The sequence below is a fragment of the Equus asinus genome, chromosome 20, assembly GCF_041296235.1.
Source record: "Equus asinus isolate D_3611 breed Donkey chromosome 20, EquAss-T2T_v2, whole genome shotgun sequence".
Classification (NCBI taxonomy): Eukaryota; Metazoa; Chordata; class Mammalia; order Perissodactyla; family Equidae; genus Equus; species Equus asinus.
The window spans coordinates 60,055,067-60,343,424 of record NC_091809.1 but is presented as its reverse complement, the minus strand read 5'-3'; the positions used below and the strand labels follow the sequence as shown (position 1 = coordinate 60,343,424).

The following is a 288,358-nucleotide window of genomic DNA, read 5'->3' as shown; positions in this document are numbered from 1 at the left end:
TTGGACCCTTTTGTGGGTGGCAGAGCTTCTAATAACTCGTGAGAGAAATTTAGACAGATTTATCTTTTTTGTGTGTATGAGGAAGATTGGCCCTGAGCTAACTTCTGTTACCAACCTTCCACTTTTTGCTTGAGGAAGATTGCCACTGAGCTAACATCCGTGCCAACGTTCCTCTATTTTAAGTGAGACGCTGCCAGAGCCTGTCTTGACGACTTGTGCTACCTCTGCGTCTGGGATCCGAACCTGCGAACCCTGAGCCACCAAAGCGTAGCACACAAGCTTAACCACGCCACTGGGCCCGCCCCCTAGACAGGTTTATCTTTAAAATTGGCATCATGGAGGATTACTTGCTTACCAGAAGAGAGCATGGAAACATTTGGATGTTTGAGCTATCTAAGGATATGTCCAGGAAATTTTTTAAGTAACTGTTTTAATTAAAATATAGCACATATATGAAAGGTGAACAAATCAGATGTATATATAGCTTGATCAAAATTTTATGAAGTGACCACCAGCCAGATTAAGATAGGGAACATTACTGGTACTCCGGAAGTATCAAACACTACTCCCCAAGATGACTGCTACTCTGACTTCTGTCACCAGAGATTTGATTGTTCGTTTTGGGCCTTTATATAAATGAAATCATACTGGGGAAAAAATATATAATAACAAAATAAAATTGGCATGGGGAGGATTACTGTGACCTCATTTTAAATCCCTGTTGGCCATCAAATGCACCAATACCACTCAATAAAAGAAACTTAGAGACAACCTTTTAATTGTTTCTGAGAAGAAAAAGACCTCATTAGTTTTACTCAGAACGGTAATGTCTGTGTTCCTGTGAATGTTGACACTTTTAGAGAAAACTACGTTGTATACATATACATAAATAAACATACACACACTTGTAAATATTTTGGTTATTACGTGCACTAGATTTTCTCAATTTTGTCTACTTTTACCCTTTTCAGATACAAAAAATTCAAACAATGCTTATTTCTTCTTTCTTTGACTTTGGGAAACCTGGCTTTTAATATCCACAATACATGCACTAATTTGTTTAACCCTAGTATACAATGAAATACATTTATTTCATCCATTTATATGCAAAACAAATTTACCGACTAAATCACAGTGTTTATACCATTCTTTTTGTCTTGAGCCTTAGTGATTCACTCAACATACTGTTTTAATATACTCAATATACTTAGGTCAGTTCCTTTCTTCCCGACTCCCTTTCAGTGTGTTCTGTTATTAATTTTAATATAGTTAGATTTATTTGTTACAAGCCACATTCCATGTTGAGTTCTTCCAAAATCTTGGCGGATGTTTTCTTAAATTTGCATACAGTAAAATTCTCTTCTTGTGGTGTACAATTCTATGGGTATCGACAAATGTGTAGACTGTGTTTCAACCACCACCGTGCCGTGAGGAATGGTTCCATCAAGCCAAAACTTCTCTTGTGTAGCCCTGAGCAACCACTGATCTGTTTGTTTTGTTTTGTTTTGTTTTTGTGGTTTGATGTTTTTATTGAGTTCATAATAGTTTACATCATTGTGAAATTTCAGTTGTACATTATTTCTTGTCTGTCACCACATAAGTGCTCCTCTACACCCACTGTGCCCAACCTCCAGCCCCTTCCCGTAGTAACCACTGGACTGTTTTCCTTGTCCATGTGTTTGTTTATATTCCACGTATGAGTGGAATCATATGGTGTTTGCCTTTCTCAGCCTGGTTTATTTCACTTAGCATAATGCCCTCCAGGTCCATCCAAGCTGTTCCAAATGGGATGATTTTGTCTTTTTTTATGGCTCAGTAGTATTCCATTGTATATATATACAACACATCTTCTTTAGCCAATCATCAGTCAATGGGCACTTGTATTGTTTCCGTGTCTTGGCTATTATGAATAGTGCGGCAATGAACAAGGGGTACATTTGTTACTCTAGATTGTTGATTTCAAGTTGTTTGGGTAGATAACCAGTAGTGGGATAGCTGGGTCATATGGTAGTTCTATTTTTAGTTTTTTGAGAAATCTCCATACTGTTTTCCATAGTGGCTGCACCAGTTTGCATTCCCACCAGCAGTATATGAGGGTTCCCTTTTCTCCATACCCTCTCCAACATTTGTTATTTTTAGTCTTAGTGATCATAGCCATTTTAACAGGTGTAAGATGGTATCTTAGTGTAGTTTTCATTTGTGTTTCCCTGATGATTAGTGATGTTGAACATCTTTTCATGTGTTTATTGGCTATCTGTATATCTTCTTTGGAAAAATGTCTGTTCAGATCCTCTGCCCGTTTTTTGATTGGCTTGTTTTTTTGTTGTTCAGTGGTATGAGTTCTTATATACTATGGCGATTAACCCCTTGTCAGATATATGATTTGCAAATATTTTCTCGCAGTTGGTGGGTTGTCTTTTTGTTTTGATCCTAGTTTCTTTTGCCTTGCAGAAGCTCTTTAGTCTGATGAACTCCCACTTGTTTATTTTCTCTTTTATTTCCTCTGTCTGAGAAGACATGGTATTCGAAAAGATCCTTTTCAAGTTCCATGTCAAAGAGTGTACTACCTATATTATCTTCCAGGAGTTTTATGGTTTCAGGACTTATCTTCAAGTCTTTGATCCATTTTGAGTTTATTTTTGGGTATGCTCTGAGATAATGGTCTACTTTCATTCTTTGGCATGTAGCTGTCCAGTTTTCCCAACATCATTTATTGAAGAGACTATCTTTTCTCCATTGCATGTTCTTGGCATGTTTGTTGAAGATTAGCTGTCCATAGATGTGCAGTTTTATTTTCTGTTCCATTGATCTGTGTGTCTGTTTTTGTACCAGTACCATGCTGTTTTGATCACTACAGCTTTGTAGTACACTTTGAAGTCAGGGATTGTGATGCCTCCAGCTTTGTCCTTTTTTCTCAGGATTGCTTTGCCAATTCGAGGTCTTTGGTTGACGCATATGAATTTTAGGATTCTTTGCTCTACTTCCGTGAAGAATGTCATTGGGATTCTGATTGGGAGTGCATTGAATCTGAGTGAATTGAGATTGTTTTGGGTAGTATGGACATTTTAACTATGTTTATTCTTCCAATCTATGTGCATGGAATCTCTTTCCATCTCTTTATGTCGTCATCTATTTCTTTCAATAATGTCCTGTAGTTTTCGTTGTATAAGTTCTGCACCTCTTTGGTTAAATTTATCCCTAGATACCTTATTCTTTTTGTTGTGACTGTAAATGGGATTGTATTCTTGAGTTCTCTCTATAAGTTCATTATTAGAGTATAGAAATGCAACTGATTTTTGTAAGTTAACTTTGTACCCTGCAACTTTAATGTAGTTGTTAATTATTTCTAATAGTTTTTCAATGGATTCTTTAGGGTTTCTATATATAAGATGATGTCATCTGCAAACAGCGAGAGTTTCACTTCTTCACTCCCTGTTTTGATTCTTTTTATTCCTTGGTCTTGCCTAATTGTTGTGGCCAAAACCTCCAGTACTGTGTTGAATAAGAGTGGTGATAGTGAGCATCTTTGTCTTGTTCTTGTTCTCAGAGGGATGGCTTTCAGTTTTTCACCATTGGGTATGATGTTGGCTGTGGGTTTGTCATATATGGCCTTTATTATGTTGAGGTAATTTCCTTCTATCCCCATTTTGTTAAGAGTTTTTATCATAAAAGGCTGTTGGATCTTGTCAAATGCTTTCTCTGCATCTGTTGAGATGATCATGTGGTTTTTATTCCTCATTTTGTTAATGTGGTGTATCACCTTGATTGACTTGCAGATGTTGAACCATCCCTGTGTCCCTGGTATAAATCCTACTTGATCATGATGTATGATCTTTTTGATATATTGTTGTGTTTGGGTTGCCAATATTTTGCTGAGGATTTTTGCATCTCTGTTCATCAGCAATATTGGCCTGTAGTTTTCCTTTTTTGTGTTGTCCTTGTCAGGCTTTGAGGTCAGAGTGATATTGGCCTCATAGAATGTGTTAGGAAGTGTTCCATCTTCCCTAATTTTTTGGAATAGCTTGAGAAGGATAGGTATTAAATCCACTTTGAAAGTTTGGTAGAATTCTCCAGGGAAACTGTCTGGTCCTGGGATTTTATTTTAGGGGATGCTTTTGATTACTGTTTCAGTCTCTTTCCTTGTGATTGGTCTATTCAGATTATCTATTTCTTCTTGATCCAGCTTTGGGAGGTTGTACGAGTCGAAGAATTTATCCATTTCCTCTAAATTGTCCATTTTGTTGGCATATAGCTTTTTGTAGTATTCTCTTTTAATCTGTTGTGTTTCTGTGGTATCCATTGTTACTTCTCCCCTTCATTTCTAATTTTATTTATCTGAACTTTCTCTGTTTTTTTCTTTATAAGTCTGGCTAGGGGTTTGTCGATTTTACTTATCTTCTCAAAGAACCAGCTCTTTGTTTCATTGATCCTTTCTACTGCCTTTTTTGTTTCAATAGTGTTTATTTCTGCTCTGATTTTTACTACTTCTCTCCTTCTGCTGACTTTGGGCTTTGTTTGTTCTTCTTTTTCTAATTCAGTTAGGTGTAGTTTGAGATTGTTTATTTGGGATTTTTCTTGTTTGTTAAGATGAATCTGTATTGCCATGAATTACCCTCTTAATATGGCTTTTGCTGCAACCCCTATGAGTTGGTATAGTATGTTTTCATTTTCATTTGTCCCCAGATATTTTTTTTAAATATTGGCACCTGAACTAACAACTGTTGCCAATCTTCTTTATTTCTGCTTTTTCTCCCCAAATCCCTCCAGTACATAGTTGTATACTTTAGTTGTGGGTCTTTGTAGTTGTGGCATGTGGGATGCCACCTCAGCATGGCCTAATGAGTGGTGCCATGTCTGCACCTGGGATCCAAACCGGCGAACCCTGGGCTGGGGAAGTGGAATATGCACAATTAACTGCTGCACCACCAGGCCAGCCCTCGAGATGATTTTTATTTCTCCTTGGTGGAGTGTCCCTTTAATCATTATATACTGCCCTTCTTTATCTCTCTTCACCTGTCTTATCTTGAAGTCTACTTTGTCTCATATAAGTATTGTGACACCTGCTTTCTTTTGTTTGCCATTAGCTTGGAGTATCATCTTCCGTCCCTTCACTCTGAGCCTCTGTTTGTCATTGGAGCTGAGATATGTTTCCTGCAGGCAGCATATTGTTGGTTAACAATTAACAAGATGTTGTTAATCCATCTTGCCACTCTGTGTCTTTTTATTGGAGAATTCAATCCATTTACGTTTAGGGTGATTATTTTTTCTTTCTGCTTTGTCTCCCCAAATCCCCACAGTATATAGTTGTATATTTTAGTTGTGGGTCCTTCTAGTTGTAGTACATAGGATGCCGCCTCAACGTGGCCTGATGAGCGGTGCCATGTCTGTGCCCAGGATCCGAACCAGAGAAACCCTGGGCCACCGTTGCGAAGCTCGCAAACTTAACCACTTGGCCACAGGGTCGGCCCCTAGGGTGATTATTGATATATGAGGGCTTAATGCTGCCATTTTATCACTCATTTTCTGGTTCTCCCGAATTTCCTTTGTTTCATGTCCTGTGTATTTTGGTCTGCCAATGGAGTTGTGCAGTTTTTTATGCTGTGCTTCTTTGTTTTCTCCTTATTTATTATTTATGTCTCTGTTCTGCTTTTTTGTTTAGTGATTACCATGAGTTTTGTATTGAAAATCTCATAGATAAGACAGTCCATTTTCTGATGGCCTCTTATTTCCGTAGACTAAACCAATTCAGTCCCTTTCCTCTTTCCCTCCTAAGTTGATTTTCCTCACATCTTATTCCATTTTGTGTTGTGAGTTTGTGATCAAAATGACAAGATTATCTTTGTTTTTGGTGTTCTCCTTCCCTTTATCTTTAATGCTATTCTTAAGTATTTGTTAATCTGTTCTGATGTATAGTTACAATTTTCTGATTTTGTCTACTTATTTACCTCCTTACTCTGTGTTTTGTAGCCCCTTCCTCCCTTTTTTTTTTTTCAGGTATGAGGGCCTTCTTGAGGATTTATTTTAGGGAGGAGTCTCGTGGCTATGAACTTCCTCAGCTTTTGTTTATTTGGGAAAGTTTTTATTTCTCCATCATATCTGAAGGATATTTTCACTGGATAGAGTACTCTTGGTGGAAAGTTTTTGTCCTTCAAAGATTTAAATATGTCATTCCAGTCTCTCCTAGCCTGTAAGGTTTTCTGTAGAGAAATCCACTGAAAGCCTGATAGGGGTTCCTTCATAGGTTATTTTCTTCTGCCTTGCTGCCCTGAGTATTTTTTCTTTGTCATTCACTTTTGACAGTTTCACTACTACATGCCTTGCAGTAGGTCTTTTTACAGTGACATATTTAGGAGCTCTGATAGCCTCTTCCACATGGATTTTCATCTCCTTACCTAAACTTGGGAAGTTCTCTGCTATTATTTCTTTGAACAAGCTTTCTGCTCCATTCTCTTTTTCTTCTCCCTCTTGAATACCTATAATTCTTATGTTGTATTTCCTAATTGAGTCAGATATTTCTCAGAGAGTTTCTTCATTTCTTTTTAGTCTTAGTTCTCTCTCCTCCTCTAGCTGGAGTATTTCAATGTGTCTATCCTCGATTATGCTGATTCACCCCTCTATAATGTCCGCTAAAGCATTCAGGGCATTCATATTTTATTTCATCTCTTCCATTGTGTCTTTCATCTCCAATATTTCTGATTGATTCTTCTTCATAGTTTCGATCTCTTTTGTGAAGTAGCTTCCGAACTCTTGAATTGTTAAATTATTTCTCTACATTCTCTTTTAACCTGAGTTTTTTGATGATAGCTATTTTGAATTCTCTGCCATTTAGATTACATATTTCTGTGTCCTCAGGACTGATTTCTGGGTGCTTGTGATTTTCTCTCTCGTCTGGAGGTTTAATATAATTTTTTATGGTCTACTAGAGGGCGTGGCTCTGTTTTCATGCATCATGGTATTATTTGGTCACAGTTATGCCTATTGCCACTGGGTGGGGGTCAAGAGCTGTGTATTCTGAGCCCTCTGTGTTCCACCGAGACCCCAAGCAACAGACAGATGAGGAGGAGGGGCACTTTCTTCTGCGTGCTCTCAGGCTTTTCTCTCTCTGCCCTTGATATCTGCTCTCCTAGGGGGTTGGCTTGATGAGGTCACACCATAGTTTGTTTTCATCTGGGTAGGGGCTTTCCTCTAGGCTGCGATGGCCCTTGGGGAATCTTTGATGTTCTCACCAACGAATATCCCCTCCCCCATTCCTTCCCTCTTGGAGCTGCCTGCAGTCCCAGATCCCAGTCTTTTGGGAAGGGAGCAAAGTTTTCTCTTACCCCATTCCACCTCCTCCAAGGGGGGCTCCAGCTTCTCAACCCTCTGTTGTATAGCTGCATTGGTCTCTTAGACATCTTTGTGTTGTGTTTGGACGTCCTCTGTTGGAGTATGAATGTCTTTTTCACTGATGGTGAAGGGAAGAGATTACCGGAAAAGCTCACTCCACCATGATGCTGACATCACTGTCCACTGATCTGTTTTTTGATCTTGTGGTCACAAGCCCTCATTTACTTATGGCATATGTCTTATCAAAATGACAAAAATAACCCCTCTTACTGTCATAGTGGGGAAAAAGAATCCACCAACTCCTGGTTATTTGAAAGAAAAAGAAAAAGCTACGTGCCAAGAAAAAAATAATTTTATTTTGCAATAAAGACCTGTATATTGTAATAATAGCTAACATTTATTGAATGCTTACAATATGCCAAATCTTTTACAAAACTCTTTATATGAAAGATCTCACCTAATCCTCCCAAAAACCTAGTGAGGTAAGTATTACTGTTGTGTCCATATTTCAAATGAGATAACTGACGTGTAGTGAGGTTGAGTAATGTGCCCAAGGTCACAAAGCTAAGAAAAGATATAAGGAGTCAAAACAAAGTCTATTTGCCTTCAGAACTCACTTAACCTTCATAATGTACAACCAGGTCTCTTTACAGAACAGAATATTCTAAATCATTATGAGTATGGCTATATCTGCAAGACTTAAAACAAGCTAAAATTATCTTTTAAATCTTTTTGCAAGCACATCTAAAGTGAACATATAGTAAAAACTTTGATAAACAAATACATATACCACTTAGATGGAGAATTGTTTAGTTTGCCGCTTGAATACTTGGGGCATGTTGAAACTTCACTCTAATTCCTTGAGCTTGTGTAGACCAGAAGTGGAATGTACTAGGCACCCTGTCTTCTTAATGCTGAAAGTGTCAGGGTTGTTGCCTGCTGGCCAAATGGCAAACAAAACCACCTTACCTACTTGGCTAGTGTAAGAAAGGGATGGAAGAACAAGGATGATTTAGCCTCAGCTGTGTATTTCTGAAGTGACTATCATCCCCCAAGGTGTCATGAGGGAAATATTAGGGAAACCTAAATTATCTTCCAAAATTCCCTTTCCCTTTCTTGTCTGGCTGAGCCTGACTCTCTCTCACCATCAGCACAAAAAACAGTCCATCTTCGGTTTGCTTCGGAGGTTGGATAGCTGCTTTTTAGTGGCATGTACAGAAGGAAGGATAGAAGTATCATTGGAAAGATTATATAGGAAATGATCTCATTACAACATCTGTTCATTGTACTTTTATTTGCTCATTTATTAAATATGCATTTTAAGCACTGTCTATGTGACAGGCACTACCACAGTTAGAGAAACAAAAATGAATAACACATCCCCTGCCTTCCAGCAGTTCAGTTTCCTGGGGAAAAGATACAAAATAATCAACTGTAATAAGGCTAAATTTGGCCCCAAGTGAGGGGAGTGGAGAAAACACATACTTGGACTTAACTCTGCCTGGGACAGTCAGGATATTGGGGCTTGTGGTGTATGTTGAGATTCACCAGGCAGAGAGAAGCATGAACAATATTCTAGGAAGAGAGGACAGCATGTGCAAGGCAACTACAAGTAGCTCAGCATGACTGCAGCTCAGGTTGCAAGCTGAGGAGGGGCAGGATCTGGGGCTGGAAAGGCAGACATAAACCAAACAACATGGGTAACTGCATTATATTATCACAGTTGTCTTCTTACAAAATCATACTGCATATCATTCATTAATATATCCCTAACTCAATGTATATACCACATAGTAGGTCCTCAAATAACTTTAAATTAACAATCCAACAATGTTTTTAAGTGTAATTTTATGTCTTTCATAATCAATTGTAAAACTAGGTCAATTTATAGTAAACTATTTTGTCTGAGATTTCTTAAAAACCTAATGTAATATACTGCCCTCTAGTGGTTATAAGACAACAAGCTTTTCTATCACTGTCAATGCCGGTAGCTTTCACACATTTTAAAAACAATGCTGGACAGGGCAGGACTGTGTTGACAGTGTGTGTAGACCTTTGAGCCATGGGGATTGTCAGCTGCAGAAGACTTGTCCTTCTCAAACAGCCACAGAAGAGATTGGCCCCACCTTGCGTGCTCCCATGCCTAGGGCCAGCACCACTCATCTGCAATCCCGAGAGAGCTGACAACACCCTTGCAGGCTAGAGGTCTACAGCAATTGCAAGCCCCTGAGCCTAGCAACCAGCTACAATGGGGACCTAGTCACTTAACATAAAAACTGTAACAGGAATGTGCTATTAGACCTTGCAGCCAACTATGCTGGGGCTCCTCACCCCCAATAAAGTGACTGAAGGATCTGTAGCAGCCACACACAGTTAAGCATTACGACCAGCAGGCCAGTGGGACAGCCCAGCTTCCCTGGGCACCTGCAGCTAGAGCAACCCTGCCACAATAGAAGGACACACATAGCCCACACAGGGGACACCCTTGGAACATTTAGAACTGGTGACAAGAGGGAAGCACACTGCTGGCCCTCATAAGGCACCTCTTATATAAGGCCACCTCCCCAAGATCAGGACACATAGCTGACCCATGTAATGCATAGATATAAGCATAGAGAAAGAGGAAAAATGAGGAAAAAGAATACATTCCAAGTAAGGGAACAGGACAAAATCCCAAAAAAGAACTAAATGAAACAGATATAAACACTCTACCTGACAAAGAGTTCAAACAAAATGTCATAAGGATGCTCACTGATCATGGGAGAACAATGGATGAACTCAGTGAAAACATCAACAAAGAACTGGAAAATATAAAAAAGAACTGCTCAGAAATGAAGAATATAATACTGGAAATGAAAAATTCAATAGAAGGACTCAATAGCAGAGTAGATGATACAGAAGAACAGATCAGCAAGCTGGATGAAAGACTAGAGGAAATCACCCAAGCTGAACAGATAAAAGAAAAAAAGAATTAAAAAGAATGAGAATAGTCTAAGTGACCTCTGGGACAACATCAAGCACACTAACATTCGTATTATAGGTGTCCCAGAAGGAGAAGAGAGAGACAAAGGGGCAGAGAACATATTTGAGGAAATAATAGCTGAAAACTTTCCTAACCTAAGGAAGGAAATAGACATCCAGATACAGGAAGCACAGAGAGGACTAAACAAGATGAACCCAAAGAGGTCCACATCAAGATTCATTATAATGAAAATATCAAGAATTAAAGATAAAGAGAGAATCCTAAAAGCCACAAGAAAAGGCAACAAGTTACATACAAAGGAAACCCCAGAAGGCCATCAGCTGACTCATAAGCAGAAAACTTACAGGCTAGAAGGGAGTGGCACGATATATTTAAAGTGCTGAGAGGAAAAAGCCTACAGCCAAGAATATTCTACCCAGCAAGGTTATCATTCAGAATAAAGGAATGATACAGAGTTTCGCAGAGAAGCAAAAATTAAAGGAGTTTATCCCCAAGAAACCAGTTTTACAAAAAATGCTAAAGGGACTTATTTAAGTGGGAAACAGAAGATCACAAATAAGACTAAGAAAATTATCAAAAAAACAAAGGCAATAAAATCACTGTTAAAGGCAAAAATACAGTAAAGGTAGCAGATCAACCACTTATGAAGATAAGCTGAAGGTCAAAAGACAAAAGTACTAAAATTACCTATTTCCATGATAAGAGGGTAACAGACACACACACAGAGAAAAAAAGAGGTTAGATATGATATCAAAAACATAAAATATGGGAGGAAGGAAGTAAGAGAATAGAGCTTTTAGAAAGAGGTCAAACTAAAGAGACCATCAACTTAATATAGATTGCTATATACGTAAGTTATTATATATGATCCTCATGGTAATCACAAACCAGAAATCTATAAAAATTACCCAAAAAATTAAGAGAAAAGAATCCAAACAATACTAAAGAAAGCCATCAAACCACAAGGGAAGAGAGCAAGAGAAAAAGAAAGGAACAGAGAAGAACTACTAAAATGCCCAGAAAAAAAGTAACAACATGGCAATAAGTACATACTTATCAATAGCTACTTTGAATGTTAGTGGACTAAATGCTCCAACCAAAAGGCATAGGGTGGCCAAATAGATTAAAAAACAAGACCCATATATATGCTGCATATGAGAGACACACTTCAGACCTAAAGACACCCACAAACTGAAAGTGAAGGGATGGAAAAAGATACTCCATGCAAACAGCAATGAAAAGAAAGCTGGGGTAGCAATACTTCTATCAGACAAAATAGACTTTAAAGCAAAAACTGTAATGAGAGACAAAGAAGGGCACTACATAATGATAAAGGGAACAATCCAACAAGAGGACATAACACTGTAAATATCTAAGAAGTCAACATAGGAGCACCTAAAAATATAAAGCAATTATTAACAGATATAAAAGGAGAAATAGACAGTAACACAATAATAGTAGGGGACTTTAACACTCCTCTTACACCAGTGGCTAGATCATCCAAACAGAATAGCAATAAGGAAAGATTGGCCTTAAACAACACATTAGACCAGAGGGACTTAGTATAGATATTTACTGCCAAGAATACACATTCTTTTCAAATGCACATGGAACATTCTCCAGGATTGATCACATCTTAGGCCATAAAATAAGTCTCAATAAATTTAAGAAGACTGAGATAACACCAAGAATTTTTTCTGACCACAAAGTTATGAAATAAAAAATCAACTACAGGAAGAAAATCAGAAAAGTTACAAATATTTGGAGATTAAACAAAATGCTACTGAACAACGATTGGCTCAATGAAGAAATCAAAGGAGAAATAAAAAAATACCTATAGTCAAATGAAAATGAAAATACAACATGCCACAATTTATGGGATACAGCAAAAGCGGTTCAAAGAGGGAAGTTTATAGCACGAAAGGTCTACTTCAACAAACAAGAAAAATCCCAAATAATCTAACAGTTTGTTATATTGTTAATGATAATCTAACACATAAAGGGACAGGAAAAAGAAGAACAAACAAGGCCCAAAATCTGTAGAAGGAAGGAAATAATAAAAATCAGAGTAGAAATAAATGAAATAGGGACTAAAAAACAATTTTTAAAAAATCGATGAAACCAAGAGCTGGTTCTTTGAAAATACAACCAAAACTGATAAACCTTTAGTAGACTCACCAAGAAAAAAAGAGAGAAATCTCAAACAAATAAAATCAGAAATGAAAGAGAAGAAATTACAACAGACACCTCAGAAATACGAAAGATTATGAGAGAGTACTACGAAAAGCTATCCACCAAAAAAATGGGATAATCTAGAAGAAATGGATAAATTCTTAGAATCATACAACCTTCCAAAAGTGAATCAGGAAGAAATAGAGAATCTGAGTAGACCAATCAGTAAGGAGATCAAAACAGTAATTAAAAACCTCCCAAAAAATGAAAGTCCAGGACCAGACAGCTTCCCTGGGGAATTCTACCAAACATTTAAGGAAGACTTAAAACCTATCCTTCTCAAACTCTTCAAAAAAACTGAAGAGAAGGGGAAGCTTCCTAACTCACTCTATGAAGGCAACATCACTCTGATACAAAAACCAGACAAGGACAAAACAAAAAAAGAAAATTACAGGCCAATATCACTGATGAACATTGATGCAAAACTCCTCAACAAAATAATGGAAAATTGAATACAACAATACATTAAGAATTCGTACACCATGATCAAGTGAGATTTATTCCAGGGATGCAGGGATTGTTCAACATCCACAAATCAATCAACATGATACACCACATTAACAAAATGAGAAATAAAAATCACGTGATCATCTCAATAAATGCAGATAAAGCATTTGCAAAGATCCAACAGCCATTTATGATTAAAAAAAAAAAACCTCAACAAAATGAATATGAAAGGAAAGTACCTAACATAATAAAGGCCAGAGATGACTAACTGACAGCCAATATCATACTTAATAGAGAAAAACTGAAAGCTGACCCTCTAAAAACAGGAACAAGACACGGGTGACCACTCTCACCATTCCTATTCAACATAGTACTGGAGGTTCTGGTCAGAGCAATTAAGCAAGAAAAGAAATAAAAGGTATCCAAATTGGAAAGGAAGAAGTAAAACTCTCACTGTTTGCAAAAGACGTGATTCCATAAATAGAAAGCCCTAAAGAATCCACAGAAAACTACTAGAAATAATCAACAACTACAGCAAAGTTGCAGGGTACAAAATCAACTTACAAAAAGTCAGTTACATTTGTACACTCTAATAACAAACTTACAGAAAGAGAACTCAAGAACAAAATCCCGTTTACAATCACAACAAAAAGAATAAAATATCTAGGAATAATTTTAACCAAGGAGGTGAAAGACCTAGACACTGAAAACTATAAGACATTATTGAGAGAAATTGAAGAAGACATAAAGAAATGGAAAGATATTCCATGGTCATGGATTGGAAGAATAAACATAGATAACATGTCCATATTACCTAAAGCAATTTATAGATTCAATGCAATCTCAGAGAGAATCCCAATGACATTCTTCATGGAAATAAAACAAAAAATCCTAAAATTTATATGGAACAACAAAAGACCCTGAATAGCAAAAGCAATCTTGAGAAAAAAGAACAAAGCTGGGCTATAACCACCAGACAAAAAATAACAAATGTTGGAGAGGTTGTGGAGAAAAAGGAACCCTCATGCACTGCTAGTAGGAATGCAAACTGGTTCAGCCACTTTGGAAAACAGTATGGAGATTTCTTAAAAAATTAAAAATAGAAATACCATATGACCCAGCCATCCCACTACTGGATATCTATCCAGAGAATTTAAATCAGCAATTCAAAGAGACTTACACACATTGTTCATTGCAGCATTATTCACAATAGCCAAGACATGGAAGCAACATAAGTGCCCATCAACTGATGATTGGATAAAGAAGAAATGGTGTATATATATACAATGGAAGCCTACTCAGCCATAAAAACTGACAAAATCTTCCCATTCACAACAACATGGATGGACCTTGAGGGTATTATGTTAAGTGAAACAGGCCAGATAGAGAAAGACGAACACTGTATGATTTCACCCATATGTGGAAGATAAACAAACACATGGACAGAGAGAACTATTTAATGGTTACCAGGGGGAAGTGGGATAGGGGAGTGGGCACAAATGGTGAAGGGGCAAATCTATAAGATGACTGACAAATAATAATGTACAACTGAAATTTCACAACGTTATAGACTATCACAACCTCAACAAAAAAAGAATAAAGCTGGAGGCATCAGAATCCCTGACTTCAAAATATACTGCAAAGCTATAGTAATCAAAACAGCATGGTACTGGCATAAAAACAGACACACAGTCAATGGAACAGAATTGAAAGCCCAGAAATAAAACCACACATCTATGGACAGCTAATCTTCGACAAAGGACATAAGAACATAGAATGGAGAAAGGAAAGTCCCTTCAATAAATGGTGTTGGGAAAACTGGACAGCCACATGCAAAAGAATGAAAGTAGACCTTTATCTTATACCACACACAAAAATTAACTCAAAGTGGATTAAAGACTTGAATGTAAGACCTGAAACCATAAAACTCCTAGAAGAAAACATAGGCAATACACTCTTTGACATCAGTCTTAGCAGAATCTTTTCAAATAGGATGTCTACTCAGGCAAGGGAAACAAAAAAAAAAATAAACAAATGGGGTTACATCAGACTAAAAAGCTTCTGCAAGGCAAAGGAAACCATGAACAAAAATGAAAAGACAACTCACCAACTGGGAGAAAATATTTGCAAATCATATATCTGACAATGGATTAATTTCCAAGATACATAAAGAATTCATACAACTCAACAACAACAAAAAATCCTATTAAAAAATGAGCAGAGGATATGAACAGACATTTATCCAAATTCCAAATTCTTTTTATATACAGATAGCCAAGAGGCACATGAAAAGATGTTCAATATCACTAATCAACAGGGAAATGCAAATCTAAACCACACTGAAGTGTCACCTTACACCTGTTAGAATGGCTGTAATCACCAAGACAAAAAATAACAAATATTGGAGAGGATGTGGAGAAAAGGGAACCCTCATACACTGCTGGTGGGAATTTAAACCACTGCAGCCACTATGGGAAATAGTATGGAGATTTATCAAGAAATTTAAAATTGAAATACCATACAACCCAGCTATTCCACTACTGGGTATTTATCCAAAGAACTTGAAGTCAAAAATTCAAAGAGACTTATGCACCCCTGTGTTCATTGCAGCACTATTCACAATAGCAAAGATGTAGAAGTAACTCAAGTGCCCATCAACTGATGAATAGGTAAAGAAGATGTAGTATATATACATATATACAACGGAATGCTACTCAGCCGTAAAAAAGACAAAATCGTCCCATTTGCAACAACATGGATGGAACTTGAGGGTATTACGTTAAGCAAGGTAAACCAGACAGAGAAAGACAAACACCACATGATTTCACTCATATGTGAAAGATAAACAAACACATGGACAAAGAAAACAGATTAGTGGTTACCAAAGGGGAAGGGGGGAAGACGGAGGGCAAAATGGGTAAAGGGGTACATATGTATGGTGAACAGGTAAATTGGGGGTGACCAAGACACAGTCTATATAGAAACTGATATACAATAATGTACACCTGAAATTACACAATGTTATAAACCAATATGACCTCAATAAATTTTTTTTTTAAATGCTGGTTGTTTCCATATCTTGGCTGTTGTAAATAACGCTGCAATGAACACGGGGGTGCAGATGTCTTTTCGAGATGGTGATTTCATTTCCTTCAGATAAATAGCCAGAAGTAGAATCGCTGGATCATATGGTAGCTCTATTTTTAATTTTTTGAGGAATTTGAAAGTTGCTTGGCTGTTAACTAAACTTAGTATGGGAATCATTTCACAATATATACATATATCAAATCATTATGTTGTATACCTAAAACTAATATAATGTTACATGTCAATAAAAAAATGCTGGTTACAATCAATAAAATACTTTCACTCACTAATAGCTTGCCACCCAGTTTGAAAACCAGTAGTCTCTGACAACACTTGTTTCATTTATATTTATACATACATATATATATTTGCACCACATAGACTATGGTTCATGATATAATTCATTCTGATTTTAGATATGATCTAACTTTTTCTCAAATAGAAAGTTGGTTAGGTTTAATTATACAAACAAAATTCCCCGGACACTAATATTAATAAATAAATTCAGGGCCAGCCCCAGTGGCCTAGTCGTTAAGTTCAGCATGCTCCACTTCAGTGGCCTGGTTTCAGCTCTGGGCGCAGACCTATACCACTCACCTGTCAGTGGCCATGCTGCGGTGGCAGCTCACATATAAAAAGAGGAAGATTGGCAGTGGATGTTAGCTTGGGGTGACTCTTTCTCAGCAAAAAATAAAAATGAAAGTAAATAAATGCAGTAAATATATTCCATTTACTAATTTATCTACAGTTCACACGTATTATCTCAAACAAAATCTCTACTTACAAACCTCTTTACTTTTATTCTTCAGAGTTGAAGACTGAATTCCCTCAAGGATAAAAAAGACAAATGTATGTAATAAAGTTTAATGTTATAACAGGAAAACTTAATAAAACACTCTAACTGACAATAGGAAAAATGTTAAATTATGTACATTCATATGATGACCATTACACAACTATTAAAATCATATTTTTAAAGAATACTTAATGAAATAGAGAAATAGCAATGATTCATTGTTAAGTGGAAAAAGAGGGCTACAGAGCTACACTTCTAGTCTCTTGACTAGAGGGAGGAAACAAACAAACATGGAGAAAGAAAAGCCAGGAAATTAACACAACAGAGTATTCACAGTGGTGGTTTCTCAGTAGTCGGATTTCAGGAGATTTTAACTTTTTCTCAATAAATTTTTCTATATTTTCACACTACCTACTTTGTGCATTTATTACTTTTTCATTGGATAAATCCAAAAAATTAAGAGCATATGAGATTGTCTCCTTTGATAAAAGCGTACACATGAGGGGACAAAGAATGCCCCTCAGAGTCTGCCTTTCCAGATTTCCTGTGAAGCTGGACTGTGGACTATAGAACAGATTTTCCATAATGGAGGCTGAGTTTGGTTGTCACAATAGCATCTTCCAGGGCGTTCTTTAAACAAATATTCCTAAAAGGGGTTCCTGTAACTTCAGAATCAGAAGATGAGCAACTAAAAAGAAATTTGCTTTAATTCCTCCTAAATATGAACATCAGTGAAAATAAACTCTCTGAGAACTTCCCTTGGAAAGGTTACGAAAGTCTGACTCTTGTTCCAGTGGTTGGCACTTCTGGAAACAGAGTACAGTAAAGCTACAGAATGGTAAACTAGTGAAGCAAAAATACAATGTTAAAGGGTTGCCTTAAGGATTTTTATTGCTTATATTTTCTAAAATTTGGATTATGACCAAAAAATATTTATGAAACACCTAAAATGTTTTTGTAAATCTTTTCTCCATTTTTAATATTTTATCCTCGTATTTTTGCTTATGTAGTAGTTGTCATAATGACTTTCTCCTAGAGATGTTTATAATTCCTAGATATTTAAAAAAGGAAAAAAACGTAGCAAGATTTCAAAGAATTTTAAAGAAAGAACTTTAGACATCATGTATTCCAAACTCCTCCTATCAGTGATGAAATCCAACTTGTAAATGATGTTGGTTAAAGCTTCAAAATCTATGATTCTAATATCCATGAAAATAAAACTAGTATTTTGCCTTTTTTGCTTTGTACAGTCCAACAAAGAAAGAAAATTTAAAAATCTTTACAGACAAGTGAGAGCTTTGTAAGTTACTGCATTTATGGAAAATCAATTCAAAGTTATGTGATTTATCTCCATATTCAGTCAATACAACTCTATTGAGTACCTCTTAAATCATCTCTGTGCTCGAAACGTTGGACTTCAGTAGAGATCAAACACAGTCCCACTGTCAATAAATGCATAGCCTATGAGTTCTTAAAGGCTGGTAGACAAGCAATTACAGCAAAGTGTGATAAATATTACGATAGCAGTAACAAAGATTATAATGTAATCACAAAGAAGGAGTAAGTAAGCCAGACTGGGGCTGTGAAGGCAGGCTTCCTGGAGACTGTGACTGCTCCACTGAGACCTGAAGGATGGATTAGACAAGCAAAGATGAAGAAGGAAGACGTGTAACTTCAGACATCAGAAACAGCACATGTCATACTCTGCTTTACCTTTGTTTCAGAAGTCTCTGAATCAGAATACTAAGCTTCCAGGCAAGAAGAGCAATTGAACACATACTTTTACCTCTGCTCCTTCCTAAACCGAACTTAAATGACAATTAAGGGGTAAAGAAGGAATACAAGGACAAAGAGATCAGGAAAGAAAACAGCACAAAACCTTTGAAGCTTAGAAAGCAGGTGGTCAAGGGGTAACTGACTTAGGTGACCCAAGAAAGCTGACACCTATGCTGGCCCCGGGGGAAGCCTGAAAGCCAGCTGGTCTGTCCTGCAGAACCACAGAAAAGCTCGGGTTTGAACAACAGGGAGTTCTGAAAACTGGGGCAAAGGTGAAATTGAAACAGGATTAGTTAAAAGTCTGTTTAAGAAGCAATTAGACCCCAGATCCAATTCCCCACAGCGCAGAGCTGGGCAACTCCCCTTATTTTAGCAAAGCAGGAACATGTAACAAACTAAGAATAAAAGAAAGCTTCGTCAACCTGTTCAAGGGCATTTAGCGCTTGCTGTGATACTCTGCCGAGATTCCCCCTTCAGGACAGAGGAGTCTTCGCCCAGCTGGTGGGAATGTTGGCAGCTGACAGCTCTCAGCTGAGTCACACTGCAGGCGTTGTCCTCAGGCCAAGAGACTTCTCACAAGGGCCATATCCAGTCCCTGAGGGCAGTCCTTACCCAATGCCTGGTTGATGAGGGGTATAAGGGCCAGGCTCCTTTGCCTCAAGGTGAGATAATTCTGAAAGGCATGACTGCCCACCAGCAAGAAGCAGAAAACGTAACTTTTTAAAAGAAAAGATACCATTTACATCAGTGACAAAAATTTAAAATATCAATGATGAATCTTTAAAAAGATATGCAAACCTTTTCTGGAAAAAATATAAAATATTGAAAGACACTTAAAAAGACAGATAAATGGAAGGATGTACCACGTCATTGGATTTGAAGACTCAGTATCATAAAGATGTCGGTTCTTCCCATTGATCTTAAATATTCAATGCAATTCCAGTCAAAACACTAAAAGGCTGTTTATGGAACTTGATAAGCTGATCTGAAAATTTATATGAAAGAGGAAAGGAACAAGAACAGCCCAGATAAACCTGGATAAGAAGAACAACGTGGAGGTGCTTGCTTTCAGCAAATAACAAGACTTAAAAGAAAGCTCTTCTAATTAAGATAAGGTGGTACTGGCACAGAGATACATATGAAAATCACTGAAACAGGACAGAGAACTCAAAAATAAACCCACGGAAACAAAGAAACCTGATTTATGACAAAGCAGGCGTTACAGGTCAGTGGGGAAAGGATAGAAGTGGCAGCCATGGGTGTGCATGGCTCACATTTCCTTTCAAGAGATAACTTGTACCAACGAGGATCTTGGCTGACAGCCTCTACCTGCGGTGCCTTCAGCATCCACCACAGTGTTCACACCAATGCCACCCTCCTCCCAGGCTGTTCCGTGTGACTGAATATAGTGAGTCTACTAGAAGCAGACTATTACTGCCCAATGGGGGACTCCTCTAGTGAGCAGTCTTTATCACAGGTGCCTCACAGGCCTGGGAAAGACTTTCTCAGAGCTGCTCCCTTCCTTCCCTCTCTCCTTTCTCAGGTGTCAGACCCACATCATAATCTCAAGTCTTTCCTAGCTAATCCCTGCTCCTGCTCCACTTTATCCTTCACAGGTGTTTCCTCCCAATAAATCTCCTACTCCTCTAATTCCATCATGGTACCTGTTCTGCATATACACTGAACTGAATAGCTGGTGCTGGGAATGGTCCAAGGAGGCAGCCTATAGGGTAGAGACCAGCTCACTCACTGGCTGGCAAGGAGAATCCCAACCTCAGTGGAATACTGGCCACAGATTTGTCTCTGGCACAGGGTGGTTGTTCAACCTCTGAATACTTCACAGATAATCACCTGGGGAAACATCCAGTGGAGAAGAAGAGGCTAACCAATGCAATAATTCAGGCCTTTAAAAGACACAGAAGGGAAAATGCCTGCAAGGACAGAGGCTGTTATTACTAAGTGAATTGAAGCCCTTCAGAGGGATAATGAGAAACTGAAGGCAGTTAACAAACAGTTAAAGGCTAAGTGTGAGAGCCAACTTATCTTGTGGCTGTATTGCTTCCAAGACATCCTTATCTGCATGCGGTGGAAGAGAGAACACAGCTAAGGAGCAATCACAGGACTTCATAGTTAGAGTGGGGACCTGCAGAGACAATTAAACACTCTGTTACACTAAAGTCAGAGCCCTGGAACACAGGATGGGGACGTCTGGGTGGATGTCCCCAAGAATGGGGGCTAACAGACTCCCAGTAATATGCCCACTTTCTTACCATCAGCCCCAGACCACAAAGAAGAGCCGCTACTGAAGTTCTTAGTGATGCTGGTGCCTCTCTCACCATCCAGTTCCTTCTTGCAGTTCCTTCAGGCCCAGAACTTCCCTAGCTGTATTGCACTGGGATTTAGCAATAGTTATCTGCCCGTCAGTCAGGACAGGAAGTGGGGGCAACTCTGAGGGCTACCAATTGCCTAGTGGTGGAGAGGCCTCAGCAGAGTCTTCTCACAGGGGGGAAGTGCTAGCTCTTAAAAAAGACGAGTGGTATCACTAAGAACTTCAGTGTTGGTTCTCTGTAGACCAAGCCTGAAGGTTTGAGAGGTCACAGAGCCATCATTAAGAGTGATGGACATGATGAGCCCTGAAAGAGAGAGAGACCAGGTAGCAGGACTTAACTGCCAGAAGCCAGGGGGCCACAGTCACCATAACAACCGACAAGAATAAAGAGGCAGCCAAGAGAACTTGACTGGCAGGGAGATGATTAATAGAATTTGGGGCCCCTAGGGACAAAATAGCCAGGCACCCTTCAAGGGTATTACTTAACACCTACAATCAGAAGGTAAGAATGGAGGAGCAGGAGGCTAAGGACAGAGGTCCCAATAAAAAGGCATAATGGGGCCAGCCCCAGTGCCCGAGTGGTTAGTTCGCCATGCTCTGCTTCAGTGGCCTGGGGTTTGTTCCCAAGAGCGGACCTACACTGCACTCTTAGTGCCCATGCTGTGCTGGCAGCCCACATACTAAAAAATAGAGGAAGACTGGCACAGATATTAGCTCAGGGTGAATCTTCCTCAGCAAACAAAAAAAGTCGCAATGCCTTGCTCAATTTCCAGACCTGAGACCTAGGTTCCATTTCTAGATTGAACCCATTGAATGAAGAGATGGCCAGGTCCCCAGGAAGAAGGACCTGCAACACACCCAACAAATATATACTGTAAAGATTTCCTCCGTCCTTGCCTAAAGGGACCTATGGCCATTTCAGTGAATACACATTGAGAAAAGGGGAATAACCAAATATTTAAGGAATATTGGACGCAGGATCTTAGTGCACAGTGATCTTAAAGTACTAGAGGATCTGACCCACAAATACACGGGAGTAAACTGAGGAAACAAAGATACAAAATCTAAGAAATAAGGCGGATATGGTGCCCATGAGAATGCACCTTGCAGCCCTCCAGCTATAGGAGCATAATTGACTAAGGGCCCTGGCTGCTGTGCTCTGAAATCCAGCCCAGCCCACACATCCCACTCATTGGTCCCAGCAAATGAATGAACCTGTCACTAAGGCATCCTTTTTTCTAGGAGACTTAGAACTCTTCCGATGGACCACTTGAAGTCTTGTCTAAGTTTCCATACACCACGCGGGGGCCTAAGACCCTTCCATCCAATCACCTCCCCTCAGGGTCAGGCTTGCCTCGTGGTCTGATGGATCCCTCAGCCTCTCCCAGCTCCATCTCCATTTTTGCTCACAGGCATTTCTCTAATAAAATCTTTGCTCATTTAATCACATCTTGGCATCTGGTTTTTGGAAAAACCAGTGTCAACACAGGAAAAGCTTAAAAAAGAAATTCCCAGGATGGTGGTAAAGGAAGATTCCAGCTGTGCGCCAAGCCTAGAAAGTAACCAGTCAAGATAAACACAGAATGGATGGCTACAGAAGATAAAAATGAGAGAAAGCTTACCGTGTTTGAATGGTATTTCTTACTTTGCACTCCAACAGAGTAAGAATTAGCAATAAATTACGTAAAAAACTAAACAGAGAATCATAATTTTAAAAAATAACCAAAAAAAAGTTGAACAAGAAAGAAAATATATCCATAGTATACTAGACGACAACAGCAAAAAATTATATTTACATCATAATAATGCAGTTATTAAATATTAATATAACAAAAATTGTATATTGGTATGTATGTTAGTAGGCTGAGAGGAAGGGAAGTATAGGGAGAAGTGTAGAGAATGGTATAAGAAATATTATGCAGTAAGAAGAAAATATATCACTTATGAATCTGAAATATCAAGAATGATAGTACAAGCATGTTATTTAGACATACGGAGGTAAATACTAAAAGAAAAAGCTAAAAGAATTAAATGTAATTATCTCTGAGGAGAAGCAATGGAGATGGATCCTGCCCCAGGTTTCACAATAACATGTAGATTTTTAAGCTATGTGTAATTTTGGTAAAGTTTAAATTAAAAATAATTATTAAAATTAAATTATATAAAATAAATTAAATATAATATAAATAAAATATATTTTCAAAAATATAAAATAAAATTAAAATCAATGAGATTGCAACAATTTGACAATCATATATGGAATATATAAAGAGTTCTTAGAAATCAGTAAAGGGAAAACACTATAATGTAAATACAGATGATTCATAAAAGAACTAAAAGTGTGAATAAAAATGTAAAAATATTTCATTTCAGAATTAATTAAATGAAAGTTAGAAAAGAGCAATGAGACTACAGTCACACGTGGCTTAATGACAGGGTACCTTCTGCGAAATGCATCATTAGGCGATTTTATCATTGTGCAAACATAGTAGAGCATACTTACACAAGCCTAGATGGTATAGCCTACTATACACTTAGGCTATATTGTACTAATCTTACGGGATCACCATTGTATATATGGTCCATTGTTGATCAAAATGTCTTTATGTGGCACATGACTATACTTCTAGATATATACCTGAAAGAATTGAAAACATATGTCCATAGAAAAACTTATACACAGCTGTTCATTTCAGCATAATTCATAATAGCTGACAAAAGTTGATGGACCCAAATGTCCATCAACTGATGAATGGATGTGGTAAACCACATAATGCAATATTATTTGGCAATAAAAAAGAATGAAGTTCTGATACAGGCTACCACATGGATGAATCTTGAAAACATTATGCTATGTGAAACAAGCCAGTCACAAGAGGCCGTATAGTGTATGATTCCATTTATATGAAATGTCCAAAATAGTCAAATCCATAGAAGCAGAAAATGGCTTAGTGGTTGCAGAGACTGATGGAGGAGGAAACAGGGAGTGACTGCTAATGGACATGGAGTTCCTTTATGGGATTATGAAAATATTCTAAAATTAGATAGTGGTGATGATTGCATGACTCTATGAGTGTATTAAAAACCAATGAATTGTATATTTTATAAGAGTAAATGCTATGGTATGTGAATTATATCTCAGTAAAGCTGTTGGAAAAATAAAAACACAGAGAACATTAAAAATACCAAAAAAAAAAAAAAAAGCAATGAGAAGTGTAGAGCAGAGGAAAATAGTAAGATTAAAAGAGGAAGAAACAGAAGAAAAGCAAAAAAGAAAAACACAGTTCAAGCAAATATTTAAATAAATGAGAGATAAATTACAATCCTTATTCACGGGGTCACGCATTGAAGATTATGTCTCAAATTTGAACACAATAAGTACAAGGATCATATTACTTTTAATGTGTCATTTCTGTATACAAAATATTTTATTGTACATACCAATTACCACAAAAAAATGTTCAAATAGCTCAAGATATGTTTTTTAAAAACATTTTTAAGGATTAGGGACTAGAATAAAATCCTATCACAGAAACTATTTCATCAACAAAGAGAAATAGGACTGTTTTCTTCTTGGCTTGAGAAAAAAAACAAAGAATAAATGGGACAAAAAAAAAAACTATTAAAGCCACAGGCTTAGCAAGCAGACACCACATTTCTAGCAGAATCCAGCTGATCTACCCCAAAATATTCCATTGTATTTATTTAGAGTTGCTTTCCAAATGTGTGTTCCACCTGAAGTGAGCGAGGTTTTCAAATGGCTTTTTGCCAAATGGATTGGGAAGGCAAAAATATCATCAAAGACCCAGAGATGCTATCAAAGCATTACGAGAAAAGACTTGGAAGGTGTGCATGGCTAAGAAGCCAAGAGAATCTTTAATCCAGATGAATCATGAGTCAAAAGCATTATTTTAAACAGGAGAGAATGAAATCAGCCTCTTCCATAAAACCACGTCCTCACTTTCCAGTTTATTTCTGTGACAAACAAGCTAGAGATTACACGGGATTTAATTGACAAGGTTAGTTTTTTAATCATTTGAGTCATATTTATAACTCAGATATAAATGCAAGGCAATCTCCTCCCAGAAGCATCTGCTGTGGTATTTCTCCTCTATGGAGCTTTCATTGACACATACTCTCTCTCAGTCAAATTAGTCTTTAAATAGTTCATGTAACTTCGTCTTTCAGCATGGGTACCTAAATAAACATCAAGTAAACACAAACACTTTTAAAAAAATTTTAAGAAAACAAAAAAAAAAAAAGAATCCTTTTAAGGAATAGGGTGTTCAAGTGCTGCATTTCAGGTATCCAGAAGGCAGGAGTCTGTGAAAACCTTCCACGCCCAGCTAATATATCTGCCTCCTGAGTCTATTTTTTATTGTTATGAATTGGAAATGCTATAGCAGTATTAAAATCTATATATATTTGTCCACATTCTTGTTAAAATAATCTTAAAATAATTTCAAGTAATTCAATTTCTATTCCCACTTCCAAAAAGAATGATCATTTTTATGTCCCACCATTTCCAGAACACATTTCATTTTAAGGTAAAATTCAAACTTCCTATTAACAAAGTATTTTGATATACCTCTTTTTAAGATTAAAGCAATCAATAAAAAATAATTTAAGTGACAGTTGATTAAGCATATATGACCTGACAATAGATTCCAGTAACCCATAAACAGAAAGGCAAGAAAGCTCCAACAAAATCTTTAGTCACCTTTTACTTAGGACCCACTTCATGTCAAGCCGTCATAAATTAAGGCACTCTAGATGCTTTTGCAGAAGTAAACCATGGTATGCAGGCATGAGCAGCTTTTGAACAGGTTACAGTAATGATAATTTATTGACATTTATAATGGATGTTAATTGATATTGACCATAGTAATTTAATGACAATTTATTGAGCACTTACAATGCGCCTGCCATTCTGCTAGGCACAGTACATGATAATCTCATTTAATGCTCTCAAAACCTTATAACGTAGGTGGGACAGTCCTACCCCTCTTAAAAGACAGGAACAGTGAAGAATAGAGAAGTTAAGAAACTTGCCCAAAGCCACACAGAAAATATACAAGCTGGAATTCTAAACCAGGCTATCCGACCCCAGAACCTACACTCTTAACTACTACACCACCTCTTGAAACTAAGAATGAATTTTCCTTTGGAACATAATATTGTAACTGTAATTAGTTTCACATGCTAGCCCATGAAAGCCTCAAAACATGTCTAGACAACAGACTGCACGCACATAGTTGTACTTAAATGAGTGATAAGCCAATTCAGACACAGAAGGAATTGGTAGCAAAAGGGATGTTTATCTCTATTTTTAGCAATGGTCACTACCTTGAAAAAGGATTTCAAACATTTTAAAGCCAAAGAATTCTCTTCTCAAGTGAAATCTTACCCAGCTCTTCTATTTGTAAAACGGAGACGAGTAGGGCTGCTCTAACTGAAGTGTGAAAGGAAAAGCCATACTCTCCTTCCTCTGTTCCCCAAAATAGATCCGAGACACTTCCCAAAACATTCAGTGTTCCAAGGAAGACAGCTTGAAACCCACTGAAGTAGAGAGAGAGAATGCTGTGGACTCAGTGGATCTTATTTTCAGGAAATCATTGGACAAAGTATCTTATGATGTACTCATAGATGAAATAGATAAATATGTTTTGTAAGCTAGTATAGTTTTGTGTCACAATAGATCTGTCCATCTAATGGTCTTTAGTGTCACACCAGAGGACTTTGTATCTGGTCCCATCCCATTCAACATTTTTCATCAATATGTTGGATGAAGTCATAGAAGGTATGCCTATGAAACAAAACAGAAAACAGTTGTAAATTATAAAACCAAACATAATCAAAGAAAGTGTGAGCTGCAACCAGTTCAGGAATACAAATTTTAAAATGCTGAATATTTTCCAAAGAAGTCTTTTTTGGTGAGGCATAGTATGCAGGAGCAGACCCTTGAAGGAGTCAAAACATTCAAGACTTCATCTTAAACTTAATAAACCCAAAAGTTAAATCACCTCTTTCCTTGCACAGAGTTAACTTTCCAGTTGTATGAATTCCTACCCTCCTCTCAAGGCTGCGGGAGCAGATTGCTCACAAGACCACAGGGAGTGCCAAAATCAAAAGAACAGAAAAACTAAACTCCAAGAGGCCAGAATGAACTACAAATTAAATGGTCTAGGAACAGATACTAAAACCACCGTAAGGAGCCAAGAAGAATACAAAAACCAGGGAGACAGGCGATAACTGATCCATGGATCACAAGGAGAGGTCTGGGCTGACTGTTGTTCTTTTGTTTTGCTTATATAAATTGGCCACGTGTGGAGTATGGGCTGCCAGCCAAGTTTAAAGATCCAGAGTCGAAATAGACACAGTCCTCTCCAAGGTAGGTTGGAATCAGTATTTTCCTGGTTAATCTAATGGGAAGTTGTAATGATTTCCAGGCTTTTCTTGAGGTGAGTGCATATTCACATGACCTCTTTCAACCCCCAAGCACTCTTCAAAATACACTAAGTACTTGAACTGATTTGGTGTCAAAAGCATTCTACTTCTTTTCCACTCTGTATCCAGTTGTCCATCTCAGATTAACAGAGTGTGGGGTGGAGGGCAGGGCTTCAGCTTGCCAGGTGAACCAAGGAAGTGCTGGAAGATGGGGCAAGGAAGAGAGTAATGAAAGCGGGAATATCGTAGTGTTAGTGAATTCCACAAAGATGAAAGACCCAATCTCCAGTTGTTGTTGTCTTTGTTGTTGTTTTTATGGGAAGGCAATGCATATATGTTGGAAGGAAAGATGAACAGTGTCTCCCTCATTGCCCCGTAACAATAGGTCTATGCCTTGTTCTATTAGTAATAACCACGTAACAGTGTCTTTGAGAGAGTTAAGTGATAATCCATGGAAAATGTTTAGAAAAATGTCTGGTAAAAGAGTACATGCTCAAAAATATCAGCTAAAAACATAGTGAAAAAAATTTTCAGCTATTATTTTGTTACTTATACTATCATTGCTATGATCATCATCCTAGCATTTTCATCCTGGCACCCATTAATCCTCTTCAGCAGCCTGTAAATCCTCCAGGTACTGGCCAGCTACTGGGGTGGTGATATAGAGTAGATATAGATTCATGGCACTAGGAAATAAGAATGTTTCAGCTCAGATCTGGGATAAGGGCAAAGTCTGGAAAGTCTATGAATGCCATCTTAAAAAATTGATGTCACCTGCCTAAGGTGTGTCTTCTGTTAACTGGCCTCTCCGGGGCAAATGAGTGGTGATGCTTCCTGTAGGTCTGGGCTCTGGGGAGTGTGTCTAGTCTCCTACATGAGTATGGGGAAACTTTGCTTTGGACTTGGCTAGGGAGTATACAACACAGACCCTGGACACCCGCTCTGTTTTGAAATGACTCCAATTTAGGGGAGCTCTTTTACTCTCAGGCAGAGTCTGGAAATATCCTCTAGCAAATACCTTTGTTCAGGATTCAAGGCCCATGTGGGATGGGAAGCTGGGGTGGAGGCAGAGGCTCTATGGTAGTTTATTGGAGTCGTAGATAATGCTATTGGCAGAATTCAGAGGTAGAGGAAGTGTAGAATGTGGATTTCCAAGCAGGAGAGACTGAGAACTAGAGAGAAACACATGCAACAGATGAAGAAAACTAGGAGTCCTCAGAGTCCAATCCCATATGTAGCTCTTGGGGACAGTTTTACGGATCACCATGGCCCTTAGCAGCAAGTATCCATCAGCAAAGGCTACCTCTTCCAGAGCAGATTTGGGTCTAATGAGCAGCTGGACCAGGACTTGCAGTATATTCTAGTTTTTTTCCTTATGTATGATATATATTCATACATGTTTTACAAATAACGGAATAATTATTACATAGCTTTTCTTAGCTGCTCTTTTTTGCCTAACAATATATGAAGAAGCTCTTTCCATATCATTAAATAGTGTTTTACCAGATGTTTTATTCACTTATCAAAGATTTACGGAGTACATGCTAGTTTTCAGGTGCTGTCCTAGACACTAAGGATATGGTGGTGAATACGACAGATGAGGTTCCCAGTCTCAAGGAGATTCCAGTCTGGTGGGGGAAAAAATAAATAAATAACAAACAGAGAATGAAAATGCCATGGCTGGATAGGTGCCAAGCAAAGAATTACAGTAGGATGATGTAATTGAGTGCCTAAGACTACTTCCAATTGGATGCTCAGAGAAGGCCTCACTGAAGAGGTCTTAAGTTGAGATCAAATGACTAGAGCCAGCTATGTAAAGATTAGGCTAAGAGTAGTTCAGACAAATAGAAAGCTAGTGCAAAGGCCTAAGGCTGAAACAAGCTCAACCTATGTCAGAAAAGTGAGAAGGCTGGGATAACTGGGTATAGCAGGGAAGGGAGATGAGGTCACCGAGATTAGAAAGGCCTGGATCCCCCAACAGAGGAGAGAAGACTGTGGAGTTCTATTCCAAATGTTAAGGGAATCCCTTGCAGGCTATTTTATATAAAATTGTGTGTGTGTGTGTGTTTGTGTCTATTAGCTTTATCGAGGTATAATTTATCTACAATAAAATTTTCCCACTTTTAAGTCTAAATGTATATAGTTGTGTAACCAACACTATGAGCTAGAACATAAAACATTTGCATTGCTTCAGAAAGTTTCTTCTTGCCTCTTTGCAGTCAATCCCCTTTCTCCTAACAAACACTAATCTGCTGTCACCAGAATTTTAACTTCCCTAGAATGTCATATCAATGGAATCACATGGTCAAGACAACCACATAATTTCCAGGGCCCAGAGCAAAGTAAAAACATGGGGTCCCTTGTTGAAAGATTATTAAGTACTTTAGGGCAGTGATGACAGAGCATTGTACCAAGCATGGGGCCCTTCTGAGCATGGGGCCCCGTGTGACTACACCAGTTGCAGGCCCATGAAGTCAGCCCCATCTTCATTATGTAGTTTTTTGTGTGTCTCGCTTCTTTTACTTAGCATGGAGATTCATTTATGTGGTTGCTTGGATCTGTAGTTTGTCCTTTTTTATTACTGAGTAGTATTCCATTGTAAGAACATGCCACGAGTTATTTGTCCACCAATGGATGGACATTTGTGTTGTTTCCAGTTTGGAGCTGTCATGAGTAAAACTGCTATGAACATTCAAATACAAGTCTTTGTATGATGCCTTTTGAAGCGAAGAAATTTTTTATTTTGATGAGGTCCAACTTGTCAACTTTTTTCTTTTATGGTTCTACGCTTTTTGTGTCCTAGCTAAGAAATCTTTACCTAACCCAAGGTAACAAAGATTTTCTCTCATGTTTTCTTTCAGAAGTTTCATCATTTTCGGTTTTACATTGAGGTCTATGCTCCATTTTGAGTTAGTTTTCCATATGATGCAAAGCATGATTCAAAGCTCTTTTTTTTTTCTGTATGGATATTCAATTGTTCCAGTTCCATTTGTTGAAAAGCCCATCCTTTCTCCATCGGATTGCTTATGCACCTACATATAGGTCTATGATCCATTAAAGGGCTTTAAGCAGAGGAACGACAAGACCTTTTAACAAGATCATGCAACTGCCGTGACGAGATTAGATTATAATGAAGCAAGAGTAGAAGCAGAGAGATCAGTTAGAAGACTTTCTAGTAAGGTGAGAAATGATGGAAGCTTGGACTGGTTTTGAGCAGAGGAATGATCAGATCTCATTGTGGTTTTAATTGGCATTTTCCTAATGACCAATGATGCTAAAGATTTCCAGTGCTCTTATTTGCCACCTGTTTATCATCTTTGGTGAAGTGTCTATTCAAATCATTTGTCTGTTTGTTCCTACATGTATTTCTATGATCTATCGGAGGGTTTTAGGCCGAGGAGCTTGATGTTTTAACAAGATCATGCAGCTGCTATGACAATGGATTATAATGAAGCAAAAATAGAATCAGAAAGATCAATTAGGAGATTATTTATAGTCCAAGTAAGAAATAATGGAGGCTTATACTGGAGTCGGAATGGGAGAGAGGAAGAGAAATGGACAGGCTTGGAATATGTTTTAGAAGTAGAGTTGATAGAAGCTGCTGGTAGATTAGCTGTGGAAGATAAGGGAAAGTCAAGAACCTAGGGTAATTCTTATATTTGGGGCTTAAACTACAAAAAAGATGGACTGTTGACCAGAATGGAAAAGACTAGAAAGTAGTGGATAAAGCAGGAATGGGAGGTGGCCTGTTTTGGCCATGTTAGATGCGAGGGCTTGTTAGACATGAGTGCTTGTTAGACATCCACACAAGATATTAAAGAGGCATTTGGAGATACAAGTCTGGAATTTCAGAGAGAGGTGAGAGACAGGAATTTTTAAAAATTGACATGCAGATGGTATTTAAAACTAAGATAATTATTATGTATGAAATTGTGTGTCCTCCTCCAAAATTCATAGGTTGAAGCCCTAACCCTCACTGTGATTGTATTTGGAGATAGAGCCTGTAAGGAAATAATTAAGGTAAAATGAGGTCACAATCGTGGGGCTCTAATCCAATAGGACTGGAGTCCTTATAAGGAGAGGAAGAGATAGCAGCACAACTGCTAACAGGTCAAGTAAGAGGAGAATGAAGAACAGTAAGATTTACAAACATTGGAGGCCACGAAGGCCCTTTACAAGAGCAGTTTCAGTGGATGGGGCAGACAAAAGTTTGACTGGAGCAGATGGAGGAGAAAATGTGAAGTCAGACAGCAACTACAGACAAGTCTTCAAAACGTTTCACTGTGAAGGGGTGCTAAGAAATGGGGTGGTAGCCAAAAGAGGATATGGAGTCCAAAGGAGATTTTATGGATGTGTTTTTGTTTGTTTTGTTTTTAGGATGGGAGATCATAGTGTATGTTTGTGGGAATGATCAAATAGAGAAGATCAAGTAGAGAGAAAGAGCTAGTGTAGGACAGAGGGAAATAAATGCAGAAGGTAAGTCCTTGAGGAAGTAGAGGGGATGGAATCCAAGTGAAGGGTTTGATGTTTGATGGGGGATGGGACAATGATGTTTCATGTAGGTTGACATAGTTGATGGTGTGAAAATAAGGGAATTCTCTCTGATTGCTTCTATTTTTCTCATTTAAATATGAGGCAAGGTCACCAGCTAGGGTGAGAATGGGAATGTAGAATTTAGAGGCTATAGGAGAAAATTTGGTATAGCTCTTTTGGAAAGTGAGAAAGTGAACATACCAGAGAAATTTCATAGGATTACCCAGAAAGTCCAGGGAGGAGAGTCTTCCCTAGAAGGTTTCCAGATGCCTTAGCCTTCTATTGCAACAGCCTAAGTGGACCTCTGACTTACCCCTCAACTAGGGACTGAAGCGGCCTTCACTTAGAACTACTGGACCTCTACCCAATCCAAAAACATGACTCTGATTCTGTTAGCAAGGAAGACGGTTGGGAACTGGCTTTGGGATAGGCAACCACCAGTGTGTGGCATACTTTGCCACATTGATAAGTGAAGAAAAAAGACATCATTGGTTTAATTTATACTTATTTCTTTGATTATTAGAAATGTCGAGGTTTTATTTTTTTCATTTTGGTTGGTTATTTAATATTTTTTCTTTTGTGAATTGGTTGTTCACATACTTTGACCAATTTTCCATTTTTAAATTGACGTTTATGAGCCTTTTATATATTCAGGATAGAAGTCCTTAATCCATTTTATTTATTTCAAAATATATTTTCCAATTATCATTTGGCTTTCTGTTTTGGTTATGGCATTTTACAGGTATAGATGTTTCTAGTTTTTCATCTGCATCTGTCAGTCTTTTCCTTTCTTTCTTGAGTATAATGCTTAAGGTAAGTTCTGTGGTATCATGCTTTTACGGAAAAACCCAAGCTTTTACAAATATTTGCATATTTTTACAGTAATTTTATAGTTTCATCACATGTAGATCTTTAATCCACCTGGAAATTGTTATATAGGGTGAGGTAGAGTTTTGTGGCTTTTTTTTTTTTTTTTTTTTGCCATATAGTTGCCTCAATGCAGTTCTGATCATGTTAGTCCCTTAATTAAATACTGTCAGTACTCTCCCCACCCTCTGACCCTCACCTCCAGAACAATGTCCAGATTTCCTGTCCTGGCATTCAAAGCACTCAAGGACCAGGCCCTATTTTCTTTCCTGCTCTATTTCATGGACTCTGTGGTCTTCCTACTGGTTTTTAAACTGTGCTCAAATGGGACCTTACGAAGTGTGTAAAGCCCTCTGAGAACCACGTTGGCATAGAATAAGGGAAGCGAACAGGAGAGGACCCTAGCACTCACTCCGGATTCAAGCACAGAAACTCCCCTTTCACCTAATTTACCTCACCTGATTTATGGGTTGGTGCTTCCAGACAAGAATTTCATTGAAGTAATTCATTGGCTTTAAAAGAAGAAAAAATCCCACTTCTCTAGACCAATTGACCCTCCTAGGCAGGTCTCACAATGTCTGCTTATCGTAGATGGAGTTCCACAGGAAACAGACTTTGAGGCAGAGATCTGTGCACAAGAGGTCTTTTGAGGCATGCTCTCCTATAAAGGAGTAAAGGAAGTAGAACTAAACAGAGCTAGATGTTGGCACTATGAAATAGTTACAACAAAGAGTCTAGTCAATCCTAGATGGAGCTCTGAGGCTCAGATGAGATGTCCCAAATTGAGGTATGGGGGCAATGTTGTCCAATCGTTGGACTGTGGCTGCCTGGAGGAAGTAGTGTAAATTTGGTAATGAGACTCTGTTTTGTTGTGGGCTGTTCCTGGAGAGAGTCTCAGCTGTAAGCCATCCACAGACCACAATTCCATCAGTTGGGGGAATGAGTGCCTCAGTTCTGCAAGTGGTTCTGGGAGGCACACAGCATGTACACTACCTCTATGCACTGGCACAGGCTATTTTTATCAAGGATGACATTTCTCGCCACCTCCAAATCCTACCTACCCATTAAGCCTAGCTCAAATGCTATATCCTCCATTAAATGTTTGTTGATTCTTGTCACTGTAAATAATATTCTTCTCCTCTAAATCTCAAGGACTTTATCTGTATTCCTCTTATGGCATTATGGCATTTATCTTGTTCTACCTTCCATTAGGGCTATTTTTCACTTCAATAAATTGAGAACTTTCAATAACACAGGCAATAAACTAGGACCTACGATGTAGACTGGACAAAACAGATATGATCCTCTCCACACTTATTTAAACAAATAACTGAAAGTTAGAGAGTTCACAGCAGTAAAAGAGCATGTTGAGCAGAATTCAATTCAAACAAAGGTGTCAGAGAATGACTCTTTAAAGAAATGACATTAAACGCAGACCAGGAGGATAAATAGAGACCAGCTCAGTGAAAAGAGGTGGTGAGGATAAGGAGTAGATGGTATTCCAATGAGAGAGCAGCAGATGCTACCATTGGCATTTATTCAACAACTTTATATATTGATCTCTACCTGTGCGGCCGACATCACTTTAAGCGCTGGAGTTGCTTCACTAAACAAAAGAGAAGAAAACTCCTTCCCCCCAAGGAGTTTACCTTCTATGAAATGAAAGAACCCAAGATAGCTGGAGTTTAGAGAACAAAGGAGAAAGTGGTATAAGAGGGACCATAGGGGTAAGTAAGGTAGATGACTAGTGGCCTTGTAAGAATTTGAAGATTTTAATACCACGGGACATGATCAGATTGGTTTTTAAACAATCACTCTGGCCGTAGTGTACATATCTTGCCTCCCTCACTGTACTGCAAGCTCTTAGAAGACTGCCCTCTAACTCATAAGCACGTAAAGCCCCTTTGTGAATAACAGACACCAAACAAATTATAACAATGGGGAATACTTGAATGTTTTCTATGTACAGGAGACTGATCTAAGCACATTCCGTATATGGAATCATTAATCCTCACAACCCATCATCCCAGTTAAGTGGCTGAATGAGAGGAGGTATGCTTAATCATTTGGAGCATTGGAACCTGGACATGCTTGAAAATCTATAGATATTACTTCACGTGTACAGTGGGAGGAGAGAGAGGGAGCAGAGAAAAAAATCAAAATGCCACATGCACAGCTCCATATGCCTTTGCATCTTATTCAAATCAAAGCATTTAAAAATAGTCACAGTGAACTATAAAGATAAGAAATATATGGACATGAAAACAGTGTGATCCTATGACCAAGAAAGACTGGTGTACACACTTGCACATCTCTAGGACCTTAATCACATCGTCTGTATTAATAACTATTCAAGTGTATGACTACGGAACATGATGAGTTGACTTAACACAGTTAATATAGAGGATCTTTGACCAGATTTCCATTTGAATACAAAACAAGTGTGAAATGTCCCAGTGGTTCCTTCCTTCAAGCAGTCCCAGTCAGTTCTTGGATTAAATATAGTTTTACCCATAAAGAAAAACATATAAATAATAATCAAGAGCCACACTCTCCCCCATTCGAGCTTTATTTCTGTGCAAGAATTTCCCTAGGACTGACCCTTGCTTTGTCTCTTTAGTGTTTTCCCCCATCACAGGCAGTGGTTATAGTCCCTCTCTGGGCCTCATACACCCCCCAAAACACATACTGCCCCGTCCCCCCAGTGCTGGAGGCGTGACAGACTGATTTGAGTAGGAAATTGGGGTACCTCACTTTATAACATTTCACAAACTTTGTTTAAACAAGTGTAAACCAAAACCAGGATTCTGCAATAAAAGTATTTTTATAGAATCAAACAAGACTAACATGAGTTGTACCCAGCCATTAGGAAGGCAAAGGAACTGCCTTTCTTGACAGCCCTAAAAAGCTTTAAATTAATGTCAAAGACAGGAGTCCTGTCACAAAACAGACAGGTTCCAGCCCCTGCTTGTTTATATCTTCCAGCAGCTATAACTCCACCCCATCCCATCCCCCTTCCACCCCACCCCTATGGTAGATGTCTTCCAGAAACAGAAGGCAGTCAGGTTTAACTCTTTCCTTTACCACAGGACGTTTTAACTGCCAGCAGATATATGACAAGATGAACTAGAGGGTGCTGCTGTGCTAAACATAGTCAAAATTAATAAGCAAGTAACAATAATGTTCATTTAGTCAGTACATACCAGGCACTGTAAAAAGCACACATATGCGCTTCCTCAATAAATTCTTGCAACAACCCAGAGGACAAAATTGAGAATTAGAGAAGGTAACTTGCCAAGTTACCTTCCTTCATACAATTCATAAGTGGCAGAGTGAAGAACAGATCAGCTTGACCCTAAAATCTATGGTTTAACCACAGTACTACACTATCTACAAATTAAATTTATAAAATGTTATCTTTAAATAGGTTTCATAATCCTTAAGAGCTCAAATTGTTTTAAATTAAATATATCCCAGCAGCAAGTGTGTCTGTGACTAAACTCAATGCTACACAAAAACCTAATTTGTCAACTTAGTCAAATTATTTGTCTTTTTCACACATAATATATAATATACTGTAGCTCAATAAAATCAGAATCATTGATTCATTTACTCAATAAATTTCTTGAAATTCCCTCCTGTGTGCCAGTCACCAAGAACACAACGTTGAACAGAATTCTCAGTCTCTGACCTCTTGAATTTTACTGGCGAGTGTGGGAGACAAATATTAACTATAGAAGCACACAAATATTTAAATGACTGCACATTCTTATAAGCACTGTGAGAGACAAGTATGTGTTACGAGAGAATAACCAAGAAACCCAGTATTGATTGGATGGTCAGGAAGTCCCTCTAGTGAAGGGATTTCTAATCTGAAACCTGAAGGATGCACAGGAAGTACATAAACGACAAGTAAACAGGAGGAAGGTGTTCCAGGCAGAGGACATACTTTTTTTACCAAGGCCTTGAGCAAGAAAAGAGCTTGGCTCTTTCCAGATCAGTGATCCCTGAGCTGGGAGCCTGGGAAGGAGATCTGAACTGAGGCTGGAAAGGAAGAATACGAACCATCAGGAGTTTGGATTTTACCTAAGTGCAATGGAAACCCATTAAAGGATTCTCAATAGTGTAGTTTTAGAGTCTGATTTGTCATTTTAAAAAAGCTCAATCTGGCTGCTGTGTACAGAAAGGATGTCAGGAGGGCAAGAGTGGAAGACACCCATTAGGAAGTTCTACTTACAGTCATCCAAGCAAAAAGATGGTGGTGTCTCGGACTAAAGTGGCAACGGTAGAACCTGGAGAGGAGTGGACAGATTGTATATACATTTAGATAAGATTAAGGGACGTATTTGATATGGGAGAGGGTGGGGGAGGGGTGGGACAAGCTGGGATCAAAGATAAGTCCCAGGATTCTGATTTGAGCAACTGGGTAGATGGAGGGGTAAATAGCTTGAAAGTAAGAGTATAAGTGGATGAGGCCGGTGAGTACAGTGAATGGATATTGTCTAAACCAGCGCTTCTTATTTAATGTGCAAGTGGATCACCTAAAGAATCTTGTTAAAGGCAGATTCTGATTCACTAGGTCTAGGGTGGGGCCAGAGATACTGCATTTCTACAAGCTCCCCAATGATGTCAGTGCTGTTGGTCCATTGACCACATTTTGAGTAGCAAGGTTCTACTCTAGCAACACCAGGCACACGGGGTTGTAAACTTTTTGCCAAACAAAAATAATTTTTTGATTGAATTATCATGATTTCCTAAAGAAAGGATATTTTAATTATCAAAAAAAGAGAGCATAATTTAAACATAAAGAAGGTTCTTTAATAGGAAGAGATTTAATTTTATGAAAAAGTACATCACCCTTAGTTTGTTCATTTAGCCACAGAGGAAGTGACATTTTTATCACAAACTGACTTTGAAGAGCCAGTGATCTAAACAAAACAGCTTATCAATGAACAACGTTTTTCAAGTCACACTCACTATTTCATTCTTCTATAAATAGTAATCATAGTCACTATTTCATTCTTCTATGAAAGATGAAAATCTGTCAGTATTTATCAGGAACACACAACCAGTAAAATAAGCCTAATATTATTCTTGGCTTCTAAGTGTGTTCAGTAAATCTTTTGAGATCATTAGAGTCATAGAAAATTTACACCGAGTAGAACCACAGAAAGAAAATAAGTGCTGTTTTGGGACATAGATATAAGTTGATCTTAGAATTAGCTCCCTCTTCACTTTATTGAATGTTTTTGGTCAGACTTACTTTAGGTCAAATATATGTGTATTCTAAATTCTCAGATAAAAGCTAGTAGCTTGGCAACTTTAGACACGACTAAAGGGCAAGTAAATAGTAAGAAGAGTAGTACTGAATTTTAGAAAGATGAAAGGAAACAAGTTGAGTTTAAATACATAAAACAGGAAGGTGAAAAGAATTGTTCAATAATTCCAACTAATTTGTAAGGGCTTTGCAGGCAGGATTAATATTTTATGCATTTTGGAATTCCCATAGTGCCTAGCAACATGCAGGGTGTGTGCTTATTGGCCAGATGAAAGGAATGTAAAACTCGAAAGAATAATGACAGCTAATGACAAAATATTAGAACAAGCATAATGTTTCACTTGGTAAAATTTTACAATTAAATGAAGTAAATGGGAGCCAGCACTAATAACTAACACATTTATCTTGTAGTGACATTTACAATCCAATGAGGCAGTCAGTATTAGTGTCTGTTTTAAGGATGCAAAACTGAGGTTAATAGAAATTAAGTGATGAAAAACTAGAAACAGCTAATGGAGATAAAACAATCATTTCTAATCCAATTAGTCCCTAGATGATAGCCATAAGTTGAGATACGTCAAGTCAAACTTTATTTCCTACACATACAAACTATATATTGAGATTCTGTTCTTAGAAGCCCATATGAAAATAGCCACTAATATTAATGACTACCATACACTGGAATTTTAAGTGTCAGTCATTGTGATAAGCACTTTATACAAAATAACTAATTTGATCCTCATGATAATCCCTTGAGGTAAAAAAAATATTATCTTCAATTTACAGATGAGAAAACCTAGACACTAGAGCTGGAATTGGATTTCTGATCTGACTTCATTGTCCACTCTATTAAACATAGCTATACTGTGAAAATACCAAAAGTGGTCATAAAAATCAAGATAAAATAAACCACAAACATATATAAAACCAAACACAATATGAGAACTGCTTTGTAAACATGAAAGGTTTTTTCCCCCACATATACTTGTCTGGCCAAGGCTTCTTAAAGTGTGAGTCAATGAAATTTAGACTAAAAGCATCTTTTTCTGGTGAATTTCCCTATGGAAAATATTCTTCTTTGCTCTAAGAATTTGAAAAATTATATCCCTAGATTATGGATATTTTTATTCTTTTTGCTTATTTGGGTTTTTTTTTTCCTGTATTAAACATGTGTGACTTATGTGATTTCTTTTAAAAGTTTAAAGATAATTGGGAGATACTAAAAAAAAACACCGTCAAGAATGAATTAGTAAAGGTTGTATAGAACATATATCAATCATGCATATTTAAGTGACAACCAACAATTAGAAAACTATCCATTTCCAAGTAAACATTAAACTTAAGACTATATACTCAAAGTATATCATTGATTATATGGTTGAAAAAAAGATGAATTTCATCAACAATATAATAAAATGATTTACTTTTGAGTATTGCAAAAAATAAGCAGAGAAGTTCCTAAACTTAAATTTGCATCTTAAACCCAAAATAAAGATAATTATACCTATATTTTTATTTGGGGATTTTTTAAAAAAACAAAGATCACACATATCAAACCTCATCATATCGTACACTTTAAATATGAGCAGTTTATTGGATGTCAGCTATACCTCAATAAAGCTGGAATAACTTTTTAAAAAATTAACTAAACAAATACTATGTGCTTAGGTCCTGTGGAAAGTGTTTTTATAAAGTTTTTCTCATTGAACAGTCTAGAAAACCTGCCTCAAATTCATCCAAAGGCCATATTAAAAATATAAGTTCCTAGGTGCCACCCAAGACCTTTGGAATCTCAGTCTCAGATGGTGGAATCAATGAATCTACATTTTAATAGCTCCCCCAGGAAATCCTTCCAAGATGAGCTGATGTTTACAAGACCTTTCCTTCAATAGTCTCATTTACTGACATATGCAAAGTGAAGATTGAAGACTTTTGGTGGTCATGCAAGAAAATTTGAGGAGCCCCAAACATGGCCATGTTTCCAAAGAAAATGTGCTGAGTTTGGGGGTTATGTGTAGGATGCCAAGTTGCTCAGCTAAAGCCTTCTAAAGCACAAAGTAAAATCCTCCATAATTTCAGGGTGCTAGAAAACAAAGTCCTATTAGAAGGATAGGGCCATCCTCAAACACACATTCAGTCTCCCCCTCAAGACATTTCCTAGATTTCAACACTGAAGAGTGTGGGAAGCTAAAAAGCAAGCTCAACACCTCTAAAAAGCAGAACTGAATCATCTCGTCTTCAGGTGATCGGAAGATAGAAGTCTGCTAGATTTTCAGTCAAAAGCCTGGGAGGGCCATGCCCAAGGTACAGGAACAAAGAAGATAGACTGTATTCAGTCCTACTGAAGTTACAGCTCGGCCTTGACCCATTGAATCCCTGGTTAGATCCAAGTTACCGGCTATTCACCTTATCTACTTAACAAAGCAAATATTGAACACTTTCTGGTGGAAGACAGTATCTTCTGAATCCCTTACACTTTTAAATGCACAGTGATGTACCTAAAGCAAAAAGTTGTTAAACACGTGAGAAGGCAGAGAAGCATGATTTATAGTCTAGAGATAAAAGAGGCAAAAGAAGTAGACCCAAAAATAATCCTGCTGTTGAAGCTGTCAAAGATTTAAAAATAACTCTGATTAATCTGTTAAATAAAGAAAAAGGAGTACTATATGAATGAAAAAATGGAGAATTTGAATAGGATAGAAGTTATTAAACAAGATTAAGACAGACATTTGAGAACTAAAAAATAAAATATCCGAAATTGAGAATTAAGCAGAAAAGATTAGCGCATTCAAAGTCAAGTCAATAGAGAATGGAAAAGCTGAAGCACAAGAAGAAACAAAGGCTTGAAAAAGACAACAGAGAAACATAAGACATAGTCAAAAGTTCTAATACACATGTAGTTGGAGTCCAAGGAAAAGAGAAGAGTAAGAACAAGGTAAAAGAAATATTTGAAGAGATAATGGCTAGGAGTTTTCAAAAAATGATTAAAAAAAATCACCTAAAGTATTCAAGAAGCTCAGCAAATCCCAAAGAGGATGAATACACATGACACACAACACACACACACACCTGACACATAACAACACACATACACAAGACACAGAGAGAGAGAGACAGAGACAGAGAGGATAGCCAAACTGTTGGAAACAAAGACAAAGAAAAAAATTTTTAAGCAGAGAGAGAAAAAAAGACACATTACTTTGAAAGGAGCAACACTAAAACTAATGTTTGACTTTTCAACAAAATTTGGAATCAAGAAGACAAAGGAATACATTTTTACAGTGCTGAAAGAAAAAATAATTGCCAACTTAAAATTCTGTACATTCTAAGATATCATTCAAAAATGAAGATGAAGCCTTAGGACATTTTCAGACCACAAACTCTGAGAGACTTAATCATCAAAAAACCTGAATTACAAGAAATACTAAAGGAAGATGTTCAAGCTAAGTGAAAATATTCCCATATGTAAATTCAAAACTCCTGGGAAGGAATCAGAAAAATGTAAACGGTAAATATACTGGTAAATATTAAATAATATTGACTGTTATAATAACAACAAAATAATGTATTTTGGACATAGATAGAAATAAAATATTGACCAAAAAGAAGTGAGAGGTAAGTAGATTTTACATGTTATAAGGTTCTTGTGGGTTTGAAACACAGTAAAAGTGATCATTTAAGGAGGAATGTAATAAATCAAGGAGGCATATTGTATCTCTAGAGTAACTATAAAAAATTATACCAAGGGGGCCAGCCCGGTGGCTCAGTGGTTAAGTTCACACGTTCCACTTCTCAGTGGCCCGGGGTTCGCCAGTTTGGATCCTGGGTGCGGACATGGCACTGCTTGCCACATCATGCCGTGGTAGGCGTCCCACATATAAAGTAGAGGACGATGGGCATGGATGTTAGCTCAGGGCCAGTCTTCCTCAGCAAAAAGAGGAGGATTGGCAGAGTTAGCTCAGGGTTAATCTTCCTCAAAAAAAAATAAATAAAAAGATAAAAAAATTATACTAAAATTTATAACTAAAAAGCTAAAAGGGAGAAAAACAGAATAATAAAAATACTTTATTGTTCTTTCTTTCTTGCCTATTTTTGCATTAAAGAAAAAAAAGAATAGAATTGGAAAACAACAAGCAAGATGGTAAGTTTAAACCTAACCTGTCAATAATGTAAAAGGACCAATCTACTTAAAAGACAAAGGCTTAATGAAAAATAAAATCCAAATGCATGCTTTTTATAAGAAATTCTGATTAGGGGCCAGTCCTGTGGCATAGTGGGTTAAGTTCAGCATTCTCTGTTTCAGGGGCCCAGGTTTATGGGTTTGGATTCTGGGCATGGACCTACAACACTCATCAGCCATGTTGTGGCAGTGACCCACATATAAAGTGGAGGAAGATTGGCACAGACGTTAGTTCAGGGCTAACTTCCCTCAAGTGAAAAAAGAGGACTGGGGCCAGCACTGTGGCTGAGTGGTTAAGTTCTCACGCTCCACTTCAGTGGCCCAGGTTTTCACCAGTTTGGATCCTGGGTACAGACATGGCACCGCTCATCAGGCCATGCTGAGGCAGCATCCCACATGCCACAACTAGAAGCACTCACAACTAGAATATACAACTATGTACTGGGGGGCTTTGGGAAGGGAAAAAAAAAGGATTGGCAACAGTTGTTAGCTCAGCTGCCAATCTTTAAAAAAAAAAAAGAGGATTGGCAACAGATGTTAGTTCAGGGCTAATCTCCCTCAGGAAAAAAAAAAGAAAGAAAGAAATACTCATTAAATACAAAGAGAAAGACTGAAAGCTAAAGATGGAAAAAACGTATCATGCAAATACTAACCAAAACAGGCTGGGGTAGCTACATTAATAAAAGATAAAGTAGATTTTCAGGCTCAAACATTACAACAAAGAAGGACATTTTATATTGATAAAAGGGTCAATGCAACAGAAAGAAATGACAATCCTAAATTTGTATAAATAAAAAGGTGAAATAAATTCACAATCATCACTAGAGAGTTTAACCTTCCATTCTCAGCAACTGTTAGGAAAAACAGACTCAGTATCTGTGAAGATATAAAAGATTTGAACAGAACAACTAGCCTTCTTAACTTACATATACAGACATGCATCACTTAATGACAAGGATAGGTTCTGAGAAGTGTGTTGTTAGGCAATTTCATCACTGTGGGAACATCATAGAGTGTTCTTACACAAACCTAGATGGTATAGCCTACTACACACTTAGGCTATATGGTACTAACCTTATGGGACCACTGAGGATAGGCAGTCAGTCATTGACATGTAGCACATGACTGTACAGAACCCCAAACCCACAACTATAGGATACATAGTCTTTTCAAGTGTACCTAGACTGACCATCAAAATAGAGCATAGGCCAGATCAGACTTTGTTGTGAGGGACAGTCCTGTGCATTGTAGGATATTTGGCAAGATCCCTGGTCTCTACCCAATAGATGCCAATACCACCCCCACCCCACTACTGTTTAGTTTAGGACAACTAAAATAGCTCCAGACATTGGCAAATGTCCCCTGGGGAAGCAAAATTACCTCTGGCTGAGAACCACTAATCTAACGAAAGACAGCAAGACTCTTCCACTGAAGACTATAAAAGCATTGCCAAGAGAAATTAAAGATCTAACTATATGCGGAGAGATGTGCTTCTTCTATCTTGGAAGACTCGACATTGTTACAGTGTTAGTTCTCCCTAAATTCATCTACATAGTCAATGAAATCTGAATCAAAATTCCATCAGGTTTCTTTGATGGAAAATGACAAATCCAATTGAAAATCTATATGGAATATTTATAAAATCCATTAGGAGATATGACAGATGCAGCTATGGGAAGCAGAGATGTTTATTGTCATGGTCATATTGTGAGATTGGGGTCTTCATCAACAGATGCCCTGAAAGGTCAGAGGGACCTGAAAATTATTCATGTAGGTCAAAGTGATCAGTAAAAGTGAGGAGAGTTGGGGCTGATTTGGGGAAGTTGGGTCAGTGCCCTGGAGGACCCTCTGCGGCAGGAGAACCTGGGCATGGGAATCATCGAGTGAACAGGCTGGATGGGGGAACGGGGGAGGGTTGTGGTAAGGGGCATGTGGCTGGGGGTCAAGGGGTGCCTCTCATCACTGATCTGAGAGGTGACATATATCCAGGTAAAACCTGGGTTTGGGACCCACCCTTTCAGGAATTTGAGTGCAGAGGCAGACAGAGCTAAGTTTAAGCTTTAGCTCTGCCATTTTCTAGCCATGCGATTCTGTCATTTTAATACAGCTTTCTGAACCTAAAAACAAAATAAAATAAAATCTATATGGAAATACAAAGGCAATAGCCTAGGCAATCTTGAAGAAAATTAGAAATAACAAAGCTGGATGCCAAAGCCATTGGGTATTAAATCCTTTTATAAAGCTACAGTAACTAAGACAATGTGGTATTGGTACAAAGACATGCCAATTCCCAAGCAGAACGGAATAGTGGGCCTAGATTTCTTTTCTTTTGCAGTTCAGTGGGTTAGAAATGGACTTAATATATAGAGCTAGGTTGACTGGAAAACCATATGGAAAAAATGAAATAAGCTTTAAAAAAATTATTTTGACATGGATCATGGACATAAACGTGAGAATGTCTCCATGACTCTGTAGGCAAAAACCAAACATGGCATATAAAAAAATTAATAGGACTTCATTACTATTAAGAACTTCTATAAGCAAGCTATAAACAAAAACGGAAAACATTTGTAATACAATATATCTGGCAGTGGACTCATATCCAGACTATATAAAAACTTCCTAAAAATAAGAAAAAGACTGACAACCCTCTATGCACAAAACATTTGAATAGGCACTTCACTAAAGAAGATATCCCTACGGCCAATATGCATACAAAAAGTTGCTCAACAACATTAGCTATCAAGGAAATGCAAATTAAAAATCACAATGAGAAATTAATACAACCTCACCAGAATGGGTAAAATTTTAAAAGATTGATGACACTATGTGTTGGCAAGAATGTAGAACGACTGGAAACCTCATGCGTTGCTGGTTGGGGTGTAAATTGATCGACTTTAGAAAACTTTTTGGTAGTATCTACTAGAACGAGACCTACTTATATCCTATGACTGAGCAATTCTAGTCCAAGATATATTTCCAACGGGAAAGAGTGTGTAAGTCCATCAAAAGACTTGCACAGGAACGTTCACAGCTGCTTTCAGAATAGACTCAAACTGTAAACAACCCAACTGCAAACCGTGGTATAGTAATGCAATGAAATACTAATCAACAATGAAAACGAATATCCTATGTGTGCGTATGTGGGTGGGTGTGGGTTTCTCTCTCTCTGTCTCCTGCTGCTGCTAAGCAATAGTCAAGATAGTTCTTGAGGACTAGGTTAGTAAGGAAGCGGAAAAGAACTCTCCCCCCATTCTGAAGCCCAGATCCTCTGCTATTAGACAAAACAACGACAAATACTATAGATACAAAAGATAATTTTCAATAGGAAATAGATCTGTTTCTATTGAACAGTATGTTGTACTGTAGTATGCGGAAAAATTTTTTCAGCCTTCAGATGTAACTTTTAAAGAAAAAAACCAAGAGAGCTAGATGGTAAAAAGAGAATAGTTTCCCCAGTAGTCACACAGACATTTGGTTTCCAAAACAGATAAACCTAATTAACTCAGAACAATTTCTTCTTCAGAAATGTTTGAGTCATCAAATTTAGATAATCTATAAATCTAAGATTACAGCGTTTAAGGCTAGGAAATTAACTCATGCCGTGTATTATTAAGAGTTACTTTTAGCAAGGATGGATGAGCCATTTTCCTCCGTCCCTGCCCGCTGGTCTCCTAACCGCCAGGCCGGGTGGAGGGGCGGGAGCGCTGGGGCGCGGGGAGGAGCGGAGGCTCAAGCTCCCTGCGCGGCCGCGGCTGCTTTCCCCCGCGGGCAGCCCCCTCCCCGCCGCCAGGCTGGACTCCTAGGTCCGGGTTGCACGTGGCCCCGCCCCGCCGCGTGGGGCCGCCTCGACGGCTGCCGCGTCTCCATGGAAACCGCCTCCACTTCAGCGCAGCCGGGAGCACGATGGCGGCCGGGGAGCCAGGGGCTTTGGGCGGCTACTACTTCAGGTTTCTGCCTCAGAGACCCTTCCAGTCTCTGAGCAGCCAGGAGAGCACCAGCCGGCTCCGCCAGTGGTGAGGGCCCGAGGGGCCGGGAAGAAGGGCCCCTGGGCCTTCGCGGCTGTGGGGGCGGCCCGGGCAGGCCCCGTCCGGACTGAAGCCCCCCGACCCCAGGCCCCAGTCCCGCGGGCGGGTCCCGTCGAGTGTGCGCTCTCCGAGGGGGCCGGCCCCAAGTTGACTTTGTTTCCCTTCTGTGCCGCAGGTCCATGCTGGGCAGAATCAAGGCGCAGGCGTTCGGGTTTGACCAGACGTTTCAGGCCTATCGGAAGGATGACTTCGTTATGGTTGGTATGCGGGTCGCAGAGTTCTTTGGGTCTCCGCTGATTTTACGTTTTTCCCCACTTCGGCATCGATTCTTGTGAACACGTCCTTCCTTAGTGACGTTATTTTCTTGGAGTTTGAAAATAATAAAAGGTGCAAATGATAAAGTTTAAGAGGAACTTTTACATTTCCAATCACCAGCAATTAGCTCATCGTCAGTATCTTGCCTTAGATGACTTTTCAATTTTGGAAAGTCCGTCTCTCTAGAAGATTTGTCTCTCTTTTTCAATAGGCACGCCTCATTTTTGAATTTCATTACCCAGCTTTGTCACCGGCTTTATGTACTAGGCTTCGCTTAAAATTACTTTTGGTGGTTTCTCAAAATCAAATCTACCCTGTAAGAACAGGCTCTAACAGCATTTCCCAATGAGGAATTCCAACGAAAGTTTTAAGCAATGGCGGAGTTATTTGGAATAAGTCTTTAGCTGCTAGAGGTGACTAATTTGAAAAGGGAAAAACTTACTTGAAAGTACAAGTTCTGGTGTGTTAGTTAAAATTCTGTCATGTTAGTGTTTTAAATCCTGGTTTTTTCCTCAGTCAAATGGAAAATACCGTGATGGTCTTTGCCATCCATGTCTTTCGGGCACTGACTTTAGTGTATAGTTGGCATAGTTTATTTACTCGTTCACTACCACTTCCTCAGGGCCAGCCATGTGCTAAGAATTCTGCCAAGTGCTGGAGATACAAAAAGCAGCAAGACAGACAGGAGTCTGGCTTTCAAGGATCTTACGGGCCCAGTGGCAAGACTGCCAATAAACGAAAAAACCAGATCATCTCATATAGAGTGATAAATGCAGTGAAGAAAATTATAACCTAATTAATAAACCAGAATATTTACTGTGAGCTTGTGTTAGTTTCCCAGAGCTTCTGTAGCAAAGTACCGCAAACTACATGGCTTAAAACAACCAAAATGCATTGTCTTACAGTTTTGGAGGCTAGAAGTCCAAAGGTAAGATGTCCGCAGGGTTATACTCCCTATGACATCTGTGGGGAAGGATCCTGCCTTACCTCTTCCTAGCTCCTAGTGGTTGCCAGCAATCCTTGGTGCTCTTTGTCTTGCAGCAGGAGGTCAAAGTCACTTAGCCCTCTTGTGTGCCCATATCAGTGTGTCTTGTCTTTTTATAAGAACACCAGTCACACTGAATTAAGGGCCCACCCTACTCCAGTATAACCTCATCTTAACTAATTACATCTGCACGGACCCTGTTTCCAACTAAGGTTACTCTCTGAGGTTCCAGGAAGGACATGAATTTTGGGGAGGATACTTTTCAACCCTTAACAGAGGGTAAATTGATTAAATGTCTATTCCCTTTCCCTAAGATAGTGTTAGAATGTTAATATAATAAAATGCCATTTGAGTGCTACTGATGATGAGATTTCTCAAATATTCAAGGTTACATTTTTATAGTTTTTTAATATTTTTCATTTATACCAGTACTGGCTCTCAAATTAATAGTAATTAAAAAAAAAAAGAGCCAGCCCTGTTGGCCTAGTGGTTAACATTCTGCGCACTCTGGTTTTGCAGCCCAGGTTTGGTTCCTGGATGTGGAGCCACACCACCCATATGACAGTAGTCATGCTGTGCCAGCAGACCTCATAGAAGCACCAGAAAAACTTACAACTATGTCCTGGGGCTTTGGGGAGGAGGGTCGGGGAGGAAGAAAGAAAAAAAGGAGGAAGATTGGCAACAGATGTTAACTTATGGCCAATCTTCCCTTGTGAAAACAAACTTTAAAAAAAATAAGAAGAGGATTTTAATCTACTAAATTTTAGAGTGCTGTAAATTTTTTTTAATATAAGTCATTTATTCAATAAATATTTGTTGAATACTTAACTGTGTCCCTCTGGGGGCTAAAAAGATGGAGAGACCTGATCCCAGCTTGGAAGGGATATACAGTTTTGGAAGCAAGAAATGGAAAAAATTCTCTACAATGCAATAAAATAATTGCTATAATGGAGGATATATAAGGGGCCCTAGGCACAGGGAAAAAGATCACCCAGTGGAGGGGCATTGGTGTTGGGAAAAATTTCATGGAGGGGGGTGTAGAATTAATTCAGGGTGTTCAATAGACATAGAGTTCTTCAACAGATTCAATATTCTTCCAAAAGCACAACACATTTCCATAATACCAGGCAATTTTTTTCTGACTAATCTTTGTGTTTATTTATCGTCATTTTTTTCCTGTGGTAGACAGTAGTATTCCCATATTTCATTTTAAAGAAATGTCCTCACGCAGTCATTATTTTTACTCATGTAAGTCATTTGGAGGAAATAAAGCATTGCGGCTAAGAGCATGGCCCAGAGCGAGTTTATTTTGAAGCTGATGAGCTCCTCGAGCTCCTCACTTCCTGAAGCCCCTTCCAGGGAACGCTGAGAGACTCCAGCAGTATGTTCACATGGTCATATGTTTTTGAAATTTTTAAAAAATAGATATTTTTATATTCTTAGAGCCCCTAAAATTGTATAAACTTAAGGCCCTGCAAAACCTAGATCTTCCCTTGATTTGGCCTCTAGTAGCTGTCTGTGTTCAAATTCCAACTCTCCCGCTTACAAGCTATATGACATTAGGCAGGTTACTTAACCTTCTTCAGCCTCCATTTACTTTTCTGCAAAATGATCACAGTGCTTGACATAACTATTTCTGAATATGAAAATAATGCTGAATATCTGATGGATTGTTACACAGATTAAGTGAAATAATGTGTATAAAATATTTAGCAAAATGCCAGGCTCATAATAAGTGCTATTATTGGGACATTTGTATACTACTTTTACAAAGTGTTTTTCCATAGCAGTAGTGACTCCTGTGTGCCAGATTTAGATTTCAGCACTTTTTATACGTTTATCACTATTCTTTACAACAATCTGGTAAGTTTGGTGTTTTGACCCCCATGTTACAGCCAAGGAAACCGAAGCTCAGAATGGTTAAATAATTCTTGCAAGAACCCCCAGCAAATGTTGAACCCAAACCTTTTGGCTCAAACTTCTGTGTCATTTCTACTACAAAAACTTATAACTGAACGAAGGGTATTGCTTAAACTAGAATTCCAGATTTTGAATTTTCCCTTTTAATTTAAAAACAGATTATGTTCCAAAAATTCATTTGTGAGGTAGTAAATGGATGGAAGGAAACATTCATCCAGCAAACATTTCTTTAGTTCCTAGGGCTGTACAGTTGAACAAGACACAGTTACAGAGGGAAACACACCAAAAACTGCATTGCAGAGTGAGAAGGAATATAAAACACCACATGCACGACGTACTCTGGTGGCACAAAAGAGAAAGTGATTGTATTTGACTGAGGTGGTCAGAGAAGGGTTTACAAAAGACAAGCCACTTGAGCTAGGGCCTGAAAGAAGAGAAGGCATCTGTCAAGTAGACAGAGTAGGGGGATCATGTTAGATGGGTAGCACAATATTTTAGAAGACCTTTTGTTCCATGCAAAGAAGCTTGGGCTTTATCTAGCTAAGGAGTCACTGAAAGGTTTTCAGCAAGACAGTAAAATTTAAAGTACTGAGATCACTTTGGCAGAAGTGTGGAGGGTGAATTGTTAGGACTCAGTCTGGAAGCAGTGCGACCAAGTTGGAAACCGTTGTCCTCCAGGCAGTATATGGCGATGTCCTGAATTAAGACAGCAGCACTGGCTGGCCTGGAGAGATGGGATGAGAAAGGCAGTACTCAAGGGCTGAAAGGCTGTTGAGAGGGAGATGTGTAAGATGACCAAATTTCTGATTTGGTTGACTAAAGTGGCAGTTGATGCCATTAAATACATAGAATGCAAAAGAATAAACAAGGAATGAGTTCAGTTTTAGGTATACTAAATTTGAGGTGTATCCAAACAGCAATATTCTAGATAGTTGAATAGAAGATCTCACTTTGAGTCTCAAGAGAGAGTTCTGGGCTCAGTATATGGTGTTGGGATCCTCACCATGGGACTAGTGTATAATTGGAATCTCAATAACATAACCATTGTATTGCTGTGTTTGAGGGACCTCTATGAAGACTAATTTCCATGGGCTCCAGGTCAATTCACTGCAGGTCACTTAGCCAACTTCCATTTATAATGACATCTAAATTATAATTACTAATTCTGAATTAAATTTCCCCGTTCACTGTTTCAGAAGACTTCTAAAAAGCATTCAACGGGCCGCCCCGGTGGTGCAATGGTTAAGTTCGCATGTTCCACTTCAGTGGCCCAGGGTTCACTGGTTCGGATCACGGGTGCGGACGTGGTACCGCTTGGCATGCCATGCTGTGGTAGGCGTCCCACATAGAAAGTAGAGGAAGATGGGCACAGATGTAAGTCAAGGCTGGTCTTCCTCAGCAAAAAGAGGAGGATTGGCAGCAGTTAGCTCAGGGCTAATCTTCCTCAAAAAAAAAAAATTCAAAACTAGTGTTCATTGAGGTTAATTCCAGCTTATGTCTTTTCAAAATGCACGCTACGTAAATTAACATAGTTGCCTGAATACTCTTTAGTTTGAAAGACTTTGTAAAGTTATAAGGCAATTTCCTTTTTCTCAGAGGAATAATTTTGGGGAAAACTTGTTTTTTTGTAATTGGGCGTATATGATACCTGTAAAGTGTTTACCTTTATCCTCCACCACTAGAATGTAAACCCCATGGGAACAGGGAGTTTGTCTTGCCAGACGTAATGTAGACATTCACAAATACTTGTTGAACGTATTAATCTTCACCCCGCACACCTGGTCTTCTTCACTGTTCCTTTTCTCATTAAATGCCATTCATACTGCCTGGTTTTTCATGCAGAAATTTCAGGAGTCCTCTTTGATTCCTCCTTCTCCCTTTGTTCCTTCCTCCTAAATATTCATTCACTGCATCCACTTCTCTGCCTCCCCACTAGCTATCATCGTGACTGATGTGAACATCAGGTCTTGGATTACAGCAGTACCCTGCCTTCTCACCGGTCTCCTTACACCCCTTCAATTCATTCTCTACACTGCAGCCAGAATGAACTTTAGAAGATATCACTCTCCCATCTCTCCCCTACTTAAATTCATTCAGTGTCTTCCTGCTACCCTTAGATCAAAACACTGGTCAATCTAAATCAATCTTAGATCAAAATCACAATTTTTGACTCGACCTACAATGTCCAGTTTAACCCCCCAGCATCATCTGACCATTGCCCCTTCAACTCTGGTCACACTGAATCTCATTACTTTCCTTCAATAGGATACCTTTCTCTCCTTGCAACTTTAAACTTGCCATTTTTCTCCACCTTAATAAATAGTCTTGGGGCCAGCCCCATGGCCTAGTGGTTAAGTTCACTGTGCTCCGCTTGGGTGGCCTGGGTTTGGGTCCCGGTGCAGACCTACACCACTCAGTGGCTGTGTTGTGGCAGCGACCCACATACAAAATAGAAGAAGATTGGCACAAGTGTTAGCTCAGGGTGAATCTTCCTCAGCAAAAACAGAAAGTCTTTCTGGCATCATTCTGGAACCAGCTCAAGACAGGCTGAGTGCTAAATTTTCAGAATCTGTGCTGGTTGTTAAACTACTGGCATCTTGAAATCTGCTGTCAAAACTGGCAAATGCTACAAATTAGGGCTTTTTGGGGAGGGAGGAGTATCAGTTGTTAAGCATTGTCAGTATACCCCTTTGCCCAACTGACTCCTACTTAACTTTCAAATCTAAACCTAAACGTTCTTTCTGCATTAGCTTTTCTTCCCGACACCATTAGATTAGGTCTGCCTATCGTGTACTTCAGTAGCATCCTGCACTTCTTCACATGCTCATGGCATAGTACTTAGTATCTCCTCTTTTAGTCTGAACTCCATAAGGGCAGGGACTGTGTCCATCTGATTTTGGAATTAGGAAGTCAAGTGTACTTTTGGCTGAGTGATGGGAGTAGGAGCCAGATACAGAAGAATAACTGGTAGGTAGAGGAGTGAAACAGGTAGGTTCCTCTTTCAAGAAGCTTTTTAGGAAAAGAGTGATAGTGTGAAAGGAATGTTGAAGTAAGAGAAATATTTATTGCAACAATCTAAACAATAGAGAATAATTCATAGAGTCAGCAATCTTTATTCCAAACTATCCTACTTCCTACCCTCTCAGCCCACCTCTTCCCACAAGCCTACAACCACCACTTCTGAGGTAAGTATTGTTAATGGTTTGGTATATATTCCATACTTTTGTTTATGTTCATATAAATAGATAGAAGTTTTATTTTGTTTTATCATACACATTACTCTTAAACTACTCTCTTTCTACTCAGAATATTTATAGTTTTTCTTTAAAGTCAATACAGTAGATGTTTATTGAATAACTGCTATACGCCAAGCCCTGTTCTAGACCCTGGGGATATAGAAATGAATAAGAAAAACAAGACCCCTACTCTTATGGAGCTTACATTTGATTCTGATACTTTTTTTTTTATTGATGTCATAATAGTTTATAACACTGTGAAATTTCAGTTGTACATTATTATTTGTCAGTCACCGTATATATGTACGCCTTTACCCCTTATGCCCACTGCCCAACCCCCTTCCCCTCTGGTAACCACTAATCTGTTCTCTTTGTCTATGTGCTTGTTTATCTTCCACATGAGTAAAATCATGCAGTATTTGTCTTTCTCTGTCTGGCTTATTTCACTTAACATAATACTCTAAAGGTCCAGCCATGTTGGTGCAAATGAGATGATGTCTTTTTTTATGGCTAAGTAGAATTCCATTGTAATATTTTCTTTTTAATAACTGCATACTGTGTAGTGTAGATGTACTGTATTTTACTCAACTGTTCTTCTCTTGATGGATGTTGAAGTTGTTTCCAGGTTTTGACACTACAAAGAATACTATTAAAAAATTCCTTATACATAAAACTTATCTACTTGGTGGTTCCATTTCTGTAGGACATATACCCAAAAGTGGAATTTGTTTGATCATAAGACATGCATGTTTTTAATGTATAAGATAATATCCAATTACTTCCCCGAAATGTTGTAGAAACTCACTCTTTGACCAGCAGTGTGTGAGAGTGCCTATTTTCTGGTACTCTCACCAGAAGTTACCAGTCGTTTTAAATCTTGCCAGTGTAATGGGTAAAAGTGATATCTTCTGGGTTTTATTTTCATTTCTCTCACTGCTCTTGAAGTTGAGCATATTATCATAAGTTTATTGGCTATTTGTATTTTTTACATGACTTTTTGTATCTTTTGGCCATGGTTAATGTCTGTTTTTTTAATCATAAATATTGGGCTTTTTCTTTAACCATTGGGGATGTCAAAACCTCCCCCTCCTCATTTTTTAAATCATATTCATTGCAAATATTTCCTCCCAATCTATGGTTTTTCTTTTCTTTTATTGCTCATCATAGACATCATTATGTTTTTGACTGCCCAGCACCTTTTGAACATACATGTAATTTGGGGGTAATTTCCACCCTTCATTTTTAGGAAGTCCAAAGATGAATCCAAAACACTTGCCTCTCTTGCACTCAGAGCACAAACCTGGGATCCAGGTTTACCGATTGGACTTATCAGTGCAGGACTGGGATTTCAAAGTGAGCAACTTAAGCAAAGAGATGCTCACAGAATCCATTTCACTGGCAAAGGTGGTGGCTGAGGCTTCCAGCTTTCAGGCAGAGCAGTCCTGGCATAGCAGTGGCCTTGATGGGGAAGGCATGGGGGTAGCTTCCTTTGGTGCTTGATGGGGCTGCAGCAAGAAGAATTGTTTCTTTATCAGGGCAGCTCAGGTTGTTCCCAGGGCCCAGCCTTTAGCCTGATTTCTCTCCACCTCCTGAAACTTGTGTAGACTGCCTGAGATACTTTTAATAAGTTTCTCCTCTGATCTTTTCAGCCAGAGTCAGCTGCTGGTGCTTAGAACTAAAACTCTGACTACTTTCTTTTCTTTTTTTTTTTTTCTCTCCAAAGTCCCAGTACGTAGTTGTATATCCTAGTTGTAGGTCATTCTAGTTCTTCTTTGTGGGACGCCGCCACAGCATGGCTTGATGAGTGGCATGTAGATCCGCGCCCAGGATCCAAACCAGCGAACCCCAGGCCTCTGAAGCACAGTGTGCAGACAATCACTCGGCCACAGGGCCAGCCCCTATTTTCTTTTGCCATACAGAAAGTTTTCATTTTTAGGAAGTCAAATCTGTCACTCTTCTATATACCCCTTGGGTAGAATTAAATTGTTGATTACTTTTAGATTTAGATCTAGTTATGGGGTGTGGGAGTGATGATTACTAAGACAGTTAATTGGGAAAGCAAGATTAAAGGAAAACAAAATTTTCAAACATTATATAACCTACTTTTCACTGTAAATCATTATTTTCTATTTATTAAATTCTCAAAGATATCTATACTTAAACAGCATTGTTTGTACTGTTCCAACTTAAGGTAACAAAACTTCATTTCTTTATAAAACATTTATTACTTAGACATTTTACAATCTAAAATTTTTCTTCCCCAATTTGAGTTAAATGAGATTTTGCTGCAGTTATTTTACAGTTAATTCTTGTTATTGCTTATAATAAAGTCTCTAATTTGTTCCTCTCCAATTTGTATTTTAGGCTTTTTTCAAAGACCCAAATGTCATTCCCAATTTGAAGTTACTTTCAGATTCTTCTGGACAGTGGATTACATTAGGTAAGTAAAATTTCTTTTCATCTTATCAGGTGATTGTTTTACTATTATAACAAAATTCTGCCTCAGGAATTTTCATTATTAAAATACGAATTGTAAATAATGACTCATTTGTTTGATAACATCAAAGTCAATTATGATCAGCTGTGCCAGGCCTGCCCTGTGTCTTTCTCCTGGGAGTCCACTGCTGCTGTCTTGGCTTAGCATGCAAGAGCAATTTTTCTCTTTTCATTCATTTGTTAAGTACTTATTGTACATCTTCCATGGACTCTGCCACATGCAGGGAACATTAATAAGTGAAAACCTGTACTCAAGGAACTCATTGATATGTAAAAAAAAAAAAAAAAGATCAATAATGTTTCACAGGTACTACCATAGCAGTGGGAGCAAAAGGAGTGGAGTGGTCACTTCTACCCAGGGGGACAGGGTCAGGTGAGAGTCCGCTGATGTGATGATGCTTGGGCGAAATCTCAGCTGGGGCAGGGGAATGGATTTCTGTCAGAGGAAGCAGCCACCATGGAACTTTCTTTAAAAATAATAACATGTTAAACTGTGGAGGAAAGAGTCTGAAATTCTTAAAAGGAGAACTTTATGTATATAGTATTTTCATAGTTCATTGAAACACAGCTAGAAACCTTTAAAGAAAATTATGTGAACTCTTAAACACTTAACACTCAAATCTCTTAAATAACTCTCTGGTCAAGGAATAAATTACTTAATAGAAGACTATATTGAAAACAAAAACGTGAGCACTGTATTTTAAATTTTAGGTGGAGGCTTCTTAACAATAGAACAAATCATCCTTCTAGAAGGAGAATCTGCTTGGTAATGTGGGTTTGTGCTCTAGAAAATGCAAGTTGATTTTAAATTAGATGGGATTGTTTTGTTAAATTCTTACACTGGATTTTCATGGAGTTCTAGTAGCCTTACACAAAAATATCTTAAAGTATTAGTCAAGAACAAGATTACAAATAGTTCATGATGTTAGACTTAGGAGGTCAGATTTTACTGCTTTTGGCTAAAGATTACTGCAAAATTTATAGCAAAAAGCTGGTACAGCGTGATCTTTAGACTACCTACCAAGTTAAACTGAGTATCCGCGCAAATATATTTACCAGTTCAAAATCTTCAAAAGGAAATAATCAGAGCCATATATCACAGTGTTTATAAAACATGTTTACAGTAACTTCAGTAACTTCATTTACAAAAAAATAAGGTTCTTTGAAATAAGTGTTCAACCTTCCCCCATATTGGTAGATACTTCACAAAACAGCACTGACTTCTTTTATAATTTTTGAAAAAGGCATTGCAAAGAGAGGTTCTAAAATTCCATGTGTATCTGACAGAATCATTTAGAAGTTCTCTGAAAAACAGCAAAAGAGGTAAGTAGCACCCATTTCAGAAGTGGAAGTTTCTAGTGGATTGCTAGTACTCTTCCATTAGCTTGTTTTTATCCCTTTCTACTTGCTTTTCTTCTTTTTCTTAATATATCAGACATCGTATCTCTAGTTTACCTCTGGGGGCCTTATAAGCAAAGGAAACAGCTTTCAAAAATGAGAGAAAAGACATTCTTGTAATAAGGGAACCAGTTTTAAAGAGAGTGATAATGGAAGCTCCTTCATTACTGGCTCTACTGCCTAGATTGCCAGTTCTTGGTGCTGCTTCATCCTCTCAGCCAGCTGCCGTAGCCACCTTTGTTTAGACACACTTTGCCCTTTCTTGGCTGACATGTGGATGCCTCCTATGTGCTCAGCTAAGGGCATTATTTACATTACCTCCTTTAATTCTCGAAACAACTCTGGAGAAGCATTATTATATATCCCTATTTCACAAATGAGAAGTCAGAGGCATGAGCTAAGTAATTTGTGCAGTTTTACACAGTTGGGCTGGTGGAATTGAGATTCAAATCCAGGCTCCAGAATTCAAGACCTTGACCTGTACACCATTCTGACTCTGCCGCTTCTACATTAACAAGGTTGCCAGAAAAGCACCAATCTGAACACCAAATAAAAAGGAGGCACTCAGTGTATTATAATGCTAGTATCAAGGGGAAAAAAAGACATTCTTAACCTTCTGTGTGATCATAGTGATGCATTATATATCTTATAAATAGTGGAGATATAATTAAACCAAATTCCTACATAACAGATAGCATGTGCTATGGACTGACTTGTGCCCCCCCCCCCCCCCAGATTCTTCTGTTGAAGTCTCACCCTTCAATGTGATAGTATTTGTAGATGAGATCTTTGGGAGATAATTAGGTTTAGATAAGGTCCTGAGGGGCCCTCATGATGGGATTACTGCCTTTATAAGAGGAGGAGATACCAGAGCTCTCCGCCATGTGCAGACACAGCTAGAAGGCAGCTATCTGCAAGCCAGGAAGAGTCCTCACCAGGAATCAAAGCAGCCAGCACCTTGATCTTGGACTTCTCAACCTCCAGAACTGTGAGAAATGTGTGTTGTTTAAACCACCCAGCCTGTGGTATTTTGCAATAGCAGCTAGAGCAGACTAATACTGATTTTGGTACCAAGAAGGGGAGTGCTCCTGTAACAAATACCTAAAAATGTGGAAGTGGCTCTGAAACTGCTTAATGGGTATAGGTTGGAAGAGTTTTGAAGTGCATGCTAGAAATATAGATGTTAAGGTTGATTCTGTTAAGGTCTCAGATGGAAATGAGGAACATGTCACTGGACACGAGGAAAGCCAGTCCTTGTTATCAAATGGCAGAGAACTTGGCTGAACTGTGTTCTAATGTTTTGTGGAAGGTGGAACTTGCAAGTGATAAAATTGAATATGTAGGTGAGGAAATTTCTAAACAAAATGATGAAGGAGAGGGTTGGCTCCTCTTGAATACTTCTAATAAAATATGAAAGGAGAGACATGAATTTTGAAGAAGGAATTGTTAGGCAAAAAGAAACCAGAATTTGAAGATTGGAAAATTCTCAGCCTATCCATGTTGCAAAAAATAAGAAAGCTTGTTCTGAAGAAAACACTAAGAGTGTGGCTGAGCAACCATTTGGTAAAGAGCTCACAGGTGCAACTTATGGACTTTATCAGCCATTTCAGCAGAAGCCAGGAATAGAGATGGGATTGTACCAGGAAAGACACTGCCAGTTTGAACTAAAGGGGACGGAAAAATATGAGACGAAATAAAGGCTGTCAGACTTCTTAGATCCTACAGGACCAGACCATAGAGCATTTAGCTGCAAACATATTCTATTCTTCAAGAAAAGAGAAGAACTGAGAAGGCAGTTCAGAGATTATCAGGGCCACCCCCTCAGTTTCAATACCACACTGCCCCTTTCAGGGAGAACCACGGAGGTGGGGCCGCCACCCCGGTGGGTCTGGAAGGCAGAGCATTGAACCAAAGAGGATTATTTTTGAGGTTTAAAATCTAATGGAATTTGCGTTGCTAGATTTTAGGTTTGCTTGGGACCATCACCCCCTCTTTCCTACTTCTCCTTTTTGGAATGGAAATATCTATCCTTTGCCCATCTCACGGGTGTATTTTGGAAGCACATGAATTGTCTGGTTTCACAGGTTCACAGCTGGAGAGGGATTTTTGCCTCAGGATGAATTGTACCTCAAGTCTCACCCATATCTGATTTAGATGATATTTAGGTGAGACTTTGGACCCTAGACTTTAGAGTTGATGCTGGAATGGGTTAAGACTTGAGACTGTTGGGATAGAATAAATGTATTTTGCATGTGAGAAGGACATGAATTTTGGGGGATCAGGGGCAAAATATTGTGGACTGAATTACGTCCCTTCACAGTTCATATGTTGAAGTCCTAACCCCACCAGTGATCTCATCTAACCCTAATTACTTCCCAAAGACCCCCCCCTCCAGATACCATCACATTTGGGGGTTTATGGCTTCAGCATGTGAATTTTGGAGGGACACAATTCAGTCCATAGCAAATGCTATTTCTCTGTCTCAGATTAAGTGGTTTGAATTTAATTATCTTCTCTCACCATCCAAACCCTCCTGCCACTTCCCAAATCAGAGCTAGGGTAGATTTATTAAAATGGCATTTTGCCGTATGTCAATCCCTCATCCTGTGGCCACCAATCTATCTTCAAAGATCATCTGGCTCTATGCTGTGCTTGTTCTTTGGTCTTTCAATATTGCTCAGACCTACTCTATCATTTTCTGTGGTATTCTTTTCACTTTAATCCCCCAGAGGATTTTTGCCTCTGAAACAAAAGGAGCTTTTCTTAGCAGCATAGCTTTGAAATTACTGAGGCATATGCAGTTCCTGGCTCCCAGGCATCCTTCTTGCCTCCACACTAGCCCAGCTCAGGATCAGAACAAGAGCAACAGGTCCTAGCAGGACTCTGCGTGGACAGCCAGAGGGAAGAAGTGCAAATAATTGCTAGTATTACTCTTCTCAAGCTCAGGCTACTTCTCAGGTCAAAAATCCTGCAAATATATTGGGGAGAGGACACACTAAGGCCACCATACCTAGGTCTGCAATCTCCCTAAGCCTTTGAAAACAGAACAACACTACTCCTTTATATTTGAATGAGTCTGTGTGTATATGTGGGTGCATAAAAGCAAGAGAAATTAACTGACTCATTGAGGCAATAATAAAAATATTCACTTTAATTTTTATGTCTTTCTGTAATTTAATAGAACCTCTAGTAACAGAAAATCCATTCCTGAAAGGCACATTCAGGAAATAAGTGTGGGGTGGGAGAAGGGGTAGAAGGGGGAAGAACTGGAGCTACAAGAGAAAAATAGACAAGACACCATGATTTCAAATTTCTCTAATTCCAAACTTGTGATAATTTGATTAGGGCCTGACTTGGAAAACCATTTTTTATAATGAACACTGTAAATGAGATCACAACAGATAAATTTCTAAATGGAGAGAAACATTTTCAAGATACCTTCAAGGACTTTAGAAACACTGATTACTTACATTAATTAAACTTTGAAATATGAAGTATAAAGCATTAAGCATAATACAAATCCAAAAATGTATAAAGCAGTTCCTATACTTTTATAGGCAATTCTGATTTGTGCATTAAAACTGATTAAGAACTTCCTACTACACAAAAAAACATAGTTTTCATTTTCAAGTGTTTTCTAATTTATATATCCTTTATCTAGGCCTGAAATGGGGAAATTTTGTTGTAAACTTTTAATAATTAATAAAATGAACAAGCTGTAAAATAAGAATTTGATAAAATCCTAAACTAATTTGCCTTTTAAGTATATCAAAACGTAAGTCATATTTGGTTACTTCTTAGAATCTCTGCATAGTGACATTTGCTTTGGAAATAATTTGTTTTGGAAATAATATAAATTAATTTTTATAACTCTATAAAATGTCTTTTTTCAGGAACTGAAGTGAAAAAAATTGAAGCTATAAATGTACCTTGTACACTGCTTTCAATGTCATTTTTTAATCGGTTATACGATGAAGATATTGTACGAGACAATGGACATATTGTTAAATGTCTAGATTCTTTTTGTGATCCCTTTCTTATTTCTGATGAGTTACGAAAAGTAAGTACAGAAGTTTAAAATTTCAGAATAGAATTTTGTTTCAGGAAATGCTTAATGTCAAAAACTTTTGTCTGCCTAAAACCCATAAAATACCTCTTATCAATGACTAATGATCAGTAATAATCATTACAATGGTACATTTCTTCCTGGATGGGACTTTTAGAGTCAGCTTAATTATTTGTGTATTTCAGTAGTTCTCAACTGGGTGCTATTGACATCTAACAGGTAGAGGCCAGGGGTGCCGCTAAACTTCATACAATGCACAGTACAGCCCCTTACAACAAAGTTATCTGGCCCAAAATGTCAATAGTGCTTAGGTAGAGAAACCCCAGCCAATTTAATTGATGGCTGTTTTTCTTCAATATGGGGCTTTTAACATATCAAATGAATACTTAAAAACATCCCTGAGTACAAGAATCTTTTAATCTCATCACTGAGACCAAAAAACCCATTTGATTAAGTTAATTTTTGTTTTAGTGAGTGGTATACTGAACTTGGAATCAGAAGACATGGATTATTTACCTAATTCCTGATTTTTTATCAGGAATTGCCTACGGATAATAATAATGTTAGGCAAATAATTCAGTCTCTTGAGCCTCAAGATCTTATCTGTACAGCATGGAAATTAAAATGCCCATTCTGCTTTCTTCCTGAAATCGTTGAAAAAATGAGTTGAGAAAGCATTTAAATGCACTTTTTAAAAGTATGAAATGCTTTAAAATAAGATATATTATTATTTTAATTACTGAGAAAGACTGTGTACAAAGTGGTTAAAAATTAGGGCTTTGGTATCAAATAGACATTGGTTCAAATCCAGGCTCTGCCACTTAATAACTGTGACACTTGACCTCTCTACACCTCAATTTCTTCATCTATAAAAAAGGAATAATTTAAGAATTATGTGAGTGAATGCCTTTAAAGTGCTTAGCACAGTGCCTGGCGCTTAGTAAGCTTTCAATAACATTAATGACTACTACTAATTACTATTATTATTCTGCATTGAGAGAGAAGTCTAATGTATTGCAAATCCAGATAGGACTGAACTAGGGAAGTTACTGATGCACAGTATTCTAGACATGAGAATCTTGTTTGGAGGAGACCAGGAGACATCCAGCCAGTCAATACACTGCTCTACACTAGGACAATACCTGAAAGAACTGTTCGTTTAAGCAAAACAGAAAATTAGCTAATTGAGAGTACTCGAACTCACACAATTGAATGAGACTATGTACAGTTTTCTCTTTAGTTAAGTGAAGTATTTTTATGTGTAACCCAAGAAAATATAAATACTGTACAATGGGGATCTGATATTAATTTCTACTCCTCCTCACTGAGGATTGGAAGTTAACATTCAGAAAGTGTCTGGTCTAGTCTGGTTTTCTCCCCTTTGGGGTACTACTAAGCTCTCAGCTCTTCTCTCTGTCGCTGATCAGTGGTGGCATACTTACCTCTTTGTCTCAAGGCCCTTGTTGCTAATTTCAGAGAGTTCACCATCACTTCTCCAGAGAGACCCTCAGTAATGGACTTTTTTAAAGGAGGATTTGCTTTCCAACAGAATACCCTGCAAAACTGCCTGCTGCTGCCTGTCTTATTTATTACCATGAATAGATCTCTATTCAGGAAGTGTTGGGACTCAGCGTTTTCCTGCTAGTTGCCTATATGCTTTGCTCTTGTGTTCTTTGCCACTCTGTGGCGACAGGGAGGGTTTTAATTTGGTTGCTTTCTGGCTGAAAAAAAAAAATAAATAACTTCCAGCTTTAGCCTGAACTAAAAAGGGCTCCCCATTGTGCAGCAACACAGATTCTATTGGCATACTGTGTAATGTAAGTACTGATAATAACCTCCTTCCTGACTGTGGCTCAGAAGTTTGACTGATTAACCATTGCGTACCTACTCTCTGAGGGCTACACAACTAAACAGAGCTGTATGTGAATGAAGAGGGAGATCAGACACAGAATGTTATTGTTTTGACATTCATTCTGAAATTTTTTTAATTATTGTAATTTTTAAATTCACAGCCTAATCAATTCCATATATGAGTGCTCATGTAAGCCATGTGTTAACTATCCATTCCTAAGGGCTTTAGTCATCCTTGTATTAAGCCAGATCTTTAGGTAGCTGCAAACTTGGGCTTCAGTATCATTTCATTTCCTGGGGCCGGGGTCGGGGGTTGGGGTGGGTGGGGAGAGATGTACAAGTGTTACAAGTGGCACACCCAGAGCAATAAACTATGGACCACTTCCCCTTTCCTATCTTTTACTGTATATAACTGGCTTTCAGCAAATCATTTTAAGTAAACTGTGTATAGACCACATCATAGAGTTTATTATTTTTTTAAATGCCTTTTCTATAATGGCCTTGTGATGAATTTTCATTTGTGATTGGGGTAAATAAAATGTTAAGCTTAATAATTTTCCTAATTAAGTGTACTTTCTTGCTATTAGACAATGATTGTTGTATAACTCATATTTCCCTCCTTTACCTGTATGGTAGTGTTAAGTGTTATGCACAATTTTTATGGCTTTTCTCCATCTATGTGTATTTATTTTCTCTTCGCACTTTATTTCTTTGTTACAGTTTTTTATCTTTTGTTATTTTTGTCTTACTATATCCATATTTTATTGTTCGCTATTTCACTTTCTTTTTTTGTGTGTGAAGAAGATTGGCCCTGAGCTAACTTCTGTTGCCAATCTTCCTCTTTTTGCTTGAGGAGGATTGTTGCTGAGCTAACATCTCTGCCAATTTTCTTTCCTCTGTTTTATCTGGGATGCCGCCACAGTGTGGCTTGTTGAGCCGTGCTGGGTCTGTGCCAGGGGTGCTAACCTACAAACCCCAGGCCGCCAAAGTGGAGCACCGAAGTTAACCACTATGCTGCTGTGCCAGCCCCTCACATTCTTTTTTAAAGTAGGTGGGATGTAAACTATTCAATAAAAGAAATATGTGTTGGAGGCTGGCCCAGTGGCATAGTGGTTAAGTTTGTGCTCTCTGCTGTGGCGGCCCAGGGTTCACCAGTTCAGATCCTGGGTGCAGACCTGTGCACCACTCATCAAGCCATACTGTGGCAGTATCCCACATACAAAATAGAGGAAGGTTGGCACAGACGTTAGCTCAGGGTCAGTCTTCCTCAAACAAAAAGAGGAAGATTGGCAACAGATGTTAGCTCAGGGCCAATCTTCCTTACCAAAAAAAAAAAGAAAGAAAGAAATACAACATACATTCATCACCTTGTTCATGTTTACAGCAGTCAACAAATTAATCAATTGTCTGTTATGCCCAATGATATAAGAAAATCCCACACATCAGACCTAGTCAATCTGTTTTCTGAGAGAGGTAGCAAGGTCTCAAGAGAGCAAGAGTCAATGTAGTTTGGTGATGTGTAAGGTGATATTGAAGGAAAGCAGGAAAAGGAGAGGTGGTTATGAGGCTCCAATTACCTGAAGAGTTCAAAATGAAGTAATTGTTGGGGTAAGGAAAGTAGTGATCCAACCATATAAGGTGAGAAAGCTTAGAAAATGACCATTTGTTTTCAGCCTCTGGATAGAAGCAAAGACCAGAGACCTTATGCAATGGAGAAATTTCTCTATTTATTTATGCTTCCTTTGTTTCCAAATAAGATTTAGTGCTAAAATTGCAGTAGCACTGAAGCGGTTACTAAAGATGCAAACTAGAACAAAGAAAGGAAGCAGCAGAAGACAAGACTTCGATTTAGATTTATTCCTTCCATTGAATGTCACTACCTACTGATAAAAGGGAGGGAAAATAAGTGCAGGTCTCACAGGTCAGTCTCTCCAGTTGCCTCACGATCAGTTCTTTAAATAGGTCTAAGACTGTTTTTAAATATATAAATTGAAACTCTTGAAAACATAAAAATTAGGCCCTCGAATTATGTTACATTAAGATTAATTTTATCATCTTACTCAGGTTTTGCTAGTGGAAGACTCAGAAAAATATGAAGTATTCAGCCAATCTGATAGAGATGAGTTCCTGTTTTGTCTTTTCAAACATCTTTGTCTTGGTGGAGCCCTTTGTCAATATGAAGATGTGCTTAGTCCGTACCTGGAAACAACAAAGCTTATCTATAAGGATCTAGTGAGGTAAAGTTGCTAGATTACAATATGTAAATCTCTGGTTAGTATAGTGTAAATATTTTGTTTAACTATGGTGGGATTACCCAGCAGCTGTTTGTGGTCATGTTAACAACCAAAGTGTCTACAAATAGCACCATGCAGACGCCCCTCTCATAGTCTCCTCCTCCTCCAGGCTAGGAGATTTCTGGGTTTCCCTGACCCTCTTTTAGTCCTCAGTCTCCTCATTCTTCATCTGTCTCTTTTCCTTGTTTCTTCACTCAGTCCTGTCACCCACTCTATCCTGTGTTAGCAACTGCCGTCTTCCAGGTCTCCTTTTTTTCCCTAGGCCCTCCTTTTAAATCTCTAAGGAACATGAGATCCCTCAGAATGTTTGAATTTGTTTGACTAATAGTAATAAATAATAGTAAAATAATTTACTACCTTTATTCTAAAGAGGTGGAAGAATTTTCATCTAGGTGTAATCTTTACCTTTTCAAATTAATCCCAAAGCTGTATAGTTTGTTTTAGGTATTCCACTAGCTTTTTTTTTTTTTCTTCTTGAAGATCAAATGAGAAAATCTTTATAAAGCTCTTATTTATACTTTTATTTTAACTGAAGTGAAGATTCTTTGGTTAGGTTTTTAAATAATGATGATATTGGATCATCTTTGTAGGCAAAGGGGATAGGAACAAGTGAAAGCAAAGGGTCCCCGAGTTTAGTTATAAAATTTTACTTTAATGGGAAAACAACAGAATTAGCTCTCATCGGGCTCTTGATTGTTATGTTATTTATATTAAACGCCTCAATTGTCAGATTCATGCCATGTGTGATTGCAGCTATACAACAAGTGGCATGATTTAGTTATTTTATTCAGTTAGTTTATTTCTGATATGGTTTTAAAAACAGGAAAATATTTCTGTAATCTGTCTCTGATTTTAATGAAAATGTCATTGTGTCAATACATAAAGACTGTTGGAAGAGTGATGTTAGAAACAGAATTTCAGAAAAAGCATGCATGTGCCTTCATCAAACATATTCTGTTCTTATCATTTGCAGCTCATGAAAACTTACCGGACTGCGTTTGGTCCTCCCTCTAGATACTCCTTGGCATACTGTAGACACACACACACACACACACACACACACAGACAGCCCCCCCCCCCCCCACTGCCACCAGTGTGGCATGTGAACCTGTGAAATTCCTCACTACTGTGTGCTGTGGAGGAGGAGATTCTGTTGGAGATACTGAAATAGAAGAAACTTTAGAACTTAAACACTGAAGAAACTGCTGTTTTTCCCAACGTTCCCTTCCCTGGATTCTCACCTGTGATTCTCTTCTGCACTTTTTGGGTGCTAAGAAAAAGTATGACTTAAAGAGTAGTGGCCACTCGTAAAAAGAATAGCCAAAATTCATAACATTTTGCAGAAAGAATAGGAATTGTGTCCAGGGAATCACCACTTAATCAGGCAACCAGCAAATGTTAATGTTGTCCACAGAACTCTGCGAGCATGAGACAGCCCTTGACCTTAACGGAACTATAGCAAACTAACATGTTAAATAACAGCAAAGTAATTGTTTGAAATCTTTTGTGAGTAAAATTTTTATACTGCAATAAATACCCCAGAAGTTCAAAAGAGGAAATTGTCAGTGTGAGTGTGAGCAGTCAGGGAAGCCTTGATGGAATGGAGTCTACGAGGACCAGTAAAGAGAAGGGCAGTCTGTTCCCCCATTCAGGGGAGATTCATCACAAGTCTGTCATCCTAGGGGAGGCTGGAAGGAGACCAACCCAATTACAGTATAACTTTTCTTTAAGAACCACCAAATATTTCTTTCAATGATCCAAGTTTAAGCATGCTTATAAATTTCTTGGCTGAATGAGAGGGGATATGAACTTGTCTTCCCAAAACAACTTCAGTAGAAAATTATAATTAGAATAAATATTTGCCTAAGATGGCTTAGGTGCCAGCATAAAGCAATTGAATGGATTAAATGATCTCAGAATCCCTTAAGAGCTGTGTTGGTTGGCTCATCACATGTACTGTGTGTAGCTTTTCTAGTACTAATCATGCAGATTTAGGTCAGATGCTGTGTCATTTGGTTAAGGTAAAGATAAGGTGGATCAACAGAGCAATTATCAAGGAAAGGGTAAGTAGAGGAAGCATAGGTGGAACTTAAAGCATCATCAATTTCTCAGAATTCTGAGACACGTATCCAATCATTTCATTTGTACAAGCCAACTTAAGAAGGATATTTTTTCCTGTTCCTTTACTTGAATTTTGGGTGTTTTTGCATGCTATAGACAAACATCTGCTATCTTTCTCATTATACATGCAGTAGCTGCTTTACAGTATCTCACCTGCTGTTGTGATACACATGATCACTAATCCATTCTAGCAAAGACATCCATCCCTTAGGTTTGTGGATGTTAGGATGCACATTACAGAGGCTGATTTTAGGAGTCTCTGCCTGAAACAAAAGGCTAAAAACATTCTTAAGATATTTTCTCCCTCATCCATTATTACAAATCCTATAATATACACCTTTTAAATATTTTGGGAAAGGCCTTCTTTTCAAGGATTATGGTTCCTTTAAATCACGTAGGCAACACTTTAGAACTATTTTCTTAGAGAGTAAATGATCAGTTATTTCATTACATTTCAAAAATGTCTATGCAGAAATAATTCTATAGTTACTAATGGTACCTGTGTCTTTTCTACTTTAGACATTAAACACATGCTCTTGTCAAAGTTTTTGGAAAGGTTCCCCAAGCTACATATCTGCCACAGATGTGGAATTTTATGATTTGAACTGAAAGGCTTAGATTATGGCCTTCAGATGCTAATTAAGTAGTGAGGTCCTTTCTTCTTAAAATGAGCAGTTACCTGGAATGGTCTGTATACCATGATGTTTAGAGTCATATGGGACTGATCCTCAAAAATTGGCATAAATGATATTGATAAGAAACCATTCATTATTTTATTTCTAAACCATTGATATAATCACACTTTTAAAAAGAACTATAGGGTAATTATGTTCCAGCATCCTTAAAAACCATGGTTACCTGGAGAGCGAGTTAGTGACTGCCAAAAATCTGATACAATGCAATTATTAGTAGGACACCTAGGGCATTAATGAATATCACTTTACATTTCCTTTTTTTTCTTAAGAGATATAGTACAGGTGATACTGCACTTGATCTATAAAAAATTATACAAATTATTTTATAGATATTTTAAAGTAACAGTAATACAGGATCAGAGATAATAAAATGGAATAATGTGATTTATTTCTGTTAGGAACTAACTTCTAATAATGTACAAATGGTAGTTTCTTTTTTAAATAAAACACTTATGGTACATGTTAATATGTGTTAAGTGATTGTTAAAGGAAGCATCAAATACTAAATTTTTCTCTAAGTTTATTTGATAAGCATAAACTTTTACAGGTTTTTTTTTACATTTTTTTAATTGAAGGGTAATTTACATACAGTAAACAAATCATAGTGTACATACAGCTCGGTGAATTTTTATGTATGTTTACACCCATATAACCACCTCCAGATCAAGATTTAAAGTTAGATATCACCATAATATGTTCTGTATTTTGGTCTGGGTGGTTATATAGGTGTATACAAATGTTTTATATGTAGTGGTTATACTCATCCTTTGGAAAAGCACAGAATTTTAAATGTAGTCTTCAACTTTTAAGCAGTACCTCTTGGGTATTAAAGAAATAAAAGAAAATGACCTCAAGCTGTGTCATGGAAATATATGGAAATCAATTTAATTGCATGAGTCCTAGGTTTAAATCTGAATGAAATGTTTTAGAGATGAAAACTGCCTAAGAATCGTGAACCCTGAAATGGCTTAGGTCTGGCCATCTCCAATAGGTGCACAAGCTCAAACACACTCGCACACAAACACACACACCCCTCCCTCCCACAGAGTCCCCCTTCTTCTTGCTCCTCCTTCTGTCTCTCCCCATTACTTTACACACACACACACGCACATAAACATACACACGTGTACACACACCCTTCCACAAAGTCCACTTTCTTCTTTCTCCTCCTCTCCCTCTCTCCATTACTTACACATATCTAGTGAAGGAGAAGCAATACTTTCATCTGATAAAGGGAAGAAGAAGGATATCTTCCTTTAAATTTAACCTGCACATGTCACACATGAGTAATACCTTTGATGCGTACGTATTTATAGAGTGTAAGTATAGGATAAACAGGTGAGGTGTAGGAAAAGAGAACTGGACTCTGTGTCACCTAGATTCTATTCCCAGAAATACCGCTTTTAGTTGGAATGTCTTAAATATATCATTTAACTCCTCTAGTTATCTTGTCTATAAAATTGGCAGAATAATTCCTGTCGCCCTGAGTTACATGATCTTTATATAAGGGAAAGTGTATAACGGTATTTTGCAGATTGTAAAGCATTATAAATATGTGTGTATATTTATATATAGGTTAATATATAAATATATGTCTCTAGCTTATTTCCTCAATCCTCAGTTTGCTTCCTCATCGTTATATATTGCCATAGGTCATCTTTTGTGGGGTGAGTACGTGAAAGAGAACTAGTGAGAGAAAATGATTTTAATATGATATAACTTAGCAATACATAAGTTAACAAATGGTTTTCATATACGTTATCACACTTAATTCTTATATAATCCTAAAAGGAACCATATTATGCCCAGTTTATATATGAGAAAACTGAGGTTCAGAAAGGTTAACCTTGCCCAAAGTAAAATAACAGATCAGTGGCAGAACTGGCATTTATGTTTAGGTTGTTTAATTCTTTAGTATGCTTTTATCTGCCCCTTGCAGCTGTCTACACTTCAATCTGACTTATGGCAATTCTTGTTTTTCCGATAATTGTCTCTGGCCTGCGAGTCATTTCATCACCGGAGTCTCAAACTGACCTCAAACCTTCTAACTGTAAAATTCAATTTTCTGCAATTTCAGTGCAGTTGACCTTGCCCCATCTTTGGATGAAACCACAGATGCCGTTCTTTTCAACCACTTTAGGTGGATATTATATATTTCCATGTTATATATGAATAAGAACACCTGAATACTAAAAGGAATCAGTATTTTAAATGTATTATGCCAATGCTTGTTATATTTAAAATGTACCCTTTTCCTCCCCTATTTTAGTGTTCGAAAGCATCCTCAAACCAAGAAAATACAAATTACCTCTTCTGTCTTTAAAGTTACAGCATATGTAAGTGTTATGGGGAAATTTGCAATCAATCAATTTAATTACTTGTTATTGATAGGGTTGTTAAAACTGGAGTTAGCAACTAGGATGATATTATGCCTAGGAGGAAAGATGATGATCTTTAGGTTTTTTGTTAAAATTGAAAGTCGATAAGGTATGCTTTTATTTTGAGGACAGTATGAACTTTTTTCCCCTGGCTTCCTTTCTGTCGTCCATGTCTAATAATAGTCCTTACTCATTTTAGAGCTAAAACTGTGACTCTGATGGAGTAGAACACAGTTCTCTAGTCTGTCAAACCGTAATTTATAGGGCAAATAAGTAAGAATGCCATAAATGTCTTTATATCACAGAAAATCTGATACTTGAATTTTAGTATCATACAAAAGATTATTAATATGAAGCAGTTTTTAAGTATCTTCATTTAATCAGTTAAATATTTATTGATTATCTCTGTGTATCAGCTACTGTGCTGGGCTAGGGCACAGTGATAAACAAAAGAAACATAGTCCCTGCCCTCATTGTATAGATGGACCATGTTCTAAAAGAAAGCAAAGATAGAAGAAAATTGCAAAACAGAAATTTTGCAATATTAGCACTTTTTTAAAAGATAGGATTTCCTTTTGGACTATAAATTCCTTAAGGTCAAGAATTATGCATGTTTGGGGCTGGCCCCGTGGCCAAGTGGTTAAGTTCGCGCGCTCCGCTGCAGGCGGCCCAGTGTTTCATCAGTTCGAATCCTGGGCGCGGACATGGCACTGCTCATCAAGCCACGCTGAGGCAGCGTCCCACATGCCACAACTGGAAGGACCCACAACTAAGAATATGCAACTATGTACCTGGGGGCTTTGGGGAGAAAAAGTAAAAAAATAAAATCTTTAAAAAAAAAAAAAAAGAATTATGCATGTTTGTATAGTACGAATGTATTGTTAGCATAATAGACTGTACTGTCAATAAATATTTAAAAATATTAGTTAACTGCCAATTTATTGTCAAAGATTTGATGTATGTTTAATAACATTTTAACAGAAAATGTATAATATTTAAATATGTTGCTTATTATTTAAATGCTGTTGTCTCCTAAATAATTCAGCTTTATCTTTTTCAGGATTCTGTTGGTATGTGCTACCCTTCAAGAAAGAGTCATGAGCAGACGTTTTCTTACTTTATTGTGGATCCTATCAAGCGTCACGTTCATGTTTTATACCACTGTTATGGTGTGGGGGAAATGTCTTAATAATGTTCTTTCAGATTGTCTATATTTATTATTTCCTTATTTACCAATTTTTAATTTTAATACTGATTTATAGGTTAACATTTACTTTGTAAGTTAATTCACATAAAATGCAAAGAACCAGCTTAGAGCAGAAGAAAACAAATACTAAGATGCTTTTCATTAAATTTGTCTGGAATAGTAGCTGAGGAAGCAGATTCCATCCCTAACATAATCTATACCAATACAGGTGTAAAATTTTTACAGAAGGTTGCAAAGAACTAAAAATATAGTTTATATTTGTTGCACTAAGATTCAGGTGAGTCCTCAATTTCCCAGGTGTGTGATTTTAGAAGCTAATTAATTCTGGATTAACATTGTGGCAGAAAATTAAACATCTGATCATTAATTAAACTGATTAATTAAACATGATCATTAATATGAACTGTTAGCTTTTAAAGTTTGAGTTTCATTTAACTACGTTTCTTCATTGCATAAAGATTTACATCTCTGGGGCTATAAAAAGCATAACAGTTCGTTTGCTTCCTTTGTCCCACTAAAATCCTCAGTAAAAACATAATCTTCTGAAAATAACTGTAAACTCTTTTATCACATAATAAATGAAAACTGCAGCTGCCCCTTAGCTAATACCAGCACTATATGTAAACAGAGGAAGTTGCCCTGATGGTATTATTAGGTTGGCAAAAGGGTACAGAGCAGGGTCTCTTAGTACTGTCCCCTTATTACATTCACAGAATGAATATATAACTTAGTCTTTTTTAATGGAAAAAGTGATTGACATGTACCCCAAAGGTGATGGAGAGCCTGCACAAGGTGTTGAGACTGAGGCCGGGCGAGTTTGGAATATATATTTCTGTGTTGTAGGGATAAGGTTGCTAATCTTGGATTTGAACCTATGGTTATATCTGGAGGGCAGCTGGCAATTTGGGTATAGAGTTCAGGGGAGAGTTTGTTTTACTTCTAATACCTAGCACAATGCCTTTGCATGTTAAATGTTTATTGAATGAATATTTTCTAGATATGTTCATAGTATCTATAGATTTTTTTTAATCCTATTAAAAAAAACATAAAATCAAGAACAAAAATGTCCAGTCTTGCTACCAGTCTTGGTGGCTACACACAGACCCCTGCAACTTGAGGACCCTCTTTTAATCAATCAGTTGGTCAATCGACAGTTCTTTTTGAGTAACAATTCTGTGCAAGGCACTGTGCTGTTTACTTTAGGGAAATATACACTCCCTATAAACCTAGTAGAGAAGGTAATCTGTAAGATTGTGTCAATAGACAGTGATTGTTACATGAATTCAGAGAAGAGATTGTTATGAACTAGGCCTAGGAAGGGCTTGGTCTGGCTTCTATAGAAGAACTGGTAGGATTTCAACAACTGAAAGGAGAGCGGTCCAACGGAGTGAAGAAGCATGATGTGGCCGGGTGCTCTAAGCCTGACCCTGGGATGAAAGTTCAGAGGCAAAATATACGGAACTGATACTGTGGAGTTGCCAGTGTTTTTTCTCTGCTTTAAAGGTGGAGGTAGAATACACCTTTGAGGAAAGATTGCACCATTGTTTTGGGAAAATCATTTTAGTGACCCGTCTGTGATTATGCAAATTCTCTGAATTGAGAGGTATAATAGCATGGTAATAAAGAATTTGTCTAGGCCATAAGATTGCCTGGATTCTTAATTCTGCCATTGCTTGCTGTGTGACTTTGAGCTAGTTATAACTTTCTTGTGCCTTAGTTGCCTCATCTATAAAATGGGGGAATAATAGGACTCGTTCATAGATTATTGTGAAAATTACATAAATTAATGTATATATTGGGCTTAGAATGGTGCCAAGCATAGTTCAAATGTTCATGAATTTTGCCTCTTTTCATTCTCTATTGAGGAAATATGAAAAAATCAGGAGCTAAACTGTCTGCATAATAATGTTAAACGCTGTCTTCCTTAAGATCAGAATTGCCTTTCTACAGATTTTATCATTATTAATTTGACTAGATGGAATGTAAAAGGTGGGAACACTGGTTTTTTACCCTCTCTCTAGACCCCAGAAAATGTAGAGGATGTAAGCTTGGACTCCAGGTATTTCTTTGGCAGCATTTTGTACACTTAGAATTATTTGCTCAACTATTTGTAATAATTTATTTAATGTCTGTCATGAAAATAGGAACTGTGTCTATTTGGTTCATCGGCAATACCTAGTACAGTGCCTGGCACTTAATTGACACTCAGTATCTGTTCTCTGATGACTGAGTCCACTCGATGGAGAAAAGCTGGCCCTTGAAGTGTGGCCGCAGGGATGGAGAGTGAGGGAGTGGGGAAGAGTGGGCAGCGAAGGTTAGAGAGCATCGTTAGTGCAGTAGTTCCTCTAGTTATCCCTAAGCCTTTTGTAAAATGTTGCCCACTATTATAATCTGGATTTAGCTGTACTGCGTGGGATTAGACATGCAGCCTGGGAGGATGCCTGGGATGAAATTGTCCCTGGAGAACAGCAGCAGCCTGTAGAAGCCAGCTTTGAAAGAGCAAGCTGCGATAAACTGAGAGTGGAGGATTTTTCTGGAGTGAGAAACTGATCCCGGTGACAAGTGACAACAGATTGGTTTTCTGGGACTTGAGAACGTTCTTCAGAAACTCTGAAAGTTACTTAAAGAGAGAATGCTCACAGAATTGTAATCTGGACATTTAAAAAGGGACTTAGACTGAAGATTGGAGAACTTGGGACGTTTAAGACCCATGAGCAAAAAAATAAATACAGAGGCATAGAAACACAGGTGGTTTGAGGGGACATGAGTACACCTGACTAGTTGGAACTGAAGAATCCTCTCCAAGAGTTCTGGGTAATAACACAGGGAAGACAGATTAATGGGGACCTGGTCACTGAGGGCTGTGGGTACAAAGCTAAGAAATTTAAATCTTTTAAGTAGGTGATGTATAGCAGTCATTAAAGACTTTTGAGCAGGGTAGTAGCGTCGTGAAAGTGATGTTCTGGAACGATTAGTCTGGCAGTGATAAATTGGGGTGAACAAAGTCCAAAGAACTAATAGAAGATTATAGTAGTTATGAAAGCACAGAGTTGACTTATCTCAGTTAATAGCAATGGAAATCTTTCTGGGCATCATGAAGTATGTGACAATAGAATGCTCATTAGGAAAAAATCAAATATGGCCCCCCAAAACGGTTAGCTACTGGGTGAATTATGAAGTGTTGGGTATGTGAGACACTCAGGACTGGGAAGTGGGAACTTGGTAGGCAGTTGTGGGCAGAAAGGGGAAATCCCTCTTCCTCACTGTCATTCCTGCCCTAAACCCATCCTCATCCAGCTTTAGTCCTTACAACTTTGAAAAACCTATGTCTGGAGGTTCTAAAAACTGACTGGAGTCTTCTTATGAAAACTGTCTATCCTGAAGGCTCCTAAGTCATCCAGCTAATCAGCCTGTATTTGTTAAGAACTAATATCATTCATTCTTCCACAAATATTTATTGATTACCTACTATGTGCTGGGCACTTTCTAGGTACTGCAGATACAGCAATGAGCAAATCAAACAAAAACGTCTGTGTTTGGGGGTTTACATTCTAGTGCCCGTAACAGTATTATGATAGAAATACCCAATTATTCTCAAGAAATTTGAAGTTTTGTTGATGACGTGACACACTCACAATTTTTAATTTTTTTCAATCTGATGGGTGTGAAATTGTATTTATTATTCTGATTGCTCCGACTCTTTTATGAGGTCAAGCATGATTTTATGTATTTCCTCCAACATGTATATTGATTCTGATGGGCAGCTCCAGGGTTGGGAACCACTGCTCTACTCTCTACTTCTTCTCTAGCTTGAAAAAAAAAAGAGAGAGAAAGAATAGATGAAAACAAAAGAACAGAGGAAAGAATAAAAGGGAAGTATGCTGTCTCTTACAGTACAAGCTGCATTAATTAGCACTAAAAGCTGCTTTTAGCTCTCCATTTAGCAGTGTCCAACTGACAGACACTAGCAGCTGGTGTACCTGATATCCTCTAGTGTAAGTCTTCAGTCTCTTGACCTGGCACGCATGTTAAAGTTCATTGGGATAGGCAGGCTAAACTGGGTAAATAAGGTTGAAACTTACCCTTCCTGTTTATCTTTTTTTTTTTTTTGTAAAGAGAAAAAAGTCACTGGGCTTTAACAAACACTAAGAATCTGTAATTATTTTTATCTTTCTCAATACTAGAAAGGTGTGTGAGAGAAATAGTAAAATGGAAACCACCTATGACAATATAAATTAACTTTTTTTAATAAGTTAGCTCTTATTCAACCAAATTTTTGATCAACTGGTCACTCTTTCCTCCCTTATATTGTAGAATTAAACACTTATTCTGCTTAAAAGTACTTACTTCATACATATAAAATAAGGTTAAACATACCACTGAAGTCCTAAGGGAACCTAAAGAGGTCAGAGTCAAGGATGGTCCATAATGAAAGGCCTCTTTGAGAAGGGAATTGAGGTAAATTTTAAAAGAAATGATAGTCATGGATTGGCTCAGGGGAGGAAAGATTTCTAGGCAGAGAGAATGTTCCGTGCTATGATGTAGAGGTAGAAAATGTGGCATTACAAATTTCCTTGGATAGAGCAGCAGATATGCTTAGAAAAGTAGATTATTCAATAACCACTCTGTGCCAGGCAGAGTAAACCTGGCGGCACAGTGGTGAACGAAACACAAAATCACTGCTCCCAAAAACATACAATCTATAACAGAAAAATATAGTAAAATGCGTAAGGTAATTATAAATTACAGTTTTTCTAGGAAATAATAGTAGTCTGAGAAAATTCCTCTGTGGAGCTTATATTTGAATTGAGACTTCAGCATATTTAGTTTGCAGAAAAAACATAGCATATGTGAAGGCCCTGAGATGAGAATGAGTTTAGTGTGTTCTAGAAACTGACAGAAGTCATTGTGAATGGAGCATAGCAAGCAAGAAAGAGTGGCATATAGGGGCCATCCTGGTGGCATGGTGGTTAAGTTCGCACATTCCACTTTTCGGCAGCCCGGGGTTTGTCGGTTCAGATCCCAGGTGTGGACATGGCACTGCTTGGCAAAAGCCATTCTGTGGTAGGCATCCCACATATAAAGCAGAGGAAGATGGGCACGGATGTTAGCTCAGAGCCAGTCTTCCTCAGCAAAAAGAGGAGGATTGGCAGTAGTTAGCTCAGGGCTAATCTTTCCCAAAAAAGAAAAAAAGAGAAAAAATAGCATGAGTTGAAATTGGGAAAGCAGAAAGATCATGCACATTTTATAAGCCAATGAAATGAGTTTGGAATTTAATGGTAGTGCGATAAGAAACCACTATAACATTTTAAGCAAGGGAGTGATATACATTTCCAAAAGAGCAAAAGATCACTATGGCTATTGTATGGTAAATGGATTTGAGAAGACGTGGGGAAACTATTACGATGGTCTAGTGAGAAATGAAGGCAGTTTGGGCAAGGATGGTTCCAGTGAAGATGGAGTGTTAAGGGCTGAATTGTGTCCTCCCCAAAACTCATATGTCTAAGTCCTAATCCTCAGTACCTCAGAATGTGACTTTCTTTGGAGATAAGACCTTTAAAGAGGTAGTTAAGGTAAAATGAGGTCAAATTTGTGGGCCCTATTCTAATATGACTGATATCCTTATAAGAAGAGGAGGTTAAGACACAGATAGGCACTGAGGGAAGACTGTGTGAAGACACCAGAAGAAGATAGCCATCTACAAGCCAAGGAGAGAAACCTCAGAAGATACGAACCCTGTTAACACCTTGATGTTGGACTTCTAGCCTCCAGGACTATGGGAAACTGAGTTTCTGCTGTTTACCACACAGTCTGTGACAGTTCCTTATGGCAATCCTAGCAAACTAGTATGTGGAGGGAAGTGTATATATTCCAGTATTTTTGGTCCCAGAACCACTGTTATTTGCTGATGGATTGAATGAGGGGGTGGGGAATGGGCATTGGAGAAGTCAAGGATGACCCTCAGGTTCCTGGTTTAGAAAACTCTACCTAAAATATTTAACAAGGAACAACTGTATAAAATAAAAGGGCAAGAGTTGATTGAAGGCCTTGAAATCTGGAAAGATGGGAATTAAATAAAACGGGATAATGTACGTGGAAGTAAAAGTGTCATGCAAATGTAAGTCGTTGTTGACTTTATCATAGTTGTTGTTAGTGTGTGATACACAATAGGAATCTACTACAGTTTTGAGTAGGAAAGCAAGAGGGAAAATGGCGCTGAAGGGAGATGGGTTTAGAATCATAGAAGATTGATGGGAGCAGGAAAGGCCGGATGGAGTCTGGGAGACCAGCCAGGAATTGGCTTCAGAAATTGAGGTGTGAGCTGAGGAGTGTCTGATGTCTCTGGGAAGGTCAAAGGGACTGGAGACATTTCAGTAAACGGACACACATACATGCACATGCACATTTACGTACATATGTACATTAAATAGCTGAGGCCAGAAGCGAAATGTAACAGCCACCTGTCATTTTCTGTGTAGGTAGCAATCCTACCTAAAGTAATTTTCTTAAAACCTTCTTGGGGTCAGGATCCATGCCTAGCACAATGCTTTGTACAAAAACTTAGTCAATGTTGTAGATAGGGTAAGTAATCCATTATTTTGCCTTTTTCAAAAGGTCATAGTATGGTGGGATATCTCTGGAGCAGGAACTGGACCTTCTGGCTGTGTCACTGAAGAGCTGTATGGCTTTGGGCAGGTTATTTAACCTTGTGCCACCACCGAACAGAACTTTGTGTGATGAGGGGAAGTTCTCTATCTGTGTTGTCTGATACTGGAGCTACTAGCCACGTGTGTAGCTATTGAACACGTGAAACGTGGCTAGTGTGACTAAGGAATTGAATTTTCTATTTAATATGTGGCTAGTGGCTACCACACTGGACAGTGCAGGTTAACCTCTCAAGATCTTAAGTTCTTCTTGTGTAAAAGGAGGGAGTTGCGCTAAGTGATCTCCTTTACCTTTAGTTCTAGAATGCTGTTATTCTAATTCATCACAACGAATCACTGCACCTTATGAGTTCAAATTTTGAATTCCTAAAACAAAATATATTTCTAAAGAATGTTAATTATATACTTTTACAAGTAGACAACATGTAAATAATGATCTTCACAAATTTTAATTGTTTATAAATGATGTTTTGGACAGCATATAGCATATTTTGTGACATTAACAACTGGAGAAGAACACGGGGTACTTGGAGAGGATTCAGAGGACTGCAAGAAGATGATTAAAGAGTTGAGAAATAAGACATTGAGTAAAGGTTAAGAAACTGGGATTGTTTAGAAAAAAAGACTGAAGGAAAACAATTATTATATTCAAGTATATGAAGGGCTGTTAGACAGAGATGGTATCCAGATGTTCTCCATTTAGTAGACAGAACACTGGAAACTTAGGTTAAAGAGGAAATAAGTTAAATATTAAGAGGCACTTTCAGAGAGTTTGGTGTATTAAATTCTCAAAAGAAATTTAAATTTTAATTTAATGGTTTTTAAAACATTTTTTGTGCCACATGGCATACTGAAGATATGCATATGTCAAAACAATAGTCACAGAATGTTAAATAAAACTAAAAACAAATTGGAATCACTGCTTAATAGATCTTTTGAAATAGGATTAATTGTCAGCTCTCAGGAAGATTCAAGACATCACTTTTTGAGATCCTTTACAACTTGAATATGTTACCAAATAAATAGATTTTTTCAATTATCAAATACTATATACTAGATATAGATATTTCTAGAATAAACGATGAGATTAAAGGGATACTTATCCATAAAATAGTGAAGGTATTACCTTGGTGAGTAATATTTACAAAGCATGATATTTAATATTTATAGAATAAAAACAACGTGGGATACAATATAGAGTAGTGGTTCTCAAATGTTAACATGTGACAGACTCTGCTGGAGGGGCTTGTTAAAACCCAGATTGCTCTGTCTACCTCCACAGTTCCTGATTCAGTAGGTCTGGGTCATGGCCTGAGAATTTATATTTCTAACAAGTTTTCAGTGATGCTGATGCTAATGCTGTTGGTTTGGGGACCACACCATGAGAACCATTGATAGAGACTATAATATATTTTGTATTTCTAGAGGACACCTTTTCGTTTTTAGTATAATTTAGTAGAGTATAGAAAATGATGAGATCTAGTAGCCTTTCATGCCTGGGTGTGGAAAGCACAAGCTCAAATTTGACTACTGTATTATATACAGTTCTTTGGGAGCTTCCATTACATGCCCCACTCAGATCTGTCCTAAGCCTGAAGGGCTTCATACTCCAAAATTCTTCACATCCAGCTCTCAGAGAAAACTTTAATTTCTCCCATATGGATAATTTTAGCTAGATTTTAGAAGAAAAATCTGATTTAAAATGATTTCTTTTTACTGCAGTGTATATGACTTTACATTTAAAAAAAGAAGCCTATTAACCAAAATGCATCTTTAGTGGTATAATATGAAAAATATATATATTTGAAAAGAGTGGGTCTTTCTGTAATAGGCCTGACATGTCCTCCAACATACCAAAAGAACAGGGTTGAGCAATTTACCCATGCCCCCAATCCTTTCTGGAAGGTTGTCATACTTTTGTATATTGTTTATTAATTTAGGCAACTAGCTCACCCAGATAGTAACCTGAGTAGAGTTGCTCATAAATATTTTTTCTGCTCTCAGGGAAAAGTGTCCACTATACAACCAATTATCAGAGAAGGCCATTTAAATAAGTGAAAAGTTGACATTACAAATTTTTTACAAAGAAGTATTGTCACATACTGTGGCTTATCTCTTTTCCTACAGCAGCTCTCCACCCCAACTGATACTGTGTAACTGAACAGGGGTGAATGTGATTTTGTTTTTTTAAAATAATTATTTGCGTATACTGTAGATATCCATTTCTAAAGTGCTTTGAAATTACCTGTCCTCTAAAGTTGGTAAACATGACACTTTGAGACCTTGTTTGTCTTTCTTATTTGCTTTGGCTTATCATGGCTAAACCTAGGGAAAAATGCCAGTCTAATACCACTTACTGTCACATACGTCAAAGCAATGGATTCCGAGTTAAGGAAGTTCCCCGGGAGCTGCAGCACATCCGCTTTAGCTGCATAGATAGCTTTGCAGTGACCCTGTCTTCGAGCATCTATCTGTGTGCTAAATCCCTTTTCCAATTCTGCTAATATCTGCTAAATAAGATCAGTAATTGTACTAGTTTTGAAATTTTTTTTAAAGAAATGGGTAGCTTACAGCTATAATTAGAGGTAGGGCTATGAGATATGAGATTCCCTTCTATCCAGAACTAGACTGAAAAACTGTTCGACAAGGCTCCTGGTCATTATCATATCCATTTATTGTTCACAGTTGTTTCTAACTATTGCAGCGAGTACTCCTTCAAGCCAGAGACTATCTCATAATTATTGATTAGCATCTAATGTGGAACACGCATAACAATCGACACAGGCTGTAGTAATAAACATTTTACATTTGAGAATTCAGAACATGAATTAGAATGATAGAATAAATAATTTCAGGACTATGTTAATTCACAAATACACACAAAATATCTTCTAAATATTAAAGTGGAGAACTCTGAGATAATGTCTCTGGGTTGAATAATGAACTCATATCAGGTCAAGCAGAACTTTCTTCAAGCTGTTCCTTAAATTCTCTTCATGCAGTTACACCAGGTCAACTAAATCTTGGGCCTTCTTAAACTGCATGATGCAATAATGAAAAGTCGTTCACACTTCTTATTTTATTTAATCTTCCTTATTATCCTGTGAAATAGGCAGTATAGTATCAATTACTACCCATGCCTGGCACATAATCAGCACTCTACAAGTACTTAAACAAACGTTTCATCTTAATTTCATCTACTCAGTGCCAGACATATAGTTAGTAGACAGTAGGAAGACCCAAAAACAGAAGGGAATAATTAGAAGCTTTGAGGTGATGAAGCCATGAGTGAACAGAAATCACGAGGAAGAGAGGAAAGGAGTCCTCAAGTTTTAGCAGAAAGGGAAGCCAAGTCCCAGTCGTGGATGACTGTGATAGGGGGACTTAGAAAAAGAGCGTGATTGATTCTGGGCATTAGGAGATCCTGCCAGTGCAGGTAAAGCTACAGTGAATCCTGAGCAAGACATAGAGCTACGTGAAGCCCAGCTCCAGGTGTTAGACTGCTTCTTTCTCTCTTTCTCCTTGTGAATTCTCGTTAGACCCTCATTAACTGAGGTAACCCGTATCCCTTGCAGTATGAAAAACCATAAAAAGTATATTGTCCAGTAAATTTTTTCTAAACAACTTCTTTTTTGGCGTAAAAGGTTCTGCCTCTTCACACTTTCAATCTGACTTCCCGGAACTGAACCAAGCTTTGTCCTTAACGTTTAATATTAAGACTACATAACCTTGGGGCCAGCCCATAGCCAAGTGGCTAAATTTGCACGCTCTGCTTCTGCGGCCCAGGGTTTCGCTGGTTCGGATCCTGGGCGCGGACATGGCACTGCTCATCAGGCCATGCTGAGGCGGCGTCCCACATGCCACAACTAGAAGGACCCACAACTAAAATATACCACTATGTGCTTGGGGGATTTGGGGAGAAAAAGCAGAAAAAAAAAAAAAGATTGGCAACAGTTGTTAGCTCAGGTGCCAATCTTTAAAAAAAAGGCTACATGACCTTAAACCAGCACTTATTAGTCAACAGAAATAAATAAAACATTCCTTAAATGACAGAGTTGCTCTACTTCCTTATGATGCATAAATTCGTCAATAACTCTTTTGAACTGTCTGCAGTTAAACATAATATTCCTGATGCAGAGTTTGAGTTCTGGAATCAGAACTGTAGATTCAAATTCAGCTCCACCACTTACCAGCAGTACAACTTTGGGTAAGTTATTCAACTTCTCTGTGCCTCAGCTTCCTCATCTATAAGAGGTTGTTTTTAATTTTAATTTTTAATTTTAAAGGGTTGTTATAAGGATTAAATGAGATACTCCATTTAAGGAACTTAGCACAGCGTCTGGCATAATGTTAACTGTTACTTTTATTCCATCAAGAACATTTGAAAATTCAGGCAAATTCACTAGCATTTACCAAATGTTGTAAGTCTTGGAGGTATATGATATAGAAACTTCTGTCTGGTTGTGGAGACTGAATTTTCAAAACTAGAATCATGGCAGCAAGTTAGTTATTTGAGATCCAAACCCGTACCTTTACTTTTGGGCTCTGGGATCCCTCCTTACCTCTTTCCCCTCCTCCTTTTCTGTATTTATTGAGCACCTACTATTAAGCACTGCTGGTATGGGAATAAAGAGATGGCAGGCACTGTTGCAGAAGTACCAAGAGTCGTGCTGGGGACACAGACACATGGAAAAAAATTACAACAAACCATGGTACATGTCATGCTGGAGGTGGTGAGCAGTTTCTGTGAGATCCCAGAGAAAAAGCCACTCACCTACCGTGGGGTGGAGACCAGTGAGAAGGGGAGAGCCAAGGAGGGCTTCCTGTTAGGGGTAGACACATGGATTAAGTCTTGAAGGTTGAGTACCAAGGGAAACCACGGGAAAAGAGGAGTAGGAGAGTTCCAAAAGGCAAGAATAACATCTGCAGAGGCCAAAGGGTAAGAGGGAAAATGGCTTATTCAAGGAACCACAAGTGATGCAGTATGCATGGAAAACAGAACATATATAGGTGACTTGCAAGAGATTGGTTTAGGAGAGAAGCAAGGACCAGAATGGTGAAGGGCCTTATCTACCATCCTAAGAGGTTGGATTTGTCCTGAATTATATCACAATATGATCAGACTTTTATGCTGAAAAGATCACTGACATCAGAATAGAAGTCTAATGGAGCCACATAAAACTAGAAGCAGGGACATGATTTTGGAAGCTCTGCGAAAAATGATGGGAAGTGAGGTAGAAGTGGAAATGGACATGGAGTTGGGCAGCAGACTGTAAGACCTGAAAGAAAACATGCATTATGAACAGGTTGGATGTAAGTGATGAGAGGGAGGCAATTAAGAGGACACTCAGTTTTCTGGCTTCAACAACTGGGTGGCCCATCATGCCATTAACTGAGATGGTGAATCAGAAGTAGGATGTGGTTTTGGAGGGTGTGTCTGTGGTAGGAGGTGCAGAAGATTAGGGGTAGAGTTCGTTTTTAGGTGTGTTGAGTCAAAGGGTAAATGAACAAAAGGTGAGGAAGTGAAAATCAGTCTTGTGGACTGCTCTTTCAAAAAATGTACCTGTGGAGGGTAGGCCTTGTGAGGTTGTATATTCATTTCTCTAGGTTCAGAGGAAGACTTAGGGTTTGTGTGCATGATGCCCTCCATTTCTCTCAGCAATTGGTGGTGATACAGTTTTCTGAAGGGTAGGAAGATGATGAATAAACATGGTGAGGAGAGTGGTAAAATTTAGAATAGCTATCATATGAATGAGAAGCTGATTGCGGACACAAGGAAACATGGTTAAAGACTATAAATATGGAGAGCACCAATCCACTAGCCTCTGAGATTCTCTCCAGTTGTCCCCAGGAAGCTGGGTGTCAGCTAGGCTTTCCAGAGGCTGGGATACTTCCTCTTTTCAAGTCGCCAGGATATTCAAGCATAATGGAATGCCAAGAGAGGGTTATAAAACTAGAGTATATTTCAAATGCTTACACTTAGCAAATTAAAACTTTTAACACACAATGGTTACAATGCGATATAATTGTGCTATTCACCAGATAATGACAGAATTTACTTAAAATATTAATTCATAATGCATTACAGATAGTGTGATTTGGTAATAGGACAAAGTTTAAAGTTCTACAATGAATGCCTTCTTGTAATCATGTCAGTATATCTCTGGGATGATAGTATAACCTCACTTGGACAAAATGTCAAAAGCTTTAATTGAAGCTTTTAACAAATGTGGGGCCCAGGCTCCCATAAGCCTTAGGTGTTGGAGTGGAAAAGACCGATGACTAGATTAATCCAGTTTAATAGACTCAGTTCACTGAAATACATGGGGCAATGGAATTGAGGGCATAGATGATTGAGAGGTTGAAATAATGAGTTATGATTTATAAACTGAATTGAGAAAGAAGTAAAAACAGGAGGGAGTGATAAGTTGGTAGAAAAGAGGCATGAGTAACAAAACCAGAGAACCGGCTATTAAGAAACTAGTATAACACTGTTTGATTTCACAACTGGAGTATTTCTGGATGACAGCGAGTGGACACAGGAGCAGGTGGCTAATGTGGAGTGACATGAGGGTCCGCTGTAGTTGGGAGGGCAAGTCATTGTAAGACTAGTGTTTTGAGATAGTTATCTACATGAACTCTGAAAATGATCCAGGGGAATGGTGGGTCTTTGTATGAAGAAGGTGACTCCCTAGCTCAAGGTGCCTTAAACTGATAATTGCTCTAAAAGTGGGGCTGGACAGGAAGAGAGGGGAAGGATTGCATACATGTTATCTTTATCCCATACTAACCTGTGACTGAAATTTTATAATGAGGCATAGTAAATTACAAAATCTTGGTTGATGCTACAGAGGTGCTTACAGAACATAAAATAACTCCAAACAGCCTTTCAATCCACTTATCAAAGTAATTTTGTTCTCAATTTAATGGCAGGTGAAACAATATTGAACAAAGCAACCTCTGCTGTACCCTAAGCCTTTTAATTAGTGTTCATAGTAGTAAATGCTCTAAAGTGACAGCTTCCATTACAATCCTAGGTGTTCAATCACTTTGGTTTTTGGTTTTTTTCAGTTGAAATTTTTAATGCATAGTTTCTGCCCAAAGGCTTTGTTTGTGTGGATTTATTATTGGATGTGACAGGAAGGGACTGCCAACAGGGTCCCCGAGGGGGTCTGCTGCAAAGCAGAGGTCACGTCACTACATGGGAAGTAATCTGTGAATGATAGCTGACATTTATGCAGAACTCACTACATGCCAAAAACTGGGCTAAATACTTTATGTGCATTGACTCATTTAATGCCTCAACCTATGAAGTAGGTATTATTACCCCTGACCCCAATATTAAAGAAATTAAAAAACAGGAAAGAAGCAACTTGTCCAATGTGTCACAACCTGTAAATGGTGGAATTGAGATCTGAACTCAAATTTCTATAACTCCAGAACCTACAAGTTTGTGGTTAAATGCACTTGACATTTGGGGATGTGGGTGGGGATAAATCCAAGCCGCTGTCATGGGAGTCATTGATTGGGATTCCTTTTTTTTCAGAGGAAATTGGGGTCCAAAGAAGTTGATTAGAGTCTTGCCTTAAAATCTTGAGGGTCTGAAGCCTCTTCTTCTGACCCCACCCTACTTCACCAACGGATGTAGATTCCTCCTCAGAATTCTCTTGGGCAAGTCCTGGCTGGAGGAAGAGATTATCTTTTTGCTCGGGGGATCTTTTCTTGCTTAATCCTATTTATACATCTATTTCACTAGCATTGCAGACAAAATCATTAAAACAAGAACCTAGATTTGCTTAGAACCGGCTAACGGATTTAAAATCAGAGTGACATACAACTCTGTGAATATACTAAAAACACTGAATTGCTTAAATGGACAAATTGTGTGGTATGTGAATTCTCTCTATAAAGCTTTTTTTTCTTTAAAAAAAATCTTAGAATGTATTAATTAAAAAACAAATTTTCATTGCTCTTGAGTGATTTCAAATGGACTCCTTGCATGTAAGACACTGCCACATACAGAACTAGGTGAGCTCCTCATCCATCCATTTCTTATTCAGTCAACATTCACGGAGTCCACCCTTGTGCCAGGCACAGGGCTAACAAAGAGGGCAGGCTCCCATCCCCTCGATGATGAAAGGCAGGTACACAGAGGAATGCTTGTAACCAAAGCGAAGCAGTGATTTTTTGCATTGAGGTTTTCACGACCATCTTGCAAACTGGAGCGCTAAAAAGTTTTCACTTTTAAAAAAGGCATTTTTTTGGGTAAATTACATTGTCACACATTTAGTCTCGAAGCTTCAAATTACAGTAATCGTTGATCCCTTCCAAGCAGGTTTTTGCATATTAAGAAGTGGAAAAAAAAATCAAGTTAATGTTAAAAAGTGGACCCTTATTAAAATCTGTGCTGGTTATGGGTATCTACTGTAACTTCAACCTATCCTTAGGCTTTAAGCCCGCACTGGCACTCCGGTTGGTCAAATCGAGCTAACGCGAGGGCGGTTGAAGTGGATTTACACGTCCCCTCCCGACTCCCTTCGGCCTCAACTGCTTCGCGTCTCAGAACGAGCTGGGATCCTGTCCGCCTTTCCCGCGGACCGGCGGGAGGCCTTCCTGCGGCCGCGTTCTCCGCAGAGACCGGGGTTCCGACCCAGACTGGACTCGACGTGGGTCGTCGGGCCGGCCGCCCCGCCGGCACGCTCCGGGCCCCGCTGGCGCAGGCCGGGACGGAGGGCGAGCGGGTCACGTGCGGCCGGGAGGGGCGGCGGAGGCCCGGAGTCCGCAGGAATGTAGGAACTTGCAGGGGAAAGTTTCCCTCGGCGGCCGGCCGCCGATCCGGTGCGGGCGGGCGCGCAGAGGAAGGAAGAGCCGCGAGGAGGCGGAGCCGGCGAGCGGCTCGGGCGGGCGTTTCTCTCAACTTTAGTTTGGGCGTCTGAAGCGAGTTTCTGTCGCAGTCGGGCGCAGCCGCCGCCGGGGAAAAGAAAGGGAGGAAGGAAGGAACAAGAAAAGGAAATAAAAGAGAAAGGGGGAGGGGAGAGGCAACGCGCTGTGCGGCAGCCGTCAAGGGACTGAAGGCAAAAAAGTTCTCCGGCGCCGCGGCTCCGGGTCTCTCGCAGCCCCTCCCGAGGCGCAGCCGCCAGACCAGCGGAGCCGGGGCGCGGGCGCGGGCGGGGGCGGAGGCGCCGGGCGGGGGATGCGGGGCCGCGGCGCAGCCCCCCGGCCCTGAGAGCGAGGAGAGCGCCGCTCCCGCCGCCTCGCCGCCCTCGCCGCTTCTCCCGTCTCGGCCCGACGAGCCGGGGCGCCCGGGCGGAGCCCTCAGCCCGCCTGGTCGGGGTGCGCGTCGGGGGAGGCAGGAGCCATGGATCCCGGGCAGCAGCCGCCGCCTCAGCCGGCCCCCCAGGGCCAAGGGCAGCCGCCCGCGCAGGCCCCCCAGGGGCAGGGCCCGCCGTCCGGTCCCGGGCAGCCGGCCCCCCCGGGGTCCCAGGCGGCGTCGCAGGCCCCCCCCGCCGGGCACCAGATCGTGCACGTCCGGGGGGACTCGGAGACCGACCTGGAGGCGCTTTTCAACGCCGTCATGAACCCCAAGACAGCCAACGTGCCCCAGACCTTGCCCATGAGGCTCCGGAAGCTGCCGGACTCCTTCTTCAAGCCGCCCGAGCCCAAATCCCACTCCCGACAGGTAACCTCGCCGCCCCCGGCCCCCTTCCCCGTCGGGCGGGCCCCAGGCCCGGGGCGCTAGGGAGCGGCGGCTGCAGCCTGGGCCGGGGTGGGGGGCTCCGCGAGCCCGAGCCAGGTGGGGGCGGGGGCCCGCGCGGAGCCGTGGAGGGGCCGGAGGCGCCCGCTCGGCCGCGGGGCCCGCCTCCCCGCTCCTCCCGGAGTCCGGGGCCGAGATTTGTTTTTCCCCTCGGAGTTTCTCTCTGCGGTTGCAGCCCCGGGGGGTGTGCTTTTCCCCTTCTTCCTTTCTTTCTTTCTTCCTGGGGTTCCCGGGAGGTTGGCGGGAGTGGCGGGGGAGGTGGGGAGGAAGGAAGGGGGTGGGGAGAGCGGGCCCCGGCCGCGGTGGGCTTGCACAATGCGCGCGCCGCCGCGCTCCGCACCTTCGCTCCCGCCGCCGCCGGCCGGGGCAGGGGGAGGGGGAGGGGGAGGAAGGCCTCTGGCATTTGTGTGGGTGCGTTGCCAGCGGCGGCCGAGTTTGTGAAGTTGAGCCCTGGGCCCCTTTCCTTCGGGGGCTCTCGGTCCACTTCAGTCTCCTGGGGAGTCCAATAATTGTTCTCTTGTTTTGCAGTGTTGATTGGGGGTGGGGGTTGAACCAGTCCATTCCGTTTCTTGCTCCTTCTCCCCCTCCCCCTCCCGAAAGCATTTATTTTCCTCGCGGCCCCGGCGCTTTCTGAATACAGGATCCAGACTTTCCTGGAAGTTGTTTATGGAGTTAGCGCTTTCACCCCCGCGCTTCCCTTGTGCCTTGCAACTCGGGCAGGCTAGCTCTTATCAAACTTTCACGTGTTGGTTTCCCAATTGTAGACTATTATTTACAGTCTGCTGAAATGCCTTTAAATTAGCCACATCTGCACGTTGTGCAGGACCTGAGTCGCGCTTTACAATGCCTTGGTTTTAACACAAGCCTTTGATAATACAGTGCAGGTTGACTCATAGGCCGAGTCCTCCCTAGTTCAACTGTGATTAAAAGTTAATGTTTGGGAAGCGATGACTAATTCGAGGCTCGCCATTGCTTTTAATTCTTACTGAGGATACGAACATGGCTGTTCCACATACACTACGTTCGATTATTTTGTCAACTTGATCCAACATTGAAGTGAAACTATTATGAAAGTGTTAACATTCCCACAGTAGATTTGTTTAGTGTAGGTTTTTCTTTCTTTCCTTTTTTTTTTTTTTAAAGAACTTGCTTCAGGCGAAACTTCAGCTTAGGAGCTTTGTCCAAAAGTTAATTGGTTTTCCAAATACTACAATGTAGTTAGTCCACTCGGGCTGTAAGTTGAGTGGAAAGCAGAGTTAGCACCCCCACTGCTATTCCCACTCCCCCTCCTGTTTGCAGGCCTGCTGTATGTTCTCCTGCCGCAGACTAAGGGGGTTTTGGAACTCAAGAAAACTCACTTAACCTGCTGACAAAAACCTGGGTTAAGGAGGAGAAAGGAAAAACAATTTAGCTGCTTGCCTAAACAGTTCAATTTGTAAGAAGTAGACTTAGGTATGCTTTTTTCTCTTCCCCCTGGAAGTGGGTTTCTGGATTCATTATGGGTAAATGTGTGTTGGCATTGCACCCTGCAGACTGCAAGCTATGCTGCTAGTTACTTAATATGTTTTGAAAGTATAATACACATAGGAGATTGAATTCCCCATTTTGTGGCATCTATAAGCCAAAAGGAATTGCAACTGAAAAGTGTCCTGACTCTTCTAGTAAATAATTGCACAAGAATTTATATCCAGCAGTTTATGCATTTATACTATTAATAATTTATAGTTTGTTTTTAATAAGTTTCTTAACTAAATGTTGTGTGTGTGTAAGTTTGATTTTTATTTCTCCTAATGATTTCCTCATTCAAATCTACTGTGAGGTACACGACTTGACTTTAAGGCAGATGCGCCCCTGCGCATTGCTTCCAGTCTCCCTTCCTTGCCTATGTGAATCTAGGAAATTCTAACTTTTTGACAATCCTAATTCTAATCAAGGAATTTAAATAACTATACTAGATTATGAATGTGGGTTGTAAATACTATTGTCCACAAACTAATGGATATTTTCATTCATATATATGTGTATTTTCCATTTTTCTGTCATGAAAACTGTTTTACAAATGAGAAAACTGAGGCTCTCAGAGATTAAGGTTTTTGTTCAGTGTCACGCTAACCAGCTTGGACTAGAACCCAGATCTTGAGGGTCGGGAGTGCAGAATTTTTTCTGCTGTTACACAGTTGTAAATACGTAAGTGTGTAACTTCTTAAGTTATAATTGAGCTGTTGCTATCTTTATCATCTAGACACAAATATATGGTTGGGTTTTCATTTCATTCATTAGTTGGCTTTTAAGAACATTTGGATGGTTCTAAATCTTTTGCATTCATTAAAAGTTGTATAACTTGTGGTGATTGCTTTATTAATGGCATTTGTCCATAGTGAGGAGAAATGACAATTGTCATGTGTTTAAGGCGTGGTAGGAAAAAACATTACTCAAAACCTAGCTAAGAAAAAGAAAGCATAGTTGTTATATTTCTTAGGTTTTGTTTATACCTGGAACATTTTAGAACTTGGAAAAGCACCCATACCACCTTTTAGAAATTAGGTTTTAAAGTTCATCATTTATTATTTTAGGGATGTTTCATTCTTTCTGTACTGTTTGCCTCTACAATATGTAGAAGGCATGTCTAATGTGTAGTAGGTAGGAATTCACTTAGATGGACTGCTTATCAGTAAAATGACAAGTGTTTGTAAACGTACATATTAAAATTACATCAACCATTTAAAAGTATCCATCTGCAAACCTGTATTCCTCTGTGTCAAATATTAAATGTTGAAATTTGCCTTTGGTACTTAGATATTTGATTGCAATGAAATTCTATCTAGGAAATTTAAAGGGACTCACTTTAAAGACAGTTTTTAAGAAATGTTCATTTTACTATTCCTAATAGGCCAGTACTGATGCAGGCACTGCAGGAGCCCTGACTCCACAGCATGTTCGGGCTCATTCCTCTCCAGCTTCCCTGCAGCTGGGAGCCGTATCGCCTGGGACATTGACTCCCACTGGAGTAGTCTCTGGCCCAGCAGCTACACCCGCTGCTCAACACCTTCGACAGTCTTCTTTTGAGATACCAGATGACGTACCTCTGCCAGCAGGCTGGGAGATGGCGAAGACATCTTCTGGTCAGAGATACTTTTTAAAGTAAGTGAAAATAATGGTGGGAGATAGTTTTCTAGGAAAAACATATTTTGGAAAACACAGTAAAGTGGTGTCAATATAAAATGTCATTTTTATATTCTACTTAATGTATTTTTTATTTATATTTTTATATTTAATGTTTATGTCAAGCTCTGGTATAGCTTCAATTTTTTTTTTTTCCAGTTTGGTATGACCTAAATACCTTCTTTAGCTTGGGTAATATTTTGAAAGATTGATTCTTAACCTTTTCTTTTGTGGCAATTTGCATATTCTCATACTCTCTTTTGAGTTTGTGCCAAACCTTTTAATTAGCTTAGCTCAAAACTGAAAGAATACCATGAAAAATTTCAAATCGTGAGAATTATAAGGTTGGCATAGTCCTATTAAATATGTATGGCGCTTCTTATATTCTTTTAAATAAGTATTTTATTGGTAAAACTACAAAATAAGTAGGACTTCTTTGGGAGTCTAATTTTACAATATTTCAGGTTGTGAAATGACAAACCCTTTAGCTGCAGTTTGATGTGACTTATCAGTTTTTTCCCCAAAATGTGAAGAGAAATATGAATTTTCGGTTTTGATATACAGTTGCTCAGTGGCACACTTCTTCCAGACTAGCAGGTCTTCAGAACAGAATCCCTCTTTGGGAAAACAAAAACAAGGGCATTGGGCTGTTTATTTTTATCAGCCTTTTTGTCTTTAACAAAATAGCAAATTTTCATTAAAGATGAAAATAGAATTTTTATCCCCCCTCACTGTGGAATTATAGATGAGACCTTAATATTTGTATCGGGCTTTTTGGATTAAGTGTATACAAAATGTTTTCTGAAAGTAATTGTTACAGACTGAAGTTGATATTTTTAAAGAGTTGCTTACTTAGTACTGTTTAATCAGGTTGAGATGATAAAGTGAAAAATGGTCGAAGTTTTGATTGAGATCTGTCTTGACAATCTACTAAGGCAAATGTAACATTTATTTATTAGATCAGATAACACAATTAATGATACTGTTGTGTGAGTCTCAATAAATGTCTCAGAGTGGGTTGTTACTTTGTAATGTAAGGTACAGTTTTGTGACAGGCTTATTTAGGAGAAGGGCAGAGGAAAAAATTTTGATCTTGAAAAGCTTCTGCAGTTTTTTGGCCCCTTTCCTGCAACTTTTTTCTTCTTTTTTTAATTTGTTTTCTGGTGTCCTGGTATCCATTTCAAAGGGTCAGGTTTCAACCAGAACAATAAAGTGCCTGAGACTGGAAAGTACACACAAGTCTGGCAAACTCATCTGCATGAGCAAGATCATTTGTTCTCAAGCAGACATCCAAAGTAAATGATTGAAAGAGCTGCTAGCTGTGAGGGATGTCTTGAAGGGAAAAGGAGTGGAAACAAACCAGGTTGTTAGGAGGAAAAAGAAAGGCTTTACTCTTTTGAACCTCTCCCTGCTGGGTCACATGCTGACCTGGGGAGATTTTTAAACAACTTAATAGCCTGCTTGCCTCCTTTCTTTGGTTCATGCCGAAGCTAAAAGTTTAAGGTTAAATAGCAACATTTATGCTCTTAGTTTTTTGTATCTGTAATAATTGCTTATAGGTAGACATTTGCCTACATTTTCATTATTTTGAATGATCTTTTTGTTTTGAGATGAAATAAATATTCTATAATTTATTTTTGAAAGTTCCAATGGTTCCTCTGAGAAGAAGCGTTTCCGTTAAATATATTGATAAAGATGAATTAGTGAAGGGCATACACACACACACACACACACACACACACACACACACACACACACACACCCCCCAAACACCCCAATTGAGTCAGCCTGCTGAAGGGCATACACACACACACACACACACACACACACACACACACCCCCCAAACACCCCAATTGAGTCAGCCTGTAGGGAAGGTAAACCAGGCCAAAATGATATGAAAAGTATGCCATAGGAGTAATGGTTGCAGGAGTGGAGAGAAGCTTACCTGGAAAAGAAGAAACTGGGAAAGAAGAGAGATAAACATGATTGTTCTTCAAGATTTCTGAGGGACTCTCATGTGGAAGTAAAATTAGGCTTGTTCTATGATAAGAAACATGAGGATTTTTGACTCGGTATAATTTTCTCATATCAAACCTTTCAGAAATAGAATGGTTTTCCCTGAGAGATGAACTTCGGTCAGTAAAAGCAGGCAAAATCATGCATTAGTTGGTACCTGTCAGGAATAATTGTAGAGAGGGCCCCTAGGCATTGGATATGGAAGGTGGGTACTGTGGGCTAATAAAATTTCATTTTTTTCTAAAGAGTTTCTGTTTTATGAACAATATGCCATTTGAAGAAAAGTTAGAAAAGATTAGTTCACGTCTTTTTAGCTACTTCCACAATGTTATGGGCTGTATGAGTTGTCGTAACTTATTTTTGTGTATTGCACTGGTAAATGAGATTAATTTCTGTCCTTACTGAGTCAAAGATGATAAATGAAGCTTTTGGAGCCAACTTGGTATTGTCCAAGTTCATTTTTATCCTAGTTTTGATGTTTTAAAAAAGTCAGGCTCTCTTTACAACCAATGCTTAATGCATTTTCATCTTATGTCTAAAGAAGATACGTGTTGCCAGCTAGATGTAGAATGAAGATTTAAGCTATGTAGTTTCATACTTTATACTCATTTCAACAGTGAAACATTATATCTCACTATACATCTTCTTAAATGCTTGTTGGAACAAATTTTTAAGTTACAAACTATATAATTTATTGAGATTTATACTTGGCATGAAGAAATCTGACCATAAATGGTCCAGACATGCAAGGTGATGTAATTTGATTGAAAACTTAGAAATGTTGACTTTGGAAACAACTAATTGTTGCCTTGTGACATATGAATAATTTTTCACGTCAGTTTTTCCGTCTTCTCCTTTCAAGGCAGCATAATTACTGAAAGATTGTAGGCAGGTGATCATTGGTATTTTCAAAGCCCTCCCTCCCTGGGTTAGTAAGATGTTCTGGAGAAGACTTGTACCTTATGAAAGTATAGTACTAGCTACATTTATCAACGACACGTATTCAAGCTCTTTATGATTGTGAAGTGTGTAAAAAAAGTTTAGTCTGTATATTACATATTCTACTGAATTTACTGTTTAAAACTAATTTCTGCAACATTGTATATTGAGCTTTTATTTAAAAAGAATCCGTTCTTTTTATTACTCTGAGAATTATTGCCTTCTTCAGCTGTCTTATAGTTTTCCTACAGGAAATAGTTCTTCAAGTAGTTGGTCAACAACTTCCTATTTCTTTATAAGCTGCTGAATAACTTCCTGAATTAGTATTCTATAATGTCTCTGGTTGCAATAATATCTCTGGTTACAAGGAGTGTTTTTACTTCTCAGATTTATTTCATTGAATCTGATACGTTGTAACTGTTACCATGTACAAAGAACTTCTTGTATATTACTATACCATATAGGACCTTACAATTTGATTTAAGAAATCTGAGGCAATAATTTTTAAAAGTTTGTAGATTTGCATTGTTTTAATAGTGTTCTTCTAATTTTTAAAAGGTCATTTTGTTTCATTTCTGTTATCATTTTCTGAATAACTGGCCACAGTCTTTTTAGTCCTTGAAGTTTCAAGGTTTCTTGTGGCTGTGATTTGATTAAAAATTATACTTATTGAGCATCTTGATCTGTAGTTTAAAAAGGTATGTTTTCAGAGATTTTCAACATAGCACAGCCTATGATTTAGCCAATATGCCAACGTTAAACGCAGTTGCCTTGCAGATGTTATTGGTTGCTATAAGTGGTTTGATTCTTTTTTTTGCTACATGTTAGTTCAGAAATGAATGCTCCACTGCCCTAATTAAAGCTACCTCAGAAGTGTATCAATTAAAGGAGATGAATTAAACCATTTCTTCTTATAATTTCATCTACACTTCTCCCAAACACTTGCCCAGTAGAAGACCATACACACATGCAAATGTATATTGTTACCAAAATGAAGATTAGATGTTTTAAAAGGAAACAGTTTTATAAAGAGTAAGGCTATTGTGTTTTTTGGTTTCTTGCTATATCAAGTGTAACCAAAATGATTTCCCTTTAAAAAAGAAAAGCTTGTAATATTGCCATTAAATGTTGATTAAGGTGCAAACCAAAAAAGTTCAAATTGCAGTCACAAAGTATTTCCCTGTCTGAGGAGAGGCCTGGTCTCTGCCCATTTGTCTTGCTGTTGAGGAAGGGTGGAGAGAGAAGATGAAAGTATCCCCCCAGCTCTCAGAAAAAACGCTTGCTTCTGCTCAGTGGGTGGGCATCCCGGGGAAGAATGGCCCGCAGTGCCGCAGTGATTTCAGCAGAAAAACTCTGGGGAACTGTTGAATGCAGTGGCAGAAGAAAAACAGTTGGAAGATAGTGGATGTGACAGATTAAACAGAACATAGAGATTAATTTATTTCCTGGGGAAAAAAATGAGTATTTTTAGTGTGAACTACGAAAGATATTTAGTTAACAAACAATGTTTAAATGCAGCAGACTCGGTTGGTTGCAACATGGTAGGCTAATTTTCTTTAAAAAATAACACTCAAAAAATATTCCTCCCCGAAAGACTCATGTTAACTATTAAGAAAAAAGCCTAGGTGATATTTGAATAGTTGAAACTTTAAAAAAAGTGTTTCTGAAACCCTGGGATCAGTCCTCATTAGTAATGTACAGAAATATGTGTTACTTTATAGTTAGAAAAATAATGTAAATTAGCATCCTAACTAACACTAGCATGTAACACTAGCATGACTCTGAATTGCTGTTTACCTTAAGGCTTTTGAAGAGAGGTGAACTCTAAACCTTTTAGTTGTGAAAATGTATAGTGAAGTTGAGGTTTAGAGCAAATCAAAGTGAAGTCGTTTTAAAAAGCAGTTGTTAAGATTTAGGATTATTCAAGCTTAATTTGCTACCTTTAGTTATAGCATAATTTAGCCATTAATTATGGCTTGAAAGTTTAATAATAGTTGAGTAGCATTGCATAAAAGAGAGGTCTTAAAGAGCTGTATGGTTCCATAACTATGGTTACTAAGTGATGCAGTTCTTAAAAAAAGGCTTCTGATTCTAGGATTAATCACAACTTCAAACCATGAAAGAGACATTGCTGTTTTTATGAAGAAGAATTGCTTCATGGTTCTGGTTGCTCAAGTACGGTAGCACCAAGTTTCCTGGGAGCAAGTACTGCCGCCCTGGAAGCACTTCTATTTGCGGAGGGCTTGACCCCTTCTAAAACCAAACAAAGAAGTTTGGTATAAATCACAACGGTCCTTTTATCCTTCCTTTTAATATTTTAGACAAGAAAAAGTGGTCAGTAATTTAACCCTTTTTGGCTCCTAGCGTGAGAAGAATCGTAATCTTTAACACATCAGTTGGTCTTGTTTCTCTGAATAGTGTTGCAGATTAGCAAAATAATCCGAATAGGAACATCTTTTAAAGTACTACTGTTTTCTTGCACCACATATTTTCAGTGCTTTATTTGTGGTTAGTGCTATAACTTATCTTCACTTTAGTGCGCTTCCTTATCTCTTCACAGGATAGTGTTAGTCACTAAACTTATCAAATTCTTCGGCTGGGTCCTGATTTGGGGGTACTGAATGGTACATTTCGTTAAAAGCTCCTTTCTTCCTCTTGCAAATACTTCACCTAAAGTAAGGAGGTTTTCTGTTTGTTTTTAAAGTAAGATCCTTATGTGACCAATAGGTATGTTTAAAGAGATGTGCTTTTTGATACATGCATGAAAACTTAACTATAGACTATTTGATTTGGGGTTTAGAGTAAAGATGGCTTTATTCAGAGTGCTACTATGTGCTTTCACGAAATTGAATGTGGACTAGAAAGCTGTTTGAAATTGAACTTCTCTCATACCCTGAAGTGACTATAATATGGAGCAGGCTTTGGGCAAGGAATTAAACCCTACCACCTAGGAGGTTGGGGGTCAGATAAGGATTTTTTTTCCTGTACAAGTATGAATGTGGAGTTCTTTTGTTAATATTTGTAAGATTGTCCTCCCTCCCTCATATTCCTCCCACATGTATCTGATTTCATGGATTTTTAATAAGGTGTTTGTTTTTTATTGTACAAGTGACACATGTTCATTAGAGAGAATTGAAAAATTCAGAAAAGGAGAAAGGGGAAGAAGCACCTAAATTCTGCCAAGGAGATGGGTTTAAAGATACTTGTTTTCATTGCCTCATAAAGAAACATTTTGAAATTTAATTTTTAGGTGGGTAACATATACATAGATTTAGAAAATTCCTTAGTACTAGAAGGTTTTAAAGAAAAAGAACAGCTCTGACCTTTTAAAAAAATCTCTTGCTTGCATTCTCCCGACACAAACATTCAGCTCCCTTGAGATTTCCTACCCCCCCATACCTTTAAAATTTTCATATTTATAAAATATGCTGCACTGCTATTTCTTAATTTTTCTGCACCCTCTGCCTCTTCCTTTCCTTAATCCTCCCAGTATACTTACTATAATTTTTTTTAAGTATTTTTACATTGTTATGACTCTTTAGAGTTTGCCTGCAGCTGAGCTGTACAATGTAATGTGATTTCCTGAACAACTTTGATATTTTCTTGGAATTGTTAGTTGTCTTTTTTTTTGTTGTTTTCCTTTGTATTTTTTTTGCTTTTTTGCCCCCCCCCCCCCCCCCCCCCCCCCCCCCCCGGAAACGTTCCTGAGTCCTTTGTCTTCCTACTCTGGGCTAGACTGGTTGCTCTCAACTTGCTTCAGAGTTTTCCTACTGGCACTTCCCTTCTCTCTCGTCCTGGCAAGTCCCTGCATCCCTCTTCTTGGTTGGATACCCTATTTACTGTTTTTCTCTTTCTTGATTTGCTAACCCTTAGTGTTGGCTCATTCCTCAAGAATTTGCTGAGAAAAAAGGGTGCATGGTAGGTAACTACGTTGAGATCTTTTATGTCTAAAAGTATCTTTATCTGTTGACTTTTGGTGGGCAATTTGGTTGTAGAATTCAAGGTTAAGTTATTTTTCCTTCGAGTTTTGAAGGTAATGCTCCATTTTATTCTAGCTTTCAGTTTTCTTATTGAGTAGTTAAACCCAATTTGCTTCTCTCAGGGATTTTAGTATTTTTTTCATTATCTTTAGGGGAGGCCTTAAATTTCATGATGTACTTTGGTATGCACCCTTTTTTAATTCATTGTAAACATTGCACGGTTTGGAAACTCAGTCTTCAGTGTGAATGGTGCCCCTTAAAGGTTTGTAGTGCAGTTGCCCTGTCTTCGGTCCTGGGAAAGATTTCTTTTAGTAATTCCTGCATAATTTCTTCCAGTCTGTTTTATCTATTCTCCTTTTTTGGAATTCTGGCTAGTCAGAATAACTCTCTAATTTTCTTATTCCTGTCCTCCCTCATTTTCCTTCACATAGCCTTTTGTTATGCTTTCTGGGAGATTCCTTCAACTTTAGCTTTTAATTTTTCAGTTGAATTTTTTTTTTCAAAAAGCTATTTATCATTCTTAATTTCCAAGGACTCTTTTCTGAGCTCATTGTTTCTTTGTTATTTTTAATAACATGCTGTTCTTATTTCATGGATGTAATAGTAGAATCTCTCTATGAGGATATTATAGTGGGTGTTTCTTTTTAAATTTTCTTCTGCTTTCAGTGTCTTAGTGGACCTCACTGGAGAGTGATTTAACAGGGATCACCCAGGCCCTGATGTTCTGGGGTGTCCTCTGTGTCAGTATCTTGGTTAGGTTCTCTTGTAGGGGCCAGTTTCTCCAGATAAAAATCTGCCAGTCCTCTCTCTAGAGAGCATTGATGGTGATGAGTGTTAAGACTGACTACCAGTGTTTTTAGGGTTGAACAGGGGTGGGGCTTCGTCCCTGTTCTTGGCTATGCCAGGTATCTGAATCCAGAGCCTGTGGCTCCATTTCTCTGGAACATAAATTTCTCATCTCCTGCTTGGGCCAGGGAGGCGGGTGTGCAATAGGTTTTTGAAAAGTTGTGTGTAGGCTGAATTTTTGTGAATCCAATTTGTAACTATTAGGTTGACTAAATAAAGTTGCTAATTTTTTAAGCCCAAAACAATGAATGTTGACAGTTTCATATGATTTGACGTAAATATCACGGAATCACTTTTTAATGAATATTTAAGTAGTGCTTTTACCAGGCAAATGATTAATTCCATTACATTTGTCCCCTTTAGTGTTGGTGTTGCTAGTTTTCAACTTCATGTGTTAGATTTTCTTAAAGGGGGAACTTTTTACTTTGACGTCAAGGTGGTTGGCGTTGGGCAGTGTATGAGTTTTGTTCAGAGGGTTTGGATTCTGAAATAGTGTGAAGGGGCAGAGAGATTGAAAACTTAACTCCTATTCTTATATGTAATAGTGGAGATATTCCTATCTATTTGTATGTCATTTTCAAGTTCTTTGTCTAGTATACACAGCTTTAAAAAGTAGGGCTTTACTGTAAAGCAGCCTTGTGAAATTGGCCTGTGGCTGTCTTCCTTCGTTCCTTCCTTTCGCCTAGTTTTCATCAATACAGATGGTAGTAGGATAAAGAAAATATTTATGCATGTCTAAATTGATTAAATAATTATTGGTGTGCTTATGTAGGTTAACCTCCAGAAATATGTAACTTGGTTTTTTCTTAATTTAGGGTGTTGCTTTCCCTGGCAAGTCCTCTTTGAATAGATACAGCTCAGAAAAGTGGCTGTGTCAGTCTTCAATAGGCCATTGTAGATGTCATAGAATAATAATAATATAGAGAGAGTGTTTTTTACCTATAGACTAACCTTGGAGATTTTTAAGTAGTTAGAATTTCCTGAAAGCTTGGTTTAGGTTAAAATAGATTCATCCATAGGTGATCACTGAGATGTATTAGAACGCTTTGTTGTTGTTCTCATGTCGAATTTCTCCAGATCCACTTTTTCAGCAATCTCTGCCTTGATTAGGTAAAAAGCATTTACCTATGGAAATCTTTTGTGGAAAAAGAGGAAGCACAATTTTTGAAAACCACATAAAATGTTAAGTGACCAATGCAAAACCAGACCAGAGCACTCTAGCCATCAGAGAAGAGTGTTAAATGATACCAGAAAAGTGGATACTTCTGGATTGTAAAAGGTATTAAAATGTTGAATGGTGTGAAGGAATGGAACAGAATTAATACATCTTAGTTAAATATGTAGAGTAAGGAAATGTGTTAAAATAAACAAGTGCCTAAGGTTAAAAATGAGCCCAATAAATGGAGACTTTGGAGACCCTTCCTGGAACTAATTCTTGCCAGTGATAGAGTTGCAGTTAAAATTCACCAAGCTCTCCTGGATAACTTTTTCTTTAAGATAAAAAAAAAAAACCTCTAGGGGAGAGTTGGCCAAAATGCAGATGTTTCTGTTTTTCTTCTACACATGTTCAGACTGATATAGGTTATGTTTCTGAAGTCGTGTAGTTTGGCTAGGGTCCAGGTGATGTAATAGGATCGCTTTTAACCCCTCCCAGCTGGAGGGTGTGCAGACTTTCCTGTTAGAACTGGTACAAATCTCTTCTTATGGATGACAAAATAATCACTGTTTCTAGACAATGATATATAAAATTAATATCATCCTCCTCTGTATTTGAAGACAAAGCATGCCTTTTGTGTACCTGTTTATTCTTCAGTTTTCAGGTAGTGCCCATCACATTGTAGATAAGAATTTACCTAGCTTCTCTGTCAGTGGCCTGACTACCTCTACTCCCTTAAACACGGGGTGATTTTTCTCAAAAAAGACCCATTTGGTTCTGGGTGATGTGTTTTGGGTCACTTGTGTTGATGTGGTTATAGTTTTTTTCTCCCTGCCATTCTTATTTCCTTTGAATTCACTATATATGTGCTTAGTGGTCTCTTGATTTCATAAAACCACCTACCTAGTGGTTTTATGTAGCAGGCATTGTTTTAAGGGCTCCCTGGGTTTCATTCTGTGGAATTGGGGCAAAATTAATATGTCAGTCTTCATGGACTGCATATGTCTCAAGACTCCATTCATTGCAAGTCATCTTGTTTGCCTTTTCATTGCTAACTGTCTCTCACTTGAACCTGTTGAGGCTAACTAATTATAAGCTCAATAAAGATAGATCTTGCCCTCTTTGTTTAGCATCATGTATGTAGCTCTTGGTGTATTTATTGGCAGATGACATCCTTTAGACTGCTCATTTATTTCAGTCTTTTGGTTGATAGAAACCCTGATTAATGCCTGTAGTCCCTTTATAATAATTATTGTGTGTGACTCCATGCTAAAAAGATGCTGGAGTATTCACTTTGTGTATTCTAAAGTTAATTTTAGAAGTTTGAGATTATTCTTAAGCTCAAATAACTAGAACTATTTAAATAGATACTGCTTCTTTTCTGCATATAAATGAATAATCTAAATCTACTTCAGGGCATTACAGGTTTGTTCCATGCACAGGAAGTATTTGATTGCTGTAGACTTAAATGAATAAGAAATAAAATTCTGCTGTTGTAAAAGTGATATCAGTGAACTGCTAGTGATAGCTGAACTACTATGGGAGTTCAGGGAAGAAGTAATGAGGTGGTGGCAGTGGGGCAGTGAAGAGACAGTACTCAAGTTATGCTTACGATATTAGCATTTTCAACTCAATGAATGTGGAAGTAGAGGAGGTAAGGAGTCAAAGACTGAGCTGCAAAAAGGTTTTCTAATAACAGCCAAATGGCTTGCCCTTCCCACCTTGACTGGCATTTCCATGTTAAGACACTCCTCCCTTCATGAGGTTAAATCTGCACTCTGACTTTGAGATTTTTTCTTTTTAAGGAAGATTAGCCCTGAGCTAACATCTGCTGCCAATCCTCCTCTTTTTGCTGAGGAAGACTGGCCCTGAGCTAACATCCGTGCCCATCTTCCTCTAGTTTATATGTGGGATGCCTGCCACAGCGTGGCTTGCCAAGCGGTACCATGTCCGCACCCGGGATCTGAACCGGCGAACCCTGGGCCGACAAAGTGGAATGTGCAAACTTAACCACTGCGCCACCGAGCCAGCCCCACTTTGGGCATTTTTTAAAAACAGTTCTATCAAAATACTTGAAAAACCCTTAAATGACTTGGTTTTATTAACTGCTTAAAAAAAATGTTCTAAAAGTAAAGACCATCCATTACAGGTACGTTGTCAAATACAGTTGTATCCTGTATGCATTTTAAAAGTTTATTTTGATGTTACAGCCTAGTTAAGATTTTTTTTTTTTGCTACTTTTTGATGCTATTATTTGCTACAAAATGCTAGTTGAAAGGAATTGTTTTCATTTTTCTGGTACTGTTTAAATTTAGCTTAATGTGCATTTTTTTTTACCAAGTAAACTTTATTAGAATTAGGCAAATTGAATATCAGTCCTTTTCATACATTATTTCCGTTTTAGATATTGAAATTGCACAAATCGAATAGTAAAATATGGTGTAAAAAGTTACAATATTTTACTTTTAAAGTTGCATAGGAAAGCTGCTGATGACAAATATTTTCTTTCAGAGATTTAAAGGATTTTTTAAGTTAAGCTTTAGAATTTGTTTTAGACAAGCAGAATCAGATGATTTCGTCCATTTTACATTACCAAAACCAAATAAATATTTGAGTGCTTGTTTATTAATTGACTTTAGTACAATAAATTTTAAGACAAATCTAATATTCAGCCTGTTACCGTTACAAGTTACTGTGGAAACTAAATTTTTTCTTTTAAAATCTCTAGGGTTTTAAATTTATGGATAAAACTTGTGGAACACAGGGCAGTCAGAATTCTTTACTCTAAACTCAAAGTTTGATGTGGTTGTGGAAGGAAGTTAGGAGTTTCAGGAATGCTAGTAATTAAGAAATAAATATAGTCAACTGCAACATATTAGGCTGTTAAGATGTCAGCTCTGTTTTATAGTAAGCCACATGGAGGTCATTTACTGTTACTGATTGTCTTAATAAGCTGGGCTGCCATAACAAAAAACCATAGACTGGGTGGCTTAAACAACCACCCAGTATTTCTCACAGTTGTGGAGGCTGCTAAGTCCAAGATCAAGGTGCCAGCAAGCTAGGTTTCATTCTGAGGCTTGTTCTCTTGATTTGTAGGCGGCTACCATCTTACCGTGTGCTCACATGACCTCTTGTGTGAGCACACAGGTTTCCTTACATGGTGGGAGCCTTCTAAGAGGATGCAGGCAGAAGCTGCAAAGTCTCGTAAGGCTGTTACATAATGTCACTTCTACTACATTCTGTTGATCCAAGCATGTGACAAGATCAGCCCAGATTCAAGGGCTTGGAAAGTAGACTGTCTCTTGATGGGAGGAACTGCAAAATATTGTGGCCCTGTTTTTCAGTAGACCACACTTGGATTGGAAATCTTTTAAAATAATGTTCAAGACAGATGAATTATCATCTGGGGCCTAGAAAACTCAGGGTAGAACATAATGTCACTGGAAAAGTTTATACTGTTAAGAAGTAAAATCTCATTTTTTGGTGAATCATATAAATAAATGTTGGTAGGCGTTTCCTCTTGAGATGCCATCAAATCAGTCAAGTTATTTTATTTATTTTATTTTATTTTTTTGCTGAGGAAGGTTGGCCCTGAGCTAATATCTGTTGCCAGTCTTCCTTTATTTTGTATGTGGGTTGCCGCCACAGCATGGCCACCAGTGAGTGGTTCAGGTCCACGCCCGGGAACCGATCCCTGGCTGCCAAAGCAAAGCATGCTGAAGTTAACCACTAGGCCACGGGGCCAGCCCAAGCCAAGTTATTTTTAAACCATTCAGTAGGTCATTCAGAATGTGGGCCTTTTGGTTACAATTCAAAATTTATGTTCAAGACCATGAATTCTAACTGACAGCTAATTGTAATTATCCTCAAAACTTGACTCTGGTATTTTACCAAAAAACTGTCTATTTTAAGTTATTTATCTTTAGATTAATTTAGGTATGAACTCAGATCGAAAACTGTAGCAGAAGTGAAACCTGGATTTCCTGGTGCCTACTTGTTGTAATTTGATTTATTTACATTGCTGCTTTTTTCCTTACCTGAATTCAGTTACGTTGATAAAAATCTTCATTGTTATTCCTAATAGGTCTGACTTTATTAATTGGCTATTCATTGAATTTTTGTTAATTTACACACTAGTAAGTTATCTGAATTATCAAGTTATGCGTGTGTGTGTGTAAATATACATACCTATAAGTAAGTGACGCAGGCGGCAGGTAATCACAGTGACTTTAGAACATTTATATTTATGTTGTTCCTGCTTCCCAAAGTGTTTTCTGTGACCACACTGCGCATATCTAGGTTTCCAGGTTGCTTATGAATGAACAAACACTCAAGGAGCACAGCTTCACTGAGAGTTAATGAAGACATTCTCAAACATTTAATTTCAAAAGTAAGAATACATCTTTTTTTCTGAAGGCGTATAAAAACAACAGTTCTTTTCCTCTCCATGAAATTGAGTGATTATAAAAACTGATTTAATCCACTGTAACTTTTGTTACCTAAAAGTTGAATTTAAGCAGTGAATCAGATTTCAGCACTGTGATTCATACTCCCAAAATGAGTAATGTGGTTAATAGGGTAACCCTAGTTGTTCTCTTGACCTTTTTTTTAAAAAAAAGGTCCATGGTGACTCCTCCATTTTTGGTAGTGGAGTTGTATTGAGTCTATGAAGAGGCTTTACAAGAAAAAAGAGCAGCTATTTATGGCGCATTTCCTCAGGCCTGCAATTTGAAGCCATTACAGCAAAGTTGCTGAGCAAGTCAGTGATTACACGCCAGCAGTCACTGAGGCCCCCACCCTGCAGCCTGTGTGGAGTAAGAGTTCAGGACTACTGCTGTGCAAAGTTTGCCCTCTTCAATTTTTGTCAGTTGCTTACTTTTTAAAGAGCAGGAGGGTTTCAAGTATTCTAAACCCACTTTCTTAACAGATTATTAAGCAGTTACAGGATATAAACTAGTTTTTGAGTTTTCAGGAAATAGTTCAGCATCCAAGAATGTAATGATTCCTCCATCCCCCACTTCTTTTTAGTTAATTAAAATCAGGTCATCTTATCAAATGCACAACTTATCTAGCAGTTTTGCTTAAGCTCACAGAAACAGATGTTGAGAGTTGTTTATCAAAGGAATTCCAGCTTAATGTACGCATCTTTTAGACCTAGACTCTATGTTTGAGAGGAGTTTGATTTTTGGATTTTAACTTTAGGGAACTTTGTTGTCTATATGAAAACATCATTTCTCTGTAGAGTTTGGTTTTTTTTTTAATAGTGTAGAAAATAAAATCTCATTTATGTTTTTTGTCATCAGGATGAAATTGAGTTATCTGAATGTGGTTGGAAATTATATTTGGTTAGATAACGCTGCATGATGAACTGAAAACCAGGGCACTCCTGTCTGCTCAGGAAAGTTAGTAGCAGTTTTATCTTAAACAGGACACTTCTAATCTGTGAATTTCACAACCTTTTCACACTTTGGTGTCAAACTTTTATAACTTAGTAGCTTTTCTGTATTATAGTCTTATATCTTAAAAAATTTAGGCATTGTTCCACAATGTCTCCATCCTATAAAAAAAAATCTATATTTTCCCATTGTTCTGAATTCAATTTCAGGAAAATTTTAAATGGGAAAAATGGTTTTTAGGAATATCTATAATTTTAATCTCAAGAAAGCATCAATTGGTAAAATCAGGAATTGTGTTACAAGAATAGAAATCAGCTTTTAATTCAAATTCTTTGAAAGTGTTGACATTTGTAGCTATAATAATCTAGGATATTTGAAATGGTTTTCTAGTCATGGATGTTATATATATAAGAGATAAGTATTTCCTAATTTACTATGTCTCCATAACTCTCCCCTCCTCTGGACACCTACCCCCCAGAACAACCTATGATAGACAACAACTTAGACTAAAAGGAAAACGAGAACAGTATCATTATAGGATGTTCCCCAAATTACTAGGCCTTTTAAAAATGGCACCCTAATCCCTGAATAATCTTCTTGAGTTTCACAGTTAGATTGAGTGAAATATTGAGTTTCTTCACCGTGGCAGTTATAATTGAGAAAAATTTTCTAGTTCAGTGACCTAAGTTGAGATTTAGGACATTTCTAAATTTAGCTTAAATGGTAGGTTTTGGGAACTGCTTTTTGGATTCCCTCATGCCCCCTCCCCTTCCAGGAGCTATTTAAATAAAATACATATTCCTTCAAGATTCAGTTCAGATGTTAATTCCCCTAGAGCGTCTTCCTAGATTTTTCATAGCCCCACATCAGCCTTAGAGTCTAATAACCTCCCATGAACCTCACTGCATTGAGAATACGTTTTCACTTACAGACCTGTTGATATTGTATTCCCTACACCTCCCATAGTGCCAGCACATATTAACTGCTCACGAAAAAATGTTGAGAATGTGCTTTTAAATGTTGTTCCTAGTCATTTCAGAAGCATCGAGTTACTTTCATATGTTTTAGTGCCTTCAGAAAGCTTCAGCACTCTGTTCAGAGCTGCGGAACATAAGGCTTGAGAACTGCGTGGTCCCCATGTCCTCAGTTAGGAGGCAAGGTCTATGAAACCGTTAGGAATAGCATGAGAAAATACCCAGCTGGCTGCTAAATATGTAGTAAGGCCTAAACAGTCTATGTGAGTAACCCAGCAAAAGAGGAGATTGCTGTGTTGGAGTTGTTGGAGAAGGTTTGTGGAGGAGTTCAGTCTTTGGTTGTATTTGAAGGATTGACAGGATTAGATGGAATAGGCGTTTTTGCTGTACTGAGTACTGAATCCTTTTGTTGACTTTGCTTTATTTGTGAGTGGTTTTGTAACTTGACAATATGTGATTTTAGTAAAATCCTACATCTGGTAAAAAAAATTTTCCCTCTTATTGAATTTCAGCTGCCTGATTGCTTTTCTCCCCACTGGATATTGCAAGGCCTGTTCAGTTCAACATTATGTCTCAAGCACTTAGCATAGTGTCCGTCATATAATAAATGTTTAATGTAGCCAGCTGGCTGATTTACTTACTTAATTCTAGGAGCCCTGGTTTCCTCATCTGTAAAAATTAGTGGATTGGAGAATATGATTTCTAAGAACTTTTCTAGCTCTAAAATGCTGTGAAAATCATTGAGAAGATTCATGTGAATTCCCAGGTCTATATATTAATATCAAATTAAGTAGTATCTGACATAATGTTGTATTTACAGTGCTTTCCATTTAGCATAAAGTATACTAAATGTAATATATAAGTACTACCATTAAGCAAAAAACAATTAGTAATGTGGGCAAAAGGAGAGAGATTTTTAGAGGAGGGATTTTTCTTACTTTGACTTAACTGTGGAGGAAAATGAAGAGTAAATCTCTAACTGTGACATTTAAGTATAAATTAAGATGGGATTAATATTTAGGGTTGAAGAAGTTAGAAGAGAGAGAACTGACCTTTCTGGATAAACAATCAGTGATTTGTTTTGGGGTGTAGTTCTGGTAAGAATACAAACTGATTTTAAGAAATATGATTCTGTTTGAGAAAATACTAACATATCACTAATTATTATCTATTGAACTGTAAAAAGATATCAGAAAAAAAATTGGAGATTTAAACTTCTAGCTGCCTCTCATTTGTGTCTTCTCTTTTAGCACAACAAACTGAGGGAGAGTCACCATCCCCGAGAGCCAAAAAAGGGATTTTTATGGCCTTCTGAGAAAAGAGCTGTTCATTGTTGTCAGAACCACAGCAGTCCCAGACACTTTCCATATTTTTCAGAATCTGTTCTTTACAGTCAGTTTTAATTTTGGACTGTTTTGATTGTTGAATACAACTTAGAATTTTTTTTAACCCGTTGTGGGCAATAATGCAAATTCTTGATGATTGTTTAGTTGCTTTACTCATGCAAGTGTGTAGAAGAATTTTAATATTCTCTGAGTAGGGTAGTGATTTATATTTAGATTAAATTAAAGAAAAACGTTTAAAGAATTTCCTTTTGACTGTGTAAAATTTGTTTTATGTCCTCCATTTGATAACACTGCTTTAGAGTAACCATGTTTTGAATACTTGCTATATGAATACTTACCATGCCTTATCTCATTTAATCCTCTCCATAGTCTTGTAGATGTAGGCGTTACCTGTTTTATAGATTGGGTGTCTGCCTTGAAGAGTGAAATAACTTGCACACAGATTCACCCATCCAGGCCTGTGTTATTCCATAGCACGAGCTATTAGATCCATGGCTGTCTCTTTATGATCATAAAGTTTTTTTGTTTATGTCCTACAACACGTTTTTTTTGTAGACTGAGTTAAATCTGTACTATATTTTCCGTAGAGTCTCATTCAATTTTGCATACTTGTTTGGTGATTAATAAACTCTTTTTGAATTAAACTAGTATGCTTTAATTTCTTTACCATGTTCCTTAAAAGAAATGACACCAGGAAGGATGACCTACTTATTCAAAAACTTCCTGAGTGATTCTTTTTTTTAAAAAAAAGTTTTTATTTTTCCTTTTTCTCCTCAAAGCCCCCTGGTACATAGTTGTATACTTTTAGTTGTGGGTCATTCTAGTTGTGGCATGTGTGATGCTGCCTCAGCATGGCTTGATGAGCAGTGCCACGTCCGCGCCCAGGATCTGAACCGGTGAAACCCTGGGCTGCCGAAGCGGCGTGCGCGAACTCAACCACTCGGCCAGCCCTGCTTCCTGAGTGATTCTGATCTATGCATCCATTTATCAAATAGTTGTTCATGAATTGAAAAGACTTTTCAGATTCAACGTATACTTATTGTATACTCTTTCATATCATTAAACACATAAATCCAGCTGTGAAGTGGGTGGATCCTCATTTTACAGGTGTGGAAGTTTTTTAGCCACCACTTCCTTGAACCCTTCCCCAGACCCCCAACTGCTGCTTATTTAAATTCGATTTATTATATATATTTCTGACAACGTATGTGAGAGTACTACATAAACTGTAGAGAACCATATAAATATTGTCCTTTATTACCTGGCTTTGTTTATTCCTAAGAGCAGGTCACATGGTGTATGCACTAAGGGAGAAGAGCTTGCAAAGACATCTTGCTTTGTCTGAAAACCAGTGTTTGGGTTGAACAGATTACATGTTAGTACTTATATGTTGGATTAGAATTTGATAAGGATTTCATTTAGGCTCATGTTGTTCTGCTTTTCACAGTAGCAAATTCAAACTGATGCTCGTTTATTATAACTTCCTTAATGGAACTGTTGTAGTTGGAATTTCCCATTTCTGGGAATGTTAAGCAATAGGAATGATTTCTTTCATAGTACTTGATTAAGATAAAGTGGGATTCATCATAAAGATGTGTAAGGAAGGTTAAACAAATGTGCAGCCTAGCAGGTGTGTGGTAGAGGGCATTCCAGCATTGGCAGTCCAGTGTGAGAAGAGACAGGATGACCTCCTGGGTGCCTTCTGGCTCCAGACCTGTGATCAAGAGTTCATAACGAAAGCTGTTTGAACACTGAAAATAGTGATACCAGACAAGCCTATTTAAAATGAAAACTGAAAATTCATGACATTATAAAAGATTATTTGTACCCACACGCATAATTTTTTCCCAACCATGTGCAAAATTGTTGAAATTAGTTTTTATCATGATCTTAGGGCTGAATTATTTCCATGTGAGTAAAATATTTAATTGCATAATTTTAAGTAGGAAAAAATAGTTTTATTTAAGGAAATTTACCTTATGACATTTTATGACCTCTGGATATTCTTTAAATTAACACACCTGTTGTATAAATTTTAAATGTGCCTTATTGATTTTACTAGGATGCCTATTTTTAAATTACAGAATCAGCTTCTGCTTTCAGGAATTCAGCCTAGTGTTTCAAATAAGAGCTCATGTATTGCAACATTATTTATCTATTTTTGTAAAGGGCTGTTAATCACTTGGTGCCACCCTGTCTGAGTTCTGTGCTTGTGGATTGTCTACATGAAATCACTTGATATGGCGTCCCGTTTCTGCAAAAACTTTTCCTATATTTTTAGCCCACCACCCTAGTATAAAGCTAAATTATTGAATAGAAATATTTAGAGACCCAAAAGTTTCCTTTTAATAAAATCTTTATTGCAGATGTTGCCCTCCTCTTTTTGGAATAGAGCAGTGTTTAAAAGCAAATGTCAATGCAGTTATGAAATGTAATTCATTTATCCTACCTTTGGCCAAAACACACACTCACTCTCTTTCTCTCTCTCTGCTATTTCTAAGCATCCAAGTCTTTTGTTTAAAAGGAGGGTTGGTATGTCCAATTTATTTCCATATTTCTAGATTTGAAGTTTTACTGGAATTCTTGGTTTTTGATGGGACTATCATTTATTGCCTCTTGAATTATTCTGCAGGAGTGTTAGGAAGGCTTGTAAACTGGAGTTCTTACGTGAAATGTGAGACTATGACTTCTTGATCCAGAGGCGAGGAGTGTTGCCAACTGAACCAAACCCTGCTGTTTCCTAAGAATAGAAGTACTCTGCTTAATGCTTGGAGATCAGCTCAGTGCTTATGGTGTTCTCCAGTAATTGGTTAGAATCCCAGAGATACGCATGTTGGTTTTGTGTCTTTTGAGTGGACAAGCAGGTATTTCTTTGTAGGGAGAAAGAGAGGCAAAATCTGAATAATTCTGGGGGGCTGGCCCCGTGGCTGAGTGGTTAAGTTCGCGCGCTCCGCTGCAGGCGGCCCAGTGTTTCGTTGGTTCGAATCCTGGGCGCGGACATGGCACTGCTCGTCAAACCACGCTGGGGCAGCGTCCCACATGCCACAACTAGAAGGACCCACAACGACGAATATACAACTATGTACCAGGGGGCTTTGGGGAGAAAAAGGAAAAAAATAAAATCTTTAAAAAAAAAAAAAAATCTGAATAATTCTTCAAAGAGTTTGGGAGAGGACTTCTAGTGTACCAGAAATACCACTGATACCTAAAACCTGCCTCTGCCCTCACCCCACAGAAGTTGTCTTCAAATGGGGAAAGAGGTTTCTGTTTTTATATTAACTATAACCAACTTGAAAAGAAACATGTAATAAATGTAGCATCTAAATCTTTCATCCTTGGGAACGTACGCTCTAGAAACCATACATTTTGAACTGAAAAAAATTGAGGGTAAAGAAAGATTATTAGGAAGCATGAAGAAATAGGTTCATCTGTGAGGCATGAAATATCTGTAAAATGTTGACCATATTTTTCAACCTATTAGTTTGAACTGTTCAAAATCAAAACACAACAACCTCACAGTTCTTCTTTTGATGCACAGCGTTAATAATACTTTATAAATTCAGGATTCTTGTTCTCAGATCCAAGGTGTCTTATGTGTATTTCTACTTTTCCTACTCCTTTTGCTTTGTTCATCATGTTCTCTCTTTTTTTTTTCCTTTGGTGAGAAAGGTTGGCCCTGAGCTAACATCTGTTGCCAATTTTCCTCTCTTTTTATTTTTTTTCTCCCCAAAGCCCCAGTACATAGTTGTATATCCCAGTTGTAAGTCCTTCTAGTTCTTCTATGTGGCAAGCTGCCACAACGTGGCTTGATGAGTGATGCATAGGTCCACGCCCGGGATCCAAACTGGCAAAACCCCAGGATGCTGAAGCAGAACATGTGAACTTAACCACTCAGCCACAGGGCTGGCCCCCAATCTTAGTCTATTTTGTATGTGGGACGCTGCCACAGCATGGCTTGATGAGCGGTGTGTAGGTTAGAACCCGCGAACTCTGGGCCACCAAACTGGAAGGCACAAGCTTTGTTGCTATGCCACTGGCTGGTTCTTTATGCTTTTCAAAATGGCTGGTGTTTTGATGCCTGGATGTTCTGGAATCTTTCAGGACAAAAGTGGTTGCAAAGCTATGGTCCACCAGAGAGAGAGAGAGAAGAGAAGCCCTCTTACCTGATCTAGGTAGTTAAGGTAGGTCACTTAATCAAAATTCAGTTAGGTTAAGTTAGGTGAGCCAATTCTGTCAAGGATTTAGTTTAGTTAGTTAAATTAGTTGTCATATCAAGTGAGAAATTGTACCTCACTGTTTTAATTTTCATATTTTTATTGAAACTTGAACATTAAAACTTTTCAATTAAAAACAAATTAGTTGTCACATATAAGTAATGTACAAGTCAGTGGAATCACTAGCCTAGAGATTAAGGTCCATAACTTGGCCCCAAGCCAAGTCTCATCTCTGTCTACCACCTCTTCTTCTCCCCCTGCCCTCCATACACCATCAGTTGCACTGCAGAGACTGTGCATGTTCATGCAGTTGCAACTTTGCCTGTTCTTACTATTTGGGTTACTTACCTGAGAAAGTCTCCCCAATCTCTCCTCATTTTTATTTTATCATTTAAGGTTCAGCTGTAGCTCAGATGTGGCCACAAATTTTTCTGCAGCTTGTACTGACGATATTTGAACCTCCTCATCTCAACTTCACTCATTTTTATTCTTGTAGCATTTCTTTGATTCTAATATGTATATTTTTCACATTTTATCTTCTGAAATTAGGGTACTTCTTACAATTGATAGGATCTTAGATCTGATTAAATAAGGTACCTCTGTTCTGGTACATATTAACAAAGATTTGAAGTTCTGTGGTTTTGCCCCTTTTGGAACTTGCACTCTACTTTAGGGTCTTATCTGTAATTCCTCTTCCAGCACAATACCTGATGTTTATGATCAAATGTTGTTGAATAAAACTGAAATACAGGCATACCTCAGAGATATTGTGGGTTTGGTTTCAGACCGCTGCAATAAAGTGAATATCACAATAAAGCAAGTCACAAAATTTTTGGTTTCCCATTGCATATAAAAGTTATGTTTACACTATACTGTAATCTACTAAGTGTGCAATAGCATTATGTCTAAATAGACATTGTACATACATTAAAAATATTTTATTGCTAAAAAATGCTAACTATTGTCTGAGCCCTCAGTGAGTCATAATCTTTTTGCTGGTGGAGGGTGTTGCCTCGGTGTTGATGACTACTGACTGATCGGGGTAGTGTTTGCTAAAAGTTGGGGTGGCTGTGGCAATTTCTTAAAATAAAACAATAGTGAAGTTTGCCTCATCAGTTGGCTCTTCCTTTCACAAATGATTTCTCTGTAGCAGGCAATGCTGTTTGATAGCATTTTACCCACAGTAGAACTTCTTTCAAAATTGCAGTCAGTCCTCTCAAACCCTGCCACTGCTTTCTCAGCTAAGTTTATGTGATATTCTGACTCCTTTGTTGTCATTTCAACAGTGTTCACAGCATCTTCACCAGGAGTAGATTCCATCTCAAGAAACCACTTTCTTTGCTCATCCGTAAGAAGTAACACCTCATCCGTTGAAGTTTTATCATGAAATTGCAGCAATTCAGTCACATCTTCAGGTTCCACTTCTAGTTCTCTTGCCATTTCCACATCTGCAATTACTTCCTCCACTGAAGTCTTAAATCCCTCAAAGTCATCCATGAGGATTCAAATCAACAACTTCTAAACTCCTATTAATATTGATATTTTGACCTCTTTCCATGAGTCACAAATATTCTCAGTGGCATCTAGAATGGTGAATCCTTTCCAGAATGTTTTCAGTTTACTTTGCCCAGATCCATCAGAGCAATCACTGTATGGCAGCTATAGCCTTACAAAATATTTACTTTCTTAAATAATAAAACTGGAAAGTCAAAATTACTCCTTGATTCATAGGTTGCAGAATAGAATGGATGTTATGTTAGCAAGCGTGAGAACATCATTCATCTTGTTGTACATCTCAATCAGAGCTCTTGGGTGACTAGGCGCATTGTCAGTGATCAGTAATATTTTGAAAGGGATCTTTTTTGTGAGCAGTAGGTCTCAATAGTGGGCTTAAAATATTCAGTAAACAATGTTGTAGACAGATGTGCTGTCATCCAGGCTTTGTTGTTCCGTATAGCGCACAGGCAGAGTAGATTTAGCATAATTTTTAAGGGCCCTAGGATTTTCAGAATGGTAAATGAGCATCGGCTTCAACTAAGTCATCAGCTAGGGGTCGGCCCCGTGGCCAAGTGGTTATGTTCCTGCCTCCGCTTCGGCGGCCCAGGGTTTCGCCGGTTCGGATCCTGGGTGTGGACACGGCACCGCTCATTAGGCCATGTAGAGGTGGCATCCCACGTACCACAACTAGAAGGACCCACAACTAAAATATACAACTATGTTCTGGGGGGATTTGGGGAGAAAAATTAAACAAAAAGAAAAGTCATCAGCTACAATAGCCCGTAACAAGAGAGTCAGCCTGTCCTTTGAAGCTTTGAAGTCAGTCATTCTCTCTAGCTATGAAAATCCTAGATGGCATCTTTTTCCAATATAAGACTTTTTGTCTGTTCTGGAATCTGGTGTTTATTGTAGCCATCTTCATTCATTGTCTTAATTAGATCCTCTGGAGAACTTGCTGCAGCTTTTACATCAGCACTTGCTGCTTCACCTTGCACTTTTATGTTATGGAGACGGCTTCTTTCCTTAGACCTATCAACCAACCTCTGCCAGCTTCATACTTTTGTTCTGCAGCTCCCTCACCTCTAAGCCTTCAGAGAATTGAAGAGAGTTAGGGCCTTGCTGTGGATTAGACATTGGCTTAAGGGAATGTTGTGGCTGGTTTGATCATCTATCCAGACCACTAAAACTTTCTCCATGTCAGCAGTAAGGCTCACTTTTCTATCATTTTTGTGTTCACTGGAGTAGCACTTTTAATTTCCTTCAAGAACTTTTCCTTTGCATTCACACTTGGCTGACTGGCGCAAGAGGGTTAGCTTTTAGTCTGTCTAGGCTTTTGACACGCCTTCCTCGCTAAGCTTAATCATTTCTAGCTTTTGATTTAAAGTGAGAGACATGTGACTCTTCTTTCACTTGAACACTTAGAGGCCATTGTAGGGTTATTAATAGGCCTAGTTTAAATATTGTTGTGTCTCAGGGAATAGGGAGGCCTGAGGATAGGGGGAGAGGGGACAGGCTGGTTGGTGGAGCAGTCAGAACACAAGGACATTTATTAAGTTTGCCATCTTATATGGGCGCAGTTCATGGTGCCCCAAAACAGTTAGAATAGTAACATCAAAGTTCAGTGATCACAGATCACCATAACAAATATGATAATGTAAAAGTTTTAAATATTGCAAGAATTAGTAAAATGCAGCACGGATGTAAAGTGAGCAAACGCTGTTGGGAATGTGATACAGAGTTGCCACAAACCTTCAATTTGTTAAAAAAAAAAAAAAAGTGCAGTATCTGTGAAGTACAACAAAGTGAAGCACAATAAAATGAGGTATGCCTGTACTTCATTTGGCTTTTACTATAGTCAGGTAAATTTCAAGGGTATGATGCAAAAATATATCAACAATAACAATAATAGCATTAGTTGAGTATTTATTACGTGCCGGGCACTGGTTTAAGTCCTTTGTGTGGAGTAACTCAGTGAATCCTCACAACTCTGTTATTCCCATTTTGTTGATGACAAAACTAAGGCACGGTTAAACCAAGATCATATAACTGATTGGTGGCACAGCCAGGATTCCAGCTCTGTCAATCTGACTCCAGAGTCCATATTTTTTACCTCTATTCTATACTAAAATATAATTGAATCTTTATTTAGCCAGGCACTATGTTATGTGTTTTAGCTGCATTGCTTACATAATTCTTATCACAGCCCCATGAAGATTTATAACGTAATGGAATAGGACACTCTCACTAGTCGTCCCTAGATGTAAATTCTAGTCCCTATTCTGACACTATAAAGAGATAAACAACGTAATTTCCTGCCCTTAAGGAGTGTACATGCTAGAGTATGAGGGTTAATAAAATGATCTTTCTAGGTCTTCTCCACCTTTTGAAGTTATTAAACTCAGTCTCTGAAATTCAGACACTAAAGGAAATGAACTAACATTGAGCACCTTCTACGCTTAATGAAGGTGGGCGTCATCCCTATTTACAAATGAGGAATCTAAGATTCAAAGAAATTAAATAACTTTACCAAATGCTTGAACTAGTAGCACAGGCAGAATTCAATTTCAGCATTGGATCTCTGCCTCTGACAATGACTTCTAAACGGGCAGGTTCTCTGTTGGAGTTATTTTCAATTTTTTTGGAAGTCCTTTTTTCGCACCATCCTTTTATTCCACCAAAGAATTGCCTTAAAACTCATTCAATAAAACTTTCATAACCGTATGTTTAATATTAAGTCACATAGCTTCTCTGCCAGCCATACCATGGGCTTTTAAAAAATTGGTATATTAGAAAAATTAGGAGCCAGCCCAGTGGTGGAGCAGTTAAGTGCGCATGTTCCACTTCGGCGGCCCGGGGTTCGCCGGTTCGGATCCCGGGTGCGGACATGGCACCGCTTGGCACACCATGCTGTGGTAGGCGTCCCAGATATAAAGTAGAGGAAGATGGGAATGGATGTTCGCTCAGGGCCAGTCTTCCTCAGAAAAAAGAGGATTGGCAGCAGTTAGCTCAGGGCTGATCTTCCTCGGGAAAAAAAAATTAGAATGATAGTCATGAAAAAGGAGAAATAAAATGTTTACTATTTAGGTTTTAGAGATTGAGTATATTGTGGAATTTTGGTAAAATAAAGCTTTGAAAAAGTCTTTAAAAAGCTTTAAAAGCATCCTTGTGAATTTTCCAAGTCTGTACTAACTTTATCCTTGATTATTTAGAATAATTAATAGATAATATAGTCTGTATTGGAAATAAGAGTTTTCAATGTTTTTAGTCCTTTTTAAACTGTAGCCCATTTCATAACATACGAAAATAATAGAACCTGCTTAAACTTGGGAAACTTCGGTGTTTCTTAGTTGTCTTGTAAGAGATTTGTAGCTTTGATCTCTGAACTGCACGTAAATATCTAACTTGTCTGTAAATACCTGGTTTCAGGGCTTTCTGAGAGCCTAAGAAGACTATTGGTATGAAAGCTGAAATAAATTTATGCTTTTTACAGCCTGTGTTTCTGCAAAAGGAGAGTAGGTTCAGATTCAATGTACCTGTCTGAAAAGTCTTGTGTAATAGATAAGAACTTCAAAAAAAAAGACCTATATGGTTTAGCAGTGGTTCATTCAGTTCAGTAAACCCTGTCTGCTCACTGTGTGTCACACACTGATAGTTTCTGAATGGCATTATTGTGCCAGGTTTAAGGATCTTTTAAGAGTTAATGATACCTACTCAGTGTTGGTGTCAATTTTGGGGTAGCTTATACAGCACTAGAATCATTATAGAGTATTTATTTGATATGCCTTTTTATTTTATTTATTTATTTTTAAAAATGTTATTTTTTCTTTCCCTCCCCAAAGCCACCCGGTACATAGTTGTGTATTTTTAGTTGTGGATCCTTCTAGTTGTGGCATGTAGGATGCCACCTCAGCATGGCTTGATGAGCAGTGCCATGTCTGTGCCCAGGATTTGAACTGGTGAAACCCTGGGCCGCCAAAGCGGAGTACGTGAATTTAACCACTCAGCCACCAGCTGACCCCTGATATGCCTTTTTAAATACTATGTTACTGTTCTCTGGATAGCACACCAATGTCTGAAATGTCTTTATTCATCTTACACCAGTTCCTAATCATTATATCAATTCATTTTTAAAAACAAACATAAATTATGTTTTTTATTACACAAATAATGGAAGTTTAATGTAGAGGAAGATATAGAAAGGCGAAAAACAGAAATTACCCATGATCCTGCTAGTCATTGATAACATTTTGCCTATATATTTTCAGATGATTTGCACTATAGTTTTTGGATATTGCCAAACAGCTCTCTAGTAAAGTTATAACTGTTTGTCTTCCTGCTAGCAGCATAAGATAGAGCCTGTTGTGACATTTTTATTGCTTTCGGTGGTATTCTGGTATATTGTCTTTTACCTCTTCATGTGTTGCTATGTAGTTTTTATTTAATACATTTTGAAGTGTGAGTTCCTTTAGATTATTAAAGTGACCACTCTGGGCAAAACACCCATCATGCTGGAGGATATGGAGGAAATCTTGAAATTGTTCCTGTAAAGCAACGAATTAAAGGAATATTAATCCTATACAACTTGAACACATTCAGATAGCATGATCACCAGCCAATAAAGTCAGTCTACAACTTCCTGAACGAGCTGTTTTGGAGTCAGAATTTGAAGGGGCCATAGGATAAGAGAAAGAAGAACCGTGGTTTGTATAGGGAGGTGGAATAAGATGAGCATGACCCGTCTGCTGGATAAGAAATCGACAGCATATCTACAGGAGAGAAAAGAAGCTGGTGAGATACGGGGGGTCAAATTGAGTGTTAAGCCAGGGGACAAATGAAAGTGGAAGCCAGATTTATTATTGGAAAGAGAGGTGAGAGACCAGATACAGGTTGTGTTTAAGGGAACCTGGCCTAGCGGCTTGTGTGGAAATTGGCCTGTGAGGCAGGGAGTTAAGTCTTTTAAGATGGAATTGAAATGATTGGCGAAACTTACTACTGTCAAGTATAGGAAGTAAAAAAATAAAGGGCGTGTAAATGATGTAATATTGCTTTTGTGATTGTGGAAAAGTGGGAAGAATTTGTTTGGGGAAGTTCAAATTATTTATTTTGTTTGAAGTTATGTAAAATATTAAATTTATTTCTCTCCTACCCTTGTTGTGTTGAGACTTGGGACTCTGGTTGACGACTGGATCTCCCTTTCAGTACCCCACATCACCCTGCGTGATGACTTTGCCCATGTGCTCAGGAGCATTCATTGACTGATTGCATAAATGAAAGAATATATATTACTGTGGGATATTTCAATACCAAGATGGTCCTGTGGAGGGACATGAGGCTGTCATTACATACACCTTCCCGAGGCTAAATAAATAGGAAAAGCTGTTAGAAATGAAGTGAGAATATAGCCATGGGACCAGCTGATCAGTGCCAGAGAAACTCGACTCTCTATGGTGCTTAGACAGACCAGCAGAGAACATACACTCGTTTTCTTTACATTCCAATTTTTTAACTCCTTTACTGTTAAGAAAGAGATTGCAAGCAGTGTGCTCACTTTTTTCCATAGAAATTAGGAGTGTCGTTTTAGTGTCCTTAGTCTTTAGTCTGTCGAACAAGAAGTCTTGAATGTTTTGATCTTTGGCGAGCTGAAGTGTTTTGGGAACTTTTAAAATGATAACTTAGTGCTCAATTATCTTGCATTGCAAATTGTTGAGATATAAAATCTAATGACGAGGAGCTGTAGTTATCAAGTTAGGCCTGAGTTAAGTAATGTATTTGGTTATTTAATAGCTTCATCCAACCCTCTTTCACCCTTTAGATGACATCCTCAAGAGAGTAGAGATTCTATCTTGTATTATGTATTTTGTACTTCCTATGATATCTGTAGAATTGTGCTTGGCCTACAGTACTTAAAAAATAACATGTATACTGGCCTGATGCATGCTTTAATTCTTAAACTATTTTTATTTCTTAAGGTTAAGAATGTTAACTTTTAAAAGATGAAAAATTCTTAGACGGGAATCTTTTTTTCTTTTTGGTCTACATTTCCTTGTGAAAATACATATAGCCAAGTAGTATTTCTTTTATGTAGTTGTAATCATAGTGTGCAATTTTGTTTTCTTTACCTTGATGAAATTATCAAACATTTTTCAATCTACATAGAGTCTTTATGTTTGCCACTTTTAATGGCTTAGGATTCCATTTAGATGTTTACTTAATTTTGATGATTGTCTGGGAGTGTCATAGAACAATGTACCCAGTCTTTCACCCTGCACAGCTTAATATTCTGCTTTGACTTGTGCCTAAATCCACTTTTTCAGAGTCAATTAAAATTATGTTTCTTGAGGATATGAAATGAGCCTGAAATCTCTACCTAAAGGGAGTATATATCTCATTGTTGATTGCCCATAAGGCCAGTCTGTCTGCCTTTCTAGTTTTGTGGCTAGAGCTTATTATTTATAGCTTTGCTTCAGTTCATCAAGAATTTCTGCTGCCTTGCTTGCTTGCCATACTTGTTTATAGCTTCCAAAGCCTAGATCTGCCCGTTGTGTCAAGTGGATTTGTGAAGTCAACCAAGACTGCAAGAAGAGCTTGATTTTCTTTGAATTTTTCCCTGAAGTGAACCTGCAAAGAAGTTCACTGAACTTCCTTTAAGTTCAAGCTGGTTGCAATTCTTGGAAAACAGGATTGAAAATGTGGTTCAATGATACATTTAGGAGCATTCTCACCAGGTCTTAGGCTGTGAAGGAAAAAGAAACATTAAATAGTCTGCATGATTAATTTCTTTACCTTTAAAAAAATTTTTTTTAAATTGTGATACATATACATACATACATACCATAAAATTTACCAATTTAACTATGTTTAAGTGTACAGTTTGGTGGCATTAGGTAATTCACAGTGTTAGGCAACCATCACCAGTATCCATTTCCAGAATTTGTTCATCATTCCCAACAGAAACTCTGTACCTATTATATTAAGCAGTAACTCTTCATTCTCCCCTTTTTCCCAGCCCCTGGGGGAAACCTTTATTCTACTTTCTCTGTGAGTTTTCCTATTCTAGGTACTTCATATAAATAGAGTAATACAATATTTGTCCTTTTGTTTATCAGACTTTCATTCCTGTATGGCTGAGTAATATTCCGTTGTATGTGTATATGATATTTTGTTTATCTGTGTATGTGTTATGGACACTTGGGGTTGTTTCCACCTTTTGGCTCTTGTGAATAATGCTGCTATGAACCTTGGTATACACGTATCTGAGTTCCTGCTTTCACTTCTTTTGGGCATATATCTAGAAGTGGAATTGCTGGATCATATGGTAATTTTGTTTAATTTTTTGAGGAACTGCCAAATGCTTCCGTAGGGGCTGCACCATTTTACATTCACGTCAGTAATCCGCAAGGGTTCCTAATTGCTCTACATCCCCACCAACGCTTGTTTTCTGTTTTTTTGATAGTAGACATCATAATGGGTGTGAGATGATATTTCATTGTGGTTTTGATTTGTATTTCCCTGATAGCTTGTGATGTTGAACATCTTCTCATGTGATTATTGACCGTTTGTATATCTTCTTTGGAGAAATATCTATTCAAGTTCTTTCTTACCTTTTTTTTTTTTTTTTTTCTTTAAAGATTTTATTTTTTTCCTTTTTCTCCCCAAAGCCCCCCGGTACATAGTTGTGTATTCTTCGTTGTGGGTTCTTCTAGTTGTGGCGTGTGGGACGCTGCCTCAGCGTGGTCTGATGAGCAGTGCCATGTCCGCGCCCAGGATTCGAACTAACGAAACACTGGGCCGCCTGCAGCGGAGCGCGCGAACTTAACCACTCGGCCACGGGGCCAGCCCCTCAAGTTCTTTCTTACCTTTTTAATTAAAGATAATAATCAGGGGGCCAGCCCAGTGGTGCAGCAGTTAAGTGCACACGTTCTGCTTTGGTGGCCCAGGGTTTGCCAGTTCGGATCCTGGGTGCGGACGTGGCACCACGTGGCAAGCCATGCTGTGGTAGGCGTCCCACATATAAAGTAGAGGGAGATGGGCATGGATGTAAGTCAAGGCTGGTCTTCCTCAGCAAAAGGAGGAGGATTGGCAGATGTTAGCTCAGGGCTAATCTTTCCTCAGGAAAAAAAAAGATAATAATCATAGTGAAAATTTTGAACCCTTATTTTTTTCTGTGTGATAGGTGAGGAGTTTAGAGCCTATAAAAATTCTTCAGGAAGTACTCTCATGTCTTAAACATCAGAATGGGCATGTTGTTGGATACTAGCAGCACTTTTCTGTGCTTTGTATTAGGATAGGCTAGGTTACACTGGGCAACAAATGATCCAGAAATCTCAGTGGTTCAACAGTTTGTTTCTCATTCACAAAATATTTTTTGTGGTTTGATGGTTTTCCAGGGTACTCCCTTCTTAGTGGTGATTCAGGCATTCCAGATATATCTCTCTTGTGATTGCCATTTTGACATGTTGACTTCATTGTCATCACACAAAGGGAAGAGAAACATGGAAAATTCACACCTATTCTATGCTTTGGCCTGAAAATGAAACATAGAACTTCTCATAGCCCATTGACAGGAACGAGTCACTGGATCCCTCCTCACTATAAGGGAGAGAGGAAGTGTAGGGGAGCATTTGGGGATTTTTTTTGGTGATCAGTAAATGTTTCTGCCACATGGAGATAATAGGGACTTTAAAGTTGGAATCAAAGTTGTAGCATTTAATTCTTAATAAGTAAAAATTAAGAGCATTAGTGTTTTCTAATACTTTCTCCTGCAGTAGTGGAAATTGAACCATATATGTTCTTATTTATAGAGGCTCCGTATATACTTTTTAGAAGCATGTAGCCAGCCCTGTCCTGGCGATTCATGTATTCCTAGATCTATTCTTGTTTTTTTTAATTCTTCCATTTTATTATTTATATATATGTATTCATTAGCCTAGTATTTGTTAAGTGATAACATTTTAGTAAAACATGTTAGTTAAACAATTAAGAAAGATAGCTTAGTTGAAACATTATTGAAATTTAGGGACTCTTAGAAGCTAGAGGTACAAAGATGAACAGAACATGATCTTTATTCTTAAGACTAAAGCTGTACTTCTCAACCAGAGTTGTCTTTGTCCTCTCTCTCCCTGGGGGCATTTGGTAATGTCTGGAGACATGTTTGATTGCTGGAATCATGTTAGATCTTTTTCAGTCAGAAGGAGTTTCATTGAAATCTACCTCGGCTCTTTTATTTAAGTGGACAGAAACCAGCCACACCTCTGATTTAGCTCATGTTTCCCTCTTCTTGTGGAATGCTTTTCCAGCCTCTTCAACTAGCTAGTTGTATAGATTCTCAGGTCAGACGTTATCTCCTCTTTGTGTCCTCTGTATCCCTAGATTGGACCAAGAAGCTTTCCATGAACACTATGAGCCTCCCGGTCTATCATTTTTTATTAAAATTTTATCTTTGTGGATCTTCCCCACTAGAAGGAAACTTCTCCAGGTCAGGGAGTATGTCTTAGTCATCTTGATGTCAGTGGTGTTTGGCTTAGTAGACATTTAGTAAGTGTTTTAAATGAACTTAGCTCAGATAATGTTATTTGGCTTGAATTTAGTTTTTTTGGTGGTATGGGAGAGTTGGGGTTGTGGAGAGAAAAGTTGATTGGCAGGAGACTTGAATGCTAATTCTGTCTCTATCACTCACTGTGTCATGATCTCAGACTGGCAATTGAGTGACCATAGTGAGTCTAAATTCTGTCATCTACATAGTGAAGGAGGATTGGACTTATAAGATCAAGAATAGCACTCAACCTATAAGCAATATGTCACAACCCACTTAACTGGAGACCAGACAACCTTATTGAACACAGCTATGTCCAAGAGTAACCAGAAGAGGCCTTAGTGTAACTTCCAGATACTCACCCCATAAGTTAAGTCAGGGGATTAGAAACAGTAGTTAATAGTAAATAAATACCAAACACTGAGAGTCCAAATGAGGTGGTCCCTTCACTTACCTGTGAAGGAATGTTTAGGGTACACTTTATTCTTTATTGATGACCTGGATAAGTCAAGTATTACCATATTCAATCCGGTTCACATACTGTCTTCAGTAAAAACCTGCAAGATGCTGATGAAATGGCTTTGTGAGTTGTTTTTCAGTGTCTGAGTCATTGGCATCAAAGCAGTTGTAGATGCTGCTTCTACCAGTGTGACCTTGATGTTAGCAGTTGTTGGACAGGTAGGCAGTGCCCATGCATCTTTGACTCTGGCCCCCCCAGACCAAGCTCCTTGATTTAAGAGATTAGTCTGGATGTTGCCCAAGGAAGCCATGTTAGTCTGTGAGTGAGAAAATCTGTCTTATAGTCCCATTGCAAGAACTTAGTTAACCTCTGTCCATTCCCACTTATAAAATGAAACGATTGGTCAGATGGTCTACAAGTTTTCTTCTGGTTCTAACATTGTACTATTCTATGTAAATTTGACCTTTGATTTCAGTGATTCTTTTATTTGTATTGACTTAATCACCAATTAATGATTCAAAAGATTCAGGTTATGCTTGGAACATAACTGAATGAATATAATTTAGGGTCTGCTTCAATTAGTAGAAGTGAGTTGTGCTGTATTTGGATAATTAAAGGGAAACTTGAATAGCCTATCTTGGAATATATAAAGCATATTCCAGGTTTTTTTCTCCCAGTCAGTAACTTAAGTTTGTTATTCTGTGCCTTGACATAGTGCACGAGAAAGCAAAGTAAACATTTTGCTCCTAAGCAAGTAATTAGGAACATTTTGTTTATAATCTAATTGGTGAGATGAACCATACCAAACAATCATCCTGTAGTAGATGTAGAATCCCTCGAAACTGTGAAACATTTCTATTTATCTTTTGTTTTCCCTACACCTGGTACTATGGTTAGTGTTAGGAAATTGAATGTTTAAATGATTGGGTGATAAGTAACACATTATAACTACTGTAACAGTTTTGGAAAAGAAAAGATCATTAAGGGCTGAAGTAATTAAGAGGTTTTATGAGACAAATCAGACCTAAACAGGTTATTGAAAGAACTAAACGATTTGGGACTCTCCCTACCCCTAGTTTTATTGAGGTGTAATTGACATACAGCACTGTATAAGTTTAAGATGTACAGCATAATGATTTGACTTAAATATGTTGTGAAATGATTACCATAATAAGTTTAGTTAACATCCGTCATCTTATATAGATACAAAATAGAAGAAAAAAAATTTTTTTCCTTGTGATGAGAACTCTAGGATTTACTCTCTTAACTTTCATATGAGTCATAGAGCAGTGTTAACCATAGTTATCATGTTGTACATTATATCCCTAGTACTTTTTAATCTTATAACTGGAAGTTTGTACCCTTTGACCACCTTCACCAATTCCTCTTCTCCCACCCCTGCCTCTGGTAACCACAAATCTGATCTCTTTTTCTATGAGTGTATATGTGTTTTTCTTTTTTTCAGTGTTTCACCTATAAGGGAGATAAAGATGATACAGTGTTTGTCTTTCCCTTTCTGACTAATTCTGCTTAGCACTATGCTCCTACGGTCCATCCATGTTGTCGCAGATGGCAGAATTTCCTTGTTCTTTTATGGCTGAATAATATTCCATTGTATATATACACCACAATTTCTTTATCCATTCATCCATCAGCAGACACTTAGGTTGTTTTCATGTCTTGTCTATTGTAAATAATGCTGCTGTGAACATGAGGGTGCATATATCTTTTTGAATTAGTGTTTTCATTTTCTTTGTATAAATACTCAAGTGGAATTGCTGGGTCATATGGTAGTTCTGTTTTTAATTTTTTGAGGAACCTCCATACTGGTTTCCAAAATGGCTGTACCAATTTACAATCTCACCAACAGTGCACAAGGGTTCCCTTTTCTCCATATCCTTGCCAACACTTGTTATGTTTTGTCTTTTTCATGGTAGCCATTCTGATAGGTGGGAGGCGATATCTCATTGTGGTTTGATTTGCATTTCCCTAGTGATTAGTGCTGCTGAGCATCTTTTCATGTACCTGTTAGCCATTTGTGTGTCTTCTTTGGACAAATGTCTATTCAGGTTCTTTGTGTCCATTTTTACATTGGGTTATTTGATTTTTTTGCTTTTGAGTTGTATGAGTTGCCTGTATATTTTGGATACTAACTGCTTGTCAGATAAATGCTTTGCAAATATTTTTTCCCCATTCTGTAGGTTTTTTCATTTTGTTGCTTGTTTGTTTTGCTGTGCAGATTTTGGTTCTTTTATGCTGCCTAATGTTGATAGTTTCTCAAGGCTTTTACATGGTTTTGGAGGTTACTTGAACTAGCAGGCTGGTTTTTGTTTTTGTTTTTTATAAATTTTTATTATTTTTTCAAATCCTCCTTTCTCACCTTCCCCAATCACAGAAGCCACCATATGTTGCTTATTTGGACATTTTTGATTATAGAAGAAAAAGTCAGTTTTACCTTTTGTTTCCCATTTTCCTAATCTATAACATGAGTATGTTGGATTAAGTAATTCTGAGATCTTGAGGGGCTCTTCTCACAAATATTGGGTCTTTTACCTGATGCCTCTTGGCTGATCACATAAAAACTCTCTTGATACAAGTGTGTTTCCACTTTAATTTATGCATCTGAAATGATTCACGTGATAGAATCAGAGTTTGGCTTTATACTAGTAAAACTAACTCTCAGACCCTTAGATTTATTGCTTGCCTTAATATTTGTTATGGTGGTATAGTACTTTTTTTCCCATAATGCCTCATACTCTCATGGAGCCTCATAAATCTACAAGATCCCATGAATGTCCTTTTCTGTTCTTTAAAACATTTATGAAAGTATATTATGTGTGGAGAATCCTGAGCCTTAATGAGCTTTTAGTCTAGCAGGGGTTGAAGGACATATGCATAATGCTCTGATCAGTATAGAGGTAACTGTAAAGAAATATCCATGAAAACAAAAGGGGACACTTAGATCTGTTAGGAGCTGAGTGGAGGTGTGGAGAGCTCGGAAGCCTTCCTAGGAGCTGACATTTGAGCTGGCCTCAAAGGCTTTTGACAGGAGAGGAGTTGAGGAGGAAGAGGAATTGAAGGCTTGAGATACTACGTGAGCCAAAGGCGTGGAGACGTGAAACAGTGATCAATGACTGATGTTTTCCTTCAGGTGTAAAGTGTTTTTCATATTTTGAGAACTTTAGAATCTTCCTTTCCATTTGTGATTTTAATTATATCTCCACTTGGACTTCATCTTTATAGACAGAGGCATTCCAATTAGGCCCAGTCTGTTCCATCCCTTAAGCTATTTTAATAGTTTGTCTTTGTCCAGCAGCTCCATTATGTCAGTCTTGAGCAATAATGACAAAAACTTTCCACAATTTCACAGATACAAGTGATTCATAATAGGCAGACGTTATTGCCCACTCTACCACTCAGGGGCTGCTGCTTCTCACCAGAGTTGTGGACAAAACATTTTATGAAAACTCTTGTGGAGAGGGCTTTTTTGTTTTGTTTTTTAAAATACAAAGAAATAATCTGTATGATTCAGATATTTGAACAGTTTTTCACTTGAAAATCTAGTCCAGTATCAGTATAGTGTATTCTGATACTATTTTAAAGAATCAGTTATTTTCTATATGTACATTATATGTGAATTAGAAGTTTAACAAAATGAGTTCCATAGATAACCAAATTAAGTTCCTGCTTTTAGGAACCTTTTTCAGTTATTAATCATTTTAGTTACTGAAAGAGAATTTTAAAGAGAATTTCAGTGAAACTCTCAACTAGTAGACAGCCTCTTCCTTAAGTTTTTAGAAGCCTAGAGCTTGGATTTGTTCTCAGTAACCTGGTTGAAGTTTGGTATCTTAATTAGAGAGTAGAGGAATGCTCTGTTCATACGTAAGAGCTCTTTAAAAACCCTAGTAACTAGAAACCTGTGAAACTACTACTTAGACAATGTCTCCTGTAAAATTGAGGATCCAAACTACTAGGATAGTTCTCAGATTGAGGCAGTCCCTAAGTGATCATGTTACTTAGCGTTTACAGGGTAACCTTTTTGTTAATTTACTTTTAATGACCATGACTGTGACTATTTGTAACACTTTCTACCGATATCCATAAAAATCCCCCTCAAAAAGGTGTTAATATATTTCTTGGTATAATTGAATTTCATAGTCACTTAACTTGAAAGGTTCAAAGAAGAAAACTGTATTTTCACTGACAGGATCACATTTCAATTGCCACTTACAAAAAGCAAGTTGAATTCTAGTTTTCAGCCTGAATAAATGTTCTGGTTCTGGTGAACTGGGGAATTTACAAAGTGATTCTCCTCCTCTTTTTAGTGAAGATACTAAGCCCAGAGGAGACATAAGGGAGACATTTAATCTGTATTTGTAATTTAGTGTTAATAGACTACTGAGTGTTTTATGTAAGCCAGCCCTACCCTAATAAGGTAAACCTGGTTTGGATGAGTGTCCAGCATTCATTTTCTTAAAAATAATTAGCATGTCATGACCATAGAAGGAGAACTTGATGGAAGAAAGGTGTGATTATTTGGCCGTGAATGAAAGAATCCTACTTCCCCTTTGCCGAATTTAAAAAACACAGGCCTGGCAAACTACCTTGTTAGCATCTGTAGTAGTCCTACATGTAAAATGTATTCATTTATTATTAATTAATACCAATAGCCCTAATTTAGCTAAGTGGTTCTGTCAGTCCATTCAAGATAATTTTTCCAAGTGTTTCCACCAGGTACTCATTTATTTACTTTGAGAATAATTATATGGATAAAATTCTTGGTTTTAGTACGGTAGTTATTCCAAAAGTGAAGTATTGGTTCTTATTTAATGGAGGCCTATCATATATCACAGCTCTTGAAGCTGAGGTCCAGAAAAGTCGAATGACTTGACTGAGATCTAGTACCTTAAGTTTCAAGTTAAGTAAACTTTCCACCAATGTCCTGCTCTCTCCTGATTATGGAACCCCTGAAGGCATTACTAAAATTTCAGAGTTACATCCCCTAAACTGATATCTAACTATTAAGTAATAAATAAATAAATAAATAAAATAGGTTTTATGTGATATTTAATGAAATGTGATTAAGACTGTAAGATGCTGTTTTTACTATTTGTATAGAAACCATCTCTCATTATTTGACATGCATTATATCTATTCATCCTGAAAATGTGGTATAGAATATGTAAAAGTTAACTCTTTTAGATGCTAGAGACTCTCTTCAAGTTATTGTAGTAATTTCAATATGAATCTTTTTAGATGATTGAAGACAATCTATAGTGTTATCAACCTGTTGTTTAAAGCAAGTGGCAGTTAAAGAGAAAACATATAAGATTCTTTAAGTATTTGTATTATTTTTATCAAAATGGCAGGGGTTGGGGGGGTGCCAGCAGTTTATGTTAAAAGTTCCATCCATGTTTTGTTTTGGTAGGGCCATTTGCCTACTTTGCATAGGAGTATTTATTATGCATTTTCTTGACTGCCTTCTGGTGATTCACCATTTGGGAAAGCTTTCACAGACTGCTAGACTTTGTCCTGCGTTAATATCTTGAGTGGCTGAAGCCCTGTTGTGTTAACAGTTGAAAACTTCAATGTGGCAATAAATATGCAATGAATATGGTTCCAGGTTTGTAACTAAATGTGATTTCCTCACAGACTCATGAGCCAACACACTGAACAGATCCTTATTTGGAAGCCACTGGTGTCTGATGGGAGACAGAAAGCTGAGTATAGCTTTGTTTGACTGCCTAAACCTGTCTCCCTTCTTGGTCCTTGGGTTGAGGGCCTTAGGCCTAAGTGTTGTCATGGCAAATAAGGTCAGAGTTGGTACTCAACACATTTGCTTCCTTATGTTCACAGGTTATAAAGTGAAAGAATAATACTGCCAAGGTCTTTAACATGTATAAGAAAGTTCACTTATTTTTGACTTCTGATATGTAGTAGTTTTATTTAAAACAGTATTTGCTCAGGAATATTAATGTAAGCAAAACAGTGGATTATGAGAAAACCATCAACCATCTTTTGAAGAGATTGGATTCCTTATCTGGCTTCTGGGTAAATAACTGTCTTATTAATTGTGTGTAAGAATCTCAAAGTATGAACGAATATGTAAAATTGCCAGATCAATTAGTCTCCAATCTTATTGTGGTTAAAAATACTGAGGAGCTAATAGGTCTTCCAGGTAATTCTGATGCAAATGATTTAAAGACCACATTTTGAATAATATTTACAAGTTGTCTGTGTCTTAACATTTCTCAGAGGGGCTTTTGGCCATAGTTGTGCTGCTGCTTTTTTCTTTCTTTTTTTGAAGGTGACTCTTAGGAAGAGAGCTAGATAGACCTTATAATTGAGAGTCAAGAGACTTGAATTCTAGTTTTTGTTCTATTAATACAACTATGAGTCTCTTTTCATACTGTGATGACGTCTGTCATCTTCTATATGATGAAATAAAGACAAATCCCCTTTTTTTTGTTTTTTAATCTTTTGGAGAAAATGTTCTCAGCTGTTATGGCATTGTAAAAAGAATGTCACTGAACGTAACTACGTGTAGAAGCCATCTTGGATCAAGACTGAGAGAACTGTGTGTGTGTTTCAGGAAGCCTCCATGAGCTTATTCTCACAACTACTCCCTCCTCACCCCTTCCTTAGGGAATAACCATTTCCAAAAGGAGGTGTATATAAGCATATCAGTCTTATATGGCAATGTGGTTAAGTTTGGTCTAAATTGATTTCATACGTGAACAAATGTTAATTTTATTCAGCCTAAGGCTATAGGATTAGATTACAGTGTGGCGTACAGTTTGTAACGTAGACTATAATCAGTTGTCACATTTGCTTTTATGTGTTTTTGCCCACACTTTTTCATAATTTTAACCCATTTTTAATAGTGATAGCCCAATTATTTAAATTTCAATTTAAGATTTTGATTTCCGGTAATATAAAAATTATCATAGAGGCAAAGTATGTAAGTCTTCTCATCCTTATCCAGAACTTATAGTATGTGCATATCTCGGAACTTTTGAGGGTTCTAAAAATGTTCCATGGTAGACATACACAAATATAAAAAGCATATGGTTGTGGTTTAGGAACTGTAGCTCATAGAAGGATTAGACTGAACAATGTATCATTGTTCCTAGAGTCAATTAAGCGTGTAGGTTTAGCTGGCTTGGGAACAGCCTCTAGCATGTGACTCTATAAATAACACTTGCACAACAAACACAGCTTGATAAGTGAGCAATAAATCTGGGCTGACTGCCCACTCTTCTAAATTTTAGAACCAGTCCTGCCATCATAGTATTTTGAGGGCCTGACAGCAGTAACAGAAGTTTTAAAATTAAAACATTTTTCATATCTATTTTGTATTATTCGTGGTTTTCCAGTTTTAATCTTATTTTTGTTGTTTCCTAAAAGTTAACTTTTCTTAATAAAAAGAATCCTTTAGTTCGGTCACTTGGCTTCTCATTAGATACTTAGGTTTTGTGGTCTTAATATACTTAACTAAAAATTTTCTCACTTTCTTAGGAATGGTGGTGATTTGGTTGCCCAGATGTCTCTAGTATAAAAGCAGCGCACACTTCTATCATTTCATCTTTGTTCACCTTTATTGGGAAAAATTAGGAGTTTCTAACAGTTCCCATAATATAGTTGAATTACAAGCCCAGGCAGCAAAGATGAGTTCACAAGGATGCATTTTATCAAAGGGACGAGGCAGGTCACTCTTAACCCCCCCCAAAAAATAATTTATTTTTTTTTTTGTTTTCCTCTATTACAACACAATGAAGAAGGTCTGAAAGGTGTGGTAGGAGATTAAACACTTGTCATATGTATTTTTATAAAGTTTCTGTTCATGTAGTTTGTAGATTGTGTTGTTGAATTCTTACAACTAATTTGTGCCATCTGACATCACAGAATCTTGGCAGAGTTTGGAAAGAATCAGTTTGTTAGGTAGCTGTGTGCAGGTACAAACAACTTAAGACTACACTGCTGGGGTTTTGTGAAAAGTAGTTTTTATGGTTTAGAAGAAAAATATTTTCAAAAGTGGATTATGAAAAGAGGATAAACTATACTTACGGTATGGTTAGGCTTAAGTTTATAACAGCTTCATTTGACTATGCTGGTTCTAGATTTTAACCTAGATTGCAGCATTTCACAAATTGACAGGGCGTTTGAGAGGACACTTAACTCCTTGTTACCCACCCCCTCACCCCCTACCAAAACCAGGGTCTATTAAACCATCTTTGTGTTCTCACAGTTCTCTATGTATAACTACATTGTTAACACTTAACACCTCACCTCATGTTGAAGTACGTATTGATGTATATTTCTCACTACTCCACAAGTCTTGGGGGCAGGATTTTGTCTTTATTCTCAAAATTTAGCTAATTTACTCATTATTCACGAGTGCCACGCCCTACATGTCGTTTGATCCCATTTAGGATTTAGGTCACAGTAATGCTTGGTGGTTAAAAAATAACCCAATAGAATAAGCTTTCCATTCATCAAATGGTTATTGAGCACTTGCAAAGCACTGTGTTCATGTACGAAATATAGAAGGGCAGATAGGGTGAGATTGTTTACCCTTCAGAAATTCATGATCTGATGGGAAAGACATTAGACTTGTGCTCTAAAAGTGCTCTCTATTTGTAGTTTATGGTCTCTTAATGCAGTGGTTCTTAATCCTGTCAGTCCCAGCAGCTCCTTTTAGTAAGAAGTATTTTGGAAAGTGTTCTTCATCCTAAAGTTAAATTCATGTGTAATATAACTTTAATTACATACATAAATTTTAAGAAATCAAAATTATATCATAATCATATAATATGGAGGAGAAATAAAGTAATTTATGATAAATAATACATATATTAATATATAAATGCTTCGGCATGACTATATTAGAAGCTATAATAAAGTGCCTGCAAGTATACGTAGAATCACCATGATTATGACTGTTTTGAATAAAGACAGTCAATATTTTTCTATCACTGTAAAACCCATTTCCCATTATGTTGCTCAGTGTCCCTTAAATAAAGGTTATGGATTCAGTATTTGGTAATAAAACATACAACCAAGAATTTGAAGAGCATCAAAATTTGTTGGACTGGGCTTTGGCTGGTACATAAGAAATGTTGCTTTTTCTTTGCCTTGGTTTAGATTGACAGAGTTGACCATCTTACGGCTTAAGTAAAAAAAAAATTCTACGAAGAGATTTCAACAATGAATATTTTGAGACATTTTGTTACATGAATGAGATTATTCTTTTTTTTCCAATTATTTTGCTACTCTTGCCTAGGAGTCAGTATGTCTACACTTGCATGGTGCCTTTTCTAGTTCATTACAATTCCATGCAACTTGAACTAATGGTCCAGAAGCATTTTTACCATTTGTTTCCTATCCTGAAACCTGTAGTGTCTGCCTACTGCATCTCTTCGTCACCAACCAGGTGAAAAGCAAATTATGTTTCAAAGCTCTTAAAGCCCTGGATCTGTCATCCTCACTTAACTGAACTCTTATCTCATTTTTAACTGTTTTCTTGACTTGGCCTGTACACTGAAGTTTTTATCATTTTAAATATTGGACTAGCACAGGAATGAAGTTAGGAAAAATATTTGAGGGGCTTTTGTGTACCAAGAGCCACAGTACTAGTTGCTTTTATATATATTACTGAATTTAATTCTTGCAGCCCTGGTAAGTAAGTAAGTAAATTAGTCCCATTTTACTGAAGATGAAACAGGTTGATAAAATGACCTGCCTGTACAACCCAGATTATCATTGGCAGAGCTTGGATTTGAATCCATGTCTGCCTTACTTTTCTTATTTTTCCACAGAGGAGGCTTCTAAAAGGAGGGATATGAGTCTTGAAAAGATTAGGTTAGAAATTAGGTGTTTTGTGGGCCAGTTGGGGAAAAGATTACCTGAGGAAGAGCAGTAGTCTCAAGAAATGGTAGCAGATGTTTCAAAGGAATCCGAGATTCATATTAAGCTTGTATAGCTGTTGATTATATAGTGTCGATAACACTTGATTTGCATAAAGGATTTCTTTTTTTTTTAAATAACATACATTGTCTAAGCCATCTTGCTGTGATCCACTTCCAAAATGGGTTCACTACTCATCTTAAAACACATTTGTTTATATGCCATTGTAACGATATATGTGGAAGTAAACAGTAGGGAGAGTTACTTTTGGTAGATTCTGAGAGATGATTTGACAGAAGTCTTTAGCTGACACTTTTTTAGGAGATTAGACGCTACAATATAGCAAGAAGACAATGCCTGGAGAGGAAAGCAACTTGCAGGTTATTGTATCTGTATTTTAATTTATACCAGTGCCAGAAATCTTTTCTCTAAAGTAAGAAACAAAGTTCGAAGAACAAAAGCCAGCATAACTTTTTGGAGCTGCGAACCATCAATTTAAGGAATAGAAATAGTAAGCACCCCCGTAACCAATTTATCTCTTTACCAGTGCCATCAATTAATCAATTATTAACATTCTCTAATGATTGTGCATTTTCTATAATAAAGATAGCTTTCTGTTCTGGTGGCAGAACTCATTTGCTAGGCATAAATTAGTCTTAATAGTTGACAAATTGAAAAGGAAAGCATTTTAAAGATTTTATTTTTTTCCTTTTTCTCCCAAAGTCCCCCAGTACATAGTTGTATATTCTTCATTGCGGGTCCTTCTAGTTGTGGCATGTGGGACGCTGCCTCAGCGTGGTTTGATGAGCGATGCTATGTCTGCGCCCGGGATTCGAACCAACGAAACACTGGGCGGCCTGCAGCGGAGGGCACGAACTTAACCACTCGGCCATGGGGCCAGCCCCTCTGATTCTCTTTTTAAATTACATTCCCTGAAAAAAATCTATTCTGCTAGAGTGGCACATTATCATTTTAGAAAATCCTTTTCTCCTTAGAGACCAGTAAGATGGAGTGAAAAGAGCACTGAGCTAGAAGCAAAAAGACGTTTTAATCCTGGCTGTGCTGCTTACCAGCAGTGTGACTGAAAGCCAGTTACTCAATTTTCCTGAGTTTCTGTGTCCTTATTTGTTAAGGAAGGACTTTTCTGAGAAGTGAATGAAAACTAATACGATAGGTTTCCAGTCTTAGGTAGAGAAGTCTTGCCTGTGCCCAATCTCTACTTCTCACCATCTCAACACCAAATTCTCTAGTCTCCTTTCATTCTCTGCTGTCATTGACTGTTGGGGAGAGCCACATCATCCTGAGAGCAGGTAATAGAAGTTGGTGACTTTCTCCTGTACAGTAAATGTCAGAGTTTCAATGAGGAGGCAGCGCATGTATCTGATATGCAGGAAAGTGTCTATAGGATGTTTCTTGGACCTTCAGAATTCACATGGAGGGCTTTTTCTTTTTTTCCCCAGTGTCCAAGATTGATCCAAGGGATCTGTAAGAAGATATGCTTATCTATCATTGGTTCCATCTAAAATCCCTGGGAACTTCTCTCAACTACCATATTCTCTTTGTATTTGAGTGGGAGAGATGTGAAGGATGTGATCCTGGGTCTACTGGGTGTTGTTGCAGAGGAGATTTCTGTCTCCTTGTATTTAATTATTGTAAAGGTTAGAGGAGGGAGGTGGTGATGTAGAGATTAGTCTCAAGAAATCTAAACAACACCTGAAATGCCCTCACAACATAAGAGGAAGTCTGATATAGTAGAAAGAGTGCAGATTTTGCATCAATTAGTTCTGAGTTGAAATCCCAGCTCTGCTACATACTGGTCAGCTATCCTTGGACATACCACTTAATCCAAATAAGTTGTAGGTCTTTTTTTTTAAAGTGATTATTTTTTTCAACCTTTGTGTGAAACTCACCAAACTATGGCACATTGTCATCGTCTCTGTTGAACTCTGGTCCTGGAGAGATGAGATCTCTGGGTCTCCTCATGGTAGCTTCAGGCAGCATTTTGTGTTCTTATGGTTTCCCCAGCAATTTGAAGATGTGACAATAGTGTAATTCTTTATAAGGTCAGCCCAGATTTGAGTTTCATGAGATTTACACCTCACAAGAGAATATATAGCTCTTTATATATTTCTAAATATCATAGTTTAAATTAACTTGTGAGATTATACAAAAAGTCAGTTTTCTAATGGTTCACTTCAGGATTTCTGCCCCTTTTTTGGGTTCTGTATACATCTTCTTAAGTCATCCAGTATGTAAGACCAAATTCTACAGTGTAAAAGAGACAAAAGCCAACAGGAGAGGTGGCTCTGTTTACACAGGAGAGACTGCTGCTGGATGTGGACTTTGGTCAGAGTACAACTGCTTGTGTTTTATTGGTGTAAATTGACAAATTCATTGTTTCCCAGCTGTAGAGTGAGATCATAGGGTTTATCTTGGTCATAAATTCAATCTCCTTTTCTTTTCCAAAATAACAGCAAAGAATACTTTATTTACATATTTTGAAGGGGCTGTAGAATTTCACACTTCTTATTTTCCTGTAGTAAGTTCAGCTGCTAGGCTATCGTAAGGAACAAGAGAAACTAAATCTTTAATTATTTTCTATGTTATGTATAACCACTCATTTTTAACTCTGAAAATACTGTTTTATGAGTTGTCCTTAATTTTATCTTCTTGATTGTCATGTTTTGATTCTGTTACTTATAATTTGACATTTTTTAAAATCATTGTAGTTTGAGTAGTAAAATTCTTTTCAGCCTTTTTTCAGATTAGCATTTATGTGAATCCTTAATCACTTACATTCTTAAATAATGCACATTGCTTTAATCATTCAATTCAGCACATATTTATTGAGCCCTGCTATGTACCAGGCACTCTCCCAGGTGTACCTCCTTCAAGAAGCTTATATTCTAGTGGTAATAAAGATTGTGTAATATTTTGTCTTATTGAGTCTGCAATACCCATGCCTTTTTATTCTCCTTTCTCTTGGTATTTATGCAGTATTTTTATTATTCAATACGTATTACCAAGAATTGACATTTTTGAGTATTGTACTTTTCATATGTATGTCTAGCACAGAAATTGTTTTCAGAATTCCTGGGTGCCAGATGCAGTCCTGCGTGTACTGGATGTGTGACCTTGTGCAAGTCTCTCGGTTTTCTATTTGCATAGTGTGGCTACCAATAATGCCAGCCTCATTAATCGTCTGAATCTTATATCTCTTGATAAGAGGGTAGAAACCATCACACCAGAACTTACTCAACTTTCACCAGCCAGTGAAATAATTTGCTTCTGCCCCATCCTTTCTTTCTTACCTCCTGTTATAGTGGAAGCAGTGTCTAGGTTCTGTTCCTTCCCACCCTCTGATGGATGACTGTTAACTCTTCAATTATCCCTTGGCACATCTTCAGCTACTCTGATCTATTCCCATTTAAACACTTGTGTCTCTTCCTCTTAAACAAAAATTCATCTCATGTCCATCCAGTTGCATTTTTGCTTTCCCCTCTACACAACTAAATTTGTCTACTTCTTACCTCCTATTTGCCCTCGTATTTACCCTCCTGTATACCCATCTCATGCCGCTGAAGCTGCTCTTGCCAATGTCATTAATAATCTCCTCCTTGCTAATTCTAGTGGATCTATAATCCCTACTTGTAATTTCATTTTTGTAAAAGGTGGATGTTGATAAAATCAGTAAAGCTATGAGGACTTTGGGAGAAAGTTTGATGTTCTTAGGGCAAAAAAGAAAAAAGCTTTCTTTCATTAATTCATTGACAAATATTTATCAAGCACTCTTCTAATCATTGAAGATAGGGTAGTTAATAAAATGGGTAAATGTCCCTGTTTCCCTGGAGCTTATGTTAGTTGGAGGAAACAGGCAAACAAAATAAGTAAAATATATGCCAGATAATGATAAAGAATTAGGAAGAAAAAATAAAGCAAAGAAAAGGGAGTGCCAGTTTAGATGGAGTAGATTTTAGATGGCATGGCCAGGGAAGGCCTCATTAAGAATATGACATTAGAGCAAAGACCAGAAGAAGGCAAGGGAAGGTACCATGCAGATATCTGGGGGAAGAGTGACCCTGGCAAACTATTTTATTTAGTCTCAGCAAAAATGCTTCCTCTTGGTATGAAATGTTTTTAAAAAGATTCTTGTTCTTATGATAAAAAGGAAGTCTGGATATTTTGGGGTGTAGTGTTGCAAATTGACTTATTATAAAGATAAAACTATTTTTCATGATTTAATGTTACAGAATAAGTGAAGACAAATTCTAAAGATAATTTTATTTCACATTTCCTTGACGTCTAAATGGTTGCATACTTTTATACTTGGACAATTTAAATAATGGCATCTTTTATTCCTTAAAGTAGATCTTTTGTAAGTAATTGGAATAATAGCTGAGCTAACGTGGTTTAGATCCCTATAGAGCTGTACTAACTTACTGAGGTTCAGCAGCTTTTTCAGGAGGAGAAAAGAAATTTTAGCATTTGTACACTTAAGTAACATTTCAGCAAAGTAAAATTATACGTTCTCTGCATTATATTCAAAACCCTAATTTATTTAAAGGAGAAGGAAGCCTTAAGAACAGGTTTATGACTTGGCTCCAATATTTGGGAAGATTCATATGGTTGTTATGTTTAGTCGTCAGAATGGGGTCTTCCTAAACCCTTGGGTAAAGCCACATCTAGTTATAAATGAATCAGTATGGTTTATATAATCAGTTAGTTTTCGGAGAAACCCAACTGTTAGATATGTAGAAAACCTTCAGCAGTCAGAATCCTGAACTTGTTTACAGTATAGCTCGCTCCTCTTTGCACCTCACAGATGCTGGGGGTTTTCAGAAGTACCGGAGACAAGGAGTAGGCGGTGGCACACACTTTCATTGAAATTTAAGAGCTAGTAATAATGAGTCCACTGGCCATTTCCTTTCCTGGCTTCTTAACATTATAACAGAAAGTGAGCGACATTTCCCTAAATTTTGGTTGTCTTGTAGATTTTAAGATTCTTTCCTTGAGTATGATTGTATTAATTACCATATGTGTATTACTTGATATCTGTAAGCATGAGAAGCACTGTATATCTGGAGAACATTTGATTGTTTAATTTGTTCAGTGGCTCATACGGAGGATTGAAAAGGAATAAGCTCTTACTGGGCTTGATAAGGACTTGATTTTGGAATGAGGTGCTTACATAGCAAGACTTGGACAAGGTTTTACCTGTATTGTCTAGACCTGAGCAAATGCTAGTGCTGCTGCTAAAAAAGTATATAGGACTGGTAAGTGAACATTTGAGAAATTATATAGTCCACTAAATAAATAAATATTTTCTCTTAACGTTTATAGTTGGTCTGTAACAGGCTTAAATTGACAGGTACTATTGTCAATCCTAAGTATACAAATCTTCCACATTCTTACCTCCCTCTTTTCATCCCATTTCTGCTTGCCTAGGAGCTAAAAGTATTCTTCTTCCATCTCTAGTAGATAATATTAAAGGTCCTCTCTAGCCAAGGTCTATGATCCTTTTTTACTGTGTTATTGATAAGATAACATTATTGATGAGATAGCATTCTCGTCCCATTTCAGGAAAGTTAATGACAGGGTGTCATTTCCCTACCGGTTCCATGGGTATTTATCATGGGATGATTCAAAAAGAGAGAACTCAGATTTGAAATTTAAACAGCCATACCAAAAATGATTTGAGGGATTTCTTTTTTAAAATTACCCTTATTTCTGGCTGCCCCCCCCCAATTTAAAAAATAATATGAATTCATGACTGTTTAGTAATAGGAAAACCTGCGAAAGCAGAGTTCTGTAATTTTGCCATCTAGAAATAAACAGTGAAAACATTTGATATCTATCCTTCCCATATGTTTTCAGTACACACACATAAATATTTAAACAATTAGCTTCCTATTGTACATGCTGTTTTACAACCTACTTTAAAAAGCTGTATTATAAATATTTTCCATGTTATTAAGTATTCTTTTAAAATATTTTCCATAGCTGCATTTTAGTCCATCATGTTACAGCATTTAACCAATTCTAGTCATTAGATGTTAGCTGGCTTTCAAATTTTTGTTTTTATAAATTATATTGAAGAGAATTTTATGCATAAGTCTTTGACTACTTCTCTGGTTATTTCTTCAGGATAATTTTTTAGGTAGTTTCATGTGTATAATATTTTTAGCTTCGGTTTCACTGAAACAATTAAACTTTGCTGGAAGAAGAAAACTTACATTTGTTGAATGCTCATATACCAGATACTATGCTAGATGCCTTATAGTTTTATATATCATAGAATCTAGTTGTTTTCATTTCCAGTTTCTCAAGTGAAGAAATCTATATGCATACATATAAGATATTTTGCAGTAAGTTAACAGTATGTAGAAAATGTTTAAATGTTTTGTTTAGCAAATAACAAAGGTCTTTGACAGAGGAAACAATGAAAACTTACAGAGGAAGTTTTTAATTCTGTTTTGGCTTTGGAGTATATATTAAAATATGACTTTTTCGTCTTTTTGTGTTTTACAACTAAAGAGTTTTAGGCCTAAAAATTATGTGTTAATTGGCGTTCTTAGCTCTAGGAGAAAAAAAGTGGGTGATTCCCTTGCAGATTTGGGGTTTTAGTCCTATAACTACTGTTTTAGAAGATTAGTTTGTAAATCACATTTTATTGTTAAATTAGAAGCAGATAATAGTTGTCTACTAGATGAAGATGGTTTCCCTTCACTTAAAATTCCAGGCCTAGCTTTTTCGAATCTTGCACGCATAAGATCTAAGAGGTAAAAGTTGAGTGATACAAGGATGAAAAAGGTTTCAGAGGAAGGGTGGGAGCCGTGAGATAACATGACTGTGCTTTTACAGAGCTAGTTTAGAACCCTTGCCTATTAGCCCTTCTATCTACTCTGTTTTGATAAATGGGATTTTTGTTTTTAGGACCTAGTATTTGTTATCTAATGCAGTGGTTTGTTTCGTCTCAGTCACATCGATCAGACAACAACATGGCAGGACCCCAGGAAGGCCATGCTCTCCCAGATGAACGTTACGGCCCCCACCAGTCCACCAGTGCAGCAGAATATGATGAACTCAGCCTCAGGTGAGTGAGACACTGTAATTAGAGCACACCAAGTAATGCTTATGCATTGGTAAAACTTTCTGTGGAAAATCGTAATTCTTCTTTTAAGGAAACTGGAGCATGGGTGATGGTTATTTCCTATCCAGTTTCATATGGGAGACTTACTTTATTTCAAAGTAACATGCTATACCAAAGCCTTATTTAGTCATTAATAGATCAAGGGGCTGGTATCTGAAAGCCAACAGTTGTTAGAGTTTTGGTTCTGAAGTGAGTATCTCAAATTCCTAGTTTGTTTAGTTTTGACATGCTAGGGTTTTATTCTATGTTTTCTTGTGTCTGAGATCTTAGAGTTGAAGTTTCTCTCTTCCTTTTGTGGTTTGGATAGGAAGCCAAGCTGTGGCATTCTTAACCTACCTTTTAAAGTAGGTGTTCGTTCTACCATCAGAAAGACTGGAAGGTAGCAACTGATAAATCCCGAAGCATCTTTCTTAGGTCTAGTATGTGTTATTGAACAAATTTCCACCTTTTTCACAGAAGATAAACCTGAATATAAATCTTTTTTCTGCCTCGTATTTGGCAATTTACTTAAATCTACTGTTTTCTCTCATCTACGTCATGGGGAGTAACAGTGCCCCTTACTATACAGAGGAAGATGTTAAAGGAAATAATATAATATCTTTAAAGCTTTTATTATAGTTCTAGTACAGAGTAGGTAACAAGTAAAGGTTTAGTTCCTTCTTACCTAGTCTTTTAGATGCTGTCTGGCTTCTTTCTTCTGTGTTATATAGGCCCAAGGACATAGCTACCTCAGTATACATCTTTGCATATAAGGAAAAGATGCCCTTTCCTTTGGTAAGATGCATCCTCATGCCTGGCATCAGGGATTGGAGCATTTGGGCTGGATTTCTTTTTGTCTTTTTGTGAGGAAGATTGGCCCTAAGCTAACATCTGTTGCTAATCTTCCTCCTTTTGCTTGGAAGATTGTCCCTGAGCTAACATCCGTGCCAGTCTTCCTCTACTTTATGTTTGGGATGCCACCACAGCATGGCTTGTTGAGCGGTTTGTAGGTCTGTGCCCAATCTGAACCAACAAACCCTGGGCCACCACTGAAGCGGGGCGTGCAACCTTAACCACTGCACCACCAGGCTGACCCACCCCCCCCCACCCCCGGCTGGATTTCTAACCACACCCCTGCCTCCCACACTTTACCTCCTTTGCTGAGTACCCTGGTTCAGGGTTCAGATGGCAACAACAGTAATTGGCAGGCCTAGTGGTGTTGATGGCTGTCTCTTTCATAGCCCATCCATCTTCCCTATCCAAGAAACTGTCCAATAGTGGTAGCTGCACCATAGATTTTCTTAAACAGCAGCCTTTGGAAGGGACTAGTGGAGGTGGAGAGGGTGGTACAGTCAGTTGACAAAAGGATCCTTGACTAGGAGAACTCACAGAATTTGAAATGTTTTTCTGCCCCTAAAGATGATGCCAATGTGTTGGAATGTTTCTGCTGTTCCCTAACTCTCTGCTCTTGCCTATGAGTACTTGAATGCTAAAGAGTTAAGAGCTGTACAAAAATCAAGGCAAGATTTGTGACTGAGCTTTTCTTGTCATAAACTTTCTTTATATAAACTGTTGAAGAAAGATTAATTCCCTAAGTCTTCTATTTTAGCTTATTTTAATATGAATACATTTACTTATTTTCAGAATCTATGTTTAATTTGTGACATTTAATTTAAATTTAAAAAATTTTTAAGTCAAAAAAGTATGCAAGTATCTATTGACTAGTATTTTTATTTGGCAACTATTTTTCTTTTTTAATTATCAAATTTCCAAATAAAAGTTGTGAAAGCTGCCTTGTATTTATGGTCCAAAGAAGATGATTCACATTATTCATTTTGTCATGCTCTATCTAAAACTATTACTTAGGAAATAAGTAACAAAACTCATTAATTTAAATCTATTTTGGAAGATTAAGCATTTAGCATCTAACAAGATTGATTTTGATTCTTTTAGAATATTGGTTTTTTTCTGTTAAATTTTCTGATGGTAATGGTCTAAGGAAATGGGGAGAATTTATTTTTCAATTTATATTTAAAATCAAAAGTATGTATCAAATTGTTTTTAGTGGGTTTTAGGATATTTGTGTATATGTTAGTTCAGGTAGGCATTTTGTTTGTAAAATATGAAATGTGTTTATATATATTGCATATAAATTAGTGGGCATGCTACTTACAGCTGTATTTAGTAGAGAGGTGACTTGGCAGGAACAGTTTGAGTAGAGTGGCAAGAAGTGCTGCTGTAGTGAGTGGGGTGGGGGGGAAGGGAGTGTGTGAAGAAAGACTTGGAGATAGTTGGAGGGAGAACCTGAAATGGGAAAAGCCATCCCCAGAGAGACTTGAGCAGGTTTAAATAGTAGTAGAAGGTATTCAATAATTATAAGAAACCCGATTTATATGCCAACCATTCTGCTCAGGTCATTCTGTACTATCTGAATTAATTCTCTTAAGTGCCGTTTAAGTTAGGTACTGTTATTAGTCTCACTTCACATATGAGAAAACTTGAGTCCCTTTCCCCAAATTACACAGCTTTTAAGTGATAGAAGCCAGGATTCAGACTTTGGTAATGTGAACCAGGGTTAAGATAAGTGACAGAGTAAAGCCTCAGAGAAAGCAGAGGGGATAGGGCACACTAATGCATTGGAGGCACTATTTAAAATACCTCAAAGAAGAGAGAATATTTAAAGAGGACACTAGAGGTCTTTGTCTTTTAAACAAAAAACAAAAACTGACCCTAAAAAGGAAAAAGAGTCACCTAAAGTTTCAAAATGAGAGATAAGGTATTAAATTTAAGTATATAGGAAAGTTCTCAGAATGGGACAAATTTAAGACTGGATTATTCTCAATTTGGTCACGAATACAAATGGAGGCTTAACTGTCAAATCAGGTATTGAGGCTGTTGATAACATCTGTATAGTACCTGCCTTTTTTTTTTTCCCTGAGGAAGATTCAGCGTGAGCTAACATCCATGCCAGTCTTCCTTTATTTTTTAGTATGTGGGCCGCCAGCACAGCCTGGCTGCTAACAGAGTGGTGTAGGTCCACACGTGGGAACTGAACCCAGGTCACCAAAGTGGAGTGCACTGAACTTAACCACTAGGCCACCAGGGCTGGCCCAGTACATACCTCTTTTTACTCTGAATTACGTGCATTTGATTTTTGTCTTTCGTTTCTTCCAGTTCAGTGGACATTTAAGAATAAAGGACTTCTACATGGTTTTGGAATGCTTTGGAATGTCATGGGATCTGTAATCGTTTCTTTTTTTTTATTGAATTCATATTAGTTTACAACATTGTGAGATTTCAGTTGTACATTATTACTTGTCTGTCACCATCTAAGTATTCCTCTCTGCCCCCGCCCAGCCCCCTTCCCCTGGTAACCACTGAACTGTTCTCTTTGATGGGACCTGTGATCTTGATATACCTCATGTTCATGTAAAATTACAGCCATAATGTCATGTTAATTGCATTTCAACCTAGAGACTTCTTTTTCTCCATCTGGAAAGCACCCATGGTGCTTGGTGGGTGTGCATTCTCTAGTGCCGTACTTTCTCACATAGCTTTAAGAGAAAATGATCTCTCTCTCAGTCCTAGGTTTCTCCTCGAGAAGAACAGCAAAAGTGATGCTTGTGTGTGCTTGGAAAATAATCTTTTAAAGAGTTTTTAGAGCCTGGAGACAATGAGGAAAGAGAATTGTGAGGGTTATTAAGTAAGTTTCGAGGGCATTTACTGTAACAAAACAGCAAGTGATTTCCAGTTAAGCCCGGTATCTACGGACAGTTTTCGCCCTGAAGGGAAGGCCTTCTCAAACTGCTAATCTGAAGCCTTCAGATAAAAGAGAAAGCTACACCACTCTTTTGGAGCACTTTATTAGGTTAATCAAGCTAAATGCAACTTGATTTACTTTTTTATCATTAATTATTTTACAAAGAACTTTCTGGTTTTGCTCTTTTTTAAAAAGAATTCTCCTCATTCAAATATTTGAGTCTAGCTTTGTGTTCTGCACTGATTATTTCTAATCAGACCACTTCCCTTAAAAACTTTCATTTTCTCTAGACTCTCCAGACCTGTTTTCTGTATAATTTTTCGTGGTTGGCTGGACTGAATGATCTTTTAAGGTTCTCTCTAATTCTAAGATTTTATGAAATCCTATTTCTTTCATTCAGTCTAATTCAGTTAAGCAAAAATGGTCAGTTTACTTTTGTTTTTGCAAGTCTTTTTTCAAATTATGAGGTTGAAATGATGAATTTCATTGCTAGACTGGAGAGCTGTGGTTTGTAATTAGCCAGATTTCTAAATATATGTAATTGAGAATTGCTTAAAGGTGCACCTGGAAAGGGTTCTAGAGGCAAAACTTACTAAATCCTATGAAGAAGATTAATTCGTATTCTTTAACTCACCATTTAATTGGCAAATAAATGACGATGGACTTCATGAAAGGAATTTGAAAGGTGACGAAAAGAAAATGAAAAAATAAAAGGAAATTTGAATAATTCAGTAAGATAATGGTTCTATTTTACTTTACATTAAAAGATAGAATATATACATATATAAAATTATATATAAACCCTATTAAATTACTTGATTGCCCTTTAGAAGTTATATTAAGTGTATTATGCTTGTAGCACATTAATAGCCTTTTGATGCATGCTTGGTATCTGTATAAAATACTTCTATATACTAAGAGTCAGGTAAACATTAGTGATTTTTGTGTTAGACGCTAGAAATAAAGACTTAGGGAGAGAAAAGTCATACTACTTCTTTAACCAGCTCTCTTGATATGAAGATACTAAATTTTTTAGTAGTAGTTTGTTAACAGTGGCCCACAAAATTGCTGAATCTTAAAGCAAAGTCAAGCAAAATAAAGTCAAGAAAGTATACTCTGATGATCCAGAAGTAACTTTACATTGAAGGACTGGTAACTATTTAAGACCATTAAAAATCATAAGCCTTGATTTAAATCAAGCAAAATCAATTAATGCAATTATCTGCTTTTTAAAAAATGTACCTTTGATAACAATCCAAAGTCAAATGTCTTATTACAGGTACATTTTAAAGAATTCGTTATTTTTACATTTTATAGTAGGAAATTTATTTGACTAATGCCTAAATCTACCAATGCAGCACTTTCAGATTTCCCTATTATGAAAACCTGCATGAAATTCCTAGGAAATACCTCAAGATGGGTGGAGAAAATGCCCCTCTATCATGAAAGATGATGCATATTAGAGGAATGTGCTAAACCCCTTCACTGGGGAAAATGTTCGGAAGCAAAGTGAGTAAGTAGTACAGAGCTGCCTTAGTCTCTCTGCTTTGTGTCATCTCTGTCAGAGCACAAAAGAACAAATGGGAAAGAGAGATTGTTACCAAGAAAAATGGCGGGTATAGAATAGATGTGAAATGTAAAAATGGCAGGAAAAAGGTAGATAAAAGCTTTTTAACTTTAAAAAGCACAGAAAAGGTAAGGATGTGTGAGAAGTTGCAAAGCTGACAACAGGTTTTAGGAGTTGATAATTCCTACTTCATGTGTTGTAATTCGCAAACTTTGAAGTTCTACTTTTCACCTTTGGAGTGAATTGAGAGCGAATTCGGAATAGGGGTCAAGATGAAGGGCTCTTGGAGACAGGTGGACGTGGGTTTGAGTCCCAGCTCTGTCACTTACTGCCTGTGAGATCTTGGACAAGTCACTGTATCTACCTGTGCCTCAGTTCCTTCACCTGGAAAATGGGGATGACAATTAGTATAGTAACACTAAACTTACAGGCTATTGTAAAGATTAGACGACACAATCTATATAATGTGATTGGTACAGTTAGAAATTATAAACAATATACAGAACTCTTGGTATAATGTATTGCATGTATAGTGGATAAATAAATGTGATCTGATATTTTACAATTTATTCAGTTTATATTAAATGATAGCCACTGCTGCTCATTTAAAATAATTTAAAAAATCTATTACTGCACTGTCTTTGGAGCTATGTTTATCTCTACACTCTTTTTATCATCAGATGTGGGTTGTGTGTTATCTTCTGGCTTTCAGATTCACATAGATTCTCTATTTGGTATAGATGGTAGAGTCTTAAATATAATTATGGTTTTCTTCTTTTACATCAGTCAAAATTTTTCTCATTCTTCTGAAAGTTCTTGATTACTGTAAGTTGGAAATTGTCAATCTGAAGTCATAATATATGGAACAAGACTATACCAAAGTATATCAAACAGGAATAAAACTGTAACAAAGCCCAAAGTAGGCAGTGAATGAAGTAAAAGACAGAGACAGTATGTTTTATTAATTACTCTCAAGCTCCTATCTCAAATATCTTTTTTAAAACCAAAATTGCTGCTTTCTTTTTTCTCATCTGGAAATTTAGATGAATTAGAAAAGATGGCCACAAGACAAGGGAAAATAGTAAAAAGCAAAAACATAATAATCCAGAATCAATATAACTAATCCTTAAGAAACTTGGTTTGTTTTATATAGTTTGTGTCTTGATTTATTTGATGATTAAGCTCCTGAAAAATGGTTAGTAATATGGAAACAAGAACCATTTTTCTTGTTTAAAAATATGGACCAGTCCATTTCATTTTAATAAAAGTTGCGAATAAACAATGTATAGGGAATATGAAGATAAAAATACGTGTGAAATAGAAAAAAATAATTCAGTGAGAAGGTCCAGTCAAGTTGCAGATGACATTAGCTTGCAATTATCGTATCTTCTACAGTATAGAAGTTCTTCTGTAGTCTTTGTTAAAGCCACTGATGCCCTACACATGGCACTTTTTAATCTTGATGGCTTGACTTTGTTCCTTAAAGAAGCATGCCACTTGTCTTGGGGCAGCTGATGGCCTCTGTTTTACTCTTATGGTGACAGCCTGTTTCTCCCTCTCCACTGGAGATCGCTGTTGATGTTAACTGATTCCAGTCATGATTTTTAACTTAAAAAATATTTTCTAAATAATATTAAAGCTCGAAATACCCCCGTAAGACAGCAACATTTGGCAAATGAAACAATAGATGTTGGCTGATAAAGTCTCATTCTTTATGCTTAGTCTACCCTGCTGGGCTTCTAAAATAAGCTCCCAGGGCAAGAACCCCTCACCCCCCAAATATATCAGCAAAACTTTAAACTCAGTTATTCTGGAATTGAGGCATGTGTTTATATATTACTTGATGTATTGGCGTGTACAATCTATAACATCTTTAAAGTATTCATTTCTTCATTCCTTTATTGAAGAAACCCAAATTAATCATGTTGAAAGGTGGATATGTAGAGTTAGTAGGTTTTTCAGTAGCTTCAGATCAATATTTTTTAAAAGATTATTTCACTTTGAGAATCATGATATCCAAAATAACTATCTAAATCTCAAATGTGTTAGGGAGTACTGTGTTCATATATTTAATTATATGCTTGATTATTTCAGATAAGGTAGTTCCTCCCTGTCGTCTTTGCTTTATATTAGAGATTATCTTCTAAAGCAAGGAGAGCGAGAGAGAAGCTCAGGATTGTGGAGTTCCTTTGACCTGATCTTAGAGCACAAATAACAAATATTTTAAAAAATCTATTAGAAGAAGTCTGTTGAAGTAATCATTTGGGAAAGTAAAGTTCATTTAAATTCTGAAAGTTACTAAGATTTTAGTGTAAATACTGAACCTAATGAAGAAAAAAAGGATATAAGCTGTTTCTCTTACTTTAACCAATAGACTAACTTAGAAGGATAAGAGGAAAAGAATTTTGAGATACGTTATATTTTAGATTTTAGATACTTCATTGCCCCCGGCTCTCTTATAAAAATGAGTTATTAGATAGTGGCCCTTAAAGTAGAAATATCCATGTTCAACTTTTCTTCAGTGATTATTTGTAGAATTTTAGAAACTTTACTCAGCTTTGGAGTAGAGAAGATGAGAAAGAGATTAAATTATTTACATTTGAGAACCAAATAAATGCCTGTTTTATTTCTTCTCTTGATAAGTGTTGGAATATTATTTTCGTCTTTCCCACTGATTTCTAAATCCTTCTGGTTACTCTGTAGCTACAATAATTTTATGACTCATAAGAGGAATATTTGTGTGAAAGATTAAGATGCTAATTCTTTTAAAATGGTATCCATAGATTACCATATATAGGCAGCATCAGTGAAATGAAAAAAATCCTGCAACAATAGACAGTTTTCCAGAATAATATTTTCTTTTGATGTCAATAAGATAAGGAGGTGGTAAGCATGCTTTAGGTTGAAATTGTAACAAAATCTCATTTCTTTATTTGAGCATTCTGAAGTCTGAATGAACTTACAGAAAGCTATCTTTTATAAATTTACTTACTAAAACTCTACACTATTAAGTTCAAATCTAAAAGACCTAAGTTGCACTGAAGAAAGTCTGAAGAGTTGCATATTAGAAAGTTTTCTGAGCAAATCATGAGAATATAGACTATAAACAAATATATAATGTGTCAGATAGTTTAAGATGGAAAGAGAAAAATAAACCAGTTAAGGGGCAGAGGATGACTGAGTGGGGATAGAGGGAGATGATGTTTTAGATAGCTTCTCCAGTGCAGGCTTCTGTAATTGATGTCTTTTGAGCAGAGATATAAATGAACTGAGAGCCATGCAGATATGTGGGAGAAAGGGGAAGAATGTTTGGTGCATAACATAATAGCCACTTCAGAGGTGCTGAGGCATGTTTGGGGAATAGCAGGGAGGCCATTGCAACTAGGAAGAGTCAGTGAAAGGTAGCCTGGAAGCCATATTATATAGGGCCTTGTAGATTTTGAACAGAGGAGTGATATGATCTGAATAAGTTTTGTAAAAGTAGGGAGTTGAGTGAGGGGACAGTTGTAATAATTGAGGGGCAAGGATGGACCAGGGTGATAGAAGTGGAAGCGGTGAGAAGTGGGTGGATTCAGGATCTGAATTTTAGTAGATAAGTGGGAGTTAAGTTTGCTGAAGAAAAGAGAAGGTAAAGGTAGCAGTATGAGAGAGATTACTGAGGCCTGAACCCCCCAACACCATGTAACTAATGGTGGATGGTGGAGAGATGAGACTGAAGACATCCTCAGAATGCCTTTATGTGATCAACTAAGAAGTTTGAGGTTTATCCTGAAAAATTTGGGATACCATTAAAAATATGACTCTTCTCTATGATCCTTCTCCTATAGATGGAAAACCTGTGGGTTTCCTTTTTTTTATTATCTGGTCATTTCATCCTTAAGACCCAGGTTTATTTTCTCATAAATCTGCCTCTTTGTATTATACATGAATTTTAGTAAGTTATATATATTATTGGAACAAATGGCAGAACTATTCCAGGAAAGAGAAGGGAACTGACTTTTTTTTAAGATACCTGTTATAAGCCCTGCTCTATGTCAACACTCTTCCCTTTTTACTCCTTTCAACAATTAATTGAGAAGAGTGTTTAGCTCCATTTTCTGGATAAGGAAGGTTAGCATCAAGCAGGTAAGGAATTTACCCAGAGTTAGAATAAGCTAATAAATATTAGATCCAAGATTTGAACCCAGGTCTGTCTGAATCTAAACCTTTTACAGTTTTCTCTAAACTATGCTGTCTTTCTAGAGTTTAATATAAAGCTAAAATCATATTTAATTTCATTTATAATGCATCAAAGTTGATTTTTTTCCCCCTAAACCAAGTAACCCAGTGAATGGTACTTTTGCTATGTTGGTAACGTTTGAGTTAATGATAGGTAGTTCTATAAAAGAGTTTTTAATAAAACAAGTTTGACTTGTTAGTTTTCTGTATTCTAGATCAGTGGTTCTCCATTTGTGAGGTATGGAGGAATTGCCTGGGATTTGTTAAAATGCAGATTCTGATTCAGTAAGTCTGGAGTGGGACCTGAGGTTCTGCATCTCTAACAAGTTTCCAGGTAGTGTTGATACTGCTGGTTCATGGACTACACAGATAGAAGACTCTAGAATAGTAAACTTAACCATAGAAATATTATTAAAGGTCTACTTTGTTATTCCTATTTTTATATTCTTATTTTCGGTTGGAATTATACCTTTACTAAGTACCTAATCCCTGTTAATGAATCCGTCATTTCATAAGAGATCTTATATGGAAATCGTGCAAAATGTTATCAACTTTTTTTATTGATTTTTTTGTTTTATTTATTTAATTTTATTTTCAATTTTATTTTTTTTAATTGCAGTAACATTGGGTTACAACATTATATAGCTTTTGGATGTACATCATAATATATTCAGAATTCTGTGTAGATTATATCATGTTCACCACCCAAAAACTAATTATAGTCCACCACCTCACATGTGAGCCTAATCACCCCTTTTGCCTTCCCTCCCCTTCCCCCATGGTAACTACCAGTCTATTCTCCCTTGCTATGTGCTTGTTTATCGTTGTTTTTATCTTCTACTTATGAGTGAGATCATACAGTATTTGACTTTCTCCCTCTGACTTATTTCACTCAGCATAATACTCTCAAGGTCCATCCATGTTGTGACAAATGGCCGGATTTCAGCATTTCTTATGGCTAAATAGTATTCCATTGTGTATAAATACCACATCTTCTTTATCCATTCATCCTTTGATGGGCACCTAGGTTGCTTCCAAGTCTTGGCTATTGTGTATAATGCTGCCGTGAACATAGGGGTGCAAGTGTCTTTATGCCTTTGCGTTTTCAAGTTCTTTGGATAAATACCCAGCAGTGGGATAGCTGGATCATATGGTAGATCTATTCTTAATTTTCTGAGGATACTTCATACTGCTTTCCATAGTGGCTGCACCAGTTTGCACTCCCACCAGCAGTGTACAGGGGTTCCCATCTCTCCACATCCTCTCCAACATTTGTTGTTTCCTGTCTTGTTAATTATAGCCATTCTGACCGGAGTAAGGTGATACCTCGTTGTAGTTTTGATTTGCATTTCCCTGATAGCTAATGATGTTGAGCATCTTTTCATATGCCTGTCGGCCAGCCATATATCTTCTTTGGAGAAATCTCTGTTCAGATCTTTTGCCCATTTTGTAATTGGATTGTTGGGTTTTTTGTTGTTGAGATGTATGAGTTCTTTGTATAATTTGGATATTAACCTCTTATCTGATATGTGGTTTGCCAATGTCTTCTCCCAGTTGTTAGGTTGTCTTTTCATTTGGTTGATGGTTTCCTTTGCTGTGCAGAAGCTTTTTACTTTGATGTAGTCCTGTTTGTTCATTTTTTCTTTTGTTTCCCTTGCCCAGTCAGACATGGGACTTGAAAATATGCTGCTAAGACCAATGTCAAAGAGCATACTGCCTATGTTTTCATGTAGAAGTTTCATGGTTTCGGGTCTTACATGCAAGTCTTTAATCCATTTTGAGTTGATTTTTGTGCATGGTGTAAGGGAATGGTCTACTTTCATTCTTTTGCATGTGGCTGTCCAGTTTTCCCAACACCATTTATTGAAGAGACTCTCCTTTCTCCATCGTATGCTCTTGGCTCCCGTGTCGAATATTAGCTGTCCATAAACATGTGGGTTTACTTCTCAGCTCTCAATTTTGTTCCATTGATCTGTGTATCTGTTTTTGTGCCAGTACCATGCTGTTTTTGCGACTATGGCTTTGTAGTATATTTTGAAATCAGGGAGTGTGATACCTCCAGCTTGGTTCTTTTTTCTAAGGAATATTTTGGCTATTCGGGGTCTTTTGTTGTTCCATATAAATTTTAGGATTCTTTGTTCTATTTCTGTGAAAACTGTTGGAACTTTGATAGGGATTGCGTTGAATCTATAGATTGCTTTAGGAAGTATGGACATTTTAACGATGTTAATTCTTCCAATCCAAGAGCACAAAATATCTTTCCATTTCGTTGTATCTTCTTCGATTTCTTTCAACAATGTTTTATAGTTTTCCATGTACAGATATTTCACCTCTTTGGTTAAGGTTATTCCTAGGTATTTTATTCTTTTTGTTGCAGTTGTAAGTGGGATTGTATTCTTAACTTCTCTTTCTGCGACTTTGTTGTTAGTGTATAGATATGCAGCTGGTTTTTGTACAGTGATTTTGTATCCTGCGACTTGACTGTATTCTTTTATTGTTTCTAAAAGTTTTTTAGTGGATTCTTTAGGGTTTTCTAGCTATAAAATCATGTTGTCTGCAAAGAGTGACAGTTTCTCTTCTTCTTTTCCAATGTGGATCCCTTTTATTTCTTTTTCTTGCCTGATTGCTCTGGCTAGGACTTCCAATACTATGTTAAATAAGAGTGGTGACAGTGGGCATCCTTGTCTGGTTCCTGTTCTTAAAGGGATTGCTTTCAGTTTTTCTCCATTGAGAATAATATTTGCTGTGGGTTTGTCATATGGCCTTTATTATATTGAGGTATTTTCCTTCTATACCCATTTTATTTAGAGTTTTTATCATAAATGGATACTGTATCTTGTCAAATACTTTTCTTTCTCTGCATCTGTTGAGATGATCGTGTGATTTTTATTCTTCATTTTGTTAATGTGGTGTATCACACTCATGGATTTGCAGATGTTGAACCATCCCTGCATCCCTGGAATGAAACCCACTGTGTTATCAACTTTTAAAAAGCCTATGACTTATAAAATCACAGACCAAGGATCTGAGAGATTGACTTGACCAAGATCAATCACTCATTCTTTCTACACTAAGTTCTTAATCACTTTAGCTCAACAAACTTTGGTTGTGTTTGGTGGCAGTGCTAAGCTTTGGGGATACAAAAACAAAAAGATCAAGACGTTACTTCAGGCTCATTAGAGCCTGATGGGCAGAGAGAGGACTGTAGGCAGATGGTTAGCATACAGTGAGGCATCTGCTATAAAGGGAGCACGAGCACAGTGGTTGGGGGCACTGTATGCTAGTGAGTAGAATGCAGGTAAGGAACAGTGCCAGGATTCCAACGTAGCCTTCAGATGTGTGGGCCAGAGTTTCATCTTAATCTGCTACACTGTCCATTGTGATTTACAGGGATTTGGGCTCATCCACCTGTTCTGTTGATTTAGCAGAAGAATTTTCTAGCTACCCATTAAGACGAAGGAGAACACTGAATTCGAAGGGAAAAAAAGAAATGGAGTCACCACCACTCTTGTATTTGTTTACCTGAAGCAAATGTTCATCTGTTTATAATCTGTTTAGTTTCCGGCTTCTAGGCCTGTACACAAAAAGATCTAGCCTGAGCTCATGACTTTCACCCTGAGAATAAAACTGTTACTATGGAAACTAGAAATCATATTTCTTTTACCAAAACTTGATTTTATAAACTGATTTTTCTTCAATAAATGCATTTATACGCACTTGCTCCATGTTTGACTTACTGATTAAAGCCACAAAAAAAGTTAGTGACAATAATATTTCTTGTTTATTGTACATGACAACCTTTTCCATTTGTCTACCTAAAAATTTTAGTAATTTGGGCAGAACTTTATTAGGGATTGTTTAGTGCTTACAAGATGGAGCATATGAATTTTAGATGTTTGTGTTTATGGAAGAGTCCTTTGGAAACAAAACTGCAGAAGAGTCAGGGGTGAATATATTTTAGTTCCAGTATATTTTGAAAACCACAAGTCTGCACAAGTCAGCAGATCACAGTATCACAAACTAACCTGGTGATACTTTCTAATAAATGTTGCCATTTTTGTCCTGAGCAACCTTGCAAAATTCAGTATTCCCACTCATTTCAAAAAAAAAAAAGTGAGAGCTCTTTTTCTCTATTCTAGGGCAGAATGATAAATTCTTCCCACACTACTACCTGGCCTATAGTTAAACTCAGTGTAAAAGAGCAAATACAAGATAATCTGCAGTAAGCATCCAAGGAATCAAAATAAGTGCAATTTCAATTCATAGGTGGGGAAGAGTCTTAATGGGGTAGAATTGAGAAAATCCTGACAAAGGTATAGCATGAGAATAAAATAGAATTTCAGTGGAGGCTAGGAGGAGTCAGGCTGGTTGGTGGGTGCATTGGGGATGTGGTGAAGGTGAAAAGTGCATGACGCTGCTAAGTACTGGAAAGACAGGAGTAGACATGTAGGCTGGGAGGACTAACATTGAATGGATTACTAATGTGATGGGATCATCTTACCAAAGAGAAAGCACCTGATGCAATACAAGAGGAAACTGTGTAGGCAAAGCCCTCTTGAGGAAATGGCATTCACATTGGGGAGGGATAAGTAGGAGTAAGCTGAGTGAGGAGGGTGAGGAGGAGGAGTTCTGCGGGGAGGTCCTGGGGAGAGGAGAGGAGAAGGTTGAAGGATTGAAAGAAGACTAAGGGAGGAGGGGTGTGAATGATATTGGTGGACGCTTTCAGGACCTATGCAGTGCTATGTCATGCCTGACTATAAAGGGCCTTGAATAGCTCAATACAGATTCGAAAATCTCTCCTGTGGTCTTTAGAGAGCCTGAATCAGAGAGCTACTTCCTCAGAGGAGGGTGAGGCAAGATGATCTTGTGGTACGTGTAATGTTTAATGTAGCAGTTGATTAAGTCCATTTAGAGGCTACTGCTAAACTTAATCATGGAAATATGAAAGTCTACATTAAAGTTTTATTTGAGGAACAGATGCAATTGTTATTTTAAAGTAAAATCCACTCAAAATATGGGGACGTATTTTGTGAAGTGTCAGTGTCCAGTTGGTTGGAGAAGAAGTACTAGTTTTGAACCTGTGAGAAGCAGTAAAGATGTGAGAGTCATATACTGACATGACTGGAGCTATGGGGGTTCATGAAAGTTATAGGGGAACAAAAATTTTTTTAAAAATGCTACTTTTGCTTAATGTTTGTCATACTTGCAGTGTAGTACTTAAGAGCATGAATTCTGGGGAGCTAGAACTATCTGGGTTTGAATCCCAGCTCTGCCACTTACTACCCTCGGCTAAGTGATCTTGGACAACTTTTCTGTGCGTTAGTTTCCTCATGTATAAAGGGATAATAATAGTACTTATGCCATGGGGTTGTTAAATGAGTTAATATTTGCTTGCAAAGAACTTAAAACAGTGCCTTGCATATAGTCAGAACAGTTTGTGATTCATCAGAAATACAAGAGACCAAAATTTCAAAACTGAAATTGGTCAGAATTAGATTCCTTTAAAAGATCATTGCATCTATTTTCCAGCTGCTACTCTTATGTTCTAAGGAAACTTCTTCTTGGTAGTCCTGTACTTTGAACCACCCATGAGGGTGTGTTTAGTAAACTTTCAGTGTCCTGAGTGACTTCTTTTTCCTGAATTGTGGGGCAGGTGAGAGGGAGAGCTCGGTCATCTAACTTGTGGCATAATCAAGACTTTCTTGTTTGATTAGACCTTGCAGGTAGTTTGTTAGTCATTACTAATGAAGAGGGTCTTTAGGCAAGAGCAGGAAGTTGGTGTTGAGTCACTTTCGGTATTATGACATGGAGTATTTTGTTTTTAAAACATTGCAGGAAGTTAGTATTTGCTGTAGTAGATAAGATATCATTCAACCAGTAGGAGTAAATCCTACATAAAAATTTATTTTCCCCAAGGGTAAGTAATTCTGACTTATGAATTACTTCAATTATAACTTACCATTCTCTCTTATCTTAATTTATTTTCTCACCCTCTTTACATCTCATTAAAACGCTAACCTCTTTTTCTCTACCTTCTTGATGCAGGGCCTATTTTTTATCTTTTTTTCTTTCCCAAAAGACTTTGGTACACTGGTCAGACATGATAGCCCAGCCTTGAAAAGCTCCCACATCTTTCTCATGTCTAAGGGCCTACCTTTATTGTATGTAAATGTGACTTGGATGAAAATGCTTATTGCTGGCTCCGACTTGTTTAGATGTTGTCTATGGGTTTGGAGAAATTGGTATTACCCTTTAGCATTGGTAATCCCCTTTAGGATTACCCATTCAACCCTTTACTGTTTGAAATGAAAGGTTTTCTCATTGAGCCTTGATCATAAAAACAAAGTGAACCACTGTACCTCATTCCTTGCTTATTGTGTCCCCTCCATCCTGGCCTCCTCACTTTTCCCCTGACCGGAATGCCCATGCCCCAGATCATCACGTGCTTGAACTTGCATTGTATTAGAGTCTCAGCTTTAAGGTCACTTCTTCACTGTGGCCCTTCTTGGTCCACATTTCTAAAAGACTATGTCCAATTTTTTTTGCATTTACGCTGCTTTATTATTTGTTTCACTGCATTTATCATTAGCCAACATTGTACTGTACATATCTGTCTTCATGGTTTGAATATAAGTTCTGTGAAACAGGGACTGTTTTGCTTATTGCTGTATCTCCAGGGCCTAGACGAGTGCCTGGATATAGCAGGAACTCAATAAATACTTACTTAATAAAAGATTTTGCTACATCCTTGTGCCTTCAGTTTAAGTGGTGTCAAATAGTGGAGAAATTGAACTTACATGGAAAGAGTAAAACAATATTTTGTTTCACGAGCATAAATAAAAGATTTTGATTCACTTTCATGTGATTTAATTTCAACCATGTTTATTCCTCCCCTTTCTGAGTAGTAGGCATGCTACTAGATGATAAATAGAAAAATGCCTAGTGTACAATCTTTTGTTCAGGTATTTCACAGTCTAGCCTGGAAGAAAACACACATAACCAAATAATCCAGTATGATAAGTGCTATGGCACATGTATGAAAAAAAAATATTTTTCCAGCACACAGAAAAACTCTTCATTTGAATTGAGAAAGTGAAGAGTTTTCAACTACAAATGGTTCAAAGCTAAGTTACTAGTAATAATTCAGTGGGTCACATCAGTTCATCTTGTCTTCAAAGTGCTACTTGTCATTTCCATCTGGTCCTTAGAGGACAAGAAATGAATTTTGGGCTACTTCTCCAAAATAGTTGCTTGGGCCATTCAAGGTTTTTAAAAAAGGAAAAGCATCACCCTTCTTATGACTTCTTTGTCCTGATAAATGTGAGCCATGTGCCTCATCTTCCTATGGCAGATGTGGCTGTGTGCTGTTCTCAGACATGTAGTGCTTGATAGTTTGGTCTCTGAACTGCCCATCATGCCTGATAATGAATAATTATAGTTGTATATAAGTTAAGTATACTCAAAAAGCAGTTCTATACCAGCTAAAGAATTCTCAGTTGTTATTTTTAGGTTAGTGGTTCTCCAAGTGTGCTCCCTATACCAACAGTATCAGCATCACGCCAACCCCTAACCTACTGAGTCAGAAAATCTGGAGGGGTGTGTTTTAACAAGCCCTCCAGGTGATTCTGATACATACTAAAGTTTGAGAGCCACTGTTTTAGATCATCTTATGTAAATAAAATGTTGCTACTTACATTCGCTTCGTTTTATATACTCTGTATTGGAGAAGCTGTAGTATTTATGACACTCTAAAATCAGAATATAAATTTAATTCAAGGCATTCTAAATTTATTTTGATCTGTCCCTCCCTCTTGTAAATTTAGTTTTGTGGGATGCCCAGATTTCCCCTTGAATTTACTGACCGTACTCCATTCTAACTCTAGTCCAAACAGATGCTTCAATTAAACTTGCAGTAGCCTGTGCAACTTGATAATCTAGAAAATATATCACTCTTGCTTTCTCTCCTTTTCATGATTATTCAACAGTTAGCTTAGTGTAACATGATTACTTAGAATCCTGCATTAAGTATAAGTCACTCGACTTCTTCTAAGGACCATTTAACTAAAAATTCTTTTTTTGTATGAATAAAGCCCAGATCTGTATTGTTTTATTTAATTCACATTTAAGGTTGAAGATTTGGTTCTTTCCAGTTTTATTTTTCTACTAATAAGGATTTGATTGTCGTGCAAAGGTAATCTTTCCTCGTCTACTCCTTTGTCTTTGCTTTCTTTTTATGTAAAGAAAACATCCTATTTTGGACCATCTTTTTCCACATAACATTATATTTTTACCCAGAGTGTTAAATGAAAGACATATATGAATATATAGAGTGTTCTTTTCTCCTCTTCTTCTCTGTTTAGTATTATATTCTTGTAGGAATTTGAATGCTTATAAGATTAATTGTATAGTAATTGTTCTATATCATATGGACATTATTTAATTCTTAGAAATATAGTGAGAAAATAGGCAGCAATCACTACCCTGTTTATTTGTACTGGGCTTGTCTCTCCTTTATATCATGTCTAAAATTAGCGCATGTAGAGTTTTGTTTTTAGTGGTTTGTTACATAAGAACAGTTTTGGTGAAAAGTTTCTTGAATTTAATTTTTGAAGTCTGCTGTTTTTTAGTGAAATACTAAATAGTTAATGATTCATATATGATAAATACTTGATAAATATATGATTTATATATAATAAATATGTAATGATTTAAACTTGTATATAGAGGGATAAAGTCACTGTGTTCCACCTATATGGTAGCACATAGAGCCACCGTTTAGATTTTAATGTGAGAGTGTCATCATTGTGAGATGGTAGTAATGGAGCTGGTAGTGGTAGAGGGACTGCTGCCATTGCTGCCCCCGAGGGTTGTGCATTGCACTATTATTTATAACAGCAAAAAGATTTAGAAACAACTCTGATATCCAACACTGGAAAAAAAGGATCAGTGAATTCTAATATAGCCATACAGTGAGATCTATGAAGCCATTAAAAAGAATGGGAGAGACCTATGTGTTGTGTCAAGAAAAGATACCCATAATATATTAAGGGAATAAAGCAAGTATGGTAGATGTAGAGCATGACATCAGTGGGTCTGCATGTATTATGGATTGTGCACACAAAAGAAATCTAGAACATATCACAAAACTGAAGTAATTCACTTTTTCCCCGGGGGGGGGGGGTAGGTTACAAGAAAGTTTGGCTTTTTCCATTATGCGTTTCTGCAATTTTTAACATTTTAAAAAATTTTTATACAAACTGTAAAAGTGAATATGTTTCTGAACAAAAAGTTTGAGTAAAAGGAACTGGGTTACCAACATGTCATTCATATGTTCTGTTTATAAACATATTAATTGAAAATAATATGTACTACATGATTTTAAGCTCATTTATAGAAAGTTCAGAATATTAAGAGGCAGGACATTCATTCATTCTTCCGTGTAATATTATTACTCAGATACTAGCCTACGAAATAAAAGATGAGTGACCTAGTCATTGCCAGGAGGACAGACATGTAAACAAATAATTACAGCTCTGTCTGTTAAATATTAGTACAGAGTAGAAGAAACTAATAATTTTGTGTAGGGTAATCAAGGAAGACTGAATTGAAGAGGTGAAATTTGAGCTTTCTCAGAATAAAGAGTTTATAAGGGGTGGGGCAGAAGGATGTCTGTGATAACGGGAATAGCACATACAAGGAGATGACATGTTTTGTGAAAAGCGGGGGGGCGGGGGTTGGGTATGTGAAGAAGACTTATTAAGAAATAAGTCCAGCTGGCATTTTCCTTTTGATAGTAGAGAGCAAGGGAAATTTTTTAAAGGCAGTGAGTGCCATATAAAAGTTTATTAGGTAGTATTTTAAGAAGAAAACCCTGATGGCTGTTTGATAAAAGATACTGGAATCAGGAGAGGAGATGAGAAGTCAGACACCAAGGAAGGAATTTCTATAGTGGTCAAGAAAAAGAGCTGGTAGCTACTGATGACTGAGTTCTTAGAGATGGAATGGAACAGACCAATCAGAGAGAACGTTAAGTGGAATCTACAGGACAGAGTGAGTGGAGCAGATAGGGAATGTTGGTTTGTATCCAAGATACATACGTCTCTTTGTTCTAACTCAGACAGCTAAGGTGGAGAGCAATACTGTTTAAAAAAAAAGAAAAAGTAGAGAATTGATGTATTCAAGCAGGTTTGGAGGCTATAATGAGGTCTGGGTTGTTGAGTTGAGGCTCCCAAAGGCATCCAGTGACTGCTGTTGACTTGTTCATCATCATGATATCTTAGGAACTTAGGATTTTAGTTAACTTGTTTTTCAAAAGCATTTTACAATTGAGCCATCTTTGCAATTAAAGGTAGTAACAGACCATTAGTATTCAGTTTTGCAGGTTTGCTTATCTTCCTGGTAGGGAAATAGAGCCCAAAGTGATAGTGAAAGCTAATGAGAAAAGTGGTTTGATTTATGTGTGTTAAACAAGTTTGCTTCCCATTCACCTTTTACTGAACATGGGATCCTTACAGCAAATGCCAACTCTGGACATGGTTAGCATTGTGTACAGAACTCCACATCTGGAACTGGAGGAGGATCTTCCCCCTGTGGCCTCTCTAGGAGCACAGAACACTTTAGTTTCAGATGTCTACATTTCCTAACAGGATTTTACCCCCATTAAAGCAGAGCTTTGACAGTTGCCTTAGTAGCAAATTGGTCGGTTCCCTATAAAAATGAAACTGGCCTAGAATTAGGACTTTGGGTCCCTTGGGCCTGTGTGAGTGCTCTGTATAATCAGTTACTCATTCGGCATCACTCAAGGCTGGCATAGACTGCCAATATAGAAAGAAGGAACTTATTCCGTTTTTGCACAGGAAGCATACTCAGTTTCTGGTCTTTGATGTGAGAGATGAATATAAAAAAGTGTAGTTAGGAGGAATAATGGCTCAGGAATTAGGCTGCCTGGTTTGACTATCATCCCTGACACTAACTAGCTTTTGATGTTGTACCAGACTGAACCACTCTGTGCCTCAATTTCCTCATTAGAATGGAGATAGTTGAGTGATGTAGTGGTTAAGTTTGTGCACTCCACTTCAGCAAGGAAGTTCGTGGGTTTGGTTCCCAGGCACAGACCTACACACCACTCATCAAGCCATGCTGTGGCAGCAACCCACATACAAAATAGAGGAAGATTGACATGAATGTTAGTTAGCTCAGGGACAATCTTGCTCAAGCAAAAAGAGGAAAATTGGCACAGATGTTAGCTCAGGACCAATATTCCTCACAAAAAAGAAAAAAAAAAAACAGAGATGGTACTGCTCGTGTGATTGGTTGTAAGGATTAAGTGAGTTAAAGTGCATAATATACTTACAACAGTGACTGGCACATAGCACTCAATTCATATTGGTCCACAGATGGAAAAATTGTAAGCATTTACTCAGACTCTATTTCTAATTTACACTTGCCTCTCCTGACTCCGGTGGGGATGGGAAGGAGAAGAGGGGTGGAGGAGATGAGGAGGAAATATGCTTGAATTTAGTAATTTATTCTGGGTCTCTCTTTTCTTTGCTATTACATCCCTAAAGCAATTATCTAGCTTCCCTGCCCTCATAAAGATAGAATAATCTTCTTAGACTTCTATATTCTTTAGTCCTATCTTCCGGATGTTGTTTCATCACTCTGTAGCTTTGAAATTGTCTCTTTTTGCTTTCCAACAGTTTTAGCGCTGACCCTGCCCCCTTTAAGCCTCTGACAAACTTAAACTTCCAGCTGCAACCCCCACCTCCTAGCAACTTCTGGGCTGCTTAAAAATAAACTTTTTCTGGATTATAGTTTTCTTGGTGTGAGCCAGTCACATAAATAATGGAAACAAATGGAGCTTGGCAGGCTTAGCTAAAGTGTGCTTTATATTAAACAGAATGTTTATGATACTTTGGATGTTCTGAAATCACTTGCGTATTCCTTGTTAAAGAACCTTGGAGACCCCTAGGAAGGTACTGTCACAAAACTGGCTGGATTGGGAGGTAGTCTCTGAGCTGTAGCACTTCATGTCTTGTAATAAGAGTAGTAATAATTATTTGGGTCATGACTTCCAAAAGGATTTTTTGAAAATCTGACTTTTTTTTTTTTCCATCTGTGTCTTTAGGGATGTTGATTTTATTATTTGGTAGTTTCTTTTTAGTGGAGAAGAATCAGGTACATAGGCTTACCTTTCTTCTCTGAAATGATGCTTACTTCTGTTTTAATGAATTGTTTTATGTCAAGATGTGTTTTCTTTTTAAATTAGCACCCCTCACACTTTTTTTTAGGCGCACCAAATAAAAACCAACCGTGATTTTTTTTCTGTATTTATAGGTCCTCTTCCTGATGGATGGGAACAAGCCATGACTCAGGATGGAGAAATATACTATATAAACCATAAGAACAAGACCACCTCTTGGCTAGACCCAAGGCTTGACCCTCGTTTTGGTAAAGGTTCATCTCAAAACCTTCTTAGAGATTTTTGATTACTATTTTTTGTATATGAATTTGGGAAGGTACTTTAAATAAAATTGCATTGCTTTATAGTATTAAAAAATGACTGCCCACCCAACTTTTCCAGTACTGTTTTTATACGTTTCACTTTAAACTTGAGAAATTCAAGTCCAAATCAGCTTTTTAACTTGGACTTCTTGGGATGGGGTTAGGGGAATGTTGTGGCTGACTGGCCAGAATCACATTTCCTTTCACATTTCTGGGAGACACAGTGATCTTGTTTAAAATGATCTTTCTAGCTGCAATAATAATCAGGTTGTCATGCTGCATCTAAAACCCAGGTTACCAGCCTTTGCCAGTGACCCAATGTCTGCTTATGCTTAACTTCAGAGAGCAATGAGTACCATCCTGTGCCTGGGTGTTGTAGTGTTTTCTGTCCTCAGTAGGGGGGAAAAACCCTGTCATCCTAGAGATAGACCAGTGAAAGCATTTTTTCCCTTTTTTTCTAGCTTTTTTTTTTTTTTCTTTAAAGTAACGGTCCTGTTCTTTGTTTTTCATTTAGGAAAAAAAAGCACAAAGCCATATTTCCTCCAAGTCACGTGACTAAATCACCATTTGCACAAAGGAATATTCCCCTCTCAAATGTGCACATTTTGATGTTAGTGTACAAGCTCTTTAATGCCTTTTTATCCATATTTTTTCACTGTTTTCAGTTTCTTCCGTTGGGTTTCTGAGATATTTTTCCAAAGCCATGGAAAAATGAATCTAAAAAGGAGCAGATCATTGTGGTTTTAAAGCTTTCGTCTTGGACTGGATGCAGCTAAATGAAACAATGTGCAGATCACTGAGTAGGTCAGACTGAGGGGACGCGGAACCTTTGAAGCTTTACAGGGGTTGACCTAACAACAACTGTGGGGCCCTTACGGGAAAGAGGAATTAACTCTGTGAATGCCATCAAAACACAAATGCCGGGGAAAAAAGAAAAAGAAAAACTATACCCAGAGCTGGTTGGGTAAAATAACTTCCCTGTCAGGAACATTATGAACAGTTCTCCTGTATCTTTATCTATACCTTTAAAAAGTCCCAACGTTCGGGTTTGTCCTAAACTGACTAATTGGTCAGCTTTATGGACTGGTGGAACCCCCATTCAAGTAAAGTCAAAGGTGGGATCAGGGCAGAGACTCATTTTGACAAATATCCGGTTTGGCTTAAATGCTAGCCTTTTGAGCTTCAAGACCTATTTGGGTGTTAAAAAAGTAATGTGGCATGTTAATAATTTGCAACTTCAGATTCTATTTAATACTTGAATAAGCCCTTGTGGTTGAAATAGGAAACCAAGTAAGGTAGAGAATTTAATAAATGTTGCCATTTGTGTGGACTGGAGTGATAACAACCATGTTTCCTTAAATCATCTTTAATGAAATGAATTTAGCTTGTCCTCGTTTTCAAAAGTTTTTAAAAATGGTACTGTGGTTTTTCGCACCAACATAAGGTTATAAAAGATGATGATTAACTCCTAACTAATGCAGAAATCAGAAAGGGAAACAAAGCTCTTTTTAAAAAAAATTTTTTTTTTTTTTTTTTCAGTTAAGACAGTGAAATAAAACAACTTGGGTGTGAGCTTAACTAGATTCATTAATTACACACACAGCTTGGTCTTTTGTTTTAAATTGAAGAAAGTACTAAAAAACATTCTTCTTTCCTACCTCCAACACATATGTACACGCAAGCATACAATTAGATATGCCAAAAAAAGTTTCATGAAATTCTCTTATTGCCTTTAGTTTCCCCTTTTTGGGCCCACTGTGTATGTGTATTCCAGACAGGCTTGACAACATGCCAGAGCTTTTTATTTTGTGGCCCGACTTTTAATCTGTTCCAGACCTTTTCAGTCAGAGAGCTCAAGTGTAACTGAAGGGGGGCAGGAAAGAAAAAAAACGTGTGGGTTTCTCTGATCTAGAGTGACAGCAAATAGAGACAAGCTGTTAGCTGCTGAATTTGAAGGAGTTTTCCTTGAAATCTGAAGTTCTGTAGGGGATTGTGTTTTATCTCTGCCAAAAAAATATAAACTATCCCCTTTCTGACTCTTTGAGCCACACAAACACAAGTGGTACGTTATTGCTTTCGTGGTTGCTTTCCTGTATTCCCCAAATCTGTGTTAAAGTATATACCAATTAGCTTAAGTCAAGTTGACCTGTGTGTTTTGATATTTTAGAATGGAAGATAACGCCTCTGAATGAGCTTAACTCACTTCCTTCAGACACCAGCCTCTCTTATGTTTCAATTCTTTATCAGATACTTTAGATGAATTATATTTACAATAATTTATCAGTCCTTCACATCCCACATGAAATTAATAAATTATCCATATAACTTCAGGAAATTAAATAGTAATTTGTTGTGGGTTGGTTCTTTTTTATCTGACTTTTCTTATTCTTTAACATTTAAAAACTAGGTATATTTGACATTTATAGTTTTTTAGAAAATTTATTATTAATTTGTAACAATTCATGAAGTGACATCCAGTGGCAATAAGGACTCACTGATAATTATTGGCTTTGAAAAAAGGAGGGCTTTTGTTTGTTTTTAAGGAATCATGTTAGGAATGTTTTTACCCTGTATTAAAATTGATGCTTGAGTATTACGCAGGCCATTAAATTATTTCATATAAACACTCTTTTTTCCTAGAGATTTTATACTTGTAAACATGCAGAGTCTCAAGTTTAAAACATTTTCTTGTACATTGTAGAATTATTGTTTTATGTAATATAGTCATATGAACATTTTCCAGTAAAATCTCTAATGAAAACACACAAAAATTATAATTTTTGTACTTCATAATGAAACATCTACTCCAAAGCACTAATAGTCAATGAATTGGTCATTTATGTAATGTTATTTTCCCTATTATTTATATAAAAGGACATTAAATAGTGTTAGCAATCTGTGTTTCTGAAATAAGTGCTGATGGCACTGCTGGGATAAAAACATACTTAGTGCAAATAAAATATTGGAACCAGAGATTTGGGCTAACATATGTATCTTGAGTCTTAAAGGAAGTAATGAACAATCTAGTGTGGCAAAAACAGAATATCCTTTAATTCCTAACAACAGTTCTGTGCGTAGAAATCCTGTCCATGGAAATGTCAAAGGTAATTAAAACCCAGATGTTGATTTTGATTCTGTTTCAAAATTTCCCAAAACTTGCTATACGCTCTGTGTGTGGTATAATTTCCTAAAATAATAAAAAGAATAAGTAAAATATATATAATTTATTAAGTCCCAAAGCCAAAAGTTCTTCAGCACTTCTTTCTTATCGAAGTTGAATGTTTTATATCAATAGAGATCAACTAAAAATTTTAACTGTTTCAGACATTCATTAACTTTTTCCCTTTAAGATCAAATATTTCTAATAGCTCTTAGATGAAAATGCACGTAATGACCAACTAAATACCTAAGTCTGGTCTATTAGAGATGGGGAAAAAAACACTAAAAGCTGTGGAAACTAAACCTGTAACTCCATTAATGGAGTCTTGTGTAGATAGAATGTCAGCATCTAATCATTTGAATTTTACTGAAGCAAATCTCTTAATAATCCATGCATTAAAAACAAGAGTTGTTTTGTTTTTCTTTCTCTCTTTTAACTCTTTCCTGGTGATACTAAATTGTCAGTATTTGGTTGTGGACTATTATTGACTACTTAGGATAGGGAGGAAAAGATGTTTCCGTGTGTTTCAGGTTACAGGAGCTGTTGCTAACTAAAAATTTTTAACGGATAAACCTTAGAAAATTTGACCCTGAAAAGGAATTTATAATTCTTCTAATTGACATTCCTCAAAAGGGGAGAGTATATGTTCTGGGCACTGCAGGACGTAAAACATCCCTGGATCTTGCCCACTAAGTGCCATAGTGACACCCAGTCATTGTGACTCCCCAAACCACCAACCTGTATTAAAAAATAAAAAAACACTGGGCGAGGTAGGGAATATTGCCCCAAATCTGAACTTCTCTGAAATCTAGGGAAATTGTGACCTAGCTAAGGTTATAAAGTTGAGTGACAGAACTAGAATCTGAACTTGATCTTTGACACCTAGAATTCTGAAGAAATTTAGATTACATGCGGTTAATCTTTCAGAAACACCTAATTCACCAACACTAATACATGGAAATTTCAGAGGGAAGACGACAGTGGTAAATGCATCTACTTATATGCTGATATTGTGACTCATCTTGAGGAAATTACCCAAGGTAATGAGTTTCCAGTTACAGAAGAGAATTATAAGATCTCTGATTGGAGCAGACTGTGAAACCATCTGGATGAATTATCATCCCTCTCCTCTGTTATATTCTTAAAAGATTGTCTTCTAACCTCAGCTTTGACCTTTCTCTTGACTGGGAGCTGACCACATTACAAGGCAGTCCATTCTATTTAAGGAAAGTTCTAATGACCAGAAAGTATGTGTTCCTTTATTACCCAGAAATACACTTCCCTTCAAATTTGTGAATACACTTCTAATCCCAGAAGTGTTCTCTTCTGTGGTTTCTCCAGTTTTTTCATGTGGTAAGAGTTCTGGATTCTTTACCAGTTCACTCCTCTTCTCTGGATGCTTTTTGTTTTACTAGTGCCTCTTTGCATGTGATGGTCAATACAATGTTTTATGTGTACATTATCCAGTGCAAAAAAATAGTTATGGCATCGCTCTGACCTGGCAATTTATATGCCCTCCAAAAATCCATTTTTCAAATCTGCAGAAGTTAGCTAGCATCCTGTTTTCTACATAGTAGTTACATAATGTATTAAATTCAAATGAATTAAATTGTGATGTAGAAAAATTTAGCTACTTAGTTGGGAATCAGTTGGCCCAAAGTTCTGGTATCACAATGTAACAACTTATTCAGAAAGATACCTGACTTCTCTTGACTTAATTGGACTCATCTGTAAAATGTGACTGGATTATACTGGATGCTTTTAAGAGTATTTCCAGTCGTTAATTCAATACAATATGCTAGATCATGAATTCTTTAGTGACTGCTTTGGACTCTTGATTTTTCTCAATAGCCTTATGGATTTGAGTGCACTGAGGTTTCAGAGATACTTTTGAACTATTTTATTGCACCATTTAAGTTTAGCTTTTGGTCCTCTGGTCACAGCTGGGAATTGCTTTTGAAGAGGAGACAGGGAAATCTTTCAACCTTTAATCTAAAGATAAGCCTTATCACATGGTGAGTATGGCCAGGCAAACAAATCTGATGGGGGATGGGCAGTGCTGAGTGCAATAATTTTGTCCAACTCTCAAACTTTTGGAAGCATGCAGGAGTTTAAACATGCGCATATTAGCAGGGTTCAGCTTTACTGCCTTAAAGATGGTGTATTTCTGGTATGCTTTGTTTCTGCAATTTAGAGCTCCCATGAAGTTGCCATGATAGAAAGCCTGATGTAAGCTGATTTAAAATATAGTTCCAGGCTATGTGTTTAGTGAAGCCTGATTTAAAACATACTGTTAGAGATTTTACTAATTGTTGCCCTCAATACATATTTTTTTTACTTAAAAAATAAGCACTTACTGAAATGAATATTTTAATGCATAAGATTAGATAACATCAAAATTAGTTCAACTTGAGGTTTGCGGTTTTATTTAGGTTTTTTAAAATTTGTGTTAAATTCAGGAGCATGGTGCCATAATAGTTTATCAGTCAGCAATCTCTCCATTACTTGCTAAAGGTGAGTAGGCATATGTTAATGAAATTAAATTAATATGTAGTTTCTACTTGATAATGATTCAGTGATGCAAATAATGATATAATGAAATATTTTTGTCTTTGTTTACACGAGTTAGTCATAGAATTTTTACGACTTAAAAGCTTAAGATCCACGGAAGTCACTGAATGATAATTTAAATTGTTTATTTGTGTTGCTAAAGCCCCTAATGTCAAACACACACAGAAAAACATAATTAGTTTTTAAAATAAAACTATGTTCACGTTATAACTGCTTATGTCAACTCTACATTAATAGCAAGAATCTTAGAAAATGTGCTAGAGAAGAGAGCCATTTGGTGATGCCACTTTTTGTGCCAACCCAGAGATTCGGACACAAGAAACAGAAAAAGAGATTATAGACTTCCTGAGGGAAAACTCAAATATGTAGGTTTCTGATAAAATAAACCAGAATGATGTTTGGAAGAAGAGAGTAGTTCATATTCTTTGTTTTGTTTTATACTCATTTTGCTCTGCTACTCTGGTTGCTGAAGTCATTTTAGAACTCATTCTGGACTTGCTTCAACTTGGAGATTCTCCTTTGCATTACTAATAGCATCCTACTTAGTTGGGATAGAAACTATTTCAGTATTTATTTACTCAAATATTTGAGTGCCAGTTATGTACCAGGCACTATGCTAGCCTTTTTTTTGGGGTGGGGGGGGAGGTGTTACAGCCTGCTAAACAAATAAATACTACAAAATGTGTTAAGTACAATGAAGGATAATAAATAAGGTGCTATGAAGGGAAATAATGTGGAGTGGAGGGAACCTGCTTGAGCATGGGTTTTCAGGGAAGGCTTTTGTGGAGAGGAACATTAAAGGATGAGAAAATGCCAGACAAGCTCAAGACTATATAAAAAGACCAGTTTTTGTGCTTACCAATAAAAAAAACTAAGGTATATATTCTTCTAAATTATAAATTCCACTAGTGAAAGAGCATTCATAGTACTAATAAATTACATGTAATTAGAAATAAAGCTATTATTAATGTAACTGCTTATACATTAATATGAATTCAGAGTGGCAGGTATATTTTAAAATGTAATTCCCCCTCCCTTTAGACTAATAGTCTCATTATCTGTACTTTTCTCTCCAAGCTAGACCTTAAACTTTATTTTCACAATAGAGGGAAAAAACAATTATACTCTGGGGACAGAGAAAGCTGAAAGCTAGTTAGAATACTTTCTCCCTTCTCCTCCTCACCTCATTTAGCAACCCTTGTGTTCTGCCCCAAACTACTTAATGAAGTGATGAGAAGAGAATGTTCTGTTGAATTTTTTTAAGTTCCATCCATAATTGTATTGTTTGAAAAGTACCATTATAAAGAATTTTCATGCCTGTCTTTTGATAGAAGGTTGAAGGAAGAAGAAATCGATTTGACCTAAATAATGATGTTTCTTACTGATATTTTTGATCAGTTTAAAAATTTAAATACTTTAACCCAGTTTTGGAGCCTGGAGATGGTGCTTGGGAAAGAAGAGCAAAGTGTGGGAGGGAGAAATTAGTTTTCTAGTAACAAGACCTAGAGTAGTCTTAGACTAGGTGAACTGTTAGCACATAGTACGAAGCAAAACCACACGATACCACTTTATTCCAAGTAGGATGGCTAAAATCAAAGACAATAACAAATGTAGACCAGAATGGAGAAATTGGAACTCTCATATATTGCTGATGGGGTTGAAAAATGATGCAGCCACTTTCGAAAATAGTTTGTCAGTTCCTCAGAAAGTTAACCCAGGGTTTGTAGGTTCGAATCCTGGGTGTCAACCTACACACCGTTCATCAAGCCATGTTGTGGTGGCATCCCACATACAAAATAGAGGAAGATTGGCACAGATGTTAGCTCAGGGACAGTCTTCCTCAACAACAACAACAAATAAAAAAATAAAGGAAATTTAAACACAGAGTTACCATATGACCCAGCAATTCCATTCCTAGATATATGTGCCCCAAAATTGAAACTATATATCCACACAAAAACCTGTGCATGAATGTTCATAGCAGCATTATTCATAATAGCCAAAAAGTGAAAATAACACAGATGTACATGAGTTAATGAATGGACTAACAGGATGTAGTATACAATGGAGTATTATTTGGCATTAAAAAGGAATGAAATGCTGATACGTACTACAACATGAATGAATCTTGGAAAACAATCCAGTCACAGAAGGCCACATAAAGTTTGATTCCATTTATACGACATGTCCAGAGTGGGCAAATTCATAGAGACAGAAAGTAGATTACTGGGTGCCAGGGACTGGAGGAGGGGTGATAGGAAGTATACTGCTAAAGATACAGGGGTTTCTTTTGGGGATGATTAAAATGTTCTGGAAATTAAATAATGGTAATGGTTATACGATTCTATGAATAAATAAAAACTGTTAAAAGGGTGAACTTATGATGTGTAAAATATTTCAGTAAAATTTTTTTTTAAATCATTCCTAGACATGGCATTGTCATTTAGGTATTTAGCTTAATTAAATGTTGGGAAACATTTTGTATATTGATAATAAAGAGATATATTCAATCATTGGGACCCTGGCCTTTTGCTCCTTTTATAAGAGACAAATTTTCATTGTGAATCAAGTAGTAATTATTGCTGAAAAACCATCATTTTATATTTAAATACATAGATTATGTCAATTAGTAGCAACTTTTTGTAGATGATTCAGTCCCCTAGCTTGTGTAGTAACCAATTAGCTAGCAGTGGGTGTGTTGTTTTGTCTTTACTGTTTCAAGACTGACAGATGGCATGTTACTTTGTGTTTTTAGGAAAGCTTGCATTTTCTTTTTTAAATGTCTGCTATTTTACAGTCTTGTGTACCCTTCTAGATATGGGAAAAAGCTAAAATTTGTTCCTAAATGTATGAAGAAACTAATATAGCCGTGCTAATATGTAAACATGCAGTGTCTGAGACCTGATAAAATACTAGACAAAGTAATGTAAGAAATGTTTTCTTATGTTGTGGGATATTTGATGTAAATTAATGTTTAAAAAGTTCAAAAATTGTTTCTAATTTTAAATTACACTTAATGAGGTTATTAGAATCGAATTTATTATCCCCAAATTTATGGTTGATTACCAGATTTGTAATACTCTGTAGCATTCCAAGGTTGAGGTTACAAATTATGTAAATCTAAAAATTGTCTGAAGTTTGAAAATTCAGATGTTTGGAATGAAATTTGGGGAGAGACCCATGGTGATGACCTCCTTTCTTTTTGAGAAGGTGGTCTCTTTGTTTTTCAGTAATTGCTGATTCGATGGTTCACCACCATGAAGCTGTCAGGACTAATTTGTTAAGTAAAACTTGAAACAGTTACTATTTCATAGTCCAAGCAGCACAGACTATGAATTTTAAAATATAGCATGTAGTTTTTAAAGTTCTGTCATATTTTAGGGGCTTTTTTTTCTCTTTACCTTTTAGAAATTTTATTAAAACTGGGAACATTAGGATTTCAGTACTGTAGTTGATCATGAGGAGTGGAAGTTGGTTCTCTTCTTTTCTGGCTACTCTGCCCCCTTTCCCCAGGAAACAAAGCCTGTTTTGTTTCTTGCCTGCTTGTGAGGTCTCTGCTGCACCCCATGTGGGCGCACTGCTCTGTACTTTGCTGAAATGCTTGAGATACTCAGAAGGTAAAGAACAGGAGGCTGCTTCTGGAGAGGAATAAATCCCTGCTTCAGTAGATAAACAAGGTTGTTTGAATCAGTCGTTTAAGGGAGCTCTTTATATGGAAACTTTGTAGCACTGCTTGTATCCATAGGTAACAGCATTTAAGTAAACGCAACTGATAGTGCTCATCATTATCAGCCAAAGAGACTATTTCTGTTGCATATTTTGTGCAAATTTCTGTTGAATTCTGCAGAGCTGTTCTTCCTCCATCTTTTGATATCCTTTTTTTTCCCTTTCTGTGGTTTTGAATAGTCAGATAAGCTTAGATTTGAAAAAGACCTTACCAACCAATTCATTCAGAATGCCGTGAGCAATGGTGCCTGTCATTGATGATTACTGCTTGTAGTATCTGATTCTGGGAAACTAGTGGAAGGCAGAGGATATTTACCTCTTTATTTTTGTGAAATTTTATTATTGTCTAATTAGTTTTTCCAAGGAATATGTATTACCTTATATTAACTTATTAAATGTTATAACTTATTAAATGCTATATTACTTAATAAAAATGCAGTGTAGAAAGCTCAAAAGCTTTCCTCATGTTTCTTAATATATGGAATATTTAGCAGTGAATAGCGCTATAATCTCTTTTGAAATCAGTCATGTTTTATAACTCCAACACTCCTCAACTTACTAATGAGCTATTGGTTTTTTAAAATCAATTTATTTAATTGCTTGAGGTTGAAAACATTTTATTCCTAATAGTTGTTTGCTCTAGGCCTCAGTTTATGAGGTGTTCACTGTATATGATGGATTCTCTGATCAGTCCCCCAATTCACATTTAACTCATATTATCGAACCTGACATAGGAAAATGTGTAAAAACCTTTCTGGGGAAATATGTTGAGTGTCCTACTGGAATGCTAGGAACATGTTTCACCGAAAAAGAAGGATCCCTAAGAGGCTTGAGCTAAGACTCAATCTCCACCACTCATTTTTTTCCATTTAGATCATTTAGGAAAGATAAATATGCTTACCTTTGTGAATCTAGAATACTTAGAAACAATGAGTGGCCTGGTAAAGTGGGAGCAGGGGGAGGGAAATACAGGAATACAAGCCAGGATGATTATCTTTAGGAGTGGTAATCTTAAAGTTTAGAAAAGACTGTTTTAGAGAAGGGAGGAGAGTAACATTTATGGAGCATCTCCTGGTTTTCCAGGACGATAGTAGATGTTTACATACATTACTTAATCCCCACAACGACTCCAAAACGGGGATGTTATATCCCCAGGTATAGTTGAGGAAATTGAGGATTAGATGAATGACTAAATTGGTTTGCCCAGCTCTAATTGTGATTCGTATAATTCTAAAGGCCATGTTTTTTCTGTCATCCTGTGATGCCTGTCAATTGTACATCGAATGTTACTTTTACATTAGTAACAGTAGATATAAGCAATTGTATTAAACGAGGTTGTTGATTGGTGCCTAACAAATCTTAGCTCTCAAAAATTTTTACTTTTTTTCTACCCATTCTCCAATAAAACTTTATAAACTATATACCATAATTAGGAAAGTTTTAGCCATTTATTCTTTGTAAAGACATTTCATAAATATGATTTTTCCGTATAAGAGATTAGTAAGGCTTACAACAATATGCAGTAGTGAGTCATGTTTTGACATGCCTTCTGTGCCAGACAAAATATTAAAAAGAGATAACCAAAAAGACATAACCAGGGTCATAAATTTGAAAAAAATAATCTCTGTGGGTCAGAAAATAAAATCACACAAAGCAGTGAGCAAGGGCAAGGCTAGAGGCCTGCTGAGTTTTGGGGCTGTTCAGCTCCTGAGGATATCAAGAGCTCAAAGTGTTAAGAACACAAACAGGCTTAACAGGGAAGGCCGGGCACACAGCCGGCTGGCCCTGGCTCTGCTACCTACAAAAGCAAGGACTGACCACACGTCAGGTCACAAATTTCAAGAATCTATGCAGACCACGTTCTTTTGACCACAATACAATTATATTAGAACCCAATAATAAAAAGTTAGCTTTATGGGCCAGCCCGGTGGCACAGTGGTTAAGTGCGCGCGTTCAACCACCAGTTCAGATCCCGGCTGCGGACATGGCACCACTTGACAAGCCATGCTGTGGTAGGCGTCCCACATAAAAGTAGAGGAAGATGGACACAGATGTTAGCTCAGGGCTGATCTTCCTCAAAAAAAAAAAAAAAAAGCTTTAAAAAAATATGCTTTGCCTACCAGCTATTAAAACATATTATAAAAGTTGTAATTAAAACTGTGGTACGTAGTATAAGAGTACTTAATGAACGGAATAGAAAATCCAGAAAGAAAATAACAAAATATGGAAATTTAGTCTATGATAAAGGTGATTTGGGGAAGGATACACTCTACATGAGCAGTGTTGAGACTAATGGATAGTCATGAAGAAAGATAAAATAGATCATGCCATATACCAGGATAAATTCCAAATGGATTAGATTGAATTGCCAAATAAATATATGAAGTAGAACCATATAGTCATTGCATTAAAAAATTGATGAGTTCCTCTGTCAACTGTGAGTAGGGAACATATAGCTCAAATTTCAAAAAAGATTGATAAATTTGACTTAAAAAATAAACTAGGGGCCGGCCCGGTGGCGCAGTGGGTAAGTTCGCACGTTCCGCTTCTCCACTGCCTGGGGTTCACTGATTCGGATTCCTGGTGCAGACATGGCACTGCTTGGCATGCCATGCTGTGGTAGGCGTCCCACATATAAAGTGGAGGAAGATGGGCACAGGTGTTAGCTTAGGGCCAGGCTTCCTCAGCAAAAAGAGGACTGGCAGTAGTTAGCTCAGGGCTAATCTTCCTCAAAAAGAAATAAAATAAAGATAAACTAAAAAGACAGATGGTAAACTGAAGGAAATTATTTGTAACATTTGACAAAAGTTTCCTATCCTTAGTATATAAAAATTGTCTAAAATAGAGAAAGACCAATAATGCTATAGGCAACTATAGGAACACGGTTGACATAAAAAAAATGCAAATGGCCCTTTAAAATATGGAAATTGATCAAACTCTTTTAATAAGGCAAAACAAATAACATCCACTGAGAAATGATTCCTTATCTTTCAGATTGGCACAAATCCCAAAGTTTCACAAGGCTGTGAGGGGAAAAAAAGAACTTTCCTACCTTACTAGTAGAGATACAACAAAGTACAATCCCTGTGTATGTAGGGAGGTCGGGAGATTTAGCAATGTTACCTATGTCTTTAACTGTTAATTTAGCAGTCTCTCCTGTCTAGGACTCTACCCCAAAGATACAGTAACAGAAATACAAAATAATGTATTTGTGAGCTTATTCTGTACAGCACTCTTTAGTACTGGTGAAAACCCAATAGGAAACTGGTTGAATAGAATGCTAATTAGCAAAAACACCCTAAAAAGAAAATGGAGAAAAATTTCTATATACTGCTTTGATGTGATCTCAAGGATATGTTGTTAAGTACAAAAAAAGTCACAGTGGAGTAAAGTATGCTACCTATTTTTAAGAAGTCTCTGTTTGCTTAAATTTTTTAAAATAGAATAAACAAAAAACTGGTCTGGTAACAGTTACCTGTTACCTATTGGGGCTGGGGTGATGGTGGGAGGGAAGTAAAACAATTCTCTAAAATTCAAAATCAGAATGTCACAAATGAATCTGTGTATTGAGTTGGTGGCCAAATTACACACAAATTATTTCAGGTGACTTAACCACAGTGATTTGACTATGTACATCTAATGAAATATCTTAAGGACAAAAAATGACATAGAATTTACAAACTTTTTAATAATCATTTTGTTGATTATAACTTTAGTAATGTTCTTTTGAAACAATGCCTATGTATAGAAGGATAATACAATTAATGTTATTAGAACCAAGTTTTTCAGCATAAAAGAGAAAATAGCTATGGGATCAGAGAATCGAAGTAAAAACTCTGAATGATACATATTGAAATTATTTATGGGTGAAATGCTGTAGTGTTTGCTTGAAAATAATTGAGGAAAAAGTGAGTGAGGATAAAGGTAAAACAAAATTGGCTGTGGTTTGATCACTGGGAAGCTGGGTGATGAGTATGTGAGGATTCATAGTCTGTATTATTTTTTCTACTTCTCTATGTGTTTATGGAAATTATTTAAAAATTTTAAGACATATGTTTAGAAGCTTAAAAATGTGCTCCTAAATAACTCATGAGCTAAATGGAAATCACAATAGAAATTAGAAATATTTGGGATAGAACAATCATGAAGTATACTAATTCAAAATTTATGACGTACAGGAAAAGCAGTACTTAAAAGTAAATTTACTGACTTAAATGCTCCAAGAAAAGATTTAAACTAAATAAATTCAACTTAATTTAGAAAAGGCAATACAGAAAAACTGGAGGGAAAAAGTTGGAACAAAAAAATAGAAATAAGTTGATAATGCCATCACCTTATATTAAGAGTAGCTCTTGCAGGTTGAATTGAACTAAGGCATTCAGAGAGAGGTTGGTCTGTAATTTTCTCTTTTTCTAATATTTTTGGTTCTGTGTCGATGTTACGCTCACGGAAGAGCTGGTCAGTCTAACGGGAAATTGGTAAGATTTCTATATTGCCATATCTAAAATAGTTAAATTTCTGCCTGAGCGAATACTCACTTAGAAATGTTTCACTGTTACTTCAGCACAAACTTTGTGCCGGATGCTGTGAGGGCATCTGAGGATATATACATAATTAGAATACTGTCCCACTCCCATGCTCCTAGAGTCTAGAAGATACAAATTTGTAAATATAAAATTATAATTGGGTGAGAAATGTCAGTAGACAAAATGGGAAAGAACCTCGAGGCAGTGCCCTGAGGGAAGACGATTCTTAATGTACATGATGGACTCTAGGAAGAGGCTGGGGAGGTTTGCTCAAGTAGTCTCCAAGAAGAGTTGGCATTTACCAAGCGGCCTCTGTGGTACAACCGAGGGAAATCACCACAGGGAGTTCCCTATGTGGCTGGGAGGCCAATAAGTCACAAGAGCTTTCAGTGTATGTTATTTCAGATTTTGATAGTGAAGTTCATGAGAGAGATTGGTCTGTAATTTTCCTTTCTTTTAATGTCCTTGAAGGTATCAGGCTATGCTGGCCTCATAGAAGTGTTGTGAAGTATTCCTTCTTTGCTGTTCTCTGGAAGAGGGTGTATAAGCTTGGTATTATTTCTTCCTTGAATGTTATGAAGCCATTTGGGCCTAAGGTTTTCTGTGGTCAGTGCGTTTTAAACATTTTAGTAGAAACAGTGACCCGAAATTTCACCTTAAAAAGTTGAATATGTGTCTGAAAAGGTGATATATCATTCTTATTAACATTTTCGCATCATAAAACTTCCATTTGCTCACTGAGGTTACCACAGTCCACAGTTTGATCAATGTTGCATTATTGACAGAAATTCAGTAGTGTAAGAATCTAGTCCGTTTCTAGTTGTCAAAAGGTATGCTATAGGGTCACCTGAAAAAATGACTACCTGAGCTGTATGGGGGCACAGCAGTGTTGAATGAGACAAATCTCTGCCATCCATATACTTGTAAATCAGCATGCATCAGATCATTTTAATCTACTTAAGTATGTATTTATATTTTGTAATAGGCAATGCAGTTATATCACTCAAATTTCAAAAGGTACAAAAAAATGTCTCTTCAACTCAGTCCTGTAGTCACCAGTTTCCAAGCTCCAGAGCCAAAAGATGTTAGTTACTTCTTGGCTGTCTTTCAATTCATATTCTCTGGATATGCATGCAATATATATTTCACTCTTCTTCATTTTTTTTTTTTGACACTTTCTGTTCTGCACTTTGCTTTTAACTTAGTATGTCTTAGACTGTTCCATGGCATTGCATAGTCGAGCCACCTCTTGTTTCTTTTCTCTTATGGCTGCTTGTCATCTTGTAATGACGAATATGACAAAACGATAATAAATTAATGTAATCATTGTACTATTGATGGATTTTTAGGTTATTTCCAGTCTTACTACAGAAAAGGCTATGTTGAATATCCCCAATTGCTTTTGAATAACTAAATCATCCTTTTCCTTTGCTAGTTTTTTAGGACAGATCTTTTATTTCATTTCAGCCATGAATCAGAGAATCAGTCAAAGTGCTCCAGTGAAACAGCCACCACCCCTGGCTCCCCAGAGCCCACAGGGAGGAGTCATGGGTAGTGGCAACTCCAACCAGCAGCAACAGATGCGGCTGCAGCAACTACAAATGGAGAAAGAGAGACTGCGACTGAAGCAGCAAGAACTGCTTCGGCAGGTGAGGCCACAGGTTAGAAACCAGCCTTCCACTTTTTTGGGTTTGTTTTCCTACCTAAAGTTGGGCATATTTCATTTTAGTATTTATTAGTTACATAGGAATGTTGTTTCTTTAAAAGTAGAGTGACACAAAAATATTCTATCCAGCTCTGTCCTTGTCTTAGTTTCTTGACTGACCTTTGATCACGTGGACTGTAACTTGTAAACCCATATCACAAAGAGCTGTTTTGGCCATGGTCATTGCAGTCAAGTGGAAACTGAAGGAAGCAAGGGTGCTTTCTGAAATCTACATGGAATTGTGGATTACTGTATTGCTGAGGATTTCACTAAGGGGGAAACTCTAAGACGTTACGTGGGGAAAAACATCTTTTACTTTAAATGAGTTATTTGGGGGAACACACCAATATGATATTTCTCAAATGACAAATAAGTTTCAGTATTGCTAAATCTAAGATGTTGTATTTAAAATGTAATACAAATTATGCTAAGGTTACAAGATCTCAGAGTGCCTTAAAATTACCTGCTTATGGATATGTTTTCATGTTGGGAAGGGTAGGACCTAACATCAGCGAGCTTGAAACCCTTTATGACCATTTTCATCAATTTTCTTTCAGAAAGTCCTATTCGTCTTTATGTTCCATAAGAATAGATAATCCCTTGTCTCAAAATCAATTTTTACTTTATCTTGTTTCAGAATGGTAAAGTCTAAGTTAAGATTTTGGGAATATGATCTTATCAAAGCAGTATATTTTTAAATTCTTACATAAATTTTTTGAATAGATAATAAAAACATGGTGTGATTCTGAAAGTGTACAAAAGGTGAAAGTACAGTGAAAATAAAATCTCCTTTTCCATTTCCCTGGTTCTCTTCTCTGGATGTAAATAACTCAGTTTCTTGTAATTTTTTTTTTTCAGAGACCTTCTGTCTGTTTACAAACATGAAATACATGTATCTGTACTATTTTTTTCCCCACATAAATCATAGCATACTAAGGGTAGACATTAAAAAATCATTATACTCTACATTTCTGTTACCAGGATGTAAGCATTTGAACAAGGTACTTTTTTTTTTTTAATGAGGACTACATTTTAAAAGTGTCACTTGAGTGTTGATGGAAATACATGAACTTGATAGGATCACTGAACTCTGATTGGGGATTTGAAGAACTGGTACCTGAGGAATTAAACTAAGCCATGGAATTCTAGACAGACTCACCTTTAAACTGTTTGTGCTGTCAGTAATCTATCAGAGTGATTCTAATGTGGTTGGTACCAGAAGTGAGCCCTGATAGGAGTAAGAGAATTTGTGCCAGCATATGATGTCAGGAAGTGGTTTTGAAACAACTATTTCTTCATCTGCCATTAAGAAGGTGGAGAGAAGGAACATCTTAACAGAGTTTACTGTATCTCTAACTGACTTTCTAACAAATTACTATAAAGGAAAGATATTTTTCATTTAAATTGCGTAGTATCAGAACAAGGTAGCACCATCAAGAATATAATTATGTAGCTATTAGAAGAAATAAAGCAATTTAAGAGAATGTTTTCCACAGCCTGTTTTCATTGCTTGCTTTTCATTTTGTTGTTGCTGAATGCTAGATGGTCTAAGTAAATACAAGTCTCAATTTCACATACGCATTGAAGACTATCAAAACCAAGAAACCTTATTAAAAGTTATTTAATTACTAATGTCAAAGTCTTGCTATTTGTAAGATAATTTTTAAAGTCTAGAAATGGGCCATTCGTCATTTTGTTGTATGCTATAGATCAGCCTGGTTTTATTTTTGGTGGGCAAAATGCTGCTACTTATAAAACTCTTCCTTCCAAAGAATTGTTCTAAATCTTATTCTCGCTCTTACTCTGGGTGATGGGTCCTGGACAGAATAGCTTCACTTCCTTTAAAGGTAATTCTTACTTTGTTTCTTCTTTACCTACTCTGTTGTCTTTTCTTATGTTGAAGTGACAGACCTGCCCTATTCTTATATGAATAGTCTATTTTTTAGGATTTATTTATTTTTTAGTAATCAGTATAAATTCAGTGTATCTTAAGTCTTTTGGCTTCCTGTGAACTTCCATTGATAGTTTCTCTTATCACTGAAACATCAAATTATACTTTTCTTGCTTCATCTAATTCTCAGAAGCAAAGAACCTACCTGGCCAGTATGAAATTTTATTTGAGTCCTGACACCTAACATCTTGCTGTCCTATCCTCAATGCTGTTCAACACTTCTGAGGTTTCAGTTTGTTATGTGGTGACTCCATTGGCTCCTGTCTTCCTCAGTCTGCTTCTGCTTCTTGGGCTAGCTTGGGAATTCTGTGCTATGGTGATATGTCTGGATACAATTTGTAAGTCAGCCTACACAGCCAAACTATGTGGCTCCAAGTAATTTTTATCCATCTTATTTTTTACTCTTAGGCAATGCGGAATATCAATCCCAGCACAGCAAATTCTCCAAAATGTCAGGTAGGCTCTTGTCTGATATTTTAGCATTGAAAAAAAAAAAAAGATAACTAAATTAGGAAAGAGAGAAACCTGTGCTCCAGGGGTCTGTCCTCACTGAAGATTAGCCCAGAGTGTAACTTTGAGCCATCTTTCCGCCAAGACACTTCAGTTAACATTGCTGTTCCCAGAAAGTCTACACTATCTGCTTCCTGCCTGCTCCTCCCAGAGAGCTTCTAGTATTCATTTTGATTTCATGGAGGTCTTTTTTTATTCCACATTTGAGATGTATTATGTCTCAATAGTACATCCTGTCAGCCTTGAGGTGTGCCTTTTATTTGCTTAGCTTAAAATAATATTTATAATGATTTATAGGAATTAATAATTTGAAAAGTAACAAAGGTAGTGCAGATTATTTACTTGGGTAGGCTACTTTAGGAAATCTTATTGAGTCATAATGATACTATTAGGAAAAATTCTTTCTAGTGGACATTCCAAAGGAGAATATCAAAATTATCAGAAGAGAGAAGGATCTGCCTGGGTGGTGTTTTGGGTTTCTTTCTTGGCTTTTATCAACGTTTCTCCCTGATGAACCCAAGGGAGCAGTGGTTGTGAAGGCATCTTTTTTAGATGGAAAGATTGTGGCCATTTTTCCTTCTAACACAGGCACTTATCTGACTTGTGGGAAGAATCTTATTTTTGAAGCCAAAGAGATTCTCTTTGTTCAGGGTTCACAAGATTTGAAAGAATTAGGAGCTAGGGGATCATTGTACTTTTCTCACGTAGTCAGAAGCAACAATGAAACACCTCATATTCTACATAGCTCTTCTGCACTAGGCTAAGTAAGTGCATTGTGCTAGAATCAGCTGTAGAAGTGAGAGTTGGCAAAACTCCCCTCATTTTGGATATTGTTAACTTGTCCACTGGAGCACCATGCTGATCAAATCAGATAATAGTCCTCATTGAGACCAGTTAACTTTGTGAAAGGAAAAACTATTCTTTATCAATCTTATAAATGCCTCCATTAGTCAAGAGACCAGATAAGGGAATAACTCATGAAAGTCTTCTTTGCTAAAGAAGAGCAAGATATTATTGCAGTGAGGCCCACTAATACCACATTTGACTGGGAAGAGCACAGTAGCATTGGATCTTTATAAAGTGAACACATTTTTTCCTTGCTTTTGGAAGGCTTTTATTCGTGATAAATGAAGTGGTAACTAATATAGGAGCAGAAATTAACTCAAACAAGGTTTGGATTCAAGCAAAAAGTCCTTCATGCCAAAAGTCTTTTGAAATTGTTTCTTCTTTTTCTACTGAGATCTTAAATCTGATAAATAAATGCTTCTAGGTCTTTATTTCATACTTGAGTGTAGGTGTAAATCGTTGCTGTTATTAAAATTATCGTTAGGAGTTCTTAGGTACTTTTTTTTAGCAGTTAAACTTTAGAAAGGTGAGGCTTATAAGTAATAAAAATTCTGTTAAATTTATATGCTATTAAAATTGCAGAGTTGATTCCTTAGATTTGTTTAAGCCAGAGAAAAAGACCTGAACGACAGGTTTTTTAAAATCAATTTTGTATATGCTAGAGAATAAGATATTGATTTGTTATATAAAGTTATAGTCGTCAATGTATTTATCTGGCACAACTGTGAAAATGTCAATAAATATAAGAATTTCCAATATAGGGTTAAATTTGGAGTATCTCAAATACATGGAACCTGGTGGTATTTGTATGAAGCAAGCATTTCTGTTTTTGTCCTCCTACATATTTTCTAAATGACCCGAAGGTAGATGTCAGGAAAGATTTCACAAAGGAGGGTCATATCTTTTTTTTTTTTTCAAGATTTTATTTTTTTCCTTTTTCTCCCCAAAGCCCCCCAGTACATAGTTGTATATTCTTCGTTGTGGGTCCTTCTAGTTGTGGCATGGGGGACGCTGCCTCAACATGGCTTGATGAGGAGTGCCATGTCTGTGCCCAGGATTCGAACCAATGAAACACTGGGCCGTCTGTAGCAGAGCACGCAAACTTAACCACTCAGCCACGGGGCTAGCCCCGGAGGATCATATCTTAAGTGAAGATGGCTTTAAATATGGTTACCAGGATAATCAATAAAGCCAGAAAGAGCTTTCTAGTCTCAAAGAACAGAATGTATAAAGGAATAACGGAGAAAAAGGGACAGATCCATTCAATATTTGAGTGCCAGGCACTGTTATTCAAACTTTGGTTTTTTTGTTTTGTTTGTTTTTTTTACTTTTCTAATAGAAATTAGTACAGGTGAGTTAATAAGCAACGTGAAATCATTGTCACTATTTGATAATTATATACATCGTATACTGTGGGATGTGGGAAGGTACCAAGCTTCAAAATGCTTACAAATTACTTGTTTCAAAAGCTGTCTTTAAGTACTTCCAAATAGGATTAACTAAACATGTCTGTATTGTAGGATTCTCTGGCCGTGGAAAGTAATGTTAGTATGGGTGAGATTAATGCAAAATTCTGAAAAATTAAGCAACTTTAACGGCGATAGTATATCTTCTTAGTTAAAGATGGAAATTATCACTGTAATTTGTTAGGGTTTGTTTGCAGAATTTTGGAAAAACTTGTCCTCATAGAGCTTTAAATTTTTTATTTCATTTTGATTATTCACTATTTTTATGTTTCAAAAGCAGCTTCTATTCTCAGAAAAAACTTTTTGAAACTGTAATCATCTTTGCTCTATGAGATTGAGCATGTAATGCTCAATTTTCTAGTTAGATCTCTTTCTAATACATCAATTGCTCCTTTGTAAATTGGAGACCTTTTGAGAGTGGTTAGGAATGCATCCCAGCTTCTGTTTCAAAATCTTTTGAAACACTTGGAGGAAAGATAGTACCACATGAGTGTGAATATTTTTACCTTCTCTTGTGCTTAAGAATGTGGTTCTTATTACGTATGGTTCACTAATACCTATGAGATCAAATCTAAACTCTGCAGCCTGGCTCATGGTCTGTGGTCAGTAGCCTTCTCTCTCACCAATTCTGATCAAGCCAGTTACTCTTCCTTCAGCCGAGTGCACTCTTCTGTCTTATTGCCATGGTTCTGCTCATGAGCTTTTCCCTTTAGTGAATACCTGGCTTTCCCCCTTCCTTCTTACTGATTAAGATTCTCCATTTCTTCTAAGGGCTATGTCAAAGCTCATCCTCAAGTGGCCTCATCAGAATTCTTGAAACTACCCAGAAAATAGAAACAAGACTGCTGTATATAGATATCTTAACTTTATTTCTGAGCAGATAATTGCTTTAATCTTCTTAGAAATTATAGCTATAAATATTTTGCAACTAATGAATATTGAGTAGTTGTCATTCCTTATGGGTAGTAATAAATATGCAACAGGTCAGTTGCTGGTTTAGTGAGTGATAAAATCCACAGTATTAATCTTGAGGATACTGTACTACATCATTAGCTCACAATGATGAAAAGGTTCTGATGTCCATAGTTTTAGTCAGATAGACCAAAATAATATCACTGTTCAGAGCCATGTGAAAACAATTGCCATCAATCTTTTTTTGCTTTTTTCTGAATTTAATAAAAGCAAAGAATTTGGCTTTTTTTCCTCCAAACTGTCTTTCCTGATAACAGACACTAGAAAAGCTGTTTCAGAATCCAGTTAATACTTTGTCCAAGATTGTCTCTCTTCTTTTTGAGCCCTAATATTGGATAAGCCACAGATTCATTTAGGTGTTTTCCCATGAATATTCTATTCTTAATTAATGGCACAAACAGCAAAAAACAAAAAGCATTCTAAGTATTGGCTAAATGTTTTAATAACTTGAGACATAATGAAATATTCTGAGTATTTAAAGATGTGTAGAGAAATGAGGTATGGCAAGACCTATCTTGAACAGTTGGAAGAAATGGCTTTTTTCCCCCTATTTTTAGAATTGTTGACATAAACTGCTATTACTAAGACAAACTGTTTATAAGATGTATATTTTTAGAGTTATTCTCCATTTCTAAATTTGGATTTCTAGTTCACTAAACCAGCCTTCCTTAAATAAATTGATTACAGGGCAGGATGAGAGACCTTCGCTTGTGTGCCATATATTATTTAAAATGGATATACTCTTACATAGCTTAGTATTTGCTAAAGACAAAATTGCTTTCAGAAAGTAAAATTGACATTGTATTTTATAGAATATTCTATAAATGGAATCGTAACTTTCATCTGGTATGATTATTTTGAGATTCATTCATATTGTATCTATAGTTCATTCCTTTTTATTGCTAATGAGTATTCCATTGTAGGGATGTACTACCATTGCTTAGTCGCCTCTTGATAGACACTTGTTTCTAAATTTTGACTTTGTGGAGATATATGCTTTCATTTCTCTTGGATACCCTAAGAATTTAATAACCTAGAAATGCTATAAATGTTTCCAGACTGCTGACTACAACAGAGTTCCCTTTCTCCATATTTTTTTAAATGATGTGCCAAAGCATTGATTGTATATGGGGCCAGAAAACTTTTAACTACCAGATACATATTATCTTAAAGTGTCTTTTACCCTATGAGAGATGATATGGCTATAAACGAGAGGGGGCAAATATAAAAAGAGCCAATAGCTTATATCTGGGTCCTAAGTCCATAAAAGTCCACTCTGTAAAGCAGGCAAATTCGTGTTTTCCTTTATAAACCATCCTGGAAAGTTTCCTCCAGACCAAGCTGGGACCATCAGTTTTACTTATAGTGCAGATAGCTGTGACTCCAAATGTGTCCCAGATTAGCTAAGATTTACAAGCTCAATGGGAAAAGCCACCACATTTTTATATTATTACAGAAGAATATGAGCTAAAAATACTTGCTTCATTTAGGAAAAGTCAAATACTCCAAAAGAACTTTTTGACCTTTGAAATACAGAAGCATGATTAAATTTTGGCTGAATTTTCTATAACTTGCTTACTTCTCCATTTTGGAAAGTCTGTCAAACTATTCTAACTACCTTTGGGAAAAGAGAAGCTTAACGAACTTGTATTTTTAGCTCATAATTCTAACTTTAGGCATTTGTTCAGGATAAAAAACTCCTTAGAGATAGACGTAACTTTCAACACAAAATGTTTCAACTGAAACATTGGACTGTTTTTGTAGACAGTCCAATTATGTCCCAAGGCTTATTTTTAAAACAGCTATGCTAGATTTACCCAATTACAAAATAATGTTCATATTCATCCAAAATGTGTTTTGATAAAATTACTTTATTGCAATAGAATAGGCTTATTCTACATGGATATACAGGCTTATTTTGAAGTGCAGTATAATGGAGAGTTTATATGGAATATATTTTTTATTTAAAAATTCAGATTATGTAACTTCATTTCATACTTATCCATATTAAAATTATTTTTCTCTAACTACCAAAAGGTCTGTACAGCTCTGAAACAAGTTTTCAATATTTTACTTCTAAAATTCTTAATTTCACACAGTGTGTTGACTTTCACACTTACAATTCTTGACCAAGAATACGAGGAATTATAAAGCTTACTCACAATGAGAACCCATGACTTATGTATTCCTCACTGGAAGCCGGCTAGCTTAGGGAAGAACTCTTTCCATTAGCTCTGACTCCATGTTCATTCTCCTTCAGATCTGATGAGGGTAAAGCATAGAGTAGGACACTTCCCCAAATTTTAATTTTCACTTTTAAGATCTGCCTCTTAAAAGTATCTCAGGGGCCGGCCCCATGGCATGGTGGTGAAGTTCAATACACTCCACTCCAGCAGCACGGGTTCTTGGGTTCGGATCCCAGGCACTGGCCTATACCACTTATCAAGCCATGCTGTGGCAGCAACCCACATATAGAAAGTAAAGGAAGATTGGCACAGATGTTAGCTCAGGGCTAATCTTCCTCAGTAAAACACAAAAACAAAACTATCTCTGTGTGGGTGTGTGTGCGCATGCGTGTATGTGTGTTTATGTGGGAAGGAGAAGTTACTGTTTTTATATTCAGTTGAACTCCAGAGTCATAGGTTATGAAAGGAGAAAAAAGATTGGCTTCTTTTCCTACATAAATACATAGTTTCCCTCCCCCATTTTTGACAATTTCTTTAAAATAGCAACAAAAATTTTCATCTTCCTTATTGAACACAGTGAAATAAATTATATTCACAGCAGATAAAAATATTAACGTAAGAATTAATGACTTGGGGGCGGGGCCTGCCAAGTCAACTTTAATTACTTAAAGCAACTTTGTCTTTAGCAAATACTGAGCTATATAAGAATATCCATTTTTAGATAATATATGTGTAAGTTATTATACATCAATTGTGACTCAGTAAAGCTGTTAAAAAATTATCTAAGGCATCTAATTAGCCATGTTCTTTTTGCTGTAACGGAAGTTTCAAAACTGAGCTGAATATTCATACCTTGAGTATGATTTCTATAATCTGTGTATGTTATTTGTATCATTAGCCTTATCACATTGTTTCGTTTTCATGCCAAATTCTTCTCTATTTGATTAATAATACTAACACCCTACCACCCTACCAGTAAATAGAGTGGCATTGTTTTCCTTGATCATTTCAGGTTCCATTTAGATGAATCCCTCAGTTAGTTATTCTTAGTTATGGCTCAAATATAGACTTGCTGAGAAGTGTGTTTCCATAGCCCTTTAGGGGACTGTACATCTTCTTAGGCAACTTGGAACAATTTGCTTTCTTATTCACATCTCTAATTTACCTTTCTTTGTAAATGTGGATAGTTAGTTCTGCAATGTCTGCCCACAGTAGAAGTTCAATTTTTAAAGGCAGCAAAAAGTAAAAATTTGACACTTTGAACAAGGAAAGTAGCAAAATTCAAAGTTAGCAGAAACATGGAGAGTCTGCACATGACAATTAGCTTTAACCTCATAAAACTATCTTGAAAAAGTGGGAACTGTATCAAAGAGAGTAAACAAAAAGTTGTAAAAACAATATGAAAGTTATTACGAATTTATTCAGTTATTTCAGAGTGATTTACTGGTTAGTGCCATGTCATGTACTTGCTTTATGCTACAAGGAGTTCAAAACTAGGTACACAGAAACATGAGGCATGCTACCTTGGATAGAAAGCAGATGAAGCTCTTTTCAAGATATTTGCAAACACTGCTGTATTTTGAAAGACCTACAGCTTCCTCACAGAACCCTAGGCATCAGCCTCATCCAGAGCCTATTTTATTCACTTTAAAATTTATTGCTGTTTACATCCTCATATTTTAATAGCAACATAAATTCTTCAAAGTATTAGAAGTTATTGTTTTATGCTCTAAAACAGTCCATTCATTCATTCAATGTGCCCTTAAGGGACAGAGAAGAAATAAAGAAATAATTACAATATTATGTGTTAAGTGCTAAGATCCTGTTACATATGTATGTTTAGGGTGTTAAAGAATTATGTCTATCTGTCTAATCCAGTTTGAAGGTGGAGATGGGACCCATCATGCAGAATTACCTAGAGAAGGTAACTGAGTCTTAAATAAGAAAGAAAGTGTTCTAGTCAAGAAGAGCATATGGAAAAACATGACCAAGAGAGAATGTGTCATACTATGGACCTGCAGGGAGCACACCCTCGTCATTTTAAAGTCACTTGTCACTTTGCAAGATGGGAATGGGAGAAATCAAAGATAGAGGATAGAGAGAAAACAAAATGGATCCCCAGAAGCTACTGGGAGAGTGAGTTAGGTTTAAACAGGAGGAGGGGCAAGAAAACCATTTTCTGAGACTGGAAGAAAAGTTATAAAGATGAGTATGAGTGAAGATAGCTTTGGGGGGAACAGGGAAGGGATGGCAGGAGGAGCCAGAAAACCATAAATTGTGCCTGATGGCCTCAATCTTCTTATTTAAATGGGGGAGAGATAGAAATGGACTTGACTGAATAGGGGTTTGAGGAGAGTGTGCCAGATTTGCAGTAGTGACCATGAGAGTGTGAGAGAAAACTGACCAAGGCCAAAACAAGAAATCAGTGAGTGGTACTAAGGGTCCAGCCAAGGCCAAAGACTATTACTTTATATGAACAGTCTGGACAGCTGTGTGATTTTTCTCTGGCATTTCTTATCAATCTCAGTATAAAAATGAAGCAAGCACATTTTTAATACTGATTCGGGTTTGGAATTTGCTGTGTTGAGATATGTGTATATCAGGAATGTGAAAAGTACTTGTGTATTTCAAATGACCAGCCGTGAGTTGAAGCTTGTAAGGAAGGGGGAAAAAATAGGAAACCAAAAGGAAGCCAATAGACTGGAATAGTAGTAGAGGGAAGGAACTGGAGTCCCTGAGGTTGGAAGGCTGGTACAGTGTGAGTGAGGTCATGCAGGAACTGGGTGGAAAGAAAAAATATGGTCCCAGAAAGCAGAATGAGTGCATCCAAGATTTCTGGGGAGAAATTTCTAAGCCAGTTCCAGGGTATTACCGAGGGACTTAACAATTGAAATACAATGGTGAAGTGGTCAGTATCATTGTAATTTAGAGATATAGGAATTTCAGTGACAGATTACCATATATAGTCATGCATTACAATATAGTTGTGCATCGTTTAACCATGGGAATGCATTCTGAGAAATGCATTGTCAGGTGATTTCGTTGTTGTGCAAACATCATAGAGTGTACTTACACAAATCTAGCCTACTCCACGCCTAGGCTATATGGTGCTAATCTTATGGGACCACCGTCATATATGCAATGTGCCGTTGACTGAGACGGCATTAGTGCAGGCACATGACTGTATAGGTTTTGTGCATGGATGTTGACAGTTCCAAAGTGATGGATATAGTTGCAATGAAGTGAAACACTGATTATTGTCCGAAACATGACTGAAGATTTTAGAAGTTGGTTTGGTTTTAAATAACAGGGTCTTGGCTGTGCAAGTGGGTGATTGAGGGAGGTGGAGATGAAGATCATTGGAATCCAGAAAGTCAAGGAGCTGTCATTTTGAGTGAATCATCCAACTAAAAATGTATAAATAACAAACATGTCTCACAACTACTATGATATTGACATCGTAATGAGCATAAATGGTATTTTAAGATATTTGCCACAGCTGCAACATGATATGAAAATGTCTCCTATTGTTGAAAAGTCAAAGGTATAGTAAATACTACTGTTGTTGCTTATATTTGTAATTGAAGAAAATGGTAAATTTCAGTTTGCAGTTAGTGGTATTTTTTTTCCTCCATCCAAGTTCAGAGACCCTCTCCATTCTGTCATGATCCTCAGGTTAAGAAACTCACGTTTAAAGGATGGTATATCCAGAAGGCATAAACTTGAATAAAAAGAAGTGATTTTTGCATGAGGAAGAATTTGTAGTATAGAAATGGTGATATAGAGCTCAGAGGATATCTCTCACTGCCTCTCGACCCAGTGATGACTGTGGGAGTGAGGGGACTGGGGACGGTGGGTGTGTGCCTCAGTGAGTAAGCTTGGCTCAGAAAGGCTGCAGCCAGGGCAGTGTCCTTTGTGATTAAAAGCCATAGTTCAAGTCAAACCAGAAAAGTTGAAGGACAGGAAGCTGATGCTCTAGCAGCGATGATGTTTATGAGGCCTTGAGAGAGACAGTGGAAATTCTTAGAGAAGGGAACAATGAATGGATGAAAAGATGAGAAAAAGGATAGAGTAGTAATGAATGTGTTAGAGATTGGCCAGAGTGAGAAGACCTAGCCTTGAGGCTCTGGGGAAATATAAGGCTGAGGCCTCGAATGTTTGAAGCTTGTTGAGGCTGACCTTCTGGAACCATCAGGGTAGTAGTGGCCCATAGCTTTTGCTCAGGTTTCCAGAAAGAAATTGTTGGATGCCCCTGAAGGTAGTTCAAGATAGAAAAACTTGAAGTCAAAATGAAACACTTGATAGCAAAGTATAGAACAATGCATGGGGCAGTGGAGGGAATTGGTATCTTATGGTAAATCATCAAATGTTGTTCTTCCAACTTTGTTTTTATTACTGGTACTGAACACAAAAAATCATATGAAGGTTGGTGAGTAAAAATAAACTTTAAGAAGAATTCTTTTTTGGAAGACCAGACTTGCCATCCTGCCCCAAAGGAGGGATTTGAGAGTATCTGCCAGAGTAAGGAAAATAACAAAATGAAACTAGGTAGTAAAGTATATGTGTTTTTTGGAGTTCGTAAGACTAGATACACTTTCAATTTATATAATTTAATTTTCAGTCACTTGAAATGGATAGAAGAACTTGGTCTCTCTGGGAAACTTATTAACGTTAAAATATATGTTAATATTCAACTTTATGTGTACATGGTTACCCTAATGTGCGCTTTATTTCTTTAAACCTAACAATAAATTTGTTAATTAGTAAATTCTGTGATTCTGTTTGTGTTTGTTTTCTAGGAATTAGCTCTCCGTAGCCAGTTACCAACACTGGAGCAGGATGGTGGGACTCAAAATCCAGTATCTTCTCCTGGGATGTCTCAGGAATTGAGAACAATGACGACCAATAGCTCAGATCCCTTTCTTAACAGGTTAGTTAGAGTTGGCTACTGGCCGATATCTGAAGAGGATCATAGCTTTAAGATTATTCTCCTTGGTACTTGTAATAAGCTGTTTGAACATCTGTGTGGGCCAAAAACCGTAGCTGTAAATGAATCTCTCCATAAATGGCAAGTACAATAAAACTTGAGGATTAAAAGCAGGCTCCTGTGAGAGGAAGTGAGATGTTCAGACTTGTAGAGTGGATACTTATTCAGTCACGTGTTTGCTTCTGCCTATACTGTTGACTAACAGTTAAAATTACAGGATCATGAAGGAACTTGTGAATGCCTTTCTATGAAAGCAAGTGAACTGCATCTTAAATCTACTTAGGGCTACATTGTAAGGATCATTGCAAGGAATTTTCCACGTGAGTGTTCAACCTGAGAGGTTTTACTGCAATAGCCCTGTAAGGCCTCATTTCTTAAGGGCTATAGTTTAAGGAGATAAAATCTATGGTTGTGCCGCTTTCAAAAAAAAATGTGTTAATGTTAAAAGGCAGTATTTGAAAATAACATAGCTTAAGGATGTTTTTTGGTGAGTTACCACAAATCTTGTATTTCAGGCAAATTACAAAAATGTGATTATATATAGCGCTATGTTGAAAACTGCAAGCTGAAACAGGTCATATTCTTTGTCTAGAAAGCCACTTAAAATTAAGATTTGACTACAATTCATTCTTCTAGGTTGTAAAATATTTATGGAATTTCAGTTTTAAAAATATGGAACAGGGCCAGCCCTGGTGACCTAGTGGTTAGGTTCACCGCCCTCCGCTTCGGCAGCCCAGGTTCAGTTCCTGGGCACAGTCCTACTCCACTCATCTGTCAGTGGCCATGCTGTGGTGGTGGCTCTCATATAAAAAGAGGAAGATTGGCAATAGATGTTAGCTCAGGGTGAATTTTCCTCAGCAAAAAAATATATATATATGGAACAAATACTTTCTGTTCTTTGTGCTTTTCATTTTTGTTTTTTAACCAATTCTAAACAATGCATTTTTAAAAATATTTAAAGATACTTGGTTTGGGAAAGCTATTATGCTGCCCTTTCACTTCTCACCAGTTGAATTGAAAACTTCATGATCCTAAGAAAAATGAAATATCTTATCCTACCAAAATATTTAGTACAATAGAATTTCCCATGGCTTGCGCAGTGTTAAGATTAGTGCTGGTGGCCTAATTGGTGGGTTTGGTTTGGAAAACCATCTAAAATGTATTTTGAGTTTGTATTTACTCTTCTGATACCTCAGTTTAAAGTTGTCCAAAAATTGAGTGTATTATACAAGATTATAGTTCTGAACTTAAACTGCGTTTAATTAGTAAAGGTCATAGCCACAGAACTTTTTTTTTTTTTTCCACAAGGGAAATTTCAGATCAATATAATTCCAGTACCCATCTCATTGAAGGCCTCTACTGATCCAGGGATAAAATTAGACTATTTAGAAAAATGAGTGGACTGAATACCCTTCTTGATAGTCTTTGTGAAGATCTTTCTTAAAACTTTTGATGGGAGCTGGGCTACAGTTTGTTACTCTGTTTTCTGGTTACAGTCACAGAGTGGTAGATCCTCAGTGTTATCAGTCTAAGGGCAGAATTCTGTGTCCACTCTCTGTAATGCCCTCAGTGTCTAAAACACACATCTGACTATAACGTTTCTCTTTTCAAAAACTCTTTTGGTTTCCCCATTGCCTGTCATTCGATTCTTACATATTCCTTAAGCTCTAAACACTGTTCCCTAACTTGCCACAGAGTTGACTCTTAGTAGTGGTGTGACATCCCCTTTACCCCCCTTTCACCCTGAGATCCTTCAAAACTGGCTCTGATGTCCCCTCCGTGAAACCTTTCCCCTGTATTTTTCAAGCTCCCTCCTCTTTGTCCTGAAAGCACTTTGCTCACATAGCCCTTGTGTATGATTCATTCATGTATTTGTTCATCTCCCTCCCCGAAGTCGTGAGCCTCTCAAAAAGCATCAGTTGTAGGTTTTTCTTGTTGTCGTTAACGTTAACCTCTGTATCCTTAGAGCCTAGTCTAATGCCCATCACTTAGTAGCAGATGCTCAATGAATGTTATTGAACGAGTGAGGGCTGCAGGCAGTGGGGTTCTGCAGGGAGCAGTTCCTAATCAGGGAAATGGCCCTGTGAACTGTCCTCAGGAACGCCCATGTGCTTCCCCTGTGGCTTGGAAGGAACTCTGCACAACTGTGTAAATTCAGCTCTTCTGAAACAGAGTCTTGAGTGTCTGATATGTGCCCTGTACTTAGCAGTGGGAATAGAGTGATGACTAGGCCCAGGCCCTTTTCCCAGATCAGGGCAGGCAAAATAAAAACAAACCACATCCTGAGGCTTTCTCCTGCAAGGCTGCATTGTATACAAATGGTCTCAGAGGCAGATTTGTCTTTTCTTGGATCTGCGTTAGACTTTTGAATCTTGCCAAAATCTCGCAGAAGCGTTAGAGTAAACCAGTGGTTGCAATGTACAGAATGAGGGAGAAGAGGACAGCAAATGCATTGAGTAATTTAGGGCAGAAATTTGGGGGACTGAGCTTTCAACCTTGAGCAACTGTTAAAGCTTGTTTTTAAAGCTTAGTTGTTTTTTGTTTTTTAACTTTTGTGTAAGCTGAACAGCTGTTTAAATGTCCAAACTATGGGGAAGGTTGAAGTTCACATCCTGGTCAGAGACCATTAAGAATAAAACTGCCTTTATTTTACACTTTACCATAAGATTTTCTAGAATTAGTAGAACCCCAAATTTTACAGTCGGTGCCAGCTGGTGTCTACATGCTACTAACTTGGGAAAGTGTTCTACTTATGAAAGTAATGTTCTGAGGATATTTAGCATACTTGTATGTAAATCTGAGAAACTTTTTCTTTTAGCCTGAAGTAAAAATCTGTCTTGGCTTACATTTCTGTTTTTCTCAAGATAAGTGCCTTGTAGTGTTTTTTTGTTGTTTTATTAATCTTTCCTTCAACTGGAACTCTAAGGACTCCTATTTATGCTGAGGTGTTTGGGGTTTTTCCCCTTCAACAGAAGCAAGATTGAGCTGGAGTTATCAGCAATGACTCATCTGTTTTGGCCTAGTCCAAAAAGGAATTCTGGTTCTTTATTTTGGGTTGATTTTTCCTTGGCTTAAACTCTCTACATGAGAGCTGGGGATTTAACGTGAGTCTAGTGCAGACCTGTCTCACCGCCCACCTGGAGTTTGTGTTTTGACCCATGCCTGTTCTGCCACTGCTTGGAAGGTTGAGACCTTGAAATAAGTGAGCTTTGTGGATCCCCAGATGCAAATGGTATTACAGAGAGACTACCTGTACTGAGAATTTTCTGTCAGCTAGGAAAACTGAGTGTATCTTTTTTTTCCCTTATTGCCACCAAGCGCAGAACCTTAGGAGAGATCTTGGCCCCTTAAAGCTGCCAGCTTCAATTAGGATTAACTTGTCTATTTCACTTCATAGCGTAAGGGCTGTGGATGGGGCCCCAAAGGAGAGTACTTGTTTCAGACATTGCAGGGCAGGAATTTTCACTAATCCTCTTTGAGAATCATGTTGGTACTCAGCAGGTGTTTATTTTTATTTTGAAATCATTTTAAAAATGTTTTCTGTCGGTCTTTAACTCTCATTCTTGTAGTGGCACCTACCACTCTCGAGATGAGAGTACAGACAGTGGACTAAGCATGAGCAGCTACAGTGTCCCTCGAACCCCAGATGACTTCTTAAACAGTGTTGATGAAATGGATACAGGTTGGTATTCTTTATTCTTCTTAGTAATCTGGCTTTCAGTCAGATAGATCATTTTATCACCAGGTCTAATAAGCTGTTGAGAGCAAAGATTATTGAAAAGAAAACCAATTAAAATCCTGTAAACTTCAATTCATATCCAGTCTGCCTTTGTTTCTATATAGCAGTTTGTAATTTAAGTCTTTGGTTCCCAGTTTTTAAATGTCATGGATATCTTAGCTCTGTTTGAACAAAACTGATGACCTATTTTAGCATTTAAAATATTAATTGTCAAAGCAGTTGAGGACCCTATTAGAAGTCTCTCTTATTATAGATTTGTATTCTTAATTCTTAATTTTTGGAGAGAGATTTCTATATGATTCATATCTCTGTTTCTGTGTGTGATGCAGTATCTGCTTCCCTCTTTTCTCTGAGGGTTTTTGGTCCAACTTAGGCATTATGGAGCTCTGGAAACCTGGTGGGAAAGGCTAGGTGGTGGGGCTCACCTACTTTATCATTAGAATAGATGCAAAGTTTTTGCAGGAGCTAAGAAATACCTACTTCGCAGGAATAATTAAAGAACCATTTCTCCTTTGGCTTACCTGGTGACCACTGACCGCCCTGGACTTGATAGCTGTCAGAGGGCATGCATGGGCAGGGAAATGGAGGAGTTCTCCAAACTAGCTAGTTCTTCAGCTGACATCCTGTGAGAGTGTTTGGCAAGTCTTTTGTGCCTGTAATCATCCAGCTCATGGCTTTGATGCTTCCTAGAATCCACACCACCCTCTCCTCCCTGCTTATCTAAACCTTAAATTATCCTTAGGAGTCACTTCAAACCCATCTCATTCACAACATGTTTCCTTATTCCTCTGTCCTCCATTTCTCTCTTCTCCAAACTTAAGTGTTGATACTAGTTTTTTCTGAAAGCATGTTCCATTGAAGCTCTAACAAACGTTAATGTTGTCATGTGCAAAAACGGTTCTGTGGCCAGGTAAATTTGGGAGACCTGCAAGCAAAGCTAGGAAGATTTATTTGTTCAGGGACTTTTGGGAGGCTTGTTTTCCTGTTATGAATGTGAATCTCCAAGAGTAGAATAGAGTTTTCATCCAGTCCTTTTATTTTAGTGTTCCCCAAAGTGTACTTAAGGGAAAGACAGTTCTATACCATTCATTTTTATATTTTATCTTATGGTGGTGCATATCTGGAAGAGAGTCAAGTAGTGATGCTGTTATGTAGTGAACTTGTTCTTTCTCCCTTGCTGTATATAATTTTTCAAGGGATTTTAAATTTTTTCATGACCCCCTTCAGTGTTCAGTACATAGTAATAAACAGTCAAGCTGTTGGTTCAGTATCTGAACAAATGTTGGAGCAAAAGTAAACCTGGAGTTATTTTGTTATCTGCGGGTGGTTTGGCCTGAAATAAACTCTGGGCATCAGTTCAGGAGGTGGGTCAGGAGTACTTTTCTTTCTCTGTGCATTTCTGTATGCTCATGTGATACAGCTCTGGTGTCAGCTTTTCTAAAAAGACCTTATTCTCTCCTTCTCTTCCAACTAGGTGATACTATCAACCAAAGCACCCTACCCTCACAGCAGAACCGTTTCCCAGACTACCTTGAAGCCATTCCTGGGACAAATGTGGACCTTGGAACACTGGAGGGAGACGGAATGAACATAGAAGGAGAGGAGTTGATGCCAAGTCTGCAGGAAGCTTTGAGTTCTGACATCCTTAATGACATGGAGTCTGTTTTGGCTGCCACCAAGCTAGATAAAGAAAGCTTTCTTACATGGTTATAGAGCCCTCAGGTAGACTGAATTCTACATCTGTGAAGGATCTAAGGAGATAAGACATATATACCTGAAATGTCCAAATAAGCCAGTTGCGATCTTCTGGCTAATACAGAAAAAGATGAACAAACGTCCAGCAAGACTCTTTCATCCACTAGTTTGCTCTTCCTTGTCCATTGCTGCTGTTAATATATTGCTGACCTCTTTCATAGTTGGCTCTAAAGAATCAAAAAAAACTTTTTTTGTTTCTTTTGCTATTATAACTACTGTTCGTTTCGGGGGCTGGGGGAAGTGAGCCTGTTTGGATGATGGATGCCATTCCTTTTGCCCAGTTAGATGTTCACCAATCATTTTAACTAAATACTCAGACTTGGAAGTCAAATGCTTCATGTCACAGCATTTAGTTTGTTCAAGCAGTTGTTTCTTCAGCTGCCTTTGGCCAGTGGGAAAACATGACTTACTGGTCTGACAAGCCAAAAATGTTGTATCTGACATTAAGTACTCAATGCTGATCTGAAGAGATAGCTGAAACTAAGGCTGAAGACTGTTTTCCTTTCAGTGTTCTTTTTTCTCCTAGTGCTATCATTAGTCACATAGTGACCTTGATTTTATTTTAGGAGCTTATAAGGCATGAGACAGTTTCCATAGAAATATATTAATTATTGCCACCTACTCTAGTATAGGTTTTGGTTTTATTGTGGGTTTGTTTTGTTTTGTTTTTGTTTTGTTTGGGTTGATTGGGTTTTTTTCAGAACCTAGGCAAATGACCATAGTAGTGAATCTGTTTATAGTTGTAGCTTGGGACGGTTATTGTAGTTCCTTTGGTAAAATCTACATTTCCTGATTTTTTACCATCATATTTAAATCTTGATTATCTGCTCTATATATACCCACACACACACTTATGATGTTTATGATAGTGTGATAGCAGAATGTATCTTTTTTTAGGTTTCCCTACTTTCCAATTTATTTTAAAATGGTAGCTTCGAATGTATGCATTTAGAATAAATGACTAGTAGTTTATATTTCACAGGTAGTTTAAATCTGGTTGGGGCCGTCTGCAGATGGCTGAGGTAGTTTAGTGTTCTAGAAAGGGCTATTGTTATGGATCGTGCCTTGAGGAGTACTGTATGCCCTCTGGGTACACAATAAATATTATCTGATGAATTTGAAAGAAGCAAACAAGAAATGGCTTTATTTTCCCCTTGTTACTTCCTTGGACTAATTTTAAGTTTTGATGGGACATAACTGAGTAGGTTCATAATATCCCTGACAGAAGTAAGCTTTATATAGTGGTGCACCCTCCTTTAGCTTGGGAAGTTTTACCTTCGCCTTAGTTTTGGAAGTAAATAAATTCTAGTACTTTAGTTCTCATTTGTAATGAACACATTAAAGGTTACTTTGAAATATTGCCTACAAGATTGTTCTTACTTATAAGACTTGCTCCTACTTCTATGTGCTAAGAAGAATTGACCCTCGACAGTATGTAGGATACTGTAAGGTCACAAGTTAGCTGGTAAAGTGATCAGATTAATAAATGTATATTGGTAGTTGAATTTAGCAAAGAAATAGAGATAATCATGATTATACTTTTATTTTTACAGGAAGAGATATAACTAGAGTATGTGTCTACAGGAGTAATAATGGTTTCCAAAGAGTATTTTTTAAAGGAACAAAATGAGCATGAATCAACTCTTCAGTATAAGCTATGAAGTAATAGTTGGTTGTGAATTATAGTGGCACCAAGCTAGTACCTCTATGATTAAGGGTTTTTCAGTGTGTCTAGAATAAGCCCTTATTTTCAAGGGTTTATAACAGACATAAAATCTCTTCCTGGCTAAAACTGCTATGAAAAGCCTCCGCTTGGGAAGATAGATTTTTTTTTCCTAATTACAAAATCTGAGTAATTTGACCCTTCAATTTAGAGGAGTGCAAAAGTTGGAAGAAGTTTTATATTAAGTACTTTCAGTGCTCAAAAAAATGCAATCACTATGTTGTATATAATGATTCATAGGTCGATCATGCGTAATAATTAACTCTAAGGCTTCTATTAAGAAAACAACAGAAAGATTAAATCTTGAAATAAGTCTAGGGGGAAATGGCCACTGTGCAAATGCATCATTTTTGTTTTTGTTTTAAAGAGTAATGAAATTCTACCTAGAATGCATAATTGAGTATATGGATGATATAGCATGTTGGGTTTTTTATGTGCAGAAGATCAAAGCTACTTGGAAGGAGTGCCTACAATTTGCCAGTAAGCCACAAATTAAGATCACATCTTATATATCAACAGAGTAGCTTTAGGTTAGCGGGAGGGTGGAAAGGTGGGAGGGGGGTTGTGAAGACTTAGTGGGACCTTGATAGATAACTTTATAAGCTTCTTTTTCTTAATCAAGACTCATCTTGCATCCTTGTCATTAAAGGCAGTTGTTCCTAAAATTTCAGTCACTTAAGTACACCCACAAAACAAGAAAATGGAGTTCTTTGTTTCCCCTTGACTTTAATTTGCCCAGTTATACCTCAATGTTGTAGCAGTACTGTGGTAACTGACAGACACAGTGCTTGGATTGTATCGTACCCTCTGTACTGACCTGAAGGAGGCCTAAGAGTCCTTTCTCTTTCTGAGTTGGAATCACAGCCTTGATGTGGTCTTTCTTGTTTTGTGTCCCTGTTCCTAATGTAAAAGTGTTTAACTGCTTCTTGGTTGTATTGGATAGCATTGGGATAAGATTTTAACTGGGTATTCTTGAATTGCTTTTACAATAAACCAATTTTATAATCTTTAAATTTATCAGCTTTTTACATTTGTGTTCTTTTCAGTTAGTGCTGCTTAGATCTACTTATGAGTGATGGAGCACGTTGATTTGGAGTTTCAGATTTTCCAAAGCACTATTTGTTGTAATAATTATTTTTTAAATATAGTGCCTTTGTTAAAAAAGAAAAAGAACATAAGGAAGTGACTTTTATACAAGTAATATTGCTGTTTCAGTATTCATATTAAATAGATGCATTCTATATGGAACCTTGACAGAAACACTGAAGAATAACAGTAATTAATTGTGTAATTCATAATTCATACCAGTCAGTGTTGAAACTCAAACAGTGCAAAAGTAGGAGGCAGTATCCAGTGATTAACAGTTTCATAGCTTTTGCACATCTGAGAAGAGTGCTCAGATGAATTTTACCTTCCATAAGCATGTTTTTATAAGAATTGTGGGTGTGCCTATCTTAACAATTGTTTTCTGTATCTGGAAAAAGTATTCTCCACATTTTAAATGTTTTATATTAGAGAATTCTTTAATGCACACTTGTCAAATATATATATATAGTACCAATGTTACCTTTTTATTTTTTGTTTTAGCTGTAAGAGCATGCTCGTATGTTAGGTACTTACATAAATTGTTACATTATTTTTTCTTATGTAATACCTTTCTGTTTGTTTATGTGGTTCAAATATATTCTTTCTTTAAACTCTTCTTTGTTGTTTTTAACAATATATTTAAAACTTTTTTGGCTTCTTAATGGTCTTCCAATAGAATGAATAGTAGTAATAAAAGGAAATAAAAGGTGATTACAGTAGTAACTGGTAGACAGGTTAAACTTAAGGTTAGTTTGACATTTGGAACTTCTGCAGGACAGATATAATCCTTTGAACTTTATGTTCTGTACTCTTCACATAGACTCTCCCCATCAATGATAGTTTGTAAGCAGAAGTGTGTCTCCTTCATTCTTAAATGACTTTATTACATGTAACAGCACAGAAGAAACTGAGAAGAACTTGACACAGTCTTTCAAAATAAATTTTGAAATTTATTGAAATTTCCAAAATATAACACTTATATTAGTGAAAATTATTAGTTCTTGTTTTATAAATAAAAACATAAATTTAAGTGGTAGGTCCTGAACTTTGAGTAAGAAGTAGATTTGATTGTCTTTGAAAATGATTTATTTCTGTGTTTGTGTATATAATAAATTATTGGCACATCAGTTTTGGTGAGGCAAATCTGAAGACATTTCATATTTTATTATGTATGATTTCTTTACCGTAGTATAACACTAATTTTGTGGGGCTTGAAATTTATTGTTTCCCTTATCTTGTGCAAAATGTAGTGCTTGTACATCTTAGCTCATAACCATACCTTCTGTCTATAGGCGTTGCACCTCTTACTTGGGAGTTGCTCTGAGAGGTGGTGCTCTTTATGTTGGATGGCTTGAAGTCCCATAACATGAGGCTACCTTCATTCTGGATCCTGTGAGCCAGAGTTGTACAACCTTTACCTAACTGATTTAGTTAGTCTGATTCAGAAGAATATATTAGATTAGGGAAGAATGGCCTCTAGAGTGAACAAGGAGGGGCAGTCTAAGTATTTGAGAAGTATAGTAGTCTTACTTAGAACTCAATATTGAATAATTTACATAATGTTTTTCTTAGAAACAGACCCGAAACTAAAGTAAAATAGCTCAGTAAATAAATTGTCCAGCTGGGATAAACAGAAAAATGGTTTTCCAGAGAGAAAAAAGAACAATAGCTAGTAACAAAAGGAAACCTAGGTGATAATTGCAAGAGTGGTCAGTAGACCAGTTATGTTCATTAAGTTTATGACGTTATTAAGTTATGTTTAATTCCCCTGATTTCCATCGTGTCAGCTGTGGTTGCACAAGAAGAGTAGCCCCAAGGACCCCATCATATCTTCCTACTTTCTGTAATGGCAACCAGACTGTCCCTGGTCTTGGCAATCATCAATTTTATTAGGTTTAGACTTAATTATATTGAAAATCTGGCTTTATTTGGTATTTATGGGTAAATTCATGTGCTGTTATCCTTTGGCCTCCAGCTTCCATGTGCGCTAGTGCTTCCGGAATCAACCATGTCATTGGTAGGGTATCTGACATGTCATTCCTATCCCACTTTGAGCTGTTGGCATTTAGTCACTTTATTTTAATAATCATGAGAAACTTGATTAACGGTCTTTTATGATTAAAATTTTAATTAATGAATTAGATGAGAATTCTGTGGCATTTAGTACTGCAGTTTTTCCAAATTACACATGGAATATTTTCTGCCATATTTTCTGGATATGAAAAGCTCTGATTGGTAATTTCCTATCTGTAAATATAACCTTAAACTGGCAGATTTAATACCACCACAAATGAAAACAGTTGCAGAATCAAAACACTAGCAAAACAAGATGATAGTGAAAAGATAGTCTGAATCTTAAAACCTGCCAGTATTTTAGCAGAAGAGAAAATTCCTGAATTAGGTGACCTGATATCCCTGTTGGAAGTTTAAAACAAAAAACGGGTATCTCTGTGCTATTCAAAGCAATATTTGGAGATATCTGAGCAAAGAGTGTACTTCTGTAAAATTCTTAAACAGCTAATCTGGTACTTGGAATGGTTTTTTTTCTTTTTTTAAATGAAACTATTGAGTTACTGTAACTTTGTGAAATTGATATTAGTTTCTACTCCAAGTAAATGAGAGGGCAGGGCTTGATTCTTAGTAAAAGGAACCTCTCTAAGAAACAACAGAAGAAATAAAATAGGTCTAAGCCAGGAGGATACCCTTAGCTAGCATGATATTTAAGACTGCTAACTTACTTCTTAGGGTTATGACACACCCTTCCCCATATTTCCTCATGTCTTGCCCCAAGTATATTTTACTTTATTTATTTATTTTTTGAAGACTGGCACCTGAGCTAACATCTGTTGCCAATCTTTTTTCTTCTTTTCCCCAAAGTCCCCCGAGTACATACTTGTATGTTCTAGTTGTAGGTCCTTCTGGTTGTGCTGTGTGGGACGCCACCTTGGCATGGCTTAATAAGCAGTGCTGGGTCTGTGCCCAGGATCCTAACCGGCGCAATCCTGGGCCCCCAAAGTAGAGCACGCCAACTTAACCACTCGGCCATGGGGCCAGCCCTGCCCCAAGTATATTTTATGATGAGACTATAGTTCCTGTGACCTTCACAGAATCTAAAATGAAGTAGTCTGAGTTAAACATCACCTTTTGGGTGTAGTTTTCATTGTGGGGTATTATGAGAAACCATATCTCAGATCCTTTTAAGGCCATTTGTTCGGTTACAAATCAAGTTCTGTTATAATGGATTTACACAAAGTTAAAATGATGCTCTATCTAGCCAATTGAAAGAAAAATTCATTTTCTCAAAGCTATGGATCAAGTGGCAGAATCTGAGGAAAAAGCACTGCTACATTTCACTACTACCTCTGTGAGCTACTGAAGCCAGCTACTCAAAGCCAGCATAGTGATGAATGGACTAGGCAACATGGCTGAGGATCATTTCTCAAGTGATCCTTGTAGCAACTTGTGTTTAAGCACCTCTTTCTATTGATTAAGAGGTAAGCATATCTGCAGCCAGGGTTCACAGAGGCAACTCATTGGCTGTAGGTCAGCGGGATCTAAATGATAGAACATCACAACTGGGTGAGACTCCTGTCACTGGGGTGACCATGAATCAAGACCTTAGATTCTATGAGAGATGCAAAGAATCATATTCACAAGCAGCCAGACTACTGCATAGCCTGAAGTCACACTGCAAAACCACATGTGCAGTATCTTCTGAAGAAGGGGGTTTGCTGAGGTGTTTTCTCTGGGCACCAGGAAGTCTCTTGAGCCTTGTAAAATAATCCCAATGGGACTGGCCAGAGAGGAATGTGGATTTGAGATTTAGTTGTCTTTTACAATCCAAACCAGAAACAACAATGTAGCTCTTCTGCATTCTAGGCCAAAGGAATTCCTGTGGAATTCTGCAATGGGATTTGCAGAAAAACAGCATGAGCCCATGTACTGTCCAATCAAAAAACAGCTGATGCCTAACAGGGCATGTGTGTGTTAACCAGCTCAGAACTCCCCATTTCAGGGCACATCTTTGATCTGGAATGGAGTGGCAAGCCCTAGCCAAATCTGAAATACTGTTTAGGAAATTTAATGCTGATTTGAACTAAACATTAGCTATAAAGCAAATCTCTATCCGTCTTCTAAGGTCATGAAAGCAAAATTCTCGAGGCCTGAACATTTCCAATAGTTTGTTGTATCCTGCTAAATTTGGCAAATTTTAAAAGCAAATTATTTCAATCAAGTTGATATCCCATGGCCATCAACCTAACTGTGGGACTTGAGGACTGAGACTTTTTCCATCAGGGGTAAAGTGAAAATACTACAATTCACACAATCTCTGACACTGGTTATGAGGACCAAACGAGTAACTGGTAAAGTGTTGACATTCTTTAAAAGCAATATCTTTAACATGGCAGTGATCTTTCTCACTATTATCTTGTTTAGAGACTTATATTGTTACTGAGTAATTCAAAATCACCCTTGAAACTTGAGTAGGTCTACTCAGGGTATTTGCATAGGTACATGAGGGTCTGCCTCGCTCTCATCAGTGTGTACACCAAGTGACCTGCCCCTTCTCGGTTTTATGTAAGTATGCTGTTTTCAATAACAATGAATGTTTTAATATTTTATAATAATCATCAAAGCACTTCCACATATTACCTTATTTGATCACACGAAATCCTGTAAGATGTAGGTAGTATTAATTATTACTATTCCTAACCATGTGCCTCAAACCTAGGTCCAAATCCAACATCGTGATCATGAAATGACTAGAAGTTGAGAGCATAGCCCATAACAGGGAAACTTTTGTGTCCAATGCTAACCATCTTCTTTGGAGTTCAAAATCATCTCTACTTGGTTCTGAGCTTTCCTACCCTTGCCCCCTTGTAGGTGGGACATTGTTCTCCATGAAGAGGTAATCCTACAAAGACTGCCACAACAATAACAATGCTCTAGTAGGTTTTTAAGTCTTCTGTCCATTTTTTAAAAAATGGTGTACATTGGTTCAACAAACATGCTGTCAGGTCATATTCTAGTCTTGAGTAGTAAATGGTATGGTAACTTCCTCAAGTTGCTTATAAAATAGAAGACGCAAGGGGCCAGCCCTGGTGACATAGTGGCTAAGTTCACACGCCTCCACTTTGGCAGCCTGAGGTTCACGGGTTCATATCCCGGGTATGGACCTGTGCACCGTTCATCAAGCCATGCTGTGGTGGCATTCCATGTACAAAAAATAGAGGAAGATTGCCACAGATGTTAGCTAAGGGCCAGTCTTCTTTACCAAAGTAATTAATTAAAAAATACATAAGCCTGTTAAGAGCTGAAGAGTAGTTGATACAATGTACCATGACAGCATAGTCTACGGGAAGATTACTTCCTTCTGGGATGATTGGGAAAGGCCTCATACAGGTGGTATTTAAATTAGGCATTGAGTGGTTATGACTAACCAATAGAAGTGGTGTTACAAGCAGAGGAGAGAGCACAAGGCAGGAAAACTAAGAATATGTGGAATGGGGGAGTATTTCAGTTTGACTGGGCTGTAAACATAGAATGGATTAACCAACAAATATTTGAGTGTCTAATATGTGCCAGGCACTAGTCTAGGTTCTGGGAATACAGTAACGAACAAAACACACAAATCCCTGTCCTCGTGGAGTTTACTACACTCTCAACAGGACAGGACCAGACTTTCCCAAGTACTTTCCATGTATTATCATTTAATCCCTGCAACAATCCAGTGAGGTGGGTACTATCCTAGTTTTGCAGATAAGAAACTGGCACAGAGGTCACATATCTCTGAATAGTGGATTTGGACAGTCTAGCTCCAGAACCTGACTTGTTACTACCATTTGCTCTATGAGTTGAATTCCAGAGTAAGAAATTTGAATATCCAATGAGCAATGGAGGCCTTTGAAGGTCTTTTAAACAAGAGAACAACACTATCTAAAATTATTTAAAGTACAAGCTATCAAATCAGATTTTAAGGAAATTATGATTGAACTTACCCAAAAGATAATAAAAATAACTGGGACACACAAGTGGAGAGAGGAAAAAATATAGATACCTGTATACACATTCCTAAAGAGTGAACTCAGGGTACCCTTGATTTGCTTTCATACCGTGGGTCAATTTTTTTCTACCTGGCAAATAGAAGACAGGAAAGGGAGGTGATGATTTCAAAGGCAACTGAACTGGTGTCCCCAGTAGTATAATCAGACTTGTCTGCTCAGGCAGTGAAGTATTGTAGAATAGAAATAGTCTGTTTATCATACAGGGATAGAAGTTAGGAAAGCTCATGTCTGCAAAGATTCCTAACTTGTGAAACTTACCTCGAGCAAAGAAAAACTGGAAAATCTAATCTCATGAGGCCACCAAGAGCTGTTACTCAAAGACCAAAGGCTGTGAGCCCTTGTCAGGGAGTCATTGAACAGGAATGGGCCAACCAGAAGGGCTGAAGAAAACTGAAGTCATAGACTGACTCATGGCAACCAGAGTCAGTAGTACCTCCATATGTGCTAAAGCAAAAATCTAGTCTAAACTCTCCTGCACTGTCCATGAGTAGAAAAGTGATGTCAGCACTTGAGCGATGTGCCAACATTTCAGCTGGGGTGCAGTAATCACAAGCCAATGTGAGCAGAGGTGACACTTGAAAAGTATCATAAAGTACTCCCTCCATTTACCCCTGCTTCTGTGTGGCTCACTGGAGACCAATGGCAACAGAAAGACCAGCAGAACTATGCCGACAGGGATTGGTGTGTAATAACTAAGATAGGTTCTTCCTGAAGATCTCGAAGATGGCTGCCTATGGAGCTTACTATCTCAAGGGAGAGGCCAACTTGAAATATTTCACAGTTATCTAACTATGACTGTGATCATTGTTAATTCATAAGGAGCTTGGGAGCCATGAGAGCCTATAAAGAAATCTAACCTGATGGGGGTTGGGGGAGGAGTGGAGTAAAGGGAGGCTTCTCTGAGAAGGAGACATTTTAACCTAGAGGATAAGTAAAGAAAGCTGGCTGGGGGCTGGGGCCGGGAGCTTGTCACGCCAGGCAGACGGAACAGCAAGTTCCCACAACCTTGAGGTGGAAAAGAGCTTCTATCAGCCCTGAAGAAACTGCAAACAAAAGCACAACACAGACGGGTGTGGCTGGAGCACAGTGAGAGGAGCACGAGGTCGACGTGCAGGCCCGGTAGCCATGCTGAGAATTTGCGATTCAATCCTGAGAGCAATGGAAAGCCATTGAAGTTTTAAGTAGGGAAGGATGTGATCGTGCTAGTGTGCTTAGAAGAAGCTGTAGCTGCCGTGTGACATCGAACAGAAGGTGGGTGAGTGTGGTGCAGGGGACCAATTAGGAAACTACAGTTAGTCCAGGGGCGAGGTGAGGGGGGCTAGCACCGGGTTGGGGCTGTGGAGATGGGAGATAAAAGCAACAGTCTGGATAATTGACCAAATGTGAGAGAGAAGGAGAAGGGAGTGCTGTGAGACAATAGAGGAGGAGCAGGTTTGGGGAGAAATATCTCTGGGGCCGGCCGTGGTGTAACAGTTGTGTTCGCTTGCTCAAACTTCGGTGGCCCCGGGTCACCAGTTGAGATCTAGGGTGCAGACCTCTGCAATGCTTGTAAAGAGACGCTATGGCAGAGGTCCCATATATAAAGTAGAGGAAGATGGGCATGGATGTTAGCTCAGGGCCAGTCTTCCTCAGCAAAAAGAGGAGGATTGGCAGCAGATGTTAGCTTAAGGCTAATCTTCCTCAAAAAAAAATAAAAAATAAAATAAAATAAAGGTTGCTAGCCTGGCCCAAAGAGAGGTTTCTGCTCTGTGAATCCTGTCTTGTCACGAGGGGCAGCTGGTTTAGATGGTGAATGCAGTGGGCAACTCTAGAGTGTGTCTGATCTCATTAAAGTTTAACACGACACCCAGGAAACCACAAATGACAAGACAGGTCCTTAACCCCTTTAAAATCAAGAGCAACACCAAAAGAAACCAAAGCTAACATGTAACAGTCCCCAGTGCACACCAGGCATTTAAAAGATTTCTCACTTCACTATTTTTAAATGCAGGTCAAATCCCATTAGAGTATATCTGTATGTGGTTAAAATAAAAATCCCTGGTCCTACCCAAAGACTCTCATTTAAAATAATGTAAGTACAAGAGAATGTTGGCAATTCTGTTATTTCATCCCTAGCAGGAATTGACCTCATTCCTCCAATTGGCTTTGTGTATTTGTAAATTGACCAGAACACCATGTGTGTTTGATTAGCATTTCACACCTTGTTTACAACGTGCTAGGGAACTGTTGTTGGCATCTGTCCAGCTGTTCCTGATGAGCTGCCAGGCTGAGAAACCTCCCTTGATTGGGACAAATGGGGAAAGTCCAGGCTGACTGAGTGAAATGTAAGATGGTCCTTTTTTAAAGAAACATGCTAAAGCCTGAGCTGGACTCCTAGAGCTCTCTTTATTCCCCAGAACCGGCATCCAGGAAAGAGGAGACTTGTTTATGGTGCTACCCTTTCCCCTTGGCCCCAGCAGAGTGTTTTTCCTTTGGGCTAAGGTGTAAATGGCAAGTGGTTTCCAAGACCATGTTTTCAACCCACACGGCTGCTGAACTATTCAGGGCTGATACTAACAACCTCCCCTGCCTCATCCCTGGTGTGGGAAGGTTCCCGGAGCGTTCGTGGGGTGAGAGCCTTAACGGGCAGCTGAGCAGGGTAGCTGGGAGTGAGGCCCACACGGTCATGACTGGGTAGCCTGATCCATCAGGGTTACAGAGGCGGACAAGATGGTATACGACAGGGTTCATCCAGGTTTCAAAATCAGAGAATAGAAGAACTCTTGAGAGAAGAATGAGGCCCGGAAGGTAGAAGAGACTTGCTCAAAGCCATACAGCTGAGAAGTGGCAGAGCTAGGAACAGAACATAAGACTTTTGACTCCCAGTGAATTTATCCTGTAAATACACTGGTAAAAGTCACAGAGTCAAAATTACTCAAAAAAACCTCCCATCCCTTAAATTCCCTATATACAGTACAGGAAGATGCTCACACTTTGGAAGGCACTTAGGACTAAGACCGATGGAAGGAATACCAGATCCAGATCACCAGTTTCAGGCTTTCTCTGGGGCCTGTGATTATTGAGTGGAAGGGTTTGTGGAATCACCCAGGCTTCTAAAACATTCTTTCTCTCTTGCTCTCTCTCCTCTTTGTCTTCAGCATATATGTATAGTTTAATTTACATAAGTTAAATGGGTGGTAAGGTGCCTACTATGGGTCAGGAACTGTACTGGCCAATGGGGAGTTAAAAACTACTACTGCTACTATTACTAATAATAATAATAACTAAACTATTAAGAGCTAAGCACTATTCTACAAGCTTTGTTAACCATTTAATAACAGTGATAAATAAGCATGTGCCCTGCTTTCATAGAGCTCCTTATTTAGGGAAATGGTTCTAAATCCTGGCTGAATATTAGGATTCTTTGGGTAGCTTTTAAAACATCCTAATGTGTGGGCTCCACCCCCAGAGATTTACTTTAATTGTACAGGGGTGAAGGCTGAGCATCAGAGTTTTTTCAAAGTTATCTCTCCAGCTAACTTTGATGTGCAGCCAGGATTGAGAACCACTGAGCCAGAGTAGAGAAGGCGGACATGTAAACCAGCAGTGACAGCTGACTGTGCCACAGTCTGGGTCATCCCTGTGTGCTAAGGGAGACCATCGGTGGTCATAGACCATAGCTACTGAGGGTAGGAAGAGATTCCCAGAGGAAGTGAAATGTGAGAGAGAGGGTCACTCTAGGCCTATCACTGACCAAGGTGCGTTCAAGAAGAGTCTGTTCCCATCATGCTTCTTTATCTCACAGCTACCCCACTGGCCCTGCCCCAGCTGGAACACTTTACTTTTAAAGAGCCTAAGCCAGTTAAAGTCAAACTAGCACTCCTGAGGGTAAGGGGTCCCCCCACAAAAGCCAGGCATTATTTTTCACACCCAACAGGAGGTGCCTGTTCTCTGCCTGAGTCTGAGGTTCAGCAGCAGAGCCCAAGAGGGACTGATCAGGACTGGGCATTAGGGAGAAGAGAGCTGGCTTGTTTGAAGAATGTCCCCTTCTTGGCATAACCCTCCATAATCCAGCATGATCTTTAGGCTGACAGTTGGGGTCTTGACGACAGAACTCCTAATATTACAGCAGCACTACAGATCAAATGGATTTTATGTGCTAGTGTAGGCATTGAGGACTCTTCATAACATTGCTTTTGATGGGTAAATTCATTCTTGTTCCAAACAACCAACTGGCGAAGAACTCTTAAAATATAATCCAGCTATGGAAATCGAGTCTGTATAATATCCATTATAATCCAAGATATTAATCAGAACTAATAAAGAAAATGGGTATAAAATATATTTATTTTAAAATCCATATTTGGCCTAACTACATCAATGTGTCATATACTACATTGTTTAACACATGCAACAAAATGGAAGAGGGGGTACTGGATTAAAAATTTACTTGAAACATTTTTCAAATTGACTAAAACTTTAAACTTTTCAGCCTTTCTTTCTATTGATATGTTTTGAATGCTCTGAAGGCAAACTAAACACAAATGACAATGGATGGAACCCTCTGGCTTACCATGAGTGGCCTTCAGTCCTGCAGGTGAGAGATGTAGGCTGTGCAGACCTTCTATGGGGCAGGGATCAGAGGGATCAGAGTGAGCAGGCTTCTAGGCTGTAACATAGCAGGGGAACTCAGTAGCCCTGTGACTCCAAAGGGAAGTGATGGAAGACTCCATTTAAAGTCGTCTAACACGACTGCCGGTAGGTTCCACTTGTAGGAGGTTATCCTAAGGAAACAACTGGGGATGTGTGCAAAGATTTAGCAAAATCAGAGCAAAAACTCTGGGAATAACTTAGATTTCCAAAAGTTGGAGATTAGTTAAATTATGTTATATCCATAAATGAAATACGTGGTAACTATCAGGAATGATGCTGAAGAAGCATATTGATTGACATGGAAAGATATTAATAATATTGTATATTCTTTAATGAAAAGTAAGTTACAAAATTATGTTCCTAGAGACTAACTCCACGACTAACAGAAAGCAGCCACTTAATAAATATTACTGAGTAGCAAAGCAATATTATACATATGTCACTATTTTTGTTGAAAAAAATAGGTAAATATATTTTTAAGAGGGAATTATATATCTTAAAGTAATTACAAAGATTATCTCTGAGCGGCAGGATTACATGTGATTTTTGTTCCTTTTTATTTATCTCTATTTGGTTAATTTTCTACAATGAACATGTATTACTTTTGTTAAGTTAAAAAACAAAAATGAAAAAGCTTCAGACTTGTGATTTATAAACCTCTACAGTCTGAATGCCTTTGAGGAGATGATGTTCCTTCGGCAGGTTCATATCTCTGAAGGCCTGTGAACTGATGCATCTCCAGTCTGAGACTTTGCTACTCACCTGCTTTAAGTAAGTGCAGTCACCACATGAGATTTATATCTCACAAAGCCGTTTTTAAAATGTAACCTCTGGATATTTTAGGGCAGTGAATTCTGTATGATACTCTAATGGTGGATCCATGACACTATGCATTTGTCAAACCCATAGACCTTGACAGCACAGTTATCTTTAATGTATACAAATATTTAAAAGGTCATTTAGGAAGTAAGGGCATCCCAGGATGGAATACAGAATGTGACAAAGGAATCTAAATGTATTTTTTAAGTCTATGAAACAACCTCACTGAAGGGGATGGGGAAAAAGTTGCTAACCTAAGTAGCCTTGGAAATGAATGGAGTCTGTAAGACTAAAGGAAGAAGGAACTGTACATAAACTCTGCGGTCTAATTGACAAAGTTGTTTCCCACAGGGGTATGGCTTAACAATTCTGATGCCACTATGAACGTATACTGGAACTGAACAATTAACTAAATGGATGATGGAGGGTAACAGCCAGGATTCTCACTGTCGGAGCAAGGGGTTACAGATAAGCAAGAGGAGAAAGGCTAAAATAAACCATGTGGTAATGGATTAGAATTGGAGACATCAGGATGAACTCATGTTTAGTTTAATGGAGACACAATTGGTTACATATTAAAATATTTATAGCTATATGTATATACAGGGGTTAGTGTACACACATATATTTCCTTGCTCTGTCAGCTGGGAGGGCCTAAAAGCAACAGCAACAAATATTCTCATCCCTCCCCAGAACCTTTCTTACACAAATAGTAGCGCTTTATACACACTGTTCTGTACCTTACTTTTTCACTTAACAATATATCCTATATATCTTCTATATGAATACATAAAGTCCACAATTTTTTTTTCAGCTGCACAGTATTGTGCTGTGTGGATATACCATAGTTTATGTAACAGCTTTCTATTGATGAATATGCATTATTGCAATCTTTTGCCATTTCAAATAATGCTGCAATAAAACTCTGGTACAGGCACCATTATGTACGTGTTCAAGTGCAAATATACAAGTACCTGTAGGATAGAGTCCTAGAAGTGAGAATGCTAAATTAAAGGGTATGTGCATTTGTAATTTGATGAATTCAGACGAATTTTAGAGTATAGAGGTTGTCCCATTTTTATACTTCTGCAAGTAATTTCTGAGCATGCCAGTTTCCCTACAACCTTACCAACAGTGTGGCGTCTAACTTTTGGCATTTTGTCAATTTGATTGGGAAGAAATGGTATCTCTGCAGTTTGAATTTGTACGTCACTTTTTATGAGTCAGGTTGAGTATCTTTGATATATTTAAGGCTGATTTGTATATCTTTTACTCTGAATTGTGCATGCAGGTCATTTTCCCATTTTATTATTGAGTTGCTGGATTTTTTTCTCATGAATACACAGGAGTTCTTTATGGGAGATTAGCCCTCTGTGACACAGTCGTAGAAAAGTTTCCCAGTTTATCACCAGCCTTTTGACTTTGCTTAAGATATTATGTTGACATGTGGATATCTTTTTCTATCATTTTAACTTTGATTTGGGAGAAAATCACTTAACCTGCTCTAGACTTCTAGAGCCTTAGAAACATCACGTGGTGTCAGGCCCCCCTGGGTTTTTGTGGGATTTATCTACCCTTCTGGGATGCAAGTGTCTTGCTAAGGCATCTAGGTCCTATTACTTGTGAATCTATAAATCGCCATACGAGTGATTTATGTCAGGCTTGTCTTTACCAAACCTAGAAATTTTGTTTTTTTGTTTGTTTGTTATTATTATATAGATCAGACAGGACCTGCATGAGCTGCTCTATAATTTGCCCATAGGGAACGTATAATTATCAGCCACTGCCAGGGCCTGTATGTTAGACTATTCTGAAAATGACCCTGACCCTGCCGTCTATTTTTGTCATGACACCCACTTTGCATCTGTCAATTAATGGCCTCTACCTAGCCTCTGTCACTCCCGGATCATATTTTTTCTCCCCATAGAAATCAGGGTGCTCATTTCAATTGGAGTATTTCCTGATAGCCACTATAGCAATATTTAAAGATGCTGGTGCTCCCCTTTCCAATATTTCTCAAGGTCTTGGTGAATAGAGTGTCTTTTCGCCCTTCAAGGGACATAGCTAGGAGGTCAGTGAGCAGTTCATTAAAAATTTACTCCAGGGGCTGGCCCTGTGGCCAAGTGGTTAAGTTCGCGCACTCTGCTTCCCTCAGCCCAGGGTTTCGCTGGTTCGGATCCTGGGCGCGGACATGGCACCTCTCGTCAGGCCACATTGAGGCGGCATCGCATGTACCACAACTAGAAGGACCTACTACTAAAAATACACAACTATGTGCTGGGGGGATTTAGGGAGAAAAAAGCAGGAAAAAAAAGAAGATTGGCAACAGTTGTTAGCTCAGGTGCCAATCTTTATTTAAAAAAAAAAATTTACTCCAGCATTCCTTTCTCCCTAAGTCTTTGAATTATTTCCTTCACATTATACCAAGGAATTTCTAGCATCTCAACTTCAATTAGCATGGGTAAGCTAGGGCAGACCACAAAGGCAGGTCCATGTTTATACATTGATGAGAATGACAACTCAGACTTGGCTAAAACTTCTCTTACTTGGTTTTACAATTGCTTCAAAATACACACAGATGAATAAGGATACACATCTGTGTGACCAGACAAACACCTCAGGATCTCCATTGTTAATCACAGAGGTGTCTCCTAAGTTTGGTGGTCTCAACAGCCCCCAGAGTAATGAATTCATCAGGTCAATAGAGTTTAGAAACATAACTGGCTGCCTTTCTTGTCATAGGCTGAAAGAAGGAAGGCCTGTATCATCCAAGGCTTCACCTATTTCCATAAAAGGAATTTCTTAACTGCAGAGTAATATCTCAACTGCAGATACACAGTCTGGTTCCTGCTGCTTTGATGGCTTTCTGCATCGTCAGGCCTACTTGAAGCTTTGCTGTAGCACGTCTGGGCAATAGTTTGCCACAGTGAGTTTCGGTGGGCCTTTTTTTTTTTTTTTCTGAAGAAACAAACATTTATTGTCTACAGTCTCTGTGGATCAGGAGGGGCATACCAAGGGTGTTACAAAAGCCTGGTGATGTTCTGTTTCTTAAACTAGGTAGCAGATACACAGTTGTTAATTTTCTTTTTGTTATGACCAATGTACATATATGATATAGATAGATATACTATTTTATATACAATATAAATATAAATTTATGCAGAAATAGGAGGGAATTACCTAAAAATGATGAACCTATAAATTAAAAAACAAAAGAAATGTCACATTAAATGCTGAAATACTAAAACTCATGTTACTAAAAATCAATGGCAACATGGCATTGGGCCAATTTTAATATAAAAATGGAGCATACAATTAGAATTGCTCCCAGCTGTTTGCTCTAGCCCAGTGATTTCAGAATCTCTGATAATTTCACCCACATTGATAATTTCAGTCTAGTCCAAAATTTTAATCTTTCCTATTTGTTCTAGCACCATCAGAATACCACCTAGGTATTCCATCCTTTTTCTTTTTTCTAATAGGAATTAGCAGGTAATCTCCCCTCAGTTTGACTTTGTAACTGGCCACTCAGGGCATGCTGGGCTCTGATTCTAGTTATGATTGGCCAACAACGGAGGGGAGAGGGCAAGTGAAGAACTGGCTTATTCTTGCAAGCCGGCTAAGGCGTTGTAGGGTCTTTGAGTAAGGCAAGATAGAGTCATAAGAAGGGAAGCAGGGCAACTTCCCCTAGCAAGGGAGGCTCAGAATATGTTGAAAATTCCAGGCATGATCTATTTTAATTCTTTGGGCAACATTTTTTCCCAGACAGAGTTCTAACTTTCACTTTTTTGAAGTGGGGAATCTGTGAATTCAGCTAACATAATTTGGCAATCAATAAGATCCAACTCAGAGTTTGGTTTAACTACCTTAGCCCAGCAGCTGCCAGAGACAAGTTTTCCTTTAAGGACCATCAGAGAAAGTCTTTTGTTTTCAGCTGGTCCTTGGCCAAAAATTTAGAACTTTGAGCTGGACATGCTCTTTCTTCAAGCCGTCCGACAGTAGCTACCCACGCCTATCGTTCTTCAATTCCTTGTGGCTTTCATATTGTTCTCTGTCAGTTGTCACTTGTTTCTGCAAAGTCTTGCCTTTAATGAGCACTTCAGATGCTCTTCTGGTTAACAGTTTTGCCACTGTGCCTCATGGGCTCCCAGAGTTCTGTCCTTTAATACTGGATGGATTTTCATTGCTGTCACCACAAAGAATCCAAAGGATGAATCTCAGATTCTGATTATTTCCTGGGAGGCTGTTGCCTATAGTTGCTCCTGTCATTGGTTTCTATATGAATCAAGATTTTTGTTATAAGCAACGGAAACAAACTCAAGCTATTTTAAGCAGAAAACAGATTACTTTAAAAATATATATATTGAGTAGATCATAGACTCTGTAGGAGTCGGAGCATCAGATTTAGAGGTCGCAGATGAGCTGGGAACTGTGCCCAAACTCATGCTATGGAGGGAGTTGGCTGGGCACACACACTGCCACTTGCACCACTAATGTCACTCTTGGACAAGGACACAACATGTCTGTCCGTGCTGCCTCTGGGAAGTGGTTGCAGGAGGCATCACTGTGGCTAGCTGTGCCAGAAAAGAGTCAGTATGGTCTCTATTTTTTGTATCACTCACTTCCAATTCAAAGTCCTGGAAAGGGGCATCTAATGGGGAGGACCTTGGTCACATCCCTTCACTCTAGATGCAAAGTAAACTGAGAAAGCAAATATCCAGCATTTTCAGTGTCTATAGTTGCAGTAGGGTTTCTGCAAATACAGAAAGTGGTGTTTGGACACTGGCAAGCCAAAAGGAATAACAAATGTCCAATTCAGCTTATAAGATCAATTGACATTCACACAAAGAAGAGATTTCTCCTTCAAACCCTTCATCATTAAAAAAGAGTGTTCAAGGTCTCCATTTTATTTACTGCCCTAGAGTGTATTTTTGTTCATCTTTCCTTATTTGCACTAATAGGACAGGAGGGGATAGAAGGATTTTTTAAATCAAATCATTATATTTTGTCTTTGTACTTTACTGATATACTGAACCTATTCCATTTTCAAGTATTAGATTTTATACAGATTAAGTCCAAAAATTTTAAAATTCCTTATATGTTAAAATGTTTGAAAAATAGCAGAATCATAAAACAAAATAATAGAAATAGCCTCTTTAAAGAAAGTTTTATTCTTGATATTTGTAGGTACAACATCCTCAGCCTTCCTGAGTTTGTTTTGCTTTGCTTTGTTTTAAGTAGAACTGACGATGGTCCCGTCTCTACGCAGGAAATTGGATTCAGTGAGTGACAGCCGCAGCCACACAGAGAGTCCTTAAGTGGCAATCCATTTCTAACACTGAGCCTCTAGACATCACAGTAATCCTGGCAATATGAGAGAGCGCGCCAGATCAAAGCCCATTTGGAGAAAAAAAGAAAATAATCCCAAACTGTTCCTTTGATGTCACATTAGGCCATTAATATACATCACATCTGTTTAATTTAAAACTTCTGCCCAGTGCTGGTATGACTTAATTGCACACCTCTTGAGACCCAGCATTAAGTTACTGTGTACTTGGATGGGAAACAAGATTTGTACTGTAGGTAATGATGAGGTTTAGAGTCAAGTCCACCGTCATGCGTTCTCTGTACTTTCCACTGCCTGACTGCATGTTCCTCATAAATAACGTCTTCAGTTGATGAGAGGACCATAAACTCGTCCAAAGACAGGTCTCTTCGCCCTGTTCTGCTCCCTTCCTGGACACTGCCTTTTGATTCCCTAGAGTACAATGAGAAGTCTGTGAAGTAAGTGCCTTTCTTTTCTCTCTCAGTGGGCTGGTCATCTCCTTCCTGCCTTACTCTGCCTCATGTTGGAAGGAGTGGGGGCAGTTGTTAGGTTTTTAACAACATCTTTAAAATCCAGTCATCACTCAGACTATCATCTCTATTCACATTCCAAGTATTTTTAGAGCATGGTCCTGTTTTTTGATTATAGAAAGTTTCTCTTAGAGATTTTACCAAGCTTTGTGCAAAAACTGGAGGAAGAGTTGAAATAATCAAAAATAATTTAAAAAGACACAGGGCTTAAAAATTATACAAACTGGCATCATCAACTGTGTTTACCTCTAGCCAACTTGGGAAATGCAGCAATGGTATATCACATTTTAGCAGAAAACAGCTCATGTTTTCGCCTCTTGTCTCCATAGGAAAGCAGGAGAAACAGCTGGACATTCATAGAAAGAAACTGGAAGGAATAACCACAGGTGCCTGAGAGGGAGTAAAGTTATGTGAACAGAGGTAAGTCAGGAGTCAGGATGCTGAATGGGAGAAAGTGGTGTGGATGTGTGGGAACTGGCACTCTCAGGAAAGTGACACCCAATGTGAGATAAATAGCATGATCAGAAATCATAAGCCTCACACACAAAACTTACGTATTTATAGACAATTTAAAAAAAGAAAAGAAAAGAGAATTCATAACAGTTTGGCACACTTCTTTCAGTCCTCGAAAGCAGCCTAAGGAAGGAAGCACCCTTTAAAAGGTAGTATAAGCTTTATTTTATTTATTTATTTATTTATTTATTTTTGGTGAGGAAGATTGGCCCTGAGCTAACATCTGTGCCAATCTTCCCCTACTTTGTACATGGGATGCCACTGCAGCATGGCTTGATGAGCAGTGTGTAGGTCTGTGCCTGAGATCCAAACCTAGGAACCCTGGGCCACCAAAGCAGAGCACGTGAACTTAACCACTACACCACTGGGCTGGCCACTAGTATAAGCTTTAGATGAGCTCCTTTTGTTGTTAGCACACGTGGGAGACAGAGAAAGAGAGAGAGGGGGAGGAGAACTAGAACGATAAAGACCAAAACACAGCCAAGGTCAAAGTTAGCTAGCTTTCCTCAAGGTCATCTAGTGAGCTCTGACTGAGACCAACACATTGGGTTAGAGCATCCCAAATTTCTCCCAATCTCAAGAAAGAGTAAAGTGAACACATATCCTCAGATGATCGGAGACATGATGCTGACACTGCAGACAAAAATTTCTTTAAAATGTCCTGTTTTATCTGAAAAGTTTGTACAAATGTTGCATTCTATTCATAATATGACTTTTAATATAAAATATTTTAGGCTAATCACCATTCAGCAAAATCAATGCTCCAGGAGACTGTGTCCAATTTAGTCCGTGATTTTGCAAAGTCCATAGCCTTTGCCATGGGAACGTCAGGGGGGCCGCACTATCCATTGGAGAAGCAGACGAGCAGCAACTCGTTCAATTCCAAATGTTGTATCTGAAAATATTGTGACTTTCAGTTAAGTTTATTCAACCAGTCAGCCAAATATTTTAATAACTTGTAGAAAGCCGGGGAATATAATTTTAAACTTTGGCCTGCTCTGTTCTCAGTTGAATAGACTGAGCTTTGCATGACTCCTGAGATGCTTAGTTCACGCAGAGGCATCGCTCACTCTCAAAATTTGATGCAATCTGGAGTTAGTGTTAAATGACACCATGTGTTTCCTCTGGTTAAATAAGGTCAATAAATCATGTTCCTTTTTGTTTCAGAAAACTTAGATATTCTAGTCCGCTTAGTTGAAAGAACTCTAATTGTGAATTTAAGAAACTTGCAGGGGGAGTGGGGACCCTGAGGCTGCATTCAGCATGCCTGCTCACCCTGCCTTGAGAATCCTGGGACATTTGAGGTGTCACTTTGAAGAAACAAGTCTGTTTCTTTCACGGCCTAAAATGTGTTAAAAAATGTTTTGAGAGATGACAGACAGCATTGTTAAATAAACATATAACCTCCCAAGAAAAGGCAACACTTATTTGAATATTTAAATTAAAATTTAAACATCATCTGTAACTGAATGTCAGAGATGAGGTTAGGCAGAAATTCCTTCCTTTGAAAAATGAAAAATCATCCTCAGGCCTCTATGACTGTTAAAACTATCCTACCCAATATTAATTCTGCTTGGAAATACATGCAGGAGGGGATTTCTAAAAATAAAAATCTGTTAATTGAATATGAGCAATTTAACAGGCCCAGAATTCCCAGAGTAATTTGTATGTACACATGTGCGGGTCGAAGGCGGTGAGGAAAGGATGGTAGATGTGAAATGCCGTACTTTGCAGTTACTTCTCTCATCTAGCTGAGCGGCTTCAATGTGTGAAAGATCAAATTAAGAAAGCGTTACCCGCTTGCTTCCAATGCCTCATACTTGATCTGGATTCTTCTTCCAGTCTGACCTATTCGCCCTGGTCCTCCCTAGGCCAAGGAGACAATTCACATGCTTGGGAAGCTTTCCTTTTGCTAAAGGAACCTACTCATTCCACAACCATGCTTCTAAGTGCCAGGGACCAAGCTGTCACAGGAACAGCACAATGTCTCTGATCCAAGGCGGTCACAGGTACTAGGGGAGACAGATGAATACACAGGTCAGCAAAATTTATGTGAGTTTTCTGTCCGAGGTAGAAATGTACGTTGCGTCTTGGAGCACAGAGGAGGGCACCAAACCTAAGAGCAGGTGCCCAAGAAGGCAAAGCAGAGCAGATACAGAACCAAGGCCTTGGGTTCCAAAATGCCCAGGGGAACGTCCTGGGGCGATCTCGAGCTGGGATCAGAAGAGGAAGTGTGTGCAGCTTTGACTCTCGTTCCACAGTGGGCTTGTCCCCCACAGGGTGGGCTCTGCCTGACCCGGACGAGGCTCCATTTCACCTGATGGGAACAAGCAAAGAGAGACAGAGCGTGGAGAGCAGCTTCCAGATCGGGGAGAGGGAAACATCCTCCAAAGCAGCCCCAGATTCCTGAACCGTGTCCAGCCCTTGCGGAAAAGATGCAGTTCGGGCTGCAATTCAAGTCAACTTCTGAGGAGCTTCAAAAGCTCGGACTTGGCAATTCAATTCAAAAGGCTCTTCCAAGCTCTTCCTATTCAACGGCGACTTCTAAGGCAAAGTCATTGTTTACAGCCTGGCGGAGTTGGAACATTGTAGAAAAAACAACTTGTGACGGTTGGAGCTTATAACCACCCTCGGACTTGAGCCGGAGGCGAGTCTGAGGAGCTTCCAGCTCGGCGGCCCGCCTGGCTGCTGCGGGCCCAGTGGATGTCTGCGTGTGACGCTGAGGGCAAACGGTGGGTGTCACATTCCCGGGCGACTCCTTTTCGGGGAACACCTCTCCCACATTCTCACTTGCCACACCCCTAGGCCACCTGGAACGGCAGCGTCGCCGCCTCCCAGCGCAATTCCGCGGAGGCAAGCACCGCCGGGCCCGCCCCGCCAGCGGCCTCGCTGCTCCCGCCACCCGGCGGGCGCGCGGTGGGCGGGGCATCGGACCCCGTGCACGAGTAGGTGGGCGGGGCATCCTGGGTGGGCGGAGTCGGTGGGGCCTGCGCCCTGACACCTGCTGGCCCCGGGGGCGGGGTCCTGGCTCGCTGCCCGGCGGGCTCGGGGCGCGGCTGCAGCCCGGCAGGCTGTCGGGAGGCGGCGCCCCTCCGCCTTGGAGGAGAGCGTTGGTGCGGGCGACGACGGCTCTCGATCCCTGCCCGCTGTGTCCCTTGCTGAAGTGACTGAACTCTCGAGTCTCAGTTTCCACATCCGCAAAATGGACTTAAAGATCCTTTCATTTTAGAGCTGTTTGAGGATTAAAAGAAAGACATTTAAATTATCTGTATGCCTAGCGCTAGTACGTGCTCCTTAGCGTTAGTTTCCAAATTCAATCTGATTCGACGCACATCTATCGAGGGTCTACTAGTTTCTAGGTACAGGGGACATGATGTAAAATAACCCTTAAGAAGCTTATGCTGGGTGCTCTAGGAGCACCCGATAGAGGCCCCTAAGCAACTTGCGAGGTGTCAGGGGAGCGTCTGACAGGAAAAAAGAATCAAAAAGTGGAGGTGGGGTCCGGCCTGGTGCCGTAGTAGTGATGTTCCTGCGCTGGCTGCCGGCCTGGGGTTCACTGGTTCCGATGCCTAGTGCCTATGCTTATCAAGCCATGCTGTGGGAGGCGTCCACATATAAAATAGAGGAAGATGGGCACAGATGTTAGCTCAGGGCCAATTTTCCTCAGCAAAAAATAAAATCAGAAGGTGATGGCCAGGCAGAGAAGGAAGAAGGAAGGAGGAAGAAAAGGGCACAGTTAGAGATCAGAGGTGGGATGAGAGCAAGAACGGGGAAGCTGAAAGTAGTTCAGATGGGCTGGAAAGGTGAAGATGGAGGGCCAGATCATGAAAGAACTCCCAAATTGTAAAATTTTACTGACTACAGATTTCTATCTTGAAGCAAAGGAAAACCATTGAAGTATCTTAAGAGAGTTACATGATTTGATTTAGATTTTAGAAAGATTTCTCTGAGGTCACATAGGTGCAAGGTACAATTTAACTTCTAAGGTCCTCATCGTTGGCAGCTTCATTTGAGGGGCAAATGAAGAATTCTTTTGCAGTCTAACAAAACTGTTTGGAAATTTTGAGCTCAGACTATGTAATCCTGAGTTCTCAGAAATGACGAGGAGGATTTGTTAGTTCTTTCTCTACAAGTGGGATTGAGTTGGGTTTTAATATCCCCTCTATGAACCAGGCTTGGTTCCAAGGCAAATTTTATTACTCGGTTGGAAAAAAAAAATTAAAACTTTTATACCTACATTACTCAACTGCCTCTTTGTAAACCTGCTTGCTCACTCACCTCCACATGCTTGCTGCTGGGATCAAGAAGCCAGGAGGCAATGAAAAGTGTTATCAGGCTTGCATAAGAGCAGCCCCTCCCTGAAGATGTTCTGGAGACCTGGCCAAATAAGGTGGAGCTGGGCAGGGCTGAGGCTTCAGGCTCAGGCTTGCAGGCTGGCTTGGGGGATCAGGAGCCCTAAACAAGTTAGTGGAGTTGTTCCTCTCCCTTGGTTTCCTGTTAAGTGACGTGTGAGTTGGTGATGTTTTTATTTCAATGACTCGCCCCTGAACATCGCTTTTGAAACAGCAGTTTGCAGGATTAGCTAATAACCATGCTGTCGTCCTTGTTTAAACCCAGTGAGTGGTGATTTACTCTGATTGCTCAGTGCAGGCTTCAGGTGCTCTCCGCCTAGCCCCAGCCTGGCATGGGGAGGATGACTGAGACGGTTTGAGGGTGGGTTATTTGGCTTCTCCTGAGACATCCTCCAGGTTAGAGAGTTGAAAGAGAGTGAGTCTTGTCAACATCAACTCCTTTTTTTTCAGTTGATTATACGGGACAGTGCAGATCTGGATTTTAGCCTTGAGCTGCTCCTAATTTGTTCTGTGATTTGGGATTACTTGTTCCATTCTCTGAGGTTTAGTTATAAAATGAGAGAGTTTGACAAAATGCTGGAAGTGTTCTTCCACCTCTAGGGCGATTTTGGTCATCAGAGCATCAATATCAAGTCCTTGCATTTAAAGGCATAGCATGAAGCTATGATCTAATGAACTCTCCTCATCAAACACTCCTCTGGGTCTACATTTTTGCTTGTCAACAGTCATTTGATAATTGTAAATTAATTTCTAAGTGAAGTTACAAATCTTGTCAAATATACAGGTTTACATAAAGTTGATGAAAGTAATGTTGGAGATGGCAAAGCCTTTGGTAAATAAGGATTTAGCCAGGCCAGAGTATGTACCTAAAAACTAGAGGAAAACATCAACAATGATGATGATAAGGTCAGGGCTTCAAAAGAGAATGATGTTATTAGCGAAAGATTTAATAGAAACCTTTGGGAAAAATTAGTGAAGCCCCTTCACATTTCTATAAAAATGATCCTTTCTATGATCATGCTGCAGAAGTCAAACATGATGATGAAGGATAGCAGAAAGTGATGCCAATAAAAGAGTGAATTCTTGATTTTGGGGGGAATATAAACTAAGATAAAATATGCTTGTTTTTATGACTTTATGTTTTTCAAAATAAAATGCAATCAAACTTTTTTTCTCTGAAATTTTGGTTTCCTATTAGAGTCCATTTTAGATGGGCATTTTTGGATACCAATATCTCCTGTATTTATTAATTTTCCACCTTGTTTCAAAAAGGATTTAAGGAGCCAGCCCTGATGGCTCAGTGGTTAAAGTTTGACACACTCCACTTCAGTGGCCTGGGATCAGTTCCCAGGCGTGGAACCACACCATTCATCTGTCAGTAGCCATGCTGTGGTGGTGGCTCACATAGAAGAACTAGATGGTCTTACAACTAGAATGCACAACTATGTACTGAGGCTTTGGGGAGGGGGGAAAAAAAGAGAGGAAGATTGGCAACAGATGTTAGCTCAGGGTCAATCTTTCCCAGCAAAAAAAAAAAAGGATTTAAGATGTCTAACATTCTGTGTTGAATATCAGTATACAGTTGTGTGTCACTTAACTATGGGGATACATTCTCAGAAATGTATTGTTAGTCAATCTTGTCGTTGTGGGAACATCATGGCGTGTACTTACACAAACCTAGATGGTATAGCCTACTACACATCTAGGCTCTATGGGACTGATCTTATGAGACTGCTGTTGTATATGTGGTCTGTTGTTGACTGAAACATTCTTATGCAGTGTTCTAAACTCTGCCACCAAAGGGATCCATTTCCTAATACCTCTCTCATAGTCCTCATTTTTAAAATAAATTTTGCCTACTAATTGGCATTTTTTAAATAGTGGCTTTTCTCATATTAAATAAAATAGTATATGTATTTATTTTATAAATTATAATTTGAATTGTATATATAAATTTTGTACATATTCCATACTATATATATGACTATCAATCATGGACATGACAAACATATATATATTTAACAATTTTATATACTCCTTTCGGATTAGCACCATAGATAATCCCAGCTAAAGTCAGGGTGTCCCCCCAATCCCCATCCATCTTCAGCATTGGACACCATGGGGTCAGGGACGGAGGAGGGCTTCCAGGAGAGGTGGGCATCCAGGCCTTGTCAGGACCTGGGGTCTGAGCTGTGGAGGATTGGGGAGGGTAAAACAGGAAACTCAGAGGATAATAGGGTCCAGCAGGTGTGACTGGCCTGCGAGTAATAAGTCTGACTCAGTCTTTCCAGGTCTGGGGAGTAGAAGTGTGTGGAGGCCCTTAATTTATGCCCAGCCCGCATCAGTACCACTTTGGGAACCAGTTCAGGTCTGGGCACCAGTGAGGCAACTAAGGGACATGGGGAGGGCCAGTGGGAAAAATATGAGGTTTGAGTAGACGGGGAATATAAGGTGAGGACTAACAGCAAATGCGTCTTTTTTGTCTTCCCTAGCACACTCAGGGGAGGCTGAATTTATGAATCTATGCCAGGCAAAATTTTTTTCTTTCGTCTTTCTTTTCTGTCTAGATCTGCTTTCTCTTTTCCTGTGTCAGTGACTCCGGGAGGTATCTTGCATGGTAGTGATGAAACTAGCTTTGTTAGCAGAGTTAGAGGACTTGTGAAGTCTTTTCCAGCCATGCCGTTCTGTTTTTAAGTGCCACAGGCAAGGGGAATACAATGAATATAGCTTTAAAATGTTTAAAAACAATTATAATTAGTAATAGCGACACATTGAAGAACACTTAGAGAATAGAAAAAAGAAAAAAAATCACTCAATAACCCCACCCTCCTAAATCACAATCGATGTTATCATTCTGGTACATTTTCTTATTTTTTTATTTGTATGCTTTTTGCTTTCTTATAAATTTGTGTATCATTTTCTTTCACTTATCATTACATCACAAACATCCTTCTGTGTTGTGCTATGGCTCCGATAACCATCCTTTTCAGAGGGGACACAACAATCTAGTGGCTGAATGAATCACAGTTTTGATACCTTATTACTGGACATTTAGTTGGCTTTCAACTTTCTGTTTTTGTCTTTTTAAGATATTGTTTTTATGGACTTTTAAAGTGTATTGTTTCTTACAGACTTAAGATGAGTGGGAGAAAAGAGTAACTTTATTAGTTCACTCGCTCAACAAATGCTAACTGAGTAAGACACCAAGGTGGACACCGAGAAGAAAAGGCTTCAGGGAAAGACCCAATTGTTCTTTGGTCCTTGCAAATGTAACTGCCAGACGACGGGTGTGAAGCTTATCCCAGCTAATCAATGACAATGTCAGTAACCACATTTCTGAAAACCAGAAGTTGGTGACAGCCTGACACTTCTGAAAGCCAGCAGTCAGCTATATCTCCCTCCAGTAACCACACTTTCACAGTGAAAGGTCAACCAATCCCTACACATTCTTCTTTTGAAAGTCTGCCAGTCCTTGAAGTTCACACCTACCAAAAATCTATATAAGATTAACTCTAAAAAATTTTTAAGTGGTAACTATGTGAGGTGATGGTTATGTTAATTACTTGATCATGGTAATCATTTCACAATGTATATGTATATCAAAACATCAAGTTGTTTTCGAAGTTGTTTTTTTTTGCTGAGGAAGATTCGCCCCGAGCTAGCATCCATGGCAAATCTTCCTCTATTTTGCCTGTGGGCTGACCAGTGGTGTGGATCCACACCCCGGAACCTAACCCAGGCCACTGAAGTGGAGCACACCAAACTTAACTACTAGGCCACTGGGGCTGCCCCAAGTTGTATAGATTAATATATGCAATTTTTATTTGTCAGTCATACCTCAATAAGAAAAGAAAGAAAGAAAGTTTAACTCTAGCTTGCTGCTTTGTTTAGAGAGAGAGAGACTATGCAGCTCTCTCACTCTCTTGCTCAGCAAGCCGTAAGTTTAGCTTTTTGTTTTAGTGGCTTCTTCCTTTTAACAGCAGTAGGAAGGTAAAAGGAAAAAGAAAAATAGTCCTTTCCCTCAAAGACACTGTAACTTAGTTGAAGATGACACCTACACACAAAAAACCATTATAAATGGTTATGCCACAGGAGAAATATTAACAAAGAACCACGTGCGTTCAAAGGAGAGTACTTCTCACTAGGAAGTTCAGAGAAAGCTTCATAGAATGAGCCTTGAAGTGTTGCTTATACCTAGACATAAAAACATCGCACAAACTAGATTTTTCTGGTTTCATGTTGCATTAGTCCTTGGACTGCCATAGCAAAATGCCATAGACTAGGTGGCTTAAACAATGGAAATTTATTTCCTCCCAGTTCTGGAGGCTGGAAGTCTGAGATAGGGTACCAACATGGTCAGTTTCTGGTGAGAGCTCTCTTCCTGGCTTGCAGATGGCTATCTTCTTGCTGTGTCCTCACATGGTGGAGAGGAAGAAAGAGCAAGCTCTCTGATGTCTCTTCTTATAAGAATACTAATCCTGGGGCTGGCCCAGTGGCGCAGCAGTTAAGTGTTCATGTTCTGCTGTGGTGGCCCGGGGTTCGCCGGTTTGGATCCCAAGTGCAGACATGGCACCACTTGGCAAGCCATGCTGTGGCAGGCATCCCACATATAAAGCAGAGAAAGATGGGCATGGATGTTAGCTCAGGGCCACTCTTCCTCAGCAAAAAGAGGAGGATTGGCAGTAGTTAGCTTAGGGCTAATCTTCCTCAAAAGAAAAATAAAAATACTAATCCTATTGGATGAGGACCCCAGCTATAGAACTTCATTTAACCTGAGTTACTTCCTTACAGGCCATATCTTCAAGTACAGACATGCTGGGGGGTTAGCGCCTCAACATATGAATTTAGGGGGACACAATTCAGTCCATAGTACATATGGACTTCAGAATATCACTCATATTCCAAGACACAAGTAAATTATAGACTTGACAAAGCTTAGCAAGTGATTTGAAATAGACTTGGGAAAGAAGAAGAGAGGGAAGTTTGAGGGTAAGGTGGTTTAGAGATTCCTAGATTTTGTGATTGGAAGTAGATCAGGGAATGCAGAAAAAGAAACAAGTTTGAAAAAAAAGGAAGAGTTGAACATATGGATGCTCTACTTGTGGGAATTGAAATAGGCATGAGCCCAGGAACATCTGCTGTGGTGGCCAGCCTCCGAGATGGCCCCCAGTGATTCTCACCTCCAGTATTCACGCCCTTATGTAGTTCCCTCCCACATTGAATAGGACTGACCTATGTAACCAATAAGATATTGCAGAAATGATGGTGCATGTCTTCCCCAGGTGTTAAAAGATATTGTGGCTTCTGCTTTGCTCCTTGTTGGAACACTCACTTTGGGGGAAGTCAGCTGCCGTGCTCTAAGGACATACAGCAGCTTTATGGTAAGGTCTACATGGCAAGGAACTGAGGCCACGTGCCAACAACCAGAACTAACTTGGCAGGCATGTGAGTGAGCCGTCTTGGAAGCCAATCCTCCAGCCCCAGTCAAGCCTTCAGATGACTGTAGCCCCTGATACCGTTTTGACTGCAAATTCATGAGAGACCCTGAGGTGGGGCCACCTTGCTAAGTGATTCCCAGATTCCTGATCCATAGTAACTGTATCATATGAGATATATTATTTTAGGCCACTGTTCTGGGGTAATTTGTTAACAAAAGATAATACATCTGCCTTAGAGATAGAGGTTTGGAAGTTATTCAGCAGCAATCTAAAAAGGTAATAAGTGCAGCATAGAAATTAAGAGCATGGGTTTCTGAACGAGATTGTCTGGGCTTGAATCATGTCTCTGCCATTCAACCTCCAGGCTTCTATTTTCTCACTCGCAAGATAATAAAATTAAAAAATTTTACCTATTTCATCGTGTTTTTTGTTTTCCTAGAGGATTAAATGAGTTAACGCACGTAAGTCAGAATAGTGCCTAGGACATAGCTACCATTCTCTTTATGTTAGCCATTGTCATCTAAGTATTAGGTGATGCTACTTAGCATTACCATCTAAGTAGTACTATAGTTACAGGCAAGCGAGAGAATTGGAAGTTCTCTGGGAGAGCATGTAGTAGAAAAAAGGGAAGCTGGCTGTATACATCAAAGCCACAGGGTCTTGGAGCTTCTCCAAGTTTAGTTACTTCTAATTTCAAAGTCTTAATGGAGTTTCATAATTTTTCAGTGTTTCCATGCCAGCATTTTCCCGGTGACCCAAGCCGGAAACCCTGCACTTATCCTAGACCCTTTCCTGTACCTTGTCCCTCATGTCCAATCCCTCATTCAACATGTATTTATTAAGGCTCCAATTAGTACCAGTCACTGTTTCTAGATATGGAGGCCAGAACAGTGAACAAGAAAAAGTCTCTACCCTAATGCAACTCACATTCTGTCTCATGCTGGTGAGGGACACAGTCAATCTGCAAACAAGAATAGATTATACTGTCAGATAGCAATAAGTGCCACGCAGAAGGTAAACCAGGGAAGGTGATGGAGAGGTGGGAGCTATTTTAGGAAACCTGCCCAATGTCCGTTAATTTTATCTCCTAAAAGTCTCTCAACCACGTCCCCTCCTTCCCACTGCCACTATCAAGACACTTCATTATCCCATCTGGATTGTTCCACCCTCTCACCACCTTCACTTCCTGAATGTCGAGAATCACTAGGCCCATATCTGATCATATTATATCCCTTCTCAAACTACGTCAGTGGTTCCCTATCTCACAGAGGATAAACATAAACCCTTATAAACTTTCAGCGATAACCTTTCTTCCTATTTCACTGAATAGAAGCCATCAGAAGAGAATTTTCATTCTCCCGTTACAGTTGCACACACACTGAGTTTGTGCCCATAGGCTCTGCCTTTCCTTGTGCTTTTATGCATGAACTCTCCTCTATAAGGCCACCATTGCCACTTCTACACTCGATCCCCTCCTCTTAACCACTCAAGGATGTCACTGTATCAATATTCCCCTTTCTCTTCTTCATCTTCAACTTCCCCTCTTTACAGGACCTTTCCTGTCACAAGCAAACATTACTTCTGGCGCTCTAAAAAACCCCGTGTTCCTCTTCTCCCCTATCTACAGCCCCATTTTACTTCAGAGAAAAACTGCTTAAAGAACTGTGCTCATTGTCACTAGTTCTGCTCCTTCCATTCTTTCTTGAATCCATTCCAACCATGGTTTGGACTTCAGAACTGCTTTTGTTAAGGTTACCAATGACCTCCATCTTGCTACATCTAGAGGACCGTTCTCAGTCCTCATTTTAGTTGCTCCACAAGCATAATCTGACATAGTTAATCAGACTCAAGTCCTTGAAAGATTTTCTCTACTTGGTTTCCAGGCACTGCAAGGTTTCTAGTTTTCCTCCTACCCCATTGGCTTCTTTCCCAATTTCCTTGCTTTCTTTTTCATATGCCAAAGTTTCCGTATTTGGCCTTCTTGTCTCTTGTACCCTCAATCTCTTGTTTATAACATTCAGTCTCATGGCTTTGAGCCCCACCTACCAGTATTCCCTTACATATCCTAACTTCCTATCTCCAGCCCAGAACTTTCTCTTGAACTCCAGACTTGTATACCTAGCTGCTCTCCAAAACCCCATCCTCTCTCCTCTGCATCTCAGTGAATGACAATGCCATCCTTCTACACGCTCAAACCAAAAACCTTGGAGTCAATTTCTTTCTTTCACATCAATCCCTCACGTTCTTTAAATCTTTGCTCAAATGTCATCTTCTCATTGAGTTCTTTCCTGACTACTGTATTTTAAATTGCATCCTTCTTCCCTGATTTGTTCTCCACAGCACTCGTCTCCATCTGAGAGGGAGGGTGTTACTAACTTATGCCATTTTCTAAGATGAGATGCTGTTTTTGACTTAATATCTTGGCTGGGAGTGAGGGGAGGGCAGTTTTAGGGACTTCCACTAGGCCTTCCCCACTAAGGTATTTCTTACTCCACAGGCCAAGAACCCAGTGTGAGTCTTTGCCAAATATGTCTATTCCAGTGATTCATGTGGGGGCTGGGGAAATGGACACTGTGGTGGGACCGCAGAGCCTGTGGGCCCACTGTGAGTTGAACTCCATTTCTTACTTCGTCCCCAAATGCCTCACTCTACAAGGGGATCCATGATATTGCTTCAGGTCTCCAAGTATCAATTTCAAATCAGACCCGGTGTCCAGTGGTTCTTGAAATATCTAGTTATTCCCTTTCCCCAGTGTGCAGCTACTTGAGTACATGGTCCCTGGTCTCTTGGGCTGGAGGAATCTTTACCGTGTGTACTTGCCATGATATTTCAGGGCCCTTCCTCTTGGGGACCTGCCCTCTCTTTCAGTCAGTGGGTTCCAAGTTGGAAAACTGGCTCAGATTCAGAAACCTGGCAAAGGATTGTGACTTTTTATTGAGCTAACTGCCTTTAGCCTCCTCTTTATCCATCCTTGATTCCTTTTGAATGTTAGATTGAATAGTACCCTTGTTGGCTACCCATCTATTTTGCCCCTGGGGAGGCTATGTTCTATTAACCATCTCCATAACTCTCCGTGAGTCAGGCTTCCCTGGCTGCCCCTTCGATCTTGCCACTCATAACAATAATTGCATCCACTGCCTTTTAATAGCCAAACCCTTCCACCTGTCCTCTATCGTTTTTCAGGCCTACCATTCTCACATCTGTGTGTGATCCCTATGCTATAATGACATCTCCCACCATCAGCCCTGGCCTAGAGAGAAAAACCACCTTTGACCTTAGTGATGCTGCAGCCCGTCTCATGAGTGCATTCCTCATTGCTCTGGTAAAGGACGCATCCTTTGGCTCTTCCATGGAACATAGTGCTGTGGTGGGTTTTTCAGCCTTACATGGCATATCCTCACCAGCATGCTCATTTCTCTAAGCCTTTTAATCTCTTCTTCCACTTTCTGGCATGTATACCTCACTTAGTATGGGCTTCACTTTTTCCATGCATCTAGAAGCCATCTTAGTTGCATATCTGCCACACCTCCTGGGGTCTTTTCCAGGGTGCTAAATCCTATAGTTTGATCCAAGTTGATAAACTCTAAATTGTTCTTTATCCATCCTTATGTTCCAGTCTCTTTAATCCAATCTCAAGGACCTGCAGCTTCTTTGTAACAGTTCCTTTCCTTCCTCATCAGCGTGACCCCATCTGGTTTATATTGTGACTTAACCTAGTTATTATCCTTGAAGCCAGAGGTTTGGAGGTACAGATCTTGGGGAGGGGGGATGAGAGAGAGGGGAGAGCTCAGGCTATCTTCAGAGGAGGGACCTCTGCAATATCCTCAAGAAAGTGCGGAGTGCTAGCTCCTAATAGGTTGGGTGGGCATCTTCTGCAGGCTCAGATTTGAGGAATCTGGGATTCAAGACTCTGGGGTCATCAACTCAGATGAACCCCATCCCATATGAGGGTTCTATCCTTTCCCAATCAGGGCCCTGATCTTGGCACAGCAGACCTGCCTCTCTGGAACCCAGTTCTTCTTATGATTAAGTCCTGCGTTTGGTCCTTGGCTTTCTCTGCTTTCCTACTCCAGGCAATGAGAGCCTCTTTACATGCTACCAAGGAGGTCTTCTGGTTGGGAAAAGTGACTAAGCTTTTAGTCAGCCTTGACCTTTTGTTTTCTTTTTCCAAAGTATTACTCCTTCTTATCCGGAGCTGCCCATAAGTTACTATTTCTCCCCAAATTTCTCAAACACCTGACACATCACACTGAGTGCTAGTGCACATCCTCCTACAAAAATACCATTCCAGTGTATTATTGGTGCCAGTTTTAATAATCTCACTGCTACCTGTTCTGGAGCTATCTGTTCTCCTTCAACCACCAGGAATGGGGTCCTCATTTCCAAGTGGGTAATGGGTGATCCACCTACAAACCCCCATCCCAGGTTTGTTGGTACTTCTGGTACCAACTGTTGTAAGTTGCGTTCTCCAGGATGCAGACCTTGAGGTGGAGATCAATATGCAGTAGGTTGACTGATGAGAGTTCTTGCGGTCAATTCCTACAGAAGAAATGCAGTTTCACTGGATGCCTCAGGCAAACCTATGGGCAGCCCTGAGTTGGAATGATTCTTCTGAATTGTTCCAAGTTGTGGGGAGGGTGCTGGGCACCTCTTTGATCAGCCACGCAGTGTGGGCTTCTCTGGGGATGAGGTGCGGCCTTCTTGTTCAGGCAGCCCTTGTAGGGGCCCAGCAGCTGAGGGCTTTCTGCCAGCAACACTTCCAGCAGCTTCATTCGTGAACAGAGAATTAGGTGGCACACTGTAGCATCCACACGTGTATTCATATTTGTGTTTCTGAGATTTGTCCAGTGACTAGCTCACGATAAGTACTCAAAAAATATTTTCTAAGTTCAGAAATGTTGCCCTATGAGCTGAGTTGTGCTGCTCTTTGTGTTTGTCTCTCTTTAAATATGGCTTCTCTGAATTAATGCCCAAAGGCCCTGAAGTCCAAAGGCTACCAACTCTTCAGAGTGATGAAGCCTCATTCCAGCCATTAGTTACCAGCTGCAAACCACTTTCCCCACCCAGCCCCATCAAAAGGCAACTTCTCTCTCCTGGACTTTGTTCACTGGCTCCTCCTCCAGGACTCTGGACTGTGGTGGGCCACAATGGCATCCAGGTCTGAACTTGCCCAGGGCCCTGACTAAAAGCCCAGGAAGAATGGGCTGACTCCAGGGTTCCAGGATCTGCTTTGGCCACTCGTGCGCAGCTTTCTCTCCAGGTCTCGAATTTAGCTTTTTCTTTGACATTCTTTTGGATTGCTTAGTTCTCAACTTCAGTTTCTGGATGTTGTCTTTCTGGTATTTCCGTGCTCTAAGCTCTGTATCTTACAAGCAAAACCAACCATCCCCATACCCAGTCTAGCCCCTGCTTGCCTTAAAAGACAAGCTTTGACAATAAAGGGCTAAAAGATCCAAGAGAAGTTCTGGATTCTAGAAATCACCTCTTGGAACCCAATCATCATTATTTCCATCCAGAGCACATGGCCATTCCCAGCATTCCTGAAGGATGGATAAACGTATAGGAACCTGTTCCTTTTGCAATCTGTAAACCCTCCTAAGTATAAATTACCATACAGTTAAGCCAAGATCTATCTTCCAGAGAACACTGAAGGGTTTAACTATGAACAGTGTGTATATTTATAGTTCCTTCTTCTGAGACTGTTTTGTACAGTGATGACAAATAGTCTTTTTTTTTTTAACCTGAAGGCAATGGAAGACATTTCCTTCAAGTTGTTATCTCTGTTTTTACCTGTTTATACCTGATTTTCATTTTCCATATCATCATTTGTTTTCGTAGTACAAATGCTGTGATTTCCCATCATCATATACTTTTCGTTATTTACTAGAAATAGATAGCTTCTAGACTTCCTGGCAGGCAAAGAAAGCATTGTGAAATTTTATCTCTGTTCCTACTAACTAGCAAATTGGTAGTAATCACTTAATAGGAATGGAAAAGTACAAATTTTATTTGATGCAGCAAAGCGGTAATTTCTCCAAACACGCAACCCTGCTTGTTTATCCTTATTGTGAAGTTAACTAAGACTGGCACTCATTCCTTAAGCCCTGGCTCCCCATACCACATGTCTCAGAACGGCCAGTCCCAAACTGCATACGGGCTATGGTCCAAAAATGTGTTTGAAAATCAGTTTAAGACTCAGATCACTTTTTCCCATGGAAACAATGTAATAAGTGAAAGTTGAGTCAACGGGCCGGCCCCCCAAAGTGTATTGAGCACACAATGTGGCTGAAGCTGGGCTGGCAGTAGTTCTATTCTAAACGGCCTCGCTCCTCTGCCTGCACCCCAAATCCCATCTACTCTCCACACAGCAGCGGCCAATCATGGTTCTTAAGGGTAAGCTCATCATATGACTCAGTGCTTAAAACCCTCCCTTGACCCCAGAACCCTATAGCAAACCAAATCTCAATTCTATCCCCTAAATATTTCTCTAATGTTTCTCTCCATCCCTATTGCTAAGATCTTAATCTGGGCTGTGGCCTGCTCTTACCCAGAGTGTGAGAGTAGTGTCATAACAGTTCTGCCCGTATCTAGCCGCATCACCTTTCAATGTGTCCACTATACTGCTGCCAAACTCGAGCATGTCACATAGGCTCTTTCAGTCTTGTCTCAACCTACTTTAAAAGCCTCACGTGCTAGCACACCAGGTCACGTGCTTCTACACATGCTATTTTCTTTCCTTGGAATTCCTGAGAAATTCCCGGTCAAAACCAAGGGTCTACTCCTCTGGAAAGTCTTCCTCCAGCAACCAGAAAGTCCCTCATTCCTCAGTGCTTCCATTGTACTTTATTATTGCCCACCATGCGTTTGGTATGATGCGTAATCAGTGGGAAGATAAAGATGACAAATTCCCACCCCTTGCTCTCCAGAAGCTCACTCTTGACAGGAACAGAAATTGATAATTACAAAACATTCACTTTATATAAGTTTATTTAGGGTGCTGTGGATTCAAGGATAAAGGAAGAACTTACTTTTCCTTAACTGGGGGCCTGGAAGTAACTAAAGAGGAGGTTATATTTGAGTTGATACTTGAAGGATGACTAGAACTTCACGAAGTGTTCTAAAGAGGAAAGGGCATTACAGGTAAAGAGGTTAGTGATGCGAAAGGCATAAAAGCATAGGAAGGGTTAGAATGTTTGGAGAATTGTGGACAGTTTCATTTGGTGAAATACAGGGCAAGACATGTAAGACAGAGCAACGGAAACCAGGCAAAGACAGATCATGAAAGGCCTTTGTGGCCAAAATAGGAATTTTCCATTTTATTCTATACAAATGTCTATTATAGAGTGAAGGACACTGGGTTACTCATCTTCGTATCACCTCTGGCATCTAGCACCTTGTGGGGCACATAGTAGGCCTTCTATTTATATTTTTTAAATGATTTTTAAAATAGTTTCTTAATCTCTTAGTGATGAAATCTGGGAAAATATACACACACTAAAAGTTAAATATAATAACATTTGCAAACAAACTTCTTATTTCTATACATTTAATTCCATTATTTTATTTTACTTTTTTAATTTTTTAAAAAATTTTTTGTGAGGAAGATTGGCCCTGAGCTAACATCTGTTACTCATTTTCCTCTTTTTGCTTGAGGAAGCTGGGCCCTGAGCTAACATCTGTGCCAATCCTCCTCTACTTTATATACAGGACGCCTCCACAGCATGGCTTGATGAGCAGTGTGAAGGCCTGTGCCGGGGGTCTGAACTTGTGAACCCTGGGCCGCTGAAGCAGAGCGCGTGAACTTAACCACTATCCCACGGGGCCGGCCCCTGCTTCCATTATTTTAATACTAAAACAAGTCAAGATACACAAGAAAGCGGGCTATTACTTTTTCCCTTTAATTGTATATGTTTCTGTACAGTTTAAACATTTAGAAAATCAGGTTCATACACTTTGCCAATTTAAAAAAGAGTTTACATTTCGTTAATTTAAAAAAGCAAATACAAGCCTAAATATTGAAGGTTGGAAATGATTGCCTCATTAACTTACATTCCCTTTGAGATTTATTGCTCAGTAAATTAGTTAATTGCAAACCTTCCAGCAATGTTTTACTCCATTATAGATTACTTTGGAAAAACAAATTTGCGTTTTCCCTCTTGAACAATGAGTGGTTTATTTTAAAGTAGGTGAAAGGTAATGTGAAGGAAAAAAATACCCCCAGCTTCACAGATGTATGGTTTAAAGTTTGCCAAGTACTTAGTGAAGGGTTACACTAACTTCAAACGGTTGGAAAGTATAATGTAATGTGAGCACACGAAGGTCTTGTTTCTTTTTCAGCTCTTGCTCTCTCTCAGTTCCCTGCAAACCATCAACATACAGAGCAGAGAATTTCAGAATCACATCCCCTGGTAGAGCGCAAATGAGCAGAAGGGGAAAGAGAAATGCAGTGTGATGCACGTACTCCATCGTGTTTGCGGTCGGGTTACCCTGTCCTTGGATAAGAAGTTTATATTCTCCGGGTGAGTGTGAGAGTCTGTCTGTGCTCTAAGTTACTATGTTGCTCAACTCGAGCAATGATCCAAAGCCAGTGACAGTGTACAGAGCTGCCATTTCTTGTAGGTTAAATGCTCATTTGTATATATTATGGACCTTATAAAAGTAAGGCAAAGTAAATATTGGTGATATAAAAGTTAATATTCCCCATGAATTGTCAATTGCTAGCTAAGCACTTCAAGTATTTCCCTTTCTGTGATGGGGCTTAAAAGCTCAGCAGGGAGAGGTCCTTGGGTTTGAAGTTTCTCCCGTAAGACACTGCTTTTTCTACGATAGGTGTTGGTGTGAAGGGTAGCAGAATGTGTCACCCCAAAATATGCTTCTTTAGCAGAAGGATTACTTCGAGCTGATTATTTTGAGAAAGAGCAGATACAGCAGAAGCTCTGAAAACACTAGAAGTTACCCTTTGGTAACGGACATTTACATTTATAAGGGAAATCTCCATTTGTAAGGCTGTCTCCCTCTCGGCACTGGGAAGGGAGACGGGTGACTAAATCACCAGAGGATCTTGTCAGTGGGGGAGGCACCAACTTAAATTTGTCCAACAAACTTCACCTTTTCCCTGGTAACCTCCTCATCACTGGGTTCCCTTTCCCACACACCTTTCTTTCTCTTGTCTTTAGCTGAAGATGGTGCCTAAACTGTGGTTTAGGCCATTTTAGGCATTACTCATTACTCCCTGGGTGTCTCCCATGTATACGTGAGGTACACAGTTGATAAACTTCTCCGTGTTTTCCTCTTGATTTGTCTTTGGTTACAGGAGGTCTCAGCTGAGAACTCAGATGGGTAGAGGGAAAATTATTTTTCCTCCCCATGGGAGTTTCCAAAGTGTAATCTAAAAAACAATCTCTGTCCTTATTTGTGACTCTTCTTGGAGGAGACATACTATTTGCTCCAAGCTGCCCCAGATCTGGGTAGAGGCTAGCCTTGACTGGAACCTCTGCCTGCCATGAAGCTGTTTCTACTCAGCAACAGGGTGGTTGTCTTTCCTCATGGGTGAAGGAGGTGACTTACTGTGGGATGTGATCTCAGGAGCAGAAGTTTACCTGAGGTTCCTGACAGAAATGCTTTTCCCACCTGCTGGCTCCCTAAAGATGGTGTGCCAGATATAAAGCTTCATTCCTTCTGTTAAAATGCAAATACACCTGTAGGGGAGGAAGACATTTCCTCTTCCCAAATGTGGGTTCGTCTGGCCAGAGAAAGAATTAAATTCACATGAGACAGAATAGCAAGAGAAAATTAAACAAAGCTTTATGAGGAACCATGGCCCAGGGTCTTTCTTCCGTAAGGAAGAAAGGGCACCGAGGAAGTGGGGTGCACAGAGTGGTTATATACCCCCAAACAGGGTGTTTCACATATGATTGAAATGTCCCTCCTACAATAGTCAGAAGGTTGCCCTGTCGGCACAGAGCTTCATGGACACAGCAGGTGGTGGGTCTGCTATCTTGGTGGGCGTAGCAGGAGGCAAGTCTATTGTCTGGAGCTGGGTGGTCACAGGTGAGCGCAGCAATCAGTTCCTAGCCTAAGGAAAGATGCTTAATCCTTAAAGAAATGCCAGTTGGGAGAGGGAGGGAAGTCAGTTACAGGAGGTTACCAGACAAGCACAATAAAATGCAGATTTAAGTCCTTGCCTTTGGTATTGATTAAGAGTTTCTAGAGAGAAGGTCATCTCCTTTCTTCTTCCTGGTACAGAAAGAGGCACCTTTTACAGATAGAGATTTACCTTACAAATGTAAATATGTCCTAATGAAGGGCAAGTTCCATTCCTCAGAGCCTCCTTCCCTGTCCCAGTTTATCAAAAGCAATCAGCCTCAAATAATCCTGATGCCAAAGAGACATATCTTGGGGTGGCCAATTTCAGGTCCCCACACACCCAACTGAATAGTTACCACTGCTGTTCAAGCCATTTACAGTGTAGTGAGACTGAGGCCCTTATCTATCCTGAGCACAGGCTTTAAGAAAAAGCGGAAGAGAAAGGAGCATGAAGGTACTGAGATCTTGGCAAGAGAAGGAAAGGGAAAAGGTTGGCTTAAAAACAATGATAATAGTGAGTAGACATACCACATAGAGAGAAAAAAGGCAGACTGAACATATTTAGGATAACTTTCATTACAGTTTTGCCTAAGGCCAGGCTGAATGCGAATGTTTCTCTTTTAGCAGAAGTGATAATACATTCACTCAACAAGCATTTATTGAGTGCCCTCTAGAGAAAAAATGATAATTAGATTTTTAGAAATTATACAAAGGAAAAAAACCCACTACTAGAAAAATATATGCCAAATTTTTTCCAATGGTTCTGTTACCAAAGTAGAATTAGAATACAAATGCAGAATTAAACTCAATTTTTCTATCAAGAAGTAATTATAAAGGAGCTATGTCTAAAAATGCGTTTTTTCTTCAGAACAATCTTTCTTCTGCCTCAATACGTTTTGGGAATATAATTTACAACTACCTTTTTTTTTTTGGGTTAAGACACCAGCACTGTGACTTCAAGCAGTGTATCATTACTATGCATGTTAAAAAAAAAAGTACCAATTTAGAAAAAATAGGATAATAGTACATCTCTCTAGAGCAAAGGTTGGCCAAGTACACCCTTCAAGTGAAATCCAGTCCACGGCCTGTTTTTGTGTGGCCAGTGAATTAAGAACACTTTTCGCATTTGTTTGTTTTGCTGAGGAAGATGCGCCCTGAGCTAACAGCTGTGCCACTCTCCCTCTGTTTTTTTAGCATGTGGGCCACCAGTACAGCATGGCCGCTGACAGAGCCGTGTAGGTGTGCGCTGGGGAACTGAACCTGGGCTGCCCAAGGGAGCGTGCTGAACTTAACCACTATGCCACTGCGGCTGGCCCTCACATTTTTTTTTTTTGGGAGGAAGATTAGGCCTGAGCTAACTACTGCCAGTCCTCCTCTTTTTGCTGAGGAAGCCTGGCCCTGAGCTAACATCATGCCCATCTTCCTCTACTTTATATGTGGTACTCCTACCGCAGCATGGCTTGCCAAGCAGTGCCATGTCCTCACCCGGGATCCGAACCGGCGAACCCCGGGCCGCCGAGAAGCGGAATGTGCGAACTTAACTGCTGCACCACCAGGCCGGCCCTGGCCCTCACATTTTTAACCAGTTAAAAAACAATCAAAAGAAGAATAACATTTCATAACATGTAAAAAACACATTAAATTCAAATTTCAGTATCCATAAACAAAGTTTTATGAGAACACAGCCACTCCCATCCATTTACATATTCTCTGTGGCTGCTTTCAAGCCAAAATGGCAGAATCAAATAGTTGCAACAGAGTCTGGCCCACAGAGCCTAAAATATTTACTATTTGGTCCTTCACAGAAAAAGTTTGCCAGCCCCTAGTGTGGAGTGTTAGTTCTCAAAGTCTCTTCTATGGAATCGTCTCCCAGGGTGCTCTGCATAAAAAAGGCTTCCATGGTCAGATAAGTTTGGCAGAGTATGCATGCCACAACTCACTCTCAGATAATCATTGTCTACATTGGCATATTAAAGGATCTGAGAAGTCATGTAGTAAATAAGTCAACTGTTTTAAGCCAGTTTCCAATGCTCATTTGACCTCAAGAACAATGTCTCTCCATTCCCTTCCCTTTCACATTACACCCATAAGCTTCCCATGGGACTGAAAGAAATTCTAGCCCAGGACATTTGAGTTGGGACCTCCTTACAGGTGGGAAGTATTTTCAAGCTTGGATTGGACACGGTCCCACAGCACTCACTGCATGTCGAAGGAATGTTGGAAATCATTTTGTCCAATCGTCTCATTTGACAGATTGACAGACGGAGATCGATCATGGTCTTGTAGCTTGGCTACAGGCTACTTCTTCTACCTGGAAAGCTCTTCTTCTGGTCATCTATATATCTTAATCTCTTGCCTCTTGCAGGTGTTGGCTCAGATGTCACCTTCCCAGTGGTGCCTTCCCTGACACCCTAATGAAAACTGAAACCCTTTTTCCTGGCACTCTTTAGCTACCTTTACTGTGTTATTTCCTCTCATAGCACTTATCACTGTCTAACACACCCTGCATTGACATATTTTTAAAAAATTATATGTCACCCTTCATTAGAATATAAACTCCTAGGGATTTTGTCTGTTTCGTTGTATCCCAGGGCCTAGAATGGCGTATGACTCACATACATTGTATTCAATATGTATCACTGTACTTATTAGTGGCAGAACCAGGGCTTGTTCCCAGACCTCCTGCATCTTCTGGCAGAAAAGCAAGTGAGGTAATAGATTGAATGTGAGCTCTTAGCATCATGTATGTTTAGATTCAAATCCTAATGCTGGCATTTAGTAGCCGTTGCAATTTGGACTAGCTTTCTCCTAGACACCATTGGTATAAACAAGGCACAGGTTTATTTCTACTCCACTCTTGTGATAAAGAGGTCCAGGGCTGATATGGCCACTCGACAGCCATCAGGGACCCAAGCTCCTTTCACCTGTTTGCTCCACCTTCCTCAGAGCATGGTTTCCCTTCCCGGGTTTTCCTGGCTGTGGGAGCTCCAGTCTCACATCCATATTGCTGGCAGGAGGAATAATTCAGTTTCCTCTAAAGAGTCTTCCCACTGACTTCTGCTTCTCTCTCCTTGATCATCCCTGGGCTGGGAAATGTAGTATTTAGGATGGGCGTGTTGCTAATCCCAATAAAACTTTCCTCTGATGATAATGAAAAGGGAAAGAATGGATATTGGGAAGGTAACTAGTAGTCTTCGACATAGTAGCTGCGTAACGTTGGGCAGATTACTTAATGATGTCCACCTTGTAGAGGGTGTTAGTTTCCGAGGGCTGCTACAACAAAAGGCCACAGGCTAGATGCCTTAAAACAACAGAAATTTATTGTCTCGCAGTTCAGGAGGCCAGAAGTCTGGAATCAAGGTGTCAGCGGGGTTGATTCCTTGCTGGAGGCTCTGAGGGAGAAGCCGTCCTCTCGTTCAGCTTCTGGGGGTTGCTGGGGGGGGCGGTAGATTTTTCCTTGACCTTTATAGTGTCCCTGGCTGGATCTGAAAGTTAAACTGACAAAGACAGGTGAACAGGAGGAAAGCATACAGATTTATTTAGTGTAAGTTTTATGTGACACAGGAACCTCCATAAGGAAATGAAGACCTGAAGAAATGGTTACCCTGGTGTGTTTTTCTGCTAGGTTTGATGAAGAGTGGAAAGATAGAGTTATGGGACAAGGCGTGTGTGGGATGCGCAGTAAACTAGGGGAAGCTTAGCGAGGCCAGCTTGTCTGGATTCTTGTGTCCCTTTGTCTTTGAGACATAAGGATGGTCCTCTCCTCTGAGGATAGGGGAGGCTCCTCTCATGGGAGAGTTTTATGACCTGCTTCAGGGGAGGAGGGCAGGGTGTGGGTAAGGGGGTTAGAGGGCCGTTTTTGCTTTTACTGTTTTCTCAAACTCTCAGCTTAAAATATTCACCATGCCTAGGTGCCATATTTTGGTGTTGTGCATCCTGAACGCCACCACAGGCAGTCTTTGGCCTTCCTTGGTGTGCAGGCCCGTTGTTCCAATCTCTGCCTCATCTTCTCTGTGTCTCCACGTGCCCTTTTCCGTGTCTTATAAGGACTCTCTCATTGGATTTAGGGCCCCATGTAAATACAGTACGTACCTAATCCAGTATGATCTCATCTCAGTCCTCACCTTAGTTACAAGCAAAGACCCTATTTCCCGATAAGGTCACATGCTGAGGTTCCAGGTGGACATGACTTTTTTGGGGGGGTACTATTCAATGCATTAGGTGGAGTTATTGTGATAATTAAAGATTATGGCTATAAAGTGTGGGCACAGCCTGTCGTGTCAGGAAAATAGATCTTTTTACTGAGAAGTGAGTATGAAATTACAGACACGTGACAAAACACTTTTTTGGAAGTTATAGTATGAAAAGGCAATACCTTTTCTGACTTTTTATGCATGTTTATATGTGGTTTCATGCACACATCGCAGACATTTAGTTCTGTAACTGAGTTAATCCTGAGGATGAAACTTGGGGAAAAGTAGCTGTTGGACCTGAGAAATAGCATTCACCTGTACCGTGTGGAAGAATGTTAGGAAAATTCCTGGAAGTGCATGTGGCAGGTAGGTGGCTTTTGGCCTGCTCAAAATCATTCTGCTCTTTCTAGGAGGTGCCCCAGCTGGGCCAGTGCCCCAGGACTGCCCCAAGGCCACAGCTGTTTGGTCTAGGATGAGCCTGATCCCAGTCTATCAGAGACTCTTTGTAAAGAATCTGGAATTTTGAACTACTGCTGTCAAGAGAGGGTGACTGGAGCTGAGCCTTGCTGCTGCAGCTTCTGGTCCTGCTTCCTGCTTGCTCCCAGGGCAAACCCAGAGCCTTCCAGTTTGTTTGTGCTTTGGAGGTTGTTGAATCTGGTGCGGGTCATTTTCTGCAACCCACAGAACCTTAACTGATAAAATATTGAAGTCTCAGAGACTAAACCCAACATACAAAGGACAGTATACAAATTACAGATGATATCTACTTTCGTATGTTTTCCTTCTAAATAAACATATCTATTTAATTTTTCTGATCTTGAAATCATTGATGAATAGCACAAAGCTGATTTTAAAGCAATCTTCATTTTAGGGGTAAACTTGAGCACATTAAAATGTGCCGGGGGGACCAAGCTCTCTTAAGAGTGTCATTAGACCTTTAAGTATCAAGCCTCCTGTTCATCTGAACTCTGGGAAGGTGGAGCTAAAAGAGCCAGGGCAGATGCAAATGAAACTGGCACAGACGCTGGGATTTCTGCTCAGATCTTCACGTTCCTTTTACTGTCTATTATTTGGCTTGAAAACCTGTGGCCCAGAACATAAGAAAGATAAAACAGAATGGAAGCTAAAGTGACCAAATTTTATAGTAAAAATCTGCACCAAAGTGATTGTGTGGACACTTTATCTATTTGGAACCAAGAAATTAAAGAAGAAAAGGCTACACAAGGTATTTACTTTCTTAACATATGTATTTATGTATTTAACGTATTTGCTGCATTTTGAATTATATTCAAATTGTTTAATGTGATGATATTTGTTGGTGGTATTTTTAGTAAAATAGAAATAAAGGTAGTTTTTGCCGTGGCAGCGTATTTCCTTCGAGCATCTCTGAGAATGGGGGTAGAGGAGAATGTGAAAGGATCTGAGACAATCCTGGCATAGGGAGAGATGGACAGTGGCACTTCTCTTTGGCCTCCTGGTGTCCCGAGACTGCATGTAGTGTGATGGACATTTCTCAGGTTTACATGTAACGGTCAGGGCTACCTGGTCTATCTGACAGTATTTCCTTTCCCGTCAAATTTTTATATTTTTAAAATGTACTTTAGCTGCTGAGGATAAAGGTGCAAGTCATTTTGTGAAAGGCATCTTCCAGCTTTTTTAAAGTTTGTGCCTTACTACTTGACCTTTAATGAATGCTTTTATATATATTATAAGATATAATCTATAGGTTATGCTCAGATTAGTATTTCATTATAATCATGCATAACATGCTTACACAATTGTTTCAAAAAGTAGAATTGTTGTGGTCCCCATCTAGAGGTGAGATAGACCTTTTCCTTCCCCCTAAACTTGGTTTGGGTGTGTAGACTGATGATGCCATACCAACACCAAGAGGGTACGAAAGGTTTATTACTCACATAATGAGGCTTTCTGGGGAGAACAGGGCGGCTTCCCAGCAGGTCTGAGAATGGCTTGAGAGGGCAGGGAGAGGAGACTGACCCTGCTTTCATTGTGATTAGGGGCTGGGAGCTCTTGTGGGCCAGAACTGCAATGGTTGGAACTTCCCTTGGTGCCAAAGGAGGAGGCACCGGGGATTTCTTATCAGCTTTCCCAGATGTGGGGCAGAAGGAGGGGGAAGTGGCCAGGCTGGAAAGCTGTCAGCAAACATCAAAGTTTTTATTATAAGACTAAAAGACTTAAAATTTCATGTTTATTAATAATAAAATGTTTAATGTGTACCTTATTATATTTTTTCTCGTGATGTTCAATAACATAAGAAAATCATTCAAGCAGCTTAAAAAATTAGTATATGGTCCTAGAAATTGTAAAAAGTGAGGAAAATGAAAGTACTTGAGGTAGTATAAAGTAGTTAAAAAATACCATACGAAAGGAAATTTCAGGCTGGTTCATTCAGGAGCCACTTTACCGAACATGTAATGTGTCCATCTTTTCTCTGTGAAAAGAAAATTTTCACTTCAAAAAAAAAAAAAAAAGCAAACAAGTAGCTCAGTGTATTATCTTATTTTGGGCTTCCAAGTTTGAGACTGTTACTGAACCTGAAGTGAATTCGCTCATTTGTTGCGCAGCAAGCCAATCTCTGACACCGGGTGTGGTGGAAGAAAGTAGGAATTTTATTTTTGCACAGCGCTGAGCAAGGAGAGAGGGCAGCTAACGCTGAAATCCCAAACTCCCCGAAAAGCTAATAGGAAGGGTTTTTATTTGGGGCTTTAGGTAGGGGAGCGGGAGCATATGGCCTTTCTGGTCAGAGCTTTCCCACCAGCCTGTCTTCGGCCTTGAGACACTTGCAGAGAGGAGGAAGCCCATGACCTTGCTGGTCAGCAGCTTTCCCACCAGCCCGTATCTCTTTGCGGGAGGAGATAGTCCAGGTGCTGGTCCTTGACGGTGTCTGTCTCCATGGAGGATAGTGGATTCTGGAGCCAGGAAGCCAGGGAGCAAGCAGGGAATGAGTGTTTTAGTTTTAACCCCATATATGCTGGGTTTAATGTGGGGAAACATATCAGGGTCGATACCAAGACGTCTGAAGTAAACCAACTGCTGAGGGCTACACTACCAACGTGGGGCTTGGGGCGTGACTGTGCCTCGTTAGAATGTGAGTCTCCCTACGGCTGAGACTTCGAGTCTCTCTTGGTCCCCCTTTGGGGTTAGTACCTGGCACAGAGTAGACACAGTATAAACGCAGTATAAACGCTGGAGGGTTGGATAGAGGGATGGTAAGTTCAAGGGAGTTGCCACTAGATGGCAATGTTTACTCGGATCTCTGCTGAGAATCTTCACAGCATCAAAACTAGGGAGAAAGCGCGGTGGCTCTGCCGCAGGATCCCATCAACCACGCATGCCCCAACCTCCCAGATCCAGCCCCCTCGCGGGTGCTCCTGCAGCCCCAACAACCTTCTAAAATTCTAGCGGTTAGACAATCATGAGATATTCTCTTTATAAGTAACCTTAGATATTATCTGTTCTATTCCGACTCCCACATTTTTCACTCCAGCGAAATGGGGGCCAGCCAAAATCAGCAATTGATTTAGTTCAGATGTCTCAAACTTGGGAGCCAAAAATAAAGATAATACACTGAACCACTTGTTCGTTAAAAACAAACAGACGAACGAAACACAAAAACCCACAAGAATCTCCGGTAGGGGAGACTTCTACCCGGCCCCTGGCAATTACACTGTTTCCCGGTCTGCTCCTGCTCACCCACAAAGTCCGTCTCTGCAGTCACTCCTGGAGAAGTTTTCTGCAAATCAGCCAGCTCTGCCCCTTTGATCCTCACGCCTGATCTCTTTCTGCATTTGGCCTCAGGCCCAGCTGACCTGGCTTTTTTTCTTATTGTAAGTGGCAGTTTTTTTAATCTGAAAAGTACTAGTGCAAATCCCATTGTGTCTTCCGTGGCACACCGAGGTTTCTATTTTATCTAATCCTGGCATTTAATAGCACCAGAGCCGCTCTGCTATATTCAGTCCTGTGTTGGTCACATTTCCATGCGTTTTAACAACCTCTCAAAATGCACCTTTTCACATAGAAGTAGAGTAAGTCCAATCTAGCCATCATTCGTTAAGCATTTATTACATGTATATTAATAGAAACAGGCTCTATATTTGTCTATAAAAACAAATAGCGTTCTATTCTTAAAAATTAGAAGTGCATGGCCAGCCCCGGTGACCTAGTGGTTAAGTTCAGTAAACTTTGCTTCAGTGGCCCAGTTCAGTTCCCCAGTGTGGACCTACACAGCTCTGTCAGTGGCCATGCTGTGCTGTCGGCCCACATACTAAAAAACAGGAGAAGATTGGCATGGATGTTAGTCCAGGGCCAATCTTCCTCAGCAAAAAATTAAAAAAATAAAAACTAGGAGTGCAATCAGATAAAGTACAATAAAATACATGAAATGCATTGTAATTTAGTGAAAATAAGTAGCATGGTGTTTGGTTAGAGAGAAATGAAAAATTATTCTGGAATACAGATCATTGCAGCACTGAGCCTTTATCTACAAAATAGGAATGCTCATGCCCACCTCCCAGGCTAGTGTGAAAATTCAGGGTGAAAGAAAGAAAAAAAAATACATATATGTATATATATATAAATGATTTACTACAGTCCCTGGTCTACAGTAGGTACCTGATAAATACTAGTTCCCTTCCACTTTGTAATAGAGGTGTTTTTTTTTTTTGAGGACGATTAGCTCTGAGCTAACATCTGCTGCCAATCCTCCTCTTTTTGCTGAGGAAGACTGGCCCTGAGCTAACATCCATGCCCATCTTCCTCTACTTTATATGTGGGACGCCTGCCACAGCACGGCCTGACAAGTGGTGCGTAGGTGCACACCAGCGGGCTGCCGAAGCAGAACGTGTGAACTTAACCACTGCACCATGGGCTGGCCCAGTAATAGAGGTTTAACCAAAGTTTTGTGGGGACACAGAGGAAGAAGCGGCTAATTACAAGAGTTTCCTGAAAACTCTGCAAAGAAAGTAATATTGGTGTTGGCGCTAGAAGGGCGAATGGGAATTTGGAGGCACAAAAGGAGGAGAAAGTTCCAGGCAGAGATCAAAGCAAATAGATTGAAAGGTGCGTCTGTTGGGTCCTCTGGAAAGCAGATGCTGAGGCAGTTAGGAGTGCAAGAGGCTTATTGAGAAGTAATGTCTGTGAAACATGAGAGGGACTGGGGAAGCACTGTGAAGCAGGCGGTCTCAGACCACAGTGCAGATCTGAGTCTCCACCCACCCAACAGGGGGCGCTGGAGCAAGATTGCAAGTTAGAGGAGTCCTGCATCTGGCAGAAATATCCAGGCCCTGTGCCCCTCCAAGGAAGAGCATGACCTTCGCTCAAATGTGGCAGAGCCTGAAGGCAGTAACAGCTGGAGGCTGTCAGCTTACTGCACTTTTGGCAACGGAACAGCAAGATTTTTCCTGAAGGGAGATCTGAGGAGCACTCCTCATGTCTGCTGTCACAAGAAGTATTTTGTTATACTTCCTTCTAAGACTTTCAGAGTGCCACTAAGCCCAGACACTGTGCCAGGCACTTATTTCATTTATTCTCAGCAGCCGCATGAGACGGGTAATATCCTCACTTTACAGATGAGCAAAGTGTGTTTCAGTCCATGCTTTTCCCAAGCTGCCTGCTCAGAGCTATGCCGGTGGTGGCTGTTGGAACCGACAGAAGGTACTTCCTGGAGCGGACCGAGGGGGAGATTGGGATGCGGTGTTGCACAAGCTGAGAATAAGCTGGAACTGGCAGATTCTAGTCAAAATGGTAGTGACCACGGTCGTTTCCATGGCTTCCCACTGGACTCCGAATAAAGTGCAGACACCTTTCCATGGCCTCCAAGGCCCTGACTGAGCCTCCAGCCCAGTCCTTCTCAACTGGGGGTAATGTTGCCCCCCAGGGGCCATTTGGCAATATCTGGTGACTTTTTTTGTTTGTTTAAGGAAAATTAGTCCTGAGCTAACATCTGCCGCCAATCCTCTTCTTTTTGCTGAGGAAGATTGGCCCTGAGCTAACATCGGTGCCCATCTTCCTCTGTTTTATATGTAGGACACCTGCCTCAGCATGGCCTGACAAGCAGTGTGTAGGTCTGCACCCAGGATCCGAACTGGTGAACCCTGGGCTGCCGAAGCAGAATGTGCGAACCTAACCGCTGCACCACCGGGCTGGCCCCTGTCTGGTGACATTTTTGATTTGTCATAACTGCAGAGGAGAGAGTGTAACTGATAGCTAGGGAGTAGAGGCCAGGGATCCTGCTAAACATCTCACAATGCACAGGACAGCCCCCACAGCACAGAATCCTCCAGCCCAAAATGTCAATAGTGCTGCCTGAGAAAACCTGCTCGGACCACTTCTCCTGCCTCTCTCCCCTCATTCACCACACTCCAGCCACACTTCCTCAGAGATGCCAAGGCCTTTCACACCCTAGGGCTCAGCACACATTGTCTCTTTCTAGAAGCTCGTCTTCCCCCTTCACATGACTTAGTCCTCCCTCAGCTCTCAGCTCAGATGCGTCTTCCTAGGAGAGCAGCCTGACAACCTTCCACAGTACGTCCTCCCCACCTCTCCTGCCATTTTCTCTTGCGTCACCCTGTGGCCTCTCTCCATTACACTCACCACAGTGGGTAAATCCAGATTTATTTCATTGTTGACTTATTTATGGTCTTTCTTTCTCCCTGTACTATAAACTCCAAACACTATATTCCCACCGGTGAGCAAAGAGCTTAGCATTTTGTCCATGCTCAAATGTAGTTGTTGAGTGAATTAATGACATTACCCAGAAGATGCCTTGGTTTGGGGAAGCTCAATCCCAGACGCACTTATAGAGTGAATTTAATTGCAGTTTAGTTACAGTGTGGCATTTGTCATTTATTTTGTTATTGATTGTCCCACATTTTTGGTCATCAAAGTTTTTTTTCAGAGACTGTCTTAGAATATTTGCTTTGCCATGTAGAATATCTCATTTTACAAGGTGAATTATGAATGAAATAAAAGTAAGATTTACACATCTTTTCATGACCTTTCTTGCCCCCATGCATCCCCCTCCTGTGCTCAGCCTGGCTCTCTCAGCCCTCGCTGCACACAGCAGGCAGGCTTCTTGTTCCTCCAGAGCCCCAGGCTCCCTCCCCTCCAGGCCTCTTCACCTGCTGTTCCTCCACAAGCGCCATTCCCTGGACCTCCCCTCGTGGCTCACTCTCTTATTTCCGGTCTCAGCTCAAATATCAGATATCCCCGTAGGGGCTGCCCCCACCATCCCTCTAGAATAATCAGTGCTCTCTATCTCCTACCCTCCTCTCTTTTCTTTCAGAGCATGTCCACTGCTTGTTTATTTGTGCATTGTCTGTCTTCCCAACTAGAATGTAAGCTCGCTGAGGGAGGACTTTGCCCGTCTTGTTTTTGGCTGCATTCCCAGTCCCTAGAATGGAGCCTTAGTAAATACTGTTGAATGAATAGATCAGTATATGAGTTCTGGGATGCAGAGAAAGGTACACAATACCTGTAACAGAAGAGAGCAGACTCTGCATAGCAACAGTTGTCCTCTCTATCAAAAGCTGCCTTCCAGAAAGGAAGGGGCAGATCATAGAATTTCCTCCAGTAAATGTAGCTTCTGTGTTCTCCTCTAGGAAGAGTCTGTTTTGATCCAACTTTGGATGAACTTCTCATGCGTCCTGTGGTACCTCTCCCTGCCTCCCTGCACCACACCTCATTCTTCTTACAGAAAGTGTGCTGTCAAGAGCAGTGAGACAGGTTACCTGAGCTTCCGGTGGGGAGGAATATCCTGGAAACAGAGAGGACACTGCTAGAGGCAGTTAAAATTTATCTCATACTCCAGTCCACGAGTGTTTATGGCCTTACTATAGTCTTAGATCCAGTTCTCAGAACAATAAAACCCTCTTACAACATTTTTAATGTCCTAAGCAACTAAGAAAAACTTAGCAAGACTTCCCACGCAAGGGGACATGTCAAATTAATTGTGTCTAAAGTTCTGAACTGTGTTGAAAACAGAATCTTCATAATGGTGTTTTAAATTGTCTCACTGTAATTCAAGTGCAGGAAATGCTGTTGGAAGAAACAGGAGGACGATTCTTCCTCAGTACTTTCCAAACTTAATAGGGCCATATTTTCTTTCTTTTGTTAATAAATGTGAAATGTCCCACCTTCTACTCTTGTTACTGGATGGATGTGGTTTAGCACAATACTATTCCATTAGCATTTCTGTCCAAACACAAGACAGTATAATGCTGAGCTGGAGACTATATGAAAAGAAATTAACCACAAAGACAATTACAGTTTAAGTAATTTAAAAATCTGAGACATTGTGAAAAGTTGCCATTTAAAAAAAAACACCTGAAATTCCCTGGAATATCTTGACCTTTTATAACTAAACTACAATACATAATTTCACATTTATGGTGAAATTATGCTCTGAATTGACTTCAAAATATTTCAGTTTCTTTTTCGGAATTTCATGGTCTTTGCGGCTATATTAACAAAAGGAAAGAAAAGTAAAAATACCATGAAGCTATGAATTGCTTGTGTTTTTTTCCTTTAGAGAAACCCCGACAAACCTGAACCATCACTGCATTTCTCTTTCTTACCACTAGGAGGTACTAACAACATCAGTGACCAAAAGTTCCCTGTCTAGTATTTCAAGTGTGATAAACTATGGGAAGAAGTCCAGTGAGCCCAAAGAGAAATATACTTATGTTTATTTGTGAAAAATCAACTGATAGTAGTTTTATTTGAAAAGACAACATATAATGGTCTGTTTTTGCTGTAATGGGAAAACAATCATAAATTTTGTTACTAATGTTCAATCTAGAAAAGTAATGTAAAGAAGGGATGCATATGAAAAAAATTCTGTCTTAGTCTCTCAAATAAAGTAAGCTGAGATGTACTCTTGGACTCAATGACAATACTTCTTGAAATTTGTACGAAGGTAAAATAGCAGACAAGTGAGTGGAAAATGAATGGATGAGATGTTCATCTCAACCTTGTTTAAAATACTATATAATGGCTATATTATGCTATCTCTACATAGTGGAACACTGTGTAATCATTAAAATGGTGGTGTAAATCTGTGTTTTTTGCCATGGAAAGCTACCATGCAATATTAAGTTAAAAATGCAGGCTACAAAATAATGGTTTAATATCTCACTTAAAGAATTGAATGATAGGAAAACCATGGAAAATATTCACTGAAATTGTTACCTTTAGTTAATACCAACCCTGATACTAGTTCCCCTACATTAAACCCAGCGTACATGGGGTTAAAACCAAAAGCACTCACCCCCTCTCCATGCTTCTTTAGTTGCATTCATATGTAAATATCTGTTTCTCTAAACTTTGACTCCCTGAGCTTTAGAACCAAATAGAAGTTACAAATTGTTAAAGCCCAGGTGGCTTCATGCTTGGCTCACAATAAAGTTTTGGCTAATCATGGGTCCTTGAAGTTTATTACAGGAAAACTGATGTCTAGAGAATATGAAGAAATATTCTGAATATTTCTTCAGAATAACTGAATATTTCTTCTGAATAACTGAAGCTTCCTAGGCCCCAGCTCCTTGGCTTCCTGGCACCAGAATCCACCATCCACCACAGAGGCAGATGACCAAGGACATCCACCTGCTGATTCCCTTATGTCACATCCCACTCTCTGCAGGCAGCCTCACAAGGCCAAATGCAGGCTGGTGGGAAAGTGCTGACCAGCAAGGTCACTGGCTCCCCCTCCCTACAAGCAGCAAATCTTTAAAGCCCTTTAGCCACTTCTTAACAGGGGGGCTAGCAGTTCCTAAGGAATTAGCTGGTTGGTACTCCCTTTGCCTGGCAAAGAAAATAATAAAACCATTTTTTTCCTTTTCACCCCAAACTCTGTTCTTGTTATTTGGATTGGCACTGAGTTCAGAGAAGGAACTTTTGGTAACAAGCTAATGATTGTCTCTAGATGATGTGATTATCTGTTATTGAAGGGGAGGAAGAACCATTCCTCTACCCTCTAGGTCTTTCTGGCTGGTCTAAGAATTAAAATGACATGAGACAGAACAACAGGAGAAAATCAAACAACGTTAATAACATGTACACATGGGAGAAACTCGGGAAAACTGAGTAACTCACCAAAATGGCTGGAGCCAGCACTTTAAATACCATCTGCAGCTAAAGATAAAGGAGGATGTTGGGACTTCAGAGGGGAGGAAGGCAACTCACATGGAGATGGAAAAGCAAATGTTTGGTAAACGTTTGCTGGGCCATCTATAGACATTGTGACCTGAGAGAACTTTGATAAAAATGGGCCTAGCAAGGTTCCTCCCTGTTGATCATACTCAGAGTTATCTATGGTAATGGCCTGTCCTGGGAACAGGCCTCTATCTTAAATTCTTTTAGGCACTTAGGAGGAAAGTCAAAGTTTCTTTCAGAGTCTTTTGTCCTTAAAAATGATCAAGCCAAAGAGACACATTTTGGGGTGGCCAATTCCGATCCCCCATGTTATCATTATTTTCTGCTTGCGTGATCTTGAAAAAAGAATGTAACCTCTCTGTACTCTCAGTTTCATTGGTAGCAAATGGAAGTAATGATACTTCATAATAATGTATGTAAAGCCTGAAGAAGAGTATAGAGCATATAATAAGTACTTAAAAAATATTAGCTATGGTTCTTATTGTCCTAATTGTCTGTATTTTCTGATTTTATGAGTGTGTATGTGTTAGGTTATAATCAGAAAAAATAACTATCAGAAAAGATAATAAACTTTTTTTAAAGTTAGTTCACGTGGGGGAGGAAGGAATTGGATTTATTCCCATTTGTAAGAATAGTAAGTCCATTCCTATTTACCCAGAAAGTTAAATGGTCAGATCTTTTTAATGTCTAATTTTCTAGCTATTCTGAACAAGAATTCACTTACCATATATGGAATAATTCCAGCATTAGGTTCCTTAGTGTCAATTCAGGCTAAAGGGTAAAAATTAAACATTGTTAAATTCTGGCATATAGTAAGAGCTTAGAATATGTTGTAGGTGTAACAAGAGGCAATTAAAAAAATCATATGGACACTTTGCACTACAACTCTTTCTAGATAAGAGATCACTTTTGTTTAGAACAAGGACACTTAGATAGATAAATGTTTGGGTAAATGAGGATACTAAAGCCTGAGTGTAAATTGGGTCAGTGCTTTACAGAGGAAAGGAAGTTGGCGTTCTTCAGTGTGAGGAGAAAGATGAGAAAAGAGGCAAGCTGAGGAGAGGAGAAGAAAGCGAGAGGAGAGAAGAGTAAGGCAGTTGAGAAGAAGGGAGAGGTAGGGCAAAGAAGCCTGATGGCGGACTGGAGGAAGAGAGCCTACACAGGACTTCACAGAAATGTCCAAATCATTAGGGGCAGCAGGTGAGGTGATGGATCTCAGTGATTCTGTAAAGTCTATGTACATTGGTTAGTTGAAAATGATGCAAAGGTTGGATTTCACATCTATGTGGATGCTGGTTGAACAGAGATAGCATGTGTAGATGCATGATTCTTGAGGCATAAGGGAGCCTGAAACCACACACACCTCCAGAAATTCAGAGAAATCTTGGACCCCTCCAGGCCATGAAACTTGAGCTGAAGGCAATCTAGATCTCAAGGGAAAAGTTGGTAGGGGGAAGGAGGCTTCTGGAAGCATCATCCAGATTACATAAAGTTATGTGTGTGTGTGTGTGTGTGTGTGTGTTTGTGAGAGAGAGAGAGAGAGAGAAAGTACACATATGGGAACAGAATTGGAAAACGGAGAGAGAAATCAGTTGTGCTTATGAAAAATCCAACTACCTTTATATGTTTAATACTGTAGTAGTCACATTTCATGCAAATATGGAATCTCTTCTGGTTCCCTCCTGCTTCCAGTTAGTGGTTGAATGTATTGCCCAATATCCCTGACAGCGGATATCTCCAGTCATAGGAAACTCAGTGCCCTTGGGGTGAGTCCTTTCCATCTTTGTAAACTTCTGTGGTTAGGAAGTTCTTTATATGGAACTAAGATTTTCATTCATTCATTGGCCTAACAAGTATTTACTAAGTGTCTACTGTGTCCCAGGAACTTTTCTATGTACAACAGTGCCCCCTTATCTGTGGTTTCTCTTTCTGAGGTTTCAGTTACCTGAAGTCAACTGCAGTCCAAAAATATTAAATGGAAAATTCCAGAAATAAACAATTCACAAGTTTTAAATTGCATGCCATTCTGAATAGTGTGATGAAATCTTGTGCCCTCCAGCCCCGTCCTGCCCCAGATGTAAATCATCCCTTTGTCCCACGTATCCATGCTGTACATCATACCTGCCTGTCAACCACTTAGTAGCCATCTCAGGTATCAGATCAACTGTCGTGATACTGCAGTGCTTGCATTCAAGTAACCCTTATTTTACTTAATGATGGCCCCAAAGCACAAGAATAGTGATGCTGGCAATTTGGATATGACAAAGAGAAGTTATTGTTGTTAATTTTTTACTGCGCCTAATTTACAAATTAAACTTTACCATAGGTATGTATGTATAGAAAAAACATAGACTCACAGGGTTCAGTACCATCTGTGGTTTCAGGCATCCACTGAGGGTCTTAGAACGTATTCCCTGTAGATAAAGGGGGACTATTGTAATGGGGGACAGGGTCCTTGCTCTCATCAGACTTATCTTCTGGTGCATGCAAAGACTAAATGAATTAAAAATATATACTATGCCAGGTAGTGTGCTAGCATATACTAAGAAGGAAAATAAATAAACCTTAGGGTAGAAGTATGGACCAGAGATATAAATTAGTGAGCTGTCAGCTCATATAATGTCTTTATGATGATGTCTTTAGATGATGAGTATAAATGTCTTTAGACATAAATGTCTTGAGATTATGAGTATAAATGGCGATGAGAAGAGCCCTAAGTCCCTCTAATATTGAGATCTGGGGAGATGTGGAGAGACTGGCAAAGCAGATATAAAGTTGCAGTTTTCTGAAACTTTCATTTCTGTTCACCAGAGTAGAAACTCTCTCTTCCTCAGGAAGAAAACAGTTTTTCTATTTGAAGATCATTATTCTGCACATTATAGTGGAAATTGATGTTTGTTCATACTGGTGGGAGCAGATTCTTTCCCACCACCGGGTGCAATAAGGTGGCAGTGGGGCAGAGGAGCTGCTGGGACTGTGTCCACTTAGGAGGGACAGCAACAGCAGCAACCAGCAGCCACCAACAGAGGCAGAGGCCACAAGGTGGCAATGCCAGATCGATGCCAACTGCTGAAGAGACCTTACTGGCCGCTGGGAGAAGGGGAAGCCACCCAGGGTCCGCCCAGGGTAAGCGATATCTTCTGCAAGTTTTTTTTGGTGAGGAAGATTGGCCCTGAGCTGACATCTGTTGCCAATCCTCCTCTTTTTGCTTGAGAAAGATTGGCCCTGAGCTAACGTCTGTGCCAATCTTCCTCTATTTTGTATGTGGAATGCCGCCACAGAATGGCTTGATGAGTGGTGTGTGGGTCTGTGCCTGAAATCTGAACCCATGAAACCTGGGCAGCCAAAGCAGAGTGTGTGAACTTAACCATTAACCGTCGGGCCGGCTCCAAGTCCTTTTTGAAAGTCATTTGTCCAAGACAAGAAACAAGAATTATTTAGAGTTGCTACTTGCTTTTTACAGCCTCCTCAGTTATCTAGACTTCTGTTTCCTTCTTACTAATGTTTGGCCCATTGTACTCCCACCCCCTTGCACCCAACCTATTCTTAATTATATTCACTAAAATACTGCAAAGGACAAACTTGAGATCAGACCCTGAGGCATCATCTCTTTAGAGACATCATTAAAATCTGCAGGGAGAAAGAATCTGTTTGACAAACGTCAAGTTGGATTGAACATCAGAGTCAAATCAATGCCACTCATGCACCATCCAGCCAGTTTCTGTCCATTTTGCTGAAAGATGTCATGAGAGGCGTTGCCAAGTGCTGTACTGAATTGCAGACACCTGCAGCATTACCACCAGTCTCAGCTTATCAAAACAGGAAGTGGGTGTGTTGGGCTCAGATTGTTCCCTATGATTGTGAGCTATCTCCTGGTGATCACTTCATTTTCTGAAAGCTTACATGCTTCCCTTTGACTAATGCATAATAGAATCTTGCTTCAGATGGTTATTAAATTTATTTACTCTGAATTGTCTGCAGAATTTCCTTTCTTCCCTGTTGCGTAAATTAGAATATTGACTCATTTCCAGTTCTTCCACTATTTTGTGTGACTTTCAAAAGGGATTATGTCAATGATTAAGCAATATCTTCTCCTAGCTTTTGTTTTTGAAAGTCATTTGTTCCAGACAAGAAACGAAAATGATTTATAGTTGCTACTTGCTTTTTACAGGCTCCTCATTGATCGTTACCTCTGTTTTCTTCTTACTAAAGTTTGCCCCATCAGTTCCCACCCCCTTGCAGGGGAGTCAGACTGGACCAGGAGAAGCAATAACCAAGTAACTCCTTCCAGAGGATGGGACCGAAAAACTGAGGCGAAAGCATGATAGTCTGGCTTAGTTGAGAGCAATGAGGGACGAGATGAGTCCAAGTTAATGTCCATCAGGAAGGATAAAGAATCGAATGTGTAGCAAACAAAAGGTCAAAACTGGGGTGCAAAAGCAAGCCAGGACCAAGCAAACATGGTATAAGACTGTTGTGTCAAGGGGTGGGCCCCATGGCCCAGTGGTTAAAGCTCGGTGGGCTCCACTCTGACGGCCCTGGGTTTGTGCACCCCGATCCCAGGTGCCACTCATCAGCTGTGCTTCGAGGCATGCCACGTGCAAAGTAGGGGAAGGCTGGCACAGATGTTAGCTCAGGGCTAATCTTCCTCAAGCAGAAAAAAAAAAAAAGAGGAGGTTTGGTAACGGATGTCAGCTCAGGCGGAAACTTCCTCACGCACACACAAAAAGACTATTGTGTCAAATTTGGTGACCACTAGCCACGTGGGCTCCTGAGCACTTGAAATGTGGCTAGCACGGCTGAGGAACTGAATTTCTAATTTCAGTTTAATTGTAATGTATGTTGGAATTTAAAAATTGAAACAATGTAAAATATTTTTGTATTAAATACAACCCTAGTGTTTTGATAGGACTACATTTCACTTTAACTGTTGAATCATGTTTGAACATGATTTTGAACAGATTGAAAAAGACGTTATTGTGATGGTGTAGTGTGCCCTTTGGGCTTGTTTTTCTAGTATTTCACATAAACACATCACCCATCTACTTGATGTCAACAAAATTATTTAGATGATTTTTGCTGTGCTCTGATGTAACATTGTAATGAAATTATTTCCATGTTTATGCAGATAGCACAAGTTACAGCGATACCTATGCAAATTGTAATTGGTAATTAAATGGAAATACTTATTATTTTAATTATAACAATTATATTATTGTTCTAATTTTAAAATTAAGTATGGCAAAAATTTTAAGTTTAAAACTAGGGCATGCTAGTGATGTAGAATCAGATGGAGTTGCAGAAGCCGGTCCTACAACCACAGCAGTGAAGAGAAAAGAGACTGGAAGAGGATACACCGCAAATTTCACAATGAGTGACAACTGCAGTTTTCGTGGCAGAACAAAACCCAAAAGCTGCTTGCTTGATGTATGTATTTTCTTTAAGATAATGAAGTAGATAATATTAGAGACATTTTCTGCAAATACATAGTGAATTTGATGTTTCCTCTCAACAGTCAAAAAAGACTTGACAAGAATAGACTAAATTAGTTGCCTGAAATCAGAAATAAATATCCAACAAAAGTTTAAAAAATTGTGTGTAATAGGCTCTGAGCTTGTAACTTTAGCTAGCTATTAAATGGCTTAGATTCCTGCATATGCAATAAAAATCATTATTAGATGGCGACGTGATAAAAGAAATTATTATTTCAGTTATGGAAAGGTTGTTATAAAATTATGAGGAAAAAAGGAAAATCATACTTTACAAAAAGTAAAATAGCTTCAGTGACGTCACCATGCAATTGCCTACAGAATACAAGCCCTTTTTAAGAATCTCAAAGATCAGTTGATTCAGAATTTGAAAGATTGCAAGTACTTTTCTTCAGCTTTAGATGAGTCATGCCCAATTAATACTTTGGGTATGTTTTGTCTCAAAGGGCTTCCAAATTTACGAAAAATTGTTAACTCATAGACTGAAAAGTCAAACTCTAGCATAGATATATTTGAATCTTTTATGACTGTCAAAGAATTTCAGCTAAATATGAAAAAAAAGTTTCTACCATGATGGAGGTGCTTCAGCTATTAGGTCAAAAATCTGTATTTATAGGAATTTTAAAACAAGAGCCTTTATGCTTTGTTTCACCATATGATACATATTGAAAATATCTTTGCTCAGTTTTCTGAGTCAGACTCATGGAAAGTGTCATGAATACAGTTATTAAAATTGTTCGATATATACACACAAGTGCTACGAATCAGCACCAGTTGATGGTACTGTTGAAAGAAGTAGAAACACTGAATTTAACAATCTCGTGCTGTTTACCAATGCTCACTGGTTGAATTATAAAAGAGTTTTATGAAGATTTATTTTATTCTTAACTCCAAGATTTTCTTGAAACAAAAGAATGTTTGCTGAGTTTTCAGTAATCAAAGACAAAACCTGGCAGTATGATTTACGTTTTCTCACACATAATCATACTGCATATGAACAAACAAAACTTGAAGCTGCAAGGAACCGAAAAGCTTATTTGCAATCTAGCTCTATAGGTATGAGAATCGATGTTGATGTTGAAATTGTTCATAATATGTCAATCATGATTTACACATTTTTCTAACACGAATTAATATGCCGAATATTTTAATTGTAGTCAACAGTGTTAGGTAAATTGGCTGAAAAAATAGAAGAACACTTTGTTGCTAATAGCAAGTTGAGAGTCGCTTTTCTTTTCCCCCCCAGCTTTATTGAGATATAATTGACATATGACACTGTATAAGTTTAAAGTGTGCAATGTGATGACTGGGCAATGATTACCACAATAAGGTTGCTTAACACATCCATCACTTTACTTCATTACCTTTTTTTGTGGGCGATGTGTTTTGAACATGTAAGATCTACTCTCTTAGCAACTTTGAGATACACAATACAGCATGGTTAACTATAGTCCCACGCTGTACGTTACATCCTCAGAATTTATTCATCTTGTAACTGAAAGTTTGTACCCTTTGACCAACATAGAGTTGCTTTCAACTTATGCAATACCACTTTGAATTTGAAGTTAACAGTGAGTTATCATAAGTTAGTGGATTTACTAAACTTTGACAGACGTAGTTTTGAAATTGATATGCTTTTTTTTTTACAATGCCAAACATTAGAGTTTGTTTAATTGCATGACATTTGCATAAGAAAAAATATTACTGAGAACTGTAAGGCATCATGCAACCACCAATAAGCTAATTATTAACTATACACTTAAGATAGGTGGACATACAATCTAAAGCTTACAGACTAGTTCCAAAAAGTACTGAAAAAATTTAACAGGATGAGCTTTTAAATATGATTTATATTTGTAGTTTCGTGTTGTTAAAAAGTGCTTTAAATGTACTCCTGGAAAGTTGCTCTTTATATATGGCACTGAGGGGAATGTTAGATTACAAACTGCAAAAACGAATTATTTTTATGGAATTAGAAAGCTAACATTGTGATATTCAAACTTACTTGAATCAGTTTTCAATTTTCACTCAAATTAAGTTGATACAATATTAGTAATCTAAGAAACATTTGTTTTATAGCTAGCAAAAGTCTGTTGAATTCAAGTTACACATGTTGAATGACCCAGTCTCTGAGTAGGCCTGAATGGTGAGGCTGGAACCAAGGCAGTTGGTGTTAATCAATGTACTGTGCCATCCGGCGGATGTCTTCTCTGTAACCTTGTCTTTTGAGCACACTGTACATGAAAACGTCCAAGGGTCAGGCATTCCGTTCTTTCAGAGATACACTGCTCTTTCCTGTTGTCTGACCATATAAACCAAACATCTCTTGTAACCTCTCTTCACTGATGGCTTCAGTTCTGTTGATCTTATTCCTAAGAATCAGTAGGCATGTTAGCAATGGTATCACTTATCAACTAGTGAATCAACTTCTTGTTTTGATTCTAACAGCCTTTCACGGTTTGCACAATCCACGAGAAATACGATGCCATTGATAGCAGAAAGGTAGTTTTTCCATATTCTTTGAGCTTGAACATGTGCACCCAAATCAAAAATTGTAAAGGTCATGCCAGAAATGGTTAGTTCTTGTGAAGTGGGATGTGTGATGTCGGGACATGTTGTCCAAGTCTGTCATCTTTTAGCATGTGTGGCAATGTTGTTTTCCCCACATTATTCAATCCACGAAATACCAGTTTACCAATCTTGTTATATAATCCTAAAAACTGTTGCAAACTGCTGAAACCACTGTAAATCCAACGTTACATGAAGGACATATCTAAATTTTGTAGGATCTATGATGAGAGAGAATGCAATTCCTTGTTTGGTATCAGCCCCGTATCCTTTGAGACTGAACTGCAAAGCATGATGGCAGCTTGACGTGCTTTTCCTTCAAAGTCAAACCAACTCTTCTCAGAAAAGATGAACAAGTTTTGTCAAGGAAAAAGCAAATATTAAAAGAAAATAATTTTCATATTTGATTTTAGTTATTTGAAAAATTTTAAGTATGTTTGGAACAACTTGGCTGTGTAAATCTACTTTTTCAACTATGAATTTTTTGAAATCCAATACAGTTCAAGTATTTCGATGTAAATTTATCATCTGAACTGAGATATGCCGTAAGCAAAAAATACACATGGATTTTGAAGAAGTAGTACAAAAAAAGTAAAATATTTTTATATTGATTACATGTTGAAATGATAATAATCTGGATATACTGAATTAAATAAAATATATGACAATTTCCCCCTTTTTGCTTTTTAAAAAATGTGGCTCCTAGAAAACTTTAAGTTACAAATATGGCTCATATTATATTTCCATTGGACAGCATGAGTCTAAGTTTCCTATTATGAACAGTCTAGGAATGTCTAGAACTCACCTTCATACATACACGGGTATGTGCAGCTACTTCAAAGGACCAGAGGCAGAGTGGACAATTTTAGACTTTTCCAGCTCTACTGGATTGTCAGCTCAAAAATGGGGTACAGTATTGTGTTGGTACAAGTTTAACAGAATTGATTCTTTGGGGTTAAAAGCTCTGTTCTGTAGCATTATCCAGTTTCCATGGTGTAAACACTCCCACCACAGCCCATTTCAAGTTACCAACAGAACATCACTGGGAGTTGGGAAGAAATACTGATAACCGGCTCTCAACAGCAGGCAGCAGCTGGCCTCAGTAAACCAGTAGTTGTGACTAATTATTATTCTTCATTGTTTCTGCAGTATCGTGCACAAAGTTCAACAAAGAGTGAGTCCATTTCAAGTATTTATGAATTGAATGAATGCTTCTGCGAGCTACAAATCTCCTCCTGTTTCAATTTTTTCCTGATCCTTTAACCTTTCTGAAATGTACATACCTAAAGTTGGGGGTAGATGTATGACTATAACAAGCGTTCTCTTCCTTGGCCATTGCAATGAATGTGTTGTGCCGTCCAGATCCCCCTTAAGCTTTGAGTCACTCATGACCCAAGCTGTTGGGAGTGTTAGCTACTGACGGCACTCAGCTGAGACTCTCCAAAGACATTGTAATGGGCCGAAAGGAGCTACCTCTCCCATGCTTTCCCAGGCAGCATCCTGTATCTAATGACTGGTTGATGTGGGAGTACAAGGTCTGGCTCCTTCAATTACAGACATTTTTGAAGTGCCATCCCAGTTTTAGAGTTTCCTGTGAGAACTGCCACGACCTCTGTTGCAACTGCATTGTGATTCAGTTTATCCCCCTGTTCAATCTTGCTGCTTTCGCTCCTTTGCAGGTGTTGTCTTGGAAAGCATTACCCAGTAACCCACCTGCACACAATCTCCATCTCAGGATCTGTTTGCCCTAGAATGCAATTTACTATAGTTATGAAAAGGATCCAAGACAACATTGCCCCTTTCTCTTAAGGTCTTTGATATTTTTTACTTCATCAACTAGTTCTTTCATGTTGATTACAGTAAAGGCCAGATCTTACCACTTCCTCTGTCTTATAAGAGAGAAAATTTATCAGCGAGGTAAGTCAAGAAGTTATCTTTAAGAATACTCCTAAGAATTTTCATTGTGGATGCATTGAATAGCATGAGTTTACTCTCTGAATAGTTGGAACTCTCTTAATTAATCTGTCTTACTATTTTTGGTTTACTGCTTGAAGTGGTGTGATTTTTACTATGTCATTGTAGTAAATACCTACTTATTGGGATGATTGACCTCAGCCACTCTCAGAATTTTTTCACACATCAGAAAAACAGGAATAATTGCCCAAAGTTGAAGCACTGCTAACCGTATCAGATGAGGACTATTTTCAAAACTCCCTTACTGACAAAACCTGATACCTCAAGTATTCTCAGTTTCTGAGTCAATATACTGTATTTGTAATTTGTAGAAAGCAATGCTTTCCGTTTTAAGAGAAAATGTTTGTGAATCTATCCAAAAAACAAATTTATTGACTTTTCCCTTTCCAGATTCCTGTTCCTTTATACTTGCATTGTCAGGTATAAAAATAGGATAACATAAAATCAGGTAGTTCTCTTCAATTATTGCATATAATTCTATAGACCATTTTGAACAAGTTCCGTGCATGTCAGAATTTTTTTTTCTTTAACTATGCCTTTTGCCACACATTAGGTTAAATTGTACTTTCCTAATCTTATCTGAAGACTAAAATGAAAAGAAATTATATAGAATGAAATAACAAGAATTTGCTTTATTTTCTATTTTCTGATCTTTATTAACAGAAAATGAATATTAGCTCCCACACACTTAAAAATCATTTTTTCAACATATTCATCAAACATTCAGAGGAATAGTCTCATTTATTAAAAGGTTTGTTCCTAGGGGCTGGCCTGGTGGTGTAGTGGGTAAGTTCGTGTGCTCAACTTTGGCAGCTTGGGGTTTGCAGGTTCAGATCCCGGGCTCGGACCTATACACTGCTCATCAAGCTATGCTGTGGCAGCATCCCATATACAAAATAAAAGAGGATTGGCAACAGATGTTAGCTCAGGGCCAATCTTCCTCACCAAAAAAAAAAAAAAAAAAAAAGTTTTTTTTTCCATAGCACCTGATGTGAGAAAACAATATAGTAAAATGTGTCAAAATGTTCTCCATAAACTCATTTCATTAGCAGAAGAGCTCCAAATCTGGCATTCACTCTCATTTTCATAATATACTTCCAGAAACATTAAAGTTTTTATTGGTAGTTGTAAATGACTTTTCAAATATGTGTTCAAGATAATCTGTTCTTGAATATTCATTGGTGATTCCTGTTTGGTTGTGGCTTAATGAAGCAATTGCCACCTTAAATTACTGACTCTGGGCTTGGTGTCTTTCAACATTTCTGGGAAAGTCTCAGCCACCACCACTTTATATTGGATTTTTCTCTGTCTGTTTATTATCTCTTTCTGGATCTTGAATTAGACAAATATAGGACCCATCTTCCATGTCTAACAACATTTTCATTTTTCCATTTCTTCATCTAGTAGTTTCTACAAGTTGTTTATCAAGTTCATTAATTATCTCTTCATTAGTGGTGTAAGTATTTCCTTAAGGTTTTAATTTCAATGATTATTTTTCAGTTTCTAGAAGTTCTATTTTGTTCTTTTACAAATTTTCCTGTTCATTTTTTATAACCTCTTGCTTCTTACCCGTGTTTTCTATTCCTTCTTTTATTTCCTTAAACATATATTTATGTACTTCTTTTTATTTGGTGATTCTAATTTGTCTTGTGGCCTTTACGTGTAAGCTCATATTCATTGGGGCTCTATCAATGGGATTTTGTGACCCAGTTTGAGGATGCGTTCCTCCAGAGAGAATTTGAATTAGCTTCTCTTAGGCAAGTATTATTACTATTTTTTTATAACTGTATAATGTTTCATGGTTCAAACATATAATTTATTCAATAACTACTCTACTGACAGAGATACTGGAGGGCCTTAAAAATATTGTGTGTTTCCTCGTCTTAGTAGGGATTACACTTTGAGTTTGTTTTTCTCAGTTGTAGTGATGGGCTGCTGTGAAACGTTGACCCAACTTAACACATTCCTTGTGACTAATGGTAAAAGTAAGACATTGACTTGGCCCGAGAAGCATCATTTCCAAAACAACTGTACTCATTAGCCATTCAGAAAATTATTATAAAGAACTGCCATATTTTATTATCAGATGGCACCAACCTCTCATAATAAGAGCTAAACTTATTGAGCTCTTTCTGTGTGTCAGACACTTTTCTAAGTACCTCACAAGTATCAACTCATTTAATCCTTACAACACTTACGAAGTGTGTACTATTGTTCCCGCTTTACAGCTGAGGTACAGGGGGGTGAATAATGGGTAACTTGCTCTAGGCACCATTGTGTTAGGCTTTCTAGAAGCAGAAGCTAGCACAGAGATTCAAGAACACATGATCTATGGAGAGTGTACTAATGTTCAGGAAAGTCTCTAGCAAATGAGAGCAGCAGGATCCAGCAGGGGAATGAGCTGAGCAAGGGCTCTAGCCTCGGCCCGATCCACAAGGAGAAGGGCAGGGGTGGCAATGGTAGCAGCTGTGGTAGTGGTCTCAGACTCACATCAACCGAGGGTAAGTCTCTAGAGTAGGTCACAGGTGTCGGCTGTTAGCAGCGCGGAAGCATCTGGGATTTGGGTGCACAGGGAGGTAAAGAGGATCTGGCCTGAGCACCAACAGTGTCTGCTGCAGTCATCCAGCCAGGAGGCAGAAAGTGCGGTTCAAAGCCAGATCTTCTGGCTCCAGAGCTGCTCTGCTGCCACTACAGGGCTGCAAACTCGGCTATTGCTGCTGTCAAGCACTGTCCACCAGGAAGCCCCTGAGCTGCCAAGCCTCTGCTTTTCTAGAGAGATTAGAGATTTTGTTGGAGAACATTTTATGGCCATTTAATTCAGAGGTTGTAAGACCAATTCAACAAGAACTCTCTTGTTTCTGTCACTCCCGATTCAGAAAGGCCCATCTAATGCACATTTTGCACTTGCCCAGGGCCGGGACTAGGATCACAACCCTAAGAGTGAGCGCCTTCTTAAATTTTGCGCCCCAGTGCCATTGAGAGAGGGGCTGTGATCCTACCCTTCCTTCAGATGACAGAGAGTCTGCTTGGCCCTAAGTATTCTGGTATTTCCCTACAGAGGTACGGAGTCAGCAGTGGAAGGCTGGAGAGCTTGGAGAAGGGGAAAACAAGTCAGTGCTAGAGTCCTCCTATATACGACAGCTAGCTTGATATTCTCTCTCTCCTGCAACCTCTTCCAGTCTTCTTAGCTCACTTCTTTTGCTTGAAACAAGCCTCCTTAGGTCTGAGAGTGCTGTTTCCTAGCCAGCAAAGGGACCTGTCAGTTCCAATATTTTCACCCTCAAAGAAATCATGTAGTTTGGCTCCTATAAGAATTGGTCAGGTCCTAGGGCGGACACCTAGTATTCTTTAGCCTTCAGTCGTGCGTTGGCCTACTTTATCTCCCCATGCACCAAACCCCAAATGCTGTGAGAGCTGCTAACTGCTTACACTTGTGACCTACTCCAGAGTGTTACCTTTGACTGATGTGACTATGGGGCCACTACCACAGCTGCCGTGGCTCTAAAATTTTGCTAGTAATACTTACTTCAGCCAGCCCTGGCGGTCTAGTGTTAAGATTCGACGCTCTCATTGCTGTGGTCCGGGTTCACTTCCCCGTCAGAGGACCACAGCACCATCTGTCAGTTGTCATACTGTGGCAGCTGTGTGGTACTGTGATGCTGAAAGCTATGCCACTGGTATTCAAATACCAGCAGAGGCACCCATGGTGGACAGGTTACAGCGGAGTCTTCCAGACCGAGACAGACTAGGAAGAAGGACCTGGCCACCCATTTCCAAAAAAACTGGCTGTGAAAACCCTATGAACAGCACTGGCAACAGAGCATTGGCTGATATAGCATGGGGGGATGAGAGAGGACGGCGCAAAAAGACTGGGCAGGGTTCTGCTCTGTGGTACACAGGGTCCCTAGCAGCTGGAATTGACTAGACAGCACTAACAATAACCACAAAAATACTTGTCATGGGATCAAATGTAATAAGTATATTTTATCATGTTTTTCTCTTCATTAAACAGTAGCAGTGTTTATTATAAATTGTTGATGTTTAATTAGTTCTCATCTTCTCTACCAAATTTAAATATTTTGTTCTAGCGATGTTCTGTTCTCTTTGTATCTCAATGATCCTATTTCCATTTTTTCCCCTTATTCCTTTTTCCACCCTTAACTCAAAAGTCTTAAACAAAATACTAGAAAATTAAGTCTAGCAATATATAATAAGGATATTACATCAGGAACAAGTGAAGTTTATCTTAGAAATACAAGGTTGATTTAATACTCATAAATTAATCAAGGTAATTTTCCATATTAGCAGAATAAAGGAGAAAAACTATATGATCATCTCTACAGATACAGCTCTCATTTATGATTTTAAAAAACTCTTAGTATACTAAGAATAGAAAGAAACGTTCTCAATTTGATAAAGAACATCTATGAGAAATCTATAGCTAATATCACTTTTTCCCTAAAGTCAGGAATAAAGCAAGGATGTTGACTCTAATCAAGTCTATTCACCGCTGTACTAGAGGTCCTGAGTTGTACAATAAAGCAAGGGAAAAAAAGGAATAAAAATAGGAAAGGAGGAAATATAATGGTTTTTATCTATAGATGACATGACATGATTGCTAAAGAAAATCCAGAAGAATCTAAGAAATGACTACAACAAGTGAATTTAGCAAGGTAGCAGGACAAAACATCCTTATTCTAAAATAAATTTTATTTCTCCCTACTAACAGCAAATAACTAAACATGCAATTTAAAAAATACTATTTACAATTGAAAATCTAAAGTAAAAAACAGAGGCTGGCCCTAACCAAGTGGTTAAGTTCATGTGCTCTGCTTGGGTGGCCCAGGATTTCACCGTTCAGATCCTGGGTGCAGACATGGCACCACTCATCAGGCCATGTTGAGGTGGCATCCCACATGCCACAACTAGAAGGACCCACAGCTAAAATATACAACTCTGTACTGGGGGGATTTGGGGAGAAAAACCAAAAAAAATAAATAAGGTTGGCAACAGTTGTTCGTTCAGGTGCCAATCTTCAAAAAAAAAAAAGACCTAGAGAAATATACAAATAGCCATCTAATTCTAAAAAACAAAAATAGTATTTACAATAGCATCAAAAATATGAAATACTTAGGAATAAACCTAACAAAAGGTGAGAAAGATCTTTGTACCGAAAACAAAGAAAATAAAGAAGACAAATAAATGGAGGAATATACCATGCTTGTGGACCAGAAGACTCAATAACATTAAAATGTCAATACTTTTCACATTTATTTATAGACTAAACATAATGCTAATCAAATCCCCGCCACTTTAAAAAAGATATTCACAAGACAATTCTAAAAGTTATACGAAAATTTTAAAAACTTAGGATAGCCAAGAAAATTTTGAAGACCAAAGTTAGAGGACTGAGCTATTTAATATCAATGCTTCCTGTAAAGATACAACGATAAATACAGTATGGTATTGGCAATAGCATTGGAACAATATTTAGAGGAAAAAAATGAACTTTCCCTCTCAACTCACACCACATGCAAAAGTTAATTTGAGATGAATCATACTCCTAAGTGTAAAAGCTAATATCACAAAGCTTCTAAAAGAAAACAAAGAAGAAAATCTTTGTGATCTTGGGGTAGGTAAAGATTTCTTAAGTGGGATATAAAATGCACTACAGGTAAAAGAAAAAAATTGTTAAATTAGATGTCAGTAGAATTAAAATATTCTATTCATTAAAAGAAACTGTTAATAAAGGCAAAAGGCAAGCCATCAGCTTGGAGAAAGTATCACAATGCACATATCAAAGGACTCATATCCAGAATATATAAATAACTCCCTTAAATCAATAATAAAAAGTCAATAGATTATCAATTTAAAAATGGACAGAAGATTTGAAGATGCCCTTCACAAAAGATGATATCTAAATAATTAAAAAGCATATGAAAATATATTCAATATCATTAATCACCAGGGAAATAAAAATTAAAAGCATCATGAGCTACCACCACACATTCAAAAGAAGAGGTCAAATTTTAAAAGTTGACAATACTAAGTCGTAGGAAGGATGTTCAGCAACTAGAATTCTTATATATTGATGGTGGGAGTGTAAAATGGTGCAAACGCTTTGTAAAAGTTTTTGGCAGTTTCTAATAAAAATAAGTATAAACCTACCCAGTGGCAATTCCATGTCCAGGCATTTATGCAACAGAAATGAATCCATAGATTCACGAAAAGCTTGAACTGGAATATTAGTGGCTTCAATTTTCATGAGGGGTCAAACCAGGAAATAACCCAAATGTCCATCAGCAGGAGAACAGATAAAGAAACTGTGGTATATTCATCCAGTGGAATACCACTTGGCAATAAAAAAACAAACTACTGATACATACTACAATGTGGATAAAACTAAAACTATACTGAGTGAAAGAAGACTTTATGAGTACACATCATATGATTCCATTTACATGAAGTTTAAGAATAGACAAACCAAATCTATGGTGATAGAAATCAGAATCGTGGTTGAGGCAGGGTGATGGAGTATGTAGGTAGGTATTGACTGGAGAAAGGCATGAAGGAATTTTCCACTGTGATGGAAAATGTTCTTGATCTTGCTCTGGTTGATGATCGCCCAAGTATATATATTTGTTAAAATTCATTAGCTGTACACTTAAGATGTGTGCACTTTAGACCACGTAAATTATATGTCATTAGAGTGTGTCAGGATAAAGAGATCAAAAGTAAGCAACCATTTATAAGGGCAAATTTCATCACATTGCGAACAGGTCTGTCTGTACTAAAAGATAATTTTGTAAACTTTTCATCAGTACTAGTTGATCTAATCATATTTTATTTGCAAGATATGAAGTTGTCAACAGACTAGGAATTTCTGAGCATTTACAGTGATTCTTCTATTTATTTTGGGATCAGAACAGCGTGTTTCTTTTGTTAGATTTCACTTTTACTTTCAGTCCTTGATTCCTAGATAGACTCTTTATGTATTTCCTTAATTAAAAATGTAAAAACTTACAGTGAAATAGCATTAGGTTGGAACTGAAGTTGTTACAGTATTATTATTGTGTGAAATACCTTCCAGAGAAAGAATATTTTTTATCATGATTACCTTCAAGGGAAAAAATACTTTAAAGATGATTATTTAAGAATAGGATATTGAGAACACACCACTGTTAAGAGTTCTCAAAGTTTCAAACCAGGAATGGGGTGAAAAACCCTCTCACACACTTCTCACGCCTTGCTTACACGTTGACAGAGAGAAAAACTGGCAAACTAAAGATAGCAATGGCCATGTGTGTCCACCTTGTCACTTTCCTCAAACATTTCCTTGCTTATTTCTGTCTCTAAAAGAGTATTTGGAGAGAAAATGTATTTAGGTAAGCTGGATGCTGGAAGGGAAACGGTGAGTTTTTATTTTTTTATTTTTATTTTTTTAAAGATTTTATTTTTTCCTTTTTCTCCCCAAAGCCCCCCGGTACATAGTTGTGTATTCTACGTTGTGGGTTCCTCTAGTTGTGGCATGTGGGACGCTGCCTCAGCGTGGTCTGACGAGCAGTGCCATGTCCGCGCCCAGGATTCGAACCGACGAAACACTGGGCCGCCTGCAGCGGAGCGCGCAAACTTAACCACTCGGCCACGGGGCCAGCCCTGAAACGGTGAGTTTTTATATAAACTATTTGGGATATTCAAAGCGTTGGAGGGAAAATGTGAGGTATGCTACACTACCAAAAATTTGGGTGCAGGTTTAGAACAGAGAAGGCCCAAGTGGATAGATTGACTCCATTTTTGTCAGTCAACAATGATTTTTTAAGCACCTACTATTTGCAGGTACCGGGCTAGTACAGAATAAAGCAGTGAACAAATATATACATTTCTTGCTCATGTGCAACAGAATTGTTACAGGAAAACAATTCCCCCCCAAAACATCAATAGCTAAAGTTGTGCAAAATGTTGCAAAGGAGACCTATTGATCCACTCCAGGCCCTGACACTTTGATCCCTCTCATTTCTAGTTTGAAGAGCTTGGGAGTCCTGGTCAGTTCAGGATTTCTTAGGCCATGGTCTTTAAATCGGGATAAGTATTCCCTTGGGTGAACTTACTGAGTCTTTACAAAGATTTAGCAATGGGCAAGTGGGAACACAAATAGTTTGAAGGGAATTAACCACCTGATCCTCAGTTTCCACATGTGGTTGTTCCTAAAACCGATTTACTTGAAAACAAGAGCTGTTTCGGTTGCCAGGCCTATTCTGTCTTCTCACCAATCTTTTCACAGTGGTTCTCTCTTCTTAAAAAAGACAGGCTCACCTCTCACCCATCTCGTACTTTAAAATGGTCTATTGCCCCTGCGTGTAAAATCTTCCTGGACAATTAGAAATAATTGGGGTTGCTGTTGAGAAAATGAATGACTCTAATATCTGGATATAGTGTTGCCATATAAAATATAGGACATCCGGTTAAATTTGAAATGCAGATAGTCAATGAATAATGTATTCAATGAATAATGTATTGCAGGGGAACATACTTATATTAAAAAATTCCTTGTTGTTTATCTTAAATTTAAATTTAACTAGGTGTCCTGTATTTTAATTTGCTACTTCTGGCAACCTTATCTGGGTAACAAAAGTCCTGTGGTTTCCAAGTCACTGATTTAAAAAAAATAGAGCTGTCTACTGATAACTAATTAAATTTTTGGATTAAAGATCACTAAATGAGTTTTTGGGCTATAAAACAGAAGTTCAAAAGATTTTGGAAAAATCGATATAATAACATTTCTCCTGGGCCTATCTACTTACCTATGTGAAAAAAGTTTTTCAATGGTTAAAAAGAACAGAATCTATGCTGAACCCGACCATATTCTAGTAATAGTTAATACTCTTGAACACATACTTGAACAAACTCTGCAAACATAAGCTGCAGCCCCTATTAACATTGCATTTGTAATTGAATTTTACTTTTTATCTTTAGTAATTATCAACATTTATATTGTTTTGGCCAATTGTGTAATAAGGACTGAAAGTAATATCAGTGATTACGCAATCAAAGAGAAATTTTTCTTTAGCACTTAGAGCCTTATCACAGGCAAAAAAAATAAAATTCAACTTATACACATATTTGTTTCAGAAATATGTGCCAGAGTGATCATAAAGATGTCCATTTTAAACATATATATAAATTCTGTGTGGGAAGTAGCATGTTCAAGGACAAAAGGCAACGATATAATATTTCCAGTGATTAATGGTGAACTGATGTATGAATGATTCAATGGATGACCATGGGTATCAAATGGCTATGGTATTTGTAGTCCACTGAATTGATTTAAAAGATTGCAGCATCTATTTTATTGTAAAATATCTATGTCTATATTTTGTAATTCCTTTACAAGTACAATGTTACGTTTTAGTGTTAAGTTAAAAATGTGCAGAGAAATATAGTTTTTCAAAATTCCTTTGGTGGGTGCATGATCAAAAGTGTATAAGGACCACAAAGTAGTTTCAATCGTCTCAAAGATGAGTGGAAAATGGTTTATAAAGTTTTGAACTCAGCAAGTTTAAAAGTGGATTAAAATCTCCATATGATAGATAAACAATCTTTCTGATATGATTCCAGCTGGAACGCTCACCTGCCACGGGCAGCCAAGTCTACCTGGAAGATACGCTAGCTCAGCCTGGCTCTCCTGAATGGAAAGGGCATTCTTGTTTCTAGAGGATGATGAATTCCTGAATAATATTATGGGTTCTGCCTCTGGTTCCCGATTATCTTTGATCTACGGAAGACAGGAGAATGACGGGAGCTCTCCCACCCTGGCTTGCACTGTCCTTAAAGTTGCTCAAATTCATTGCTTAGACAGGGAGTGCTGAGGAAAATATGGCAGTGCTGAAGACTCAGACTTCAGGTTTCCATGAGATTATCATCGTAACTTAGAGATCCCTCCTGTGAGATAAAAGGCTAAAAGGGGGAATTTTTTAATAGCCAACTCTACCCTAGTTATAAAAACAACCACCCCCCCCCCACCGAAGTTTCAACATAGGAAACAAATAAGGTAGTCTCAATCTTTAAAACAGTAAAAATAAACTGAAAAAGAAAATCATGTGATTTTTTACATACCCCTACATTACCATTCCTGCCTTCCTTTCTCGATTAGAACAAAAAGTAGAAATTATCAGAGATTTCACAGTTTCGGTATTCTCTTTTTCAATCACGTAGAAGATGGAACTTTTCCAGTCAGGCTGACCAGTGATCATCTTCTCTACACGGGTTATCAAGATTTCCTCTGACCCACCAACAATGAAGCAAAGGTCTTTCAGTAAATGCCACGCGGATACGCCTCGGTTAAGAAATAGTCAAGCTTTTAGGGCCATGGAAATCCCCGAGTGGGTTGCCAGGCCATTGATTAAGGGGAAGTGCATGTGGTTATTACCGCTGGAGTTCCCCTAAGTCCTAAGAGGAAAGCACCAGCGCACATGCAAACCACTGGGGGGAGTGCAGGACTCCGGGTGTGTGGAGGTGGGGGTGGCGAGTGGGTGGGTCGAGGTGAGACATTCAAAAGGCAGCGTGACACTCTAGCCCGCACCCAACAGCCGGGACGACCGGTGTCAACCGAGAAGCACGTCCTTGCCGGCGCGCATGGGCCAGGGGGCCAGCAGGTCGGTGAAGAGGGCTGCTATGAGGCTGTGAGCCAGTGAGTGTGCTGTGTGTCTTGTGTGTCTGTGCGCGTGAACCGCCCCCCGCCTCGCGCGCGGGTAGGGGACGCGTCTGCTGCTGCTCGTGGAGGGGCGGGCGGGGCCGGCAGCGGAGGACGAGGGTCAGCCGGGTGGCACCGTAAACAAACGCTGCTCCGGGGACCAGAGGTCGACCCCAGATTGGCTCTCAAGCCGATCAGAGACAGATAAAAGAGCGGGTACACTGCGAGCCCAGGCGCGGGGCGCTCTACCAGCCAGTACCCTCCGCCGCGACTTTGCTGTGCTGCCTGCCCGCCGGGAGGCGCTGGGCGCCGGCTGCAATGTCCCCGAGAGAGGGAGGGTGGCCGCCGCCCTGTGCTGCCCTCACCGACACTCTCTTTCGGTTTACCTTCCTGCCTGGTGTTCAGTTTCTATTTTACTTTTAAAAGAAACTGCAATGGGACTGAGAATGGGAAAGTGGCATGGGAAAGCTTGGACACTTGGTTTAATTCAACCAAGTGTCAAGAAGTATCACGGGGTCTTTGAGGGCGCCAGAGAAGCTTGAGGACAGAGCCTGAAGCCGAGCTGTGGCAGGGTAGAGACCCAGTCAAATCTTTATTTAGTGAACAAATGGAGGAATGTTTCCAAGTGGTGGCAGAGAGCAGAGTTTTGTTTGTTTTCCTGATGATCAGCATGGAAACCATGTAGTGCTCTTAATCTTAATCTAGGAAAGTGCTAGAGGCATTTACCTGATGCTGGAGTAACAAACAATAGTGTTAACGTTGTGTGCTATTATTTATTGTTAACATTAGGTGTTGCTAGTACCTACTGTATCCTAGAACTCCTGCAAAGACTTTACATGTGTTTTTCAGATTTAATTCTCACCGTCTTAAGAAGCAGTTACCATAATTATCTCCAATGAGAATGAGGAAACAGGCTCAGGGAGATTTACTTGCCCAAGGCCACACCCCTGTTATGGGGAGACTGAATGGTATTGGAAACCCAAGATATCTGACTCCAAAGCCTGGTTTTAAGCCATCAGTGAGCAGACTTGGTAGTCATAAACATAAAATTGATATCCTTAATACCATGCATGTGAGGGTGTTGTGGTCTTGGAGGGGCTCAGTCAAGTGTGCCAACATTCACTTCTTCAACAAAGAGTCTTAGTGTCTGCATTTTATGTCAGGCTGGATGGATGTTGGGGGTGGGGAGGCTGGTAGAGAGCTGAAACATAGTTCTGCTCTGAAGGAGCTCACAGTCCAGGGAGAGGCAGAAAGAAAAGGCACACTTACCCCCCAGTGTCAGAGACATGGATATGCTAAGTGCCCAAGAGGGTGGAGACAGCCAGCATCCCTGGGATCAGGGAGGTTGCCCACTGGAAATGAAAGAGTAAGGAGAGAAGAGATTGGGGATTTGAGCCAATCTGAGAAGGAACCACTAGAAAGGGAAGAGGAATTTGGAAAGGGTGGTATCCTAGAAGCTGGGGTGGTAGAACATTTCTAAGAGGAAGTGGGCCCCAGCGTCAGATGCAAAAATTTCCATTGGTTTGGGAGAGAAGACTTTGGTGTTGTTAATATTGAGAGTAGTTTTAAGTGGTGCTGGCTACAGCCCATTGCAGTGGGAAACCTTAACTATAGACACTTGTTCAGTTCACTTGGCTGTAAAGAGAAGGTGAGATACAGGGTAGTTGCTGGAGTGGAAAGTGAGGTCAAAGAGGATTTTTTAATTTGTTTTCATTTGAAAGCTGAGACAGACTTAAGCACGCTTGTTATGTTGAAGGAAAAGAGCCAGTTGAGTGTAAGAGTTGAAGAAATGAAGGGGATGAGGTTAAAAACAAGATTTCAGAGGCAGTGGGAGAGAATGGGAACCCACAAAGGGGCAGGCATCTTTAACTGAGGCAGCAAGTAGGTTGTGAGCGAAACAGGCGTGGATTTGAGAAAGGGAAAGGATTACTGCTCAATGATGTCTCTTTTCTTTGAGAAATAGAAGGCAAGCAATCTACTGAAAGTGAGATGGAGAGCACTGGAGGAGCAGCTTGAGGAAGGTATTGAAGGTTTAGAAGAGTTGCATAGGGCAGTGGGCTAGGGCTAAGGAGAATTGCTAAGGGATGGCCAAGGGCCAGCCAAGGTAGAGTCTGAAATTGTGCTGGTCCCAGTCTGCAAAGTGGCAAATCTTCCCCAGCAGCATTTAGAAGTCTAGGTGTTGGAAATGGTTGAGGTAGAGTTTGAATTGCTCCAGGGTTTGCATCTTGGCATATTTTTGTATAGTTTTTGTATAACTGTAGCCTAAATTTCCACAGATATGCCTGTTTCCACACCAGAGCTTCTTCAGGGTAAGGTCTGTGTAAGGGGTTTGCAATCTCAAATGCGTACAGGACAGGCAGGTGATATAAATGAACAGAACTGTGGGTGTCTCTTTTAAACAAAAACACACTGTGTTTACATATTTAACATGTAGGAATATTCTTCCTTCCATAAAGAAATATAGTGCTCTCATATTTCTTAAAATGTGTGTTGCTCTTTATCTACCTTTCATTTTTGTTACTTTCGATAGACACAGGTATTAGAACAATTTCACTCTCTTCATAATTCTACTGTAAGAAAAACAATAGTGCCAGCTCAGTGATAAATAGCAACTGACAGTCAGTCTCCGTATCAGGGTGTCAGACTGGAGAGCATGTGGCCTTTCTAAAGGGTACAGCCATTCCTCTGCGCTAGTTGGTTATTGCCTTGCAGGAATATAAGCCCAGTGTTGCCAGATCTTCTGATTTTACAAGAGAAGCTTGGAATCTAGAATGTTATGGGAAATCTCTTATTTTTAAAAAATGTTGGTAGTCCATTAAAACTTTAAAAATATTGTGGTCCAAGACAAAACTTACTTGGAAAACTGGTGAAATTCAAATAAGACATGTAGATTAATTCACAGCCATGTATCAATGTTAATTTTCTGGTTTCTGTAATTGTACTCTGTTTATGTAAGATGTTAACTTTGGGGAAGTTGAGTACAGCGTATTTGGGAACTGTTATTTTTGTAAGTTTTCTCTATGAATAAATTATTTTCAAAATAAAAAGTTAAAAAAATAGTAAAATGTTAGAGTCCAATTCTGTGCAAGCTAAAGGGAATTCCTCTGCTTGCCGCCAGTTGGAGCCCTCTGGCTTTTATCTGGGATTTCTTGGCCTCCATGGTGCCTGGTACAGCACCTTGTACATGGTAGACAATCAATAAATACTAGTTTTTGGAGAAAATGTTTAAAAATAAATCATTGTGTTACATCTATGAATGATTCGACTTTTAAAACTGTCTTTTCTTTTTTTTTTTAAACAGGTTTTACAAAAGAAGTGAGCTGTTCTGCTTCAAGTTTTTTCCAGTTTTTTTCTATAAATCAAAACATCTCAAAATGGAGGCCTAAAACTCTTAAAAGGGACTTAGTCTAATCTCCGGGAGGTAGTTTTGTGCATGAATAAACAAATAAAGTAGTTAACTGGAGTTTTTGGTAGCCAAAGAATGTTAATGTTGAAAATATGAACTAATTACATGATGTGTAACTATAAAGTAATAATGAGTTTGATTTTGAATTTGACCTTCAATGTAAAAGAGAAGTGATTATAGCTGGGACATATTGTTGAACCACTCTTCAAGTTGGCCAGGTCCTCTCTCATTGGCTGCTGTGTAGAATAAAAAAAGCACCTGTGTTTGGTAAAGATTTAAAAATGAGTGATAGTTATCTAGAACAAAAAGTTAATATTCAACCTTCTGCTAAATTAGAAAAATATGCAAATAAAACTTTTGACATCTTTAAAGACTTCTACAATGATAATGAAATGTCAAGAACAAAACTTTTTGATAGGTATAACAAATTTAGAGAAAGTATGAAAGATAAACATGATGAATGGTAAAGAAATTAACCATTTATAAGAGTTGATATTTTAAAAAGTCTAAAATTTAGTTTGTTCAAATGAGTTATTATCTCTGAGGATAATAAGAATGAGAATGATGGTTGGATGGTTATATTTTGGTAAGTGAACAAACTTATTCGGAAAGAAAATTTACAGAAGGAGTAATGAACACCAAGAAGGTTTTTATAACAATGTGTAAAGTTTTTGAGCAATGAAAATCGTACTGAAGTTAGACACAATAACTCACCTTTGAGGGAAATTATCACAGGTATTAAAATATGTTTCTCCTGCCACCTGGAAATAAATTAAAGTCTGCTGTGGAAAGTGCCAACCTCTGTGGGACCCAGGAAACCATGCTTGCAAATCACTGCTTGGAAAACCAGGATGACTTGTTTGTTGGTCATTGCTGATATCATTGATGCAGAACCTATTTACTAATAGCTAGTCATAATTGAGAAATTCTGAATTTTTAGAAAGTCTCTGCTCTTCAAGAGAAGTAGATTATGACAAAATAAATTTGTTGTTATTTTTTGCCATGATAAATTATGATTCAAGGTATGCTATCTGTGAAATAATTTATGACCAAAACCAAATTTGTACAATTTGATTATGCGTCTTAGCCTACAGACTCAGCACTCTGACTTTTGACTGTTTTTAAAAGTAAATCCACTGTCGGAGTAGAAAATTTAGTGTTGGCTCCTCAGCAGCATGAAGTTGAGCCTAAATGACCAATTGAGCAAATACATTCTTCTCTGATAATTCATTTGAAATGGAACATTTAATTTGCTAAGATCCAATGGTATCACTATGACTAAGCAACCAGGTTCCTGACTATCTATGGGAAGTAATTATTATTTAATTAATCTTGAAACCAAGCCTTAAAATGTATCAGACAATTCTTTTACTACTTGAGCACTTTATTTGGAGGAAAATTTTAGATTGTGTTGTTCTGCCTATTAAAATGATTGTAGGAAGAAAAATTACTTAATTTGAGCAAGATTTGGGATATGCTATATTTCGTTGAATCTAAGATGTCATCAATTATAAGACACCATTATTTTATGTACCTCTAAGAAAAATGCTGCTAATTATTATGACATGCCATTAATTGTAAGATACCTCTTGATAACAGAGATATTAAAACATGCATCTTAGAATCAGTGAAATATGGTAATGCATTCTTTTCCTCTTTTGAGGTAGATCTTACTTTTTATTTTTCTTTCTTGCTACCAAATTTCACAATTAAAAAAAAGCAAAATAAACATAGTTTGAATATTTTTTTGTGAAGAGCTCTTACAGGGCGTAACTTTCCACCCTGAAAGCATGCTAGCTGCGTGAGTCAGACAATTTATCTTCAGGCTGGCTGAGCATTGCTGAAGCATTCTAGTGGAGAGGTTGACCTACCTGTGGAGATGCCTGACCCTCTGGCATCTTGATGACTAAAGCACTGTACACTTTCACGAAGGGTTTTAATTTTCATCACAAGGTACTGTATAGCTTCATGTTTACATTGTATGTATAACTATACAAAGTTGTGGTTGTGCAAATTGTCCCTTAAAACATATCAGCATAGGATTTAGAATCTTGCTTGATGAAACTCTAAATTCATAGAAGAGAAAAGAATGAAAAATTTCCCATTCTAGATGTTCAACCTCATACTAAAACTAATAAAAATCAAAAGCCATGCACAAAACTACCTCCCCAGAGAAAGGCTAGTCCCTTTTGCTCCCCAGCCATTTTATTATGAACATAGTAGAAAACAGCGTATTCTTATCAAATTTGATGAAAAGCGCCAATATGTTTGAATTGAAGTATGACTTTTCTTGTGAACTGTACCGAATATCTACATATTCGACTTTCCCTCCTGGTGTCCCTGTCTCAGAAAGGAGCCTTGCCCGCGCTGGTTTTTATTACACCGGTATAAATGACAGAGTCAAATGCTTCTGTTGTGGCCTGATGCTGGATAACTGGAAACAAGGAGACAATCCTATTGAAAAGCATAAAAAGTTGTATCCTAGCTGTAGCTTTGTTCAAAATCTAAATTCAGTTAACATTTCGGGAGCCACCTCTCAACTTGCTTTTTCTTCTTCAGTAACAAATTCCACACATTCATTACTTCCAAGTTTGGAAAACAGTGGCTACTTCAGTGGCTCCTATTCAAGCTTTCCATCAAACCCTGTAAACTCTGGACCAAATCACGATTTTTCTGCCTTGAGGACAAGTCCCTACCATTGTGCAATGAATACCGAAAAAGCCAGATTACTCACTTTCCAGATGTGGCCGCTGACCTTTCTGTCGCCAACAGATCTGGCAAAAGCTGGCTTTTACTACATAGGACCTGGGGACAGAGTGGCCTGCTTTGCCTGTGGTGGAAAATTGAGCAATTGGGAACCGAAGGATGATGCTATGTCAGAACACCTGAGACATTTCCCCAACTGCCCGTTTGTAGAAAACCAGTTTGAAGACACTTCAAGATACACCGTTTCTAACCTGAGCATGCAGACACATGCAGCCCGCTTTAGAACATTCTGTAACTGGCCCTCTAGTGTTCAGGTTCCTCCTGAGCAGCTGGCAAGTGCGGGTTTTTATTATATGGGTAAGAAACTTAATCTGATAATAATAATTTAAAAAATTCAACGTTTTATACATTTTCGTGGGCAAATTATATGTATTCATGAGTTTTGGTCCAAAATTAATTTTAGGTCACAGTGATGATGTCAAATGCTTTTGCTGTGATGGTGGATTGAGGTGTTGGGAATCTGGAGATGACCCATGGGTGGAACATGCCAAGTGGTTTCCAAGGTAATTGTTTTGAAACTCTCTTTGCAAATGTGTGTGATTATCATGAGATGGGTTATATGTGTTTATCTTAGAGACAGTCTTTACTTTATTCTGTCTGTTTAAAAAATACATTTGTGAATACATTTAGGGTGGATTACTTAGGAAAATAATTGCTTAAAATGTTTTGATGGAAGTTCAAGACAAAGAAGAAATAGGTTTGAGATTTTTTTGTGTATAATTAAAAAATAGAGATATATTTAAAATAATATATGCTCATTATAAAATCAAAATCACACATTGTAGAAAAGTAGACAAAAAATTAAAATGTCCAGAAATCTTACCACCTAAAGATGACCACAGTTACTATTTTAGTGAACATCCCTCCAGACATCTCTTTATGCATATGTACATATATAGACAAGTGTATACAATTTTATGTGAATTAGATATTATATATAGTTTTTTTTCAGTAAATATTATGACTTGGACATATCTCCATTCATTCAACATTCAGTAATATTAGTTGATCACCTTTTGCCAGACGTCATTCTAGGTGCTTAAAATACTCCACTGAACAAAACCAAGACTCCTGGTCTCATATGCTAAGTTTATAGCAGGAGAGGACAGACATTTAATAAAAATTTAATAAATAAGTTATGTAGCATGTTAGAAGACAGTTAAGTGCTATGGATAAAAATGAATAAGAGAGCAGGATAAGGAGATTAGAGGCACCAGGCAGGTTGTGATATTAAATAGGAGATAGGATAAATAGAGACCCATCTCATCTGTTTTGATCACTACATAGCATTTCTTGTCATTGCTTACACTTTTGTTTATCCCATACCTGTTTACACTCTCCTTTTATTGAAATCAAGTGGGCTTTACTTATATTTTTTATGGTTAAAACTTTTAGTATTTTTAATGTTGATTACTAAACTTGGTATCTGAACTTACTTTAATTATATAGGTTTTTAAATAATAATACTATATCCTCATTTATAGCAACTTCGTGCTCCCCAAATATTTCAGATGTCAAAAATTATGGCGATTATAAAGAACACCTTACACAGGCATTTTAAAAAAGTGTTGCTAGCTTTCCATTGTGGTAATTTTGGGGATATATGAAAAGAATGGTGAATTTGCTTTGGTAGTGCTGTGAATTCATTTTGTACTTAAATTTGACAATGGATGCATGTTATCTAGGAATTTCCAAACTTGTGAGTATACGAAAATGTATTAGAAAACATGTTCAGCTTCCTCATTCTTTCTCTCATGTCCCTCTTGGTGTACTTTCAGCTTTTAAACATGCAAAGCTTATGTATGAACAGTATCATTTATTAGAGGACTTTCTACCTGTCTCCTTGGCTCTGTTCTTAGTGTTCAGAGTGTTTTTAGGGATCTTAGAGTAGTTGAAGAGCAGCAGGAACTCTTGAGTGGAGACAGCCTTACTTATCTCCAGGGGACTGAGAGCCTGGGGACCCTCACGCACTTCAGCCTTGACAGATGACCCGCTAGAGCCCTCCTCTTGTTCACATCGTCTTGCCTTTGACTGCAGTGTCTCTTACCACTTCCCGTGTGCTAAGTGAATATTCAAGTGGTTATATGTATGTTTATGTTCGTTTGAAACATTTAGCAGTCTACAAATGGCCGGATTAAAATAACCCCCCAAACTTAATTTTGTTTACATTGTAGGTGTGAATACTTGATACGAATTAAGGGACAAGAGTTCATCAGTCGAGTTCAAGCCAATTACCCTCATCTACTTGAACAGGTAGGGACTTTTTTTTAAATCATTAGTTAACAACAGATAAATTGGTTTCTGATAATTACAGAAAGTAGCGAAAAGACAAGAATTGCTTTAAAAATACATTTGCTTTTTTACAACATCCAACATGATCTTAGAGATTACAATTCTACAGGTAAAAACAGATCTACAATTAGAAACCTCCTGAAAAATAGCATTTAAATTATGTTTCTCTCTAAGTATTTCTCCAATAAAGTTGCAAATAAATTAAATTATTTGAGGAAAAAAATTGGCTGGATAGTAGCATTTAATAGTTTTACTATATAAATTTTTCTTAGGAAAGATTTGAGAAAGAGAATTGTATTACTCTTTCTAAACTTCCTTGAAAAGCAAGTAGAACTTATATAATAGTTTGAGGGTCAAACATATCCTAGCCATAGTCACCGAAACTGATATAGGGTCCAACTTATTCCAAAGGATGACCCAGGAAATACACAATCTTTGGGATGAAAGGCAGACAACAGTTGTCTCACGGATCACTGAAAAGATGTAGCCCTATTCCTGCCTTAATGAAAAGAGATTTAATTTGTTAATGCATGCACATGCGCACACACACACACAAAGCAATTCTATTAGTTTATGGCCTAGACAATTACTGTTGGATGCAAATGAAATATTGCTTTTGATGTAAAAATTTATTTTGCCAGTAGGCAAATCAGTTTACAATAAATTGAATGAAATAGGTCTTCTGCTTCATTTTTATTTCAATGGGCAGGATAAGATTTATATTTTAATTTACATATATATTTTTTTTTCTGTAGCTCTTGTCTACTTCAGACAATCCAGAAGATGAAAACGCAGAGTCACCAAGTATGTATAATGATAATAATTACTGAATTTAAATAGAACCATTTGGTACTGTGCAGACTGAAAGTTGGTAATAATAGTAATGTATATTTGTATCATGATCTATAATTTATAATGCATTTTCAAATAAGTTGGCATTTCTCAAACTTCAGTGCATATCATAATTGCCTGAGGAACTTTAAAAAATATTATAGATTTCTAGTCTCCACTTTAAACCTACTGAATTGAATTATAGTATCTAAGGGTGAGGCTTGAGCATCTATAGTTTTAGCAAACTACATACCTCCAGCCTTACCTTTGTTCTCAGACCAGTGTGGGAACAGATGCACCATGACATCAGATTGCTCATGTCTTCTTTCTATGAAACGGAGAGGATAGACAATATTGTTCCCATTCTTCAGTAGGGACCATGAGGCTCAGAGAGGTTAAGTGACCTGTCCATCATCTTAAACCTAAAAGGTGGTAGAGCCAGTATTTGAACAAACTCTTCTACTCCATTATCTATCTTTATTCAATTCAATTCAATAAATATTTATTGTGCATCTGCTGTTCTGAGGAAAGAATAGAAAATAGGATAAACATGATGCCTGCTCTGATGAGCTAGTAGTCTAAGGGATACAGACAAATACACAGAGAGGAGAAAGAGATATGGTAGGGAAAGTAAAGTGTGCTGTGAGAGTGCATGAGGGACAATTAACCCAGACTTGGAAGATCAGAAAAGGCTTTCCAGAGGAACTATTTATCTTAGCACAGAATCGAAGGGAAGAGCAGTAGTTAACCAAATGACAGAGGGAGGAAAAGGATATTCCAGGCAGAGAGAGCAGCACATGAAAGGCTTAAGCGACAAAAGAGAAGAGGCACATTTGAAGAAGTGAAGAAAATTCTTTATGGCCAGAAGTAGGATTTGCAAAGAGGTAAATGAATGAAGCAGGACAGCTGTGAGAGTGGTCCGCACTGCAGGCAGAATTTGACCCAGAGCCATTAGTTTGTGATTTCTGGACTAGAGTATGGAATGGGAGTGAGAAACTGGCAAGAGATAAGGCTGAAGAGGTAAACAGGGTCCAATTTGTGTGAGATCTTGTAAGCCACAATTGAATGTTATCCCAAGAGCAATGGAATTGTTGATGGAATTTAAGAAGGAGTGTGACACAATGAGATTTGTGTTTTTAAAAAGTCACTCTGATTGCAATGTTGAGAATGAACTAGACAGGGGCAATATTGTAGGAGCCCATTGTGGTAATAGGAGTGATGACAATGGCCTCTTTCAAAAATATGTGAAACATATCTGATTTAGAAAGCTCATTTGTTCATTCAACATGGGGAAAAAAATCTCAGTGCTGGTGGGGGTGATCCCCAGCATTCTATTTCTTTCTCCCACTCATAGTTATGCCAGACAATACATATTTTGTACCTGAATGCAATATTCCATATTCTTATTTTAGTGACTGAACATGTATATCATTATTTTAAATTTAACAAAGTTAATTCAAAATAGTGCCTATACATTTTCTAGGCTTTATGTTTTTGATATTATAATAACTTTCAATTTAAAAAATATACAGACTATCCCAATATGTGCTAAATTCTTTATTCCATATAGTTATTCATTTTGGACCTGGAGAAAACCATTCAGAAGACGCAGTCATGATGAATACACCTGTGGTTAAAGCTGCTTTGGAAATGGGCTTCAGTAGAAGGCTGATAAAACAGACAGTTCAGAGTAAAATCCTAACCACTGGAGAGAATTACAAAACCATCAGTGATCTTGTGTTAGAGTTACTTAATGCAGAAGATGAGATGAGGGAAGAGGAGAAAGAAAGAGCAACTGAAGAAAAAGAATCAGGTACACACCTTTATTAATATAGCTCTATTGCCATAAGGATTTGATGTCACTGTATATAAGTTACTGAAAATATACTCATAGTCAATGCAATCAGACTTTTATGTTCAGTATTCTAAATTTGAATTCTGAAGAATTTATTCACATTAAAATATATTTGAATTGCTTATTAGTAAATTGAAAATGTTTATATTGAGTGAAAGCATTTTTTCCTGCTTTTTCTTAATTTATGTTTTTACTTTCGGTAGTTGACTGTGTATGTAATTATTCATGGCACATTTTTGATTCCAGGCTAGTTGCTCATTCCCCTTTTCTGCAAATTGGGGTGGGATCAGGGACAATGATTAATTTCAATATTAGTGTAACCGTGTGTCTTAGCCTGTGACTCTAAATTAACGTACAAATATGGTTAAGTTCCCTACCTGCCCACACAAGAACTGAGTTCTCTCTGGAGTGTCCCTCTGTTACTTAGGGGAGTCCTGGGATACTGTTTCACATTCTCTCAGGACGAGTTGCCCGTGTCCTTCTGTGCTAGCCTTGTCTGCTCCTCTATTGCCCTTCACAAAACTCTCGTGCTCTGATCATGTCCTTTCTCATCTGGTGGCTCTGACTCCTGTCACCACTCTGCCTAGACAAAGAGAAATGTTGATCTCTCCTTTCCACTCTTTCCCAAGTGTGGACCAGATCCGAGAGACCTTTCAACACAGCTGAAAACAGACTGTGACTTTTAACAAGCTCTTACTGGAGATTTAGGCACAGAAGGGCATTCTATCACAGATGGCAATTGACAACTATAACTACATGTGGCCTCTCTTGGTGCCCCTAAGCCCATCCTCATGAGTCTCTCTGCCTAACTTCTGGTCCGTCTCTGTATAGCTCTGGCCACTTTACACAATGACTAGGAAAGCCCCAAACACATTTTCCTTAGGCCCTTAAATATCCACAAAGCCCAGAAAGAGAAAAGAGTTTGCCTCTTATTCTTGTCCAAGGCCATATGGGATGTATTTCTTCCAGGATGATTGACAGCAAGACTGTTCATTCCATTTCTGGATAAACCTACTCCTGCCCACAAAGGTGGATTTGTCTTCTGGTCAACCAAGACAGACGTATCAGACCATAGTAATATAGTATCCTATATTTACCAAAGTGGGAATTATTTAGTCCTACACATCACCAATATGGCAGCAACATAGTCCAAGTTCATCTTTGCCCAGCCTAGTCAGGTTCTCTCACTGTGAAGATCAGGCTGCATGTTCTTCCTGTGGTCTTCACAGCCTTAGCCATTGGTCATCAGTGAAAAGTTACTCAAAGAAGAGAACACCCATCTTCACAATTGTTTATAGACCCCATGAAGCCTAAAGCCATCCAGCTATAAAATATTTTTATTTCTTCCAAAGAAAATCAACAGTCTCAAGAGATGACTCCAGGTCAACAATATACAATAATTTGCATTGTCGAAAAGATCCCTTAGCTTCTCAGCTCACTGTTGTAGCCACACTACCCAGCACAGAGTCTCCACATAGTCTGTGCTCAAGAAATACTTTTTGAATGAGTGAATGAAAATACTTATATTTGGGGGCCGGCCGCGTGGCCGAGTGGTTAAGTTCACACGCTCTACTGCGGCAGCCCAGGGTTTTACCAGTTTGGATCCTGGGTGCGGACATGGCACTACTCATCAGGTCACATTGAGGTGGTGTCCCACATACTACAACTAGGAGAACCCACAACTAAAATATATACAACTATATACTGGGGGGATTTGAGGAGAAAAAGCAGAAAGAAAAAAAAGAAAAAGATTGGCAACAGTTGTTAGCTCAGGTGCCAATCTTTAAAAAAAGAAGAAAATACTTACATTTAGGTTACTGATTATAGTTTCCCAAGAACAGTAGGTGAGTAATTTCTCGACAGGTGTGTAAATAAAGAGGCAATTTAGGTTATTTTTTTTCAGAGATAAAGGATAATATACTTCAAAGGTGTATTCAAGTCTTCACCTCTTATAAGCAAGACTACAGTCTATGACTTCGAAATGAGACTTTTTCCCTCAGCTAGTAGCAATCCAATTTTAGAAATCTTAAGAATTTCAGAGAACTTATTGCCTTAGGTTAAGTAAAATGTAACTAGAAGAATAAATCTTAGATTGAAAAACTAATATACTTTAATATCAAGTATATTATATTTTAATTTTCTAATATATCACTGCTTCTCTGACATAGATTATTTAACAGAATATAAGTTCTAATTCTTCTACCCTCCTGGCTATTACTTCTTTGTTCCTAGTGCTCTTTGAATTACTAAGGCTTGGTTGTTCATTTGCTCAACAGATGTTTATGGAGCATTGACTTTGTGCCAGACATTGTTCTAGGTCCTAGCCCTTTTCTCATTTATTCTCAGAGCTTCAATTTTCTTCAAATTATATAACTCTATCCTTGACTTTTTGACTAAACACTATTTTTTATTCCTTACTAAGTGATTCTATTTATGTGTCCTATTATTTGACAAAGTCAGTGTTTCTAAAATCCAACAATCACCTCCTCCCAAATAATTCTTCTTTAGACAGCCCAAACTCTGTCTTTAGTTATTTTATAGATATAGCTTTATGGATCATGGTAAAACTATATGATAATTAATTAATAAACTTAGATTCATAAGTCATAGTCCAAAGGGATGATAAAGTTTCAGAGTTTCCAAATATAAAATATTTTACCAATATATACACAATCCAAATCTTGAAGGACAATACAATGATCCCATAGGACAGGAAGGTGCCATTGACAAGTAGGATTTATTTTTCCAAATGCTGATAGTACCTTTCCCCCCTTACTATAAAATATTTAGGTAATGGCAATATCATGTCTAATTTGGAGAAGTGATTAAAACTTCATCTTAAAACAGAATTTTAAAGAAATTTTATGGATAAATGATAATTTGAGAAAAAAACGTTCTATCATTTTAATTCTTCCCCAATTTGACTAGATTGAACGGAAATTTCATTTTTTATCAGGTTCTAAAGTTTATTTGGTTAAAGGTTTGGTAGTGTTATAGAATGGTTGAGAGCACAGATTATGACACCAAACTACCTAGGTTTGACTTTTCTTAGCTTTGTGTCCTTTAGCAATTTACTTGCCAGACGGTGCCCATTATCTTATCTGTTAAATCAGGTAGTACCCACTCCAACGAGCTATTGTGAAGATGAAATAAGTTAATGCACAGTGTTCAGTAAATGTTAGTCCTTACTATAAGCAGCGTTATTTTAGGCACAGGGGATCAGTTACGCTAGCAATCACCTTCAGTGCCTAACTGATGATGAATAATGGTTGTTTTTCATTCAGTTGTATGTGTAGGTGTGGAAGGAAGTTTGTGAGCGGAGTTTGATCATGTTTGTGTTTGTTTGCTTTTCTATAAAGGTGATCTCTCATTAATCCGGAATAATAGAATGGCACTTTTTCGACATTTGACGTGTGTGCTTCCAATCCTGGATAGTCTACTAACTGCCAGAGTGATTAATGAACAGGAATATGATGTTATTAAACAGAAGACACAAACATCTTTACAATCAAGAGAACTGATTGATACTATTTTAGTAAAAGGAAATTTTGCTGCCACCATATTCAAAAACTCTCTACAAGAAATTGAGCCAACGTTATACAAGCATTTATTTGGTGAGTGCTGGAAAATTACTTTGGGGAACTTTTTAGGTTAATTGAAAATATGCTCTTATTAATAATGTGATTATTGAAAATTATAAATTATCAATCTAATTTATAAACCATTAATTTCACCAAAAAAGTTAAAGACTTTTGTTGCCTTGATATTATGACAATTATTTGTAGTATTTGGCCAGAGTCTAAACTGTTAGTTAAAAAATATATATTCTGTGACTAAGTATTAACCTTGCATGTCATAATAATGCTTTTTCTTTTTCTCCCTTAGTGCAACAGGACATAAAGTATATTCCCACAGAAGATGTTTCAGGTAAAATAGTATTAATAATTTAAACCAGTAGAAAACATGGTTTTATTTCCTTAACGTTTCATTGGAGGAGAAGCAGCGAATTACCTTTTATTAAAAATTCTTTTCTCTTCTTAGATTTACCAATGGAAGAACAACTGAGGAGACTACAAGAAGAAAGGACATGTAAAGTGTGTATGGACAAAGAGGTGTCCATAGTGTTTATTCCTTGTGGTCATCTAGTAGTATGCAAAGATTGTGCCCCTTCTCTAAGAAAATGTCCTATTTGTAGAGGGACAATCAAGGGTACTGTTCGTACATTTCTTTCATGAAGAAGACCCAGAACTTTGTCTAAACTTTAGAATTAATGGATTAAATGTATTATAACTTTAACTTTTATACCGACTTGGTTTCCTTAAGATTTTTTATTTATTTACAACTCAGAAAATTTTGTTTTGTATAAATATAAATATATACATATACATATATTTATATAAATGTATATTGAAAACATGTGAACATATATATTTTAGATAGCAACAGAGTGATAGGCTATTGTTCTTGTGAACAAAAAATAGGGACAGCACTACAAGCACAATACTAAATCAAAATTTCAGCACTATTGAAATTTTAAGTGAAGTAAGATTTGAGATTTTTGAATTAACCTTTCAGAATTTTAAGTATTTCAGAGTCATATTTAGAACTGGGAACATGGATTTTCTGCTTTTTTCCATCGGTGTCCTATATGTAGAAGGTCTTGATGTTTGTTGAATGACTTTTTAGGAACGTGGTTTTTTTGTAAAGAATTCTGTGAGGAATATTTTAATAAAGCAATCAAAATTACCCTTGCTCTTAATATCTTTATTTCTTTGATCTCGGATAGTTTAGCCACTCCTGGGCTCCTTCCATACCTCCTTAAGACCTCTTGAACTAGCATTTAGATCCCTTTCTATAAGTCACTTCTTCATTTACACTTGTAGAGCATGGGGTCAACCACACCTGGCTTTAATCTATAGGATTTTATGGGATGTCTGAGATGAAATCAAACAATCCCCTCAGTAAGTTTGTTTATTCATTTGTCTATTGATTCATTCAGGAAGTCTCACGCCAGCCCTACCCATTGGGAAAAGCCTCTAGGTTTATTGGCACCACTTTGGTATTAATTCTGGGACTTAGAAAGTATACTGGTTAGCAGCTTTTGGAACCGACAGCTTGTCCTGGTAAATAAATTTGTTCTGTACTGTCTGTGCAGCAAAAT

At 38.2% G+C, this 288,358-nt stretch overlaps 3 protein-coding genes and 1 pseudogene across 15 annotated transcripts; 3 read left to right on the top strand and 1 right to left on the bottom strand.

The window, feature by feature from the left end:
* Positions 1-46,006: 46,006 nt before the first annotated feature.
* CFAP300 (cilia and flagella associated protein 300) lies at positions 46,007-72,930 on the top strand. The gene is made up of 7 exons (XM_014864324.3): positions 46,007-46,297; positions 46,485-46,566; positions 55,130-55,205; positions 60,553-60,719; positions 64,641-64,813; positions 69,956-70,022; positions 71,125-72,930. The coding sequence occupies exons 1-7, from the start codon at positions 46,188-46,190 to the stop codon at positions 71,251-71,253; spliced, it is 804 nt and encodes a 267-aa protein (XP_014719810.1). The 5' UTR covers positions 46,007-46,187; the 3' UTR covers positions 71,254-72,930.
* A 14,219-nt stretch (positions 72,931-87,149) lies between these two features.
* Positions 87,150-199,818, top strand: YAP1 (Yes1 associated transcriptional regulator). Of its 12 annotated transcripts, none has more exons than XM_070490377.1 (9): positions 87,150-87,615; positions 90,581-90,831; positions 140,093-140,208; positions 162,126-162,239; positions 177,744-177,925; positions 180,341-180,388; positions 190,712-190,842; positions 194,469-194,581; positions 196,113-199,818. In XM_070490377.1, exons 1-9 carry the CDS (start codon positions 87,295-87,297, stop codon positions 196,349-196,351), a joined length of 1,515 nt encoding a protein of 504 aa, XP_070346478.1. In that variant the 5' UTR covers positions 87,150-87,294; the 3' UTR covers positions 196,352-199,818. The 12 variants fall into 12 exon arrangements, with proteins under 12 accessions (XP_070346478.1, XP_070346476.1, XP_070346477.1 ...); XM_070490375.1 differs by having other exon boundaries at positions 177,744-177,937; XM_070490376.1 differs by having other exon boundaries at positions 162,126-162,245.
* Positions 199,819-257,505: 57,687 nt separating this feature from the next.
* Positions 257,506-268,825, bottom strand: LOC139041109 (small COPII coat GTPase SAR1B pseudogene; annotated as a pseudogene).
* Positions 268,826-271,792: 2,967 nt separating this feature from the next.
* Positions 271,793-287,943, top strand: BIRC3 (baculoviral IAP repeat containing 3). Of its 2 annotated transcripts, none has more exons than XM_014864328.3 (9): positions 271,793-272,009; positions 275,349-278,516; positions 278,623-278,722; positions 280,394-280,472; positions 281,267-281,315; positions 282,913-283,155; positions 286,557-286,811; positions 287,083-287,124; positions 287,239-287,943. In XM_014864328.3, exons 2-9 carry the CDS (start codon positions 277,664-277,666, stop codon positions 287,430-287,432), a joined length of 1,815 nt encoding a protein of 604 aa, XP_014719814.1. In that variant the 5' UTR covers positions 271,793-272,009; positions 275,349-277,663; the 3' UTR covers positions 287,433-287,943. The 2 variants fall into 2 exon arrangements, with proteins under 2 accessions (XP_014719814.1, XP_044608301.1); XM_044752366.2 differs by having other exon boundaries at positions 271,894-272,044.
* The last annotated feature ends 415 nt before the right edge of the window (positions 287,944-288,358 follow it).

Excerpts from the sequence above, each read along its gene's own strand:
- CFAP300 (XM_014864324.3), top strand. The coding sequence starts at position 46,188 with ATGGCGGCCGGGGAGCCAGGGGCTTTGGGCGGCTACTACTTCAGGTTT. Across the intron at positions 60,720-64,640 it reads TTTCTGATGAGTTACGAAAA|GTTTTGCTAGTGGAAGACTC; the intron begins GTAAGTACAGAA and ends CATCTTACTCAG. Across the intron at positions 64,814-69,955 it reads ATCTATAAGGATCTAGTGAG|TGTTCGAAAGCATCCTCAAA; the intron begins GTAAAGTTGCTA and ends CCCCTATTTTAG.
- YAP1 (XM_070490374.1), top strand. The coding sequence starts at position 87,295 with ATGGATCCCGGGCAGCAGCCGCCGCCTCAGCCGGCCCCCCAGGGCCAA. Across the intron at positions 177,938-180,340 it reads TTCGGCAGGTGAGGCCACAG|GCAATGCGGAATATCAATCC; the intron begins GTTAGAAACCAG and ends TTTTACTCTTAG. Across the intron at positions 190,843-194,468 it reads TCAGATCCCTTTCTTAACAG|TGGCACCTACCACTCTCGAG; the intron begins GTTAGTTAGAGT and ends TCATTCTTGTAG.
- BIRC3 (XM_014864328.3), top strand. The coding sequence starts at position 277,664 with ATGAACATAGTAGAAAACAGCGTATTCTTATCAAATTTGATGAAAAGC. Across the intron at positions 280,473-281,266 it reads ACCCTCATCTACTTGAACAG|CTCTTGTCTACTTCAGACAA; the intron begins GTAGGGACTTTT and ends TTTTTTCTGTAG. Across the intron at positions 281,316-282,912 it reads TGAAAACGCAGAGTCACCAA|TTATTCATTTTGGACCTGGA; the intron begins GTATGTATAATG and ends TATTCCATATAG.